This window comes from Gavia stellata, chromosome 7 (assembly GCF_030936135.1).
Source record: "Gavia stellata isolate bGavSte3 chromosome 7, bGavSte3.hap2, whole genome shotgun sequence".
In the NCBI taxonomy this organism is placed as follows: Eukaryota; Metazoa; Chordata; class Aves; order Gaviiformes; family Gaviidae; genus Gavia; species Gavia stellata.
In genome coordinates, this window is record NC_082600.1 from 10610894 (window position 1) to 10889340 (window position 278447).

Consider the following 278447-nt stretch of genomic DNA (forward strand, 5'->3'; position numbering starts at 1 on the left):
ATATATACACACACATATACACATACACAGATATATATCAATATGTATATATGCCTGTTTAAATACTAACTATAGAGACGCACATACCTCTACATTTGCCTAAGAAGGGGTTACATAAATGTATAAAAACTACGCTGAGGAACAGTTTGTTTAAAAAAGTGTTGCTATGGCTGCAGTGGCTTTTGCATATGGTTATTTAAAAGTGGGCTTATGCAGAACAAAGTGACAGACAGATGTGTATCTTTTTGTGGTCAAATTGCCACTGGTTGTTGGTTCAACTCTGCTTGCTAGTTATGACAAAGGACAGCATCTCTCTGCTGTCCTGGGTAAGCAAGTCTGGAGCGCACTACTCATAGCCATCTTCAGGCAGCTGTGACTCAAACAACCACTCTGAAACTGTTTGCTTGCTTGAGAAAGGTGGATGTGGGTCATTTCCTGCATAGACACATAAGCATCATTTTCCTTTCTTGGGTTGGTTTTTTTTTTTTTTTTCTGTTTTGTTTGTTTTTTTTTTAATGAGATGGCAAATCACTTGGGACTTACAATGCAGCGCAAACTGCGTAGGAAGGCCAAGGCTTCTGAGCATGAAAAGACTGAATGATCTGAATTTTTTAACGGTTCTTCATTTGAACTCCTAAAAAATCCAAGAGGCACCTGAAATGACAAGGCACTTAAAAATGTTGTCCTTGGATTACACAGGGGAAAAGCAGTCAGTGAGCCTATCAAACAAGTCATGAACCTTAACTTGAGAGGCATGGAAAGGAAATGTGGCATGGAGTCTGGGGCTGGAGGGACCACAGGAGAAGTGATTTTAAGGAAGAGCAAGTGAGTGCTTGGCAGACGTGAAAGGAATACTTGTTCATCTCTATGGGACAGTCCAGCTTCTCAGAAAGAAATATTTTGATGGTCTGATATTGGAGATTATTTTTGTCCTTCTTGTTTGTTGTCTTCTGGGGAATTAAATCAGTTGTTAGTGGCATAAACACAGATTTGAACAGTATGAACCATATCTGATGGGCCGTAACAGTATTTGCTCTGTTGCTTTCCATTTTAATTTACCTTCTTCAAAAAGCACACACAAGAAAAAGGCAAAAACATAACAATGAGAAAAGAGAGGGAAAGGAGAGCAGACATTCAGACTTCAAAGATAGTAACAAAATTGATAAAGCCCTGAGTGTAAATATGGAAATTAATATAATTCCTTTCTTCCCCCCGTCTTGAAAATGTTTATGAACAGTATGCTGTTTTTCACTTGCTTGGAAAGCCCAAGTCCAAGAACTGCCCCATTAGTGAGGTGCGCATAGTGAAGATCCCCACAGCACATTAGCAGAAGTCTGCACACTTGCTCATTTGTAAGTCAAAGTCCAGGTTTTGCTCATAGAAAGAGTAGGTGAAGTTTTGAGGCTCATGCTCTGCACAGGATGCCAAAAGGTTTAATCCCTTCAGAGGAGGAAGACTAAATAGCAGGTTGATCCCAAGCCACCCATCTTTGTGGGTCAGTAGTGAGCCGGTGCTCTGTACAGACCCTCGGTTTCCCCAAGAGTCAATGGGCAAACGTTGTGTGCAGCAAACAGATCCAGATCCTGTAAGACCCTCTCTGCTATTTTGGATCAACTCTGCCAAAAAAACTCTGCCAAAAGTCAATTTGCAGTTGTTTCCATAGCTGTGTCTTTATAATGGGGTCATTAATTATCCTCCATGTTATATACAAAACAGTTCTAGTGATTTTCAGACTTGGCCTTTCCATGCTGACATCTGTGCTCCAGAAATGTATTGACCAGGGCCCTGATGCCCCGTGAGCTCCACCTGGGCAGACTCTTGCTTAGGTGACCTCTCGAGATGCAGACCGTCCACTGAGCAATCACAATGGATCAGGGCCCAATGGTTTTGCTTCCAGGAATTTCAGAGGTGAAACATGCTAGACCTGGGCAGAGAGGAATGCCAGGAGGGCTGCTCTCTGCCTGTGAAATTAGGAGAAGATGAGTGGTCTTGATTTTATGGATGAAATTCTTGGATGTGACTTGTATGGTGCATCCCTAGTGCGTACTACGTAAGTACATATGCCACCATATGCATGGAATATATCATGCTATATGTTTAAGTGCTGACATTGAAAGACTTGCACTAGCTGAAGGTGTTATGTATTTTTTTAGAGTTGCTCATCTTCATAACTACAATCAGTAGCTGTATTTCTCATTCAAAACTTTGGAAGAATGTTGATTCTTTTCACTTCCAGCCATGACATTATCTGTTGGACTATACTGGTTTTTTCCTCTCTGAGATGTATCTCAGCAGGATTTCAAGTAGCAAGGATTCATTCAAACCACCCACTTTTTGGAAATGGAGGTAGAAGCACAGGTATGAATAAATTCCCTAGCAACTTCTAATTTAAGAGGCAGGGATAGAGAGATCGGAAAGATAGTACTTAGTTGGTGAGGGTTCAGACTGGTTTGGCTAGAAGGTACCTTTCTATCCACAGGAAAGATGCTGTCTGTCATCAAAGACTTTATAACCTGATATACCGATTACATCTGTGAAATTTGTGTGGGTGGTAGTCTGTGCTCATAGCTGTGCCAGCATTGGTATACCTGTTATTCACCATCAGGTGTAAATACTAAAAAGAAATTTAAAAAAAATCAGTCAATCCTTATCTGGGAAGAAGTGTAGCAGAAACAGAACATCTCCCAAGGGATGCTGGTACACTGCAAAGTAAACCCGGCACCTCTGTAAATAGAAGTATGGGCCTCCATAATCTGAGCTAAAAATTAATTCTCTGTGAGTAAATAGGGCAGGACCTGGGTCTGAGGACTGCACATGATCATCCTCATCACTAAGCTGCTGGTGGGCACCATGGCATGGTTTTCCCCCCGTGTGCAGAGTTAGCGGGGTCAACATTGTTCCTGCAGGCCTCTTGGTCCTAGCCACCATGTCCTGGGCAGTAAGAGAGGTGAGCTGTAACGATGCAGGCTGTGACACGCCACGACCGGGAAAGAGCCTGTGCATCATTTTATCTTCTAGCTTGGATGCAGCCAAAAACCTAGTGCTCAAGCTGAGCAGTGTGACCACTCCTTGGCTTCTGTGTATTGGGTACTACCTGGGAGATGGAGCAGATGCTGGCATCCATCACACACTCAACATACTGGGCCAAGCATGTGAGTTAAACTGTGGAGCCTTCATAAGGATTAGGTACCCAAAATCCTCATTGGATGTGGGTCTTAGTCACCCAATAGGGTACTGATCAGGCATTTAAATGGGTAACTGTGGCTCTGAAATCCTCCCTCAGTAGAGACCAAGGTCCAGAGTATCTAAACATCAAAGGTTCTTCATTTCCTGACATTAAAGTTCCTCTGACTTTTGACTATTGTGCTCTGGGCCTGCAGATCTACAAACAAGGCACTTGTCCATGTACATCTCATGAGCATGATACAGGAGGCTATCACAGTACACTGAAGAGACTCCAACAGAAAGGGGCTCCCACCAAGTGCAGACAGCTGTGGCTGCCTGAGAATAGCAAACCCAGCATTGTCGCCCCAGAAGGGAAGACCCCATCAGGAAGGCACTCACTGAGATCGTAGGAAAGCCAGGTTCATTACTTACCTATGCCTACAGGGATGAACATTCCCACTTCCTAGGACACCACTCTAACCACTGAGTCTCAAAGAGGCCTCTCCCAGCTTCCACTTGAAAGGTATTCAAGATACATTTTGTCAGAAAGAGAGCAAATACGAATGTTAATATTAAGGTAATCTCTTGAGGGTCAGGCATCCTGTAGTATAAACTTTCTTCCTGAATCTACTCATGCAGACGAGTTTCACACGTAGTGCATGGACAGTCCCAGGAACAGAGGTTGGAAGTCTAAGTGATTGTCCCAACCACTAGTCAGAGACTAATACTGGGTGCCCCATGTCTTAAATGCTCTGAATGCCCCCCATGGAAGAGTATGCATACAACACCTTCCTCAGTACAATGCCGTCTCCCACGTTTTGAAAGAGTGGATTTTATTTCTATGAAAGAAAGTGCTGAGGTCCCTCTCTTGGTGGGGTGCAGAATATGGATCCCAAGTGGATGGGGGTCCCGGTTGGCAGCTCTAGTAAGGAGCCTCATCACTGCATGTGGGTGAGGCTTATACAATTTTTTTCACTCTTCCCCCAGCAACCTGGTGATCCTGGATTACACACTGAGGGCCTGCTCCTTGTGTAAGGAGCCCAAGTACCCAGCACTGATGATGGATTTCTTTGTGAGCTATGGGCGCACATTGCTGTGATAATGAGACACTTTCATTGGCTCCTGAGCTTGTAGTGCTGCAGGAATGCTGAAATGTGTTGGCTGCAAACCACAGGTCTACATCCCAAATCAAATTCTGTGGGGCAACCTTAATAGGGAATTATATAATTTATTCATAAAGCACTGTATGAGCACTAGGAGGAGTTGTTAGTCATTGGCTTGAGCAAACATACTACAGTTGACTTGTCTCTTTGGCCAATCAGTTCCTCCGTTGGTTATCAAAATGTTAAATGCCCAGTAGAACCAGTTGAGGTTCCTGAATATTACCTTTGTTCCCCTGAAGTCAGGATAGGAAGGAGAGATGGCTGGACCATATGCAGCACTTGCTCTGTATATATTTCACACAGAATCATTAAGGTTGGAAAAGACCTGTAAGATCATCAAGTCCAACCATCAACCCAACACCACCATGTCCACTAAACCATGTCCTTAAGTGCCATGTCTACACGTTCCTTGAACACCTCCAGTGATGGTGACTCCACCACCTCCCTGGGTAGCCTGTTCCAATGCTTCACCACTCTCTCAGTAAAGAAATTTTTCCTAATATCCAGTCTAAACCTCCCCTGGCACAATGTGAGGCCATTTCTTCTTGTCCTGTCACTTGTCACTTGGGAGAAGAGACCAACACCCACCTCTCTGCAACCGCCTTTCAGGTAGTTGTAGAGAGCGATAAGGTCTCCCCTCAGCCTCCTCTTCTCCAGACTGAACAACCCCAGTTCCCTCAGCCGTTCCTCATAAGACTTGTGCTCCAGACCCCTCACCAGCTTCGTCGCCCTTCTCTGGACACGCTCCAGCACCTCAATGTCCTTCTTGTAGTGAGGGGCCCAAAACTGAACACAGGATTTGAGGTGCGGCCTCACCAGGGCTGAGTACAGAGGGACAATCACTTCCCTACTCCTGCTGGCCACACTATTTCTGATACAGGCCAGGATGCCGTTGGCCTTCTTGGCCACCTGGGCACACGGCTGGCTCATGTTCAGCCGGCTGTCAACCAGCACCCCCAGGTCCTTTTCTGCAGGGCAGCTTTCCAGCCACTCGTCCCCAAGCCTGTAGCGCTGCATGGGGTTGTTGTGACCCAAGTGCAGGACCCGGCACTTGGCCTTGTTGAACCTCATACAATTGGCCTCGGCCCATCCATCCAGCCTGTCCAGATCCCTCTGCAGAGCCTTCCTACCCTCAAGCAGATCAACACTCCCGCCCAACTTGGTGTCGTCTGCAAACTTGCTGAGGGTGCACTTGATCCCTTCATCCAGATCATCAATAAAGATCCTAAACAAGACTGGCCCCAAAACTGAGCCCTGGGGAACACTGCTTGTGACCGGCCACCAACTGGATTCCATGACACACTTATTCATGTCTGTATGTGTGCAAATGTGCCTGGACTGACAAATACAGACCAAGTACATGTTGAAATACTGCACCACTTAAAGAATGACATTACAGTATTCCAAGCAGGCAGTATTTTACAAGAATCAATAATCATGTTAACTAATAATGGCTAAAATCTCTACAGACTTGTTTTCCAAGGATATAAAAGTATTTGGCAAGCATGGGACTAATTCATGCTCCTATATGATCGTATTGACTTTATTGGAAATGTTTATGTAGAAAAAGGTATCAGAACATTTGCCTATTTCATACCAATGAAAGCAGAAAAAGTGAGTGAATCTTGTGTGGTTTCTTTTCGGAAAGGACTTGGCATTCCTGGCTTGACTGGATGCAATATTGGCAGTCCATTTCATTCTCTTCTTTGCTCTAACTTCCGTGAGACAACGCTCCTCCTCAGGTCTACCTTTCAGTGCTTTTGATATTCTGCTGGATTAGACTGCTGGTTTTACTAAGTCAAGAGAGATGATTCAAGATCCCTATCTTCACATTTGGCAGTGTGCTGGAGTAATTGAAAGGAAGAACTATACTACTGTAGAAAGAAGACCCTGTATGAAGGCATAATTAACGAAACCGCTCCAGGCATCTTCCACTAGTGTGTGACATTGTCTCCTTTCCTCTTACCAACCTGTGTAACACCCATCCTAGGATTTTTCTTTTTCTGCTGTAGTATCAAACCAGAAGTTGTTAGAGATTGGAAGGTCAATGAAACAAACAAGCCATGATTTATAAATGAGACATTTGTGAAGGTGAAAGAACGACCATTTTTCCTGGATGCCGAAATTGTCATTCAGTAGATCCTCAAATCTGGGCCAGCCAAAATTGTTTCTCATGCAGGTTTCAGAGCAAATGACTAGGCACAGCCACACAAAGCCACTAGCCCAGAAGAAAACGAAAAGGAACAATACATGAAAAATCATAGAAACATTGAAAAATTCTGGTTGGAAGGGACCTCTAGCTGTCACCTAATCCAGCTCTTCGCTCAAAGCAGGGCCAACTACATGGGTTGCTGTGGGCCTCATGTAGGTTTTTACTGTCTTCCAGGATGGAGATTTCCCATCCTCTGGGAGCCTGCTTACCCAGGGCTTGCCTGTCCTCATAGTAATTTTTTTTTTCCCTTAGTAGGAGAGTTTCTTACTTTCCTACTTGTGTCCATTGTTTTTTGTCCTATTGCTGTGCACCTCCAAGAGTCTGGCTGCATCTTCCAATGCCCTCCCATAAGGTAGTTGAAGACAGCAGTAAAATCGCCCTCAACCTTCTCTTTTTAAGGCTGAACAAGCCCAGTTCCCTCAGTCTCTCCCTGTACATCATGTGCTCCAGCCCCCCACCTATCCTATCTGCTAAATCCTCTGTCCTCTCAGACCTTTTTGAATCCAGGATAGATCAGTGCAATTGAGAGGGACAGTGACCCACTGTCCAAATCGTGCCCTACTAGAGTGAGCAGCAACTTCACTGAAGTTACTGGGGCATTGTCAGACCTATCTGGGCTCCAAAACATTCCTAAACCAGCAATTTTTAAAACGCAGCAGTCTCTGGATCAAAAGTGCTCGTAAGTGTTGCTGCCAAAGTAGTTCTAAATTTCTGCTCATTGCAGTTATTGCTACAGGAACATTGCTGGCGTAACATTTTCTCCTGGAGTCTTTCTAGAGCACCTGCTTCATTCACCACGTGTGCAGACATAAGACAGGACAGATGCTCAGGGAAAGAGCTGAAACCCCAAAGCTCACAGGGCTGACGCCCTTTATCAGAAAAGAGGCCACCCAAGTTCTTGATTTAAGGAGGGAGGCAGGAGAAAGTCTTTGGAGAAGAAGCAGCTTTCTTAAAGTGTTTAAGGAAACCCTTTCCAGAGACACTATTAAAAATGCATGGGTGGGGTGAGAGAGAAAGAATTCTTATTTATGTATAAAGTTACACATGGAGACAATGTCCAAAATCACTGAAAAAAAGAGTCTGTGTGTCTCTGTTTTCTTGAGTTATGATAGCATGTGTTTAGTATTACAGCTAATCCCTTTTAGGAACCAAAGTTAACTTCTTCCAAAGCATAAGAGTTTTTTTTTTTAAAGCTCAGTTAAATTCTAGTGCTTCAAAACCTACTTAAACATAGCAAAAAAATCTCTGGAAACTCTTTATTTAGCTTTCTGTAGTTGAAACAATTATGTAATTGGATAGGCAATCAGGCCAGTTCAAATTGCTGAAATTTTGCTTTACAGAGCAGAACAAATTCGATTTGAACCTGGAGAAAATAGTAATATAAGAAATGTAGTGCTTTTCTCTCCTTAAGAAAGGACAGCCACAGACATCTAGTCTAAAGGGGTCTTATTGTAGCTTAAGGAAACAAACTTAAAGACTTCACGGGATGACATGCTGTGCACATCCCAACAGCTCAGAGCTGTCACAGGACGGCTGGGTGCAATGAAAGGTGGCTAGAGAAAGCGTCTTTGGAGACTTTGCACAGTTCTCACATCCCAATGTATGACATTCCAGTCGCTGAGGTTGTTGTCTGTGGTTTTTATGTGCTCAGCGTGTTGAAGTAAGGAGGGTCTGGGGGCAGCGAGTCGCAAGGGGGAGGTAGGAGCAGTTCGCGACTCCTCATTCTCTCTTTTCAAGCAGTGCTGCCATCAGATCAACAAGATGGTAAAGCACATACGTTTCCCAAATGGCTTAAATTGTTTGTCTTTAATTCATGTCTCTTTCTGGTTGTGGAATAAGGGATTTCACTTTTAACAACATCATCTCAAACGAAACTCCTGGGAGCTGTGAGTGTGTATATTTTGTTAGGGGCTTCCTGTGGAGTTGCTGGTAGGAACAGCATAAAAAGGAAAGTTGTAGAACTGGTGCATTAGGAGAATTTCTTATGTAGGAGAGGGCATAAAGCTAAAAGGAGTGTTACTTTCCCCCAAATGAGTTCTCCCTCATCCTCTCTCCTTCGAGGGCCTTCAACTCCGGTCTGGCTGGTAGTGACAGTGTCCTTGCTGTGGTGCCAAGCTGTTGGGGGCTGTATGTGAAGCACTATGGCAGCAGCCGCACGTGGGCAGGACAGGCTCAGTCTGCCTGCTCGGTTCCGCCAGGACCAGGTCTTCTGCCATGGTCTTCAGTTCAGGACAAACAGAGAACAGGTTTCCTTTTTCAGGTATGAATTGCCTAAGAAAATATACTACTTCTATTTATTGTTGACAGGGGTTTTCTTTAATGATTTTCTTGTTTTAAGGACTTAAAGGCTAGGACTCAGTGCAGCATTTCGTAGTGCCTGGAGAAGAGCACTGCTGACAGCAAGAGCCGTGATCCCTTTCAGGAGTCAGCTCTGGCAGGACAAGGAAAGCACAAAGCTGGTGGAGTTTCTGCACCTCATCCCTCCCTCGTCCAAGGACAGTTAATTCCGTATGGTTTAAAGCAGGGAAATTGAACGAGAAGCAAAAAGGCCCCTTAATTAAAACCTGAGGGATTCAGTACGGACTCAGTGCCACCCAGTGTCAGCCAGAGTTCCCATCCATCCAAGCTCGATTTCCTGCAATTTGTTTCATCTCGCCAAAATACTGCGTAACAAATCACCTTCTCAGATAGCACGGGGAGATAAGCTGTAATTCCACAACACAGCACTTGCAAACAAAATGTTAGCGAGGTCTCCTTGGGCAAAGAGCAACTGAAGTGGTGAGAAGATGACTTCTGGTGGTTTTCTTCATGAGCAGAGCAATTAGTTTTTTTCATTAATCTCGCAGAACGAGCAAAACACCAAACTGTTAACTTGATCGATACTAGCACTGTCCAGGCTGCCAAACATATAGCAGCCGATAGCTAATTTGTACAGCTGCTTTCATCTGACGGATCCAGTAACTTTTGCAGAGTTTTATGGGGGAACATGTCCAGATACAATTTCTATAATATTTTCAGAGAATTGACAGGAGAAATGAGCCAGATCAAACACGGGCATATCCCTTTTCTACACATAAGGCCAGGAGAGAGTGAACCACAGGAAAAAACACGAATTTTCCATGTTTTTAGAACTGGATGGTTCAGCAAATCTCCATCCAAAGGCCAAAAGAGAGGAGAAAATGTTTTACTACAGACCACCACTACAATGGCAAAGACTTACTTCTGTGGGAGAAGAACCACTACGCTGTGGTATTTGCTCATCTTCTCAAGCTTGGCCCCCGGGTTTTATCTGTTCACACTTTCCTTGACATTCAGATCTTTCCACCTCACTCTCTATGTGAAATTCAGAAAGAAAATACTTTCCACAGCTGAAGGCCCCTCTGCTCTGCAGGGATGTTTGTGTTTTGTGCAATATTAGAGGCTTGCTCTCTTCTGTGATTGTAATATTATTTACCTGGCACTTACCCGGTCACCATTCCCTGGTGCTATGTACTCAGACTTTGCAGTGGGGACTTGAATACACTTAGATGAAGTTGCTTTAGGACAATAAAAGCAGCAGTTTTGTAATTCTCACTGTTTCTCAAGCCCAGTTGCGAATCTCCCCATTCCTTCCATGCAGGCAGAGCCATCTTCAGACATAAAAGCTTTACAAGGACTTGCAGATTTGATTAGGTAGATTAAATAGACACAAAGATGAAATTTGCAGCGATCTTCCTGAGAGACTGAGCAGTGGATGGGAACAAGAGCCTCCTTACAAATCTGAGGTCTAATCACTTTAACCCCTCTGTGTTTTAGAGGCCCAGCCAGCAGACAGAGATGCTAGAGAAAAAACAGGCTATCCAAAACTGTTATGAGGGTCTGGTGAGTGTCCTGCCCAGTCTTCAGACATTTCTGAGGTCAGTGGTGGGCCACAGACTGTTAGGAGTCACAGCAAGGATTAGCCATGGTGTGAGAGACCCACACGAGTCGCTACAAGCTGGAGAGCAGAAACTTTCACGGTCACATCTAGGCTGCTTGCTGCCCTGTGAGGGACGGGTGCAGGCGTGGGAGCTGTTCACACCAGCTACTGCTGGTGCTGTCAGACCATGGCTTTCCAACAGTGAGATGTCAACCCTGTATTTAGGCAGCCTATTATAGATGACTTATTTAAATAGCCATTTGCATTTTCTTTCCTTCAGTCATCTCTTAGAAGAACACCAAGCAGAAAAACTAGCTGGACCCTGGTCCTTGGCTGAGGACTATGCCTTTCATCTTCACAGTAAAACCACGAGTATGTGACAGAAGCAGCACTTGACAGTTGTGATTTTGCTCACAACCGCCTATCACACAGCCTGGAAGTAAAGCAAACGAGTAATGGCACTCCCAGATTCAGATGTATAATTGACCATCAATTTATTCCATACCAGAGGCATGCGCACACATCCCACACACCGAGCAGACCCCCTCAAAGCAATCTTCCCCATAGGCATGTCATCAATACGACCACAATTTTTTTCACAAATAAGCTCGTGTTGCAAAACATAAATGCCTGCTAAGTCAGAAAGTCCATCTAGCATGGTCTTCTCTCTGACACCAACAAGAAGTAGATTCCTGGGGGAAGAGGTAGGAAACACGGCAAGTATTGAGTTACCTATTCCCTGCTTATTCCATCCCAGCCTAGTTCCCAGCAACGGGTGCTTTAGGGACTGTGAGCTATAGGTAGCATCTGAACGATCTTATTTAATAGCTCTCAATGGACTTCTTTTCCCTGAGTTTGTCTAAACCTGTGTAGGCTTTTGGCCTGCACAACATCCTGCAGCAATGAGTCACGATTCAGTTATGCATTGTGTGAACAAGTACTTCCCTTTGTTTATTTTAAAATAAATCTGCTACTTGCTCTTTTCACTGAGCACCCTTCAGTTCTCATGTATAACAAATAATGCCCTGTTGTTCCTCAGCCACCTTCTCCCCACAATTTGTGACTGTAAACCCCTTTTTATTACCCCCCTTTAAACATTCCTCATGTCCTTCCCATTTATTGCTATTCAGTCCCCCTGGTACCAGGAATCCAACAATATCAGTGGCCTCAAATGCAATCCAGTATTTTCTGCAGTACCACAGGGCAGAATAGTCTGGTATCACCTATAAATGCCAACAAGCTTGGAATTAGACAGTGGCAGATAGATTAGATTTATGGCATGAGATACAAGCTTGCTTTCGGTGCTCATTATGGGCAGAATCAAGTTGAACAGAGGATTTATTTGGCTCTGACAGTGCCCTCGTTTTGGGAGGCCACCTCACATTTTCCTGCCAAGAAGGATAAGACCTTGCCTGCTTTCTGAGCTTTCTGACTGGTCCCAAAGTCAGACCTGTAAGCTTTTCTTCCAGTCTTGTGCTTTTTGAGGAGCATACACCAATGCCTGAACCAATAATGATCCTTATGAAGTGGATCGATCACTTTATGACCCAAAGGTAAAAATAGCCATGAAAAGATGAAAAAAATCCTCAAGCATATCAGTTCAGCATGGTGAAGTGTGCAGGAAGAGATGCCTCATCTACCTGTAAACACACCAGCTCTCGTACTCCATTTTGCTACAATAAGTTTAACCAAACAAAACTGAGCTCAACAGGGCTAATCATCTGAATACTGTGGACAGAACTGTGTCTCCTGGCTAAAACAAACCCATGTTGACTTTGTTTTGTTCAGTAATGAATCCTTGGACAAATTAGTCCAAAGTACAGCTCAACAGAATTCAAAGGAGATTATTGATGCCCAGTTATCAGCAATATGGCTCTGCTTTTCTTTGAGTCGCGTAACTGTAAGGTTTTGGAAGTTTAAGACGTGGAAATGCTATTGAAACCACACATCCCTTAGGGTTGTAACTGGAGCATCCTTTGGCTCGAGGGTTTGCTAAAAGAATGGAACGAACCTCAAACAACACCAGAAATTGTTTAGGGTTATAGAAAATTAGCTAATTATCCAACATGGGGCAAGGATTTGTTCATTAGAACAAGCAAATGCTTGCCATGTTTGTTTGCATCTCATGCCCAGTTAACAAGCTGTAACGCTCTTCTTTCAAAACAGTTTGCCAATGCAATTTGAAATGAGTATGAGTCATGGGACTGGCCCCATCCGACTGGTGTAAGATAAGGTTATACCAAAGGAATCTGACAGAAGCGCAGAAAAATTGTCTGCCCACTATGCCCACTGTGTATGTGCCCCTATGAGGCAGCCATTTTAACAAACCTGGTATTTTTTCTCCCTTATTAATATTACAGCCAGGCAGATGAAAGCACAAGTGTAAAAATGCGAAAATATTAAGAAGTTATAAATACCAGTAGCTGTAGATGAGCCCTTAAAATGGTGTCAGAGGTCAGGTAGCATAAAGTAATCTCCTAACCCTGATGGCCAAGGACTGAAAGACTCCAGGCCGAAAGTTTGTAAAGGAATTTATTCTCCAGAAATGATGGATTGAGGTTACATTTCAGCAGCAAGGTCACAGCAATGAGATAAGGAAATAGAAGGGAATCTGTTACTCATCATAGCTTTATCTCACTGGACCGCAGTGTTGCCACTCCCAATTTGCACCAGCCCAAAGGTGAGCTGAAGGAGTTCACCGCTGCGTGAGTGGTTGTGTAAATAAAATGCAACGTGTGTCACCAGCTATGCCAACACTGACCTCCTCTTCTATCAGGTCAGGGATTCCCCACGGGGGAATGCCGGGCACAAGGTCAGAAGGGATCTGTGGTGCCCAAACAGGTCTCCTGCTCCAAACAACATGGGTTTTGATGGTGAAGAGCCACAGACCGACCTATGGCACAGCCTGGGCACAGCCCCAGTCCCAGAGCTGTGTCCCAGCCCTGGTCTCTGAGGAGCCGTCACCATACCACAACTACAACCTCTGGTGTTTTTTACCTGTGCTGGCAAGCCATTGATGAAATCCTAGCTGGAGAGCTGTTCCTGGCACCTGCGGCCAGTGGCACCTAGTAAGCCCATTCATGATGGACTGGGTGCTTGGGCAAGGGTGGGATTTCCCCTGTGGCTTCCTGGAAGGAACCAAGTGAGTTCAGATGCTGTAGTGATGGGGCAGCTAGAGATTCACAGCAAAAAAATGCATGAAAACGTCATGTCTTGCTGCACTCAGAGGGAAACAGAGTGGCTGGGGGCAGAAAAGGGACCTAGAAGCAGAGCTCAGATGGTTTCTTCTATGGGATGATGAGACTGTCCCCAGAAGTGCATTGATTTCTGCACTTTGTGCTCTCCAGCCTTCTCAGTTTTTCTGAGCCTTTCTATGCACTGTTAGCCTGTGGCTCTGGGCAGAGGGAGAGGAACTTCTTTGATTTTCCAAAAAGCAAGAACAGACTCTGCCCAGTGCTGGGAACTGAGCATATTGACCCTGATCCTGTTCCTGGTGAAGCTGGAGCAGAGTTAATGCCCACAAAGTAAGGCATACCCAACAAAAGCAAGGATGACTGAAATAGCCTCTACTCTGGACTGAACTAGAAGTGGCAGAGATAAAAATTGTGGCTCTGCAGCTTGAGCTGTGAAGCTGGCTATGAGAAACCTGTGATGGAGTCACAGCTCCTACTCTAGCAATGGAGAAAGATGCCACGCTGATGTTGTGCTTACCATAGAGAGATCCCTTATTTCACTGCTCTGGCAAACATGCAGCAGGGGGGTTTGTTGGATTTGTGTGTTGTTCTCTTTCCCCCTCTGCTTTCTTTGGTGGAGAAAATAGTTTTTGTCCTTTCTGAGTTTGGAAGTTTCTGGCCTTTGACCCCCATCTGCACATGGAGCAGTTCAGGGTCAGCTCCTGGGTGAGGAAGGGGTCAAAGCAAGGGATATCAGGAGGATGGCTCTGGAGAGCATCATTGCAAACATTCTTGAAGGACACTGAAAAACTGTTCCTGCTATGTCTGGTGTGGAGCCATCGCAGCCAGTGAAGATGAGCTGTTCTGCTAGAGCCGAGGGTATGGCAGGGAGCTGTCAGATAACTCCGCTCTACAGACGTCAGCCCTTGTACTCTCAGAGAAGAAAAAAGGGTCTTTCCCTGTTTTCCTCCTTTCTGCTCTCCTTGGCTGTGTCTCCTCATTCACCAAGATTATGTGCTGGAGAGAGGAGAGAGAGGATGTACTGGATTTGGCTGGTACAGAGTTAATTTTCTTCATAGTAGCTTGGATGCTTGCTGCCTGCCAGGGTTAAACCACGACAGAGGGAAAAGCAACAGTTCCTCTCACCTCCCCCTGCACTCCCACACCCCCTCCAGCTCCTTGCAAGGTCCCCAAGATGTCTCTGTCTCACTGCTGGAGGAAGGTCCCCCTGGCAGCACTGTGGGGTGGGACAAAGCACCCCGTGCCTCCAACTCACTGGGGCTGAGAGCAGCCATGCATGAAGAAGGCTTGGAAAAGCTTATTTTTAAGTCTCCTCTGGGACCTTCATGCCTTTCACCTAAATAGAGCAAATGCTGGCTGAGAGCCCTGCTCCACCTGGGAGCTGAGACCCTGTGCTAGATGGGATGGAAAAGCCTCCGTCAGTCTATGCTAAGAGTATTTTCTTGTGAACAGCTGATGACCGACACGATCATGTTGATGGGGCTATGGGAAAAACAGCTCTCCAGGAGCAGAAAGCTCTGACAAACTGGCCCTGAGCATTCAGCACAGGCTGCTGCTCAGCTGAAGACAAGCCTGATACGGTTTTTGTCTGCCCCCCCCTCCAAGTACACAGACCCATGTGTAGTGTAGATGGTGCCACTGAGGGGTGGGTGATGACCCAGCAGAGGTGCTCTGGGAGGCATGTTTTGCTTTGTGGTCACACTCAGGCAGCACCTATAGCAGCAGCTATACCCAAACCACCCCAGGGTTGCAGTGGACTGAGCATGGAGGCTGGTAAGCACAGTCAGGATGTGAACATGCAGGCAGTCCTTCGTCCACCTGGGGATTTGAGGGCTGTAGATTCAGATCTGCCAGGACTTAGATGCATCCTGGGTGGTCTGGATATTACCAATAATGCTGCCAGAATATTCGCAGAATAGTTGCCAGCTATGACTGACAGCTTCACTGGGGGGGTCCTCAGACCCACATGTGGTGAGGAGCTCTCTGTACATGCAGCATCAGCAGAAGGATTAAGCATCAGGATTTTGCACACCTCCATAGGTAACTGGCAATGCCAGAGGGATGGAGGGTTGCAGAGGTCACTGCTGGGGCTGAGGTTTGTGGAGGACTCCAGGGTGTGGATGCACCAGAGGGACTTGGTACATCTCCCCAGAGAGCACCTGCATCCAGGCCAGGCCAGGGAGAAGTGGGATGCTGCCTCACCTCCAGCCAGGTCTATGCAGACAAGCTGTCCCCAGCAGGCAGTCTGAGCGCTACCCACACAAATTGTGGTGCCTTCTCACAAGATCAGAATCAATCCCTTCAGCCTTACACTGTCATCTTGTTTGCTTGCTTAGCCTTTCCCTATACATCCCATAGACAGCGCAGGGAAATTTTTTCTGGTGTGGCTGTGCCCGTGTGCATCTGAGTAAGTTGACATTGTCCCAGGCTGAGCTTTCACCATTCTAATGGCTTCAGGTTTAATCATAAAGCACTGTTATAAATAATGAATTGTGAGAGACGATGTCTTCCAGTAAATCCCGCTGTGTCTGCTTATGTTTGGATGACTGCATTATGCTAAAGTCAGCTGCTCAGAAGCTATTAATGTGGGGAGGCACGGTGTGGATGAGGGAGAAAGGGAGAGAGGCATTAATCTGCTTTGTTGGGTGATGATTAAGGGGCAGTGCTGAGGTGACTAGCTTGATGCTCAGCGTGGCCTGACTCTGCTCTATGACAAACCATGGGCAAAAACAAGGCTACGTCCGGAAGGAGCTGGATCAGACAGTTGTGTGCTTGATTCACGGGGTAAGGGGGATTTAAATCGTTAATGGACTCGCCTGGGAACTCTGGCAGAGGAGTCATTTGACTACCACGTGAGGGACAGGTCAGTAACTAGAGAAGCAGGGAAATGGCAAGGAACTTCAGACAGGGATCAAAGGGTACCCCCTTCCACTTTTACAATGGATCCATAGGGATTTCAGGTGGGATCTGCCATCCCCACAGTGATAATGTCCATATTGCTAGCACAGCTGGAACACACCAGTCCTCAGGACCAGGGTACACAGGATCAGCAGCAGGAGCTTGTCCTTGCTAGGAAGTGTCTTGCATTACGCTGACTTTTCTCTGAAAACAATGACATGATTAGACAAGGCCTGAATCGAATTAAACACAAATCAGAAAACATAGATGGGACTTACATGGCCTCCTTTGAGCAGTACCCTGAGTTTTGATGGATTTAACCTCAAAACTCCCCTGCAAAGTACATGCTCTACAGTTCCCAGTTTATTATTGAAGAGCTGAAACACAAGGAGCTCAGGCACTGCCCAGCTCAGCTTTGCAAGACCTGCATGATGCTGGAGACCAAGAGCGGACCCATCCGTGCGACAGACGCTGTGCAGAGACCCTGAATGAGCAGAGGCTTTGCAGGCTACAGGATCAGAAGCCATATAGCTGGATTGTAGCACTGCTGCATCCGAGGGGAGCATCTCCCAGCGAAGGTGGGCTGTGCAGCCCCAGCCAAAGGAAGCGCGTCTCAGGGCTCTCTGCTCCTCAATCTGCGCAGTATGTGCTCTGCTGTATCATGCTACCAGCCTGCCAGGCTCACTCATCTCACTGCACACAAATGCCCTGAATCTCCTCTTCAAAAGTGGCTCAGTGCAGGTCCCCACCTCCAAAGGTTTGCTTTTATAACACCCCTGCACAGCTAGCCATGGATAATTAATGCCAATGGAAACAAAGGACTTCAGAAGCCTACCCAGAAATGGACTGATTGGAAAGTCCTGCTGCTCACCAACCTGTTTTAATGAAAGTAAACAACTCTAATGAAATATCATGCTGTGAATGATTGCATGCTGGCTCCAGACTGATTCAGCACAACTCCCAAGGGTCTCTCTGCCCTGCGTGGCTGAAGGTGGCATCGCCCCTGCCAGCCAGGCATCCTTGCCTCTGGCAGGAGGTTCAGTTCACAGACCCTTTGTTTCTGGGACGTGCACCCTCGGCCAGGCTGTCCTGCTCCTCAGCCACTGCCACCGAGGGGTCACTGTCCAGACTGGGGCTGGAGCCAGGGGTAATGCTCCAGCCATGCAAAGCAAGGAATGTCTTGTGTGTCCAAATATCCCATATCCCATCTCCCTGACTTTGACTCAGCCCACCCCCAGGGACCTTATGTGTTATAGGAATCTGGATGGCAAATTTTGGTAAGAACCTGAAATATTGTCAGTGAGCAGCGCTTTTGAACTAGGAGGTTACTTTTTAAATAGCATGAGAGCTCTGGCAATTTATTTACTTGTTCCGCACTCTCAATTTTTAAGCAAAACTTCATTTAGTTTTGATGTAGAATGAAACATTCCCTGGTGTTTCAAGATCATTCACATTTTTCACTCATTTAGGTTTTGTGTGGCTGTTTTTCCTTCTCTGCTTTTCTATCCTGAATCCTCCTACCTGGCAATAATGGAACTTCAAGAAAAGAAAAAGGAGGAAAAAAATAAAGAAAACCATTCCCTTTTTTGTGTTTTAAATCACATTGAGCCAAAATGAGAAACACGGTTTTACTGCATATTGGAAAAATTCCATAGGAAAAAAAAAAGATAAACATAAATTGCTCTAATCATCTTCTGAACTAGGATTGCTCCCATTTCCACCAGTTCCCGAAGCTCTTGCTGAACGGGCAGTCCCCACACCTGCCGAGGGCTGCTGCAGAGTGCTTGTCTTACACTCCCGCCTGCAGCATTTCAGCCTCCAGCCAAGACAGAGAGTGCTGCAGACCCCAGCATTTAACCTTTCAAAGGGCTCCTCTATCTCAGAGACACACTGTGCAAATCTTCTCTGCTTAATGTGAGTTCTTGGCCTGGCCCTGAAATATTGAGTGGTTATGGCAGAGAAAGAGGCTGTGATGGGAGATCAATTTAAGATGGTAAACAGGCTGTCAAGGACTGTTCCAGGAAAAACCTCTTTTTTTTTTTTTTTTTTTTTTTTTTTTTTGAGTCATTTTTACGTGAGAACATGAGGAGGGTAAGTAGAGAAAGCTAACAAGTGTATTCGCTTGGAATTAATAACATCTGAGTGAGATACACAGGCTTCCCATTAGCTAGCAGTAGCACAGAGACATCCTGGAACCTAGATTTTAGGAATGGATGAAGAATAACAAATGCAAGTGATGTAACAACTGCAGAAAAATCAGATTTTTCAAAACAGCACTCACCTGTTAGGCTAGTCATTTCCTTCCAGTTCACCAAGACACAGCAGTTGGGATGGCATTTTATTTGCAGGTCAAACCATTCTGGGCTCAGAGAAGATACAGCCTCAGCTTGTTCAAATCAGCAATATCCCCATCACCACCCAACGCCAGGGGAGTTAAGGCATTTACACCTGTGGAGGCTTCCTCGGGAGATTTGCCAAATGATCTTAGGGAGGGCAGAGAGCTGAGAAAGGGCTGGGCAACAGCAAAGGGTTTCTGACCTCCTGTCCTGACCCTGAAAGTTACACCTAGTTTAGGACAAACTAAATATTAATTTTTTTCTATCTTTTTTTTTTTCTCCTTCCTTTTTCCCAGCACCAAACAAATAGGGGTCCACAATGGGCCTCGGAGCTTCCCCCCACGTCCCAGGGATGCCTGGAGCTTCCCTCATCCAGTTTCATGGGACTCAGCCCTTTCCTTAGGGCACAGCCCATCTCCTGGATGCAATTCCTGGCCAGCCCTCCAGTCACTGGAAAACAGGGTCCCTCCATTGTTTTTAACAGTGCTTTCTGGTTTACCCTGGGTGAGAATTTAGCTCTTTGACTTCCATGGGAGTTGTGTGGCCCCTGGGTTATACCTTAGCGGTTCTGGGCCTCTCTGGTCTTGCTATGGATTTGCTTAGGGTGGGCAAGCTGGCAACACCACTCCTGTCACGGGCTTTGGCTAAATCCTGAAGACCTAAAACAGCTTCCAATACCCCTCCCATACTTGTTCTCTTTGTTTCCCACATTACTTCTTCTCTTTCCTTTTGCTGTGACTCAGTCCGGTGAGCCTGGGATGAAAGCTGCATCGAACAGCAATGATGGGAGTGGGACAGCACTTGGTCCCAGAGGTGATGATAAAATTGTGCTTGGACCAAGGGCTCCCCAGAGCCCATTAACCCAGGGATGGCTGCAAGCTGACATGGTCTTTATAGGCTGCTCGTTTGTGTATCTGCCTGTGTTTAATAAATTGAGGAGTTTGTTCAGTAATTGCTACAGTGAAAGCAAGCCAGCAATAATGCGATGCAATGTTCAGACTTATTTAACTATTTAATATTATCACAGGGAGATTTTTTCTTCTGTTTACCCTTGAACACTCTTGCCTTTATCCTGTCACGGTTCTTTACCCTGTCTCTGGATTCTTCTCTTGTCTATAGATCATGTTTTCCCTTTAGTCCCACACTCCCTCATATGTGCCTAAGTATACTGCCTATCTCCTTCACCCTGACCTCACTTTGTGCCGTCTTCCACGCCATGCCCTCCACCAGGAACATCATCTCCAAGGTGTGCTGGTAGCTTTTCCATGCAACATCATCACAATGGACCTGCATGCCATTCCTCACTCCTCTCACTGGTTTGTGCTGTGTTTCTCCTGTACCTTTCCCCCTCTATTTCCCCTCCTATGCTTTTGGATGAGGTGAGTGTGCAAGCCAACCTCTTTGAACTCTTCACCAGAATTAGGCAGCGACAGAGCGCCAGGGGGAAGGAAGCCCTGGACCTCTTTGGTGAGAACCAGGGTGCCCGTGGGCAGGAGCACAGGAAAAGCTGAGGGAGCCACAGAGCAGTTCCTGTCCAGACTGGGACTGTGAGTGGTGTAACAGGGGGGCTTACTGCATAGGGTCTTGACTGCATAGCATGCTTTACTCATCCTCCCACTTCCAGGCACTGGTATCTTTGGCTACGAAGTAGTTGTGATAATATTCTATTCTATTCTATTCTATTCTATTCTATTCTATTCTATTCATGTCATGCTGCCACACTTAAATATACTCCTCTTGGATCAGAGCCTGCTGTCTGCTGGACATGACTCACCCATTGCACATACTCAGAAGTGTGAAAGAAAGGTAGTAACAACATATATGTCTTTTTCATTAGTGAATCTTGGAGTGCTCCACAGAAGATGCCCAGACAGTCTCCTTTGCATGAGGGGGAAGCTGAGGCTGTCAAGGGTCTTGTCCGAAGTCACCCAGAAAGCCAGGATTCAAATCTAGGGATCCTACACTGCAATGCAATGCCCTGTGTCGTAGGTCTTTAAACAAAATGGCACGAAACACCTCTGCCTCAGTTCTCACCTTCCTGGAATAACAAAAATTGCTTTGAAGTCCCAGGTCACATTTCACACATTGCCTGCTGTGTGTCTGCATCTACCCTCCCCTCTGGACTGGGACCAGGAGGATCGTTCAAAGCGGCAGGAGAGACTATTGCATGGTCAAAAGCCCCTGGCATGGACACACGAGGATTATTGCAGGTTCAAAAGCCACGTGTGAGTTCTGCTGGCACAAGCTGGGCAGGAAATTTTACAAACATGCCAACTTTCCTGTGTAACTTCATCTCTCCTGGCAATATGTGCATGATTCATTCAGACATATCTTTACCCCATGCTTTTCCCATTCCTTTTCAATTTATTTGAACTATGTCTCTCTCTTCTCTCTTCCAGAGAATGCACTGTCATTTCACCAGTGCAGAGAAAAAAATGTGGATTTTTTAAAAGTAAGAAAAAAATAACCATATTTCAATCTCTTCTGTGAGTATTATGATGACAGAAATCATCATCAACAACCCACAAGTCAGGAAGATCAGTTACTGCCCCAGTCAAGCCCTTTACCTCTTATGTTTATGGTTTTTTTAATATCCTCATTTATTCTTCTAAATCCTTCCTTTTACAGCCTTCTTTTCTTTATAAACACACCTTTTGTTATACCTTTTAGATCACATTGTGGTTTAGGTACGTACTTCTGCTTTCTTAAGGTCTGAAACTGTGTATGGTCTAATGCTTGGTATGGAGTTATGTCACAGCTAGGGGGTTATTAGCAGCAAATTAAGCCAGGATTAATTATTCGCCCACATGTTTCTTCCAGCAATCCAGATCTGGTTATCTGGTTGGTATGATGATCTGGCAAAAAATACCATGAGCTCTTGGTGTGTCTGTCTGTATGGCTAAGTAGCAGCTGTAGCAAAATGGCCACGAAGGATCATGGGAGGTGGCCCAATAGCAAAAGGCTTGCAAGTGGGACATTGGTTTGGACAACTGAAGCCTCAAGAGGTCTAAACAGGGTTAGTCACTTCAAAGGTATTTTTTTAACAGCTAGAGAGGTGACTAAAGGTGTATAAGCCTTCCATGATGTCTTGTTTGACTGATTGACGAAGACAGAAAGTTTTGCCACAATAATAATTAGCATATATTGCCTAATGGTTTTTTTGGAGGTGGATAATGTCTAGGACTTTGCAGGGGAGAAGCAGGGAAAAGAGGGTTTGGAAACAGAAGTTACAGCTCCCAAATACACAGCTTAGCTTATGCTGTCAGAAAGATGCCAGAGCATCCAACTGACCCTGGGGCCTGGGGATGGATGGAGCTGGACTCGGAGGACTGAGGTGCAGTACCTGGTGCTAACCTTTTGCCTTCCTCTGGCCAAGCCAGCTCCTGACTCAGTTTCCCCATCTGTAAAACAGTGCTAATTATATGTTTATTCCCTTTGTGAAATGCTTTGAAGCCTACTCATAGTAAATGTTACCTACAGGCTATTATAATGAAATTATAATCAAATTATATATATATTATGTATATACATAATAATTAAATGATAATTAAAACTACTATTAAAGTTTAATTTTTTCATTACTTGAGACAACATACACAACAGTTCCCAGTAAGCTAGAAGATCGCAAGTTTTTTCAGTATAGAGCAAAACCGCCATTAATTTCAAGAAGGAGTTTTAGTGTAAGCAAACCAATGAAGGAAAGCCTAAATTCAAGAAAAGTATCAAGGGACTCCAGGATTGTTATTATACTACTGAGCATTTCAGTTATTTAAGCAGAGGTGCTTTTCAACATTGTTTTGACAAAAACATAAAAGTAGGAGTAACAGAGTTCAGTCCTCTGCATCAAAAGTGAAGATCCAGATCTGGTTTTGTCCATATTTTTGGTCTAAGCTCAGCATCTCTAATTCATAATTCAGACAGATGTGTTGACTTTTTTGAAACTGGCAAAAGGTTTGATTCTTCCTTAATTTAAGTGGCTGCTGGCTGCCAGTCAGAGGGAACTTTACTCCTTCCCACTGGTTTGCAGTATAAGAATAATTCAAGCTTTGCATTAATTTGAAAGCTCTCTCCTAAAACTCTAACTTCCAGTAGTTGTTCAATTTAATAAAAATCTGAAATGTAAGCCAGGTTGATTTATATATGACTCAAATTCCCCGGGAGCATGATCTCCGAAAAAGAAAAAGAGAAACATTAAATTAATGCCCCCAATGTCAGATGCAGGACACAATTCTCTAACTGACGATGGAGTGAATTGCATTTCCAATTTACCAACACATCAGTCACCTTTGTTTCAGAGAGTCTGTGCTATTTAATGAGTTTGTCTTCTTAATGGGGCACTGGACACATTACAGAATTAGGGTTAGAGCCATAAATGCATTTAGCTGCTTAATGCCTAATTCCCATCAATTTCAGTAAGAGTGAGGTGCAAAAATACAGCTGTGGGGTCCCTTTGCATTTAGCTGTGATGGCTTCATATGTCAGAGAAACAAGGAACAAAATGCAACCTTTTGCTTAAAGTGTTCAACTCCCCTTTTGTTGCATTGCTCTGGCAAATTCACCAAATCCCACCCCAGCAGTCCCCTCGAGTGGGTGACTTCCCTTCAGACCCCCGGGCGCCGCAGCTCCCCACCAAGCCTGCGAAAGGCAGGGATGAGGACCACGGTCAGTACATAACAGATCGTGGGCCTCCCTTTCCAAGGTCACCATCTAAACGTCCCCTCAGCAGTGGGCCTTCTTCGTGTTCCCTAGCCAGAAGGTACCAAGATGTTCCTCCAGCTTGCAAGCCTGGGGTTTGTGCAGAAATTGGGCACAGTGAACGGGGGGAGGCTGACCATGCTGTGGTCTCACTTTGACGTGAGAAGTCTGTAGTTTGTACCACGGACCACCCAGACCCCAGGGCTGAGCCCTTCCCATCCTTTGGATGTTACCTAAAGGATCTGGGCAGCAGGCACAGTGCACATGAAGCCTTCTCCAACAGCAGGCAGCAGAGAGAGCTCAGCTGGACTTGGCTGCAGCTCTCAGGAGCTATTTGTAACACACTTGGCGTGTTTAGAAAGATGCCCTTGGCTTGCCTGCCTTCAAAAGCCTCTCATTTTGCATACAAGTGGTGCTGTGAAATCATGCCAGTTCTCCCGAATTCTCAATGACGGCAACATGGTTCCCAAGTCGCAGCCCAAGCGTTGCTCCTACTTCAGGAGAGACTCTTGACATGTTTATCTCTTTGTGCTGAGACAGCTATCAACATGGCTCTGCTCTATGGTCTACATGATTAGATAAATTACTGTTTTGTGGAAACTACGCCTGGCGCACGCTTCTAGCTCAATATCTGGAGGGAAACTAAGGCTTTATTTAGGTTATCTGCTGTGAGGAGATAAAGTGCTTCACGCACTTCTTGCTTAGACATGAAAGCTTTGCCACCATCTGTAGTTTACGACTACTGTGTTGTGGCTGAAGATGTGTTAGAGCCCCAAATCGAAACTGGAACTCTCTTTTGGTGGGTGCTGCAGAGGAGACAGGCTCTGCCACCCAGTCCCAACATACCTAAATAAGCAAGAAAGTCATCAGGAGAAAGGCAGGATTGTACAGGTGGGGCCCCGAGGCAGAGCTTGACTACTGCAGAGGTCCGTAGCACATACTGACCTAACTCAGCAGGAATTAGGAACCTGGGTATTCGAGAGGAAGTTTAGTCTAAGGGACTTGCTGAAGGTCACACAAGGGTACAGTTAGGAACTGAAAGAAAATCCCAAATTGTTGGTCAGTGCCTGGACCACAAGGAAATTATCTGATAATGTTCTTTATTGTGCTTTTAAAACAATTGCACAGTTGCCCAAGGAAGACAAGCAGAGGGCTCGGTCTGGCATAAATCAAGTCCTGCCAGTTTTGCTCTGTGAGAATTTACCCTTTAGGACCTACGGGCTTCCTCCTTTCTCCTATCTCTGTGGGTATCTTGGCAGCCATTAAGCCTGAGTAAGTGCTTCCAAGCTGTCATTTCTAGAAATATAGGTAATTATTTTTGCTTTGAGTTGCTTTTGTCAGCAACTGGTGCTGTTGGAGAGTTTTACAGTGGCTCAGGTGGGAGAGATGTCAATGGGGGAGAGGGCAAGGAGACTCCTGGGAGATCTGAAGGGCCTCTGGGTTGAGAGAGGAGTTTTTGAAGAAGGAGCAGAGACTTTCTCCATAGGTAAAGAGTGTGATCAGGCAGGAGACATACTGCAGCAAGAGACTGTGGGTAACAACAGTTGATAAAGCTGCTTCATTCCCTTGAAACCTGGTTTATTTTGCTGAAATGCAGTCAGTAGGAATCATCATTTTGGATCTGTGTTTCTCATTCTCCTGTACAACTCCAAGTGAGCCCTTCACGGTGCCACTAGGTTAGCCAAGATGAATGCTTTCAAGGCTCGTGGATACATCAGATGCACTTTTAAAATAGACAGAGGTTTTGCAAGAACTAGGAGAAATCAAGATTTAGCATGTGAGATAAGGGTGGAAGCTGCTTTAATTATAGATTCAGTGCACATTGCATTAAGGATTACTCAATAATGAGATGACCACTCAGTCCCCATATAAACTCATTAAAGACTGATAGGCTTGTCTTTTAAACATTTGCTCTTTGCTGTGCCAAGTCTTAAATGGTTCTCTCCCGGTAATGCAGCTGTACCTATTCAACAGACCTAGCTTTTTTTAGGTTATTGAAGACACATAAAAAAATGAATCTGCCATGCTTCAAAACTGGCATCTTCAATGCTGACTGCTTAGCCTCTCAGAGGACCTGTGGAGCAGCTGCTGGACTTCCAAAGGTTAAATTCTGCAACCAAATTCCATTAGGTTTTTAGCAACATCATCCGAGTCTGGCTGGCTGTTACTGGCCTGATGAATACTGCATTGGCAGCCCTGCATGCTCAAAGGTTTGGATCATGCCTCATTTCTGCTTTTCAGATTGCAATTGCTTTCCCTGTAGATCTCCCAAGATCTACAGAATCTTTCTTGGTGGTTGTGAAAGGACCACAGGAGATGTGAACCCACCAGGATGCTAGCAAAAACTCCAAGGGGGTGGAGGAAGTGCTGGAGACCCACCACCAAACAATATCCAAGTGTTTCTGGCAAATGCTCACTCATCTTACAATGACCTTAGCTGGTTTGTTATAGGAGGAAAAAAGGCTTACGCATCTAAGAGACTGCATCTGGAGTCAATGCCACCTTTTCCGTAGATTATTCCTGTGACTTTAGATAAGTAACTTATCTTTTCCTTGCCTCATTCTCATATAAAATAAGAATAACAAAATTTGCCTATGATTTGTCTCCATCCAAAGTTGAGAGAAGTCAGGAGCTTCTCAACTGGAGTCAATGGATTTGCAAGGATGTAAAAACAGGTGAAATAATAAACAGTGATGGGTTACAAGTCTACTTAGAGTTAAGGTGTCCCTGTCTGTGTTTACACCTCACTGCAGGATGTGTATATAATACTTGGCACACTATGTCATGGTCTCAGCTGGAGTAATTAGATGATCCTACCCTATAATTAATAAACATGGCTGTGTTCACTGTTGTCTAAATATGACATGCAAAATTTCTAACAGCAGAGTATATTTCATTTGATAGTCTTAAAACACTCTCAGAACAATACTCTGATTTCTACTTTAAAAATCTGTGCTTTTCACTGGTCTCATGGAAAGAAAACAGCCCTCCCCCTTGCCTCTCAGTCTAAAGAACGAAGGAAAAAAAAGCATTTATATATCTTTGCATTCCTGCCAAAGTGATTTTCAAGTCTTTAACATTTACAGCATTTTGAAGTGAATCACCAGCCTACACCTCATCTGAGCATCTTTTTTTCCCCCCCATAATCTGCTTTTAGAGGGGCTTTTAACTGCATCAGACTTTTCTTTCCCATTAAAATGCTGTCTGTATGATTGGAAAATAGAATAGCCAGTCCTCATTGCTTAGTTTCCATAGTGAATGTCTGGAGCAAAGGTCTGTGGGATTATTCAATTACTGCAATAATGGCCTTTGACCTGGTAAAAACAATCCAAAAGACAGAATTCATCTATTGGATTATTTTTAACATTATTCATATTCTATTTAGAAATGACAGTAGAACAGCTAGGGTTCAAGATAGACTGCAAAGTACTGGTGTGTACTTTATTGAAGTGGCTTAAATTATTATGTACATAGTTACACAAATGATATATTTAGGGACTTCCCCCCACCACCACATTTCTATACTTTGCTAAATGTGCTTCAGACTGCAAAGCCTCCTCTCTCAGGAGGACATTACCAGCACTAAATACAACGACCGGTGTGATCTAAGCACTCTGTGTAGATATTAGATTGCAGATAAACAAATGTTCTTGATCCTGAAACTGCAGAAGCGAAGGAAAGCAACAACACCTAGCACTTGAGGCTGAACTGTTTGTTTCCACGGATTAAATGAAGAGTGAACAGACTCAAACAACTGTCCCCCCCCCCTTATCACTGCCGCATGTCCACATGTCATAACCTTCCCCATGACTCCACTTTTTGCAAGACATGACTTCGGAAAAGAGTGAATCCCTGCTCATGGGACATGTCCCTGGAAAAATTCCAGGGAAAGATTTCTGGGATCACCAACAAGTGCGGAATCTAGTCGTGCTCCCCTAACGTCCCCTGAGCCACCGACTGCTGCCGCAGCAGAGCCGTGTCACCACTCCCAACGCACAGCACTTACCAACTCAAAGCCCAGGTCTTCCCAAGGAAGGAGGAAAGAATCAGGGCTAGCAAAGGAGGTCTGTGGGGCTGTAAATCAATGATTAGGTTTTAAGTTCAAGTACCAGTTGAAAAATGCTCACTGTTCTTGCAAACTAATATAGGATCAGATGCCCTTGCTGAAATTTCTGGAGGTTTTTGTTGGCACTACACTACACCCATAGCAAGGACGCATTAAGGACACTGGCAAAACAAATAAACGTCTGAAAAAAGGAATTCACACAGCAGTAATGCTGGCAACATGTGGCTTCCCACCCAGCTGTTTTAGACACTACAAAACACATCTGCTTGGAAACCTCGTGACTGTAAAGAAGATGCATACCTGACCAGGAGCACACTGGCCTGCTTTAAACACCTTCATCCTACTGTGGGAAGAATTAGATTTATGTTTTGGCATCGGAGGCAGTGGTACCATGGGCACCAAACACTACATGCCGGTCCCTGTGAGGGAAATAACCACCCGGCCGCTCACAACAGGTTTGCTGGATGCCTGACGGACTTGCTTGGTACATCTTGCTGGTGGTATAACTGTGCGGCAGCATGCTGAGTGGTCCCGCTGCGCTGATTGAGACAAAGGGATGGGAGCATCCTTCCCTCTAGTGAGACCTCCCTCACGCCACGTCTGCTTATCCGCAACCTCCGTTGGCCAAACACCGGCTGTGCCTGCTGCTCCCGCACCCTGTGACCACCAGGACTCTGCATGTGCAGATGTGGATGTTTCTTTTGTGTTGTCTCATGCCAACATACTCATTTCCAGTGAAAAACTCCCCATCAGGAGTATATTTGAGGGAGACATGTTTACTCTCAAGACACACAGCAAAATGAAACTTTTGCTGGTACAAAGGGACAGAGGTCTGCCCTGGAGCTCCTGAAATACTAGGTGAGACAAATGCTGCAAATTGCCTACTACAGAGCAATCATTACGCTGCAATGTTGTAACTGTGTGGCTGTGCCCTTACAGTGGGGCCGAGTCCAAAGGGGTTTAGATGCTCAGTCTGTCCTGGCTCTGCCCCAGGGCTGGATGACTTTCAGAAGTCCCTTTCAGGCCTCATTTTCGATGATGCTGTGATAAAATTTGAGAGAATGAAGAAAAAGTATAACCTTTTTTCCCCTGAATGAAAATGAGTAATTTCTTAACAGAGGCATACCCAATAAATTATGAGTGCTCACTCCGACAGCAGGCTATATGGCACCCTGTGACGGATCAGTTACAAATGGCCCAGCAGAAGAATCTGTTTTACACTAGGTGAAATCAGAAATAATTCAGTCAGAGCAGGTGACATGGCTTTGCTGAGGGGAAAATCAGATGCTAGAAACATGCTGCTATTTGGAGGAAGAGGCTGAATGCAGAGAGCTGCTACCTGGAGGAAGAGGCTGAATGCAAAGAGGCTCCTAAAAGCCCAGTTCTTCCCTGAGAGCCCCCCAGGTCCCTCGCAGCTCACTGGTGGCTTCGCTGCTGCCTCCTGCTCGGCAGGAACACGCGTGTGTGTGCACACGTGTGTTTCTGTGTGAATGGCCAAGACGCACATAACAGCCTCTAACGGCATTGCCCTGGTTTATCAGTTCGCCTTGCCACTGATAGGGCTCGGTGCTGAGAGCAGGGAGAGGGTGCTGGTGGTGCTCGGCAGCATCCCTCCAGCCAGCAGCATGCTGCAAGAGGACTGCCCTGCACTGAGGTTTTGCAGCATCAGTGATTACAGCAGGCAGGGAGTGAACAGGGACCCACCACACAGGTGGCCATCGCTGCAAGGAGTACCGCAGGAATATCTGCTGCCCCAAGAGCTCGCAGCGCACGGGAGGTGCGAGAGCAAGATGCAGCCCAGTGTGCAGCAGGCTGAAGGAGGCGGCGGGGGAAGATTCACATGATCTCAGGGCATACATGCACAGAGCATGGCTTTGCAAAAGGTGTTTGTGCTTTACTCTCTCAAAACATAATGCGATGAAAAAAGCAAAGCAAATAAATCTGAAGCCCACCACAAAGCTCTGCAGGGACAAACTCCAGGGCAGAAGGGGTGAAAGTGAGCCTGTGACATCACGTCCCTGCCTGAGGAAATGCCCCACAGGCTTAAGTGGTGTAAGGAGTGAGAAAAACAGCCGATACACAGTACCAGCGGCGGCTGGTATAAATGGAGTGCTGCCAGATCCCAGGCTGAGCATCCCTGGGATGAGCCCCTTGCTCAGCTTGGGACAGTCTTCAAAAAACTGCCCCTGTACAGGGATTGTGTTGGTTGGTTGGTTGGTGCAAACCAGGGCTGTGCCCCAACCCATGGGGTGCAGGCAACCCTCACAAATTGGGGTCATCCAGCCCCATGAAAAATCTTTGTGCCCCACGAGAGCAGCCACATGCCCTCCTTCCACCCGTAGGTTGCTTTCCAAACCCAGCACTGAAAACGAGACTTCTGTCCCCAGACTGACACATGTGGGGTCTGACCTGCTGAGCACTATTGGTTTCTTTCCAGTTCAGGGCTAACTGGATGTTTCCATTTAAAGTGATGGTAACCCCCTGGTCAAGGGTAAAAACTCTTTATCTTGGGACTGGGAATTTCCAGTGCCCTGTCTTGGAGCAATGACTTTGCAGCACCTCTGCCCAATTACCCAGCACCACACCCAGCGCTGTTGGCCATCCAACTGTTCGAAACGGTATGAAGGTAGCTGGAAAGAAATCAACAACTTCAAGACAGGAGATGTACAGACAGATTATAAAAAAGCCAAGCAAGCACGCACTAGCACAGGCTTCTGTAAAAACGGTGAGAGCTGATACACCTTGCTGTGTAAGTGTTGCTTTTGATAGGGCTGTAATTGGGAATTTTTATTCAGCGTTGACTCTCTTTTATCAAGTCCTTGTCTGCATGAGGTTCTTCTAGGTGCAGTAAAATGAGATTCATATTACCACATTTCTGCTCCTCCAGGCGTTTTCACATCGCTTTTCCCTTCTGCAGATGAAAAGCAACACAGTAATAAGTGGCATTTCTGTAGAATATACTGCCTCCAGACACAAACTGCATTCACTATTACTTCTCCCTATGGGGAAAATAACGTGACTGAAGATGTAATGATAACGGCACCTTACCTTCGTTAGGCTGCTTTGATCCTGGAGGATCTCACAGAGTTCCAGAATATCTGACCCTGAAGCAATAAATCATGTGAACTGGGCCCAGCATTTCCAGGATTATGTTTTTAAATACAAACAACAGTCATACATGGACAAAGCCCGAGGGATTCTGACTGTCACATGTCTCCCATGACAGCTTTGCATAAAAAGAGTGAGAGAGTATGAAAAATACCCATAGATGACCACACACCCAAACATTCTGGATTTTCCTTAAAAACTGAGTCCCTTACTTGCATTTCCTAAATCACAGCAATCTGCTGTTGACTAGCAAGAGATGTGCAGGTAGGGAGCATGGCCATTACATGGGTGCAGCTGTGGTTCAAGCAGCGTAAGTGGGGCTGGGCATAGCCCAGAGATCCGGAATAAAACCATTTTGTTTCCTCTGTGGCTGCGAGGGACTGGAGTTACACCCATCTAGCTGTGGGGAGACCTGGATGCCCATCCCCGCTCCTGGAAAACCCTTATCCCAAGTATCCCATAGCCTGGAGGTTAGGGAACTACCCTGCTAGAGAGATGTTTGCATTGTACCATGTGGAAAAGAGCTTTGGGCATGTGTCTTCTATATTCCTAAGTACAAGCTCTCTGAGAGCAGCTGGAGCCCCATCCCTCTAAGTTCCTGTTTCCAGGGCACAGGCAGACCTGCATGAACCCAGAAAGAGAAATGTATGTGACAGCAGGGATCAGATTAGGCAAGAGCTGAATGTCAGTGGCATTGCACTTTTGAACATAAGAGTCCCCGTTTCCTTTATTAACCTAGCTTAAAGACAGGTGATGTCAAACAGGTGCTTTGCAGTCAAATAGTGCCTGTAGTAGTTTCCCAAGTAGTAGTTTCAGCTGTAGTAGTTCAGAAAACATCTTAGCCTGAACTACCCACCCAAAACACTGACAATATCCAGCATTTTTAAAAGTGAGCTGTAAAGCACAGTAGGGCAATTTAAGAAAAACGTTAGGGGGTCTGGCTCTCCTTATGTAATAAAATAAATACAGAGAGCCTGTGTGTGAACTATAGACTTCACACCCAAAGGAAGCTTCTGACCACCGATCGACTCACTGAAAGACACGCTAGCAGAGATGCAGACAAATTGTGCCATCAGCAGAGCTGCAGGTCCTAGAGCTTTCTTTGCTCTCACACTGTGTTGGTGGAAAATTTTGCTTCCAGTGCCTAGCTTTCAGCCAGATTTCTTTTCGACTTGGTTTTAAACAGCCTCACTAGACCATTCCTCAGGTGGCTTCGGCTGGTGCAGCTTGGCTGTCTGAGCCAAACTGAAATGAGAAGGGAAAAAATGAAAAGTAAGGCAGGATGGTTTTGCTTATCAGCTGCAAGTTGATGGTTTCACAGTCCTGACCCGGAAAGTCTTCCCAAAATCTGCTTTCATAAGCTCTCCAATCTGCCCTCCGCTGGCTGGCTCACAGATACTTTGCTGGCTCAGTAATGAGCTGTTATAAGTGAGACTCCTGTAAATCAGATGACTCTGTAGTCATTTGATGCTTATATTTGGCATGCTGAGTCATAAGGATGGGGGTTACATCATGTCAATTTAACCATGCCAAACGAGTTACAGAGGGAACAGCCAGCACCGGGGTGCGCACTGGGAAGGGCATTCATGCCGCACAGGTGGCCCCGAGGTGTGGGAGCTGAGCAGCCGTGGTCCTGCCCTTACCCGATCCACATCCCATCATCAGTGGGGCTTTGTTCCCCATCCTTGCTCCTGGCACAACTCTTCTTCCTCTGGTAGGAATATCTCCAGCAAACAGTACCTACGACAGACAGCTACAAGGCCCCAGATAATGGCTGGTCACACGCCCAGGTTCAGAGCAGGGTCGGACAGGGTGTCCCAGCATGGACTTACACAGAGGACACTGTATTATTCTTTAAAACAAAAAAGCCAAATTATGTTATTTTCCGACGAAGCGTTCCCTCTTAACAGCCTGTCCCTGACCCCGCCTGTTGGCTGTACACTTCCCTCCTTGAGCTACGGCTTCATCCCTCCAGTCCCTCCTTTTCTGCCCCTTCTTGCTCTCTGAGTCGTCCCCAGCACTGTGCCCTCTGTCTCCTTGTCTTCATACCCATGTGCTGAATCTTAGTCTGTGATAAATGCTAGGCAACCTTTAGACTTCCTAAAGATAACAATCTTCATTTAAGGGCTTAATGCAGTAGAGAAGCCACAGCAGCCTCTCTCAGCAACCCCTTTGGATAAGTAGTCGCTATTAAATACTGCCCTGCACTGCAGCTGGATGTACCCACTTCTTGCATCGAGTTGTGGGATCTCTTTGTGCCTTTGGCTGCTCAGAGTTCACAACAAAACCACATAGACAAGCAGAGTGGAAACCAACCATATTATCACCTTCATTTTTCATAGGGGTGGGGCAGCTTAGAGCATTTCACTCCATTTGTCTTAGAGTACTCTTGCACCATAAAATAACACAAAAGCCGGCAAACTGAAGCCTGGACAAAAATCTTGTAACCTCACCAAAAAACAGTGTTTGGATAATGTTATTCCGGTATTCCCCAGTGAAATAGTTTGCAAGTTGCCTCTGACAGGATGCTCTTAACGTTCAGTTTTTCCTTCGGATTGCAGAAGGCAAAGAAACCTCAGCGCATCTGCAGCAGGGGAAAAATGATTACTTTGATGGTTTAGCAGTCAAGCCACTCACCTAGGAGAAGGGACACTCTGCTCCAGAAACCCATTTCCTTATTTTATCTGCTAAATATTTAATGCAGAATGTACAACAAGGTTTGGCAGCCCGACCCTGACCATACCCTGACCACTAAGTCGCAGTCATATTTGGAGTGGTGCCCTCTCTATCTGACCAGAGTCTAAGTTCCTTGCTGCACAGCAGACCCATTTTTAGCAAGAGTGATGGGAAGTCCCACCAGCCCCCACTGGACTAACTGGTTACCAAGCAGGGATTTGAATCTCTTCACTCACCAAACCTGGCTCCCCCACTTCTTGGACCAAAGCTCCAGCCTCTGCCTAATCACTGAAAAGGAGGAATGGGAATTCATCTGGAAAGAAAAGAAGCAGCTCCGGTGAGGTCTGTGAAAGGTGTTGTGTCTATACCTGCCTTCAGGAGAGGGTCCTGGGTAGTGGATCCCAGCTGGGTGTAGGTGTCTCCTCACAATCCTGAGAAGGATGCTGGTCCCATAGAGGGACAAGTTTTCAGGCATACCCTGTGCTGGATGGTAATACCCCTGTGGCAATGATGTCAGACACTGACCATCAGTGTGAAGAAACCAATGTGTTTAATGGGCCAATACAGGTGGAAACCAGGAGAAGGGCAGAGGCTGGGTGGCCAGCAGACCCTTGCTGGCTGCCGGAGAGGGCTCTCTGTTCAAGCACACACTTACAGAGTCTCTGTTTGAATGCTCAGAATCTCCACGAGGCACAATGCTGTGCTGAGATGCCCTCACTTTCCATAGAGTAGGAGGGGGTTATTTCTTAGGCAGTCCCATTACCTCTGATGGTACAGGAGTTTCCTTCCCTCTCACCGACTCCTTATTCCTCCTCCAGCCATATACATATTTCAGTTATGTGACCCACTTTTTTGTTCAGGATCATCTTTTTGTTCACAAGCAGAGAGACCAGTACAAGAGCACCATGCGTTTGATTTTTGTCCTTACTCTCTGGAAAACAGCGCAACCTGCCCTGCAGTGTCAGGCCAACCAAGAAGGAGAAGAGCCATCTCTGCGAGCCCTCCTGGCTGGCTTGTGGCCGGAGATGGTGCTGAGCATGGCAGCGGCTCCTGTACCAGCAGTGTGGGAACGGGTCCCAAACTTTTACGGCAGGCGATGAGCAGCGGCTGCAGCTGATGGTGTGTCCGTGTGCGCTGGCGGCGCGGCTGTCCCTCCCCGTGTGCCTGGATGAAGCCGTAAATCCTTTGCGGCAGCAGCTGAGTCACTCTCACGGTTTCCCTTTGCAGAGGTATGGCACGTATGAAATAAATAAATAGCAGCAGCCCTGCTGAAAGGCTCCTGCCTTACTGGGAACCAGGTTGAAACCCCAGCAGGCAGCAGGATCACCTTTTCTGTGCCTCTCCCTCCTCTGAGGTTGGTCTCCCTGCTCTCCTGTGTGAGCGAAGAAAGAGGGGCAAAAATCCCATGGCCACAGCCAGTCCCTGTCCTGGTGGGAGAGGGGATGCCTGGGTTTGAAGGGGCACAGTTCTCATTGCCAGGGAGAGCTGCGAGAGCAGAGTAAGGGCTGCATGAAACCTCCTTCAGGGCTTCAGGCTTTGGCTTCTGTGCTCTTAAGCAGGAAGAAAACCACTCTCCCCCTCATCCCTGGGAGAGCCCCCCGCGTGGGAAGGGTTTTGCAAACACAGGAGATGTGGCAGCCCCACCCAGAGAGATCAGTGGACACCGGCCCCAGCGCCGAGCTGAGGTTGGTCTACAGCATGAGCGAGCAGAAAGGTGAAATCCCTTGGACACAGGCAGCAGCCGCAGCGCTCGCAGTGCTCACTGCAGACAGGACCCTGGCCTCCGGGAAGCCGAGCGCATGTCAGGCTCTGAATATCCGATCCCGTGTGAGTCACGGCTCTTCCCGCTGCTATAGTGCCTGGCGAGCTCGACAGCAAACAGCTCAGTCTGGTGCTACAAAGCTTGCAACACCGAAACAATCCTGCAGCACCTCTCTGCTATCTGGGTCTAATAACAGCCCCAGGCGCTGTCCCTCCTCTCTCCCCAAGCAGAGCTACTGCACAACATCAAAGTGCTCGGGTTTTTGGAGAAGAACACGATGCGCAACTCGATCTCCTGAGGATAAGTAATTATAACGTTGCCTGCTGGTGCCTGTGGGGACCAGCAATCCATTTCTTGGCAGTGCTCACATGTTGTTCAAGGCAGATTTCCTGCATAGATCCAGGCGCTGGCTGTCAGCCACAAGTAGGATGGAGACGAATGCACCCACTCAGGAAATGATAAAGGAACCAAGTGAATGCTTTTGTTCATGAAGCAGCGTCATTTGGAGAGCGATGAGACCCCCTTCCAGAGGCAAAGGCAAAGGGTGGAAATCCCAAGCAGCTCCTAACCCCGTGCCATGCATTGGGTCTCACTGAGTGAGTGGCGTGCACGACCCAGCAGCTGCCCCGGTGGTAGCAGCATCCCAGAGCTGGCCGTGGGACAGAGCAGCCCCTGTCCCTCTGCCACTCCCAGCCCTGCCGGGGTTCCATCCCAGCCTGGCCACCAGTGGGGATTTGGTATCAGCACCACCAGCTACCCCCGTGGAGTCACAGAGGGACACCACTGCTGTGATGTGTGTTCAGTGATCCCCAGTGGGAAGGACTGACACCAGCTCTGTATTGGTTGAGGTTCCAATGCTGAGACCTCTTGTCACCTCAGTAGATGAGTCCTGAGTAGGAATGAATTTTCTTCCTGATACCTTAACAATTAGACAGTTTTGTCCTACATTAGCACTTGCCCTGGAAGCCACTGGCTTAAGCTGTAACAAAGATTTACTTGAGGTGTTGCAGATATTTCTATAATCCTCAGCCACAGAGTATGGCTTTTGATTAACTCGGATGTTAACTTTCACCAGTTTTTTGTTCATTAGTGCACTTTTCTTCTGGCTTACTGGGTGCTTCTTGCCACCTGATAGGCACAGCTTAGGCGTAAAGTGCACACACAGCAAAACAAACCCATCAGCCTTCCCCGCCTGGTCACTGAGGAATTACCCTGGCTGCACAAACTGTGCATGCAGGGAGTCAGCACAAGAGCGTGGCAGTCACCTAACACTCAAGAGGGCCTTAATTCATTGTCATCTCCTGAGTGGTCCCTTTGGGAATCCGACTGACGGGGAAGGGAGATGGCCGCAAGGACGGTGATCCACTTGTTGTGAACTCATCTCTGTAAAAGTAAAAGGTTTTTCTTTACAAAGCCAACCTTGGGAAATCAGAGGAATGATCTTGGCATGGATGAAGTGGAGAGAAAAAGAGAGCAGATGCAACAAAGGCTAATGGAGTGGCACGCACATTGCACAAGTGCCACATAAGTCTGCAGTAGATAGAGATGACCTATTAGCAAAAATGGACTGAACAGATTTCAGCGCTGGGGATACCCTGGGGTTAAAAGACCTTTCTCATGTGGGAGATTTTTTTACAGAAATGAGTCATGGATGAGCTTTACAAATCATGCATCCTCCGAACCTGCAAGCTCTGGAGCAGGGCCTCTGGCAATGCAGAAAGAAGAGGTGCCCACCAGCCCAAGCATTTTCCCAGACTTGCAAGAGCCCAGTTCAAACACGTTCCCTGCTGGGTTGAAGGATGTTGTCATGTAGGGCACAGTGCCTCTTTTCTACTGCCGCGGTTCTCCATGGTGTAGCCAATGCTTACAAAAGGCTCTTGTACAGCGAGAGGTCACCTTCAGACACCCTTCCCCAGGAAATGGAGGGAATTGCTCTTCACCTTCTCAGCTACCAGAAGAGTCCTCCAAACACTGAGCTATTGTATGCAAAGGGAGATGGACACGGCCCCAGCTGTATTTTGTGACAAAAGGGTGGCTTGGACATGATCTCCAGGAAAGAGTCCATGGTTACAAATCCAAAGTGTGAGCAGGTACCTCTACAGCTCAGAGCTAAGTATCTGTATCTATTTGCGTGTCCCTGCTACTCTCCTTGCCATTTTCTGCAGGCTAACTTAGGTAATTGCTCCTTGTTGGTTTTGTACCTGTGCAGCCCTCCCAGGATCTGCACAGGACTCAGATCAGAGATGGATAAGGAAACACGTGAGGTAAAGCCCTGAAATACTCAACCTTGCAGCATCTAAGTCCTCTCACAGTCCTACCTCTATATCTATCTAAGTAATGCATGTCACCCGGGTACCTAATAGATCATTCGTGTTTTGGCTGGTTAACGGAGGAGCACTGATCTGAAGAAGAGGTCTTTCGGCACTGATATTTTCTCTTCAGCTGGGAAGAGGAGATTGGGAAACAGAGCTACAGAAAACTACAGGTTTTAGATAAACAATGGGCATTTTTCCAAGCTTGCAGTACCTCTTCATAGCCCAAGAAAAATAACAATGAAAAATGTGTCCTTGTGAAAGTGAAGAAATTTCTGTAATTGATTTTCCAGGACTCAAACAGCTGAGACAGAAGGAGAAAAATGAACTGTCCTCATAATTGGACAAGTCAGAGTATGCAGATAGTTTCTTATAAAAATGAAAGCTTTGATAGAGTTGAGATTTATGTATTTCACTCAGAAACATTCAGATATATTTTAATGAACCTTTCAAAGTTTTTTTAATAGAACATGAACTAAGAGTCTTTCTGGGTAGACTATTGAGACATTACACCTGATTGTCTCAAAAAAGAGGCCTGAAAGTGAATATATTTTACTAGGAATATCTGTACTGCACTTTCGCATTACTATAGTTTGATGACAGTGCAGGAGACTAAACACGGCCTAAGTTTTTTCCGTGGTTTAAAGCAGTGAAATCTCTTCTGCCCAAGCCCTGATCTCTGCCTAAAGGCTTATCAGGAGGAGGCTAAAACAGAGAGCAGAGAGGGGACTTGTGTAAAAGGCAGAAAGAGCAATAGTAGAAATTCTCCAAAAAAAAGTTGAAGCACAGAGGGCCCAGTTACATCAGCAGCAAATATTTGCAAATAATAACCGTGGAGTGGGTCAGTTTCTACAGGTCTTGCGCAGTTCTCTGTCAGCCTGAGTCAGATGCTGAACTATATTGAAAAGTCCAGTATCTAAATGGCTTTGAACAGCTGGTCAGGGAGCTTGGCCTAAGGAATGGCTGAGTCAGGACATCAAGACCTGACCCTACGGAGTCTCACTGGACACTGCGTATTTTTCTCCTCCCTTGCCCGATGGATGTGCTGATACATACTCACATCCATGCACCAAATACATACACAGAAAAAGAAAACCCAAAATAACAAGATCGATCCTTGAAAATCAGGACCCATATTCCGGAGTCTTTGTTCAGTCCAGCAAAGTGGTGTGGCCCCAAGTAACTAAGGCCTGGAAAAGATCTCAGACTAGAGGAAAAACAGCAGTGTAAACAGCTGGGTCAAATTTTCTTAGAACAGTTCCATTTTCATGCACCTGGACTGTGCAGGCTAAAGACCAGTGCACCTGGGCTCCTTTGGCATCAGAGGGGCTGCAGCAGAAACCACGTGGTGTCTCGCGTGTTCTCTTTGGGTACTGTATGTGCACAGCTCCAGCAGCTGAACAAATCACAGACATATTTAAAAAGGAGGGATGGGGCAGGAAGGGGGAAATCGAGAAGGTCTTTTTTTATTTCAGGCAAAATATTTTAATGTTTTGTATCTATTTTTTCCCTGCACATTTATTAGCTTTGCCTGCTTGTAGGAACAGTTTCAGTCAATTTCTAATCTTGCTTTGAAGTTCTCCATTCTGTTCTTGCAGTACTGCTTAAAGCAGCAGGACTACAGGGTGGCAGAAATGAATGACACCAATTTGGCTCCAGTGAACTTTGTTGCCTTGCTTTTCACATTGCATTTGTGCCAGAAAAGTTTTGTGCATCTGAGATAAGAGCAGCTCCCTAAGCAGATTTTTACCTTGGGGAAGTAACAAGCTGGATGTTACCAGCAGAGGAGATTGTATAACTCAGCAGATCCCAAATCACAAAAGTCACGTGGGAGAAGTCGCTGGAACTTGTCCATGCCATGTAGACTAAAACACCTGATCGTCTAGAAAGTTAAGTAAAACATCCTAGAAAAAAAGCATGGAGGCAGAGATGACTAATAAGACAGTAAGTAATTCAGAAGTTGCAGGATCTTGCAGGATCTCAAATAGCTGAACTGGCCAGAGCGTAAATCTAAGCAGAAGTCATTGAGCAAATCAGAATGGGCACACTTCAGGAGGCCATTGAAAGGGAGGGGGGAGGCTGGGGAGGGACTAGCTGGACCTTCTGTTGGACATGGCGGCGTGAACATGTTTCCCAGGACAACGCAGCTCCCCGCTGGCTCCAATAGACCTCAGTGGAAAAATCTCCTGCCACCCATTTCCGTGTTTGCCCATGCAGTGACAGCACCATCTGACCAGTAATCAGCAACTGAGGATCAACGCTAAAGAATAGAGGCACCCCCACTTTGAGAGCGAGGAAGAAGGGAAGGAGGAGAGAGGGATAAGGGCCTTTACAAGAGCAAGGATATTGATTTGGCTGCTAGAGTGCAAATGCGGAGAGGAATATAGGAATCAAGGCTGGGAGATAGTTGTGCAACCTGGGAAGTTAAAATGCAGAGTGACAGTGACATCCGGACCCGTGGAAACGAAGGAGCTTCTCCCACTTCAGAAATGTACCATTGCGGAGCAGCTGGAGGGCTAGAGGAGACGCTGCAGTCTCACGCAGCCGGCCCCGCAGAGAACAGATGCCCGTGGCTGATCAGCCTTCCTCCAGCTCTAAGTTTCAAAGGCACTAGCTATGTTCCCCGTGTTTTGCCCATGTATTTGAGGATCAGGGAGGCATTCGGCCCCATTAACCTTTCAGTGGTATGAAAGCTGCAAAGCAAGAGGACAGCTGGAATTCTTCCTCCCGTACATACCATTGCTGACCTATGGCAGTCACCCGAATGCACTGGTGTGTGGCGATGTGGTGAGGGCTGACCCAGCTGACACTTGGAGAAATTGCTCAGAATACCTCCGGGAAGTAGTTTTCTAGCCCCTACTCTCTGGTAGTATTTATATTTTTGGCAAAAGTATGGTGTTATTGTGCAAACCAACCAGCTGGGGGGGATCAGGTGGCCGGTGTGTGACCTGCTCTCGCTCTGCCATTGGGCTCCTGTGCAGGCTGCCCTCCTCCAACAATGCAGAGGGAACGTGGTGTGCCGGGCCAGAGCCATAAATCCCACTGGAAGAGCTCTACCTGTGAAACGAACTAGATCACACATCCAGAGAAGGAAGTTTCTAATAAGAAGCCCAAATTACTGTTGCTATCCAGTAAGCATGTACAGAAAGAACAGAAACACAAGCTCCCTTGAGGAGCTGTCTTCGCAGGTGCTTCAGTGTTTGGGAAAGTTGAACTGGAAGGGAAAGAGGAAATCAAACAAAAAAGTAGGAATGAATGTAGAAAAATAAATAAGCAGCTCAGAACAATTACAATCTACCCATTATTTGGATTGTCAAGATCCAGAACAGATGTGTTGACCCAGCTTTAACAATGTGAAAGTGAAATCTCCTTGGCTAGGTTCAGTTGTCCAAACATAGGCAAGTGGTGCTCTCTGAGACGACCGGGGTATCCTGCCTTGCTTCAGCTGGCCTCTCTGGAAGGGGACAGGTTTATCCCAGGTCCTGTGTCGGATCTGCCAGCCCCATGCAGATGTCTAGGGGCCCTAAGGTGGCTGGATGGGCACTGTGCACCCATGCACACACAAGGAAATGGAGAAACTGGACTGAACCCATCCTTCCAGGCTCCCTGTGCAGTAATGGAGAGGTGTGTGTCTTCAACACCTGGCACTGGAGATAGGGGAGGAATCTCCAGTCAGGTGCATTTCTCTTTCCAGGCACTGTATAAAGACCTTTAAAAATTAGCTTACACTGTACATGTCGCTCTTAGAAAGCTAAAGACACTTCAGTTATTCTCTTCTTTAGTCACACGAACATAGTCCCCCCAATACCTCATTCTTGGGCCTTACAGGCTCAGTGGGAAATATCACACCACCAACGTCCTTCTGATATGTAATGACTTTGCCTCACGCTGGGGCATTGCCCAGTTGATGGTCTGGTCAGGCTTTGCAGCTCTGCCATACCATGGCCAACTCAGCCTGGTCTAGGGGACTAATGTCATGACAGGCAGCCAAGGGACACAGGACAGCATGGCTGCACAGCAGATGGAAAAAGGCCCCCAGACAGGCAGCTTTCCCAAACCACAACCCACTGTGGCTCTTGCACCAGGGGCTGTTCTTCTCCTGCCGCAACCCTTCTGGGGTACGAAATGTCACAAGAAAGGTCTGGTATTGTCTCTTTTATCTTATTCTTGTTCTCGGACCCCGAGGGAGTGTTAGCACATTGCAGTTCCTTTTCCCTATTATTCTGTCATCTGTCGATGTTTCCATGACACGCTTGTCCTGAGGCCATCAGACCCAGCTGCGAGCCCTGAGGACATCTCAACCTGGCTAAACATAATGAGCAATGGAGAGAGGATGTTTTCAGAGGATGATACATTTGGATTTTACAGAGAAAGGGCATGCTCAGAAAACCGTAGCATTAGCTCTATTCACAGGTTGAAGATGCTTGCAGAGAGCAGCAGGAAGGCTGGGAAGAGCCTAGGGAGGACAGGCTGAGCTTTGGCCCTGCAGAGGTTGGCCGGCAGGCCTCTCTGCATGGTTGTGCAGCTACAACAAACCAGCAGCCCATCTCCGTGTAGCCAGCACACAAAAACTAAACATGCTGGAGTCCACCAATGGCAGCTGTGTGCGTACTGTGCCATTTCCAAGTCTTGGTCCCTTCCATCAGCACCTCAGACAACCCCATGTTTCAGCAGCGACTGCCACTGTGGTGACATCTGGTCCAAAGGCAAGGAGCTATTGATTTTTCGCCATTTCCTTCGTGAAGGGGCTGTCGCTTTCCTTTCTTCTGCATTCAGGAAGACTCTGAAGGAGTGAATTCAGCAAGCAAAAGGCACAGAGCTTTCATAATGGACTCAAGAGAAAATGCTTTCCAGACCCAACGCTGCTCTTTATTTATGTCTCTGGTTCTTCTGAGATAAGAAAGATGTGGATACAAACAAAACAGACTGAGAACTGAACCTGGATCATTGGCATGCCGGGAGAGTGCTCCATGGACTGGAGTGTTTTGATAAAAGTGGGTACCACCCTAGACCACTGCAGGTCGAGAAACCCAAACCTGCTAGTGTGGATAACGCATGCTCCAAGGACACCAAATAAAACATCTCTGGAGGTCCAGCAGAGATCCAGTGGCTCAGCAGGCTCAGGAGTCCAGGTAGACTGAGCTTCTCCCACAGGACAGCTGTGGGCACATGCGAGAGCAGATCCAATCTCTTGGGTAACAAAAATGAGGTGCCTCCAGAGTGTCTTTGTGTTCAGCATTAGAGAGCAGCCCGAGCAGAGAGCTGGGGTGCTTGGCAGCACAGTGCTGGACTAATTTCTGCACATGTCATGCTTCAAGCTCTGAAACCTCATTTGATTCTAGTGCCCAGTTATGGATCTCTTCCAGGTCCTGCCCTGCTGCTTCCTGTGCCAGATGGTGACATATTGGTGCATTCCTTATCCTGCACACTTTCTGCATTCTACAGGAATTCACTACCAATATGAGAGGCAAAAATAAAGCTAACCAAAAAAAGATCTGCTACAAGAAGTATTTTGGCTTTTTAGGTGCAAACACATGGCTGAAATGAGTAAAAAAGGGGAATCTTCCATCTGAGCTGTTCTCCTGTGTGTGTGCGCCGTGTGCTTGCATCTGCATTTTTACTCGAACTGTTGTCATCTTCACTAAATATTTTACTACATTCAAAAGCATGATTTTTAAAGGGCAGTCAACAGTAGGAAACAACACATGGGTTTTTATTCCTCTGCTCCACTAAGAATAATTCGCTTGTCAGATGCCACACCACTCTCCGGATCAGCTGGTTCTGCAAATAGAAGCCACATCCGATGCACACAGAGAATCCCTGAGTCACCTCTCTCTGTCTCCTGATTCATCTTCTCCATGTTTGAGCAGCAACAAGCTGGGGGCCCTGTACTGGCTCTGCTGTTCAAGGATTTACACCATCAGGCATAGGCAGCAGAATATAAAGTTTAGGAATATAATACTGTAGCAAAATGTTTATCAACTGCTGCTTAATGCTCCTACCCAAGTGGTGCCTCAATAGACCGTGCTGAGATGTGAATATCTGCAGTCCCACAGACACCTGCGGTGGCATTCCTCTCACCTAACCGTAGGTAACTGAAGTGTAGGTCTCTACACCTAAGCTTGGTATCTGGGCCCCCAGGGCAGTTCAAGGGGGTCAAGAGTCCCCAGTCATGGAGTCAAGGCTGCAGGTTGCATGGTCCATACAGACTGTGAAGTCAAGAGCACAGTCTCTTAACAGCCACATATGGCTGGGTGACTATAGTCCTTTGACTACAATGGGACACAGAGTGTAAGCTTTAATTCTGTAGACATCTGAAGCCATGGGAGTTGAACCGTAGCCTCAGGAGTCCACAGACCCTACTGCTGGTGGGAGTCGGCTCTCCTACGCTCCTTGAGGCACCAAATCCCCACTGTTGTGGCTGGGCCCAGCTAACTAGTGTCATGGGGGTTATGCTTATTAAGACGAAATGAGGGCTAGGTATGATCTATGCTGGGTGCCAGAAGCAGTACAGCCATAAGTGTTGCCTTCGTTGCCATAAATGCCAAGGAAGCTGACTCTAGCATGAAGCCTTGAAGTGCCTTCCTGTGCTCCTTACCAATACCACTGCAATACTCACAATTAGAAAATGGGGTAACAGTATGGGCAAATTCCCTGCCTTTAGCAGTACTTACTCACACTAGTTGCTCTCATTTTCTCTGTAGCTCCCACTAGAATCAGGGAAACTTGTCCCATTGATCTCAGTGGGCACTGGATGGGACCTAATGCACATTCTTGCACAGCAGCTGGTTTTGGCCCCAGGCTGGTTGCATGTGGAACAGGCAGCGTGATTGCCAAGTTTTGTAAAAATTACTAACAAAAGGCATAGAGGGGCTTTGGGATTTCTTTGTCTGATGTGCATTGCATACATGTCTGAGCATTATCATAAGTACAACATGGAAAATCACAGAATCACAGAATGACAGGGATTGGAAGGGACCTCTGGAGATCATCTAGTCCAGCCCCCCCGCCAGAGCAGGTTCACCTAGAGCAGGTTGCACAGGGATGCGTCCAGGCGAGTTTTGAGTATCTCCAGAGAAGGAGACTCCACAACCTCTCTGGGCAGCCTGTTCCAGTGCTCTACCAACCTCAAAGTAAAGAAGTCCCTCCTCGTGTTTAGGTGGAGCTTCCTATGACCAAGTTTGTGCCCGTTACCTCTTGTCCTGTCACTGGGCACCACTGAAAAAACACTGGCCCCATCCTCCTGGCACCCACCCCTGAAGTATTTTTATAAGCATTGATAAGATCCCCCCTCAGTCTTCTCTTCTCCAGACTAAAAAGACCCAAGTCCCTCAGCCTTTCCTCATAATTTAAACCTATAATTTATATCTTGCTCTTTTTCATCCTTGATGGTGGTAAGTAGCTGGCCACAAATTGAAGTTCATTTCCAGGATGTGTCCCAAGCCCCTTCCTTTGTTGGGTGTCCAGGGTTTAAGTACGTGATTTTAAGAACTGACAGATGAGCAGGATCCTTTCTGCTGGTTTCGGGGGGGGGGGTGTTGGATCAGGCCCTGCCTCGCAGGGAAGAGAAAATCCCGGGGTCTGCCCCCCCTTCTTGCACACCTCCCTGCGTTCTCCCAGGGATGCATGCAGAAACCTGCCTTGCCATTTCTCCGTCCCATTCCCCCCGGGGCTCTCCTGGCTCTCTCCATCACTGGGAGGCTGCTGTGCTCTCCGTGTCAGCTTGCCCTCTCGACTGGCGCTCGGGGAGCGCAGCAGCCAATCGGGCAGCCAGGCAGCCCGGGTATCCTTCATCAATCTCCCTAAGTGTCTTCGAGCTCTGCTAGGAACATCCACATCACTCCTTTTCTCTCTCTGCAATGACCTGAAGCTCCAGCTCTGCAAGCAGTGATCAGTCAGGCATAATGCAATGCAGGGCAGCCCGGAATAATCTGGTTGGCATCCAAGGATGTATATTCACCGAGGCTAAGGAGTGTGTCAGCATTTAGTTTCAGTCTAGCTGCACTTCTCCTGCAGCACAGAATCACAAAGTCTCCGTCTCCTCCTCTGGATTGGGACTGATTCTGCACTGGGATCCTCTGAAAAGACAAAGTTTTCCTCTCTTGTTATTGCTGTACCACCATAATCTACCAAGATGTGTGACTGCTTTCATCTAGTTCTTCCTAACTGGCCAGGATCTCCAGCCAGTGGTGGGCTTATATTTTCTATACTTTTCTGTATTCTGCTTCTGCTTTTCTGTGCTCTGCTAGCTGCGAATCAACCTCCAAGGCAAACCCTGCAGCTTCTAGGGTGTGGCTTTCTCTGATGCTGCATGAATCAGATAAGGAAAAATAGAGTTAAGAAAAGCCTGTCGTTACCTCCTCTAAACTTTCCTTGGTGCCTGCATTGTGTTGAAGCTAAGCTTAAGGAAGCCTTTGACTTTGTAAACAAATTAAATTCAGTTGTGTCTAAATTAACTGTTTCGGGTTGCATGCCTTAATTCACATGCTTGCCCTTCATTTCTCATAGCAATTAGGAAGCAACTAGCAGGATACAGTGCATGATACAATCTACCTGGCATTTACAATAGCTAAAAGCTGTGCTGTGTAGTGTATGTTTGCAAATTCAACGTGTCCTATGCTCTGTATTCAGTCTGTTGGCTGAACAATACAGCACTCTGGAAGAAGGGCTTTTTTCCCCATGTTTCTCTACTGCAGACCAGCAGGAAATCGGCAATTTAACCTCTTTTTTAAAGGGGAAAATATACACATTTTAATCTAAACTACTGCTGAAGCAGAACAGTGATGATTGGAGGAATGAGTCAAAAGAGTAACGAAAACCAGTTCTTAGCTGGCAGAAGCGTATCAATAAATTACAAATCTGCTCTTTAGTTTATGCACAGATTAACCTGTTTTAAAATAAGCAACTAGTAGTCTTAAGGTTGTGTCTACAAAAATGCCAAGAATCTGAAATTTCTACAGTATCTTTTTTTTCCCTAAAATATACAAAATCTATGTTTATCTACGTTCTGCAATAAATTTCCTTACTATTTATTCTGGTAGAAGAAGTTATAATCTACAAAACACAGTCTGTAAACATTTTGATAGCCTAAAAGTAGGGAGTGTTTTTTTCAAAATATGCCGGATTATTTCTGCTTTTCTTTTGTGAATAGTTCAGGATTATATTTTCCACAACAATGGAAAGTCAGGAATTTCTTGTCAAACTCCCAGTCATACAAAGTAGCATCTTATTGCTTAAGTTGCCTTGTTGAAATCAAGGAGACGACTCAAGGAATAAGTCACTTCTCTCCACCCAATGAAAAGATACATTCCAACGCTCTGCTCGTTACCTGGTGTTTAGATTAAGAAATTTATTTGGTATAAGGTTATGGCAAATATTTTTTTAGGAGTACACCTAGACAGTATTTTAATATGATTTACTCAAAATATACTTGATATAAGTTTTGGAGGAAAGATTTTCTTCTACAAATGTGACTTTCTCAATAGTATCATTTTCTTAATGTTTGTCTGCCTGCACAGATTTACTTATTTAGCAAACAAATTAGTTTTGTGGCTCTTAATATTTATCACATCAGAGACATTGTTTGGACTTCTAGGTGCTACCTAATAGAAACAAAAACATAACACTAACAGAGCACTCCACATAACCACCCTCCAGGCTTTCCCCACTGATTACCAAAAAGGTTTGGGTTTCTTTTTTTCTAAGGAAACAAAATTCTCCCATGTCACAAACATGGGTTGTGACCTCTCTGGTACCAGTTTTCTGGTGGTGTGAAAGGATGCTGCGGTGGGTCATGCTGAAAGGGAGGATCTCCTGTCCCAGGTCATGCCACAGCACCAACCCAACCCCGGTGCCTGGCCCGGGAGGTGCGGAGCAGGAGTGGGGCCATGGCACGGACAAGGTCTGTGCTGGGAAAGGACGTGGTCGGGAAAGCCAGTTGCATGTGAAACTTGACTGGTGTCTGTTTTGCAAACAGTTATTGCTGATGTTTCTTGACAACGGGTTATCATCCTCAGAGGTCAGGGTGCGGCAGGGAAAAGCAGGTCTGTTTTTCTCAGACAGGTAGGCTGGATGGCTGCCCGGGGCGTGTGATAGGTGTTTGAGAAAGCCTGCCAAGTGCAGGAGAAAGAGAGAAGGAATATCAGCACGGTGATGAGGCAGGCTCATCCAAACAGGGTGGGGAAACCACACGATGAATCCCACATCAAGAAGTGCGTATTAAATCACTTGTTTCCTCCACAGCATGGAGGGAAGGCTTGTTAAAAATAGGCTCATTTCGTAAGCTGCTGTGTCTGCTGGATATATTCATCTGCCCTTGCTTTAGCTGACTGTCATGATGACACAGGTGAGAAACAGATAAACAAAAATTTGCCAGTTTTCCTTATTAGCTGGGCAAGCACAAGCATGCGCTCAGATCTGACATCTGGAGGACGCCAGGAGCATTCTGCAGTTGTTGATGAAGAGTGAGACAATGTTTTTCATGGATGATTTTTGAGTCAGAACAACAAATAAATAGGAGAAGAGAACATCTGCATCAGCAACTTGTGGCAATTGGCCAGATCCCAAAATATAAAGGTCTTTCTAGCACAAATGTTTTCTAAACCTATTTTTTACCTTGTTTGGAGCATGATGTAAATCCGCAGAAATTAGTTGTAAGACACTTGAGCAAGTTTGTGTGGCCTCCTGATTGCCACAGGATTGGAGCACAGGGTCAAAGCAAAACGTATTTTAGGACTTTGCTGAATGGGCACTTGAACTGCAATGTTGCTGCTTCTCAGGTACCAGGTTCATCTTTGCACTGTGTGAGAATAGCATAGAAGTGGGTTCCTGAGATCAGCCAGAGCTGCGAAAGCCCCTGGGCAGGACTCCATTGCAATTTGTGGCATCCAAAAAATGCTAAAAGCACAGTGACATCCCTTCTCCTTTGTTCTTAACTGTGATGCCAAAGGCACGGCGAGGGCTGGGTGTCCATTCTGTCTTACGAGCTGCTGAATATGGCCCACGAATTTTGAGGATCTAAACCAAAATGCCTGCATTTTTTCTTAGAAATATTTTCTCAAGATGTTTGTCTATGAGCTGCAGCAGCGCCTATTCCAGACCCGTTACGAGACAGAGATAAACAAAACCTGTAGGAGCCAGATTCCCAGCTCGGGTGAGGAACACCCTCCCCGACTCTCAGGAGAGACTCTGACCTGACATGCCAGCATATTTCATTTTCCCTCCTTTTACTTCTTTCAGTGAGTATAATGTTAAAATAACACAAGCCATTTCAGTTTCAGCAGACACGTCAGGGTGTCAAACTCACTGTCCAGTAATGCTTCCCAAGTATACACTCCTTCTACCCATGGTGACACCAAAATAACTGTGGTGCCAGCACAGACTGAAAGGGAATCTGATTCATCTGGCTCTGGCAGTGACCTCCCTGCCAGCACTGTGAATCAGGCTCAGTAAATTGCATCCCTCTGGCTTCCCTGTGCTCCCTCCCTCCAGAGTTTTTATTTTTGGTTATTAGTTTCACACTTCTATTTCCAATGGGTACGCATGGGCCCTTTGGTGACATATGAGCACCAAGTGGAAAAGAAACATCAGTGTGACAGAGTCCCACAGGCAACAAGGCTTTCTTTGTCCATCCACTGTGCAATAAAGTGCATTGCTGTTCTCCATCTAACTGCAAGAAATGAGGATGGTATGTACCCGTTAGAGGCATAGCACATTGTGTTTGCCACAGTTTCTGATTCATGAGAGGAATGGACATGCCCTAAGAGCAAACCAAAACCAGCTGAAAAATGTTGATTTTTCTCTACTGCTGTGTTTCAAAGCTTCAAGGAGAAGGAAGAATTAATAGAGATCTCAAGTCAGCTTTGCTGCAGTGCTCCTCCCTGAGCAATTTGGACTTGTGATGCATTTGCCCAGTGGTTCGTGTGCTGTCTGTTTCTGTCCAAGCCACTCTGGCTGCAACAACCTCTTTTTCAGGGCCCTTGTTACTGGGCGAGAGGTGGAGGAACGCAAAGCAAAGGCCAGGGAGAGCCCCCGCCAGCGAGGGCCTCCGGGGCTGCTGCTATTGCTACTCACTCTGGTGAGGGCTGCTGCTGCCGCCGGAGATAAATGACACCCTCGGTTCGAAGCAGGGACTCGCTGCCAAGACAAACAGTCAAACAAACAGCCAGGCTGGGCTTGTCCATACAGAGGAGCGGCTGCAAAATAAGCCTGGATCCGAGCCTGCAGCACACACAGTCACCCAGTGCCAGTGTCCCATGCAGATGGACCTTGCATTTCCTGGGAGCACAGCGCTGTGCACCCTCATCCCGATCACAACCGCATCCCCAGCGCATCTTTCCCATAGCACTGGCCAGCACAGCCGCCATGGGCAACCTGAATCCACGGGATGCTCAGGGCTGCATTAATTAGCAGTGGGATATCCCCATGGGTTTTTGGTTGACAGTAAGGTTGCAGGAGGGTTATTTTCACCCTGGTCTGACTTAGAGTGCACCTTTGGGGATGATATGGCAGTGAGAAAGTGCAGGAGAGGGGATAATAAGGAGCTCCTAAGGCCAGTGTTGCTGTCAAAGAAAAGGCACATGAAGCTGGTCTTCTGCATGAGGGAGCTTCCTCCACCCTGGCCGGCCCCTGCTAGAGCCTGTTCATTCTAGGAAATGAAGGCCACCAATCTATCAAACACCAAAGGAATAGCCATCTTTCAAGGATACATCCCTGTCTTTATGTCAACACAGGCAATTACATAATTTTATTCAGTTACAAGACACAGACGAGTTTTAAAATGCCTACAAGATCCTTAACCCCGTGTGCTTGTTAGTACTAGATACTACTACTAAATAGTAGTATCTACGTGCCGAAACTTACTGACGTAACATCTTCAAGGGCCACAAGGGTTGCACAAGTGTAACCTTTCATACCTGTTTCTCCATTAGTTTGTTCCCCTGCTAGCCTATGTGCCTGCACAGAGCCTCGCTGTGCTGATAGCAACCAGGTCTGAGGTTAGAGTAATTAGTACTGGCTGGGCTTACAGCATTTTCTTTAGTACAATTGCACCATTAGATTTCTATCAGTGTGAGTTCCTCTGTCAGAAAAGGCTGGAAAAAATGTGTCCAGCTCGTAAAATCACTGTGGGAGAAATATGAGTAAATTTATGCTGGTAAATTATTTGTAAATTATAGCATGCACACTTTTACCTGCATTTAATGCTGCATTCATAGAATACATAAGAGAGAAGAAACAAACCTGCTTCATCTGTCCTTCACTGCCACAGGGCTTTCCATCTCACCTCAACACAAACTTTTTCTAATGAAACACACAGCTGGGCTGGACCAGAGGATTAGCCCAGTGTGAGAGCATGATGCACATTTATGCACCAAGAAAAGAAGAGGAAACAGCCCTATCACCTTCACCCTTCTCTTAGGGCGCAGAAGGCAGATGCACTACATAACCTGGGAAGTTTTCCAGACTTGCTCTCTATTTTCTTTTAAAGTTCATGACACACAGCATGAAGCAGAATGCTTTGAGCTACTGTGGCATCACACATTGTTCAGGAGAGGTGCTGTGAATGAGGATGAATACAAAACAGATCAGGTTCCCCATGGTTTTGTTTTCAAGGTCTGACAGTACCAAAGCAGTGCTCAGCTTGGACTGATGATCAACATCAGTAAATCTCTTTGGGACTCAGCAGTAGCATGAAAAGGGTAGGTCCACCCCAGGGGGACTGGGATTCCTGCTGCCATGGGCTGGAAGAGGACATGTGATAGCCCCCAGTGAAAGCAATGCTACATGGGGTGGTTTGTCCCAGACATTCATATTCGAGTTTCCATTCTGTAAAGGTCTCTGCCACTATTTAACATAACGACAAGAAAAGATTCTTTCACTGCCCCCAAATTCAATACAGCTGTGCCATGGAAAAGACCCAGGACTTCTGTGGCACCCATTTTCCGAGTGGGATCAATGTTATGGTAGGACAGGGACAAGAGATGGGGACTCTTCTGTTGACTCCTATCACTGACTGTGAACTAATAAAGTCAATGGGGGATTTTGCCACAAAGCCAGGCTGGACCCTTGATATGTGCCTTTGAGAACACTGCTGCCTTCTTAGTGCCTCACCCTGAAAATGAATACCCTCAATCTTTATTGGGCTCCTATATATAATTAATGGCTGTAAAGCATCTGGAGAAGGTTGAAGTAGGCAAATTATGCAACTTAACTCCAAGTCTGATGATTACTATCACCATTCCCAGACTACAGTCTCTCTTTGATATTTGGAACAACAGTGAGAAAGATGCTGACGATGGTGACATTGGTTTTGGCTCTAGCTGATGGAACGTACAGTCATATCTTATCATCCCAATTACACCAGCAGATGTACTCTAGATTCACACTAGTGTAACTGGAAGAGGTAGTTGGACCACAAAAGGCTTTAGTAAATGGGGGTTAAAGCAATGATTAGGAAAACAAAAAGGATTAAAACAGAAGGTATGGGAAAAGATGAAAAAGGTGAGTCTCATCAGCAAGGCGTGAAGGAGCTGGATATCAGGCTGTTGTGAAGGATAGAGCAATTGGTGATCTGGCCCAACCATCAGAGTTTCTGAGCCTTTGACAGCTGTTCTCTGTATTACAGAGAAGGGCCAACAACCTGATGAGAAGAGAGAAGCAGGGTTGGGCTCCAGTTCCTACACAGATGAGGAGGAGCAGGAGAAAATAGGAGACTTGGAGAGCCACACAGGTCCCACATCACCAGAAAGGCAGCAGTAGCATTAAAGGGAGGAGGAGGCAAACGTCCTACGAAAGCTTTGCCATGAATGATCATGAAATTATACGTCAAGCAACCGATAAACAGTCTCAGGGAGAAGCTATATAACAAGACTTTTCTTGTCTCCCTTCCTCCCCCTTTGTGTCCACTCTTAATCCAGAGTGACCTTAGCAAAACAGCACAAGAATAGTTAGACTCCACCTAACTCAGTCTAAAGATAACTTACCTCCTCCCTACACTGTTTCCATTTCTTTGCTTGACTTGTGCCATGCTTGTCTCTTACCCTGTGATCTCTGCCCCGTCCCACAGCAGGAGCGAGTAGGGAAAGGAGAAATGTTAACCTTTTCCTCGATAAGCAGAACATTACTGATATGAGGGGGAGCACAGTGCCTTTGCTTGGCCACTGAATTAGGTAAGCAGAGGAAAAGCTGCCATTTGCATGTCACTAGCCTAATTTCCAAAGGGGAAAAAAATCATAAAGGAGAATCTGCTCCTCACCATCAATCCTGCAATTTAACTGAACTTTAGCAAAATATTTGCTGGGTTATGTAATAGAGATGGATTACAACAGCCTGCCACATGGCTGAAAACTGCAGTTTCTTTAACCCCTGGATGGACTGCCTTGTGATAGGTAAAGATAAGCAACCTCATGGGGTTGTGAGAATAGTCAACTCAGACAAACCTCTAAAACACAGTTTAAGGGTCCATCTGCTAGAACTGCTCCAAGTATCTGAGGCCACTTTTCTTCCTGATCTTCTTGGCTATGCACAGCCTTTCTGTTTTTCTCTTCACCTCTCCTCCTGAGCAGTCTCAGAGGGGTTCCTCCCATTCCCAAGGTGTCTCTTTCTCAGGCTTCCTACCTTTCCTGACTGCCAAGGACCCTTTGGAGATATTCAGTGTCATCTTCTCTTTATGTCCCAGCCAACCCTCCTGCAACTGCAAGTGTTGTTAATTACCTTAGTATTACCTTAATTCAGTAAACAGTGCCAGGACTAGGAGCAGAGATGTGGTAGTTTGGGCTGCAGGGCACTGCAGAAACAAAGGCAAGAACCCTACTATGGTCATAAACCCCAAGCCACTATGTCTTCTCTGGTGTTGTTATGTGCATCAGCTGGACGAATCTGCCACACTCACGCTGGGATAGGCAGAGTGGCACCTTCATTTTTCAGCATAGCTACAGCCTAGGCTTTAAAGTCTCTCTACATCTGATCAGCTGTTATTTGGGCAGCACTTAACAACTGGAGAAGCTGACTATTGTAGCTGATTAACTGAGCCGGAAAGACACAGGGAACGTTTGAAACAGAAGAGAAAACAAACAAAGTCCTGGCGAGCATTCAAAGGCAAGGCAGACTGGCTGCAATTCACTGCTCAACACACAGAGAAGCTCATGAAGGCTTACAGAAACATGGGTGAAGGGAGTTGGTTTTGGGAAGACCTAGCTGTGAAGGGCTCACATGATGCAAGGCGGGGTTTGGAGCCGAAGCCACCCCATCCACCCCGCCCTGGGACCTGGGCCCATGAATGACCCAAAGCACCTCACTCATCACGGCGGGGACAGCTGTCAGCTGGGAGACCGAGACCAAGACCTGCCCACGGCTTCCAGGTAGGAGCTCACTTCTTGCACCACATCTGCATTGCCTTGCCTTGCCTGCTGCCTTGCAGTCACTCCTGCAGACATGCAGGAGGAGAGGCGCCTGGTACCCTCAAGAAGATGCAGTTTCTTGCTTCTCTGAGCACATACCACATCAAGAGCTTCTACCTGTGTGTTAGGTCTTCTCTCTCTTTTGCCCAGCTGCTGGGGTTTGAAAATCTTGCTGGATATGTGCTAAGGTGATAAACTGGTTTTATTTCCCTTCTCCTGGTATTGCTGTCATGACAAACAGAGGAAAGTAGGCTCCCCCCATCCTGACAGAGCAACTTACGTGCTGCTGCAGCATGTACATTTGTGTTCTTTACAAATGCCTGCAAAATAGAGAGTGGCAAGGAGCTTCTTGAAATGGTTATGAATCATTGAACTTAATTGGCACCCACCCAGGCCCCCAGATGGGAGAAGAAGAACTTTTTCTAAGCCCTTCCCACATTTTTGTGCAAATAGAAGGGATGAATGATCACCATCCCCAATGCCAGACAGTTTTCTGGGCCAAATTCACACATGAGTCTAAGAAAGCCAAGGGGAACTGAAACTGGTGTAGCTCTCCCTTCCTTCCGCTTCTTGCAATGACTATATTTTATATGTTCAAATCCTTCTGGAATTGCTTAGACTGACTTTGTGTAATTATTTTCATACTTGGATTAAACAGGCCAAATATGTAAGCTGGATCTCAGCTTGCTGAGATCTTATTTTACACCATATTTTGTCCCTCTGGTGTATACATTACACAGCAGCAGATTGGATTTAAGTAGGTTTTTTTCAGAATAAAAGTCTGTCTTTGCTTGAGGGTGTCAATTTTCTAGTAATTCTTGCTGCTCTATCTTGTATGGATACTTCAAAGGACCATGGAAAAGTCCTAAACCAGGCATCTACGCACACTGGCTGTCAGTAAACACTGTCTGACACCCCTCCAGACTTAGAGCATGCACAGATTTCTCAGCCTAGAGATTAGGGGGAAGGTGTGACTTGGTGCAAAAGCCTGTAACTACAACCTTATTCCTGCCAACTCTTCTTGTCCTTCATTGCTTGTGATCACTGATGAGATGAGGAGATTCATGGATGTGCCTAAGCCTGGGGGATATCCCTATTCTCAAATTAGAGAATGGTGCTGGTTGAAATTAAAGACAAATTGATACAAAGGCTGTGGGACCCCCATGAAGGAGGAGTGGGTTTGAAATCAGCTTTTAGTTGCCTTGTTAGATGTCTGCAGCCAGTAGGTATAGGAGAAAGGATGGCCTTTCGGTGTATCATGCTATGGGATGTCCTGAGTCCATCCTGCACAGAGTGGAGCAGTATTTATGCATTATGAAACGTTTAACATGTTCCATCTGCCACTGGGTCAGGGTCAACAGGTGCAGTCAAAATTAACAACAATATTTTTGATGTGCATCACCTTTTCTTCTGCTGGCAAAGTACCACCTAAAAGCTTAAATCTTTCGTGATTGAAAATTATTTGCTGAGCAGCTTCTATGAGCAGGCAGAGATTTCTAAGCTTTCCAGGGAAATAACAATAGTTTTGAAATCTCCAGCTGTGGCTCCTCTGTACATTGGTCTTTCTTAACTTTTTCTGTAAGCACTCACAGTCTAAAATTGGAATTGTGTTTTTGGCCATCACTGGAGACACCTTGGCTAGAGAAATCTTACCATCCAGTTTCTACATCTACTATTAATACATGCTCAGAGTCTTCCTCTGGGCTCTTCCCCATGAACTTGTGTGCTAGAGGATTTGTGAAATGCAGTTGTGATGGGTAGAAAATGCACAAGGGGCAAATTCTAGCTACACATCTGAGAGGACTGTTTCCCACCAGACCCATCTCTCCAAGATTCCCTTCCTCCTTGCTCCGCACAATAAATTCCAGCTTCTTCTGCACTGCTGGCATCTGTCTCCGAGGGCTCAGGAGGTTTCCACCATGCTCCTCATTCTGTTCAGGAGAAGATGAGCTCTCCTTGGCCAAGCCTTGACTAGGTCCAACCTGTACCTGAGCCTAATCCCTCCAGCAAGTATTGCAGTAATGCCTGACATAGTTTTAGTCCACTGTCTCCTCTCTCCAGCTCTGCAATCTGCAGGATTGTCCTCAGCAGGGACTGACCTGCTGCCAACCCCTCCTGCCCTAGGACATGGGTGTTCCCTGTAAGGACATGTTCTGTCCAGAAACAGAGAAGTTTTAAGGGGGAAAAAACAGGGCCACTGAACTAAGTTGTATAGCTAAGAAAATTTTGCAGTAGTTGGGAAGGAGGGGCTGCTTTAGGCTCCTGCCTGTCTCATGTTGGCTTTATCAGGAGCCCATACCCAATGGTCTCACCATCCTGGCTCTGGCACTGTTCTCCTGCTCTGCCTATTGCCTGGTCAGTCTGGTCTTCATAAAGTGACTGTTTCTTAAAATTCATGGGCTGTCTTGCTGGTAAGGCTCTATGTAACTTCTGGCAGGATGACTTTTTCCTTGTAGCAGATAATTGGGTGATGAATGTGGGCCTTGCGCTCCTGATTCCCAAACCTGTTCTGGTTCATAGGCACCCCAGGGGCTGTTCTGCAGTGCGGCTCTGTTATAACTTGTTCCCTTCTTAAAAGTCAAAAGTTCCCCCAGATTAAAAAAGTGTAAACCGAGAAAATGAAAGATTAATGCTGTACCTGAAACTAATCTCTTTTCCAAGCTGTCTTTCAAGGTCTCACTAAGGCTTCTCTTCTGTGCAGTTACCCAGGACCACTTCATCCATGCCCTTGCTCCTCTGTCTCATAACCCTTGGTCCTCCTCTCTCCAAGTTTACTAGAAAGTTAGGTGGGTGATATAGAGTGCAAATAAATCTTCAAAGCTGTTGGCATCTGCATTTTCCCTCCTTCTTCCAAAGCAGTGCAGGGAGTTAGATTTGCAGCTTGCTTCAGATTTAGGCATTTGAGAGGCTGTAAATAAAACATTGTTCAAACTTGTCTGCAATATCCATGGTCATCTGGATTTGCTGATTTTGCACGAGGCTCACACTCCTGTTTAAAAGTGAATTGACTGCCCTGTCTCATCTCTTCCTGGATAGCATGACTCACATTAGGAACCTCCGCATGGGTTTCTAATAATTTTATTATGGGGTGTGCACATACAACATCTTTTTGATGGTCTCAGAGTTTGTGAGATGTGGCTAGATTTTCACAGAGACCACACACGATATGATAATAAAACTGATTAATTGGGCATTTGGGATGTTTCACTCCTTCGTTCCTTTGCCAGTTTTAAAGTTCCAGGTTGTTGCCTGGGGACTTCCCATTGCCTCCAAGGCCTTCTGGTTTTCTGTTGTGCATGATCAATTTGGAAATGGCAATGGTCAATGGGTCCTTCATTTCTTGCTGAAGGATCTTTAAGGAAGGAATAAAGTTTAAAATCCAGGAGGGGAAATGCATTATTTTCCCCAGAGAAAAAAATCCATTTCTCGTTGAGTGGGAATTTTATATCTGACTATAAACCGTATTTCATTTGCTTTTCCCTGTTGAAATTTCGCTGTTCAGCAGAGGGATGAGAGTGCCTTTTGGGCAAGGAGTGTGAGGATATTCAGGAAAGACAATCTGCAGCCTTTCTGCTTTGGTGCCTTGGCAAAATGGACTATAGAAATAGGCTAAAGCAGGGAAAGAATAGTCCTAGGCCACAGCACTATGGATTTGTCTCCAGAATTAGTCTTGGCACTGAAAATGCTGAAAGCAAGGCAAGCAGAAAGCTGTCTCTGAGGGGGCTGTGCTGGAAATGCTGAGCACCTGATGTGAGGTGCTCAGCCCCTCCAGCTCTCATCTGCAGTGCAGCAGGAGGCAAGGTGGTGATATTCATGCTTCTTACTGAACCCCTCCAAAGAGAAGGGCTCAGGAAAGAGCATGAATGAAGCCAGAGTAACTGAAAATGAGAGGAGGAGGGAACACAAGACAATCAGATCAAATCTGGTTAATTGTTGTTGTTATGTTGTTGTTTTTACATGCTAGGCAAAATCTGCTCTGTCATCTTACCCCCATGCTCACAGGGGTAGAACATAATTGCCCCTCCCTCTGCCATCAGAGAGAGCTGAAAGGCACCTGGGGAAACAGATCTAGTGAACGAAGTCTCACCCAGGGTGCATGTGCCATTTTTACCCATGCATTTTTCAGGACTGTGAGAAAGACAAATATTGTTGCTAATGAGCTGAATTATTAGCCCCCGTAGTTTGTACTTAATTCCACAGAACTACAGACCTACACCCAGTGAGGCCCATTTTCCACACAGCATGAATCACTTGCTCGTTTTTTGTGCTCACTAGTTTCACATTTTAATTTTCCATTCCTCTGGCTTTCCTCATGCGGATGAATAATGGACCATTTATGATGCATCAACAATATCAGAGCATACGATTATGGCTTCAGTCCATGTAATCCCTTCAGACAGTTCGCAGAGCACGAACGCACTTTCTTTGTTTCGTAGATAAAACGCCTGTCGTGCGAAGCCACATCCTATTTCCACAAAGAAAACAGAAGGGGATGCCAGCCTGGCAGCTTCTCCCCTCTGCCGCTCGAAATAGCTCTCAGGAGCTGAGTCATGAAGTGGAGCCCAGAATAACGGGTGATTCCTTTAACTACCAGGGACAATAATCAGTTGTGTTAACAATTACAGATGGAAATGGGCTTCAGGCAGCAGTTTATCATAAGACAGGCTGAGCCCTTATATTGCTGTAAATAAATGCCTGGGTAAACTTTCTTCCAATCCAACTAAATAAGACTGTGTAATCAAGCTTTATTCTGTTGCATTAGGGGCTGTGCCTGCTCCTGCTGCACGGAGCTGTGATGACTCCAGTGGGTCTTGGTGCAGAGGCAGAGGCAGCCCCGAGGACCAAGCCTACACAGCTTGCCCATGGCTCTGCGTGAACTGTGCTGGATGCTGGCACATTCAGCATCTCTATCATCTTTCACAGATACTGCTTTAAGGATAACATGCTTCTCTTCAAGAATCCAAAGACCTTCATTAAGGACTAACAGATCAGACTTAAGCATGTGACAGATGCTAATTGCAGTTCTGCTCTTCTATTTCTTTATCGCACATTTTCCTCTGTCATGTATGTGTTGAATATTTGGAAAAGGAATAGTTTCCGGAAACCAGGATTTGAAGTTTGGAAATCTGTAGGGTCTGTGCTACTTAACTGAATCACTCCATACATAGGATACAGTCAGCAGAAGGTGATGAATCATGTGTCTATTCAGTGTTGAAATGGGAAGCCTTCACAGAGCTGCTTGTGAGCTGTCACATGCATTTGTTGCCTGAGTCACTTACATTACTCAGAAACACAGGCTGGGACGCGGCATGCGGGTCTGCCTGGGCAAGAGCCTGGTCCATGCAGGATCCTGCAGCTGCCAGTGGGGCTTGGAGGGAGCTCAGGACCATGTGAGCGGGTGGATCGTGTAAGCAATGCCATAAGGAGCACTACAGACTTCCATTTTAGTTCCTTGAGCAAGAACTTAGCAGCAGCTAAAAAATGCATTTAAAAAATTCCCCAATAACTTCTGTCTTACCCATTTATCCATAGGAATACTCATTTTAAATAAGAAACTTTTAGGGAGACTTTTTCCCATTTTTTAAAAAGAAAGGTGTTTAAACAAAGCTAACGTATAATTAAGCTGACCAAGCATGAGGTAGAAAACAGCAAAGCTACATCCCCTCTCCCGTCTTCTTTGCCGTTGTATTATTTTCACTGGTCAACCTAGGTACTTCTTGGGATTCTTTTAATTAATAACCTGATTTTAGATAATTTCTTATTTGAAAAATGCTAAAGAAAAAGCTAAACTATCAGTACGTCTTGATTTAGCTTTCCAAATACTTTAATGAACATTGTGGAAAAATCTTTAAAATTCAGTTCTCCTCCTACTCCCCAAATACTGCCAAGACCCCCTTTTTTTATGAAAAGGAAAACTAAAATGTTTTTCTTTACAAGCAAAGAAAGGCTGAAAACACAAGCACTCATGTGAGATAACGGATTATGGAAGAATACGAGTCACTGCTGACAGAGTTCAAGGTGCTGTTCTCTGCTCCCATCCCCCTGGACATTTCGGGCTCTGCAGTCTTTCTTCTCAGCCCATGTTCATGGAGTTTTCATCAGAAACTGAGAACATTTCTACTGTCAAAACTCCACAATATACATAACATCTCCTCTTAAAACAGTGTGAGCTATTTGCTCTCATTTCATTGATTCCTAGCTATGGGCAAATGCAGCCAGAACCAACATAGCGTCGTGTGCTGTGCAAGACTGAACAGCAATTTTGTTTACCATTAGCATCATTATCAAATTAGAAGGAATTAATTATTACACATTGGGTTTGTTTGTTCAATCAAGTGGTTGGCAGCTGAACTCAAAGACATTAGCACAGTGGTGGGGAAAGTTTTTTGCAGCATGTCACTGGTACGAGGGCTCTTTCCTTCTCTCCACTTCACACGCAAATGCGACCTTGCTACTGAGTACTTCATCAGAACCTGAAGAAATCATACTCGTACTGATCAAGCTAGTTTTCTCTACCAACAGCATCAAATACAGTTTAGATTCAGTTTCTGGGTGTGTATTGAGGAGTCAGGCAGCTTCAGTTCTACCCATCAGTAATATTCTGCTCTTCTCCGGCACCAGCCTGCTGAAAGGCCACATGAAGTATTCCTCACACCACACTGAGGTCGGTTCCTATTGTTCCCTCTCCTGTTCAGAGGAAGAAAGTTGGAAACAAAGCATTAAAGGGCTCAACCTTGCTCCCATTAAAGTCAAAGGCAAAACTCCAGCTGATTTCAGTGACAACAAAGGGGATGAAAAGGCCTAAATCTAAAAAGCGCCGAGATGCAAAGGTGCACTTGCCGAGACCCTTAATGCCCAAAGATTTCATTGCAACTTTGAGGATGCTGAGAAGTCAACATTGCACCACAAATGCATGGTGGAAGGAGTAGTCTTTTTCTTACTCCTTCTTGGCTGCCATTTCCCACAGGTTTCCTTTCTGGGGCACCAGCGAGCCGGTTCAGCCAAGTAAGCTGAAGTGCAGAAGTCAGATAACTGTGCAGATTATCTGATTTTATTTACCCTGTACTTCTGGCTTTTCCCTTTCCAAGGGAAGGCTTACATGTAATCATAGAATCATAGAATGTTTTAGGTTGGAAAGGACCTTAAAGATCATCTAGTTCCAACCCCCCTGCCATGGGCAGGGACACCTTCCACTAGACCAGGTTGCTCAAAGCCCCGTCCAACCTGGCCTTGGACAATGCCTGGGTTGGGGCATCCACAACTTCTCTGGGCAACCTGTTCCAATATCTCATCACCCTCATGGGGAAGAATTTCTTCCTTATGTCTAATCTAAATCTTCCCTCTTTCAGTCTAAAGCCATTACCCCTTTTCCTATCACTATATGCCCTTATAAAAGTCCCTCTCCAGCTTTCTCGTAGGCCCCTTCAGGTACTGGAAGGCTGCTGTAAGGTCTCCCTGGAGCCTTCTCTTCTCCAGGCTGAACAACCCCAACTCTCTCAGCCTGTCCTCATAGGAGAGGTGCTCCAGACCTCTGATCATCTTTGTGGCCCTCCTCTGGACTCGCTCCAACAGGTCCATGCCCTTCTTATGTTGGGGGCCCCAGAGCTGGACGCGGTACTCCAGGTGGGGTCTCATGAGAGCAGAGTAGAGGGGCAGAATCACCTCCTTTGATCTGCTGGTCACGCTTCTTTTGATGCAGCCCAGGATGCAGTCGGCTTTCTGGGCTGCAAGTGCGCACTGCCGGCTCATGTTGAGCTTCTCATCAACCAACACCCCCAAGTCCTTTTCAGGGCTGCTCTCAATCCATTCCCTGCCCAGCCTGTATTTGTGCTTGGGATTGCCCCGACCCACATGCAGGACCTTGCACTTGGCCTTGTTGAACTTCATGAGGTTCGCACAGACCCACCTCTCAAGCCTGTCTAGGTCCCTCTGGATGGTATCCCTTCCCTCCAGCATGTCAACCACACCACATAATAATGGGATGTAGCGCTTTGAGGTGAATTTCATGTCATTGGAAAATCAGTCTCAGCTCTGTAAGGAATCAGGAGACCTTGCAGCCCCAGATGGAAATAACCAAATATATTTCCAACTCTCATGGATGTTGTTTACACAGTGCAAGCCAGTCCAGAGTGGCGAATGGTATATTTAAAACAAGGTCCTCTAACGTTTGGATCCACCCCATCACTCGCCTTAACAGATACTTGATACTGATCAAGTGACTCCATTAAGAAATAAACCCTGCTGTGTTGCCGACGTCTGACGGCAAACAGTGAGCCCCATTGTCATCTGCTGAGTCCTTTCTCTGTCCCAGCCTACACTCCCCGAAGAAGCACACCGAGTCATGGGCAGAGCAGCAGCACTGACCCTCTTTTTCCATGGTGCTGTGTGCCAGCCACGGGCACACAGCAATCCCCTGTGTGCGTGAAATACCCTCGTTTAATCCCCAGACTCCCTGTGTGCCCCTGCAATAGAGGAGCAAAACAGGGTGATCATTCATGAGCTGGAGGTAGACAGTTTATGTTATTAGCAAGACAGGAGCTGGTGCTTGCTCGTTCCCAGTTTGAGGGAGTTCCTCCTCTTTTTCCCATTCACCTGGGCTTCTTGCTAGTGCTCAACAGCAGCATCTGCCAGCTCCTGCCCACAGAGCAGGGCACAATATCAGCCACAAGTAATCCAATAACAGGGGGTATTCAAGATGCATGCAAGGGCCTAAGTTAAAACAGTTTCAAAAAGAAGTAGCTTTAAGAAAAGTACCCCCGTGCCCAGAGCCACTGCCAGCAAACAGCCCTTTTCTGAAGGAGACTGTATGGGTACAGCCAGGTCCCCATGTGAATATTTACACCCCTTCCACCACCGAGGACAGGTTTCACTGGGACTCTGGAGCCAGAGGAAAGGGATTATTTCAGTGCAGTTCCCAGTTACTCCTTTATCTGCTCCACTTCAACAAATGTACTAATCACTGGTGGTTCACTAAATGCCATGGAAACCCCAGGGCACATAGTGAGATCATCTGGCAGTACTTTTTTATTTTAAGATTTGTGTTTAAGAACTGTTTTTAAGGCTGTGGGAAAAAAAAAATAACAAGGGAGTGTTCACTGAGAATCATTTCCACAGCTGGAAATAGACTTTGTCATAAGCCCCCACAAAAAGCAAGAGTTTATACCCCTCCATACAGTGACTGGTAAAAAGGAAAAGAGCCCCAAAAAATCATAGTGAAGCAACCAAAATGTGTTTTTTTATAACAACTGAAAACTTTTTCTTTTTCCAATGGCATCTGTACTGCTACATGAAATGTTTATACTTGCCTTTTATCAGTGTCTGCTTTTTATATGAGACCTAGAAACATCAGTGGCAACATCCTTTAACTTTCAATTTGATAGAAAAAAGGTGTCTCGATCAAATACAACAAAGTCCCACAAAGATTCTTAAAAGTACTGTTGTCTTCAGAAATATCCAAATCAGTAGACAGGCGCTTGAAAATACAGAGCTTCTGAATGTTTTATTCACAGTTTGGCAGGCTTTAGGGATTTTTCTCCTGGATTTCCAAACTGAAGAAAAATGACCAACTTGGTGCTAACTAGAAGTACCAAAACTGTGGGAAGAAAAGGGCTTAAGGAAGCATAATGACATTGCAGAAAGAGAAATAATTTGGTTTGGATCATTAATTTTTCAGATACTTGAGCATTACCACCTAGTACAATCAGGTTATTCACGGGTAATTAACACCTATCTTTCCAGCTTGAAAAGATGCTTTTGTTCTTATGGTGTCGGCTATTTGTTTCTAATACTCACTTTTCAGAGAGAAGGCTGTTTCTGTTTGCTATCCAGTATCATAGCTTTTGAAATAGTATAATGATAAAGGTCCAGGGTCAGCCAGCTGTGAACTCCAGTTGATCAGGAAGTTAGAAACAGCAGAGAGCAGGGAATGACATTGTTGGGGGGAACAAGAAGTAAACATTGACTTTTAATTAAAGCCCTGCACAGCACACAGTCTGGAGATGGTTCTTCACCGGCAGGGGAGGAGGACGTTGATGGTTAGGTGACCCATCAGGCCAGGCTGTGTGAGGAGTTCTGCAGGCGATGGCTCTGCTCCGCTCTGCTCTGAATGAGCTAATACATAGCTGATGGGGAAGGAAGGCAGCAACTCCACAAGGACCATGGTTTTCTGCAATTCCTGTACGGGCCTTGCTAATTATAACAGTTTTCCCCCAGGTTCGTGGCCATGGCTGCATTGCCCCTTGGTCTGGCTGGCTCCTTTTTTCTGGTCCATTCTGTCCAGGCTATTTTGGCTGCAGAAGGTCAATGCCACTACTGTCAGGGCCAGTGGAAACACGTTTGGGGGACAAAGGGAGATGGAGCTTATGCCCCAGGACAAAGTAAAAGAAACTGTTCAGAGTGAATTAGTTTCCTTTTTTTTCTCCTCCTGTTACTGAAATGATTCGTCTTGGAAATGTCTCATTTTGTTTCATTTCTAAATAATGCTTTCTCTGTTGTTGGTGGGGTTTTTTATTTATGCTGGTTGCGGATCAGCATTTTTAGCTTCCTTTTTTTTTTCATCAGCAAGAATATTAACCACTAAAGTGAAAAAATGTGTATTTAGGAATCCCGGAAGAGAATATTTGACTTCCTGAAAACACACAACTCTTCTCTGAGTTTGTTTGGGCTATTTTCTCTTGAGCTTGGCTATCCATCTGTGGATACTGTGGAGTTGACATTTGTTTATCTTCACAAAGGAGAAACCTGTTACTACGTGAAATACCAGCAGTTGCAGCTTGCTGTCAGTGCATCATGCAGGTAGTGTTGGTAGAACCTACCAAGAGCAGGTAGACACTGGAGCCTCTTTTGAGTAAATTCTCAGATGAAAAGCTTATAAAGAACATAAGACTAATCTATTTGGAGGACAGATTCCTGTTAGGTTACAAGATACGTGAATGACACCCATTCACTTCTTTTGGGGGGAATTCATCTGAATTGACTAACTTCAGAATGAGGTCTTTGAGTCCAACACTCAGGCTTCTTAAAAGAGGCAGTGATGAAACCTCATTTCCATACCTGGCTCTCTCTCTGTTTATGAGGTTATATGCCTACCTGCAGCTGGAAGAGTTTTATGCAAAAAAAAGTTGATGCAAAAAAATGTTGATCAAATTAATGGCTTATGTATTGCAAAAGAGAGGAAATTCAGAGGAAGTTTGTGTGGCTGGTTGACATACCTTTTTAGTTCAAACTAAATGATTGTAAAATATATAAATATATACATTTTCGTGTCTTAAATACGGAGTCATGGGAGACAAAGCATAGGAGATGTCTGTAAATTGGTGATGAATGTTATATTTACTTTCCTCTGGGCTTGATCTGAGAGTTGGTGGCCATATCCCTCCACAGCCATCCATTCATTCCTCTCATTGCTAGTCCGACATTCAGTTCCATCTACTCCTCTCCAGCTTCTGTTCACACTGATCTTGACTTTCCCTTCCTTTTCCTTTCTCCTGTGGTTCCTTCTCTTGGCAGCCCATTTCTCTTTAAGCTAGAGGTCCTCCGTTTTTTAACTCCTTTCTGAATTGTGCCAACAAGTTCGCTTTCTGTAGCTGGTCTTCTCTGCTACCCAGTCTTGTCTACATGTGGAACTTTGTGGCCTCATATTATTCCCCCAAATGTCTAAAGATTCATAATTGCTAAAAATGAAAAAGGATAGAAACGATCACCCTTGCATCCTCCACAATAAACTACAGGAATTTCAGAGCATACTTTACTATAATCTCAGTGAACATTTTGTCTCTCTCTCTTTGGACCAAGGAAAACACAAGAAAATTCCTATTGTTTTTCATCTCATTTCTCAATTACTAGTAAAGCAGCACACCCTTATGCGCAGGCCTAACTTCAGTCTATTCACAGGTCAGGGTGTGAATAACACTAATAAAAGAAAGCTTGTGTCACTCAGTTGTGTGTTCTCAGCCTTACCTGTGAACCGAGTAAAGAAAACAAAGTTGTTATATAGGGAGTTGGGAAATGAGGTTAGAGGTGGGATAGAGAAATGTCAGATACAATGGTACTCCCTGGCAAGGCAATAGAGCAGAGAGGAACTTTCAATATTGCCTCAGCATAATACAAAGAGTTTCTCTTTTAATATTTAGATGTCTATCAAGAAGAGTAAACATGGGCTATTCGGACTATGCCTACTGAATAAGTCATCGCTGTTGTGCTGGAATCATTTGGAGAATTGGAAATTATCAGCTTGGTAGCATTTTTTTAACAGCTCAGTAGACAAGCAGTTGATTTGATAAATATGTAAAAATAAACCAAGTGAGCATTATGCATTCATGTCAGCCAAAATAATTTGATAGTCACAGAACTCCACCATATTGGCTGACAAGAGGGAAGATTTTAGGCTGGAAGTTATGTGGGGATAAATCTCCAACATGGGAGTTGCCTTCACTGGAGTTACAGCAGCAGGGCACTGCTCAGACGTTGGGGCTTACACGTTCAGTTCCGAGATGAAACTGGAAAAAAGCCAGCGACGATGAATGTAGATTTCCCAATACCTTGAAAAAGAATATAGTAATTTCTTCCAGGTTTATGGAAAAACAGTTGGCTTCTCTCAACTTAGCCAGAGTTGTCTCATGGGTGCTTTAAAAATTCTTAAAAGATCGGAACAACGCCCATCACTATATTCAGCAAAGACAGTTGAAATAAAGCATTGAATGGGGATCGAGTACACTGCTGCTGTTAGACCACGGTCTGTGCCCTGCTGAAGTGCTGCTGCTTGCACCGCCGGCTCTGGAGGTAGGAGCCAGATTTCTGCATCCAAATGAGCTGTCTCTGCATCAAACCACGGTATCAGGTTGGACCTCTTGGTTTGCATGTCTGTTTCTAAAAATATATGTTGTTTGTCAGGATGATATTGAAAGATGGTTCAGAAAGGCTGGACCTCGATATAGTCCCAAGGACTGAGCACCGAAACGGGGATGGCAGCAGAACAAGCCAAAAACTCACTAACTATTAGAGAGGTCTTGCTCCCTTTCCCAGCCATCACAGTTTACTGCCTTTCCTGCTGCTGACCACACCTCAGGACGCCTTTATTGCTTCTGCTCACCTCCATCCTCAGGGCAGCTGTGGCAAGTCTTGCTTGAAACATGTCACCGTGAAGAGTCTCACATCCCCTGTGCTGACACAGTCAGAACACCCCGTCTCCCTCCTTCGCTGCCAGACCTCCCTGTATTGGCTACAGCCAACATAATTTTTCTTTCTTGATATGGATGCCACACTCACAAGAAGATAGAGGTTGCGTGTGAACTGCATAGTGCCTCACATAATACTTGTATTAATTATATATTATTATATATAGTCTATAATTATACATTATATATATTTATATGTATACACACAATATGATCATACAATAAAAATACACATTGTATGAGCCACTATGCAGTTCATATGCAGACAAACTGTGTATATTAATTAGATGAAATTACATATAGTATTTCTAAATTATGCTATATTAGTGATCTTATATCATTAATATATAGTATATAATTAGATGTAATAGTATGCATTAATTACACAAATATCATTACAGAATTGGCTTTAATATAAATATTGAGTTCTGTTATGACCCAGTTTTCACAAATGCCTGTGTTAATTATCCACAGAGGATGGAAGCAGAGCTATACACTCAGTTTTCACTGTCAAATTTCCACATGCCCTTTGTAGAAATGGTGTGTGCCCATTCCAAAGTTGGGTCCAGAAATCTGACATCTACAGAATTTCGAGTCCTGAAACGTATTCAGAGCCAACAGCATAAAAATCCCCAGCACAGCATCTGTCCCGACACGAAATGAGGCTGCTCTGTAAACCGAGGGGTTTTCCTTTGGCTGGCGTGTTTTTCACCTGTTCACATTCTGCTCTGGCGTGTTGGCAAAGCAGTCGGACCAATTGCAGGACACTCCTAGGGCTGCTTATGTGTTGTTTGCATTTTGCACCCTCTCTCACCTCATATCTATCTGACAGCATGCAAACGAGCAGCCAAATACTTCCGTGAAACAAGGAAGCCTGGACTGAAATCTGTTGCTGTGATTTTTTAAATCTTCAGGGAGGAGTTGTCAGAGGATCAGAGGAATTCCTCAGAGAGGGAAGAATCAGTTGTTTTACAAATTTCTTTCACAGAATCACAGAATGTATCACAGAATGACGGGGGTTGGAAGGGACCTCTGGAGATCATCTAGTCCAACCCCCCCGCCAGAGCAGGTTCACCTAGAGCAGGTTGCACAGGAATGCGTCCAGGCGAGTTTTGAATATCTCCAGAGAAGGAGACTCCACAACCTCTCTGGGCAGCTTGTTCCAGTGCTCTGCCACCCTCAAAGTAAAGAAGTCCCTCCTCATGTTTAGGTGGAACTTCCTGTGACCATGTTTGTGCCCGTTACCTCTTGTCCTATCACTGGGCACCACTGAAAAAACACTGGCCCCATCCTCCTGGCACCCACCCCTTAAGGATTTATAAGCATTAATAAGATCCCCCCTCCGTCCTCTCTTCTCCAGACTAAAAAGACCCAAGTTCCTTAGCCTTTCCTCATAAGAAAGATGTTCCAGTCCCCTAATCATCTCCGTAGCCCTTTGCTGTACCCTCTCCAGCAGCTCCCTGTCCTTCTGGAACCGGGGAGCCCAGAACTGGACACAGTACTCCAGATGCGGCCTCACCAGGGCAGAGTAGAGGGGGATAACCTCCCTCGACCTGCTCGCCACACTCTTCTTGATGCACCCCAGGATGCCATTGGCCTTCTTGGCCCCAAGGGCACATTGGTGGCTCATGGCCATCCTGTTGTTCCCCAGGACTCCCAGGTCCCTTTTCCTTTGCAGGGGGTGGAGAAATAGAAAAAGGTGAGAGGAGGGGATGGGAATTTTAATAAATCCATTTCTGCTGGTGCTAAGCATCTTTCTTCATATGTTAGTATCAGGACACACTGCAAAGACAGCACTAAGCACACTGGCACTCCCACACTGCGAGTCATGATAATGCTTCATTTGATGTAAGGTCCGTCAGCTCAGCATTCAGGGCTTTTTCAGAAAGAATTAAACAGCTGACTAAAAATGACAAGGAAAAATGAACTTGAAGAGGACACTAGAACAGCCTTGAAACCCGTTTGAACCACACTGTTGTGACAGACTGCATCCTGTGTGTGTGCATGCTTGCATGAGAATTTACTAATGCGTATTATGTTCTGAAGCAAGGCTGGGAATGAATTTCAGGAAAAGTGATGTTTGTTTTGCGCGGGCGCCCACATCCCATATACTTTCAGTCCCGAGGAAATTGCCCCGTATCTCCACCCTGTGTACGCTCGTGCCTGTAGCTGTAGGCAGTAAGCAGGGAGAAGACACGGAGCTTGCAGAAGCCCGTGTACCCCCGTTCCTCTGCATCCTCCAGCATGGAAAGCCTGACCAGCAACAAGCCCAGGGTCTGTCTGCTGCTCCCGCCTCGGCTGAAGCCGTACAGCTGTTGCCTTAGTAGAGAAAGGGATTGAATTTCACAGGCTGTGTAATCTGCAACAGCGCTCTTTGGCTTGGGGATAGCAACAAGCCTCACCCAGGCTTAGCCATCCCCTTTCTGCCCGTAGAGGAACGCCCCGGTCGACATAGAAGGAAAATTGTTTGCTGAATTTCTGCACAGCCCTCCTTCCAATTGCTGGAGAGAGAGGGGGAGTGAGAAAGAGAGAGAGCTTAAGGCAGGCTCTGCAGTGGTGTTCTGGGCTATTTCAACTTCAGGGCAACTTTAGAGAACTTCAGTTATTTTTGGTAAGTTTTTTTTATTTAAACAAACACCTCTCTCTCTCTCTTTCTTTCTTTTTAACCTCTGATGCAGATTGCACCAAGTTTGCAGTAGATGATGGGCTTTTAAAATTGCAAAGAGATGTGGGCGCGTGTATTTTGCGTCCTTTGATAGAGAAACTGGACATTCTGATTATAAAGACATAATGTTCCCAGCTGCTGTACTTGATAAGCAAAACCTGAAGAAGCTGCGTGTTAAGCGATACTGCTGGGGAAAAGTATGGCCAGAACTTCAACCAAGGTGCATCCCACCTGGCGTAAAGCTTTGTCTCTTTCTTGTGTATGGGAAGAAGTGAGATCAGGGATGAACGAACATGTTCAGCCTGCAAAAAAGTTTCCTATCTGCATTTTTGATGCAGGGGTTTCAAGCTTGTGCACTAAGCGTCACAAAGCTTTCAGAGGGTTGTTGGTTCTCAGTCCCGTACACACCCCTCCATTCAGTAATCTCTGTTCCAGATCACGCACGTTGTTTTTCTTACTTCCTCCGTCTGTATACTTAACCCATCGTACGATCTCGAAGATAGCGAAACTCTTTCGTAGTACAAAGAGCCAGTCCCAGTTGTTGCAGTGAGTTGCAAGGTGCAAATTGCAATTTACTTACAGTGAAGTTGGTTTCTGATGAGTATGAGTTTTCTCTTGTTTTCCCCATAGTATGTTTGGATTTTTATAGTATCTGTGCTTCTACAAGAGGAATTCTATTTGTGTGGATATTATATCTCAACAAATACCATTTGCAATATATATATATCTCATAATATACTGACTTGGCACTAGGATCTCTGTATGTTAGTGGTATTTGAGACTAAGATTAACCTTGAAGCATTTAAAAAACAGATCCATAACCTTGTCAGTGGAATTGGGATCCTGTATGTGTTCACTGCGAGGCTGCTGAGGCTAGTTCACAAAGTGCTAGGAAATATGCTGGGTAAAATTATACTGTCCACCTGTCTAGCTTCTTTGCCCCATCCATGTACTGTAATATGTTTCTGAACACATGAATACAGATGAATCAGAAGTAGGATTTGCATCTGTAGCCACCTGTAGAGAGAATGAAAAGTACATGTTCTTAAAGCTTTGATAGAAAAGGCAAAAAGCATTACTCACATGAGAGAAAACACAAAAAGTCTACCCCTCTACAACAAAAATTATGGTTTTTCTTTATAATTTATGAAACAAGAAACACAGAAAGTTGTAAGGTGACTCTTAAAAGATACAGTACTTAGCTTATGATCACCTGTTGCATGCATGAGGGAAAACTCCTAAGTATTGCCTTGCTGTATCTCTTACTATAAAGAAAACTGTAAGGAATTTTGCAGATCCAAGCAAATTAGAGGAAAAGCAGCTTACGACAGACAACTTGCATCCAAAATCTATCCTAACACAGGTCAAAAATCCAGCATGAAAAAGTTTCAGATATTTTACACCGCAGGAAAACATATAACATCTCAAAATTTATTCAGTTCTATTAGCTATGTTTAAAAATGATAAGTGTGACTGGAACTTTTAATTGCAGTAACTCTATAACAATGGAGTTAACAATAACTCTTCAGCAATAAACCAAAAACTATAAATCTGCGCCAGGCGTTCTGCAGTGCTGACATGTTCCATGATGGCTGTAGCTTTTCTGTGGAAGCACGTAGATTTGTTAGCTAAAATTGCGTTTTACTATCTTTGGTGTGGCACTCTCGTAAAATAAACTCTACTATTAGATTACGAGCCTTGTGTAAATCTTTGACTGAAGTTGGTTTGACTCTAGTCAGCGCTCATAAGCAATCCATCGAGGATGGCTGCCTTCCAACCTCCTCTACAGCGGGTGTTAGCGTCTTTTCAGTCGGACGGGGCAGCGGTAACTTCTAGCACTGATTTGCCAGGGTTTTGGAGATGGCACGTATTTTCTGCTTTTAATTGTCTTGGACGCTCAATCTGTATTCACAACTATGAGGTCAACGTGCCTCTATTCACTTTTGGCTGTACTTGAAGCTCATCACTGAAACAAAATCCAACAGTCTGTAATACATGGTCAGGGGAATAGCTATGATCTGAGTTAACCCCCTGTTGACTTCAGCGGGTTCAGTGCCCTGTGCTCGGAGGCACCCTTCTCCAGGAAGCCACGCCAGGAACTTCACAGGCACTTTACTTAACGTTGTCACTGTGAGTGCAGGGAGTAGGACGTACAGCATCAGGATCTTACTGAAGTGTCATGTCTTGTATGAAGCCACAGGAATGTGTATTGCCTTGGTTGGAACCTCTAAAGATGCATAGAGCTTGAGGTTGGTTTTTTTTTCCTCAAGTTTTCTACTAGGGCAAAGAAGTCAGTTCATCCTATGCAAGTGTAAAACACTGAGGGATTTAAGTAAGATTTTTTTCAGGATTCCTCACATCAGGACACCTAAATAATCAGAATATAAGGCAGTATATTTGAAAGGTGTGCAAATTACTGGCTTATATTCTGAGTAAATATTTGAGTAAATAGATTCAATCTATTTTTTACATCTAGCTATTTTTCCATTCCATAACGTCCCTTACCTTGGGGAGCAGCAAAATATGCACTAGAAAAAATGAGTGTTTCCACCTCTGGAAAAACATCTCACTGTGTTTCTGGGCTCCAGGTTGCAGGTTCAATCCGAACCAATAAGGTTGCGAAAGGCCTCAACATTAGCCCTGCGCAGAGCGAGGAGGGGACGTGGCCCTCTGCACCAGTACGGGCAGACCGAGCAAGGGCGAGCTTTTGCTTTCAGGCATTTTGCCATGTCCCTGAGCCCTAGTGCACTAAAAAACTCTTTTCCTGACAACATCATCCAACAACTACTGCCTTTCCTGCTTCCCTTAACTGTAACTTCCAATCTGCCTAGCAGGCTTTTCCGTCCAAAGCCAAGTCGTGGAGCAGCGCCGAGCGATGTAGGGGATTCAGCTCCTGAGGGAGCCAAGATTAAACCCTACCAAGACTAGGTTGCCATCTGTCCACATGCCACAGAAGTCAAGACAACACTGTTGTGGCAAGAAAGATCCTTTGGATGACCCTCAGCTGTGCCTAGCCCCGGTGCGGGAGGATTACGGCTGCACCTAGGGAAACTTGCTAAATCCACGCGTTTGCTCATCTCACTCCGGATTCTAAAGTCAAGGCTGGAATTCATTTTTTTATATTGGAAAACAGAACTTCAGGCTCGGAGAGGACCTTTCACATACTAAGTACTTCCTACCAACATGTTTACTTCCTGAAAGGAGGCTATAGGTAGCCAAATATCTGGAAGTAACTGCTGACTTATTGCAGAGAATGGGTCTACAGTTTTCTATCAGAGAAGGAGAACCCATGGGTTCACCATCCAAATCTGACCAAACGTGTAGTCCGGAGTGGCTGGAGCAAGTCAAAATATGTTAAGGTTGTTATGGCATGTAAGTAATAAATAAACCAAGGTAACTGATAGGGGACCCATCTGCTCCCATGGCATAGGGATGGCAGCTCTGCAGGGAGCAAGTCCCAGGCCATGGTAACAGCCCAAATCCCAGCAAAATTCCACGGAGCAGGAATGCGAGCGCCTGAAGAAGAGCAGGCACCGAGCCCACTTCATCTGCCCAATAAAGATAGCGGTGTCTTCAGAGGGCAAAGTTATCTGTTTTTCAAAAACACAAACAAGGAGATAAGGTTTATATGATTTCCAAGCCTGCTGATAAATGCTTGAGACTCCAAAGACACAGTAACTGTTCTTCACCGTTGGGCAAATGTTATTTCTTCTCTGTAGTTAAGAGAACAAACACCACTTGATTTTGATAGCAGTGGACTGTGCCTGACATTCGCGGAGTCAGGGGAGCAGCTGTTATCCATGCAGCCATCTGATTTTAAATACCTTTCTACCTGCCCACTGACCTCTCAGCTCTCCCCCCTTGAAGAGTGGTATGTTTGCGGCCTCAGTTAACCAGCACTGAAAAGCAAAGGTTTCAAGCTGCACGTATTTCTTCCCATTTCTACAAGTCCTGGTTAAATAGTTTAATAAACTACTGTAGATAAAAAATCTTCCACCTTGCAGTGAGTCCTGAAAGCTCACACATTTTATTAGTCCAACTATCCCTGTTTTTCCTAAGTATCCCATACTCCGTACTACCCCTAGAAAGCTAATGCCATTCAGGTCTCCATAGGTCACCTCTTCATTTACTTGCTGTGTGGTTTGCCCCAGCACCCAGCCCTTTGACTGTCAGCCAGGCACAACGCTCTACTTTTCCCTCAAAATAAGTGCATGCAGGAACTTTACTTTCCCTTGCCTCATGTCATTCTCATTTTAATCCAAAGATCCAGCCATAGCAGAAATACTTGGAGGAGTGAATTCCAAAATGGAAATTTTAGCATGAAGAAGAAACTCAAAGGACATGCATGCAGGAGCAAAAATTAGTTCAGTAGCGAATGGGATAATAAATTTTCTACAGAGCAAGAACTGCTTTAACTGATGTTAGCATTATATTCTGAAGGGGAAAATGTCTACATGGGATTAGGTGTCGTTGTTTTGAAAAATAGTTAGAAATCAGCTTTTGGTGAACCTCAAAGAGGTTAGCAACTCTCCTTCAGATCAGATAAGCATCCAAAAAGTTGGTGGGTTTTTTTTGTTTGAAATGTATGTGGGTTTATTGGAAGGTGTATGAGCCAAAGATCTGTGAAACTGTCACAAGAAAGCTAGTGGCTTCGATTGCTGATATTTCCTGGTGTGAGCTGAGCTTTCCCTATTCCTGCTTCTAAAATCAGCTGAAAGCAAATAATTTACAAGAACACAAAAATATCATTAAGCATTCCCCAAATATTTTCATATATGTCAGAGCTGATCTGATTTATGTTTTAGTGAAAGGTTGCATTCATTTTTATATGAACTGTGTCCTCACGCTCCTTAAGGTTGACTTTTTCACATAATGGGCTTGATTGTGAGAAAAAAATTATTTGCGCAACGAATAGCTTGGACAACTCAGTGCCTAATTAAAGTAACCAGTTAGTCAGAGCCTATTTTGGAGGCAAACTGGCCATTTTCACATGAGAATGACTACATGTGGCACTTGTACTGATGGTGATGGACAGCTACAAGGGCAAATGATGCGTGCAGTTGTGATGCTAACTTATTAATCAGGCTTCGTATGAACAGACAGTGCTGGAGTGGTTGTGAAGGGTAATGTGTTCGTAGGCTCTGCTATCACTCTTCTTTCGGGGCATGTGTTGGACTAGAAAATTATTGACTGGGTAAGTGGTGTAAAACAGTCTTTTGAAAGGTATTTCACACACAGGTATTTATAAGGGGACATTTCAGTGATTTACAGAGCTGGGTGGAGGCAGGACTCCCCCAGAACTGTTATGAAAGGAATATATTTAGTAATGGCACTGTGATCTTACATCTATATTTGGATTACATGTCCACAGTGGATTTAACAACTGCTTCAAGTCAGTTTAAGAGGAATCTGTGAAAGAAATGGTTCGGATAGAGATAGCAGGAGAAATTATATTTTTCTTTTTAGAATTATCCTTCCTCAGAGATTAAAAAAAAGCTTTTGGATAACTGTACTGGGTTCTGCCAGGAAAGCTCATCACAGAGATTAGGGATTAATTACATAATTATAATGTACACATTGCATGCTTCACCAACCAAAGATATAAACCTTATTTATTCTAAATAAACCTTAAAGTCCAGAGAATAAGCCTAGCACTTGCAGATAAGCTCAAGAATGAATGTAATCCCTTCTAAATATACCAGCTTGTTTCTCAGAAAGAAAACAGGGTGCTTGGTGCATGTGACAACAAATCATTCTGGGGTCTCATGGTGAGGAGATCACAGCAGCTGTCAGGAGTCTCCGAGGAGTCCAAGCAAACTGTCCACAGCACATTTTCCTAGGAGCTCTGTGCCGTGCTTCCCTCTCCTTCTCTCCCTTTCTCCCTTTTTCTGCTTTGCTACCGTGGATAAACAGTCCTGGTCCTGCAGAACCACTCACAACCTGACCATGTGTTGGTCAGTGGGTGTTGGCCTCTTCTCCTAGGTAACTAGCGATAGAACGAGAGGAAATGGCCTCAAGTCGTGCCAGGGGAGGTTTAGGCTGGATATTAGGAAAAATTTCTTTACTGAGAGAGTGGTGAAGCATTGGAACAGGCTGCCCAGGGAGGTGGTGGAGTCACCATCACTGGAGGTGTTCAAGGAACGTGTGGACGTGGCATTGTGGGACATGGTTTAGTGGGCATGGTGGTGTTGGGTTGATGGTTGGACTTGATGATCTTATAGGTCTTTTCCAACCTTAATGATTCTGTGATTCTGTGATTCTGTGTGGCCAGCCCTAGTCCATGGAGCTCATCCCAGAGACCTGGAGCATCATTCCTCTTCTGTTGATGATAAGCACAGCAGGACTGGGAGCATGGGCGTGTACGTGGATGCATGGGATATGTCTATTCAGAGGCCAGGCTGCTCAGAGAGTCCCAGAGTAGCAGGATCTCAGCAGCTGTAGGTAGGGGGAGTCCGGTAGCACAAATGTTGTTTGGAGGGCAGCAGTGTTTTGTCACTTGAGGGCCAGCACCCATAGCTACATGTGTCAGCAGCATTTACTGTACCTCCAGTCAGTGCCAGGCAAGATAGCATCCCAGTCAACCTATGGGCTCTGGAGCACATTGCTGTACAAATGCAGAAATCTCTCTCTCTCTTGATTTAAAAAATTCTGCAATCCCTCTCTTTCAGCATAGGACCGTGGCTTTCCCAGGAGACAACTGCACAAAGCAGCAGTAGGGAGGGCTGTGGCGGGCAGACGGCAGAGCAGCTGGGTTGATGGTTGAGCAGGTGGGGTGTTTGCATGTAGGCAAACGGTGCTCAGCCTGGCAGCGCGATGCTGGCATGGGCGTTCAGGGCACTCACCGCTGGAGAGGCGCAAGGTGCTCTGAAACAGAGGGGTTGAAGTAGCTGAGTCGGATTAACTTGTTGGATGTGGACCATAGCTGATGGCAAGGCTTGGGTAGGAAAACCTGTGGAAAAAACCTGATTTCCTATCTCAGTTTCTAGAGTCTTTTTCTGAAGAACAGTTTAAAGTCATACAGCACCCGTGAAGGAAGCTTGTGACAGGCCCACCTTGAAGTCCTTTGCAGGTTGGTATGTCGGGGGTCAGTCTGCCCAGCGGAGGCAGCGTTGAGAGAAGATACCTTGGCAAACAGGCAGGTTTGGGGGCAGAGGAGCCCCCAGCACACCCCGCTGCCAGCACCTCAGCGAGACTGCCTAAAGGTGCCTGTAAACCCTGGTGATGCAGTGATGGAGTCAAAGACGACCCCGGAGCAGGGACAGAAGCAAATGGCGGGGAAAGAGAACCAATGATTTTGGATTATTTTTCAAGGGCACTGAGAGAGCAGCCAGCAGGGCCACACACACACACACACTTCCAGCCACATAACAGCGAAAAACAGTGTGGGTGAGACAACCCCAGGCAGTAAAACCCCTTCCTCACCCCCATGGGCAACCACAGCCTTTCCAGCCCAGGGGAACCACCTCATAGATGTTGCATCAGACCCAGGCACCGCAGAACTGTATTGGCACATAAGCAGCGAGATGCACAGCAGTCAGGGTGTTTGGGGTGTTCCTGCTGACCGCTGCCTCCACCATTCTCAGCTGTGTTTTATTAATTTATTTGCACTCCTTTGCGTTTGGGGCTCATTGCTGGCTCATGTTCAGTCTCCGTCCTGCTTTGAAATACGGGGATTGGAGTCAGCAGATCTCCACCCTGCCATGTGATAGGGAAGCAGTGCTTTTGCAATGCTCTCCCAAGTTGTGACATGCATTGAATACTGGTCTTCTTCCAGCAGTCCTCTGTGTGGGGAACTGCAGGTAAATTCAGGTGCTGCATGAACACCTCTCCACTATCACACTGTTAACATCATTGCCTGGGCTGACAAGTCAGGCCCCTTGGCAGCACACACAGGTACAGACCGTGAGCCTGGGCCTGGGGCTTTCATTTGCACCAGAGCAAAGGGAGGGCAAAAGAGGTATAAAGAGCCATGAGCATTTGCTCCTTCCCACAAATCCTTCTCTTTTAAATGCCCAATAAAGGATGGAGAGGGAGGGAAAACCATCATCCTCTAATCCAAAACAGGAGCTGGCTGTCACACCAGCACAAACAGACCACGCTAACTCCTCCACAAACTCTGTTCTTGCGAGGAGACAGAGATGGACTGCGATAAGGTTTTGGCTCTCAGACACATTTGGAACTACGTGAGAGGTCAGCCAGAGCCTGCGTGTTCAGGGGAAAGGAGCTGGGACTTGCTAAGTTGGCACTGACAAATTACTGCAGGGAGCAATGTCCTTAACCTGGCTGCAACAGCTTTGAGGAGAAGAAGTGAGAGTTTCCTGCTTTGCAGAGACTTTGCAGAAGGCCAAGTCTCTTGCGTACACTTGCAGAAGGCACAGTCTCTTGTGTACATTTGCAGAAGGCAATGTCTCTTGCATACATTTGCGGAAGGCAAGGTCTCTTGTGTACATTTGCAGAAGGCAATGTCTCCTGCATACATTTGCAGAAGGCAATGTCTCTGCAAAGCAGGAAACTCTCACTCCTTCTCCTCAAAGCTATTGCAGCCAGGTTGAGGACATTGCTCCTTGCTGCAATTTGTCAGTGCCAACTTAGACTTTGCAGAAGGCAATGTCTCTGGCATGAAGGCAGACTCAAATCTGTCAAACTTACTATTGTTGCACAAAAAAGGCACAACCCAGCCACGTTTGTCAAGACTTATTCCTGTCATTTATTGCTGCTGCAGTCTGATGGCAGGTTAAGGTCCCCACCGTGTTAAGTGATATATAGCCACCTACCCGGGTGTGCCTCAGCAGACTGACAAGCTTTGTGTCAAGCAAGTCGAGCAAAATGGAGGTGGCAGTAATGAGGAAATAGTGGAAACAGTTTTACAGGGAAAGAAGGAAGGCTTCTTTGGGCTGCGTTTTGGTTTGTTTCATTGTCTAGAAGATCTCAGAAATTCTCAGTCATAATAAATCCCTGTCGGCTGGAGGAAGCTGTGGATGCAGTTATCCAGCATGTGGGTTTGTGCAAAGTGCTCGTGGTGGAGGAACGTGGTATGACTGAGCATGGCCACTGTGACCTTGCTGTGTGTGGGATCTCCTGCTGCTGTCCTGCAGAGGGGCAGAGACCTCTGCTTGGAGTCCTGAATTCAAAATCTTGCATACATTTGTTTTCTAGCCAAGAAAAATGAGGGAGCTCTGCAAAGAATAGTTAAGTATTTTAGGCAACCTGCAGCTGCTGAAGTTTTTATTCCCGCTGTTGTGCCCCTTGTGTGTTTCGGGGAGAGAAGGATACAATGTGCAATGCTGCACTTCTTTTTAACTTCTGTCCAGCTCCCCTGAAGTACCCTTCAGTAGCCAGAGCAACACGTTGGCAGTGGAGTTATAGCAACAGCAGCACAACACCTGCAACTCCCAGCTGGATTTTTATGATGACAGGCAGGAAAAATGGAGTGGCATTCACCTTGAGGGTGAAAAAAAAGGCAAGTAAAAGTGTGTTCAGCCGCTCAGAGACATGGACTCACCTTGGGCTGACAGCAGTACAGGTATCTTTCTGGCAGGACATGACATATTCCCATGGAAATGAGAATTACATTGCTTTTGGAAAATATGTGGAAGTGGCCTTCCACACAGGCACCATAGATAGTTTAATGAACAAATTTTAAATGCTTGGACATTCAGTTCACAAAATAAATTAATGGAAAATTAATGCTAATTAGCCATCAGTCCTTAAGCAGACCTGAGCGGGTTCAATGCAAGAACCATCCTGACAGACCTTCCTACCTTTCAACAAAGTAAAAAGGTATAGAGGCTTGTTTTAAATCTATACTTACAAAAATCATGATGCAGTATTTTATTTTTTTTAATAGTAGTAGATCAGTCTATTCACTGCTCGGCTGAGTTGCACAAATAGTATTTTTGTAATTCGTGGTTCTTTGCAAAGTCATGAAATATATATACACACAATGCATATCTATATAAAAGTAGTATGTGCTTAGATGAGTTTTGCACTGATAGGCTAATTGGCAAAGAAATCACTTTTAGTTGTCCATTAGGGCTGGATTCAATAGAAATGTTGGCTGACTTCACTGCAAGCCTTGGAAACCATCGGAGTATTCAAGGCTGAGGCAGTCAGATGCCTGCTTTAATTTCTATTGACAAAGGAAAAGGAGGGATGGATAAATGTAAAACATTTCCTTCCAGCATTGAGCTAAGAGAGGCAGCATGGTGCAGGGAGGAGGTGGAATCCAGGACATCTGGGTTGTATTTATTGCTGACTCTGCTGCCAACTTGCTTGGTGACTTTGAGCAAGTAATTTTTTTTGCTTTGCTACCTTACTTTCTGTGAGGCAGGGAGAGCTCGCCTGCTTTCACATGGTGCTCTGGGCAGGTGCAGGGACTTTCTTGGTGACCATGACTAAATGCTGCAGCTGCCAAGCTGGCATATTCATACATGCCAGGCAATGCTGTCTGGGTGATTGATACCCCAGAGGGTGCAAGGGGTAGCTATGCCCTTTGAGAGCCCAAAGCAAAAGATGCTCATTAAGTAGCACTGTGCCTGCATAAATACGTATCCGTAAGTACTAAAAACCAGTGCCTTCTGCTACTACAGAACAGAAAGTTATTCAAAGCAGGAGTTGGGTTGGCAAGCTCTTTCACCTCTACTTATGATCTCTTATCTCATTTTCTGCACTACTCACAGGGAAGAGCAGTTGCTTTTGGGGTAAGTCACAGGGAATGAGTTATCTATTTTGAAATGGTCTCTGTCTTCCAATACCCAAAGCTGTTTTCAGGTTCTCAGCGTGGAGGAAAGCAGCCTGGCATATTTTTTTTTTTCTTTTCTGTAAGATGCATTTTCTGCCAAATGTGAAGAACTGAAAAAGCACGTGAAAGCAAAGCAAGAGTCATATATGGCCTTCTGCATGTCACCAGCAATTGCTCTGTAGTCGAAAAGTATATTTAGGCTATAGCTGGAAAACTTCTGCCTATATCTTATTTGCCTTTGTTTTTCACTTTATACAACACTGATGTCTTAATGCTACTTGCTGTATACATCAATTGAATTCATGGATAATCTACAAAAGTGCATTTTTTTCTGAAAGTATTTACTCTTACAAGGATGCAGGCATGATTACTGTGTGCAATGCTGTGTGCTCTGCTGGATTTTACAAGATGGAATCAAAGCTGATCTCAGCCCATATTACAGTCTGAATTACAAGATGAATGTGATGTAGCATGCCATATATCAGTTTCATTGAGGCCCAAGGATGTCTTACTTGAGTAAGCACAGAATGAAATCTCAGTACTTCAGAATTTGATCCTGTGGCACTAAATGACCAGCAGGTATCATCTGAGTCCTACGGACTTTTGTATGCTTCCATTTATGACACTATCCTGTTTATCCTACTGATGGGTCAAGATGTCTTTCATGAACACCCCCTTGGAAATACCCAGAACACTACAGCTTGGTCAGACCTCCCCCTCCACAAAGCTGTATACGAGCTCAAAACTCTCTGCTGAGTACTGGGAGAGACAGAAGCACTTGCCATGAATTGAGATAATCGTATGTCTTTATGCACAGTAAAAATCTGTGAATAAAGATGCAATATGCAGTCTAGAGCAGAGTAATTAATATCAATAGAAAACATAGATCTTTTCTGTGTCTATACACTATACTGCAATACTCCCCTTTATTTTTTTTCACCCATTAAGGAAAGATGTTATTAAGAGTAACAGGGCAACACTAATATAAATTTTGCCTGACGTAATGTAGCTTTGTTGTAAGCAATCCTAGTTTAGGAATCACTTTAACTGTATTGATTTTCCCTCCTCTGCAGGGTAGATAGTGTATTATTCTTCCCACAGTAGCATATTTGACAACCTGAATCAGACAAGTGAACTGGGGTGCAAGACACCTTGGTTCAACCTCTGATTTGGTAGGTGGTGCAGTCACATCACCTCTCTGTCTCTGCCTCCCACTCTCCCTCTGTCCATCCTCCTCTCCCTTTGGCTCCCCCCAGTAGTTTGACAGAAAGCTCTTTGAGGCTGGCATTGTTCTTCACTGTGTATTTGTACAGTGTAATGAGGTGTCAGTCTTGGGACAGGCTCTTGGAAACTACCGAAGTATAAATTGTAATAGAAATTAAATAAGTAAATACCAGTGTCCTGGGTGTCAAGGCGGAGTGTAAAAATGACCTCGAGTAGAGTGGTCTGAATGTTTTAAAGTGTGATCCAAAGCTTCTCCAGACTTCAGAGGCTTAAATCCGTCCCTTAACAGGCAGCTCAGACTTCTGCAATGTACTCTAGTCCTGCACAGACAACTTTGCCATGTGAAATAAAAGCTGTAGTTGAAGTGTCGTGGGTTAAAGCCGGTTATTCCCACAGTTCCCATTTCCTAATGTTTTCCACTCATGATGTTCTTCACTTTTAATGTTCATAGTAACTCATGCCAAAAAAGGTGTTTCCTATCATGTTCTCCTCACATTGTGTATTGTGGTTGGGGTTTGTTTTTTTTTTTTTAATTCCCTATTTTCAATCCCCAGAGAGCTAAGGTTAGTCATAAACATGCTTTTGGCTATCAGATTCATGTGTGGTTTGCTATAGCAACAAACAAAAGCATTAGTCAGAAACTGGCATGAAGCTATAAACACATATTTTTTTGTGATATTACCCAGAGTTAGCTTAATTTATGTGGTACACTGTTGCCACACAACTGCATCCCAGTTAGACTATTATGCTTGTTGAATAGGAACTTCATAGAAAACCCAAAGAATATATTGCAGAGAAATAAGCAAGTCTGTTAACTGATGTCATCTGAAGATCACAAGCCAAATTCTGCTATTGCACTGGTATAAATCCAGCTGAACTCCTTCAGAATACGCATTTAGATCAGAGGACAAAATCTGAATCTATATCTATTGAATAAGAGAAAAATTATCATCAAGCAAATAAACACTTGCTTTGCCTTTGCTGTTTTCACCTCCATAATTTTACTGCAGCAAAATGATTAGAGGTAAGCGTTATCAGATTGCGGTAGATGGTTTAAGTTCACTGCCAACAAACTTGGAAAACATTATCTGCAGCATGGCAGGGAGAGCAAGGTTTATTTAAAGATAGTCTTTCTCCAGATGTGCCTCTGCAGCACTGGGAAGGTGCAGTTTGTGCAGAGCCAGTGTCTATCAAGCCGGTCTGGGGACGGGAGGAGCGGCTTGTGCAGCAAGTACTGACTTCCCTGGGGAGTTGGCTAGGTTTGTACAGCATTCACTGAAATCCCACAGCTAGACAGCTACTAGTCCCTGAGCCAGCTAGTTTAAAGGTTGCCCTGAAGGCTCTATAGAAGCGGTGGTTTTTGCCTAGGCAGAGTAGGCACATTCCTGTTAATGTTTTATTCCAACCATTTGTCTTCTTTTCACTGCACCTTTTCAGGAACATGAGCCCTCCTCTTTTTTGACAGCTGTATTTAATAAAAAACACATGCATGAAAAACGTGTTTTCTAGTATCCCTGAGCTGGCACTGCTCAGCAAGGAGAGCTTAAATTTCCCCAGAAATTGTTCAGATGATACATTTTCAGACCCCTCTCTTCAGACATAGATCTGTGAAGTGTTCGTGACTTTCCCTGCTGCAGAGGTGTGCAGAGTAACATATAAGTAATATCCATGTGTGTCCAAGCGATAAGAGTAACAAAACCCTCAGAGCCTTCTTGTATCTACCAATTCAGAAGTTTTTAACTGGGCCAGTGGTTCCAGCTGCAGAGGATAATCCTGCAGCAACATGTAGTCTGCACATGCACACAGAGGCCCTCTGAGAATGGGCCTTCAAAGTCCAGGGGTCAAGAACAAGATCTAGCACCAAACATTGGCCAAGCTGTGTTCCAAAAACAAAGAGCTCTTTTCCCTAACCGAATCCATAAGCAGAAAAACATGCCCCAGGAGATCCTACATATTAGCCCTGGCCTTATTCACTGTGCTCTGCTTAGCATTGTTGTTCTGGGTCCTATGCACTTGACACCCTGGCCCTGGTGTCTTTTCAAAACCTTTCGAGATGATCTTACCATGGCAGATTTACCTGGTGTAGAAGTGTAAAAGGACCCATTTTTCAGTTAGCAGCTCCTGAAGTAGGACTTACTCTGGGCTACGCCTGGGTTGTCTTCGCTCTTTTCCCATCTGTGCCCAGTGGCATCAAGCTCTGCATTGAAAGATGTCAAACACTCGATTTCTCTGAAAACAGGAGAGCTCTGGCTGTTTGTCTTCTTCAAAGATCAGCCCAGTGCTTTGCCATTTCCTTTAGTCCCTTTTGGTCAAATGGGGATAGACCTTTCCCATAAGAGTGTTCAAAGCATGATTAAGTAGTGTTCAAAGTATTTGCAATGAAGAAAAAAGGAATTGTTCTCTCAGTGTAGTTGTAGAATGCTGTCAAAACTGGCCCCAAAACAGCACTATATAAAGCAAATATTTCAATCATTGCTAAAACATTATTGACATCCCGGTTCATGGAGGGCTTTGGGGCTGCAGTATTTAAAAATGTCGCAGTAAGATAGCGGTGGAGCTTTTTGTTTGTTGGCGGTAAAGTGAAAATTATTCCACCTTGTAAACAGTAGACAGGATAATTTCAGGTAGCAATCATTCTCCTTTTCTGGCTTCATTGACTGTAAACTGTGTATGGTGGTGGGGCAGGGAATGCAAACGCACCTTCCTTGGGAGAGAGCAATAGTCTCTCTGCTGCACGTGATGAACCACAGCTCACAGACAGAAAGCAGAGAGTCCTCACTGGGGCTGTTGGATGAGGCAGGGTGCAAGAGAGCGTAAGTAGTAAAACACCATTGGTTTTAAAATACTCTTTGCAAGAATGTGCAGAAAAACTTGCAGATGGACTGAGGGGCATCTCCAGGTGCCTCCCATTCTATTCTCTTCTACTCAAACTCTCCACAGCTCTGCAAATCAAGGTGGTCATTGCCATTCTGCAAAGCAGGGACAAGCCACTGGATTGTCCTCCTCCTGCACAGATGTAAATGACTCTGCAGAAGCCACCTGAGAGAAGAATCGGATCCACCTGCTTGCAATAGATCTCAGAGGCTGGAACTGAAGCCCTGGGGTCTTCCTTTTCTTATACTAGCTTTGTATTGGTACAAGGCTGTTGATTTCAGTAGATCCCTTGATCTATCTAAAGGGCAAAATGTAATTTACTTTCCCTTTTACATTAGTCTGAATCTAGCATGGCTGTTCATCAAGAAAAACGTGCCTTCAAAAAGAATGCATCCTGTTTTAACTGACTGACTTACTTAAAAAATATTTAACCTGTGTGTGAGTAGACCATTATGACAAAGAAACAGTTACTCATTTCCAGAAGGTATCATTATTTTCTTCTTACAGAGAGCTCTGAATGTTTGGAACTGTGATGAATCAGCCTTAGGGTTGATAATCAAATCCAAGAAATAATAGTCCTCTTAGTGCTTTCAAACAACCCCACCCATCTCAATTCATTCACCAGTTACTACATGGATGAACTGCAGTGCAGTTACTTTCTCGCTATTTGAGTCTTTAATAAAAAAGAAATCCAGAATTGCAGTAATGAGTCTTTAAAAAAATGGTTTCTCCCTATCATTTGTACTAGCCTCTGTGAAACATAAAACTGAAATCTATTTCCTTAACTAAACTGTGTTTTCCTCTAATCTATTAGGCAAGCACGCTGGTTTGTTATTTTTGGGTGCCTCAGTACTGGCTACATGGCGCGGAGAGGGAAAATGAGCACTGAATCATTTAAAAAACACACACAAAAATCCAAATTATTTTTTTGCAAAAATATAATGCAAAGAAAGTTTGTCACATTCAGTTTTTCCTTCTATAACTTAACATGCACTTAAAATTCCAATGTTTTTCAGTCTCACATATCTGATTATTTCTAATTTCAAAGATTAAGTTCACAAATTTAATTTGTAAATGAAGACAGTTATCAAACAGCAAGCTTAGAAGATGCTGGGGCAAGGTATACATCTGCTAGGGAAAGACTTTCAAAAAAGAGGTTAAAAGCAATGAACTGAAATAAGGAGACAATATTTTTTAAAATAATTTGGTAGGTGACCTGTTGAATTCTTTTGAAATATGACCTTTTTTGTACTGAAAACCAAGTTTATGGTCCATTTATTCAGATTTCAATTGCACTGATGTGAGCAGAACTATACTAATTAATTTATTAATTTGACTCAGTGGATTAATTTATCTGTACATGAGCTTTTATGTTTTTGTAAACTCACAGTCTCCATCCAGAAATTTTCTCTAATTTTTAAAGGGACTCTGCTTCTCCACATAAAACCAAAAGAAAGTGAGCTGTGCCAAATACTATTTTGTTACCATCACTGTTTATTGACAGAAAAGATTTTTATCTTAACAAAGTGAGGGAACTGCTAACTTTATCTTTGATGTAAAATATTTTCCCATAATAATTTTCTGCCACCTTTATCCCATATCTCTTGTATTACGTATACATTAAGGAATTTAAAAGCTTAAAAGATATTTTCTTCTATGATGATTTACATCCAAACAAGTTGCCCAGGGAACTTTCTCTTAAACTGAAAACCTGTTTCCAAGGGCAGATATTTATATAAAAGCCCCCATAAAAGGTTGTGAAAAAGCTACAAGGTTTTTGCTGCATTCCTGTTTTGAGAGGGGCTATGCCCAGCATACCAGAGAGACGTGCAAAGTAACAACACTCCATTTATATTGCTACATCTGGGCACTTAATTTTACACTGAATTTTATCAGTGGAGCAATGAGAAATAAAAGTCTTCCTAGACCATAAGGATCTTTAAAGTGAAATATATATATATGATTATATTTATATATAAATATAAAAATTTTTACTGTGCATTGATTCTGATAGGGATATTTTTAAGCAGTAGTTCTGAAGAGCAGTTTGGGCTGAAAAATCTGTTTCTAATTTAGAGTGGTAAGTGCTGTTTATATAAAGCCTGTATCCATTGCTTTGGACTTTTTGCATGATGTTAGTAGACCCTCTATTCTTACTCTTATCTGAAGACCTACTTTTAGAGGACAAATGTGCTGTCTACCAAAAGCACCAAGAATTAGCATCCTCCTGTAATGTGTCAGAGAGAGGAGAAAGAGGAGTCAACTTATCCTGCTGCCTCTCCGGGTCAGTACTGGGCTACCTTAAGAAACAACTTGGTGTTACGGCCACCACGTCTCAAGCAGTACTTACTCTGCAGCCAGAGATATTCAGTCTCCAGTTCTGCCAGTCAAGCCTACACGGGCAGAACGATCATTTTTAATAAATGTATTCATTTGATTAATTTCTAAACCTGAGCAGGACTGTGCTTTGGGAGTGGAACAGGCAATCTGCTGTGGGAGAAGCATGGATTCTTGGGGGGGTGAATCAGTGAGGAGAAGGAATGTGGGAGAGTTAATTTGCGTGAGTTTTATGGGCCTTATCTGCAATAGGCACCCACCTGCCTCCGCTTCTAGGCAAGTCATGATAAGAGCTGAGTTCGCAGCTAACAGGGAGGACAGTAGGAATCAACCGTCCCTCGCTCTGAGAGGATGGCAGATTTGCAGTCATTTTCAAAGACTAGTTTGTTATATAGGTGAAAGGATTTCTTTCGAGTGAAAAAGCTGCAACATGCCTAATCAATATATTGGATAACCAAATAACTGCAGAGTAGTTCCTACTAGGGTTTCTGAAGCTGGTAAGCAAGTGAGAGCACTTCACTTGCCACATGCCCCTGAAGACCTTAAAATGCAGACCATCCAGACGGACAGTGACAGCCTGGGAGATTTTAACTGGGTATCCAACTATTTACAGCACTGGTAGAGACTCGATTGCAAGTAAAAGCAGTATACCCCAAGAGATAAAATTGTTGAGAGTCCCAGGAGATAAAACTGTTGAGGATCACAGTGGATTAGACCAGTCTTTATTGTTTTATTTGGCTATGAATCTCTAACCCACTTCTGCCCTGCCCGAAAGGGTGGTAAGCAATTTTGGTTCAGTCCACATAACAACAATTGCTAAAAATGATTCCCTTCTCATACTGACTTTGTGAGAATAGAGACCCTGCAGTCCTGGAAAAAGATCATGATCAATAATTATCAGCAAGGGTCCTAATGTCACACCATCATCACAATAATTATGCACCAGAACACCGTGGGAATTCATGCAGAAAGTAAAACGCACATTGGAAACCCATTCTGTCACGTAAAACCTGAGAGGCATAGACATGGGACAGGACATTGCACCTACCCTCCAGGCAATTGTCAGACAAAAACTAGAGACGATGCAGAACTTGTACTTCTGAGACAGAAGCATTGGGTAGGGGGAAACAGCACTGAACCTCTGGTCATCTGGTGAGTGCCGTGAGCATTTCTCCAGATGCCTTTTTCACCCGGCCACTTGCAGCTGTATTTTAGATAGCAAGAGGGGGGATGGACCAGGAGGGGCAAATTCAGGTATCAACCACTGCCACCTGCATTTGCTGTCTCTTTTGGACATCGTTCTAATAATGTTCTCACAACAAACTTTGAGTGAGAGGTTATTTTCAAACACTGTGTTACTCCTATAAAACATTATTCTTTTTTAGCAACAGGTGAAACATTGGGCTAATAAAATATCTTAGTAAGAATTTTATTCTGGTACCAGAAAAGTTATGTGGATCTGGCCAAATTACATTTCCTATATAGCCAAGTAACCAAAAAGTGGTGATAGCTGGATGAAACTCATTCACCCAGGGTCTGGGAAATTTCAATCTGACAATTGGGGGGCGGGGAAAAAAAAAGTTCCCTGCGCTTTTCATGTTTAAATATGACTCAAGCTGAGAAAGACTGTGCAGAGCCCCACCAGAGTGATTTATTGTTATGCTCTGAAATGTCCTACGGATTCTATTACGTTTGTCTTTACCATCAGAGGAAAGATGGACCACTGTAAAAATAAAGAGCTCCTTTCTGATTGGTCTCATTAAAGGTTTTGCTCCTATTGTGAAGTGTGAGCAGGCATGCTTTTAATAGGGGGAGAGCTTATCAATAAACACACACTCATGGGAAAGCCATTCACGCTCCTTTTCATCTGGGGGCTGTTAGTTTCTCTTTTTATGGTAGTGTTTATATCTGTTCCTAGTTGCCAGTGCTCTTCCACATCTTCCCTGATATTAGTCAACCTGTAGAAAATGCTCTATAAAATCCTACAGAGATCAGCATGGTCTGTAAGGAACCTTAATTCCCTGGGCATTTCTCTACTTGGATGTACTTTGCAGAGCAGAGTACCGTTCCTTTTGATAAAAGTAGGAGCTAACTTCATGAACAGGTCTCTGGCCAGGCGAGGAGTCTGGTGATTGTAACGTACATATATTTTCTGTTTTCGGAAGGTTTTGAGATGAGATGAAATGATTTGAAGGCTTTTAATGAAGTACTCTAACTGCCGACAAGGGCAGCTTAACATACCAAGGCATTGGATCAAAACATCTTGTTCATGCCTTGAATGGAAGGAAACTATTCACACGTTGGTTATTTGGGAGTAGCTGCTCCTTTAGCTGGGCTGTGCTACAAGCCCCTGCTTTTGGCTCCAAAGTCTGAGCTGCACCCATCACGGCACCAGTAGCCGCGCCGTGCCGGGGTGCAGCCAGGGGGCATTGCCAAACCAAATGCAAAACAAAGGCGGGAGTACAGCTTAAACACAGGCCTAGTTGGTTCTGATGGCATCCTGCAGATAATAAACCCCTTTAGCAGCAAAATCTTTATCTTCATTCCACAGACTAGTCCTTTGTCTTCATCCCACAGAAACAGTTAGGGAGACCAGAATTTCAGGGCTTGGTGGGGAGGGTCCTACTCCCAGCACAGTGCAGAGGGGAAACATCGAAGGGGAGGTGCTACTCCTCACTTATCACTTTTTCTGAGGCAGAACGGCTGCTTTTTCCGCTGTGGCAATCATTCATTTCAGAGCTGACAATCCGGTTCGTCTAGGTGGAGCTACAGGGTGCCCCCGCTGTCCCGCTGGCAGTGGCTCAAGTGAAGTAACATTACATTCCCGCGATGCAGGGCTGGGAGAGGCAGCCTTCTCCGTGACATTGCGCCCACATCTCCCCATTGCCGTGTATCCTGCCTGGATAGAGTGACAGCCGCGGCATTCCCGCTGCGGTCCTGCCATGCCCCAGAGCCCTGCCCAGCAGTTGTTGTAACTCAGTCCGTGGGATCTTGCAGGATAATGGAATGAATCCAGGTCTCCGGAATGTGCTAGGAAATCTCTGTAGAAGATGAACCTCTCGATTTTTCGCTGATGGTTTTCCCCAGCATAGTTGGAACCACTTACTGGGAGTGCCATGGGCCTGCTGGAGCTCATGGTCAAGCCTACACAGACTGTGCAAGAGTCCTTGTGGCAGCTTCCTCAAGGAACACAGTGCATGCATTAAAGAGTTTATTTGCAGACACTTTCAGATTCTTATCTTTGCCAACTGATGCTTGCAGGATCGTTTTCCTCCAGCATTGCTTTCTTGGAAGGACATGACTCCTCCACCAAACTGCCCAGGAGGATTTGGATGGTGTGGATGATTGCTCTGAACTGCCACAGCCAAGCCCCTCACGCTGAGCAGCTCTGCTATACTCGTGTGTTCCTAGTTGTTCTTGTTCATTGTCTTTACACTTAACCTTGGCATTTACGCTTAAGGAAATTCACAGTGGAACCCAAGGTATGGTATTAGAGCAGATGCTCTTTGCCGTGTAGCCTCCAAACAGCAGTTCTGGACAACAAATCTGCCATAGTTTGTTTCTTTTTAACAATAGACCTTGAAGCATTACAGTATCGCTAGCCTTTTAGTCCTCTCCAGCGTAGCATTAGGTCACCACTTCCATTTGTAACTCTAGCTGAGGAAAAAAACTCGGGGGAAATGAAGAGAAATAGTGAAACATTTCAGGCCGCTGCTGATGCTGAGTAACTATTTTTGTGCTTGTACGTATCATTTGCACAACATTTTTAGTGCAGGGATCTGCAAATTCTCTCTTCTCAAGCCAATCGATGCAGTTAGCAGAACACAAAGATGTGCTAATGGATTCAGTGATCTTTAGCCCAGCTGATTTTGGGAAGTGGTGAAAATAGTTCTTTTAAGTGCCAAAAATTCAGGTTCGTATCCAGAAAATGGTAGCTGAGGTGGAAAAGGTGGTCCTTTTGCTGTCATTGTAACTTTGTCTGTGAGGGCTTTTAAAAAAATCTGACTTAGGTGGTTTTTCAGTCATGGGAGCTTTAAGAAAACTAAACCAAGAATGGAATAGCTCATATGCTTGATGACACTGCCTAGCTGAAGTGACATTTTAATTAGCTGGTTGAGCTACATTTATTCATCAGTCTTCTGGGGTATCCTGGGAAACACAAAGAACTCACTGCAAGGTGCATTCATTTAATAACTTGTCAAAATAATAGAGACAGTAGATTGGGATGGGTATAAAAAAGAAGCAGACATGGAAACTGAAGCTGTGAGGTTGCCAAAGAAAAAGTAAAATATTTGAATTGCTGCCTTTTTGCCCATAACCCTGAAGTGAAAAATTTCTCCTAGTAAACCAAAGTCTGGTGAACTTACCTATCTGAAAAGTGCTCTTGAGAGGCCAAGCTGAATGCCAAGCATGTGGATAGCGTTCCTGTTATCAAGTGCTTTCCTGAACTGGGACCTACGATTTTAAATATTCTAACTATTCTAAATAGTCCCTATTTCAAATATAAGAAGTGAATCAGAAGGGGCTGCAGGGCTTCGCAGCAGCACTGCTCAGGCAGCTGTGAGAGCTCTGAGGGAAGAAAAGGAATCCTAGTAATTGCGATACCTACAAGAGAGGGCGAACAAGCTGTGGGGAAAAAAATCAGGCATTTTGAGAAAGGGATTTAATTTAAAAAATAGGAGGAATTCTGGAGCAGTGCATTAGCAGGGACTAGCCATGCATGCATGGGAAGTAACAGGCCCATGACAAGGTGCCTGAGGGCACAGGCACAGACAGGTCGGCAGGTACAAGGACCGATGACTGCAGGAAGAGAGGTCTGATACAGGAGCCAGTTGAAGCTGCCCATGACAGCAGTGATACACAACCTTATTTACAATGAGACGTAAGGACATGAGGGACCACTGTGAAAACTGCTGACCTACATGTATGAATTCTTTGCTGGGTCAAACACAGTGCCAACAATGACAGTGGTACTAAATTATTATTGTTCCTGTTTGTCTTGCAATTATTTACTCCTCCTTATTAATAATACAAATCAGGGTATGTGTCCAGAGTGTGCTTCATGTCGTCAGAAAAGACCTGAGCAAAAGATGCCCCAGTCTTGCCCACATGTTAAGGCACGAGTCGTCTAACTGGCAGTGGACTCGAAGCTGTTAATTTTCCACAATACCGCACAAACAGGACTGTTTGTTTCTTATCATAGCTCAGAAATAGTAACTAGCAAACAACAAAATCCTAGTAAAGGAAAGGCACAGGTTGTGACCTTCCTATATTAACAACTAATAATTAATGAGTGAGCAAAGCATACAATTTTTCACCTGTGGACAGATGTTTACCATAGATCAGGTTTCTGTCAAGAGAAACTAGTTGTTGAAGTGAAGTTAGATAATTTATGCCAGTCGGTACATGGCAAGAAGGAACCTCTTTTCCTGGTGAGGATATTACCTGATAATGAGCAATATTTTACCTGCATCTTTGTAAAATATATGTGCATTGCAACCACTGCTCTTGTGAGTTTTGATTTATCTACATTAAAATCCCAAGGAAAACAACACAACTGTAGCATTTTAGTTCTATCCAACAAAAAACAGAACAAAATTAAATCAAAGAAAACAAAAGAAAGCCACTTTTAGCAGGAAAGATAGTGCCTAAGAAGTTGATGCAAGGAAAAGTTATATGCTTAAAGGTAAGAGCAGATTACTTAAATTTGCTACAATTATACGCAAACGTAACTTTAGTATAAAATCTTAAAAGGTAGAAAGGCCAGATCTAAGAATTGCAGAGAAAGGAGTATAATTTGTAAACAAGGAAGCTAGGATGATCAGCAAAGAACGTTATAGCTTCTTTTTTTAACAACATCTCCAGTATTCTCATTTGTTGTTTTATTTGATTTTAAAGTATACAGATTATGGTAATTTTATATGCCAGTGTCCCAATTAAAGCTAAGTTTCTCTTCAGTTTATACAATACATTAAAGCATAATTGGCTTGAATTCAATGACACTGTTATACTTTAAATCGATTATAATGTCTCAAAAGTGGTTTTGGAGACCATTACCCACCAAATGTGAATACCAAAAAAAAACACCTGGTTTTACGTTTTTGTGGTTTTACCCAAAACAGTCCAGCTGGGTTGCTAGATTAAAGATAAAATATTTTTTTTAAAAATTGCATTTAAAAAAGCAAATACAATTTTCAGTCTTATGATATGAAAATATTCCAGCCTATATAACTCCTACTGCCTACTTTCAAAAAATTCCCTTGTTCTGAAGTCAGTTCAGTGGCTATTAGAAGTAGTCACTGATGTAAATACCATCCTGTTTATGAAAACATTTTGAACAAAGGATTGATTGTCCAGAGTTTATAAAAAAAGTTAAAACCTATAAATTGTTGGCATCACTACTATTTGGGGCATGAGAATGACATGCATATAAATCATAGTTTATTGGCACAGTCTTTTATGCACAGAAAGAAGGCTTTGCTGAAGATGGAATTCATCGATGTACTGTAATTGCCCTCTTTTGTAGATTTGCTTTTAATGTATTCTGACTCTGGAAAAAATCTGAAGGAAAATTTAGTCTACGGTAGGAATCAGGGGCACAAGAAGTCCTTTATGACATGAGTTAACTATGGTAGAGGGGAGAATTAATATACAAGTAAGCAGAGTTTGGGGAAATCAGGATGGATGCTAAGACCTCAGTGTGAAGCTTTGGGAGAGAAGGTCCCTTGTGTAGCTGATGTCCCACCATGCAATCTCAGCCACATCTGTGTTAGCCCGTGGGACAGTAGTCTGTTGCTCACTTTTGTAGGAAAGAGTCCTACTATCACCATTTAGGAGACATAGCACTTTACTAAAGGCTTTCACAGGAGGACTCTTTCTGCCCATCATAAGGTGGGCGAAAGAGGCCTTTTATGCAACAGATTTGCATCTTAACAGAAGGGGATTTTTTTCTGGTGAGAGTTTGGCAAACCTTGATCCACAGCCCCTCTAGCAAGGACAAGGAAAGCAATCACCTGCCAGTACTTGGCCAAGCCTGTGAAGCCACCCCTGTGCCTCATACAATACTGCTTTGCTTGATCAACAGCTGGTGGAAAATAAGAAACTTCTCTCCTGGTCCAGACCCAGATAGGATCTCATCCAGGCCAGCTCTACCTCTTGAGATCCACGCTGAACAAGACTTGGCAGTGTCATTTGTTGTTTTAAGATGGCATCCCAATGGGAAATAAGTGTTCAGGTCTCCCTGCGGGAAGTGATCTAATTCTCTTGGATTTTATGAGCAGTCTGTTCTTAGCAACAGGAATATTTTGAAGGTGTTGGTCACCTAATCATTCTAAGTATCCTTTGTTTAAAACATCTCATTTTAAAAGTTTTACCTCTGTTAGAACCTGTAGGGTAGGATAGCTGCAGTACCCTAGACTCGGAGTCACCTTCTCTGGATGGTGATAAATCCACTGCACAAACTATACAGGACCATTCAAGTCCTGAGAACAGAGCACCCCATACTTGCATTGCTCCAGTTCTAGACAACTAAAATGTCACTGAAGTTACACCAGAGTAAGACAAGAGAAACAGCAGTGAACCAGCCCAAGAATTCTCCCAGATAATTATTTCATTTTTCTTTTCCAGTAGCAAAATTATTGCCAGCCACCAGGGATCAACGCTGTAAGCCTTGAAGTGCTGCACTGAAGAGCAAACGCTCTAGCAATCCAAGCAATATTCTGTTAAGTCATCCTACTGGACTGCAGGGCTTGTGGGTGGGATTCTCCCAAGTGAAAAATACAGCAATGCCACAAGACTAAGTCCTTACTATTTCTTGGAATTTTAGTAACAGCCATAAAATTTGCTGTTGGCACCTGAATCTTTAGAAGCACTAAGCAAATTAAACAATCAAGCCTCAGTCCTGCAGCTCTTCTCCTCATATGATGCTAATTAAAATACATGTGATGAAGAGCTTCATGAGTGGATTCCAGAATTTTCAAGCAGAAATGCCTAAAATCAGGTTCATAAATCCACATCTAAATTTTTTAACAACGTTATGCTCATTTTCCAATTTTCTTGAGCTTCTGAAAATTGCAAATGCTAGAGCTTTTGAAAAAAAACCAACAAGCCAATTTATGCAGGTCTTTAATCTGAATTAGAGTCTGCATTAAGACCATTTTCTAGAATTGTCTGTCGTAGGTGTCAGGACTAGTCCTGAGAAGGCTAAAGGAGGTATGGTCTGGCAGCCCTGATCTGTTCTGAATTGATCCTAGTTCTCTGGAGCTAAAATACCACAGGAGAGCTGATTAAGATGATGTACATATGGCTAATGAGGATGCCTTCTGTTCTATCAAGTTTGGAAACTTGGCCTACAGACTGACATGGGATATTCCCACTGGAAGCACACTATTACCATTCACCTTAACAAAGTGGTCCATCACTGATCACATGGCATGACTCTTTCAAAACCCTGCCTGTACTAAATGATTTCATCTTCCAAAAAGTCAAAGAAAAAAATAAATGTCAGCAATCAGAAAACTATGAAGAAAGGCTAGCAAAATCACAGCCATTTTAACAAGAGCTTGGCAGCTTGTGTAAGTTAGAGTGATTGCATACATGTGTAAGTCGTGCCAGCTTGTCTGCACACACAGCATGTGGATATTCCACATCCAGAAATGTTGTGTTCCAGCCCAAGGATTCTTCATTTAAAGTAGACAATGAATGAGTTGCACATTTCTGCTTGTGGTTGTCTTCCCGAGTGTTCAAGCATATTTTCAAGCCGGAGGATCTGGTTAGGAGAGCCAAAACTATGTATACTAATGGCAGTTGCAGAGCTGGGTGTGAGAGAGCTAGACAGCCTGATGGCTTGAAAAAAATGGAATATGGAGACAGGGAAGAGACCTAGTTATTAGGACAAGGACTTGTGCGTGTATTAGAATAGCCTGTGCATCAGGGAATGTGTAATTCAGCCACACTGTCCTCTACTGGCTAAACCCAAATCACTGAAAACAATGAGGTATTCATGCTGTTTTCATTCTTTGGTGCCCAATTTAATGCATTTCAACAAAATCATACTTTCAAACAGCCCATCTCCTTCACCTCATCTCTCTCTGTCCTCAATACTTTTAAAAAACAGGAAAGCAGAGTCTTTATGACTGTCAAAGCTTCATGATATTTACCCTCCAGCTCTTAAGTCCTCTGTCAAAGGCAAGGAAGAGTCTTGAGATGGGGAATTTCAATCGATTTAATTTATTGCCAATTAATGAACTTTTAATTACTGATTCTGATACTTAAAAAAAAATAAAACCACTTAGGGAAAAACACCTCAGCTCCCCTCCGTACACCTCTCCTCCCCTCTTTCTGGTCTCCAGTCACCTCGCTGTGGGCTACACTCAGTCCCTTTGGGGAGGCGAGGGATGACGCAGGAGACGGGGGTCAGCAGATGGTGGCTGCGTTTCATCTTCCACCCCTTGTTTCATACTCAGATGCCCCAGGGTGGGGTCCTCCACCAGTCCCTGGCCCATCAGAGTCAAGCCTCCTCCTCCTCTCTGCCCCTGCTCAGGTGGCTTTTCTTCCTCCAGCACCTCCTCGAGATCCTATTTTGCTCCAGCATTTCTCCTGCTCTGCCATCTCTCCTCTCTCCTCCTGCTCTGGTGTCATTTTCCCTGGTTTTCTCCTCCTCCTTTAGTGACGTTGTCTCTTTTTCTCAGCGTTTACCACCCTTTCTTAAACATGTTTTCACAGAGGTGCCAGAAACTCCTCCGATGGGTTCAGTATTGCAGGCGGAGCTGGCTGCAACCAGATGCGTCCAGCACGGGGTGGTCCATGACCTCCTCCCACAGAGACCACCCCACAGCCACACCGCTGCCAAAACCCTGCTAATTCTGCCCGACACACAGCTCAAGCCCCCCTTGGTAATTAAAAAAAAAAAAAAAAAATCTATCCAACTTCTAGGTCTACATTTTCTCCAGTCTGGGGATTTTTTTCTTCACAAAAGCCTTTACATTTCTGGATATGAATATTTCTGGTATCTTTGGCAAGATTGGCCTGATGAGATCTGAGATAAGGAATCTGAATGAAAGCAGGCCTTTCTACAGCCGACCCATGCACGTACTGACTAGTGTGCACAGAGCTGGTGATTGCTCTGCGCTCTGCGTGGCTCCCACAGGCACCAACAACCTGTATGCTCCTTTCAGGCTCTGGGCGACAGCTGAGACCAGCCGAACCTCCGGGAGATGCTGATGCTGATGCAGATGCAGAGGACGAAGATTCTGTGAGTTTTTTTAGAGCTGGGTTTTTTTGGGGTGGGAGTTTGGCAGTTACTTTGTTAAAATGAGATCTTAATTATTTTGTTTATAGCTTGGTCTTGCTGCTGATTTTTTCCACCCATCAAAAATATTGTATTTCTGCTTGGGATTCTCCTGCCAGTTCAAAAACCAGAATGATGCTTCAATATAAAGTGATCTGCTCTTTGCCATGATTCACCAGCATAAGTTTAATATGAAGACTTAGCAAACTATTACATGGCTGTTGACTACAGTAACATTTTTTTAAAGCTTTAGCCAGCGTAGGTTCCCTATCGTTTGACTCCAGAAGGAAGCATGCCAAGTGCTTGTCAGCAGAAATTCCTGCTGGGATTCTTCCACGGTTTGCTTGGCTATAGAGGGCAATAAAGTTTGAAGCCACCGGATGCAAATGTTAGGTGTGCAAATAAGGCAGGAGAGGGAATTCTTATTGCCTTTTTCAATTATTACTTTCAATTGATCTGTCAGTATTTTTCGTCTGGTCAGCCCATAGATGCATACAATTCATAAAGAAAACCAAAATCAGCATTCCATTGTTTTTGTCTCTCAGAAGTCTGTCCCTTGTGTTCTTGAGTAACATTCTTAAATGAGAATTGTATTTGTTCTTGACCTAAGAAAAGAGTTATTGGTTATTCTATGTCCACCATTACAAATTAAAGATTTGTACACAGAAGGAGACTATGCCTAAGTAGAAAAACTGTCCTAAAAAAATGGGTCACTGTTTAGTGGTGGATGTTCCTTTCCTACCACTCATTTCTTTTCCACAGGTTAATGAAGTGGCAGTAGAAGACATCCGTCCAAGGCCACAAGGATCCTCTCCAGTTTATGAATATTCCATAGAAGAAGAATATTTAAAGGCAAGACACTGAGTTTTCATGCAGGCATGGCTTTACCAATTTAATTCAAGAGGCTTTAGCTCCTACAACTAGCCAAGACTCCTATGTCATGTAACAGGATGTTGTTGCAGTCATATTGTCTTCCTGTCCCCACCAAAATCAGGGCCATGTTCATTGATGGCTTTATATTGTACTGGACTTGTTGTTGGCTATGTTCTTGTTTCTTGGCAAAAAATGCATTTGACTTCATTCCTTAAAGGACCTGGGATAGAGAGTGTCAAGAGGTCACAATGCTTTTCCTGCTAAAATATTTAACTGACTTGAATCTAACTAATACGTATTTCAAAATTACCTGTACCTCTTGGTTATTCAAAGGTAAAGATTTAATTAGTATAGTCATGTTACGATAAGTAGGCCACGGTTTGAAACTCATGCTGAAGTCAAACAAATGGAAAAAATGTATGTTCACAAAGATGAAAGCATGAGAAATGTGCTACATGAGTAACACACAGAAAAGGTCCCAATGTTTTAATTTTATGCAAATTTTGGTACAATGCAGGGAGGCCTTGGCCTAATTTACTACTGGGAATAATATAGCTAAATAATTCACATTGTACATTGCATTTGTAGATCGCAGTTTTGCTCTGCTGCCATTAAAGTCAGCCTCAGTTTTTAGTCTAAACCAGGCACTTTAACTGGTGTAGGACTTTTGTTGTACTTTACAACAGCACGACTTCCAAACACTAAATAATTGCAAATTATTTTTCAGCTTCAAGAAGAAAACAAAAAATATTCTAGAGACAAATCAAAACAGAGTAATCCACAGGTCAATCTGAAAGTACTCAGTAATTTTAGGCATGTGGTTTGCAAAACAGTAAAGTCCATTACAACACACAGACATGGATGGGTAGCCAGAGAGAAGGACAAATAGGCAAAGAGTCACTTTAGACTTGTTTTGACCAGGAAGAAATTGCCTAGTTGTGGCACAGGCATGAACACTTACTTGTCCTATTTCGGTTCCTTCCATAATTCTTTTTAGCATTCTTTAGCCTTCTCCAATTTAAGTACAGTACAGCATTAGCTCTTAGTCTGACTTTTCTGGCCCATTGACTCTAATTCTGGTGCTTAACATCTTCACAGAAAATAAAATCTTTCAGCCCCAAAATATTCCACATGTTTCATATTTTAAAATTACAACCTATTTTCAATATGGCCCTGATCCAGCATAACCCTAACACATGTGCTTAACTGTAATTTAGAACAGAATCAAACCCCCACTGAACAAGGGCGATCTCAATTTTAGATAATCCTTCTTGAGCTACTGAAAATATACCTGAGGAGGCTCAACTTTTTACTGTAGAATAATGTAGAACACTTTGATACAAATTAATAAAAATTATAAATTCACACCTTTTTCTATATCTAGGAGACAATGGAAGTGACCCTGAAAACAGAAGTGGAAGCTGGCGCTAGTGGTTTTAGTGTGACGGGTGGAGGAAATGAAGGAATATTTATTAAAAAAGTACTTAAGGAATCTCCTGCTTCAAAAATATTTAGTCTGAGAGAAGGTACGGTATGATTTTCTGGTTTTTTGTTTTTTTTTTTTTTAAGATATCTTAAAATAATCAGGTATGTAGCTGTGTGTGCATATAGATACCTATCTGAGCTGTCAACTCTTTAGGTAATATAAATCAACCAAACCAAGTAATATTATGTGTGAGCTTAACCTTTCCATATGAATAATTTCAAAGACCAGCTTCTTAAACAGTAATGAAATGTGGGGGGTTTGTATACCATAAAAAAAATTATCTAATTTTCACTGGAACAGTGAAAAAGATACATAGAAAGTAGTGTATACACAACTAAAATGAAAAAAATCTGACTCACATTCATGAAGAACCTGCCTTTGATTCTTTCACAAAATAGTATGCCACAAAATGATGATAAATAATGATTTAAACAAGAACAAAAGTCCAGAGTCTAAATACTGAAAAATATAAGAAAAAAATTGGTACTGTCAGGGTGGTCAGACACTTGAACAGGTTTTCCAGAGAAGCTGTGGAGTCACCATCCTTGGAAATATTCAAAACCTGACTGCACATAGACCTGAGCAACTGGCTGTAGCTGACCATTCCCTGAGCAGGGCAGCTGGACTAGATGATCTCCAGAGGTCCTTTCCAGCCTTAACTGTTCTCTGATTCTATTACGTGAACATCATTTTGTATTTTTAAATAAATGGGATGTGGTAGTTTTTTTAAAATGAGCATTAATTCAACAGAATTTGAAAAACTGCAAGAAAACACAAACTAATTAAAATGATGTCTGATTACGGTTGCAGGTGATCAGCTTCTAAGTGCTACAATATTTTTCGATAATATCAAATATGAAGATGCACTCAAGATTCTCCAGTATTCTGAGCCATACAGAGTCCAATTCAGCCTCAAAAGAAAAATTGCTGGGAAAGAAGAGCTAGAACACATTCACTCTGCAGCCCAGTACAAAAAGGAAAGACTAACACAGGTAGTTATTTGATTAGTTTACAAAGTTTCAATAACACTGTAGTAATGTGCTGTGTGGAAATAGACCACAAAATACACACTTCTGTCTTCTTCAGACTTAGACATGTGTTTAAACTTACTAGCGTGAATATTCATGAGAAGAAAAAAAACCTAAACAATATTTGCAGCTTTATAAATACCCTGGGCAAGACTGTAGATTTTGGATAAAGCCACAATCTTGTGTTAGGGTACAAAAACATTCTTCTCTAATCAGTCAGAATTTTTTTGTTCTTGTTGAGTGTCCACTGATAGAACAGGCTAAGATAAGCTCTGTAATATTTACAGTTAATATTTTCCAAAATGTAAAATATCAGTAAATATTTGTCTCAAAAGCTCATCAATGAAATTTTCTCTTAAAAATATGTGTTTAATCACTGATATCTCCATAGACAAGATCTGCTCATAGGTCTCCATCACGTGCAAAATTATTTTTCTCTTTCTATACATATATATTTTTTATATATATATTTATACAGACATGTATATATATAGATATATATAAAGCTCTATTTACAGCAATGTTTTGCAAAGAACATAAAGAAATCCACATATTACCATCATACAATCAATTTGTTTTATAATTTCTGCCTGAATTATATACACCATTTTCAGGAATTTTTTATATAACAAGTAGATACCATGAATAAAAAGCGCATTTTTCTATGTATTTTATAGTATGTTGCATCTATATTTAGTTTACTTTTAATCTTCTGATTTTTTCTTTCAGGAAAAAGAACTCAGTGAGAGCATTCCTGAAGAAACACTGCATATTTCAGGAAAAGCCATTTCAGAAGAAGACAGGGAAACATTAATTGTAAGCCAAAGGGTAGGAAGAAGCAAGAGACCTAAAAAAGATAGATTATCATGGCCAAAATTCCAGTCAATTAAAAATAAGAAAATATTGGGACACAGAAGATCTCACAGTACATCAGATGCATATGAGCCTGCTATACAGGATATTTCCCCTACTAGCACAGACACAGAATCTCAATTTCAACAAGAAGTCCATATCAAAGAAAAAAAAGGAAGCCAAAAGAAACTGAAGTTCCCTAGCATTGGATTCAAAATGCACAGATCCAAACCAGAAATACAAGACAAGCACAAAAAAGAAATAAAAACTACACTGTTATCTGAAAGAGAAAAAATACATAATGAAGATATCAGCCTGGAAAATCCCGAAATCCTAACTTTTGAATATACCACATCTCCCGCTTATGAAATTAAAACAGGGGAGGTACATGAAACTTTAACAAAAGACTTAAAAGATATGAAAAATGGCATTCCATCTCATGCAAAAAAATGCCCTGAAGTTGAAATAATAATTAAAAAAGAAAAAGACAAGGAATCAACATCAAAATTTACTGCACCTGAAGCACCAGCTATAACAACAAACATATCAAAGCCCACATTACAAACAACTGATCTGAAAGAAAGCCCAACTAAACAAACACCACAAGCCTCATCAAAATCCCGAAAAAAGAAGCAGAAAGGAACAGCAGATAAAACAGAAGGAGAAAGTGGAATTAACATAGACATGGTGGGTCACACAGCTCACGGATCTATACAGGTAAAAGGTCTAGAAATAGGCACTGCTAAAGCAGAATTACACACAACAGCTGACACACTGGAAACAGGAGAAAAACAAGCAGAAGAAGACACACAAATACTAACAATTCAGAAAACAAAATTTGGGATTTCAATGCCCAAAAAAAAAGAGCCAGAGACTGAAAATACCAAACTGGGAACTGATGTTCCACATTCAGTACCAGAAAGAGCAGATAATAAAATTTCAGAGGATGGCAGGAATTTGGTTGTCAAACCTCATATGCCTGATGCAGAATCAGAAGTATCTTCTTGGAAAATACAAATGCCATCATTCAAAATGGCCAAAACACCTAAAGCTGACATAAAAATAACAAGAGAAGAAAGCACAGTGGAATCAGTAGATACTGTAAAAAAGGCACAAACAGAAGATGTCATGCCCACAAATGATAAAATCTTGAGCGTGGACATCGGCATGAAGACAGGAGAAAAGGATATAGACGGAAAAGAGAGCAAATTCAGACTCCCAAAGTTTAAATTACCAACATTTACCTGGGCAGCTGCAAAGGATGAGACAGGGCAAACTGAAAGTCAGGTAAGTGACAGGGAAGGGAAAGAGGCATCCTTAGAAACAGCTGCAAAGTCAGAGATCAGTGTATCAACAGAAGAAATGCAGATTCCAGGTGCTGAAATTGAAATCGGTATCTCCAAAGAACAAATAAATAACAAGGATACAAGAAAACTGACAGAAGTCCGGTTGCCAGGCGTGAAAAATCTAACTGTAAAAACTTCCTCAAAGGAAAATAATTTGGAAGAGACAGGAGGAGAAATATCAATTACCAAACCTGATACTGAAATAAAAAAGAGTGATTTCAGCATATCATCAAATATATCAGAAGAAATCTCTCAAAAAGCGATGGCCACAGGGGAGGGCCCCGCGCTGGGCCTCACAGCCGACGTCCCCGGCGCCAAAACCGAAGGGGCCGGCTGGAAGGTGGAGAAGCCCTCCCTCAAAATGCCCAAAGCTGACATCAAAGCTCCCAAGGTGGACATCAGCCTGCCCTCCGTCGACGTCACCCTTCCAAAGGCCAGCGTCGACCTGCAGGCGCCCGAGGCGGCCCTCACCCTTGAAGGGGAAGCAAAAGCCCCAGAGAAGGAGGCCGCGAAGACCAAGGACGGCAAGTTCAAGATGCCCAAGTTTGGCATGCCTTCCTTTGGCTGGTCCAGCAGCAGAGAGGCCAAGGGCACCGTGGCCGCTGATGTGGACGTCAGCCTCAAGGAGCCCCAAGTGACGGTGCCCTCGGGAAACGCCGAAGTCGACGTGACCCTGCCCGCGGCCGAGATCCAAGCGCCCGGCGTGGACGTGACCGTCGAGACGGGCGCCGGAGGAGACGGCGAGAAAGGTCGATTCAAGATGCCCGACGTCAAGATGCCCAGCGTCAAGCTGCCCAAAGTCAAAGCTCCCCACGTGCAGGTCAGCCTGCCAAAGGCGGAGGTCTCGCTGCCCAAAGCCCAGGCCGAAGTCCAGGAGGGCGAAGTCACCCTGCAGGCCCCCGACGCCGAAGGCGGCCTGGAGGTGGCTGCCGGCAAAGTTGAGGGCGGTGGCATGAAAATACACATGCCAAAAGTCAAGGTGCCCAGCGTGGTCTTCTCCAAGCCGACCGTCAAGGCTCCCAAACTGGACGCAGACGTCAGCCTGCACAAAGTCGACGCCAGCCTCCCAGAGGCAGACCTCAAGGCCGGCGCCGGTGACATCGGCATCGCAGCCCCCGACATCAAGCTGCCCTCCGTCGAAGGCTCCCTCGAGCTCCAGGCGCCCGAGATAGACCTCAAAGTGCCCTCTGCCGAAGGCTCGCTTGACGGAGCCGAGCTGGAAGCCACGGGCCTGAAAGGGAAGTTTAAGATGCCCAAGTTCGACAAGCCCAAATTCGGAGTGTCGCCTCCCAAGGCGGAAGGGCTGGAAGGCGAGGTCAGCCTGCCAACCGCAGACGTCGACCTCCCCTCCGCCACCGTGACGGCCGCAGGGGAGGGCCCCGCGCTGGGCCTCAAAGCCGACGTCCCCGGCGCCAAAACCGAAGGGGCCGGCTGGAAGGTGGAGAAGCCCTCCCTCAAAATGCCCAAAGCTGACATCAAAGCTCCCAAGGTGGACATCAGCCTGCCCTCCGTCGACGTCACCCTTCCAAAGGCCAGCGTCGACCTGCAGGCGCCCGAGGCGGCCCTCACCCTCGAAGGGGAAGCAAAAGCCCCAGAGAAGGAGGCCGCGAAGACCAAGGACGGCAAGTTCAAGATGCCCAAGTTTGGCATGCCTTCCTTTGGCTGGTCCAGCAGCAGAGAGGCCAAGGGCACCGTGGCCGCTGATGTGGACGTCAGCCTCAAGGAGCCCCAAGTGACGGTGCCCTCGGGAACCGCCGAAGTCGACGTGACCCTGCCCGCGGCCGAGATCCAAGCGCCCGGCGTGGACGTGACCGTCGAGACGGGCGCCGGAGGAGACGGCGAGAAAGGTCGATTCAAGATGCCCGACGTCAAGATGCCCAGCGTCAAGCTGCCCAAAGTCAAAGCTCCCCACGTGCAGGTCAGCCTGCCAAAGGCGGAGGTCTCGCTGCCCAAAGCCCAGGCCGAAGTCCAGGAGGGCGAAGTCGCCCTGCAGGCCCCCGACGCCGAAGGCGGCCTGGAGGTGGCTGCCGGCAAAGTTGAGGGCGGTGGCATGAAAATACACATGCCAAAAGTCAAGGTGCCCAGCGTGGTCTTCTCCAAGCCGACCGTCAAGGCTCCCAAACTGGACGCAGACGTCAGCCTGCACAAAGTCGACGCCAGCCTCCCAGAGGCAGACCTCAAGGCCGGCGCCGGCGACATCGGCATCGCGGCACCCGACATCAAGCTGCCCTCCGTCGAAGGCTCCCTCGAGCTCCAGGCGCCCGAGATAGACCTCAAAGTGCCCTCTGCCGAAGGCTCGCTTGACGGAGCCGAGCTGGAAGCCACGGGCCTGAAAGGGAAGTTTAAGATGCCCAAGTTCGACAAGCCCAAATTCGGAGTGTCGCCTCCCAAGGCGGAAGGGCTGGAAGGCGAGGTCAGCCTGCCAACCGCAGAGGTCGACCTCCCCTCCGCCACCGTGACGGCCGCAGGGGAGGGCCCCGCGCTGGGCCTCAAAGCCGACGTCCCCGGCGCCAAAACCGAAGGGGCCGGCTGGAAGGTGGAGAAGCCCTCCCTCAAAATGCCCAAAGCTGACATCAAAGCTCCCAAGGTGGACATCAGCCTGCCCTCCGTCGACGTCACCCTTCCAAAGGCCAGCGTCGACCTGCAGGCGCCCGAGGCGGCCCTCACCCTCGAAGGGGAAGCAAAAGCCCCAGAGAAGGAGGCCGCGAAGACCAAGGACGGCAAGTTCAAGATGCCCAAGTTTGGCATGCCTTCCTTTGGCTGGTCCAGCAGCAGAGAGGCCAAGGGCACCGTGGCCGCTGATGTGGACGTCAGCCTCAAGGAGCCCCAAGTGACGGTGCCCTCGGGAACCGCCGAAGTCGACGTGACCCTGCCCGCGGCCGAGATCCAAGCGCCCGGCGTGGAGGTGACCGTCGAGACGGGCGCCGGAGGAGACGGCGAGAAAGGTCGATTCAAGATGCCCGACGTCAAGATGCCCAGCGTCAAGCTGCCCAAAGTCAAAGCTCCCCACGTGCAGGTCAGCCTGCCAAAGGCGGAGGTCTCGCTGCCCAAAGCCCAGGCCGAAGTCCAGGAGGGCGAAGTCGCCCTGCAGGCCCCCGACGCCGAAGGCGGCCTGGAGGTGGCTGCCGGCAAAGTTGAGGGCGGTGGCATGAAAATACACATGCCAAAAGTCAAGGTGCCCAGCGTGGTCTTCTCCAAGCCGACCGCCAAGGCTCCCAAACTGGACGCAGACGTCAGCCTGCACAAAGTCGACGCCAGCCTCCCAGAGGCAGACCTCAAGGCCGGCGCCGGTGACATCGGCATCGCAGCCCCCGACATCAAGCTGCCCTCCGTCGAAGGCTCCCTCGAGCTCCAGGTGCCCGAGATAGACCTCAAAGTGCCCTCTGCCGAAGGCTCGCTTGACGGAGCCGAGCTGGAAGCCACGGGCCTGAAAGGGAAGTTTAAGATGCCCAAGTTCGACAAGCCCAAATTCGGAGTGTCGCCTCCCAAGGCGGAAGGGCTGGAAGGCGAGGTCAGCCTGCCAACCGCAGAGGTCGACCTCCCCTCCGCCACCGTGACGGCCGCAGGGGAGGGCCCCGCGCTGGGCCTCAAAGCCGACGTCCCCGGCGCCAAAACCGAAGGGGCCGGCTGGAAGGTGGAGAAGCCCTCCCTCAAAATGCCCAAAGCTGACATCAAAGCTCCCAAGGTGGACATCAGCCTGCCCTCCGTCGACGTCACCCTTCCAAAGGCCAGCGTCGACCTGCAGGCGCCCGAGGCGGCCCTCACCCTCGAAGGGGAAGCAAAAGCCCCAGAGAAGGAGGCCGCGAAGACCAAGGACGGCAAGTTCAAGATGCCCAAGTTTGGCATGCCTTCCTTTGGCTGGTCCAGCAGCAGAGAGGCCAAGGGCACCGTGGCCGCTGATGTGGACGTCAGCCTCAAGGAGCCCCAAGTGACGGTGCCCTCGGGAACCGCCAAAGTCGACGTGACCCTGCCCGCGGCCGAGATCCAAGCGCCCGGCGTGGACGTGACCGTCGAGACGGGCGCCGGAGGAGACGGCGAGAAAGGTCGATTCAAGATGCCCGACGTCAAGATGCCCAGCGTCAAGCTGCCCAAAGTCAAAGCTCCCCACGTGCAGGTCAGCCTGCCAAAGGCGGAGGTCTCGCTGCCCAAAGCCCAGGCCGAAGTCCAGGAGGGCGAAGTCGCCCTGCAGGCCCCCGACGCCGAAGGCGGCCTGGAGGTGGCTGCCGGCAAAGTTGAGGGCGGTGGCATGAAAATACACATGCCAAAAGTCAAGGTGCCCAGCGTGGTCTTCTCCAAGCCGACCGTCAAGGCTCCCAAACTGGACGCAGACGTCAGCCTGCACAAAGTCGACGCCAGCCTCCCAGAGGCAGACCTCAAGGCCGGCGCCGGTGACATTGGCATCGCGGCCCCCGACATCAAGCTGCCCTCCGTCGAAGGCTCCCTCGAGCTCCAGGCGCCCGAGATAGACCTCAAAGTGCCCTCTGCCGAAGGCTCGCTTGACGGAGCCGAGCTGGAAGCCGCGGGCCTGAAAGGGAAGTTTAAGATGCCCAAGTTCGACAAGCCCAAATTCGGAGTGTCGCCTCCCAAGGCGGAAGGGCTGGAAGGCGAGGTCAGCCTGCCAACCGCAGACGTCGACCTCCCCTCCGCCACCGTGACGGCCGCAGGGGAGGGCCCCGCGCTGGGCCTCAAAGCCGACGTCCCCGGCGCCAAAACCGAAGGGGCCGGCTGGAAGGTGGAGAAGCCCTCCCTCAAAATGCCCAAAGCTGACATCAAAGCTCCCAAGGTGGACATCAGCCTGCCCTCCGTCGACGTCACCCTTCCAAAGGCCAGCGTCGACCTGCAGGCGCCCGAGGCGGCCCTCACCCTCGAAGGGGAAGCAAAAGCCCCAGAGAAGGAGGCCGCGAAGACCAAGGACGGCAAGTTCAAGATGCCCAAGTTTGGCATGCCTTCCTTTGGCTGGTCCAGCAGCAGAGAGGCCAAGGGCACCGTGGCCGCTGATGTGGACGTCAGCCTCAAGGAGCCCCAAGTGACGGTGCCCTCGGGAACCGCCGAAGTCGACGTGACCCTGCCCGCGGCCGAGATCCAAGCGCCCGGCGTGGACGTGACCGTCGAGACGGGCGCCGGAGGAGACGGCGAGAAAGGTCGATTCAAGATGCCCGACGTCAAGATGCCCAGCGTCAAGCTGCCCAAAGTCAAAGCTCCCCACGTGCAGGTCAGCCTGCCAAAGGCGGAGGTCTCGCTGCCCAAAGCCCAGGCCGAAGTCCAGGAGGGCGAAGTCACCCTGCAGGCCCCCGACGCCGAAGGCGGCCTGGAGGTGGCTGCCGGCAAAGTTGAGGGCGGTGGAATGAAAATACACATGCCAAAAGTCAAGGTGCCCAGCGTGGTCTTCTCCAAGCCGACCGTCAAGGCTCCCAAACTGGACGCAGACGTCAGCCTGCACAAAGTCGACGCCAGCCTCCCAGAGGCAGACCTCAAGGCCGGCGCCGGCGACATCGGCATCGCAGCCCCCGACATCAAGCTGCCCTCCGTCGAAGGCTCCCTCGAGCTCCAGGCGCCCGAGATAGACCTCAAAGTGCCCTCTGCTGAAGGCTCGCTTGACGGAGCCGAGCTGGAAGCCACGGGCCTGAAAGGGAAGTTTAAGATGCCCAAGTTCGACAAGCCCAAATTCGGAGTGTCGCCTCCCAAGGCGGAAGGGCTGGAAGGCGAGGTCAGCCTGCCAACCGCAGAGGTCGACCTCCCCTCCGCCACCGTGACGGCCGCAGGGGAGGGCCCCGCGCTGGGCCTCAAAGCCGACGTCCCCGGCGCCAAAACCGAAGGGGCCGGCTGGAAGGTGGAGAAGCCCTCCCTCAAAATGCCCAAAGCTGACATCAAAGCTCCCAAGGTGGACATCAGCCTGCCCTCCGTCGACGTCACCCTTCCAAAGGACAGCGTCGACCTGCAGGCGCCCGAGGCGGCCCTCACCCTTGAAGGGGAAGCAAAAGCCCCAGAGAAGGAGGCCGCGAAGACCAAGGACGGCAAGTTCAAGATGCCCAAGTTTGGCATGCCTTCCTTTGGCTGGTCCAGCAGCAGAGAGGCCAAGGGCACCGTGGCCACTGATGTGGACGTCAGCCTCAAGGAGCCCCAAGTGACGGTGCCCTCGGGAACCGCCGAAGTCGACGTGACCCTGCCCGCGGCCGAGATCCAAGCGCCCGGCGTGGACGTGACCGTCGAGACGGGCGCCGGAGGAGACGGCGAGAAAGGTCGATTCAAGATGCCCGACGTCAAGATGCCCAGCGTCAAGCTGCCCAAAGTCAAAGCTCCCCACGTGCAGGTCAGCCTGCCAAAGGCGGAGGTCTCGCTGCCCAAAGCCCAGGCCGAAGTCCAGGAGGGCGAAGTCGCCCTGCAGGCCCCCGACGCCGAAGGCGGCCTGGAGGTGGCTGCCAGCAAAGTTGAGGGCGGTGGCATGAAAATACACATGCCAAAAGTCAAGGTGCCCAGCGTGGTCTTCTCCAAGCCGACCGTCAAGGCTCCCAAACTGGACGCAGACGTCAGCCTGCACAAAGTCGACGCCAGCCTCCCAGAGGCAGACCTCAAGGCCGGCGCCGGTGACATCGGCATCGCAGCCCCCGACATCAAGCTGCCCTCCGTCGAAGGCTCCCTCGAGCTCCAGGTGCCCGAGATAGACCTCAAAGTGTCCTCTGCCGAAGGCTCGCTTGACGGAGCCGAGCTGGAAGCCACGGGCCTGAAAGGGAAGTTTAAGATGCCCAAGTTCGACAAGCCCAAATTCGGAGTGTCGCCTCCCAAGGCGGAAGGGCTGGAAGGCGAGGTCAGCCTGCCAACCGCAGACGTCGACCTCCCCTCCGCCACCGTGACGGCCGCAGGGGAGGGCCCCGCGCTGGGCCTCAAAGCCGACGTCCCCGGCGCCAAAACCGAAGGGGCCGGCTGGAAGGTGGAGAAGCCCTCCCTCAAAATGCCCAAAGCTGACATCAAAGCTCCCAAGGTGGACATCAGCCTGCCCTCTGTCGACGTCACCCTTCCAAAGGCCAGCGTCGACCTGCAGGCGCCCGAGGCGGCCCTCACCCTCGAAGGGGAAGCAAAAGCCCCAGAGAAGGAGGCCGCGAAGACCAAGGACGGCAAGTTCAAGATGCCCAAGTTTGGCATGCCTTCCTTTGGCTGGTCCAGCAGCAGAGAGGCCAAGGGCACCGTGGCCGCTGATGTGGACGTCAGCCTCAAGGAGCCCCAAGTGACGGTGCCCTCGGGAACCGCCGAAGTCGACGTGACCCTGCCCGCGGCCGAGATCCAAGCGCCCGGCGTGGACGTGACCGTTGAGACGGGCGCCGGAGGAGACGGCGAGAAAGGTCGATTCAAGATGCCCGACGTCAAGATGCCCAGCGTCAAGCTGCCCAAAGTCAAAGCTCCCCACGTGCAGGTCAGCCTGCCAAAGGCGGAGGTCTCGCTGCCCAAAGCCCAGGCCGAAGTCCAGGAGGGCGAAGTCGCCCTGCAGGCCCCCGACGCCGAAGGCGGCCTGGAGGTGGCTGCCGGCAAAGTTGAGGGCGGTGGCATGAAAATACACATGCCAAAAGTCAAGGTGCCCAGCGTGGTCTTCTCCAAGCCGACCGCCAAGGCTCCCAAACTGGACGCAGACGTCAGCCTGCACAAAGTCGACGCCAGCCTCCCAGAGGCAGACCTCAAGGCCGGCGCCGGTGACATCGGCATCGCAGCCCCCGACATCAAGCTGCCCTCCGTCGAAGGCTCCCTCGAGCTCCAGGTGCCCGAGATAGACCTCAAAGTGCCCTCTGCCGAAGGCTCGCTTGACGGAGCCGAGCTGGAAGCCACGGGCCTGAAAGGGAAGTTTAAGATGCCCAAGTTCGACAAGCCCAAATTCGGAGTGTCGCCTCCCAAGGCGGAAGGGCTGGAAGGCGAGGTCAGCCTGCCAACCGCAGAGGTCGACCTCCCCTCCGCCACCGTGACGGCCGCAGGGGAGGGCCCCGCGCTGGGCCTCAAAGCCGACGTCCCCGGCGCCAAAACCGAAGGGGCCGGCTGGAAGGTGGAGAAGCCCTCCCTCAAAATGCCCAAAGCTGACATCAAAGCTCCCAAGGTGGACATCAGCCTGCCCTCCGTCGACGTCACCCTTCCAAAGGCCAGCGTCGACCTGCAGGCGCCCGAGGCGGCCCTCACCCTCGAAGGGGAAGCAAAAGCCCCAGAGAAGGAGGCTGCGAAGACCAAGGACGGCAAGTTCAAGATGCCCAAGTTTGGCATGCCTTCCTTTGGCTGGTCCAGCAGCAGAGAGGCCAAGGGCACCGTGGCCGCTGATGTGGACGTCAGCCTCAAGGAGCCCCAAGTGACGGTGCCCTCGGGAACCGCCGAAGTCGACGTGACCCTGCCCGCGGCCGAGATCCAAGCGCCCGGCGTGGACGTGACCGTCGAGACGGGCGCCGGAGGAGACGGCGAGAAAGGTCGATTCAAGATGCCCGACGTCAAGATGCCCAGCGTCAAGCTGCCCAAAGTCAAAGCTCCCCACGTGCAGGTCAGCCTGCCAAAGGCGGAGGTCTCGCTGCCCAAAGCCCAGGCCGAAGTCCAGGAGGGCGAAGTCGCCCTGCAGGCCCCCGACGCCGAAGGCGGCCTGGAGGTGGCTGCCGGCAAAGTTGAGGGCGGTGGCATGAAAATACACATGCCAAAAGTCAAGGTGCCCAGCGTGGTCTTCTCCAAGCCGACCGTCAAGGCTCCCAAACTGGACGCAGACGTCAGCCTGCACAAAGTCGACGCCAGCCTCCCAGAGGCAGACCTCAAGGCCGGCGCCGGTGACATCGGCATCGCAGCCCCCGACATCAAGCTGCCCTCCGTCGAAGGCTCCCTCGAGCTCCAGGTGCCCGAGATAGACCTCAAAGTGCCCTCTGCCGAAGGCTCGCTTGACGGAGCCGAGCTGGAAGCCACGGGCCTGAAAGGGAAGTTTAAGATGCCCAAGTTCGACAAGCCCAAATTCGGAGTGTCGCCTCCCAAGGCGGAAGGGCTGGAAGGCGAGGTCAGCCTGCCAACCGCAGAGGTCGACCTCCCCTCCGCCACCGTGACGGCCGCAGGGGAGGGCCCCGCGCTGGGCCTCAAAGCCGACGTCCCCGGCGCCAAAACCGAAGGGGCCGGCTGGAAGGTGGAGAAGCCCTCCCTCAAAATGCCCAAAGCTGACATCAAAGCTCCCAAGGTGGACATCAGCCTGCCCTCCGTCGACGTCACCCTTCCAAAGGCCAGCGTCGACCTGCAGGCGCCCGAGGCGGCCCTCACCCTCGAAGGGGAAGCAAAAGCCCCAGAGAAGGAGGCCGCGAAGACCAAGGACGGCAAGTTCAAGATGCCCAAGTTTGGCATGCCTTCCTTTGGCTGGTCCAGCAGCAGAGAGGCCAAGGGCACCGTGGCCGCTGATGTGGACGTCAGCCTCAAGGAGCCCCAAGTGACGGTGCCCTCGGGAACCGCCGAAGTCGACGTGACCCTGCCCGCGGCCGAGATCCAAGTGCCCGGCGTGGAGGTGACCGTCGAGACGGGCGCCGGAGGAGACGGCGAGAAAGGTCGATTCAAGATGCCCGACGTCAAGATGCCCAGCGTCAAGCTGCCCAAAGTCAAAGCTCCCCACGTGCAGGTCAGCCTGCCAAAGGCGGAGGTCTCGCTGCCCAAAGCCCAGGCCGAAGTCCAGGAGGGCGAAGTCGCCCTGCAGGCCCCCGACGCCGAAGGCGGCCTGGAGGTGGCTGCCGGCAAAGTTGAGGGCGGTGGCATGAAAATACACATGCCAAAAGTCAAGGTGCCCAGCGTGGTCTTCTCCAAGCCGACCGTCAAGGCTCCCAAACTGGACGCAGACGTCAGCCTGCACAAAGTCGACGCCAGCCTCCCAGAGGCAGACCTCAAGGCCGGCGCCGGTGACATCGGCATCGCAGCCCCCGACATCAAGCTGCCCTCCGTCGAAGGCTCCCTCGAGCTCCAGGTGCCCGAGATAGACCTCAAAGTGCCCTCTGCCGAAGGCTCGCTTGACGGAGCCGAGCTGGAAGCCACGGGCCTGAAAGGGAAGTTTAAGATGCCCAAGTTCGACAAGCCCAAATTCGGAGTGTCGCCTCCCAAGGCGGAAGGGCTGGAAGGCGAGGTCAGCCTGCCAACCGCAGAGGTCGACCTCCCCTCCGCCACCGTGACGGCCGCAGGGGAGGGCCCCGCGCTGGGCCTCAAAGCCGACGTCCCCGGCGCCAAAACCGAAGGGGCCGGCTGGAAGGTGGAGAAGCCCTCCCTCAAAATGCCCAAAGCTGACATCAAAGCTCCCAAGGTGGACATCAGCCTGCCCTCCGTCGACGTCACCCTTCCAAAGGCCAGCGTCGACCTGCAGGCGCCCGAGGCGGCCCTCACCCTCGAAGGGGAAGCAAAAGCCCCAGAGAAGGAGGCCGCGAAGACCAAGGACGGCAAGTTCAAGATGCCCAAGTTTGGCATGCCTTCCTTTGGCTGGTCCAGCAGCAGAGAGGCCAAGGGCACCGTGGCCGCTGATGTGGACGTCAGCCTCAAGGAGCCCCAAGTGACGGTGCCCTCGGGAACCGCCGAAGTCGACGTGACCCTGCCCGCGGCCGAGATCCAAGCGCCCGGCGTGGACGTGACCGTCGAGACGGGCGCCGGAGGAGACGGCGAGAAAGGTCGATTCAAGATGCCCGACGTCAAGATGCCCAGCGTCAAGCTGCCCAAAGTCAAAGCTCCCCACGTGCAGGTCAGCCTGCCAAAGGCGGAGGTCTCGCTGCCCAAAGCCCAGGCCGAAGTCCAGGAGGGCGAAGTCGCCCTGCAGGCCCCCGACGCCGAAGGCGGCCTGGAGGTGGCTGCCGGCAAAGTTGAGGGCGGTGGCATGAAAATACACATGCCAAAAGTCAAGGTGCCCAGCGTGGTCTTCTCCAAGCCGACCGTCAAGGCTCCCAAACTGGACGCAGACGTCAGCCTGCACAAAGTCGACGCCAGCCTCCCAGAGGCAGACCTCAAGGCCGGCGCCGGTGACATCGGCATCGCAGCCCCCGACATCAAGCTGCCCTCCGTCGAAGGCTCCCTCGAGCTCCAGGTGCCCGAGATAGACCTCAAAGTGCCCTCTGCCGAAGGCTCGCTTGACGGAGCCGAGCTGGAAGCCACGGGCCTGAAAGGGAAGTTTAAGATGCCCAAGTTCGACAAGCCCAAATTCGGAGTGTCGCCTCCCAAGGCGGAAGGGCTGGAAGGCGAGGTCAGCCTGCCAACCGCAGAGGTCGACCTCCCCTCCGCCACCGTGACGGCCGCAGGGGAGGGCCCCGCGCTGGGCCTCAAAGCCGACGTCCCCGGCGCCAAAACCGAAGGGGCCGGCTGGAAGGTGGAGAAGCCCTCCCTCAAAATGCCCAAAGCTGACATCAAAGCTCCCAAGGTGGACATCAGCCTGCCCTCCGTCGACGTCACCCTTCCAAAGGCCAGCGTCGACCTGCAGGCGCCCGAGGCGGCCCTCACCCTCGAAGGGGAAGCAAAAGCCCCAGAGAAGGAGGCCGCGAAGACCAAGGACGGCAAGTTCAAGATGCCCAAGTTTGGCATGCCTTCCTTTGGCTGGTCCAGCAGCAGAGAGGCCAAGGGCACCGTGGCCGCTGATGTGGACGTCAGCCTCAAGGAGCCCCAAGTGACGGTGCCCTCGGGAACCGCCGAAGTCGACGTGACCCTGCCCGCGGCCGAGATCCAAGTGCCCGGCGTGGAGGTGACCGTCGAGACGGGCGCCGGAGGAGACGGCGAGAAAGGTCGATTCAAGATGCCCGACGTCAAGATGCCCAGCGTCAAGCTGCCCAAAGTCAAAGCTCCCCACGTGCAGGTCAGCCTGCCAAAGGCGGAGGTCTCGCTGCCCAAAGCCCAGGCCGAAGTCCAGGAGGGCGAAGTCGCCCTGCAGGCCCCCGACGCCGAAGGCGGCCTGGAGGTGGCTGCCGGCAAAGTTGAGGGCGGTGGCATGAAAATACACATGCCAAAAGTCAAGGTGCCCAGCGTGGTCTTCTCCAAGCCGACCGTCAAGGCTCCCAAACTGGACGCAGACGTCAGCCTGCACAAAGTCGACGCCAGCCTCCCAGAGGCAGACCTCAAGGCCGGCGCCGGTGACATTGGCATCGTGGCCCCCGACATCAAGCTGCCCTCCGTCGAAGGCTCCCTCGAGCTCCAGGCGCCCGAGATAGACCTCAAAGTGCCCTCTGCTGAAGACTCGCTTGACGGAGCCGAGCTGGAAGCCACGGGCCTGAAAGGGAAGTTTAAGATGCCCAAGTTCGACAAGCCCAAATTCGGAGTGTCGCCTCCCAAGGCGGAAGGGCTGGAAGGCGAGGTCAGCCTGCCAACCGCAGAGGTCGACCTCCCCTCCGCCACCGTGACGGCCGCAGGGGAGGGCCCCGCGCTGGGCCTCAAAGCCGACGTCCCCGGCGCCAAAACCGAAGGGGCCGGCTGGAAGGTGGAGAAGCCCTCCCTCAAAATGCCCAAAGCTGACATCAAAGCTCCCAAGGTGGACATCAGCCTGCCCTCCGTCGACGTCACCCTTCCAAAGGCCAGCGTCGACCTGCAGGCGCCCGAGGCGGCCCTCACCCTCGAAGGGGAAGCAAAAGCCCCAGAGAAGGAGGCCGCGAAGACCAAGGACGGCAAGTTCAAGATGCCCAAGTTTGGCATGCCTTCCTTTGGCTGGTCCAGCAGCAGAGAGGCCAAGGGCACCGTGGCCGCTGATGTGGACGTCAGCCTCAAGGAGCCCCAAGTGACGGTGCCCTCGGGAACCGCCGAAGTCGACGTGACCCTGCCCGCGGCCGAGATCCAAGTGCCCGGCGTGGAGGTGACCGTCGAGACGGGCGCCGGAGGAGACGGCGAGAAAGGTCGATTCAAGATGCCCGACGTCAAGATGCCCAGCGTCAAGCTGCCCAAAGTCAAAGCTCCCCACGTGCAGGTCAGCCTGCCAAAGGCGGAGGTCTCGCTGCCCAAAGCCCAGGCCGAAGTCCAGGAGGGCGAAGTCGCCCTGCAGGCCCCCGACGCCGAAGGCGGCCTGGAGGTGGCTGCCGGCAAAGTTGAGGGCGGTGGCATGAAAATACACATGCCAAAAGTCAAGGTGCCCAGCGTGGTCTTCTCCAAGCCGACCGTCAAGGCTCCCAAACTGGACGCAGACGTCAGCCTGCACAAAGTCGACGCCAGCCTCCCAGAGGCAGACCTCAAGGCCGGCGCCGGTGACATTGGCATCGTGGCCCCCGACATCAAGCTGCCCTCCGTCGAAGGCTCCCTCGAGCTCCAGGCGCCCGAGATAGACCTCAAAGTGCCCTCTGCTGAAGGCTCGCTTGACGGAGCCGAGCTGGAAGCCACGGGCCTGAAAGGGAAGTTTAAGATGCCCAAGTTCGACAAGCCCAAATTCGGAGTGTCGCCTCCCAAGGCGGAAGGGCTGGAAGGCGAGGTCAGCCTGCCAACCGCAGAGGTCGACCTCCCCTCCGCCACCGTGACGGCCGCAGGGGAGGGCCCCGCGCTGGGCCTCAAAGCCGACGTCCCCGGCGCCAAAACCGAAGGGGCCGGCTGGAAGGTGGAGAAGCCCTCCCTCAAAATGCCCAAAGCTGACATCAAAGCTCCCAAGGTGGACATCAGCCTGCCCTCCGTCGACGTCACCCTTCCAAAGGCCAGCGTCGACCTGCAGGCGCCCGAGGCGGCCCTCACCCTCGAAGGGGAAGCAAAAGCCCCAGAGAAGGAGGCCGCGAAGACCAAGGACGGCAAGTTCAAGATGCCCAAGTTTGGCATGCCTTCCTTTGGCTGGTCCAGCAGCAGAGAGGCCAAGGGCACCGTGGCCGCTGATGTGGACGTCAGCCTCAAGGAGCCCCAAGTGACGGTGCCCTCGGGAAACGCCGAAGTCGACGTGACCCTGCCCGCGGCCGAGATCCAAGTGCCCGGCGTGGAGGTGACCGTCGAGACGGGCGCTGGAGGAGACGGCGAGAAAGGTCGATTCAAGATGCCCGACGTCAAGATGCCCAGCGTCAAGCTGCCCAAAGTCAAAGCTCCCCACGTGCAGGTCAGCCTGCCAAAGGCGGAGGTCTCGCTGCCCAAAGCCCAGGCCGAAGTCCAGGAGGGCGAAGTCGCCCTGCAGGCCCCCGACGCCGAAGGCGGCCTGGAGGTGGCTGCCGGCAAAGTTGAGGGCGGTGGCATGAAAATACACATGCCAAAAGTCAAGGTGCCCAGCGTGGTCTTCTCCAAGCCGACCGTCAAGGCTCCCAAACTGGACGCAGACGTCAGCCTGCACAAAGTCGACGCCAGCCTCCCAGAGGCAGACCTCAAGGCCGGCGCCGGTGACATTGGCATCGTGGCCCCCGACATCAAGCTGCCCTCCGTCGAAGGCTCCCTCGAGCTCCAGGCGCCCGAGATAGACCTCAAAGTGCCCTCTGCTGAAGGCTTGCTTGACGGAGCCGAGCTGGAAGCCACGGGCCTGAAAGGGAAGTTTAAGATGCCCAAGTTCGACAAGCCCAAATTCGGAGTGTCGCCTCCCAAGGCGGAAGGGCTGGAAGGCGAGGTCAGCCTGCCAACCGCAGAGGTCGACCTCCCCTCCGCCACCGTGACGGCCGCAGGGGAGGGCCCCGCGCTGGGCCTCAAAGCCGACGTCCCCGGCGCCAAAACCGAAGGGGCCGGCTGGAAGGTGGAGAAGCCCTCCCTCAAAATGCCCAAAGCTGACATCAAAGCTCCCAAGGTGGACATCAGCCTGCCCTCCGTCGACGTCACCCTTCCAAAGGCCAGCGTCGACCTGCAGGCGCCCGAGGCGGCCCTCACCCTCGAAGGGGAAGCAAAAGCCCCAGAGAAGGAGGCTGCGAAGACCAAGGACGGCAAGTTCAAGATGCCCAAGTTTGGCATGCCTTCCTTTGGCTGGTCCAGCAGCAGAGAGGCCAAGGGCACCGTGGCCGCTGATGTGGACGTCAGCCTCAAGGAGCCCCAAGTGACGGTGCCCTCGGGAACCGCCGAAGTCGACGTGACCCTGCCCGCGGCCGAGATCCAAGTACCTACCTTTGATGTTGTCATAGATTCCTTCTCTGGAAAAGATGATGAGATGAGTAAACCTCGAAGTTCTCTATTTAGAATGCCTAAGGTTTCCCTTTCTAAAATTTCTAAACCTCCATCACAGGGTAAGTCCGGAGTTGATGTTTCTGTTTCAGAAGCTCTTTGTTATTCTGTAACAGAGGAGACTCCTGCTGTTCTTTCAGGCAATATCCAGTCTAAACTTGTTTCTGATGATAAGGGAGATAGTGGTAATAAAAATATAAAATTCAGAATTCCTAGCTTGGGTTTCTCCAAAGTTGATATTGGTTCTTCTAAAATTGAACAGGTTTCCCCATTACTGAAAGGGGATATTACTCTTACTAAATATCAAATCAATCTAGCAGAATCTGAATCAAAAATATTGTCTCTTGCTGATGAGAATTCTTCAGTAATAGATTTTGAAATTTTAAATGAAGAAAGTTGTTTGGAGCAAGGAATTCTGAAGCCAGGAGGGAAAACACCAGCTGATGAAATATCTGTGGGTGACACAGAGTTTACAGTTAAAATTCCTAAATTCCGAAAACCAAAATTTGGAATTTCTTGGTCTAAGGGAAAACCATCAGAAAGTGACATTGTTTCCAAAGTGGAATCTGAAATTTCCAAGGGAAAGATAACATCTGATATGAGTGATACTGATATGGAAAAACCAACTCAGATCTCTGATGCCGAATTCGGTATAAAGGTGCACAAGCCTTCAGTGGAAGTTGTTCTGGATGCACCAGCATTGGATGTCAGTCTCCCGTCAACGGAAGTTACTGTGCCAAAATTAGAAGTGGAAATCCATAGCCCAGATTTACAGTGCAAGGTAGAACAGGAAGTAGTTTCAGGAGAGAAGCACACTGAGGAGAAAGAAAACAAATTTAAAACATCAAAATTCAAACTGCCTTCATTTAGTTGGTCACCAAAGAAAGAAACTATTGGTCCTTCTGAAGTTGAGGGACATGTGGAAGAACGCACTTTGTCTACTTTATCTGGAGACACAGAATCTGAATTAACATGTCCTACCCCTGAGAATCAATACCTTCATATGGAATTTGATGCTTCAACAGGAAAATATGGTGAAAAGGGAAGAAGCAAGAAGTCCCAATTTATCATGCCAAAGATCTCATTCCCTAAAATTAAGGGTCAAAAAGTCCAGGTCTCTCTGCCTATACTGGAAACTGATGTTTGTGGTCCCAAACAAGAAAAAGAAGGTGTTTCAGTACAGAAATCTGAGAAAGGAAGTAGTGGAGAAGGGGCAGGAAGGGGCATAAAAATGCCAGAAGTTACAGCCCCGACTTTGGAATTTTCCAAACTGGAAATCAAAGCTCCCAATATAGAGATGGATATTAACATTCCTACAGGTGAAGTCGTACTTCCTACATCTGAAGATGACCTGACATTGAAATCAGCTGCTGCTAATGCCAGCTTCTCCACCTCAGATATTAAGATGATAACTGAAGGCTCCCTTGAGGTGAAGAGTCCTGACACAACTGTTGAAAGAACATCAAGTGAAATTGCTGTGGGTGATGTAGAAGTAAAAATTGAAGGTCCTGAAGGGAAAACAAAACTGTCTAAATTCCAAATGCCAAAGTTTGGAATTACACATTCTAAAGGGAAAGGGTCAGAAAAGGAGGTCAGCCAATCCAAATCAGAAGTCAAGGTTCCTCAACTAAAAGCAACGGTAGAAATAGATGACATTGCTGTTGAAGCACCAAATTTGGAGGTGGAATGTGGTACAGAAACAGAAACTTCCAGCCCTAAAATCAAAATGACCAAAGCTGACAATAAGGCATCAGAGGCTGATGTTCACTTCCCATCAGCTGACATTTCTATTCCAAAAACAGACAGTGATATTCAGGATTCAGATGCAGCACTAAAAATCAGAGGGGAAATAAAGCAAGATGGAGATGGAGAAGAGAGAGAAGGACATTTCAAAATGCCAAAATTCAAACTTCCATCCTTCAGTTGGTCACCAAAGAAGGAAGCAAGTGTTAAACCAGATTCTGAAGCAAATTTGGAAGATCATAAACTTGTTGTAATGTCAAGCAGAATAGACACAGAAGTGAGAGGAACTGGAACTGATGACCAAGGTACTGGGCCAGCACTTGATCTGGAAATATCTGCAGGAAAAGTTGAACAAAAAAGTCCAATTAAAAAGCCTCAATTTGTTATGCCTAAAATCTCACTCTCCAAGATCAAGGTTCCCAAATCTCAGACTCATTCACCAAAAGTTGAAGCTGATGCTACTATTTCTAAAACAGAAAAAGAGGGTGATGATTCAATACAGATACCTGATATAGAAAGAGGTCATTCTGAAGGAACAGAAGAAGGGGCACAAATAAGGATAAAACTGGCTGATGTTAAGATCCCCACTCTGGAGTTTTCCAAAATAGAAACTGGAGCCTCCCAAACTGAAATGGGAGTCAGCTCAGCAAAGATTGATGCTGCTCTGCCTCCCTCAGAGGGGAGTTTTCAACAGGTTATGCTAAAATCGAGTTCTACCAATGAAGATACCATTCAAAAAACAGGTATTAAGTTCCCCAAAGGAAAAGCTTCAGTTGAACTGAGGAGCCCTGAAATAGTAACAGAAAGATCATCAGTTGTGGATGGAAGAAAGATGAAATTGGAAGGTCCTGAAGGGAAAATTAAAATGCCCAAATTCCAGAAGCCAGTGTTTGGAATCTCCCTAACAAAAGGGAAGGGCCCAGAGACAGACATCAGCTCTCCAAAAATAGAAGCTGAGCTACCCCAGCTAAAAATGACAAATGAAATTGCTGACATTGCTGTGGGAGTTCCAGCATCAGAACTTACATCTGGTATGTCAGATCCTGGAATAGGTGTTTGTAAGATAAAAACACCCCAAGTTCTGACAGCTGGCATTGAAGCTCCAAAGGTAGACATAAGCCCGCAGTCAGTGTCTAAACCAATGACAGAGGAAGCTACTGAGAGCGTTGAGGAGAAAGAAACCAAATTAAAAGAAGAACATGAAATAAAAGCTGAAGAGGTTCAGACTGAAGAACATCAGGGGTGGTTTAAAATGCCAAAATTCAGAATACCTGCATTTGGCAAGACATCCTTAAAGGAAAAAAAAGGTGATGCTGATATTGAAAGAAGTATGGAAAGAGCTCAGGTAGGCATTCCCTCTGCCAAAGTACAAACTGAAACAAGTATTCCTGAAAATACCTTCTCATTACCACATGCAGTTGCTGAAATTACTATTGGAAAAGAAGGGATTCCAAAATCAGGAGATTCTGTGAAGAGTTCTGATATTAGCTTGTCAAAGATGGAAGGAGATATTTCATTATCCACAGAAAGAACAGATAGTAGAGTGAATATTCCAAAAACTGAAACTTACGCAGACATAGTTAAGCGTGGTGCTGAAGGACAAAAAATGCATACTTCAGAATTCACAGTGTCTTCAGCAGAATTGTCTAAATCATACCTAAGTGCTTCAGAAATTGATAAAGACAGCAGTTTAACAAATAGGTTTCCTACACATACTCTGACTCTTCAAGAGCATAAAGTCAATTCACAGGATATAGAAGTCCCAAACGTAGAAAGTTCCACTAAGTTAGAGACTTCAGGAGTAGGATGTAAACCATCATCAGCTGAAATTACTGTGGATGCAACACAGGAGAAAATAGATGTTAGTATTCCAAAGGAAGCGCTAGATATTCGAAATCAAGAGGCAGTAATTAAAAAAGGAAAGATAAAGGGTGAGATGAAAATTATAGGAAAAGACAGTGAAGGAACACAATTAAAAAGGCCTATGTGTGAATGGTCTACAACAAAGGGATCAGCAGATGGTGCTTATGTTACAGCTAAGCTGGAAGATCTAAAGGTAGAAGATCCAGGAGTGAAGATGGATGTTAAAATTGCTAAAGTAGATCCTGAAATGAAATTTCAAGTGAAAAGTATTGAAAAGGACATGTCTGCAGGGGTGGAAGTGCAAGTAGAAGACAGAGCAGAAACAAGTAAAATTAAAACATACAAGTTTAAGATTCCAAAGTTTGGAGTGTTGCATTCAGAAGTGAAGGGTTTTGAAGACGATATCAATTTGCCAAAGTCAGAAGCTGATTCAGTATCTAAAACTGAAATAGGCACAGCAGAAATGCAGTTTCAAAAATCAGAAGGAACTATTGGCCTGAAAAGTCCAGCTCTGGGTCATATGGATGCATCTGCCAGAATAACAGTGGAAACAGTGGACAAATCACAAGGTGGCCCAGAAGTAAACATAAAAATTCCTAAACTAAAAATACCAAGATTCACTTTCAAAGCTCTCCCAACTGAAGCTGATGTTTCAGTGTCAAAAGTGGTAACAGATCCAAAGGGCTCTAGCACTGACATTGAAGTAGTGCAACTGCAAGCAAGCTCTGCTGTCCCTGAACAAACACCAGAGGCTCTAGAGGGTGGTATTCAAAAAGCAAAAAGCAAAATTCTAACACTGACTGAACCTGACATTAAAACAGCACAGGTCACTACTACCATAGAGTCCTCCCTTTCAAATGCAGGGCAAGACATTCATTGGTCGTATGTAGAGGGCCAAGAAGTAAGTGAGAAAGTAGAACCTGAACATGTTGCTATTGAAAGGTGTGAGATTTACACTACTGAAATACTGAAAGAATCAGAGATTCTCTCATCAGAAGTCAAAACTGCTACTTTGGGATTCTCATTGCTCAAGGTGAAGTTGCCTGAATCACATAGCAACTTAGAAGTGCTAGTCCAGCAGCCATCTTCAACAGAAGGTGTATCAGTGAGCAAAGCTGAGTGTGCTGATGAAAGCTTTGGACTAGCAGCACAGAGGACTGGCAGTGCTGAGCTTAAACTATCTGACAAACCACGCAGTGAGACTGAAGAATCTAGTGGAGAAGGAAGTTTGCCAAAGTTAAAAACATTTGCTGTTGAAGTAAAGCCTTCCAGTAAACTTGAAGAGAGTCTTCCTGATAAGTCATCAGAGGGAATAACTGCAGGTCCCCTCTCTAAAGATGAGGGTGTAGCTGAAGCACTTGAAGATGAAGAAAAAGACATAACCAATGAAAAAGAAAAGACTGATAGTAAAAGATCTCCTGGAAGATTCAAATTTTGGCTTCCAAGTATTGGCTTTTCATCTTCTGGTGATGAAACAAGCACAATCTCAAAAACAGAAGTAAAAAAATCAGTTCCAGAAGATGTGAAACCTGCTGACACATCAGATAATGATTCTTCTAAGCAAACTGAAAAAACTGGATGGTTTAGATTTCCCAAGCTTGGTTTCACATCTCCTTCCAAAAAGGCTAAGACTGTTGACAAAGAAGAGATGGGTCATAAAGAGGGAAGAATCTCAGATGAAGATAGCCCATCAGATAAACCTGATGTATTTTTTGATGCACAAGAAAGCTTATCACCTAAAGAAACAACAGAGGGTGAAAAAGTTGAAATTGATGGGACCTCATCTAATGTTCCAGTTTCTCGAACTATTGTGACATCTTCAGCAAGAACTGAACTAATCTTGTTGGAGGAAGAAAAAGAGAGTCAATCTAATATTCCTGGAGGTACAACCAAATGAAGATTGTCTTTTCTCAACCCTCAATGAAAATAAAGTAATCTACTTGTACAGAAAAGAATGTTTTCTAAATTTTCTAGTAACTGAAAATAAAACCCAAAGCTGATATTAATGAAAACAGTTGAACAGAATTTACCACATTTAAATTTTCAAGTATGTGGGTGTGCTATTCTGTGCACTAATAAAAATAGTGATTTCTTCAAATCTGCCCCAAAAGCAACAATTACTATGGGTACAGAAGAGCCCGTAGTTTTATCAAAGTCTGGAAACTTACCTTAACCATGAAAGTAAACCATTGAAAGACTCGTCAATAGCAAAAAGGCTTGTTAAATAGGCTTCTCAAAAACACACCGATTATGTTTAGATTATAGATTATTTCCAGAATGGAGTATAAACTACTACTATAAGAACTATACTTACCTGTTTAGATTTTGGACCTTTCTGACCTACTTTTGCTTTCTTATTAAAATATTTTTCTTTATTTCAGCTAAGTTAATATGTATATTCCACAAACATTTTAAAATGCAAAATAAAAACAAAATACTAGTGTAGAGAGACTAACGCTTTACGTCTTCCTCTCTTCTCATTTTTTGATTATTGTGGTGGGTCATATTTAGCCTTAAAAGATTTTTAAAAAAACAACGGAATAAATTCAAGACCAAAACCCATATAACTAATTCACATTTTTAAGATACCAAAATAAAATAAACTGACAAAGAGTAATTATTACAATGTGGATAAATAAATTTTAATGTATATATTTACTGGATAGTTAAATGCAGAGAACGATCTGCCACACTGGTGGAAGGGCTTCAAAGATTTTCTGGGAAAGGAGATGTATATAATTATTTGCTTCTTTGTTTATATTAATGCTTCTCTCAAGTGCACAATGAAAACCAGAGTGCATATGTGACAGCCTTCACGTGTATCATTAAAACACTGTCTGTATTCTTAATTCACAATAAACTCACCATAAGAATAATAACTTGAGTAGCGTGAGTTACTGATAGTGCTGTTAGCATTTTCTAATTCTGAAAATCCCAGCTTAAATTCACAAAAGGTTTGAGTGTTCCCCACTATCTGCTGAAGTGGCTGCTTAATGACAGCACAGTTTGATAATGGAGACTTTTCACTCATTACAATCCTGAGTTTTATAGATCTGCATGTTCAGACATGCTTCATTATAGTAGTTTTCTGATCCTGCATTTTTTTTCTCCGTATTCTACTTAGTACAGGGAAAGCAGATGTAGCAAAACATTTAGAAACTGGGTTGTAAAGGAAGTGTACTTGGTTGTCTAACCATCTGTAGCTTGAGTTCTCCATTTCTGTATCTTTGCAGTAGGCTTAAATATTCTAAAGAGAACTGCTGGCAGTTATTCTAAAGAGAACTCTAATTATCTCTGAAGAGACTGTTCACATAAGTGTTAGGCATGTAGCATTTATTTGGATCATGCAGCATTTCCCTGAATTTTCTCTAAGTGTAAAAGTCATTGTTCAATAGACCCAAAATTACCACATCAGACAGCAACAGCATATACCAGGACTGAGGAAAATGTAGTGATCAAGACAGAAAAATTGAGTCCAGAAAAAGGTAATGTATGTAATAAAGGATATCCCATTCTGACAGTAGTTCACATCTGCCTGCAAAGCAGCCTTCACATAAAATGTTCCTCAGGTAGTGTCCATTTACTTAGGCCCACAAATAGGAATCCACCTAGACAGCACTGAATGTAGGAGTCTGTTGCAAAGGTGACAGAATCAAATCAATTAAAATTGAGCTCTGAGACAGCAATGACCACAGAGCAATAACCACTACCATGTTTTTAAAAGATGAATGAAATAGTTAAGGGAAGAGCAGCAGAGAAAAGAAGCAGCAATAAAATCTTCCTCAAATTAGGCTAGTGTCAGCTTTGGGAAAGGTGAAGGTTAGTGAAAAAGCAGCCAAGTTAACAAGGTATTACCCAAGGGTCTGACCACAGGAATAGCTAAGAACAGAGCTCAAAAGGGTGCAAGAAGGTTGTTCTTTTAACTGTGGTAGGTTTCCTTGATTATTGCAACTTATTTTTTAACATCTGAAAAAGTGGGCAGTTCAGCTAAACATCCATGTACAGTCTCCAGCCAAACAAACCTACAACTGTGATTTGACATGCAAAAGAAGGTATAAATGCATTAAAAAGAAAGACACTCCCACCCTGGTAATTTCTTACATTGTTAAGACATTAATACATCTCTACTGGTTGGCTATTTTGTTGTTATATTTGACGCAGGACGTCTCACATATCCCAAAGAAAAGACAGCCAAAATTAATCCTGAATGAGATAATACATATGAAGAAGAATAGAATAGAATAGAATAGAATAGAATAGAATAGAATAGAATAGAATAGAATAGAGTAGAGTAGAGTAGAGTAGAATAGAGTAGAATAGAATAGAATAGTTCAATTGGAAGGGAGCTACAACCATCATCAAATCCAACTGCCTGACCACTTCAGGGCTGACCAGAAGTTAGAGCATGTTATTAAGGGCATTGTCCAAATGCCTCTTAAACACTGACAGTCTTGGGGCATCGACCACCTTTCTAGGAAGCTTGTTCCAGTGTTTGATCAACCTCGTGGTAAAGAAATGTTTCCTAATGTCAAGTCTGAACTTCCCTCGATGCAGCTTTGAACTATTCCCACTCGTCCTGTCATACCAGGGAGAAGAGTTCAGCAGCTCCCTCTCCACTTCCCCTCCTCAGGACGCTGCAGAGAGCAGAGGTCCGTGAGTCAGTGCCCATGACAGAAGAGCCATCTCCCAGGGATTATGGAGATATTTATGACTGTCAAAAAATTAGGTGTGCATTGATATAACATAAATGGTAGGTGAACAGTTTTCTCAGTACTTGGATGAGAGCAACAAAGGTATGATTTATCTGGAACAACTGGGAAAGGAAAATCCTGGGTAATGGGGGAAAAATTGAAAACAGATAATACTAAAGCTTTTGGAACAAGCTGGTGTCTGATGTGTGAAGCCAGGTGACTTTCTAGTCCTGTCAGAACTCATAAAGCTATGGAGCCAGCTAGGTTCTGTCGTGCTGTCATCTGCATTGCTGCCAGCAGCGCGGCAGCCACAAGGCACTGCACCAAACCAAGCGCTCTTAGAAATGAGACTGCTGGGAGAGCAGTGCAGCAGCTCTGCATGAAAGCCACTCAGGTAAAGCAGGGCCGGTTCACTTACGTTGTACTCCATCGTAACATAGGTACATGAGATGAGCTGATCAGAGGAGAGTATCCATGCTCAAGATCCAAACCAGCAACTTTTTCTAGACACAAATAACCCAATACTGAGAAAAATCTGAACTGCCTGCAACCAAACTAGAAAATCCATCCAAGGATAATAAATAGATGCTAATGAATACTGCTGGAGGCCCCAGCTTACATTTGGTAGAGTCCTTAACTTGAAGAAATCACAATCTAAATGAAAGAGACAAGCAACAGTTGGGTGGATAAGGACTATTATTAACCCTGTTTCATAAACGGAAAAGAAAAGTACTAAGAGACTCAAAGCCTGGTTATAATTTACGCTAAATTGTACCTTTGTAATAGAGAACAAGTAAATTTGAATCAAGCTACAAAGGGGCCTAAACAGTGTCACAAGAAGCCAGGGAAATAAACTCACGTTCCTCTTAGATCCAGTTCATTGTCTTAATCGTAAACCCCTCCTTCATATGTGGACGAAAAACAACACACATGATGCCAGTGAAGAAAATAAAAGAGCACTCTCATAAGCATCAATTTTTCCTTTATAAGCTGAACCTTAACCACACGAGTCTTATATTACCAGAAGACAAGTCTCCCAGCTTGCCCAGAAACTCTGTCCCACTGAACAACTTATCCAGCACTGTCAGATTTGAGCTCACGAGTAGAGGAGAAAGAAGTTTTCTTCTTGTTCCTGCAGTATCTATCCCCCCCAACCGGTGAAAACATAGCTTCGAGTGCCATCTAGAGGAGCGCACGCCTCGATAGAAAAGAGTTTTGTTGGTTAAAGATGCAACTTCTTCAAAAGATTTTCAAACTGACCCACCGCTGACATGTGCTCATTTCACTGGGAAAAATCTGTCTGATGTCGTTCTTGCATGCAAGTATTAATACAGTGCATGGTTGGATATATTTGTTGGTACTGGATAATAAATCTGTGAAATGGAGCTAGTGAAAAACACCTGACGAGGTTGTACTTTGCCAGAAATTCTAATTAGTGAATGGAAATCTCAAAATATTAAGCAGCTTCTAGAAAAGAAATAGGGGAGGAGAGCACTAAAAGCACCTGCATCTTCCTCAATAAGTTTGCACATATGTGAATACTCACAAAATTTCAGTGTTATCTGTAAATGTAACTGCATGTCTTAAAAACCTGCCTTAGTAACAACAAGCATTGATTTGTAATGATGGATAAAACAATCCAAGGAATCATTGATGTGTCTGGAAGAGATAGCTAAGGAGCAGCCTGGAAAGCAAAAAATGGAACATCGGTTGGGATCATCTCCAAAAGACTTCATGGGGAAGGGGCCTTATTTGTATGGGGATTTGTGTGTATTCACAAAGATTTAAATCAGTCCACGCACAGGCGATCACAGCAGGTTCCTTTGTCATTCTCAGCACAGGACAGGGATTTAAATGCACCAAAACACTTCCTCTGGATGGGGAAGCCTGTACTCCTGCTACCCAGTGCTGTGTCTGGGGCAAGAGGGATGGCCTCAGAGCCAAAATGCAACTGAAGGAGGCCCTGCCAGGACGGGAGTCAGGCCACGAGCTGCCACATGGTTTTTGGGGCTGGAGAGGTCTGCTGTGCTTTCACAGCTCAGAGATGGATGCCAGGACAGGGGGTTTGCCTGACCCTTCCTTGGAGCCATGCCCTGGGCTTTCGCCTTGGGCTCTCTTGCCTCTGCTGTACATCAGTCCCAAAGCATAAAGTTCACTTTGTGACTCCGCTTCCAGTGTCAGGCAAAGGTGCACAGCCCTGGCGAGGTTCACGGAGCCCCAGCCCACTGTCACTCGCACCCCTCCACGGCTGGAGCACATGCCCTGCTTTCCTTTCCTGTCACTTCTGAGTGATCCAGGGCAGAGCCACCATGCAGTGGCAGACAAGGACATAAGGCAGCAGATGGCTCAGGTTCATGGTCCCTCTGCGACTGCAGAAGAAAAGGCAGCCCAGAGACAAAGCGCTGGCCAGGGCCAGCACCAGGACAGCCCTAAAGGAGCAAGGAGGCCCTCTGAGTGCTGCACACTGCGCAGGCGGGATGCCTTTGCCACACCAGCACTCACGCAGCAGCTTTGTCCCGCTCCCCCCACCCTATTTGCTGCATGAGGCCAACACACAGAGGTTCAAACGCCCCCAGCGACTCAGGGGTCCAGGGCGGCTGAGCTGGAAGCTGGCCCCAAGATTTAAATCCCAGGCATTTAACTCTGACGACTAGCCTCAACACTTAAATACAGGTATTTCCCTGTACCTCTAATTCCTAGAATTATTAAAGTTTATGAAAAATGTGCTTAAACGCAGCTAAAAAACACTGTTAATGGAACATGAGGGTTGAAATATATAGCTTCCTAAGATAAAATAGCACAGCAATAATGATCTGCGTCTCTGATGTATTAGGATCCCGTTGTATCTTCCATGTTTGCTTTAATATCAGACAGCTTGTCATCTAACGCTGCATGCATTTCATTAACTGTGGGATGAGGTAATGACACAAAAAAGGAAATGTCACACACTGACTAATGGTTTTGCAGGTAGAGTCAACTATAAGAAGTTCTCGTGTCCTCAAACAGTGTGGACACCAGGAGGAAGCGATTTCTCTGACAAAGACATAAAGAAGAATTCTCCTTGTTTTGCATGGGGAGCAAGATTCAAATATATTTTTGTTTCTATTTAAAATGTATATTTCAATTCACTTCAGTTGGCCCCTCCAGTTACAGTCCTTCTGTCCCTCCACATCTTCCAGATTCACTGCGTATTTGGAATTCCAGTCTCGCTCAAAAAGGATTTTTAATTGTTCCTGGATAGGCAGTTGCCTTCTTTGCAGGTTGGTCGAATTCTGTTTGATAATTAGTCCTACGCCGGCTGTATTAATGAAGTAATCTTCTGACCAGTTGGAAGTCCCTATGCAATGGAAAAGTAGCTGATTAGAAAACATACATTTCCCAGTGTTCTGTTTGATCTCCGTACTTGTTAAGTCCACATTGCCTGGCTTTGCTGATTTGCTGTACAACTGCAAATCTCATTAGGACCAGAAAAAATCAGGTCACCTCCTTATTGTTCCCAACCTCAGGTTTTGGAAAGTCGGTGTTTAACTGCAACCCTGAAGCTTCATGACACTCTGATTCCTTACAGCCTGTGGCAGAGATGCATGAATCTACTCATTATAAATATGGGAATAGAGTGCAACATTTGGGTATTAAGAGGGGTAAAAGTCAGCGTTTGATATGGGTTTCTGTGTTTAAAGAAAAAAAAATCCTTAATGGACTTAATTCTCTTTACTTGTTAAAGGAAAATGAGGAGAAACTGGACCCTTGATCAATAAATCCTCAGGAGCTGTTCTGAGCTCAGCATGCAATGCCCACTTTTAAACCAGGCAAAGCTGGGAATCCAGCTGTAGGCATTGTCTGGGGCTTTCTCCAAAGCTACCACCATTCAGAAAATCAAACACTGTGAAAAATACACATTTTATTATTTAGCACGTCTGGTATTCACCTTAGCCAGAAAAATCTACTGTCAATTCCAGCAGGTGCTTAGGCATGAAAACAAATTGTCTGCCTATCTGTCTTCAAAAGACAACTCAGTAAGAAGCAAGTTCTATTAAGGGCAATTGGAGCTGCAAGTCCTCAGCCCGTTGGAAGATCAGGCTGTTTGCTGGTTTGCATTGCTTGGAGGACAAGCTGACTGAAATGGCAGAGCCCTTTCACATCCCCTTTTTTGAGGGATCCTAATAAAAGAGTGAAAAATAAACACCATCCTGACTTTCAGGAACTGAGCATCAATTGACACTGCTGTTTTCTCATTTCCATTCCTAGAATTCTGTGCAGCAAACAGTGCATGGAATTAATTCCTCCCAGCAATTTCTTTTTATTAAAGCGCGATAGCATTATATACTAGAGCATCAGCTATCACTGCATCATTCTGAGCACACAGTCTGTGAAATTCCTACTGTGCTTGTCACAGGCTGTGCACTCAGACTTGTCATGCTCTGTTCTTAATGGTTCACAATCATATGAAAAAATCTCTTACTGAACTTGACCTATATTATTTTCTCCCCCTCACATGTCTACTTCTTTACCCAGGGCAGACATTCCGATAAAGCCATATACTTTGATATGTTTATCTGCTTTACATGGCAAAATGAGGTCTTTTTTGATATTGCAGCCCGACCTATCTCAGTCTCATTCCTATAGATCTGAAGATACTCTAAGTGTTGGGAATAATGGAATACATACCAATATAGGCTACTTTATCGGTGACCATATATTTGTTGTGATTTACTCTCCCATGAGGAATATTTGTGTGATTCAGAACTGGAACAATGAAGAGTTTCTGGATGGAGAGAAATTAAAAACATAAATAGAAATACCAGAATGAGGAACAGATGGAATAATCGGACAATGCAGATTTTCTGTATTTTCAAATAATAGAATAGTACAGAAAGAACAGAAGAGACTATTCCACACACTGTTGTTAAATGTGCCATAAAAGAGATTTTACTCTTATCCAAGAAAACTAACGAATAGTACTTCCAGTATACATAAAATTGGATAAGCAATTGAGATCAGATAAGGATAATGTCTGCTTCACAATGTTCCATTAGTGGCACAGCTATTATCATTACAGGGCAGACAATTAAATGCAGTTTTAGGCAGCTGTTTAATAGATCTGCACTTACCACTGATTGCTGCTCTTATTTTGTGTTAGAATGGGCTGATCACAGACACGAGGGGTATTGCAAGCAACAATAACGCCAACTTTTTGTGTTAACTCTTACTAAAATCTACATTTCTGTTCCTTTTTTTCTGGGGGTGGGGTAAAAAAAAATTCCTCCTTACTTCCATGACTTCTCTCTGTCGTGGTAGCTGCTCTCTGTTGGGAGCTTCCACACCATCCCCACCCCACTCGATGCATTCCAGCCTAGTGCCTATGGCCTGCGTGTAATATTTAGTGTTCAAAAATGGGTCCATTTGTATAGGCAGTCAGCAGAGCTATCAGTTGTAAAAAAACTGATAGTAATTAGACCCATTTAAGACACTCCATACAGGAAAAGGCCTATGAAAAGAGCACTAAGTTGTCATATAAACTGTTACTGTCATGGTGCTCAACAAAAGCGACTGCCTGGATAACGTCACAAGTGCTGCAGCTAGGCACGTCCCTTGCTATCGCTAGTAGCTTGCAATAGCTGCTTCCTCAAAGGTTATCTCTTGGGCCTTATTTTCTCAAGGACTCAAAACAGTCACCACAACAATGGAAACAATCTGCTTCTCTAAAACCTGATACTTGTACACACAACTGGCAGCTTAGACTCAAAAATCAGTGTGGGGCCCACATCCTCAAGCTGTCTTTCCAAAATCAGGTTTCTTATCGTACCACGTCGACACTGATGTGGGCGCGTGGGTTGTTGAGAGCACGCAGGGACCTCAGATAGTAGAACATGGCTGGGTCAGAGTGGGTCCAGCAGCTGACCAGAAGCCGGATTTGTACTCTGTAGTTGAAAGCTGCACGTCTCAGAGCATTGTCAATGGCTGGCCAGTATCTAGAGAAAAGTAGGTGGGTGGAAAAAGAAGTATTTTTGAAACAGTTCAGTAGAAAGCTGTGACAATAAACTGAGAATACAGGTGACATCATGCACAGATAGGATCTCTGATGTCTAGTTAGAGGAGCACTTGTGCCTTCACTGGAGGTACAAATAAGATTTCTGCCTTCTACCCAGCCAGTTCTCTTCCCAGTGTGTTTTGAGACCTCCAGTCTCTGCCAAATTGGGTTGAAATTGATCAAAAAGTTTAAAACTCGGTAAAGTGCATGTACACAGATACACACACAGCATGGTGCCATCATGCTCGTTTCCTTAGGAAACTAAAAATAACAATAGCAACTCCAATGTAAAGCCAAACCATACAGTATGAAGTAAAAAGGACAGTGCAGAGCCCAGAGGAAAGTCTAAGAGCCATTTTGCAGAATACGCCCATTTCAGGATCCTGGAGACTGTTTCTAGTGTCCACAGTGCCATCGGCCAGCATGGACAGGCTCTATCCCTCCCGATCCATCCTTGCCCTCTTTAGTACACCGTGTGCCCCCAAGGTAACAAACACAGCTGTGCTCTCGTGAACACGAGGCTGTTCCGTTTTCCGACACTTGTGTTGGCAGTAGCTTAGGGGAAAATTTTTAACATCCTTCACCCAACTACACAACACTAAGAGCTGGACAATGTACATCCCAGGACTAGTAACTCCAAACACCCATGTAGCATTTTCATTCCGTAGATCCTCACAAGTGCTGCATGGAGGAAGACAAGCATCTTTAGTAGAGATTGGAGGACTGATACAGAGAGAGGTTCGGCAATCACTCACAGTCCCATGAGAAACGATGAATTAATGTGCCTAACTTATCCCTTTTGGTCTCATGTACAAACGCCTGAATTCTCTAATCCTCCCTCGTATATCGCCCTATCGCAACCAACGGACCAGCCAAGTGCTTTCAGGATCAGACTGACTTGTAGATCCTGAAAAACTTGGAAAAACGTGCTATTTAGAAATGCTATTTTTGAACAGTTTCCATTTTTTAAATATATCAGTTGCTAGTTGATTAACACTCAGGCATTAAGACAGCATCTTTGTTCCCTCTGCCTCAGCTGCTGGAGGAACCTAACCTGAACTAATCAGCCTCAATTCATTGCACTACAGCTGGTTGCTGTGGAGATAGCCCCAGGCCCCGCGCCGCTTTCCCTAGGCCTTTCAAGCTCTTGTTTGCATCTGATCAGGCCCTCGATGTCACAAATAGTGGATTAAGGCTTCAGATGAGGAATGAGGAGTATTAACACACTCATTCCTAAGGGGGGAAAGAGACTTTCTGTGAAATTATTCTTAGCTAAAAGCAGGAGATGAGAAACCCAGAGATTCAACTGTACAACACAGAAACCGAAAATCCTCTAAGCTGTTTGATTTATCAAAAATATCCTCCAAGTGGAAACTAGTCTTTGAGATTTTGTTTCAAGGACAGTGGAATTATCTGTGTCTATCTATTGTTTTACACCCTTCCTGCTAACACACACATGCCCAGCTGAACAACAGAGGCTTTACACAGTCATGCCTGCATGTCTTCACAGGACATGATACGTGGTATAAATCTTGCTTAATGGCAACCTAGAGCTCACCCTATTCCTTACAAGCCATGTTGTACATAATTATTTTGCTTGAACTTCTCTCTCAGATTATTTAGACGATTGGAAAACTCAGAAATGTTATAAGCAGATAATACTCAGAGCACTTGGTTGCATGTAAACATCCTAATTCAAGCATATATAAGAGGATTTAGAGTCTTAGTGGTTGCCCCACGACTGACTAACTTTCTGTCTTACTCAGATTTGAGTTGATGTACAGAGTTTGCATAATTCTGCTGTGTCCTTGGGCAGCCCACTGGGACTGTGGCAGTGGTCCACCACACACAATTTGATCACTCCAGATCACCACTACCATCTCCTCTTTGAGAGACGCTGCTGCATGCATCCAGCGTGCTTCAGGAACTCGGATGTACTTAGGTGGAATTATAAAAAAAAAGGAGAATAAAAGCCCAGAAGTTTCTTTTGGAGACTGTTTCAGCTTTCATTGCAGAGGTCTGCAAGGACAGTTAAGAATCACCCTTTAAACTATGGGTCAAGTACGTTAAACAGGCAGCAGAGCCAGAAGTCAAGAGTTTTCAGAAGCAAAGAACAAAAAGAGAGAAATAGAAGCAGAAAAGGGGAGCAAAGCAATATTTTCTCTGAAAAGTCTGGTGTCAGATATATTTCTGCTGTTGCCATTCCTCTCTCTATTCACAAAGCTGCTCTGTTGTATTTTGAAGGGAGCTGTACCTGACTGTCCCTAGTCTGGCACTTCACAGTTTTCTTGCTGTGTGAAGAGCACAGGAGGCTTCTCTAAAATGCTAGAGAAGCACATGTGCAGTATTGGACACCATCCTTGCTGTAGCTTCAGTATTTGCACAGTCCACGAGGTGGTTGTGAATGCAGAGCAAAGCGTCAGCTGTCTCCACTCTGAATATTTTCGTTGCAGAAGCGGGGGAAATAGTACATTTTTCCTTTAAATAGTGCTGTCAACTGATTTGCTCAGGATTAAAATTGTACCTTTCTGGATAAATGAATCGGCTGGTAGGGAAATATTCCATAACAGAAACATAGACAAACTTCTGTGCCTCACTGATAACACTGGTTATAGCAAAGAGGTCATGGGTGCGACCTCCTGGACAAAATGCTGGAGGAGAAGCCTGTAAAGAAGAAAACACACAGGTCAGTGATTTCATCCTTTTCTCTATCAGACTGTGATTCATTTATATTCAGATCTGTTCAGTTTTCATTACAATAGCACAAAGCACTTGAGGTGGACCACTATCGTTCCTCAGGCCTTCCAGGTCCTGATGGGTCAGATACTTATAGATATATTGAGCCCACAGGTGATTAAAGGAGACCTGCACCCTGTTCTTGCCAATACTACCTGACAGCTGAAGCTGGGTAGACCCTTATTCCTTGAGTAGTTCCAGAGAAACCTGTTGAATTAATTATTATCCAACTAGAGCACAAGTAACTGAGGACTGCTCAAGAAATTTTTCTGGCCAATGCTTAAACAGAGTATACAGTATATCTTCTTATTTTAAAACATACTTACAGAAAAATAGGCTTTTGTCAAGATTCCATTAAATTCTACTTCCAGAGGCCGATGCCTGTTAATGTGGGTAGAATAATTAAGAGGCCAAGGGAACGGGATGGTAGCATTAGCATGTCCAAGATCCCAGTAAGTACTAAACGTTTTCCAGAGGTCTTTGGCCAAGCAGCTGCAGTTGTATATCACAGCACCAAACTCTTTCACCTGCAAAGAGAGCAAGCTATGACACAACCCCAGAAAGAGCCACCTTTACTTCCAGGGGTTTCTTTGCCGTTTCTCCCACTCAGTCAGTATTTCACATCATTATGATTTTTCTCTGTTATGTGCTAGGACATGAATTTTCCCCCAGACTTTTGCATATGCAGCAGCAGAACTTACCTGAGATAAAGATCTCCAGTCCATATTTGCACTACCAATATATATGTGTTTCATGTCTACAATCCAGAATTTGCTATGCAACACTCCTCCTGCCAAATGTCCAAAATCAATCTTTTTTACGTGAGCCCCTGAAGAAAGACGGGGAGGGGAAAAAAGAGTTTAGGTACAGCGTGTTGATGGTAATCTATACTGCTCCCCTGACAGCCAGAACGTGTCTGGATGTCTAATACTTGCAGCCAGTAATAACTTTCAAAATTCACAAGCACTTATTCCTGGGAACACAGTAACTTGCAAAAATATACAAAATGTGAACTTTCAGAAAAATCCTCGAGGGCATGACAACATACACAGAAATCATGAACTAGTGAACACATAGTGCTTTTCTTGTGAACCCATGTAAGCACCTGTGCTGGTTTTGGCTGGGATAGAGTTAATTTTCTTCATAGTAGCTAGTATAGGGCTGTGTTTTGGATTTGTACTAAAAACAGTATTGATACACAGGGATGTTTTAGTTACTGCTGAGCAGTGCTTACACAGAGTCAAGGCCTCTTCTGCTTCTCACCCCACCCCACCAGCGAGTAGGCCGGGGGTGCACAAGAAGTTGGGAGGGGACACAGCCGGGACAGCTGACCCCAACTGACCAAAGGGGTATTCCATACCATATGATGTCATGCTCAGTATATAAACTAGGGGGAAGGCTGGCCGGGGGACCGCTGCTTGGGCTGGGCATCGGTCGGAGGGTGGTGAGCAATTGTTTTCATTTGCATCACTTGCCTTTCTTATTTGTTGTTGTTTTCATTACAATTTTTATTATCATTATTATTATTATTTTACTTCATTTCATTTATTAAACTGTTTTTATCTCAACCCATGAGCTTTCTCGCTTTTACTTTTCCTATTCTCTCCCCCATCCCACTGGGGCAGGGGGGGAGTGAGCGAGCGGCTGTGTGGTGCTTAGTTGCCAGCTGGGCTTAAACCACGACAGCACCACGTCAGAATAGGCCTTCTCTCAGATGCCTTTTTGCAATACTGAAGTTCTGAGTCCATCACTGGAGTGAAATAATTACCTTTTTCCTCTAAAAGCTCAAGGTCAGTTGAATTTGTAGCCAAAGTTGGCACACTTGCTGCAACATACACAGAGACATTCTCTGCGAGTAACCTCTCAAACCTCTTCAGAATATCTTCACCCTGCATGGTACATTGTTTGTTATTTTTTATATTTTGTTATAGAACATTTAGTAAGATATATACAAGTACAGTCTTACTAATGGATGCTTCCTTTGAAGAACCCCAACACAAGGAAGGTCAGAAATTTCACCTATTTCAGGAGTGTTTCAAGTAGAGAAAAAAGGGAATAAAGATTCTGATCCAACGTATGAATTAAAGTTTAATTTCTGTCGTTTAATGCTATTAGATATAAGGTTTAAAAGTACAACCACAAACATCCCGGACTTCAAAGGTGAATGCCCCAGTGAAGATCAGCTGCTGGATGCTGATGCTCAACAGATATGCTGTGTCATTTCTCCCTGAGGACAAAAGCAACAGAAACTGTCGCACACTGAGCTGTCCCTTTAGCAGAGACAGGGCTCAGCCTTACATCTGTCACTTTTACTTCTTCTCATGTGGAGGAAATGAGTCATCTTACAACACCAGAACCACCTGGGGAGGAAGACAAGGAGAGCAGTCCCAGAGAGCCCGTGAGGACGATGAGGAAGGTGTGCCAGGTGGGAGGCAGAGGCTCGGCCCACAGTAATAAACCGGCCAGCATCTGGTCTATCAGCAAACAGCACGATTCCTGACACATGACTAAACTCCGTACCTGCCTGAAATAGGGTAGCCTTGTCCCTTCTGCATTTCAGAACAGTTCCCCAGACCCTGCTCAGGATCGCCTGGGAGGTTGCCAGCTGCCACAGGCCAAAGTAGAGCCAAGGGACAATTAAACATGAGGGACAGTCGCAAGGTGAGCCTGTGCCATGGCCTCTGTCATTTACTCTTGGTGGTGGAGCCAGAGAGGCTGCACAGGATGCCCAGGAGGACAGCCCTGCAAAGGAGAATGAATGTCCTAAGCTGCTGTCCCATGGCATGGTTCAGGGACACCTGCAAAATGGGTAAATGCAGATGCTGTGTCTGTACACGGGGGACAAGCAGCCTCTGAAGGAGTCAAAAGTCTCGCAGACTTTGCTTCCTGACTCTTCCAGCTAGCCAGTGGGAATTGGCATGTTCACTTGTGTATATGGGATCCTGTAGGCTCTTCAGCCATGCCACTGGCGGCCCCTACCACAGGTTGACCATCTGCAGAGTAAGTGAGTGTGGTTTTGAGGCTGACCTCTGGTTGCTTTTAAAACACAGCATAGAAATATGCAGAGACATGGACGGAGCCCAGACGGAGTCTAACTTGACTGGAGGGGGAAGGTTGGCTTGCTGCTTCAGACCAGCATGGAAAACCTTTCTGGGTTTGCAGAAGGAGTCAAGCAATGTCTCTGGGAGACAAACCACACAGTCAATCTGCCATCTGCCACATGTACATGAGACATACAACCACAGATGTCCTTGTCATTGATTTTCTCCTACCTGCTTGGAAGATGAATCATTGACATTGATATCCTTCCCGGTAAGAGACCAATAGTAAGAAGCCACATGAATTTTTTCCTGGGCTATATCAAGGAGTCTCATCCAGGCTTGGTACAAGGGTTTGGCTGCAGTGCTGTTTATCTCAAACGCTAAGTCATAAGGAACGTTTTCCACAAGTTCAAAGCTGCAATGGCAATTGTGTACTGTGAAGTAAGTGACTGTGCCCCAAGCAGGAAACCAAGCACCTGTCAGGCCATACAGTTGGCCATTTTGGACATCAACCTCAAAAGCAAACAAGCTGAGATGGACAAACAAGCTGGGAGTACTCTCTATCCCCAGTTTTTATAGCCAAGCATGTATCGTACCTTGTCCTCCCAAATCCAGCAGAATGGCTTCTCAGTAGCCATTCTGAGCTTTTTATTTTACCATCCTAAAGACAAGGAAAAAAGCAAACCCCTGGGGCTGGATGTCATTTTGGTACCCTCTCCACCCTCTGCCAGGACAAACATCCGCTGCCCCCTCCAGCCTCTGAAAGGTGAGTTCAGCAGAGGCTGCTTTGTCCGATGGTCACTCTGCTGCCTCCCACCACTGCCACAAAGTGAAGGTGCCTGGGGGTGGTGGAGCAGCTACAGAGCTTTGCTGAACATACAAACACAGGACCAGTAGTGGAGCTGTGATCCTGACCCTACTGCCCCTCCTAACCGGCAACTGCGAATGACCCAATGCCTAAACAACAGCCCCACTCTTCCCAAATTAGTGGTACTTTATCACTTACTATACCATGGGAAGAGAACAAAAGCCATGCTGATATTGTCAGCATTATAACTGTTTCTCCACCTGGTGATGGCACTTCTCCATGTGCCATCGGCCCTGGCTTACCTGCAGGAGTCATTGGATCTGTTGGTGTCCTCCTCAATTATTGTGGTTCCCAGGAGATCTCCGTAGAGTCCTTTTTCCTCCTCCAGCTCTTCATAAATGCTGACAACTGCTGCTTCTCTGTTAGGATCAACTGTGCTGTCCACTCTCATGAAGTAAACAGCCATCAGGACAACAAGACCAAGTATCAAAATTGCCCCTAAGATTTGAAACTAGAACAGAATCCAAACAGGAGAAGATTTAAGCGATCACCAAGTCACTGATACACCAGCTAATGGATGACTACCTGTTGCAGGTCAGTAAATCACAGTCTTTGAATAGTAGTTCTGCTTTCAGCTATGGGCAGACAGAATGCTTAGATACACCACTGAAAGTGAGGACCACAAGATGCATAGAGGTTGATTTATGAGAGGACCATGATTTTAGTTTTGGTTTAATTTTTCCTGTGCCAACATATAAAAAACCTGCCTTTTCCCAAACCTTATGATTAGTTTGACGTTGATTACCTTTATTTTAGCACAAGACAAATGGGTGTTCAAAAAAATTTCTACCAAAATCAAAACAAAGAAATCCATAACACAAGATCAGCTGTGGGATCAAGCCCAGCACTAACATAAAGAGGAATTTCATGAAGTCAGGGAAGAAAAAACAGGTCTGAAAATGTCAGAATCAAAAGGACATTTTATGGTTTCTGAACATGTTCTGGTTTTGTCTTCTAACTTAAACCTCACTTAAGTGAAGCTACACAAATCTCATTTATCCATGGGGTGAGTGAATACTATTTCCTTGTCATTCTACTGTGGTGAGTTAGCTTCATTTCCCTTTTTCTGTACTTCCTTTCTTTTCCTGAACATAGATGAAAAAAAAAAATAGCCTGGCCACCTGGTGTATCCAGATCTGGAGTCCAGCCACTCACATGCTGAAACGTATAGCACCAGGCTCTATATGTTGCCCTCCTGTCGAGGAGGAAAAGACAACCACCAGTGCAGATCCATTTCCCCCCCGCAATTATCCTGTCTGTCTCCTGATGGCAATTCTTGGGAGCTGGGACCATCCACCACCCTGTGACAGGCAATGGCACTTCAGAGCTGAGCTTTTGAACCTCCAGGCAGGAGAACCGAGTCTGGGAGTGGCCGTGAGGCTGTAGCTATAAATGTGAGCTCCTGAAAGGGTACGTATGAAAATTGCACGGAAACCAGTTCCCTCTGAAAGTATCTATTTCAGTTTCTATGTGGATAAAGTTTCTTACTTTTCATTTTCTCTGCTTTTCTCAAGATCTACAGTGCTGCCCTCAATTTCAGGCAGTGATATGAATGAGAAAAATGTTTTTAAACTGACTATCTACTTAAATTTTTGCCCTCTGTCTTGTTCTCCCTCTCACTGAGAGCAAACAAATCCCATCAATTTCTAACAGTTCTGCATTTCATCCCATGAACACGTTGGCAGGACTTAAACATTGTACAGGTTTTAGAAGACATTTCTAAGGTAAGAGATCTATATGAAGTCATATCTTGGCTGTCACCATGCTGCACACTGTGATGTTCAGCTGCCTTAGGCATGCTGAATAAATAAATAAATGGTGTACTAATTGTGGAAGTGAGGCTGTTTGTATGAGCAAGGTTTACTGTCCTGAGCCAGGGCTGCAGGATTAGGCTCCACATTACTCCCTCTCGGCACGGCTTGATCAGCCTACCGGATAAATCAATGAGGGTTTTGTCACTCACTTGTTTACAAATAGGATCGAAACCTACACGGATTTCTAAAACCAGCAATAAAATTGTTCTTCTTAATCTGTTATTTCTTTTCAGAAATGTTAGTGTAATCTCAGCTCTTGTAAGCAAACATAGTGTATCCCAATAATTACCATTTTGACGTATTTTTGATTGTTCACGCTTAATTTCATGTTGGAGGACTCATTAAACATCGGAGATGGTTTTAATGCTTTTTTCACAATCTGAAAAACAGAAATGTATGCAAGGGGAAAAATAAAGCTTTATGGCAACATTTGTATAAAGCCAGTTACAGACTAAAAATGCAGGTTACTGCCATTGCTTTATATAGTGCTCTGAGATTTAAGTACTGATCTGTGCAACATCCTCCCTGTATTATGGGTCCTGAGTGACATTAACAGATTCCAAAGTGAGAGGGAGAGACAGGTGCCTGCGGTTTTTCCCTGGTGCTGTCTACACACAAAAATCACTGCAGTAATTAATGTGTAAACAACTGCATCACTGCCTCTTCAAGTTATCCTTCAACACCCACTTTTGTCCTGTTTCAAGCGAACACATTTTCCAAGAAGCAATAATTAAATGCAGAAGCCGTGGGTGATAGTGTACAGCATCAATGTCATCCTGTGTGTGACTCCATTAGGTTCCTGCTCTCTTCCTATGCTAGTGAGTTGTCTTCAATGCTGGTGTCTCTTCCAGAAGGGTCTCTGTTAAGGTGACAGGGACCAGACCGAAATCTAAACTCCTCTTCTCCCCTGTTGCAACCATGACGCTAGAAAATAAGTTAACTTCTTTTCCTCCTCAGACAGAATTGCTCCAATCTTGTGTCATCCCCAGCAGAGGCAACCACAAGAGGAAATACCAAAATATGCCAAAACTCCCAGCGGATGGTAGGGCAGGGGTAGTTGGCTGCTTGTCTGTTTTTACCTTCTCAAAAGGTCAAACCAAAAACTTCACACATGCCCAATGGGTCATGAATTATCCCTGCATCGGCAGAGGTGAATTTACCCCAAAGGAGTCAGCTGTCATTTTTCATGCTCAGAAGCAAGAAGCACATCCTGGGGTATGGTAGGTTTCAAAAAGTGCTACCAGATGACATCACCACCTGTCCAGTCCCCAAACTACCGCTTCCTACCCCTGAGCCGCTGGGCGTTTGTAGCCTGGAGGATGAACATGCTGTAATGGTATCAGATAGGCAGTTGCTCTGTGGGTGGCCACACTCGAAGAAGTTTTAGGTAGGAAGGATCCTGCCAGGCTTGTCCCATCCATCTTGCCATATGTTCACAGCTATTGTCACCTGAACTGGAGGGGCTCATGGTGTCTGCCCTCCCACACCAGTAAGGCAGCATGGTCACGCACGTCCGTGCTGCATCCAACTCCTGGCCACTCCGCCTTTCTGTACAGATGCTGTGACCGCGTGGAACAGGCAGGAGTTGGACACAGCACAGACATAGCCCCAAAGGCTTCTTGTGGGACCCAACTCACAAGAACTAGCGCGACTGAACCAAAGAGGTGGAGGATGTCTTGGGAGACAAGGGAGGTGGGTCTGAAACAGTGACTTGGGGAATGTGGAGAGGGATGTAAAAAGAGAGGACCTAAGCTAATAGCGCAGACAAGGGAGAATGAGAAAAGTGGAGAGGGAAGAAAAAGTATGAACAGTCGTGCTTAAAAGCATGCTAGATCTCCAGAGATGACAGCTAAGTTTCTGTTTCAGGGTCTGCTTGTTGATATTATCAGCTGTACTTGGTACAGCAGCGCCAAGGCAGTTTTACTCACACTGTTTACTGGCACTTACTTTTGCTGCCCCCAGATTCAGATGCAAGTTTTTACACTGGGAATTGTTGTAAGTGCCAGCAGGTAAACAGCCATTCTCCCAGCCCCAGAGAAACTGAGCTGCTGCTGGCAGTGAAGGACAGTTGGCCATTCTCTGGTGAATGTCAGGTCCCCGTGCCCCTGAAATCCCAGTTCGTGCTTTAAGCACAGTATAAGGACGCGGTGTCTTACCCCAAAGAGCTTACAGCCCCAACAGAGAGATGGGATATAACACACCGCGCAGGGAAAGCTGTGTGACAGCAACACACGTCATTCCCCCGCCTTGAGAGAAAGTGTTCAAATACCAACCCAGAAAACTTAGTGGGAAGAAAAGGAAGAGGGAGCAAGAGAGAAGATGCTAAGGAGTTTGCTAGGAAACTGAGGCAAAGGGATCTTAAAGGAGGAGGAGAAAGGCAGCTGAAAAACAACAGCAGCAGCCCTTCAGCCAAGGCCAGGAGAGCCCAGTGAGGCTGCAGGTCACACTCCACAGCTCGCTGCTTTGGCAGCAGCTGTCCCAACCAGCTGGGCTATCTGGTAACAAAGAGCCCCCCCGGCTGCCCCGGGTGGTTCTCATCACAGAACCAGAGCCTGAGAGGTGTTATCTTGTCCCCCTGGCCCCCAAAGATAAAGTGCTCCCCACGACACATTCGGTGGCCCAGGCAGTGTCTTGGTAAGGGACTGCAGCTGTAGGTGCACTTACAGCCAAGTGATGGCTTCAGAAGGATGGAGCTTGTGAGAAACAACTGGTTTCAGTTCTCTTTTTCAGCAACAGTTACAAAATGGCTTCAAAAAGCAGCATTTCTCTTAAAAGATGACAGCAAGCAGATCTCATATGTGCCCTAATAGAGTCATCTACCATTTGGTTCAAACTAAGCCCTTGCTTGGTATCTTTGACTGGTGATGGGTTAGATTCCCAGCTGCTATATAGAAGTCATGAGAAATGCACTAAAATATGCAGTTTACTTTTCAAGAAAGAAAACATCACATAGTCAAACAGAATTCTTAAGAATAATATTGTAGCTGGTCAGTAATTAACTCTGGCTCCCTTGAAGCTTTCGGGGCTTTACTAGCTGCCAATTTCAATGACTAAAGTCCACCCAAGAGCAATAAATACAAGTGCTACTTAGCATTGCTTCACAGACTGGAACACAAGCTAATACCACAATCTGCTGAGTACACACAGGAGACTGTTGTTAGTAACATTAAGGCTGCTTTCTCCCTGCCCCCAAAATAACTTTTGGTACTTCCTTTCTCCATCAGCATCAAACTGTTTCAGATTTTGGATTTTAAACACAAGGATGAGATTTTTCACTCTACAAAATCCTCCCCAGAATCTGTTTGAAGCTCCTCAGATGAACAAAGTGCATTCATCTCTCCATCACCACCCCCCAGCCCTCTCACGATGATGGCAAATGTACTTACCATCCTGGAAGACCTGCTGTGTGGATGTCCTTCTGTAGTCTGATGTTACTCCCAACTGTTCTTAAAACAGGCAGCGCACATGCTTTTCGCCAGCAGATTTGTTTCGGGTTCTTCTGTTTTTTTCTTCCTCCCACTGCAGATTACTTCCTCTTAAACACTGAGTTTCACAACATGCACTGACAGTTAGAGCCCCAAGTTATCATCTGGTTGTTGCGACCCAGTTCTTAGACTCCAGGTCCTGATCTTCACCTGTTTGGCATAACTTTCTGCAGTGCTTGACCTGGTTCAAACTCTGTTGAATGGCTAAGTTCCCACTGCCCTCAGTGGTGTAAGAAAGATCAGAGCCTACATCAGCACTAGAGGACACTGGTTGAAAGGACTGCTCACCTTCGGGGCAGTTTGCATCCCAGACATGGCAGTATTCTCACTGCTTCGTTCTTAACCCACAAGAAGCTTAATTTTAAACAGACAAACCAACCCTCCAGAACTGCCTCTCTGCCCAGTTCCTCTTGCAAGCACTCTCCTGCCCAATCATCCTTGGACAAACATAAGGGAGCAAACTAGCTCCTTTGAAATAATACAGCTTTCCGCTTAAACAAATGGTATTTGGAATTTGCAGTGACATTGTTGAGGGAGAAGGTTACATGCAATGCTGAGTTTGAGGCAGCTTCTAAGAAATTATATCTTCTGTAAAAATCCATAGGCTGCACCTTGGTCAACACAACTCAATACGGCAATGCTGCTGTTACTCTCCAGGGAGTCCCTGGATCCTCTTGAACCAAAGGATGCAGTTCCCTAGTTCAGTACCTGAGGAAACCTGCTGTAGGGGGGAAACAATGGAGAGACAACTGAAGGCTAACAAGGGTCACGAGGCTTTATCATACCTTGTATTAAGCTGCTGAAGATGGAAAAGCTAAGAGGAGCCAGAGGGTACATCAGGTATGGCAGAAAGAGGCCTTTCTGTGGGAAGCTGAAGGTGTCGTGAATCCTCTGCTTCCTCTGGGACCAAAACACAACCAGTAACTCAAAGAAGGCCAAATGTGAGAGAAAAGAAGATGGTGGAGCAGATAGGATGCATGTCTGACCAGCCAGCTCTCTCCTGAATTTACTACTGTGCACAGATCACCTGGCACTGGGGCCATCCCAAATCTCTATTAAAACAGGGCTTAAAAACAAGGCAAAGGCTACCGCCATCCCTTTAGACTCGGGTTACCAGAAAGCTGAAGGCAGGATCCTGCTTGACCGAGGTTTCATCTGCAGTCAGGGAAGAGAGGCAACTCCAGTGAGCCACCATGCTAAAGGTCCAAATCGCCTCTGGGAAGTGTCCCCGTCCCTCCACTGACTTCAGAGGCTGAATATCCAAACTAAATATTTCAGCTAAGCAGCTGATCAGTTCAAGTCAGTGTGTGCGCTGTGCATGTCAGTGAGCTTAGCAACAAGTCGCCTCGCTCTGTTTATGTGCAGAAATCCTGGCATGAGCTATGCTTACATAAATCACAAAAGCTCCCACTGGCTTCAGTAAGTTCAGGATCATACCACACAAGCAGCAGCACATTTGTATGAAGTTCAGGACTTAGCATTTATTGCTCCAATATCACCAGTTTAGTTCAAACTGGGGGAGGCTGGGTTATATCAGGGGGAAGAGCAGCTTCCAGAAAAAGGACCTGTATTTCTCCTCCTCCTTGGCACCTCTCTAACCACTTACAGCGCTGATTAATCTCATCGTCCTCCTCCTCTCCAGCTTGCAAAAGCCTGGTTTCCTTCTGCTTATCTGATCTCACATACCAGCCCAACATCAATTACACATTTCTGATCTTACTAGCAGCGTTGTAGCTTTGAGGGTTTAAGGATGGAAGTGGTTTGTGGGGAGAGTATGATTTATTTGACCAACTAATGCAATTGGAGGGAGGAAAGAAAAAAAGACTGGCAAGTTTCAGGGCAAACAAGCAATCTTTTTTATTCCTCTTCCCCATCTCTCAGACAAGGCTCCTTCTACCAGTTGCTCTGGTTGACTTGCCACCTTCCCACACACAGAGTAAACGCATCTCTCACCGTACAGTTGGATGCCATGCTGTGGTTAACGTACTCCCTCTGAAAAGCTTGCCTGGACTCCAGTTTGTTAGAAGGGTGCATTAAAAGATACAGTGAAAGATCTTCTAATGCCTGTGTAGGAGGTTCGCTAAGAATAAACTGCCAGCTTAACACGTTCTCATCTCCAAGAGCTAATAATAGACAAAAACGCTGCTAACACTGCAGAGATTACTACAAAACTACACTTTCCGTTTCAGAAGGACTAGGTGGCTAGGCTCCAAACACCAACAGTCGACAGAAGGATGGGAGGCAGGAACAGCCAGGGTCCTTACAACTGAGAAGAAAAATGCTCTATTTATACTTTGGGCCAAAAGATTGTATACTCAAATGAGCTGGGGGGGAGTCATTTCAGGTCAAGAATTGGGAAGTGATTCAGCCAACAAGCCTAGAGAGAATTTCAAAGTCTAAATAAAATTGGGATTCTTCTGTTTGGAAATATTTTTAAAGATTTACTCAATTTCCACTGTTTAAAAACTCAGTAAATTCACTAAAATATCTAACCATGGACTTTAAACATTTAACTTGAAATATTTAACACTTACATGGAACCATTCTGTTCAACTTAAAATTAAATGTTTGTCAGCTGTATTTTGTTTGGAAAAATATTTCAATTAAAAAAAAAAATCAGTAATTTGCATAGCTCAAGTGATTGCAGAGAGTCCTTTGCTCTCTCACTCTTGTCACTCCTCTTGTGTGGCACTCACCCTCCAGTTGCACTAAGGAAAGGTGACCTACAAGTATCAGGAAAAGCTTCAGTATGTGCTGTCTGCCTTGAATATATCTGGCTTTGGATTACAAAAATGACACTCCTCCTCTTCGATTTGCAAAGTACCTGCCACCCCAGGAAACTACTGGCCAGATGCAACTGCTATCCTCATGTCCTCCTGAAGATAAAGAACATTTTTCTTGCTTACACAGAGGTTGCTTTGCCTGTGGTGAAGGTGTATTAAAGGCTGTGTTATAACCCATCCTCTTCCAGCCTGCCCAGCTATCAGTGGCTAGGCGGGAGATCCATTCCCTGGGAGAAACATACCACGCAAGAGACCTGCTTTCTATGGTTACTGCTGTGCTAAAGCCACAGACAGGTCTTCTTGCTGAAACCAAATTTCACCTGTGCCGCTGGATATTTCCTTGTCTACGAAGAATCCCCAGGCGCCAGCTGGATGCCACATTTTGGGTTTGTAAATTTTTTTGCCTTCCTATGGTTCCTGTGACTTGAGTGTTGACAGAGGCAGAAGCGTTATTGTTGAACAAGCCTTTTCTGGCATCAATTCTTTTGAAAAGTACAGTATTTTCAATAATTTCTGTTCACAGGAGGAAAAAAAGCTTAAGGAGGGTAGAATCCTAGTGAGTACTGTTTTCTTTTTTTTTTTGTCTACCCTTGCTCAGCCGACGTCATTCAGAGACCTAAGCAGTCACTGCATTAAAATAAAACACTTTTTCTAGATAAGTGCATCAGGCACGTTCCTGTGCGCAGGTGCTCCAAGTCTCTGCAGGGCTGCAGCCAAACAGTTGTACCCCTCCCAAGGAAAGCAACACACCCCACAGCTGAACTGCCCACTGTTGCCCCATGCCAACCCCATCCCACCAGGAAAAGCTGAGACCAGCAGGGCTTTGCTCTTGAACAGTCCACAAATGCCCTTGTTGAAAAAGGCATGATCCTCCCACACCATGGCAGGGGCAGGACCCATTGGATGAGGGTCTATTTGTAGATCTTCAACACGACATCAAAACAATGAGAACCTGTCTCTCCGATGACTTAAAGTTTTGCTCTAAGGAAGGATCCTGCAAACCCTGCTCAAGGTAACACTTTCTGGTGTTCCCTTCTATACACACGTGGAAAACCAGGCTCTATTTCCCAACGCAGATGAGGATGTTGAAGAGCCGGGCAGGATTGCAGCTGAAGACTCAGCTGGAAGATGCACAGAGGAGATCGTTACTTTTGCCATCTATCCTTTAAATTCTGCCAGGTAGTAGCTTTCATTACATTGCAAACAGTTTTGGCCACAGTTTCACTACCTCTTATGTTTATTCAGTCAGACTGCTAAAAATTAATGAAGCGGATGCACTATTGATTTCAAAAGGGCACTTTGCATAGCATCCCAACTCAAATACCACTCAGTACTGCTGGGGAAGCCTGTGGAGAGGCAATACAGTTAGTGTGTAACCCAGCCCTGTATTTTAGAGAATACAGAAAGCTTCTCTGCAGATACAGTGTACAGAAACTAAGTTTAAGAAAGGGTTTTAAGAGAAGCAGAAGAATTTTTATTTTTTCTTTTTTTTAAAAACACAAAATCCCTCCCTAAAACTTTAAGCATGAAAGGTCTCATGTTCAAGTATCTAATGCAAAGGTTGCCAGGGGATGGGAAGTCTCCCATTGATCCTGGTTAGGTACTAATAGGATTTCCCCCCCACCCCCTTATTAGTTATTGCTGGCAAATAATGCAATGTTTTTATCAGCTACACATGTTCTACTTCCTATAGAAGCTGTGCTAATACAGAGGACATGGAGCCAGAGTCTCACGCGGCACCAAGCAGGGTGGAGGAGGCTGCAGGCACCTGAAGACTGTGCAGAGGGCAAGGAGGAATTAATGTTATTTCCAAAGTGCCAGGAAGGATGCAAAGGTCAGACAGAACTGCAGGAGGGAAGCAGGACGTGATAGAATGAAGGCAAAAATCAGAAGAATTTCACAGACACCTAAACTCATGTATATACACTCATATACATACACACACACCCCCCCCCTGCTGGGGAATGATCACATTCAGGCTGGATTTAACTACCATTGTTAATCAATGGCAATGGAATAAAACAATACTAAAAATTAAATCAAATATCACCATACCATACTCAGAGGTAAGACCATCCTCAGGTGATGGGGATTTGGGGACTTCAATCCTGTAACTATGGGGGCAGTGGAAAGAGGACTCCTCCACTATTGGGAGAGGGATCTGCGCCAGCCACAGGTGTCACCAGGACAGATCCAGCTGCACTTGGAGTCTTCAGCTGCTGACAATTCTTTCATTACACTGTACTTAACACCAATGTAAACAGGCATTTGAAAAATTTAGTCCACCAAACACATACTCCCCCCCAAATTAACACACAAAACCCAGAATCATTGTCACATGATAAAAGAATGATTTATTAGAGCAACTTTATGATAAAATTATATAAAATAACAATTTATTTTTTTAAAGACGTCCACAATATCACCTTGAAACAAAATGTACATATACTGCCTATAATCCAAACAAAAATAAATTACCATTCAAAAAAAAAAAAACCAAAACCAAAAGCAGAAAAAAAATCAGGGCAGGAAAAACAAATCAAAATTATACACAGCATTTCAAGAGGGTGTGAAAAAGAGAAAGTCATTAATTGATTCAAGTTATACAAACGTGTTTCAGCTTTACTCTCAGACAGCTCAGCTTGCATTTGTGTTGCATGCAAATGGAATGATCCAGTGAAGAGTTCAGAACAGCAGAATCAGCAGCATAACAACAGCAGAGAGTGAAATAGGCACAATTCAGCACGGGGCACATCAAAAGTGAACAGGTAGTTCTGTCTGGTCTTTGCAAAAGTTATACACATTTACTGAACTTCAAAAATAGCTAGTGTGATCTGCAAAACAAGAAAAAACTAGTAGAATCTTGCACTTAAATACTTTACACTTTATCTTTTTTTCGTCTCCTCTTTTTTTCAGTAGGGCGTATGTAAACATTCCACTAGTTGTACCTTTACTAAAATAGTCAACGATGATGCAGATGTTCTTTTCTCCTGGAACACAACCATGACATGACATCACCGTAGATACATTTAGGTCCTTGCTCACAAAGCTCGTACACATTCTCGCAGGAATTTACATTCACGCCATCAGAACAGAGTAACAGCTTTTTACATTTGAAAGCATCAAACTGAGAACGTGGTTTTCAAGTATAGTGGGAGAGCTGAGGGCTGGGATTTTGAAAGGTGCTCACGGTGTCAGGCACCCAAAGCATATGGAAACCCAAAAGGACCTGAGCACGTGCTTCCCTAAGACTTTGAAAATCCCACCCTTCGTTACATTTCTTTAGTCAGATACAAAACACATGAAAGCAATATGGTACAAGAGTGACCCAGAGGTCAGCATCACCCCTACCAAGCTCAACGCAAGGCCCATCCGTAGCTCACGGAAGCCAACAGGTATCTTACGCACTGATCCTGGGCCACCCAAATACACCACTACACATCAGTTACGGTCACACTGGAGTCACACAGAGGCATGTTTTCACTGTTGCATACAGTACTGCTTGTAAGAATGAACAATCAACGAAGGAGTAATAGTCAGGTGGCTAGCTCTTTGGCTTATCTGGAGCAGACAAGTGCAAATGGGGTGTACTTCAGAAGCAGTGAATACAAGAAAAAATATGTTGCATTTCATCATTGACTAGCAAAACTGTTTTAAATGCAAAGATCCAAGGATGAACATTGTGTCAGGACACAGAAGCATTTTATAGTTTGTCTGAGTCACAAATAAAACAAATCAAGCTGTGCATCCTCCCCCTGCTTCACACACACATTTCCAAATTATAAACAGATACCCATTGTTGCATCCTTATTAGTCACTTGAAGAGGTACCATATTTTGCGGGTTGATTTAATTGATGTAAGGTGTCTGTGGGCTCTCTCTCAAGTTCAGAACAGAGCAACCAAGGAAGAAAATCCATCCCTGATGTGTTCATGAATGAAAGAAGAATCAAGCAATTTTCAAGTGAAAGTAAACGAAAGTCCCATCAAGGACACATTGTAGAGAAACAAAATCTGCTAGAGCATAGCCATGAAGATGTGGAAACGTGGCTAACAAATAATTAAAAAAGTCAGATGTCTGAGTAATTCACATGTCTCTACAAAAAAACTGAAACTAACAGCAACACCTTATTTGTGAAGGTCCTTCAACTCCTAGTGAGTTGGGGTAGCACCTGGTCAGTTCAAACCCTAACCAAGAAGGGCTTGAAAAATTGTGTCTCATATGTCAGGAATGATACCACCACTTATGATACTCATCAAGGACACAGTCAGGTATTTCAAGAAAAAACAGATCAGAATAAACAACTGAATAAACACATTCAGATAGTGCATATATATATTACAGGCAGAACATCATCAAGAGCAAATTCTTTTTTTATTCTGCATTCGTCTACATGAAATCCAGCAGATTTCTTCATGGAAGAGCTTCTCCACATAAGCAGATGAGCCTTATAACCTACTGGAAATCTTGGAAAAGGTATTTGCACCTATCGTTTACCAGCCAGCACCTTGCACACTCAAAAGAAACTCATGGCCTGTTGGCATACTTCCATTTTGGGACTGATCCTGTCTCTGCTGAAATTGATAGAAAGTTCCCACTGGCTTCACCAGGAAAGCAATCATGGTCTTCCCTAGTAAGATTAAACACTTTGTGAGCACCCCTATTTATTTAAGTTACTTTAACAGGTTCCCACTGTTAGAACATTCTAGCAGAAAAGCTCAGGTAACTACTGAAGCTAACTAAGGAATCCACTACCCACCCCAAAATACAAAGTCAGCACACAAGAAGCAGTCAAGCTTGGGAAACCATTTTCACTGGTTAAACTACACACTGTATGAGGGCAAAATGGAACTTATCTGCTCACCTTTCCCAGTAAACATATCCTCCACAGCTACAAAAGAATTTCTTTACCTGATTACTATTTATTGAACAGGAAGAATGAAAAAGGAATCAATACAAGACAGAAAAAACTGGGAGCAAACACGTCTGGAAGAGGTCCCCTCAAAACCAAAACTTTTGTTCTTAAAGCAACAAAAAAATTGTTTAGTGTTTTGCAGTTTAACTGAAAGACAGAATACAAAACCCAACTTTTTTTAAACAAAGAATTGCTCCATGCAACTGATACAATCCTTAGTGTTTCTAAGATTATAACAGACCAAAAATAAAATCCAGACAAAAATCCTAAATGTACCAAGTGCTTGACACTGTTGAATAGTTTCTGAAGAATACCACAGAATGGTGGTCTTCAAGCACTTTTGCATTGAAAAAAAATTCATAACAGAACTAGCTGTAAAGGTGGAGCTACATTTAAGCCATTATTTTTTCAGTGCTCTCGAGTGAACACTAGTTCACAGCAACTGTGCAATTAAGTTGATTAACATGAGCCATTGGAACAGATGTTTTTCTTAGCAATCAGCTAATTGCAAACATCTTAGTCTTTGGCCCAGCCAAGAGCATTTGTAGTGCATTGTAAAAAGATTGTATATTTATTAAAAAAAAAAAAAAGCAGCTCAAAGGCAGCATTTGTACCGAAATCATGAAAATTTGGCAACCTAAACTGTAAAATCTGACTTTTTGTACCTACCCCAAATTTTGGGCCTGAAACATCATCAAAAATAGTAACTGTATTAGTAGTCTTCACATTCATACCATTATACACTTTTACACTTTCCCAAGAGAAAAACAAAGGGTTTATTCTGTCTTATTTTGGTTTTTGGACTGAAAATAAGATGATGCACAACTTCAGTGTGGTCACCTTTTTATGACCACTGAAAAGGACTTCTTACACAACTGTACTAAGAGTTTCTCCTAGAAACCCATGATATTGCACAATTATTCTGTTGGATTTGCACATTGATTCCAACAGAGTTGTAATGCTTCACTTGTACAATTCAAAAAAAAAAAAAACACAAACAAAATCAAAACAAATATAGTAGCAAAAAAAAGTGTTTTTTAAATTGGGCCTCATTACAACTGAATAATTACAGACAGGCCAATGCAAGAACACTTTAGCTTCGGCAGTGCTGAATGGAGCGTATGCAAAGCCTGGTTTTTTATGGCACACTGGAAGAATAAGTGAGTAATTTCCTAAAAATCAGTTTGCCTCTATGCTGAATATGTGCTGCTCCACAGTGCTAGTCTTGTTTAAAAGGCATACACAGACTTTCCATTCACCCTCACAGCATAGATTGGGGTTTTTTTGTGCAACGTGTTAGCAATCTAAACAACTGCTCCACACAAACTGTCCACAAACCACTCATACACAATACTAATGCGACAGTAGATTACAATGTGATAGCAATACAAAATATTGTATCAGATCACATATTTCTCTCCATCTGGAATGAAATTCGAATCTTGTAAGCTAGAAGACCCACAGTTCGATTTCTGTGTGTAGTTTCTCATCTGTGCTGGGGACAAAGTCTCCAGTGTGGATCCAGAAGTATTAGCAGTCCTGACTTTAGTGGCTGTAGATTGTTTAGCAGCAGAAGATGCTTTGTTACTGGCAACTACATCCAAGTTTCCAGTAGGGTCAATGATAGCGTTTATGACTGGGGGAAAAAAAAAGAACCAGATATACACAGACACATTAGCAGCACTCAGTAGAGTTTCTAAACAGAAGGTTGCTGCCTTCATTTTGAAGGCAGCAGAACTGTAGGCAGTACTCGCGTTCATTTTAGTCACAATATTTTCTTCATTAATACCTTCAGGCCTAAGCAGCTTTAACAAGCAAAACCTCTCCCAAACTGAAGCTATGAAGACATTCAACTTTCTTGTTATATTGGAAACGACAAACTACAGCAGTCAAATGGCAAGCTTTTAGCAGAAGCCCAGAATGACGCCTGTATGTATTTATATATCTTTATTAAGCTTCTAGATGATGCAAGAGTTTGTCTTGCCTTTTCTATTGCACAGAGCTCTATGTGCAAAATTCAAGTCCAAAAAGCATAGCACAGCTTATTGCCTGAAAGAGCTGCTAAATTATTATTTCAGCAGAACAGACCTTTGCCAGTTCATCTTACGGGAATACGCTAATTACCACAAACAAAGCATTTCCACAGCAACAGCTTCCACATTGCAAAAGTCAACAATTTTCTTAAAAATTGGCAGCAGAAGATAAATCTACTGTTCATCCCATATGCACTCGTCAGAGAGCACTATGCTAACAAACTAAACTTCTGCATCCTTTCCCAGCTTTCACTGGCAAATCAAGACACATTATTTTATTTTGTGCAACTTACTGGCATTTGAGAGACAAAAAGAACATTTTACATGACCAACCTTCAAGCTGTTTCTGAACTCTCCTGAGCTCCTTCAGGATAGAACTGATTTCCTAGAAACAAAAGCATCAGAATGGAAAATTAAGCAACAAAGTACTCAACTGACACAGGAATCTAGTCTTACTCCTTCTACCTTATGTGATCAAGAAGGTTCAAAGTCAGTTCCAACCTTGTTTATTTAACAGAAAAGACAAAGCTAGTATCCACAAAGATGATCAGAGGGATGGAACATCTCTCCTATAAGGAAAGCCTGAGTGAGTTGGGGTTGTTTAGCCTGGAGAAGACTTCAGGGAGACCTTATTATGGCCTCTCAATACTTAAAGGGGGCTTATAGGAAGGATGGGGACAGACTTTTTAGTAGGGCCTGTAACGATAGGACAAGGGGTAATGGTTTTAAACTAAAAGAAGGTAGATTCAGACTAGATATAAGGAAGAAATGATGAGGATGATGAAACTCTGGAACAGGTTGCTCAGAGAGGTGGTAGATGCCCCATCCCTGGAAACATTCGAGATCAGGTTGGACGGGGCTCTGAGCAACCTGCTCTAGTTGAAGATGTCCCTGCTTATTACAGGGGGGTTGGACTAGATGACCTTTTTAAAGGTCTCTTCCAACTCAAACCATTCTATGATTCTTTGATCTGTATCTAGGTGCATCTGGTCAGTGCACAGGGACCTCTGCTCTGCATCACTTCACAGAGTGCTACTACACCACCCAGTTCACAGCCACAGTGGATTTTAGATTTGAAATCCTAGCCAGATTAACTGTACAAAGGCTCCTCCACATCCTCCTTAATACCAAATGCACGAAGATATTTGCAACTCATCTAGACCAGACAAGCAATTGGCCATATATATACTTCTGTAGCACTGAGCTACATAGGTCCTGCACAGTTACATGCATGCTTAACATTAACGATATTCGCTGAGTCCATTATTGTACTTCCATTCCTACCGGCAGTCCCCATAAACAAGAATAAGAGGTCACAAGAGCACAAACACCACCCTAGGGCTGAAGCTTTTTTATTGCCCTGTTATCAAACTGTCACAGGTGAAGAAAACAAACATTCACAAGAAACACCTGCCTACAACTGAAGCTATGGCAACCACATGGTAGGTGATGCTTTGGTAGACACATTTAAATGAGGCCTAATGACCCTGAACTTGAACATCTGTTAAGGGACTAGGTCTTTGAAGATGAATCACAAAGGGAGAGGGGATGAGTTTGGTGAAACACAACTTTGTCATGCTTCAAACAGCAACAAAAACCAGCAGTTCAACACATGCAAATGGACTAGAAATTTCAGAAATGGATTTGAGGAGGCCCAGAGCTTGTTATTTTGGTTTCTTACAAAGCTTTCATGGATGCAAGCCTTCGGTATTTCACTTGTTCGCATGGTCTTACCTTGTTGGATGTCTTCAGAATTGGCACTTCGTTTTCTGAATTAATTTTGGCCTCCATCTCCTCCCAGGTCCTTTCCGAGTTTTGAAACAGAATCCTGAAGCACAAAAAGTCGAGCAGGTCTTAAAATTGCCATCCAAAAGCTGCTTGTTTAAAAGACTTAATTATCACAAGATGTGGCAATAAAGGAGATTAGTGGATTAGCGACTAGACAAAGCGCCTTTCAGCTGATTTAGGAACAATCCAAAATCCTTCCCTAACTGATGTCTTCTAGAGCAACAACAGGCTTTGAAGAGCTTTCACAAGCCTTGGTGACCTGCAGGCTTTCCAAGAGCCTTGGGACAGGGGAGGAAAGAGGAGACAATCCACCAACAGGAATACATTTTCTGCTAACTTTTTGCACAGGAAACATTTCAAAGTTAAGGCATCAACAGGCATTACAAATCCAGCATTAAAATTCCAAAGGCCAAACATATGAGGAAAAGAGATGGCAAATAATCACGTTACCTCTCATTCACCACACACAGTTTCCTTCATCTAGATTCCCTGCATCTTGATAACAAGACTTTCCAAGACAACAATGCATTATCTTCCACATGTAGCAAGCCAACAAACTCAGCAGCAAGTCAACATTTCAGGCCAGGGCTAAAAGGTTACTTACTTCATTTTTTCAGCTAAGTTTTCTGTATTTTCACGGATTGTATGTGATAACTGGGACACCGGGTTCAACATCAGATTGTCAAAGATTACCTAAAATATAAGGGCAGATCAGAGAACTTTTAGCAGAAGTGGCATATTACAAAACTGGAAATTTTTACAGTAAATGATCTCCACTGAAACATCTTCATCTATGGGGATGATATTTGAAGTTCAAGGGAGATTAAGATGACATGCAGCTTTGTTGCAGCACTTTGAGAAAAATATTAATACTAACTCGTTTGGATTTTTTTTTCTTGAGGAGTGTACAAAGAGAGAGTTGTCTGCAGTAAGATAACTGTTTAAGCATTTCTGAAAGAAAAAGCTTAAGACTTTCCAAGCCTCACAGGCACCTCCCCCCACCCAAAAAAAACCCCAAAAGCCAAATCACAGGAAGTCCCACCACAACCAGTCTCACTGAAACCATCTAATGGGATTTACATGAGTTCAAGCCACCTTCACAGACATGTAATCCCACAATGTTACATTCTGCTTTATTAAAAACAACAACAAAAACCACTAAACCCCAAATATTCAAGTCCTGTGGTTCAAAAGAGCCCCTCAGGCTTCTGCCAGGAAATCCCACATCAGCTGGGGGCACGCTGAACCTGCATCTTTTATTCAGCCTTGGCAGGGGAGTGAAGGATTGCTTTAAGTCAGTCACAGGACAGGATCGGTACCAGTGCCTGAGCCCAAGTTCCCCTCCATCAGCCTGTTTGAGTCACACTCCCCCTCCAGAGCAGCAGAGTGACTGTGCTGGAGCCCAGCTCTCCCTTCCTGCCTGCACTGCCTTCCCCAGAGCCTCTTCCTTCTCAACTGGAGCCAGCAGGCATAAAGCAAGAAGAAGCAACAGCCGAGTGTTGCATCAGCAGGCTGCTCCTCTGCTCTCCATCACCATCCCCCTGTTACAGCCCTCACTCCAACACCATCCCCAGCCTCAAGTTTCAGCCCAGGCTTCCTCACCCTTTAGCATCATTTCAGTGATTTCCAAGTTACCCTTCTCTCTCACCCCAGAAGAACTGCATCAAATTGCACACATTGGAGGGACCAGCACAGAACAAGTGGCTTGCTGTCTGCACAGCATGGCACAGCAAGCCAGCTGTGCCACTGCACTTGAGCCCAGCTGCAGAAACTCCTCATAAGGTCCAGATCCTGCCACTGCTGCTCTATGGGCAGCTCTAACCAGCATGCCCATTGCAGAAAAATAAGGTGTCTTTATTGATTAGGAACAACTGTTTTCATGCCATAATTTCTTGCCATTAAACTATTGGTGCTGTAGATTTCACAGTTGAGATTGTTGTGTTTTTCTTTAAAAAAGCAGTGGGCTCTGACATCGAATACCTCCTCCCAAACAACAAGCGACCAAGCCTCAGGTTTTAATGGATTTTTACAGAAGAGAGGAAACTTCCAGTCAGTATTGGCAAGAAGGGTGATTCTGTTCCTCTTTTTTTCTTTTTTAAACACTGTTTCTATACCTACAAGTCAGGGCTCTTGAGAAGTGCATTTTTTTTGAGTAGCCTCTTTTGGCAACTTAGAAAGAGCAGGTATACATACTTCAGCTTAAAGCAGTGTCATATATAAAGAAAAATGTAGCCTGCCTCCTCACGGTTTCTTGTCCTCGTTTTTCTTGAGGGATCCTCTTCTCTATTATCGTTCATATTTTGGTCAAAATCCTTCAGTTCCACTGATCCCGGAGGCACTTTCTGGTAGTTCAGACTTGCTTCTGGAATGTGCTGCACCAACTTGGAAATAATGAGTAATGAGTCATTAAAAATTAGTAGGGAAGGAGGCACACAGGCACTCACTGCAGGTATTGCAGATTTTCAGGCAAGCCCCAGAGGAACACTGATTCATTTAAGTCTTGTTCAGACAGGTATGGGTTCCTAAGCAAGTTACTAGACCCCAATCCTGCAAGCATCTACCCGCTGGAGTCATCCTACAAAACTCAGTGGGGCTATTCCACTTTATAATTTTGGGACTTGAGCATGTAGTTGAAAAGTACATCTTTCTATTTTTTGAATTTAGGCTAAAACTCAAAAAGGCCCTGTTTTCCCATATTTTATGTTTTAATATACCAATGCAACATTAAAATCACACTAAAATTAATCAGAAACCATTTAGTAACACATGGAAGAGATGAAAAAGCAATACAAAACCACTGATAATGCAAATAATTAACAGGAAGAACAGAAAAGGCAAGACACCTACTCCTGTTTGGTTGATTGACAGACAAAAACTCTAAAAGAAAGGGAGGAAAACAACAATGACAACACAGAGATACAAAAATAATGGGATGGAAAGTGCACCTGAGATGGATATGCCAGCCGAAAAGATCTACGAGCAATCTGTGTTAAAACAGAAACAAAGAGATCAATGCTAGCGAATGACTGTGACAGCAAGTATCAAAGAGAACACATGGTTTGAGGTTATTTTGGGTTTACATTCCCAAAAGCGCATTCCTGAGGACCAGCACTCGATGCCCACCCCCAGCATGCACTGAAGCCCATGGAGGTCCTAGTCACCAACCAGTTCTGCAGAGGCAGTTTCGGGCAGCTCCCCAGCTACTTCGAAACGGACTATGCTGAGTGAAATCCAGCAGTCCTCCAAGCAGAGAGAATGGGCTAAACATACAGCCCAAGAGGGTCTTTGGTTGGCAAAGCACACAGCTCTTGCAAGGAAACCACGTGCCACCCAAGATCCAGGCTCCCCACACTCTATATAATAGCACTTGGGTTATACACAGGCAGAAGGTATGAAATACTATGGTACAGGGGCACAGCAGCCAAAGTGTTCAGCTAATAAGCTTCTCTTTTTCAAGCATCCTTTCGTGAAGTGCAAAAACAGTAAGTTAGGCTGCTTGCAGCGGTGAAACAGCATCAGAAGGGAATGAGATATTCCTACAGTTCAGCAGTTCTCAGCACAACCAGTTGAAAACACAGTATGGACAGCACCTGCTCCCCCATCACCAGATTTTTCATATGTGACCTGGTCTGTTCTGTCACACCCATAAGCATTTCCTCTCATCATACCAACACTCCTAGTATGTTAAACAACAACTTAACAAACATAATTGGGCTCCTAAGTTTTTGCTATATCAACTTTAAAAAATGACGAACCAAAAGAATTTCACACAGGGCTAAAATTTGCCCAAGTGGCCAGTGGTTTGGGATGACCCACTTGACTATGCTCGCAACAGCTGAGCTTTCAGTTTGACTGCTCGGCTCTGCAGAAAGCTGGGTCCTGTAAAACATACACACCCACAACCCAAGGCATCCCAAACAACCCGTGGCTTTGGTAAACAGGGATCATAAAGGTTTCACCCTTGCTGAACTCTTTTTTTGTTTTGTTTGGGGGGTTTTTTTTGCTTAATTTGTAGCAGTACTCAGCTCAGTATGCCAAGAATCTAGGTTATTATAAACTATACAGCTGAGGCTACAAAAACAAACAAAAACCACCCCAAACATGCACTGGGGAAACTGAAAACCTCCCTGGCAAACATCCAAGCCAATGCTGGACCTGAAAGGACAGAACATGAAGAATAAGGTTTAAATCTAAGGCTCCATCTTAAAAGTTAAGAGAACACTCATGATTTTAATCTTTAACTAAGCTTCATAATAAAAGTAATTTAAAAAGCAATTCCTTTCAGGCTGAGAAATGCTGTGCCACACACTGGACCAAAGTGAAGCTTTGGGCATTAAACCCTCAGAAGTGATTCCAGCAACAGTACTTATTTTTCCTGCATTTTTTCCCCACTTTATTAGAATAGGTATAAATATTTAATAGTAGAAAATCAAGAGCTAGCAGAATAGTATACAACACTGCAAGAGCTAGAGCAGTCTAAGAGACAGTCACACACAGCAAACATTTCTTATTCACCTATTTTCTTTTATCAAATGTTTCAATACAGTACTATTACAACTATATTAGCTATATCTCATCACTATGTCCTTTCCTAGATTATTTAATATAAAGTTGTTTAATAAATACTCGCAAAATTCACAGTGCTTAGCATCACACACATTGAACCTCAGATATTTCCTAGCAACTTCCCTGCATTAAGCCAAAATAATTATTTTAGCACAGACGCAGCAGCACCCAGACTGAGAGAAGTGTGTCTGCTGATTCTAGTCCAGTTCCAAAGCCGTGATGTGTATTTATTAAACCCACGTCAGTTTATATTGCTCCCATTCATAACATGACCCCCAAGATGCACAGTTCAGGATCCCAACCTATTCAGGATTCAGCTCTATGCCTCCACATTGTAGAAAGTCCTGCTGATTTAACCTGTTCCTGGCCATTGCTAACGCAGGGCAGCTCCACTGATGCATAGTGGTGTTTTGGCTGTAACTCAAATGGCCTCCCAGCCGCTGGCCCTGCTGAAATCACGGCGCTATCCAACCCTATTTGGAGTGAGTCTAGTTAAAAGCCTTTACGGTGGTTTCAGCCACCACTGGTTGAACAGACCAAAGCTTATAGCTCCTGATCTGTCTTCATAGGCTCCTACCAGTGCTTCTTCATTTACGCCACTGTAAGATCTCAAAAACTGCTCCAGCAGTGGGTACCACTGGCAGCACTACCTACAGTGTGACACAGCCTTACATTTGCTGTCCTGGCTATTGCGAGGGGGCTGACTGGCATGTCCCCCACAGCGCACGGCAGCGCTGTAAAGCCAAGTTGCAGAGAAATTCTCAATTTGCCTGGGTCCGAGCAGTCCCGGCTTTGTGATCCTGCCGTTCAGCATCACAACCACGTGCTTTGGAACCCATAATTTTGCACAGAGTAGAAACATTGTGTTTTGCAGGTGTTCTTCCTCTAGCAGCAGAGGACATCCCTCTGTATGAGCTGACTTATGGTCGTAGCTTTCACTGGCACTCGACAAAAAAAGAAGGTATGCTGATTTTCTGGAAGGAAGCAGGTGCTGAGTACGGGTCATTACCAATCCACAGCAAACGTTTCATTTGCAAGTCAGAAGTAAGGTAGATATGTCACCTTAACTGCTTGAAAAGAATAATACAAAAGGCAGTTTTGCAGGTGTGGCACTTGCATGGATACAAAGCAATAAAACACTTTATCTCAGAGCCTGGAGTTATTGTGAAACATTTGTGTGCTGTGGTTCCAAACGGCCTCAGGAAAAAAACGTCCCTGAGCAGGCTGCAGTTGATCTCAGTTTAACACAAGCACAGCCACACTCTCCTGATCTTCTGGGGCATCTCCCTAAACTTCTGCTTTGCACCTTCAGTGATGAACACAGCAGGGTCACAGGGCCTCCAACTACTCTCAGCAGGGTAACAAGTTAGGTCCTCAGCTTTGAACCCTGCTTAGGGCAGGTCTGCAATTCTCACAACAGAGACAACAGAGGGCCAAGAGGCCCATCTGAACAGCAGATAAAGAGAGCTGTGTATTTTTTTAAGCCCACGCTGGTGGTAGACAGGAGGGAGTTTGGATTTAAGCAGCAGCAAAGGCAATTTTCCTTTAGCAGCTGGAGCCTCCTGGGGACCTTGCAGCCAAGTTTGAGCTGAGCTGAGTCCCTGCGCTGCAGCACTGCTGAGCCAAATTAAGAAATCGCCTCTCTCCTTCCCACTCCAGTGCAGACAAACTGTGTTACACAGTTTGGGAGGAAGCCACAGCTTCACTGAAGAGCTGGAGGACAGCACTTCTCAAGCTAATTTTTCCTCCTTGCCCACCTCGCTGGCTGGAGAACAGAGTCCCTGCCCTCACTCATCAAAACACAGATGGAGGGAAGGGATTCAAGTGACACCTGCACAGGGTTTCAACAGCCCTAGCAGAAAGGACACAGTAGAAGTACAAAATACACAGTGGATACAGAGCGTAAAGCCAGAGCACACGGTCACCTTTTTGAAACAAGGAGGGAAGCTCTGGCTCCCTGGCACAGCAGTACAGCACACCCACTCCATGCAGTTCCTCAGATGCAAACTTCAGGGACCAAAGTCTGACTAGAGGCCACGAGATCCTTAGGAAATAATATGACTCCCACCTCTTGCAAGGCTGGCCGTGGCACAGAGGAGGGCAAAATAAAGAGCACCCTAAACAGAATGCAGTCAATCTTTCTGGTGGTGTTTTTTAGGAGGATGGGGGATGAGGGTTTTTCAATACTGCAGCAACTGGGGATGATGCCCTGGTCTCCCACCACAACCATGCCACGCATACTTAGAAGCATTCAGAGGCAGAGATTTCTGTCATTTGGGATCTTACCTCTTCTCTCGCTGATATGGTGGAAGCAGGAGTGTGGGGCACAGAGCTGAGGGAGGTGCTTGGTCCCGTCCCCGATGAACTCTGTGAGTCCCCATCTCCAGCAACATCATGAATCTCTCGAGCAAGGATGGCCACATCCTTCACCAAGGTTTGGCTGAGCCTAAAGTACAGGACATGCAGCAGAGCCATTAGGACACATGATACAACAAGCCTCGCATTCATAAAATATAAAAAGAGCAGCCACAAAAAGTTTGTGGGAACTATAACCTCTGCAGAGGCTAGGGAAAGCAGGTTTTTTTGGGGTGCCTTGGCAGGGTGCCGAGGAACACTCTGGATGCACACAAAATAAATCCACTCCCCTCCTGAACCCAGCTTCAAAGTAGAGATTTGATAAAAAGCAACTACACACTACCAGAAAGTATTGGAGACAATCCATAAACAAGCTTTATGTTATTGTTCCCCCGCCCATCCACTCTACTTCCGCCTTTTTTTTTTTTTTTTTTTTTAATAGAACACAGTCAATTTTTCTTCCTGGGACTTCTTTGTTTTCTCTTAAAAAGCCCATACAGGGAGAAAAGCTTTTCTCTTTGTTACTTAAGTAATAAAAACTAAAATTCTCTTTCCTTCTTCCTTGTGATTTATAGACTGTAAATCAAAATATGCATCCACATTCCCCAGAAGGGCTCAGGGATTATCAGGGTAAGCAGAGCATACCTTAGAGGGATCTGGTTTTCAGAAACCAAGTCTTGAAATTTCGAGCCCTTTGACAGGTGTCCAGTTAACAGTCAGTGATTGCAGCACTCTGCTCTACTTGCTCTAGATCTCAAAAACAGTTTCTAAGCGTCTGGATTGTTGCTAGCAGAGCTTAAAAAAAAACCTTCAGACCAAAAGTAGCTGTTGTGGTAATTCTAAAGAAAAGCTTCTAAGAAAAAAAAATAATCTTCCAGCTAGCTAGCTTCATCTGAAAGACACTTTCTTCTTAATTCGAAAACTCAGGCAATGTACTAAAACTGTGAGTTCATCAAAACATTTCCTCTGAAAGAAAATGCATAATTGAACTAATAAAAAGCAGTTTGATCTGCCTGCCTAAGATGCCCCCTATCCATGCTGGTTTGGATAGAGCCATGTATCCATTATGTGATTCACTTACTGTAAACAAGTGGCATTTTCCCTTTTAACTCTCCCTGACTCCTCTAAACCCCTCCCAGTTAATTTGGGAGCAGCAACGGAAATCAGAACTGCAATTATAAAGTAGACTCTGTGACTGAGCTCTGCAACATGCAGCGCCAGACAAGTCTGACGCAACCATTTATTTATAGCTGCTGCAACTCAAAGCGCTCTCCTGCGCTAGGAACGCTGCTAGGAGGGAAGCCAGCGTCTCCCACACGCACACTTTGTGCGGTACAGGTAATGCAGCCTGGTTTGAAGGCTGACACACTTTCCAGCAGCCTGACAGCAACGTTCACACAAAAAAAGCCCTTTTGAGATCAGTGCAGCAAGTGATATGGGTGACATGGAAATGCTGACCAAAAGTAGACAGAAGAGGCTTCCTCAGTCAAAAGTATTTCAAGAATGGCCAGTACAGTGGAAGACCAGTATTTCTGGAAAGTTGGCATAACAGAGTTGCATATTAGAGATGTCAAACCTCAAATAACACTGTTTAAAAAAAGAATCTATTTGCTTTACTGCTGAGGTCCTCCAGGCAACCATCAGACCACCAATATACAATAGGTCCCATATCCAGGGACATCAAGCTAAGCAACAACTCATTTATACACAGGGCCCAGACAGATTTTCTTGTTTGGATTCAATTGTGCCAAGCAAAGAGATTTCTGCCCTGCAGCAACTGCTTACTGCTCCCTCACTGGCTTCAGGCAAAACAGCTTCAACAGTTTACATATTCAGTCTTGCTAATCCATTTGACTTCCTCTGCAGAGAATTAGGACAGTTCACACCAACCAGTAGTGCACACAAAGTGACTTCCAGCAGAAAGCAGAGATAAGCAGGTATAGACAGTTACATCTTTCGACAGACTTAGAGCTACAAGAGGAGACCTGTCCACAGCCTGAACAAGAAACAAACCAAGATACAATGCCCTGCACTTTGGCATATTCTAGAGAGAAGGTGTAACCAGCACAGCCTAGTACAGGCTGTAAAGCTTCATGAAAACCTTCCAAATCTGAACAAGCCTATGTTCAGGTATGAAGGAGAGGGAGGGCACACAAACAACAGGAGAGAATGCGCCTCTTTCTACCTCCACACCTGGGTTTGATTTGAACACCAAGGAAAACTCAATCCATTTTTAACATGTGGGTCAATACATAAAGCCCCACACCTCACCTGGCTATTTCTGCTATCTCTGCCGTTTGCGCCATGAAGTTGTAGGGGTCAGGGTGGTCATCAAAATCTTCATCGTCATCCGTTTCTCTGCCGTTGTGCTTCTGTTTGCTCAGCCCAGAGCCACGTATCCTCGGTGTTTGTGTGGCTGTTGAAGTATGGGAGCGTTTGTGTTTAGGGGAGCTGTGATTTGAGCCATATTCTTCCTCCGAAGTAGAAGTGTAATCTGAACCCTGTGGTCTCCGCCTTGATGCTTATAAAAAATGAATTGGTTTCAGACCGAGGAAAGTAGTAAAGAATAACTACAAAAGGGCAAAAAGGTAACACAAAACTAGCCCAAGAGCACAAGGAAAGGAGAGTTTCTGTGCAGATTTTAAGTTAAACAGCACATTCTCAGAGCTTATTTCAAAGTTGAGCACTTCTATGGCTCCCATTCACTGTACAAATTTAGAGTGGAAAATTCCAATGGAAAAGCAAAATGACTGTGTTAACAACTCCAATGTAGTAAATTATTACCACAGACTCGGCTTTCCATGCACAGAAGCTCTGTGTGTAAGTAGCACACATTTCAGACTCCTCATAGTCCCACAGAAGTCCTTTTCTAAAAAGAGCCCACTTTTCAAGCCTGCAGACACCTTTCGAATTAGCTGCGAGTACAAGCAAAAGGAGGTTTTTTGAGTGAAGAACAGACTCTAGTGCTTGGTGTTATTTACAAAAGTCCACACCCCCACGTTTGCCTCCTGTCTCACAATTCAGTATTAATGACACTCTATGAGAAAGAGTTCACACAGTCAGGACTGGCTTCAACCCCTGGAGCCAAGTCGAAGCTGCCCACTTATCCCAACCGGTTCTGCAGATCTGTAGACACCCAGGTCCTCCTTGCATGAGAAGCATCGAGATGTTTTTATTTGAAAACTGGGCTCCCAGTGTTCGCTGCCTCACTACACTCTCTACGGATACCGCTTCATTCCCTTCCATCCTTCCCTGGAGAATGAAGAGCCACCAAACACAGAACCAGACGAGTTATTTAAAATTACAACACCTAAAAGCTTCACTGTGTTACCAAGACTATCATAATGCTGAACCACTGCAAGCAAATTAAGCCAGCATCATAGATCATACAAACAAAAATAATGAGTTTGGCATATAGAATGCAGGTAGAAACTATAGATAGGCACTGTATAGTGAAAAAAATATTCCTAGACATCGCTGTCTCAGCTGTTGCTATATAAACATCTTGGCTTACAAAAAAAAAAAAAGTTGCTCATATTCCATCAGTAGAGATTTTTTGGTTTTTTAAACACAGGTTTAGAATCAAGAGGACACCCTGTCACTTAACAGCAATTTTAAAATGAAAAGCCTGATTCTCCATCTCTGTATGCCAAGGGAAATCAGAATCAACTCCCTCAGTACCATTCAAATTACACACTGAGTAAACAAATCGAGTACACAGAGGAGCAGGGGAGACACGCCCTTAGCTTTCAGAACTGGTAACTTGGATTATTCTGATATTACCCATGCATTCCACATGAAGTTACTTCAGATGGCCCAACAACCTACTGGCATTTCTTGTCTCATGGCCAGATAGTTCATTCTGCTCCTCCGTTAGCAAATTAACTTTCTCCCACCGGGAGAGTTGGAAACTATTGTGGTTAGCTGAACGCTTTAAGAAATCCTTGCATAAATTGGCCACATATGCCTCCTTCCTCCCAAGGCTTGACGCTCAATGCTTTCCAGGGTTATTGCATCATGCTAAAAAATGTCTTGATGGCACACTGCAGTAGTTCAGTTTATCAACATTTCAATTCTGTTCCAGGAACAGGGTGCTAGGTGTTGATTCACTATATCTATAATAGCATTAGTATAGGAACATGCATCACACACTTGGTACAGCATGATGAAGCATGAAGTATACTAGTATACTTCAAGTTGTCCAAGGTTCACAATCCTATCAAGGAATTAGGAGGTTAGTATTTTAAGAGCAACTAATTCAGAGAAAGGATTAGCATCATCTGCTGCAACTATGCACAAGGAAAGGTGTTAGCATGCTGCTACAGAGCTCTGGAAATCAAAAACCAATTCATTCAAACCAAGAACTGGCCAACACTTATCATTTTTTCTCCAAATGATTTGAAGTGTGTGGTCCAAAGGCAGAGGGAGTGCAAAGAGCTCCTCCTGTTTAGAAAACTCTGACCACATTATTTTGCTTTAAATTTGTTATTGTTTAACAAGAAGTCAATAATAGCATCATCTCAAAAAAGGCAAGAGAAGAGACTATACATACTCTTTTAGCTTATTCACATTCTGATTTACATGCATATACAAATGTATAAGAAAAAAAAAAACCACCATTAAAGTAAAAGGGAAGCTGGATGCGCTAAAACAATCCAAATCAAAACAAGCAGCAAATAACATTTTTAGCATGCAATAAAAATGAATACTGCAAGAAGGACAATTATTTCAACTGTATGAAAATATACGAAAAGGACACATCCAGAACTCTAAGACCCCTTACAAAAATACAGATCTGCTGAAAATAGCATCCCTCTCAACAGGCCTGAGAAACCCAGCCAAAGGGGTTCCTCCTGTCCCTTTGGCCCCCTGTCATTCCTAAAAAGCTAAACAAACAGATACACTTTGCCACATCCATGGTAGGTCAAGGACTATGGGCATAGACCAGGACTTAGACCAAAGGGGTCGGGGACAGCCTGCGATTACCAGTTACCATCTTAGAGTTGTCATCTGCATTATCCCCACCTCTTAACTAAAGGCTGATTTCAATATGACAAATGTTGATATTGCAGGGGTGTGCTGAGTGCACAGCTACAAGGCAAGATAGCCCCCAAACCTCCGCCACGTGGGAAACCCGACTCTGCACCTGCCTTACGTATGGCAAAAGTGAATGAAAACACACAGTAGAGGGAATCTCTTGGGGCAATCAACCTGTAGTGTCCAGCCCCACATTTGCATTTACAGGAAGAACAAGGGAACAGCCTTCAAAACTAAGGGGCATTTATTTCTTGTTTTCATGTTTCAGGTGCCTTCAGACCTGCCACCTTGGACATCAGCTTGTATCAACACCATAACAAACTTTCTTGGAGCAAACTTTGACTCTGAGAAGTCAAAGAAAAGCAGAACAGAATTCCTTGTAGCACTGGAAAGGCATTAAATTCTACTTTTTTTTTAACAGAAATATGGCTAACATGCTCTTGTTAAATGGCAACTGGTTGCTCAAAAAGCAAAGTCACTGAGGGAAAGAAAAAAAAAAAAAAAAGAAAAAGAGCTATTTGCAATATCCTCCCAGACAACACCACAGTAACATCTCACTGGGTATGAGAGATGCTCAGCTGTCTCCCAACTCACAGGAAATTTCAACCTCCATAACGCTTACTAATGCAGACTTTTGTACTCACCAATGCAGCACTCGTATTACTGAGATACCAATCCTTGGCAACCATGTGCAGCCTATAAATCAGAAAGAGGGCAATAGAGGAGAAACATAAAGCACGAGCACTTACTGGATGAGGAGGAATACTTGACACTGCTTGAACGGGTCCTGCTGAAAGGCTGCTTCGTGGAGGCAGCAGCTGCCGTTTTCCTTGCTGCAGCTCTAACCTCCGAAACACCCATCTTCCGATGGGACTCCACGCTCCGGCCCGAAAACCCTGTCCTCGACTGCGCTGTCTCAGAGTCACTGGGCACTGTAAACGAACCTGCCCGTTTTCTCGGCATGGCAAGGATGTCCAGCCGGGAAAGCTTCTTCGTCTCCGTGGACTGCTTGGAGCCCAGAGCGGTGGCTTCAGGGTTGGAAGCTGTTTTCTCAGTATCAACACACTCGTTGTCCGAAGCATCTCCCAGCCGGGCACGACGTAGCTTTGAGGCCCTCGTGGGCCGCGGGGTGGATAAACTGTTGGAGCGGGTGAGAACTTGCTGGATCTTCTGCACATTTGAGGTTGTTTTGCTGTGGTCCTCCTTGGCAGCCTGAGTAAAAGGTTTCCTTCTGGGAACCGGCCGGGTTACTGAGTGCTCATGGTCAGACATGACTGCATCGGGGACCGGCAAGTAGGGCAGGCTCGAGCTTCTCTCGTCATCTGTGAAGTCGAGCGACCCTCGAGCCCCAGCGCTCCGCTTCATCTGGAAGCGTTTGGCAGCCTCCACGCGGTTTGATGCCTCCGGCACTTGCGTTTTCCGCTTCTCCGTCAGCCTATCCCGAGCGCTGGGCTGCCCGCACTGGTCCTGGATGGACGGCGTGGAGGAAGATTTCTCCTTCTGCAAGGTTGCGACCGCTTTGCGTTTCGGGGTGCTCGTTGGCATGTTTTTGCCACTCACCAAGCTGACTGTGCTGGCAGTGTCCACGTCCGAGTCCCCTGACAAGGAGTCCTCCAGCTGACCAGCAGTTTCCGAGGGCTCCAGCTGTTGGCTTTGACCAAGTAATTTGGCTTCCAGTGCTGCCAAGGCAGTTTCAGTGTCCTTAAGAAGAAGATGAGTCTCCTGACTGAAGTCCATACGGGTTGACCGAACAGCCTCTAAATCTTTAAGCAGAGGATGACTTGAAATATGCGGGAGTTTATTTTGAGGAACGCCACTGCTTGATTTATCTTTGGTAAAACTCTCCTGTCTAACAAAAGATGATGTTTCCTTTCCTTCCACATTTTCCTGATCTTGAGGAAGATTCCGATGAAGGGAAATAACCACTTTTCCTGCTGCATTAATGTAAGCACTAACATCTTTGACCGGTGGCTTTCCAGAAACTGGCATGCCAGCAGCCTTGAAGGAAAATTCCTGATCCTTGCCGTCTTTGTCTGCTCGAGCATGGGACATGCTCAGAGTGAGCTTGGAGGGAATCCCCACGTCATTGCTGTCATCACCAATGTAGAACGAAGTAGAAACTGACTCACTTACAGCTCTCACGTTTGAGACCCGGGAGGCTCCTGGCTGCCGGCTCTCTGATTTTGTGTCTTCCCCCATCTGCTCTAGCATTTTATTGTTCTCTTTATATTTCTTGCCTTTTTCTGTGCTGAAGCCATCATCAGATCTGCTGGCATCACTGAGGCTATCTGGATCCAAGTCTTCTTGGATGAAGAGGCGGCTGCTAGGATCGCCATAGGCTTCCACGCAGTGGTCCTTCACAATAGTTCTCTTGGTAACCTCGGAGTAGGACTCCTGGCAGACCAGGACCGTGGGCGTGGGACTGTCCGATTTATCACTTGGTGGGAGCTGGGGAAGAAGGCGCCTTGTTCTCAAGGGCACAGCATTTTCTGGTTCCCCAGGTTTTGGGGCTACACTGCTTTCTGAAGAAAGTTAAGAGGACAATAATGAACTGTTGTACAACTGTACCACTTTTTTTTTTTTTTTTTTTAGTTTAGGAAGAGCTTGATCCTGCAAAGTGCAAGTCCACAAAAGCACTCACAAACTCACAATACACGTGCTTATAACTAAGTTTTTACGTAATATGAACACCAGTAGGGCCTGGCCCCTGCTTGGACCTTCAGGTTTATCAATACGGACACTTAAGGTAAAATTGTACTTAATTCCTGTGATGGATCAGAGTGCTCAACACCTTCCCTCTGTCAAGGCAGGATTTCAGATTCATTCTCCCATAATCTACCTCTCAATACAAGCACATATGTTTAGAGGCTAACGGCATTGCTGGCATCAATCTACCATAATTCAGGCCATGGGAAGGAGGTGAAAAGCCATCACTCAAACCATTGCAATGATGCAGTGTTTTAAGTGCCATTCTACACAACATAGCCCATTTGACTAAATAGATAGCATTTTTCACAGTACAAGTTTTCATATGATCATATCCCACAGCAAAGTCTCAGGAGAAAGACCCTGTAACAGCAAAGAAGCTCTGAATTAGAGCTCACTGTCCCAGCGTGGGTGGGCTTATCAGTATGGACACAATTCATAGAAAGAGCACTTTTGTTTCTCCCATGCCACTGGCCAGGACATCATATCTGATACTACTTTTACATACCAGGCTAAGTGGTTATTTGACTACGGTAATATTTCAAACGCTCTGGGAGTCAAGTTCACACACAGTGCGAAAACAGTGGCAGTGACCTCTGAAACAAAGGTTTCTTCTAATCTTTACTGAGTCTATCTGTCACTGTTGATGGCATGAAGGTAATGAAAAATATTTCCAACAAAAAAAAAAAAAAAAGGTGAAAACATTCACAATAGCCAACAAAGCACTGTTTTCCCTTTCTCGCATACCAACAGGACCAGGGGGTCTGTAAGCTGTCTTGCCAGCTATGATGGGAGCCTGATCTCCTCCTGCTCCCTTTCTCCCCTCCATACCCAGTTTTCTATGCTAATCTCCATGCTTCAAACCTGCCACCCTACATCAAACCCCAGAACAGCCTGGAATTCTCAGAACAGCCAGACACAGGAGAAGCACAAAAAAAAAGCACAAGTCAGCAATTAAGTCCAAGACAACCTGCAAAGGGCTTTCATCTGGCATCATAAGGCAGTCTAAAGAATCACTACTCGGGGCTAGTTAACACGCAAGGCCCTTACAATCTCTCTGTCCTTCCCAGGTGCCCTTTAGTCATGTCAGATGTAACATTTAAGAACTTCTTGGATCACTCTGAAATGCAAACCAGAAGCTCTCTCCATCTTTATTCCACTGGGAACGATTCACTCTGTCCTTCCCATCCCCAAATACATTAGCTGAAACAGAAAATAAGCCACAGGCAGATGCCCAGAAGCCCTTAATTCCTGATTTTCATATCATCCTGGCTTAGATTCAGCCACCTTCAAACAGTAATGTCAGGATGAGACTTACCTGCACCTCCATCACCCTGCCCAGAGACAGATCCAGAGTCAGAGTAACTGTCAGCAAGGCTTGCCCACCTAGACACCCACTTCTGACTCCCTTGAGATGCTGCAGACATCTACAACAAGGTGGGGAAGGCAGTGTCAGAAAGAGGGTTTGTAAACCAAATCCTAGCCACAAAATCTCTCCTCTCATACACACATCACTCAGTCTTCTCAAAACAGAAATCAATCTATGCATCACATTTTCAAACAGACAGAAAACCCATCTACACCTCCACAATCCCAGCAAATCCACTTGGACTGCCCATACCTGCACATCAGCCTGAGTCCCACTCACAGCTTTTGAGGCAAATGCCTGGAGCAAAGGTGACTTCTGACTAGTGCCATTTTCACTGATTAGATGCTGATGAGAACTGGAGTCATCTTTTTCACCTTTAATTATTGGTCTAAAGGCTGAAGAGATTCTGGAAAATTCAGGCGACTCAAGAACACCAAAAACCTGAAAAGGTGTTTGCATGGTAAAGATTAAAACCCAAAAAACAGGAAAATATTAGCCCAAAATCCAAATCCATGAAGCATTAGTCACACACAAACTATGATCCCAAAGGGCAAGAAACTTGCCAATGCTTCCATACAAACTAAGTAACTAATTTTCTTTTCTACTCCACAGTAGCAGCTTTAAATACACTTATTCATAGAATCCCACTCACACCCACCTTTTCTCTCACCCTCATTATTTTGGTGTGTTGCTTTTAACAGTAGTAACTTTCACTGAAAAGGAGTCCCTTTTCAGCCCTGAGAAATTTAGGATGAGTGTCAGGGAAAGCTATTTACCAGCTAATTCATGGAGAATTAGAAAAAGCTAGGAAAGCTCCATCTCCAGGGTCTTTCATAGACTGTAGCAGTGAGTGGGCTGAGCAAAGCAGCCCTGCACTGCCATGTGAGGACCTGGGAAAGGATGCACCTCAGAGACGGGTGAGTGTTTGAGCTAGCTGGCCAGATTCCCTCTGGAGATAAACAGGCTTTCCTACGGGGGTGACAAAGATCCATGCCTCCAAAGGGCTTGTTTCTCCTCCCTGACTAGAAGTAGTTCAGAGGAAGATGCCACCATGATGCCTAGGCTGGGCAGACATAGCCATAAAGTTCTCCACTCTCACTTCTATTAAAAAAAAGTCTGTGCGTGATGGTGGGGGAATAAAAAGCAGAGTCACCTCAAAACCTCAGGAAGTCCAGAATTCATATTATCTTTCTTCCTGGACAGAAACACTGAGGTCCAGTTATGAGTCGTTTCCCAAGTGGCAGGTCTGCACTGCACCAAATCTATGGCAGAGTCAGGAGCAGAACTTGGCCAGCTTGCCTGCCCGAGTCACATGGCTGCAAAGACTACTCCCCAGAAATAATTGTATTTTTGTGGCATTTTTCCTCATATTCCCCCACCAGAACAATTAACCATCTAATGTCAGGACTAAGGCCTTGCTGTGTCTTAAACAGCCTGCCCTGAAAGCTTCCGATCACATTTCAAACAAGATCTAAGGAACAAGTGAAATAAATAAACAAACAACGGAAGCTAGATCCAGGCTCACAGGACACTGTATACAAAGCTCTAAAGCCACGTTCAATTAAGGCTTCCTTTAAACCTCACCATCCTTCTGACTACACTTCACTAAATCTTCATAGCAACTTGCCAGTTTTGTTTTCATAATACACCGCAGATGAAAAGTTAAACCTGAAAATCAGCCAAACTTTGGTTTACCCTGCAGTTGCTTAGTTGGGTGGGTTGTTTTTAAGTCTCTCCCTCATCTCTGGGGTTTTGTTTTTAGGCTATCACTCACTTTGCAAAATCCAAACAAGTATAGATCCATCTAGGATTGCCTCTGCCCTATACCACACCCTTCACTATCTCAACTAGCTGCCACTTGCCCTGCCAGCAAGCACTCCCTTTCTAACCAAGCACAACCAAATACAGAACCACCTCCACTAAGGCTTGGGAAGGATCAAGAGCACCAGCCGTTGACCTGCATTTCCTTTGGCCTACCACGGGATGCTGCATCAGTGATGGGCTGCAGCTCCCATCTTCATAACAGCTTGCAGGAGGTGATGCAACACCAAGGCAGAGACTAGAGAGCAGTCCTAGAGAGCAGAGCTGCTCCCAGCCATGGCTCTCAGCAGGATCAGCCTGATCTTTATTCTGTTGTTGCCCTTCCTTTAAAGATGGCAAGCCCACTCTTGTACTTTTGCATCCAAATCCAATTTTGGAAGCAAGGCAGCTCTTTGCTGTCAGCTTACCTTGCCTTCTTGCACTCTGTGGTTGTTTTGTTTGTTTGTAATTTTGTTGGTTTTTTTTAAAGACCAGCCTCACAGTTTGTTGGGGCCTATCCTTAACACAGGTCACCCAGGATGATTTCCCATCCCTAACCATAAACCCTCGCTGCACCCAATTCAAAAGGGAGCAGTCCTTCACGACAACAGCTAATGAAGTTAGGCCCTCCAGCACAAGGTGGAGAAGCCCAAGCCTTCAGCCCTCAGCTCACTGGCCAAGCACAGAAAAGCAGCATTTACCTGATCTATCATTTTTCGCGCTTCCTCCACCTCTTTATCCTGTGATTCCGTCTCAATGGTGTATGTGCCCGTCTCGCTCACGCTGTCTTCCTCATCATTCCTCCTGCCCTGGGCAGACTTCACCTCTGGAGGTGGAGCAGAGGCAGACTCTGGTTCTGACGATATAACCACACGTGGAGCAACTGGCATGGGCAGAGGTGCTGGTTTCTCAGCGCTTGGCTTCCCAGACTGAGCAGTCTCACGCAAGTACTCGGCCATAAAATCCTGAGCCATTTTAGACTTCCTCCCAACGCTCCCATAAGTTTTGGCTGATGCTCTGGAAGCAGAGGAGGATGAATTGTTGATCCGATCCTCCGTCTTGTCTCTCTTGAAGGAGCTAGTTCTTTGGGTCCCGGAGGAGCTGTTGTTGGGCTTGCCCGCTTGGGCCCCGAGGTGGGACGGCGGCACCGCATTTCCCAGCTTCTCTGCTGGCAATGCATTCTTGCGCTTTTCAACCTTGGTCTTCAGCCCCGGATCGGTGTCGCTCTGGGAGGAGTGAGCACTGTGTGTGAAGGACTGTGACCGCTTCTTCCGCGGCGTGTCCTCAAAGAACTCGATGACAAAGGCCTGCTTGTTGTGCAGCATCTCATGGGGATCACGCCTCATCTGGCGCTGCAGCCTGGTTTGCTCCGTCGCACGTTCGCTGCCCGTCGTCGTCTCCTTCTCTGCCTTGGGCGCCACGGGGTCTTCAGAGTCGCTCTGCGTCCCGTCCTCGTGCCTATTGCCTGGAAACAAGGTATGTAGATTTGACTTTCATATTCTCAGTTGCTCTGGCCCTGTCATTACCTCCCAGCTGAAATTTATCATTTCAGTTAAAAGAAAAAATCCTATAGGATTAAACAAAGACATCTGCTGTGGCACAGGAATTGTATCCCATTGGAGGAAATAGAAGAGAAGGCAGCTGTCTCCTGACCCCACTTTTCACAACTGGTTGGCTATCAAGTTATTAAAAAACAATTCAATAAATCATTTCAACCCCAAAGATTTCTGATTTTGTAATGCTGATTGTTTTAAGTACCTAATGTTTTGTTTCTTTCTTTTTTTCCTTTTAGATAAAAATGATGACATTATTTTGCCGTTCTGCCCAACTGCTGTAGTCCAAGATCACCTTATTAGGTTCTCTCTGTTACAGAGCAGAAATCTCTCTGCAGGATCAGTAAATAAACCCCACACACTGAATCCCATGAAACCAAATCCGCATGACGATAGACCAGATCAGTGCATTATGAGTGCATGCACCTCTGAGCACCCACGTTACCGCCCCCCCCCACAAGGGAGAAATAAACCAGAGGCCAACAGAAAAGTTAATTTGCAGGATTCTTTAGTCTTCCTGAAGATTTAAGAATCACACCATGACACCCCCATGAGTTACACAATCCTATCACCAGCCAAGCAAAGGTTAAATCATTAATTAGAGTTTACTAAGCTTAAAGTAAGTTTATCACTATTTTCACTTACGTTAGCAACAATCATCTTTACAACCTTCTCTACATATCAGTGATGCCTGCCCCTCAGCACCTTAGTTCAGGACTCTCAGAAAGTAAGTTACATTAAAACAAAAAGTTAAAAATAAAACAAAAAACAAACCTTTTTTTGGAGAAGGAAACGGGTGTGAAGGCACACAACACGATTCAGTCAACGACCAGGAACCTGTCATCGGGAGAACGGGGAAAGAGGTCTCTGCGCTCTAGACTGTAATATGCAGCAAGATATACTGGCTAAAATACCACGTGTTTGAAAGGCAAACTGCTCAAACCTACTTTGCAAGTTCTCCAGACACATGGGTGAAGACCATTTATTACCTCGAGTTAGCTATGAAAGATTAGAATTTAATACAAGATCCATTCAACCCAGGAGTCAGTCCTCTGAAGAGTTTCCTAACACCTTCATGAAGGAAGCCAGCAAACTTTGCATTGTGCCCCGAGGGCTGATAAGCTGCATCCTTGGAAGGGAAAGTTCTTAAATTAAAGGGTCTTGGCTAAGAACACTGCTGAATGCAAAATGGTGAGGACACAAGGAAAAAACACCCACCATGCCCATGGATGCCCCAGCAGAACACCATGCACATCCCATCAAGCTGCTAAGACCTGAACTCTCTAGTCTTGATACCAGGCTTTACATTCACCACATTGTTCCTGAAAGCGAACAAATGTTACTAATGAACCCCGATGGTGGGCGTCTCTGATCCTGAAGACCCAAACCTGGTAAGCAGCCAGCATTAGCCCTCAAGACATCCTCAGAATTAGCCCTGCCAGAAGAACATGTTACACAGCTATCGCAGATAAATGACACCCTGCCCTCTGCCAAAGCAGAGGTGGATAAACTCCTCAGGCCACCAACACTGTATGTTTTAATCAAATGTCCAAAGAGTTGATTTCTTGATATGCAAATTATGCATTAAATTACCTCAGCTTCTTTCCATGCCTTATGGACTGTAAAGAGGCAAGTGCAGTCAGTCTAGTATTCCTGTGCATTGCTCAGGAAAATCTTAGGATGAGCAGTAGCTGCCTAACTCTCTAGTTTTCTCCAAGAGGAAAGAGCAAAACTACTGAAGCACATTTCTATCCCTAACAATGTTCTCCAGCAAGTCAACAAAATCCAATATCACAATAACAAAAAAATAAAAACCAACCCAAACCCCAAAACCCTCTATCACACACTCACAGTAGACTGAAAATGAGACCCTAAATAATCAGGCAGGGCACCTCAACACTGTCCCTTATTGCAAAGAACTAGAAACAAGCAATGACAACATTTTCATGCCATGCCAAACCCCAGGGTTGGGTATGTGAGATCTTTTTGACTGTAGGGGCTTCTCAAAAAACTGTACACAAAACAGCAAGTTGGAGGTGTAACAGGTAAAGCTCTTCATATTACGAAGAGGTTTTTTCCAACAAGGATGAATCAAATACTCCTTTAAGGGAAAACAAGGTATTGCTCTTGTTTAAGAAGGACCTCAAGCACAAGTAGGTCTGGTAACCTTCAATATGAGTTTATCAGTTAAAGCTGCAGTTCAAAACGATAGCTTTTCCAGAGGCCTGAAAGGCAGTGAGAATGCAGAAATCAGTGGTCTCCTCCTAGCTGCTCAGTTCATGGTCCAAGAGAGGCATCCAAGCAAGCCCAAATATTGCAAAATATATTGAAACTCGTGTGAGAATCATGTAAGTCCCACCAGTTGCACTAAGAACTGGGCTTCAAACTACACTTCAGACCTTTGAAAATCCCCAAACAATTCCTCACAGTGGCACACTTAACAGGATACAAGTCCATGAAACCTGAAGTTTTTTGAACAGGACAGTATTTCAGAGAAGCTTTAGATTAAGAGAAGAAAACTACTTCTACAAGCACAACAATTTCCTCCATTGGTGAGCATGTATATCTCAACTCTATCACCAGTCTCCATGTCAAGACCTTTGGTCATCCTACCAAGTAGCTCTGGTCATTATAGCCATCAGGACGATCACACTTAGCCTCTTCTGGACTACAGCTTAAAAGAAAAGTCATTCCTTCAGCTAGGAGAAGCCAAGAGAAGAAAATCCACTAAAGTATGTGTGATTATCAGCCTGCCTGACCACATGGAAATTATTTTAGACATTTAAAAATCAAAACCCTTTTTTCAATCACTGTTACTGCTGAGCTGGCGTTATAGATGTAGAGGAACCAGATTAGAGTGTCCCCAGGCCAGCATCACACATGACTTCAGGGCTAGGTGAAGAGCCTGCTAGCCAGATTCAAAACTATTAGCAGTCATTAAAGAAATATTCTTCATTTTGCAAATTTGGAGCAGAGATAATCAAGTCCAGTTCTCCTTGACAGGAGAAGGGTTTTACCCCTTTATTATGCTGCATTTGCATGGCCAACAGAGAACTATGTCCACATGACAAGACATTCACTCACCTTTAAGCGTCCTCACATGAACCGGCAGGTCACTCTTTGTACTGTACACATCATCTCCTGGAGACTGCCGTCTCATCAAGCTTGGGTCATTCTGGACAAGCCAGTCAGCCACTTTGCTCTCTGCTGACATCACTTCTGTATGAGCTGGTTCCTTACTACACGGTCTTCTCTGTCTAAGCGAAAATTTAGTTACGTGGTCTTTTATCTTTATTTTACCGGGAGTACCATCATCAAATTCAATGGTGAAAGAGGCATGACTCTGTACAACGGGGGCTACTACAGCATCAACATCCTTTGTTGGGATCTCATGAACCTGTGTTTCTGAAGATTTTGATGGCTGCTGAAATTCTTTAGTTGGAATCTCAAAGTAACTTGGCTCTCTCCGGAAGGCAAACACAGACTGTTCTTGGGCATCTCTATAAGCAGAAATATTACCATTCAGTTCCTCTTCATGTTGAGTTATCTCTTTTGGTCTTTCTACAAAAAGGGGAAAAAAAAGCAAGAAAACCTTAAATTCACAAACATTAGCTGAAATGGATTAAAGAAAAAATACAACTTCTGTTTTAGATAGCTTTGTACTCTGGCCTTATCACTGAAATTGGTGCTTACTGCACTGCTGTGGTCTGACCAACATTTGTTACGTTCACTTTGTCCTTTCTACCATTGCTCCCCAAAGAGAGCTGAGCACACACATGCACAGTTGTATGTTTTGACAGAACCTATGTGGTTGGTGGCATCTTAAGGTTCCTGTATGCCTGGGCTGATGTGGAAGGAAGATCCTGTTTCACTTTGCTGAATTCACTTACATGCATACTTACTCAACTTCCCACAGTTCAAAGGAAAAGCTTGAGTGTGCAAAGCTAATCACAGGCGTGGTTTTGCTGAACCAACACCTAATTCTGTAACATCACCAAGGATAAACCCACATTTTTTCAGTAGTACCCAAACTTCTTGGCTTGAGGGTCACTTACTTATTTCAACCTCTTGGGAGGGCTAGAAAACAGATAAGCCGCACGTGCATCGAAATAAAACACTTCTTTGCGCAGTAAAGCATATGCTTGATAGAAACATCAGGTTTACTGCACAAGAGAAAAAAGATGCATCTTCCATGCATACAGATTCACAACAACAGGAGTGGTAAGACTAAATGGCTTCCAAGGATGATGAGGTGAGAAACAGACTGCTTCCACATTAATCAAATCCAGTCAATGCATCAGCTCTTGAAGTGCCTCTTAGATAGGAAACTCCTAGGAGACACAGTGGATGGTTTATTCAGGTGGCCTGCATACAATCACAGATACAGCACTGCTGTATAACTAGGTCTCAAACAAGCTTAGCAGGGCCTTTCTCATCCATACCAAATTATCCCACAACTGCTGTTTCTAACGTTCAAATATTTTAGGGGAAACATTTTAATTTTCCCTTATTCTGGTTTCATCATCAGCAATCTACACATAGGAATGTGAAAATACAAGCACAAAAAAAGTGGTAATTAAAGCCTTGAGACAGGATGGCTTCGCATAGTAAAGATCGAAAGTGTGCAGAAACTTTGTGTGTCGTCTCCCCTCCCCCACCTTCTCCCACCCCCATCACCTCCATTACCTGAGTAATGTTCCTCTTGCCTTCTGTCCTCCTTGTTATTTGCATCATCTTCCCCCCACCAGGAGGGCTGCCCATAAAGAGGGGTGCGGTAAGTATTGGTTTCTAGGAAGAGGATAAGCAAATACTTTGACACAGAAAATATCAATTTACCAGGTTCACAGGAGTCAACCAAATGCCAAAAAGGGAAAAACAGCAGGGTCAGATGAGATCGTGTACCTGTTACATTGCAATTATAACAACAGCAAATTATACATAATAATGAGTATGTTCAGGCTTTTCCTTTTTTCCCTCCTTTTTTCTTTTTTTACATTCTGCTGCAAGATGCTGACTCAACCTCCCTTTGCTGTCTTTCATAGCTGTGTTTTCCAAATACTGGCTTTTCTCCCTTTCTAGCCTCATTATTCACAGGAAGTTGAAGATTTTTGGCAGGACACATTACAAAACACTAACCACAAAATTGTCTGCAACTCACCTGCAATTCAGGTGAAAAAAAAAAATCAGACTTTTTTCCTGATCTTAGTTGGGAAGACTTTAGCTCTGCCCTTTCTTGCCCCACCATGTCCTTGGATGTTGTGAGGCCAGGGATTTTTTCCAACTATTTACCACTCCCACTCTAAGTGACACACATCCCACAACAGGAAATTCTTGAAGCGTTACAAATTTAGGGAAAATGGTAAAACCATCTCCTTACACATACATAAAGTGGTAAACTCTTGCTCTCTAAAGCTTAAAGTAAACCACATGGATTCCAGAGTCACTGCAGGACAGAGGTTTTTCTCATGGAGAAGCTTCCCCTAGAAGAGCCAGGATTCTATCATTTTCTCTGCTCAGTGAACACTCACTGGAAGATCAGAGCTTCGCTGCAACAACTGGTACCCAAAGGAGCTGATCCACGGCTTCTTGTTTTGTCTCCCACAAAACAAGATTATGTTTTGGCAGTGCCTTGGGCTGCTGCTGTTTATGCAACAAGTAAAAAGAATACACCTCAATTTACCTGTGGTACAGTTATTATTATTATTATTATGTTTTTATAATAGGTTAAGAAAAGCAAATAACATAGCTTTTGTTCTTTCATCTAGAGGTGATAGAGACACAAGGGTAAGTCAGGGGCTGAGGTTAAGCTCCAGCTTTGTTAGCTGCTTCTGCCTCTACGTGTAACAGCCATCAGCACACGGTTTACTGGCCACGTCTTAAACCCTGGCTCCAGCTACAGAGACATAGCCGGGCTTCTACTGCCAGCTGCTGCTCGGCTTGTGGTTTTAAAACCACACACTGCTCTGTGTAAAGCAGCCCTCAAACAGCATTGCAATTTTGCATTCCCTGCTTTAATAGGGACATGACAGAAAGTAGTCGTTAGCATAAGGGATGTCAGGAGAAGAAGGGGATTAAGTAAGTCCAAGGAAAAAAAAAAGCCTGATTTTATGCTGCTGTTTCTAAAGCTACACAGACTCAATGGCCACTACTACTTCAGATGTTTTTTTTCTAGAATAGTTCCAGAGATATATAAGCTCATACATTGACAGTCCACAAGCAAAAATTTTGCTTTACAGATGCAGCCCACAGGCCCTTTTCAAGAGATCTTCTTCGTGTTTCAAAATTAGCCATGCTGCCTCCCTTCACACTGAGGATCAAAAGAGGCCGAAAGTATTACTCTCCTTTCTGCCTAGAATGCGTGGAAGATAAACTGTGTTCCCATTATGTAGGCGGCCTTTGAAAGTTCAAAGGAGGAAGCATTTCTCACCATGAATAAACTGAAATTGCCAAGCAATATGTTTCATAACTGAGGATGGGTAAACTACTCAAGGGAGAGGGGAAGGAAAAAAGAAAAAAAAAAAACTATTCAGAAGCTTGTCAATGAACAGAGGCACCCAAATGTAGCGTTTGGTCTCTGCTAGGCTGAGACCTTCTGTCACACAGCCTAGCAGAAACCTACCACCCTCTCTTCATGACATGACTTGCCCACTAGACTCCCACCCCAACCACACAGGTTCTGCTCTACCAACACCAGACACTTCTTTTGGGCACATGCTGCAATGGATTATCACCCTCTGAATTGCAGTATTGATCTTAGGGTTGATGGCCAAGAGGCAGTCAGGGCAGGAGAAGGAGAACACCACTTTGGGGTGATGGACAAATCCATTAACAACAGCCAGCTATGTCTGGGGTAACTCATGCCTAAAGGTCAACAGGGCAGAGTGAAGGGCTCAACCCTGAAGAAACACATGAGATTTTGGTTACTTGTCTCAGATTAACATGATCAATTCTGAAAGCTCATCAGTGGTTTATTTTAAGTTGCTGGTGGAACAAATCCTGAGCATACTACCCTACATATGAAATGCAAAGACCATCTCGCACTCAACTCTTGCACAAGCAGCATCACTCCCAAGCACGGGTGCTGTTACTGCTGGCACCTTGCAAGGAATTGCGTCATCACAGCTCATCTCTCCAGCACATCCTAGACCCTCATAGGATCCCAAAGGCCCCTAGTCTAGAAGACTTTAGTTATCTGTTCCAAGAAAATTTTGTTTCCTAAGGGGCAGAAGTGAACTAAGAGAGCTCACATCCATCCTGCAGGACAGACTTCTTCCCAAAAGCTGCTCCAGCCCCAAGATCTGTGTCCCACCTGCATACTGGACACAGAACTATTCCCTTTGTCCTCCAGTAGCTTTTCTGCTATGGGGAGAAGGCAGCTAAGGGAGCAAGTACACATGGGTCAGACTTTTCTGTTGATGGGGAACTTTGGGATTACAAGGAAAGCTGAAGGAAAAAAAAGAGGATTTACAAAGAACAATGAGCCAGTTCCTCTGCCTTCTGGAATTTCCCCCTCTACTCTAAAGAGCCCTAATAGATGCTTGGAAATTCCCCAAACTCCCCCTCTGACAAAAGCTAGCACAAAGCCAAAACCCCAGGGTACATCAAGAAGCACCTACAAGAGTGCATCAGGCTGGCCAAAGTACACAGACCTGAAGCCATCAGCGTGGGAGCCAGTCCATTGCACTCGCTGCATGGCAGCAGAAGGTCCCTCCTGCCCCACAACACAGAGTGCACGTGGTCCCACCTGCAACAGTCTGTTACAGCATGTGTAACACATCTGCTCACTTCTGTGGGTTTTTTTTCATTCCTTCCCTCTCCCAGCCTCCACAGTAAACTGGAATTTCATTTTAAAGACTGCAAAAAGCACAGATGGGAAGCCAAGGAGTCAGTATCTTGCTATTTGGGGACAGTTTCAATATTTTAAGAGCAATTAATGTTTCCACTGAGCCTTCATATTACTTTGCATTTTGAATAACATTATCAAGTGACACAGACACCCTCATTCTCAGCTACTGCTCAAAGTGGCCAGATCCTGAGCCAGAGTAAAATTTCCAACTTCAGATGAGCTACATGACTTTGCTGCCCTGCTCATGTCAGAAGCGTCTGCCCCTTCTAATTTGCCAGCACAACCGACCTGACACCTCTCCCTGCTCTAGCTCTAACATAACAATATTGTATAAAAAGTGGAGGGGAAAAAAGCATGATAGAAAGGCAGCTAAACCAGATGGCTGTGACAGAAGCAGGCCAGGGAGCAGCTACATATGCAGCTGAGCCGGGGACTTTGCTCTTCACCAGCTGGGATGCATTTTGGGTAGTGACCTCAACCTGGACCTGCAGCATCCAGAGCAGCTTGTCTGCCTGTGTCCTAAGACATGCATACCACCCTGAAGCCACCTCCTGTCTGTTATATTTTAGTGTAAGACGGAAGCTCTTGCAAGAGCAGAGAGACTCGGGGCTTGCCCAAGTCAGCGGTGAAGCGAGGAACACCAATGAAAACTAACTGCTCAGTCTTTTTAATTACATGAGACCTCCTCCAATTGATAGCAGCTCCTTACCACCTCTCTTCACTCCGTGCCAGGCTGCCCAGATGGTGCCAATTCATTTAGACATATTTCTTGGCTTATCAATTCAGGCAGACAGCGCAAAAACCATCCTTTTAGATAACTGAATTGAGGTCAGCACAAGCATTCAGCCAGATGAATACTGAGCTACCGGTGACAGTATAATAGAGATGACCACTGACATGCACATGTTCTGCTCCTGGATTTCAGTCTTTGGGGCAGTCACTCAAAAGAAAAAATTAAGGCTGTTTTAGCACAGAACAAGGGAGGTCCATTTATTCTAACAAGTCTGACAACAACGTGGCCTGTTAAATTAATACAGAACCACTGATCACCTGAAGGAGAGGCACCACAAGAAAAAATGAGATGTGTCAATACAGAGGATGTATTTGTGAATAGTGAATCACACAGAACAACACAAGGCCAGGACCAAAAATACAGTCCAGGTGATGACAGGGAAAGGAGAAAGCCTGTGTTAATGCTGCTTTCTATCAGCAAGTGGGCAGAAGAGCTTTCATGATGAGCACACAGCTCCCACTGCAGAGGGGTCTGATTTCCCTTGAAGGTGTCCCCTGTGGTCAAGACAGAACTGAGCGCTGCACTTCGCCCAGGTCCTCACAAAACTTCAAACAGTCACAAGAGAGAGACAGAGAGCAACGGCAAATTTCTTTGCTGACAGAAGCACATGCAGCTTTGAAGCTGTCTACAGCAAGTCATAACAAAAGCATGAGAAATCCAGCTTGAAGTCAAACCATTTTTGATTCATTATTAATAACAATAATGTCCATCTTCAGAAGATGCATAGTAGGCTTCTTATGGCAGAGGCCTTGGGGAAAAAAAAAGATGATCTAGCTATAACATTTTAAAATTAATTCCTTACATCTCTGCTTTTTAAGTCCTCTCTAAAATAGAGAATTCAGACCTAGTAGGAATACCCATAAAGCAATTCTCTGACTCTTTGCCACAGTATTTATTTCACATGTGCATGGCAAACCTAAGCCCTGGTATTTTGTACCTGCTGTGAACATATACAGATCCCAGAGGCTTTCAAATCAGGCTGATAATCACAAATTTATTTGTACCAATTACATCGTTAGACCTTTAACATGCTGCAGGTACCACCACCCTAGCTCAGACAAAAAGCAGATACACCACCACCACTCCCCTAAATTAAAGGCTAGGGTAGAGCTGTGTGTCTAAATAGCTATTACCATGATCTCATGGGGAAAGCAGCCAAAGACCATGGAAACCACTTCACAACTGGGCACAACTCCCACTGCTTCCGTCCACACTGCCTGCTGACCTCAGCCCTGGACACCAACAAGACTTTCAAGTCAGCCACTCTGTTGAGAGGACTCCCTAATGACACGGACGCTAACCTGGCAAGCAAGCCTATTTCACAGATCCCAGGAGAAGCTCAAGTCCTGCTCCTGCAGTTGCTGATGCCCGTTTCAGCTGGACGCTGTGGGCAGCCACCTCCCCTGGAAACTCAGGCCTTCAGCAGTTATTCAGAGGTTAGTCATCAGATTCGGCATTATCTAGTGCTGTCAGCCTGTGAGGGCTTTAAAAAAAAAAATAAATTAAGATCAACCTGAGGATTAACTATGCATTGAGAACAGAAAACCACAAAGTAGCTTATCTCATCCACTACCTCAACTCAGGTAGCAACAGATGGGGATTGTGACAGTCTTAAAATCTGCTCTGTTCAAGGCTGTACCTGGCCTCCCGATCACTTAAAGCTTTAAACATGAGAGCTGATGGCTATTTTTAGCATTAACTAGGTGAACTGTGGGCACTTTTCTTATTCATATCCATATCCAACCCACAGGGCTTACCAAGCTCCTTGCCTCAAATATCTCACAAAGACTGATGATTTTCTGCTTACAGCCAACATACAGCCAAAACTGCAAGATCAACAGCATAAAGACTAAACGGTTGAGCTGTTTCCCATTCACTCCCCTGGATCTCTTTATCTCAGCCCCTCACCTCCTCCCATTTCTAAGCAGCTCTAAATGTTCACATTGTGTTGTTAAACCTCTTCCCTGAAAGCTTGCATTCCCTCTTTTCCACCCGGGCCCTGGGAAGCGATCCTTCTAAAGGCTTTTGTCACCCCAGACCTTGCTTTAATTAGTCAATGCAAATTCCTAAATACGTATGGGCTTAGCAAAACAGCTCCTTCCCCAAAGCCTCTTTCTGCTGCCACTAAGCAAGCCCCACTCCCCGTAAGAATACTACATTCTTCTTTCCACTAATCATTTTAAATTGCTGCCACTCCTGCAAGCAACCAAGGAGAAACTGCATGTGTGCAGCTGAAGACAAGGTGAATTAGTCACATCGCAGATGAAAAAGGGACCCACCGATCATTCTGCTCACGTGACAGAGATGCTTTTTGGAGAGTAAGCTGCTGATTTAATGCTCAAACTCCCTCCCTTGCTTCCACAGGCTTCAGTCCAATCCAGCAAAATACTTCCAACAAAAGTCCTGAATTCCTCCATCTTTCAGCGGGGTTAGCACCACTTCACAGATTTTTTTCGTATCTGTCCATCAGCCCCACTGCATATGACATACTTCAGCACTGGCCCCCAGTGCTTTTTGCCTTAGACCTATGGTCTGTGCCCACTAACTATGACAGAAACATAATGCAGGTCTGCAAACCACACGCTAGAGAAATAGGTCACCTTGCTGAAGAGTCACTCAACATCCTGACTTTGAAGATGTTCCAAATATCAACCACTTATGCTATGTAGGTTAAAACCAACTAGTGCATATTTTGGAAGGTGGTAAGAATAAAAATGAGAATGTTCACGCAACCAGGCAGCAGCAAATACAAACTGGTTCCAGTTACTGGCAAACTGGCCCAGTTACTGGTGATGCTTTTCAAGAACCCCATACCCTTGCAAGGCAGCTGGAGAGCTCTCCCTGCAGTGAGGTTCACCTCTTCTCACCCTCTGCAGTGTCATGGTTAATCATCACCAACTTCATCCTTTTAACCGCAGCTTGTGAGGCAAAGTAATAAACACCACATCCATCGGGGAGGGCAACACACAGACACAGCTAAAGGAACACAAAGAAAGGTTTTGCAGTGCAGAAATGGGAGTCGAGCACACAGCACGTGCCTCCACGCACAGCTGGAGGCAACAAGACCAGGGAGAAAAATTATGCTGGTTTAGTACACTGTGTCAGCTTAGAGGGATTTTCATAAAGACAATACATAGGAGATTAAGGTCAGCCAACCCACTCCAATTAGTTATCAGGAAACCTTACTGGATTTACCCAAAGTTGTACACATTTCTAGAAAACTGCTGTATCTATCTTTAGGTCACCTCGCCCAAGGTGCTGTCTCACTCTTTTACTTGCCCATCCTCTTCCCTCCATTCACCTCCCTGCTCCTTCCTCCAACAGACCCAGTGGGCAATGTCTCTGCTAACCCTAAAGCTTCCCAGCCACTCTGCCATCCTGGTGCCACAAGACCACCACTGGCAGTCATCCATCACTGGGATACTTTAAAACCATATTTGTTCCTCCCGTGCATCATCAAGCTCTAGAAGGCTACCAACTGATATCTTGATCAGAACTGGGGAGAGACCTGCCAGGGCAGTAGACACAGGAGGTAGGAATTTGGGTGAGACGGGTAAGACAAGACTGCTGGGGAGGTCTTGGCCCACCATGGTGGGGAACAGGGAAGAAGCAAGTTTGACAAAGGGTCCTTAAGGGAAGGCAGCAGTGGGTAAAGAAATGGAGAACAGAAGGAATTTTTCAAATGGAAAAGGTTTGCACCTGGGGAACAACGAACCTGAAGCAAACATCTCCCACTTCAGCAATCAGTTTCAATCCTACATATTGGCACGTTAGGAAATACATCCGTTTAAGACCACACAGGGCTTTTTGAAAGAAATGGCTTGTTGCTTTTTTGCCTGCCTGCTAGCACCACGCCACAGCAGCCATACATTTTGTACTCTGACTCACTGTCTCTGTTCAAACACCAGCTCACGATTAGGAAATTAAAAATAGACCAGACAGGTGTCAAAGAACTTACCAAACCTGCTCAGCCCACAGGTTCTCCAGCACACACACAGCAACAAGGCGTGCATGAGCCATCGTGCCAGCTGACTTTTTTTGGAGGCTGAATCTCCAAAAACTGAGAGTCTGAAATACTCAGAGGTTTAGAAAGATGACTCTTCTGGAACTGCTCCTAGATGCAACCCACAACACTGTACTTGATTCTGACCCAGTGCAGGGCTCAAGCTGCACTTTCTTCTGAATCTTGATTAACTGGTTCCCGAGCAAGTACCTGTAATTGCTTTCCTCTCGCCTTTCTCCAGCTTTGCTTGCGGGGACTCAGTGTAGACACCATGCTCCATGGGCTGCTCCGCCCTCTTCATTGCCGTGCCTTTGTAATTCATCTGAAGTTGGCTGGTGTACTTCTCATGCTGCAGAGACACAAGCAACAGATGCAGCATGCCGGTGCGATCTGTGTGTCAGCCCATGGAAAAGATAAACCACCCTTCCCCACAAGTGGAGCATGCAAAGGCAAATACTGTGGCTATGTTCTGCAACAAAAAGAAAGCACACCTGAGCAGAGGCTAGAGAACAGCAGAAATGCCAGCTGAGAGGGTTTCAAATACCCCATTTGGAAGACATTAAGTGACAATTCTAGTCCATGAGAAGGTCACTGTGACTTAGCTCTGCAAAATAGCTAATTAGGAAACCCTTTAAAGAATAAACTGAGAAGAATCAGAACTTAGGCCATTTTCTATTCAGGATTCAAATCCTGAAATCCCCTTTGGTCTTAAAGCAACATTATATTCTTTCAGGGCGCTCATCTGCATTATCTCAGTTTTTCAGCAAAGGCAATTGAAATATATTTTAATTATTTCTCTCCAAACCCTCTCTCCAGTTAGGAAAGTGATTCTGCCTTAAAACAGGCTCCACATTAACATAGTAAATGAGCTATTTAAAAGTGGGTTTATTACAAGTAAATTAATAAAAGGGTGTACCTATCCAGATTACCCCTGAGTAAGTTCAATGAATCATATGCCCAATTCTAGCTGTTACATTTCCGATGCTCTCCAAGTCCTAAGCATGGAACCAGGGCTAAGAAGACAGTATCTGCTAGCCAAGAGGTGATGCTTGGCACTGATAGCCCAGTCCCTCAGCTGACTATGACAGCTTTCTTGCCTAGAGGGCATTGCTTTTCTGCCTTAGATAAGAGGATGCTTGAATATTTCGTACCTGCTACTGAACTCTGTTTAAAAAACACCTCACTCAGAAGAGGACTGCTCAGTAAGTAAAAATTGGGAGCTTGAAGCCAAAAATGAGATGATACACAGGAATAAATTAAGAAAACTTTAGTGTGCTGGAGAAAGTGCAATGGAGCTGGCCTAAGTTATCATGCTCAGAAAAAAGCATCTGCTCTCCACTTCTGGGACGGAACAAGTTCTGCTGTGCTTCACCCACAAGCTAATGTGCTGACTGTTCTTTAATACGTTACAGCTTTAGTAACCTTTTTTGTTGGCAGTCACGAAATCATAAATAACTTCATCTACAGATCAGCACAGGGATAAGAAAGATCAGAGCTGAGATAACTGGGAAATGTATCTCTCCACAAAAGAAGGTTTTAAGTCCCAATCCAAGGAGAGCCTCGCATTGTGGAACATTTCAGTGCTGTCAAGAGTATTTTAGTATTTCAGTCTGCTTGATCATTACTAGAGCACTTAAAAGATTTTTTTTAAAAATGCACCTGCATCCAGACATCCTTACCTTTAATGCTTCTTCTGGGACTTTGTGTTGAATTTGTTCCAGGACATACATGTTCGAATGTACAGAGCTTGTTAAGGAAATGGCAAAGGAATTGGATGGACAGAGAATCTAACATTTAGTCATGGAAAGAAAACAAGATCATAAAACCAGAGAAGCTTACAATATGCAGGGTACTAAAAGTTGCCTGCGCTGTATCCCACCATGGTCTGTCATGCATGTTTTGCAAAAGAGCGTGCAATCATGTCTGCTGGCCAGACCCATGCCAATTGAAGGGCAGCAGACAAGGGGAGCAGGGCAGGAGAAGTGTGGGGCAGCACTAGCAGCTCCATGCAGGATGCAGGGGAGCAACCAGAGCCCTGACTCAACTCACACCCTGCTCCTCTCCACTCCACTGGCAGCTCCAGGCAAACCACTCTCTCCCCATAGTATCCTGACCAAGATGGGGCAGTTCTTGCACACTCTGGACAGGGGAACAGTAGAGTTCAGTTCCCTGCAGGGATGCCTGGGACTATGGTGCTCTCTTGCTTTGACAAGGCCTTTCAGCAACTGCAGCAGTTTCCTGGATGAAAAGCAAATCAGGTCATGAGCTCCTGTGACCTCTAAGGGAGAGAGGCGTTCAACATGGTTGAGCCTAGGCCATAATCCTCAGCAACACTGTGTTAAAAAAAAAAAGGGGGGAAAAAAAAAAAAGAAGCATCTGGCAATGTCATCATGAACAATCCAATCAGCACAGCACAGAGCAAAGGGGAGGAAAAAGGAAAGATGGAAAATGTTAGTCTAAAAATAAACCAAGTGACACTGGCATAGCAGGGAAACTCCACGCAGTCTGTAAGTGAAACTGTAAATGGAAAAGAGAAAAACGCTCTTATGCAACAGTGCACAGCTGACTCGGAGACCTCTGGAGATGCTGCCATCCACACCAAGCTGAACGCAGTATGCACAGACAGCACTGCTAAAGAGAACGGCAGCGAAGCAGCAAAGGAGAGGAAGAGATTGTAACTGCCATAGCAACTACACTGAAGTAAAAAGATTACTCTAAAACCTGCATTCTTTAAAGTTTTTCTGTTGAGGGCAATAAATTCTGTAATTCATAAATGCAATCGTTCATTTCACATGAATATCCATGTAAGGGCTGCAGGACTAAACACTTCAACTCAGCTGCTTAGTGCTAAGAATTGCTTCCTATAAAAAGTTTAAACCTGTATCACAGCCATTAAAACCTACCCACACTTTAGGCACTGGCTTATGCCTTCACCAGACAGGAGTTCACAGCAAATCTTCCACAAGTTTCCCCACACATCTAGAGACTAGAAGACATATGATCAGCTACATCAAAAAAACATTTGCAAAGTTGGTAAGTCAAGAAAAGCTAGAACTGAGGTTGCCTATGGGACTGTAACAGGCTTCATCACATGTGCACTGAGACACTACCTTTAATGACATGATCCCAGATGACAGTGCTCTCTTATTGGGCAGCACTCAGTAAGGGGCTACTCACTATTTTGTTCTGCCCATGTATGCCTGAACCCTCATCAACTGCACCCTGTTCAAATGCTGATCTGAAGGCAAATAATAATCGGCCTCCTTTCTTTTTCTTTTTTTTTTTCTTTTTAAACAAGATTCAGCAACTACCTCCCTTTTAAAAAAAGAAGTACCACTGTGAAGCAAGGATTCGCTATTTCTAAAATGGCAAGAGAGAAAGCGAGACCAAGACCAAAAGTATGATCTTACACAAGGCCTAGAAAACCCTCTTTTCCAGCAAGCAGATCCGGGATTGCATGCACATCGGTTTAAGCATACCTGTTGCAACAGTGAGTGCTCCTGCACTGTCACTGCTTAGAGCCAAGGTACCCAGATCTCTGGAAGACCAGGGAGGCTCAGCCTCCTCTCGCTGCTTCAGCTTTCCGGGCTCCAGCATGATTTGTAGTATTTCAAGGGCTACAGCATGGCCAAGCACAAACTGATTATCATGGGGACAACAAAAGGCTCAAGAATGTGGCCTTAAGGTCAAGGATGCACAAGAGTTTTCCAGCCAAACACTTCCTACCCCGCCAATGGTAAAACTTAGTCTCTGCCTCTATTCTCAGAAACATTCTGGACTGTTTTAACTGAAATTTCTCCACAAAAGAAAAAAGAAACCTGTAGAAGACACTTGCTACTTCTAAATTCTTCCTGAGTGGGTAAAGTTCGGCAGATAGAAGCAACTGGAAAAAAGTGAAAAAAAAGGATTAGATTACATGAAAAGGCAGCAATAGAAGCCTCTATTTACCACTGCTGCTCTGAAGGGTCAGAAAGGCATTCCAACATCTATGCTTACAGCCAGTGATACAGTGACATCAGGATAAAAAGGAAAGGGATGAAGGCAAAGGTGTTTTAGCAGACGCTAGCAGGATTTCTGACTCTGTAAACAAAGCAGTAACTACAGCCTAGCCTCCCTCAATAGAGGTGAAATTTGCTATTGCTAAAGAGAGATTTACTCTCGCATTTTGTGGAGAAGCAATTTGCACAGGCTAACTTCAATCAATACAGAGTCAAGGGTCTGACCACAAGCCCCAAAGCTAAATGTTCAAGGCTGAAGACCTGCAAATTGTCTGAAAGCAAGCATTTGGGTGAAATGTTTAACAAAACACACAAGTTGGATAAAAAAAAATAGGAAGATGTTCGTTCATACAAAAGCATATGAAATATGTATGCAACCCAGCTGGTACCAGCTACAGTTGCCACCCAAATAAAAAGAAAGAAATGCAACTCTTCCTTAAAGACTGAAGAGGTACCTCCACAGTCACTACTGCCAGTGCAGGGCCTGATTCAAAGTCAAATGAAGGTAGCAGGCATCATGATTAATATGCTCTGAAATCAGGTCCATGGTGGAAAAACAAAAGCTTATGAGCTATCCAAAGGTTCCAGGAGGCAAAACAAACACCCTTACTCATTAGTCACAATTAGCATTGTTAACTGTCCATGCAGCAAACAGCACAAAACCCAACCAAAGACCGTGTCTCACTCCTTCTTCAGACAAGGATATCATAGCCGAAGCGAATGACATCATTCAGTTTTAGGGTGATGTACTTTTGGTCAGGAATCCTCACGTCATTGACAAACGTCTGCAGAAAAGAAGCACAGGAATGTTTTTTGACTGAGGGTATCAAGGTGATGCATCTCAGATGGACAGGGCTCCTGGAAGGCTCCCATGCCCATCTGCCAACAGCACTGCACACATTCAGGGTGCACTGGCACAAAGTCTGCCAGGCAAGGAGCTAAGTTCGCTAGAAAAATCAACACCGGCAAGTAGCTCCCATGGGCAAGTTAGAGCACCCCAGTTACGCTTCAAAGTAAGGTGCTCTGAAGGGACCTCTAGGGAGATTTACCTTTCCACCAACTGCAAATGAAGTTTTTAGTCCCCGACTTGAACACATAAATGAGATGCCTGAAGTCAGTAACTTCAGATGCTCTCAGTTCTTCTCTGCTCTTGACAACAAGCAACAGCAGTAAATGGTGCAACTCATACTCTAATTACTGACCTGGGAATCAGCTTTCCGCTGGATGTCAAACAAGACTGGTGTCAGCCCCAAGGCCTGATAATTTAACAAGCAAAGGCTATCACAAAGGACGGGAGAAATGAAAATGCACAGGAAAACAAGCATTTGCAGTGGCATCACCATGAAGTCTGCGGCCACATTGTCCAAGACACCGTATATCAGTACAACAGGCCCCTCATGCAAAAAATTCGCATACTCATTTTTTCCTATGCTCCAGGCAGTTAGTTGAGGCCCAAAGAAACTAAGTCATCCTTATAAAGGTGCAAGAAATGTACTTCATAGCTGTGAACAAATGTCTCAGATGGCTGCTTTCCGAGGAAACCCCCTAAGGAACAATTCTCGCAGAACAACAGAGGAACAAATCAAGGACTTATGGACATCTTTCACAAATAAATCCATGTACTTTTGTAATAACCCTGGCCAAATAACAATAAATCAGGAACTCAGTTAAAGAAGCGCCAGCATACTGATGGGAATTAGGCACTCAGCTGTACCCTGTGCAGTCACAGACACTGGGAGTTACCCTACCTCACAAGGTGGGATTCACCCAACCTCGCACGCCAGGAACCTGCTGCTGGGTCTTTGTAGCCTCAATACAAATGCAGCTACGTGCTGATGAATCAAAATTATGCTAGAAAATTAATTCACATGCTTTCACCACTGAGGCACAGTCTTCTCCCTTTGCCTTCTCACCTCAGCCAAGCTAAATATGCATGATAAAACCAAGTATTAACCACAGGGGAAAAATAAATGCTAGAGCAGGAAACTAGAACCTCAGAGGTGACAGCAGTTTACAGAATAGCTGGGGAACAGGTCTGTAATTTCAAAATAAAAGCAGTGAAGCTGGTTAAAAGGCACGGAATTCCTATTTGCATGAAATTTTTTAATATTTAAAAAAATCCCATAACAGTCAGATCTGGAACAGGTATAATTATTTGCTGAATTTTCTGCAAAACAAAAGTCTGAAAGAAAACCCATTTTGATGTTGTTACCTATGTGTCCATGGTTACTTCAAATAAAATAACCCAAGGAAACTGCTTATTGCAGACAGAAACACTACCTTCAAAACAAAAAGACCCTTAATAGAGACTGCAGAACCAGCTGAACATTATAATAAAAACAATACAAAGCATTTTGACAATTAATAAGAACCAGATTATCCAGCAAAGCCATATAATGCATTGTTGACAAGCCATAAAGTAAATACAAAATAAAAGCAAATTCTGAAAATGGAATTAAAAATCAATGTCCTCAAAAGCAGTTTATTTAGTTTCAGAGGGGAAAGCAAGTTTTCATGAAAATTTTCAAATAAGAACCTATGTTTCTTTCATACAAAATAAATTCAGTTTGGCCACAACAGTCTTCTCCAACAAAAGCGTGTTTGACCAGCTGCAGAAGACAGGCACTACTATAAATCCTTTTACTTCACTGCCCCACTGAACACAAGTCTATTATTAAAAGGTTGTAAATTCATATGCTTTAGCACATGAAGATAGAAAATTAGTGGTACAAGCCTTCCCTCTCTTTCCCACCATGAGTTAAATACCACAGTTTTTGAACCAGGGATCCAGCTAGAGCCCAGACCAGTTACTGGAAATATTCCCATTTCAGCAGGGCTCTGTGCCTTCAGCCATTAGGCTGAGAAGGATTAACACTCATTCTTGCTGTTAGCAGATGCCAGAAGAGGCAGAACAGTTGAGGTCTGCTTTAGCCACTGTTTTTGTACAAGTTTCTGGGTTCATCTTGTGGTTTTGTGGTTGTGATGGTGGAGGGCTTCTGTTTCTATGCCCAAAACAATGACTGCAGTAAAACCCCTACTTGGAAGACTATTATGTGAATCTAGCTTAGACCTGCTCCAGCAGAGGAATAGCTCCACTGGTATAAAGAAACAGCCAAAAAAAAAAGGCATGCTATGACATTAGGACAGTTTTAACTACAATGGTGTATTTAAAAATCACAGAATTCAGGTGGGCAGACAAAGCCCTCACCGAGCCACCTAACACCACTGCGTGAATCAGGACCAGAACAATGGTTAAGATTCAAGAAGGCTCAGCTCCCTGTTCTGGGCTCACATTATCCCTCGGTCTTCACACAAACCAGGCTCAAGGCAGGCAAAAGAGCAATTTTTATTATTAAAAAAAAAAAAAGTGGCTTTAAATAGTTTCTCCCCAAAGAAATTAAATGTCTCATCATCCCATAAATCACTCCATGCACTGACAACTGAATTGCCAAAAGGTCACCTTGCTCATGCTGAACAGCTGCTCCAGAATCTTCACCAGTTTAATGTTAACATCCCCAAAATGAGACTGAATTTATTTCCTCCTCTTTTGCAAGAGGGTCTATGATTTTGTGAGCCCTAAAGCATTCTGCAAGGACACCAGAAGAAAGGGAAAAAGAAATACAATATTCACCAAAGCTTTCCTCTTCTAAGATGAGATGCTGCATGACCTCCATTTCAGGCCTTGCAAATAATTATGTATGTTTAGCTTAACTCATGCCAACAGTTGCAGTGACCCAAAAGGGCCTAACAGTGGAATTAAGTAAGCACCCAAGCGCTTGCAGACTCAGCACGCCGCGTGTTCACCTCCATCAGCTGGGAAGTTTGCTACTTACGCCATTTAAGCTCCCAAGATCCTTCACCCAGTGCTCATCTTTCTCCTTGTCATAGTTGATTACAGCGTGCTGCTTATCGACACTGCGGGACTGGCAACGAAAGCACAATGAATGTGAGACTGATCAGGCATAAGAGACACTGTTAATTAAAGCAACATTTAGACATTAAACTAACTTGATAGGGGGTAGGGGGAGAGAGGGGAAAAGCTTCTGTGTTGTTTAAACAGCTCACTGAAGACAATACACTATTTGCATGGAAACAGGGGGGAACACCAAAAATCTCTGAAGGCTGTCAAGACTATACCATAATTTCAATAGATTATATCAATACACACTGAAAACAAAACCAGTCAAACTGAAAGCCTGGGGGGCAGGATCTCAGCCAGTGCGAACTAGAAGAGCTCCATTTTTCACCAGCTGAAGCCGGTGGCCTCATCACTAGCGATGTTCCTATTTGGGATGATTTCTTCCTATTTTTCAAAGAGAAAAAGCAATTTTTTTAAGTTACAAACCAAACTTATTCACAACAATGTATACTGTTCCCAGGATTATATCCCAGAGTTGATTTAAATTCTAGGATGTTTTCCAAGTGGGAGGGAGATTAAACTTGGGATCAGAAAGAAAGCAACTCTTGGAAAATTCAAATTTACAGCTAGGTTTGAGAACACTGAACTGAACAGTGATTTGGTGCTACTGGCTTTGCCACAATGCACAAGTACCAAATGCACCTTATCTTCAAAACAGAGTATGACACTTCAGCAGGAATAGTGTCACAGACTTCTGAGGAACAAGTATTAGAACAGAATCTCTAAAGAATTTGGAAATATGGTGTGTTACAGATATAAAGACACCAGACTGTCTGTGTTTAGACCTACTGCCTCTCATAACTTGAATTATTGCTGCAGTTGACCTCAGCCGGTCACTGGAACCAGTCACTCCATCAGCACACGCACGCAACACTGAGACCTCCCTGGTATCTCAGGCCAGGGGAGGGTAGGGCATGCTACCAGAGCAGGGAGGAGAGCCAGGCTCTAAATCAGCTAATCCTTCTCTTCCTAGGCATCGACCAACAAGTTCTTGGTTAAAAATCCTTCCCTTTTCCTAAGTATAAACACACTGGTTTCCACAGCACTGCTCTCAGCAAGCCATTACCTACTTCCTTGCAAGCATGCAGAGGCAAAGATCATTTCAGGGGAATTCCTTGGTGAAAACACAGAGGCTTTTTCCAGACAAACTGCTACCATTTGCAGGAATTTCTTCTGCCCCTGCCAATGTCAAGCACATTGGTAATATCCCAACAGCTGATATATGACACATCCTCCCGCTACAGAGCGTGTCAGCCCAGGAGACCTGTCCTCCAGAATAACCCTGAAGTACCAATATGAAGCAAGCCCATACTTGGTCAGAAGACTGCCCTTCCACCTTGTGATGTCCCTCACACCATTCACAACATTCCACCGGAAGCAGAGGCAGCGAGGAGAGCGGCAGGTGAGTCCAAGCTTCCAGCTGCCTCACTAACACAGTTATCCATACACTGCTGAATTACAAGGTGTCAGCTCACATGAGCCCCAGCTGAAAAATGAGGCAGCACTCAATGCTTTGCTGCCCAACTGGTGCTGCTTGGACAGCAATCACTCCCCAAAGAAACAAAAAACAACTGGTGGGACAGGCAGAGACAACATAGTTGGGGACACCCCACTTGTATCTCCTGCTACACCAAGCCCTAAAGGCAGGAAGCAACGCACAGCAATGCGCTCCCAGGAGGGACATACACAAACCTCTTGCCCCCATGCAATCCCCACGCTTGGTGCCTGACCCCGACCTCAAGGTAGGGCAGGTCTTAAGCATTTGCAGTGCAAAGCTGCTGCTTTTCTCTGTTACTATTCACGTTAGATGCGGCCCCTCGGTCCAATTTGCAGTTGCCCAAGTGGCTGTGGCAGGTATGTGCAGCGTAAGGCAAGGATGGTCCAGGTAAGGATGGTTGAGCGATGCTGCCCAGGACCTGCACTTCAGCACACGGCCCTGAGGACAGGAATGTCTCCAGCAGGAGCCTTGTGTATCACAGCAGCTGATGCTACACGAGCTGGGGCTGTACCTGATCAGCTACACGGTCCCACACGCCCTTTGGGAGGATGCGAGACGAGGTCTCCTTCCACCACCCTGCATGCCCAGTGTCCATCCCCTCAACAATCGGGCTGTGTGGGCACTGCCCCTGCACTAGGGCTTCTAAAGGGCTCACCGCACCATACCTACAAAGCAGAGGGTGAAGACCATCCCCGCTCACAGCACGGGTAGAAATCCCCTTTCCCCATCCATGGGCATTTATATAATTATGTTTCATCCTGCTGATCTCAAAGACAATCATGCACAGGTGTCCTGCCTGCACAGCACAGATGCAAGGTCTTCCCTGGTCCCTCTGCTACCCAAAATTGTGGACATCACTGTTCCCAATGGGATGTGAGGGAACATTGATTAACTGATGCAGCAGTGTTTGATTTAGCTTTTTACAGCATGTCACAGACACTCATTTAAAGATTAACAGAAATTAAAGGCAGAACAATCCCTCTAGCCCCCTTCCAAGGGCAGAAAGACTTCCACCCCAAAAAGCAAATCCAGACAAAAAACTTAGGGTAGATTTTATCTGGTACCAAGTCACAGGTCATTTAAAAAAAGACTTTATTTCTGGGAACCAGCTGTCTCCCAAAAATTCAGTTTGCCCTGGATCTGACCCTGCTGTAAGTCAGTACAGCCTTTGGGCTGCTGTATTTCACAACAGCTGACAACAGCCACTCAGGGGTCCCAAACCAGGCGAGGGTCATCACAGGGGAGCGGAGATGTATTCCATCAACATGATATTCCCCTACATAGAAGCAGGAAGAGATCACCAAAGGAACCAATTTATGCCAAAACTTCCCATCTTCCAAGGAAGTTTCAGCTGTGTTCAAGACAGCCCTTTGCAAAAGGAGTCAAAACAATATGCAAAATCTGACCCACAGTCTTGATGCAACCTCTCAGCATCTCTTTAAAGAGCACACCAGGAACATAGCAAACTGTTACACAGATCGCACTTCTGTGAAATTTCATACTTTTGTGGAGAAGAGAGGGATTTTCTTAGTTTTGTCTATGTTAAACCAGCAAACATCACAGGAACTGGCAGCAGGAGTTCCTAAGGGCTCGTCTCCAAGGAAACTCAACTCAAAATAACTAAAATCACACCTTATTTATTTTGATGCAGACTTGTCAAAGGTCACTCTTACTTGAGAGCCGAGGTGTGGTTTATTTCAACATCAGTCACATTTAACACAAACCGCTCTTGTGTGTGGTGACAGCAGCAACCCAGCGGCTGATCATGCTTTTGTTCTCAGAGAAGAGCCGACTGCCTCAATCCCACTTCCAAAGAAAAGACCAACCAGTTTCCAGACTGGTAACAGCCGAGAGCCCGAGAACAGTCCTGCAGAAGCCACTTCAGCTCAGCAGGCCAGTGGTTTCTAATGCACGACCCACTGAACCACAGAAAGTGATTTAAGAAGCCTGAGTCGACACATGTTACAGAGCAGCCCATGAGTGCAGAGCTCCCAACGGTCTGCAACTCCACTGGAAAGATTTTAGGCATCTATAAATTGAAAAGCTACAATTAAGTTGACTGAATCACAAATATAAGTGGACTCCCTAGCTTAAATGCACACTTGCACCAAATACTGAGACTTGCTTATGATCAGTCACAACCTCCACAACAAAAGGCAAGACTGAACCATCTGTCAGGAGGGCATACAGGGGTCCAAGTGGAAAAAAAATATAAATTTCCAATAAAGTGTTAAAAAAAAAACCCTGAAGTGCATATATCCAAATATCAAAAGCAGAAAATAACCAGTACACCCTAGCAGTTAATCTGTTTTGCCAGAAAAACACTTGCGATTGGGTGAGCAGCACTCCTGAGCTACAGCAAGGATCACTGAGATTCTGCTTGGATCTGAACAACAAAACCAGAGCTGGAGCACCTCAGATAAGATTGAGAAGGGGAAAAGAAGGCAGGGAAGGGAGGTGCCCTCCTAAACATTAGTGATCTGCCCGCAAGAAGTAAGGCTACACTCCGAGAGGCTGGGAGTAAAGGAAGAACACAGCTTTCTCACCATGTACCAACACTGGACCCATTATCAAATGAAAACAACTCTCAGGGAAAACACAATGTATGCTTTTCTGATTACCAACATTTACACTTCTCTGAAGGGAAAACGTGGACACTGATTTGTTACTACACTAAGCTCATCCAGGGTTTGCATTTCCAGACATTCAAATCATTTCCTAATATAAGGCTGTCCTGCTTCTCCATCATACTATCTACAACGCATCATGTTTTAAATACCTAGTAGACAAAATGCACATGTGGTATATATCTGAAGACAGAGGTATTTTATAGCTCTTCTTTCTACCAAGATCATATTAAACAGATAGTCCAAATCACAGATAGGAATGGCACCGCTGGGTCTGCCAGTCCCATACCAGTAGCAACATCTTGGATCATCTGTCTCCAATCAGACATGCAACCAGGCAGCTCGCTTGTGATTCTCAAAACTGCACGCGTCAAATCAGCAAAAGCCCCTGCTTAGCATGGGAGCAGCAAAAGCAGCTTCAGAAGCATGCAGGAGCCTCCAGAGGTACATATCACGCTAGCTACGTGTGCTGGAGACACCCTACAGCTTTGTGTTTGATGAAGGGTCTGATACATAGAACAGGGCACTCTGGATGAAACCACAAGCTGCAGAGATGTCAAGCAAAACCCATGAGGAAACAAGACCTGCTTAGGAAGGCAGGAAGAGAAATACAGCCAGACAGCCTTCGTTTCCCCACATGGCCATGAAGCAGACACAGCTCAGCTGTCTACATGGATACAGATGCTGCTTTTCCCCCCCCCAAAGAGAGTTACCATGGGCAAAACCCTACTGCTTGGGTTGAGATTTGGACCTCAGCCCTGCCAGTGCCGTGAGCCACTGTGGTATTGGAGATAAAATAAACAAATGAGAGCAGTTTCCCTTTTCCTCACTGCAGTCTGTTGTGCACGTCTGGCACAAGATAACTGCAGCATTCTGGTGATAGCACGCAATAAACATTTGCTCAAATACTTTCCATGGTGAACAGGTTACATTTCTACCAGTACTGTGCTCTGCAGAATTGTCCCGGTAAGGAAATACAAACTTCTCCCAGTGTCCCACTTTAGAAGGGAAACAGGCAAAGCCAACTTTAAAAACAAATAAATTAAAAAAAAAAAAAAATCCCTTTCATTTTGGCCTGAAATATGATTTTTGCCCCTCAAAAGTAAAACCCCCGATAACATTTAATGACAGATATGAACACTGGGTCTCCCTCTTTCACCACCATACATTTCACAGTGTTGTGTATATTTGCCACTTCAGTACTTTTCCAGAATATTAGTGAATGCTCCATCCTGCCCCAGGCTGGCTGCAAGCGAGACGCCCTCACAAGAGGCAGCCTGATCTCTCCCAGGGGCATGTGCTGCCAGTTTCTAAATGACTCTGCCTAAGCAGACAAATGTCTCTTCAGCATGTGTAGCCACCTCATCCTGGGGCTGGACTCACATTACAGCTCCCAAGCTGCAGAGGTTCCTGCCTCGAGCTTTGCTGCAGTCAAGATCATGGGTTTAGTGGATCTGTGGCAGGACCACGGCCCGAGTATTCATGCAAAAAATAAGGCACTGAACAAAAGAGAGAAATCCTCCTGGAAAATGAAACTGTAATCCCCACAGCTTGGCAAAGGGATTTGGAGGCTGGCATAGTTCCCATAACAACTTAACCCATTATTTTGGGGTAGAATGGGTTTTTGCTTGCTGGTTACCCTTTCCCACAGTGGAGCTCCGGTTCAAGTGACCCAGGGTCAGATCCTGACCGCAGGCAGGGAACATGCTGCCCACAGATGCTCTGGTTTTCCCTTTGTTTTACATGGCCACCCAGGAGGCATGGAAAAGCATCAGCTTAGGTAGGGCAGAAGCCTGAATTCCTGTAGCGCAGCCGAGCTGTGTGCAAGTGCCTGGATTAGGATCTCAGACATAGAAGGGGTCCCCTTTTTCCCTGGCCGTCTGAGAGGGACAAACCTTCCCTCCACAGGCCAGGCTGACAGCACCTTGCCAGGTGTGTGCGGCCCTCTCACCCCTAATAACCACCTGCCTGCAGTGCCACCATCACCTCTCTCCCTACCCTGCCTCCAGCAATGAACTCCCCTCCCAGGTTTGCCAGTTCTGCCATGCCTCCAGCATCCTCAACCCACATTTCGTCAGACATCATAATCCTCCCATCAACTGCACATTAACAGAAAGGAACAGGAGAGGCAAGAGCCAAAAACACAACTCTAGGCCTGGAAACACAGGATGTGCATCCTTCCTCCCACAGCTGCTGCCCAGGCACCTGGAAACACTACCTGTCAAAAAGCAGAGCCTTCCCAAGGCTAGATCCTTTTCCTTCTGCCTGTAAGACACCTACTTCCCTGTGATACCTAATGAATGACTGTCTTGGGATCACTGCAACTCCCAACGCCCAGGGACTAACTTAGGTGCTGGTTTACACCCTCTGGATAACTGCAGCAAAACAGCACGAGCGGTGCACCGCCCTGTCCCGACTACAGCTTCCCAATCCAGCCTCACACTTCCATGGGGAAGGAGGTCGGGACACAAAAGGCAGCAGAGATTCTCCATGGTTTCTACTGGGAGCTCCCAATGCAGGAAAGAGCTGAGTGATGAAGGGATATGACTTCTGCACTGCAGTGAATTCACCTAGAAGTACCAGGAAAAAGTTAATCTATCAAGCTCACACCATCTGCTTCCTCCCAGCATAATGCTATAGACAAACTACACCACACCTATTCTCACTTGTTTATGTATACACTTACTAAACCAGAAAGGAGAGACATCATATTATCAACTACAGCCCAGGGAAGGTAGGATACGTCAGGTCAATGAAATCTTAATTTGACCAGATGTCACACACACACAGAGTTCACCATCGCACTGTATTATTTGCGGAGTGCGCTGTGCGCCCTGCGTACCAAACATGGAACAGATCCTGCGGGGAAAAAATATCCGGTAACAACACAATAACAGATTGCATCTTCATGCCTATGTACACAGGGGCAGAAGCAGGATTACACAGGCAATCTTCACACTGGTATGTCGTAACTGCTCCGTGGTTATAAACACTTGACTTAGCAGCCATAAGAATGTTCCTTCGGTGCCTATAATGCTTGTAATTCCCTAGCTTTTTACCAAAGCAAGCTAAAAAAGAGGAAAATGCCTATTCAAGCAGTATCAAGTAACCATTTATCCAATTCACCAGCAGAACAGACTTGTATGTTCAGCTCACAAGCCCCTAGCACTTGAACTGACTAATTGATACCACAAGCAGCATGCGATGTCCCATATGGACCAGTGACAGATGCTTGGCTAGTAGCTTTCACACCTATCTGCTGACACCAGAATAAAAGTGAGTCTTGAGCCCATCTCAGGCCTAAGGGAGATGCCACTCAGCAGTCACATCCTGTAATGCCCGCTTTCCCCACACTGAACAGCTTCTGCCCTATATGCACCATCCTCCACTTTTCCAAGTCTTGCTGCTCCTCCTCTCACTCTGCACAGATGACAGACTCGTGCCTCCCTGCTCAGCCAAATCTTAATCTCCTGGTGAGGCTTTATAGAGTAGAAATCCATTGACTAAATGCAAAGATCTGGCCTCTGGCTTCCTGAAACAGGTCAAGAGGTTGAGCAAGTACTCAGGAAGTATCATTATACTCTTGGCTTATCCTCACATTTTCCTCGACAGCTGCTTTGACCACTGTCTGAGTCAGGATACCAGGCTAGATGCACCTTGATCTAATCTAGCACAGTTGCTCTTACATCTAAACCCAGCCTTGTGCATCCCTGCACTTAGTTCCTCTTTGCCCAACCTGCAACAGTTCTGTTCTCCAATCCATTCCCTCACCAATCTCACTCCCAGATGAAACATGACTTAAGACAATAGTATCAAGCAAGTCCCTGCTGACCACATGCAAACTCCAACTTTTTTTCAAAGGATTAGAACTTGGTCAAATACATTTAGATTATTGATGGGGGAACGGGGAGGAAATCACCTCTGACCAAAGCATTCACTCTTGAAAAGCATCACCCCCCAGCTCTACAATGCCAGAACTTCAAAGAACAGATTAAACATACTTTTAAACAGTTTACATGAAGAAAACAGGTTTTTTTTCCTCAGAGTTGCTCACAGCAGACTGAAAAGGGGAGCTGCTCACATCCAGAACACACTGCCTAAAACAGACGCCTGGAAAATAAACTCTCATCCCAAACATTTACGAAGTTTAGCAGAGTTATAAGCAATTGAAAACAGTGTCTCCTGATAGGAAGTGTCAAGCTGTCTTAAAAGGCACACAGGACAAAGGCATAAAACAGAAAGCATCATGCCATCTGCACCTACTCCTGCTGTAATTCTCGCTCACACGTACAACCTCACCCAGCACAGGACAATAGCATGCCCAAACCATCACTCTCAAGACAGCGAAATACTCAAGGGAGCACTGGTTAAACATTTTGCTTTCCCAAATTTTTCGATAAACATCTCTCTCTCAAACAAAAACAGAGAAATCATGACCCTGCTTTCTCTTCTGTTAAATATTTACATTTAGCAAAAATGTAAAAGAGGCTTTGTTTAGGGGTAGAGAGGAAGGTTTTAATGGTTAAGTGAAAATTTTGAGGCTGTAAAATGTTTGTCCCCTGAGTAAATACCCATTACATCAAGCAAATGATCAAAGCTGATAAAAACGGCAACTATGTTACCCAAGGTGGGGGGCAGAATTACTTTGTTCAAGATGGTCCAAAAACCCTCTTATTTTTGGTTAAAAAAGAAAGTAAACCTTTTCAGAGAATTACTTCCTACCACCACCAAGCTTCACAGAAAAAAACCACGCTACTGCAAGTTAGTGAAGGTCTAGATTTCCATACTCCTGCTGTTTGTTGACTGTTACCTGAAGGGACCCAGTGAGACTGTTGAAGAAATCAAGCACTGTTTTGCAGAAAAAGGCCAGAACTGAGTCCTTGACTCTCTGTAACAACACTGTGTGTGCCAAGCTACACTACATGGCATTTTTGCCCATGCATTAACATTCAAACCCAATGTAAATCTCTCATTTACTTGTACTAGAAGCTTTACAGTGCTGCAAAAATATTTAGAATATTTCCAATCGTCTTAGTAGGTATAGAAGATTTCAAGGTAGATTATGTTTCCCCACTATGAAACCTACTTAATTTTAAGCTTAAAAGACTCTGGTTTTCTTCACCTCTTTGTCAACCAGAAAGCAAATCTAGTATCTGTATGAAATAAGTAAACACAGGCAAAACTAAAGCTTGATTGTTTGGTGACAAAGCCTTCATTTTTTGCTGTTTAGGGATCCAATACCTTGAGACAACACGTTCCAAGAAAACATCAAAAGACAAGACACTCCTAAAACAGTAAAATGAGAAAGGCAAGACTGCAAGGTCTCCAGGACAATGGTTATCTCTGTGTCCTATGTTTGCACGCCGTCTAATAGACATGGTCTCAACAGGGAACCACAAACTGTATCACAATGAAATCACGAAGCAGTAACAGTCTTAGAGATGAAAAAACACTGACCAGGTCATCCAGTCCATTCCCCAGTCACTGCCAGTCTGCTCTTGTGCACTTTAAGGGATTAAATGCCAGTATCTTAAAATATATAAGCAAAATAACTGTGCAGTGAATATACAAATTCAGGGTCAGTACCACAGAAATACTACAGGTGCGAACACCGTCACAAGAGCTCTGTCCATTTGCTCTGATAACTGCCCTGCTTCTTAAGCTTTTCCCAAGACATATGATTGTGCCAGTCTGCACAACGATTTGGTGACATGGACAGTCACATTAGGAAAAAAGTCTATTTTTAGATCTCATCCTCCATCTGCTCACACACAACTTTGCTTGAATATCAAGTCTCTGTTCAGTCTCTCTTCTACATTGAGTCTTACTACAATCATCTCATTTGGAGCACGAGGTAGCTTTCGAAAACATCTTTATAAGCAAATGGATAGGAAAAAAATGTGCTGTGCTGTTCAAAATAAGACCTTACATGTGATCCTAAAAAAAACTTTATTATGCAGATAGTAAACTAATATGTTTATAAAGGGTCACATGTAACTCACCCCATGAACACAAGCAGCTGGCTTTTACAGACAATCCAGAGCCTTCATTCTGGTGAAATAACGAAAACCTCCTTTAACACCACCACCTATAAGCTCCCAAATACAAATGCTTCCCTCTCACAGATACTGTTGCCTCCTCCAGTAATCGCAATTCATTTACCTTGTAGAAAAGAGCATGGCAAACATAGAGTGTCACAAGGTTGCTAGTCCACATGAAACACTGACAAGCCAGCTCAGACTTGCAAAAAAGCATGAAATACTCCATGTGATATGGAGTGGCTCAGAATCTATGCTGTCCAGTTAACCCCATAAATAACCAGAGAAACAAGCAATGCATTTTAAGCGTGACTGATATTTGGGTACTTTTATTTTAGGGTGCACAACTTGAGATGTGATTCTCAGAGTGCTGAACTCTGACAGTAAAAAAAAAACCCTCAGGTACCTTCAAAAGGTATTAAGATGGGCACCCTAAAACTCAAGCCATTTTTGGAAACCAAGGCCGCTGTATGTTTTCTCCCTTCAAGTCACAAGAGAATACATTTTTAATGTCTCACCTTTACATGTCTCACCAGTCAGACACGTAGAAACATGAAATAAAAGATAGTGTGATTCATGGGAAAACCCAAACAATCTACTGTCGAACAGGAATATGCTTCAGACTCTACCGCTGCAGCACAGCCATGCCATTCACTGCCAGCTAGCTGAGCAGTACAAACACTGCAAGCTCTCCCTTTGTGGACACTAACATTTTATTACAGCTAGACAACACCTTGCCTTCCAAGTACACCTTGTACAAGAACTTCTACCCCCCTAAACAGATCTTCCACTAACATATGATACAAAATCCCTGCAGTAACTACAAACACAGCCTGCCCGGTGGAACATCAGGAAAGCATTTAGGACATAGCTACAGGGGAGGGAGTCCCTGTTGCACAGCTTCCTAATTTTGCCACCAACAGGCACATTTGCCACCTTTGTAAAGGGGCAAAAGGGGGACAGGCAGGTGTGATCAAACATTTTTTTGCATTTAAGTACTCATGGCATGGGTCTGGCAGAAACACTAATTTAATTCTGAGCTTCTACAAATTCCTGAGCTAAACTGCTCCTGTCAAAAGCTCTTTGCAAGATTCCAGCTCCATTTGTTTGAAGCGACGTCCATTACATTATGCCGTCAAACATCAGACCACAGTCAACGCTTCAGACATGCTGGATTAGGTCCAGCAGAGAGACATACTGGTATGGGAAGCACTGGTATGGGAAGCTGCAAGTTTGCCCAAGTAACACAATTACTTTGGGAAGAGGTCACCACCTTACTGACCCCACCAAAACAGCTAGAGTTTCTCTGCTAAACATCAGTATTTCCTACCATGACAAAAAAAACCTAAGTGATACATAAAAGCACTGACGATTTAATCAAACTTAAAGGGAAAAATAGGCAAACAAAAACCCCTGACCCCATTCAAATCACACATACTAGTAAACAGTGCATTTATTAAAAGCTGCAAAAAACAGCAGCGTAATCACAGATCAGGACAGAATGGTTTGTCTTTGCTTACTACTTCTAGTAGCATCAAGATAGTTAATGTATTTGATTAATCTCCCACCACTACAGCTCCTATCTATCTGATGACATGGCAATTTGAAAGAAACCTCACTTGCACTTTCACAAACATATGAAGTCTTCATGGCAACCGCAGACTCAACATGAAGTTCCTTTTCAAAGATATAGTTAGAAGAAAGCATGCAACGTATCTACAGATCCCCAGAGTTACATTCACATCTACTGCAACTTCAGAAGAAATAACAAAAAAAAGCCATGTTACCTGGAGCATCAGTTCACAGTCATCTCTGCCGACAAATATCATCTCCCGAGGGAGCCGATGGCGAATGCCAGCGCTGCTCACCAAGAACCACGAAGTCACGCTCATTTTGGCGCTTGGCACTTAATCCTTATACATCCTAAACACAAAAAAACCACGACACACAGTGAGCTATTAATGAAGTGTGGAAGTACACCAGCACATAGCTGCAGTTCCCAAATTTCCCTGTGCCATGGGACCCAGCACTGCCTCTTGCACTTTGCATTCATGCCTTAAGTGTCTCGTGGCAACAAGCAGTTGTGAAGTGTGTGCCAGGATCTGCTGCCCGTGTGCCATGTGTAGGAGCTCTGCAGTCCTGGAAATATTCCCACAGCAAAGTAAGCCTAAGGGGTCTGAAGAAAGGGTTGTTTAAAAAATGAAGCATGCAGCTGAATCCAATCAATGAAATGATGAAATATGGGGGGGGGGGGGGGGGGGGGGAAGACATCTTTTCCAGAACATTTCCTCATCGCTAGCACTGTGCACGAATCACAGCTTGAGCTTCCCCCATCGTCAAAGATCTGGACCAGCACACCAGTAAGGTGACATAACCTGGCTCCTAGGCCTTTCACGGTACACCCCCAGGAGCGGTTACACCGGTGCTGGGAGAACAGCCTCCCTATTGCTCATCCCACTTCCACACTGATATGAGTTGGGAGCCCACAAATCCTTCCTTCCTTCTTCCCGCCCTGCATGAGCTGATCCAAAAACCAAACCATGCTGCTACCCCAGGACAGGATACACAGGCTGCAATTCCCACCGGAGGGTTTTGGTGTACACCGCCCCTCTTTCACCCACAACAGGCACAAGAGCAGGCAGCTGTAACCTGCGAGGGCAGCAGCGGCGTGTAGCACTTACCGGGAACTCTCTCAGCCACACCTGTTTGTTGTAGCTGCTACAGCCCGGCTACAGGCAGCCTGTTCCTGCGGCCTCTCCTCCTCCCTCTCCCACAATATCGCATTTTCCTCTCCCTGGTTGAAGGAAAATAAAGTGGCACACATCAGGCTCTCGCCTTCCCCTCACCCACCTCCGGGATGGAAGTTGCATTCCTAAATGCACGGAGGGAAGCAGATCTCCATTTTATCTGGGCTGCGCTGGGCTCCCCGGCCTCGCCGCCGGCCTCCCCCGCCCCAGCGGCCCCGCGGAAGCGCAGGTGACACCCGCGGGAGGATGAATGACCTCCCCCGGCGGAGCGCAGGCCTGGGGGGTGGGTGAGGAGAAACCGCACGCCCCGCCGCCCTCTCTGTCGCTGCGGACACGCAAAACCGCTCTGGGAGGCGGCGGTGAGGGCTTCCGTGCCCGTGTCACGACATGCGAGCGGCTCCGCCACATCGCGCCCGCAGCCCGCCCCTGCCGGGGAAACGCCGCCTCCCCGACAAAGCGCCCGGGGAGGGGAGCCGGGAGCCGCCGGCCGAGCCCCGTGGCCGCCTCGCACGGCGCCGAGCCCAGCCGAGCCGGGCTGCGGGATGGCCGCCGGGGACGGCCCCCTCCCCAGGGCCTTGGCCGGGCCGCGCTCGCTGCTGAGGAGAGCGCGGGCAGCCCCGGCCGGAGCCGCCGAGGGGCCGCGGCGGGCCAGGTGCGGCGCGGGGTCCCCCCCCGCGGGGCGGGCCCGGCCCTTTGTCTGCCGGGGCCCGGCTCACCCCCCCGGCCGGCCGGTACGGCGGGAGCCGCCCGCCCCCCGCTGCCCTACCTGCTGCGGCCCTCGGCGCGGTGGCAAGCCGGGCGCCGCGCCCCGCCAGCCGGCTCTGCCTGCCCCGCGGGCCGCTCCCGGCGCCCGCCCCGCCCCGCCCCCGCGCGCGGCAGGTTCCCGACGTCAGGAGGCGGCTCCAGCCGCCGGGCCCGGCCGCGGCCCCACCGCCTCCGCGGCCCCGGCCGGGCCCATCGGGCAGGGCCCGGCTCCGGCCTCGGGCCGTGGCCGGTGCTGGCCCTCCCGGGGCCCGGCAGCTGAACGGCAGGTGTGACAGAGGCTGACGGGATTTCTGGGTCATGGCTCCTCTGTGCTGTAACAGCCGTGCCCTGGTTCAGCATCCCTCATTTCAGGCTCTCTGAAGGGCTCCCTGAACATAAGCGGAGCCTTGAAACACCTCTCTGACGCAGATGTGGCTGTCCCCGGCCTCGGGAGGCCCAACAGGCAAGCCCCAGCTTGTGGGATGGGAGGTGCCGCCTCCGCTAGCCACTGGAGCCAGCCCCAGCACCGGCCTCTTCTCCCACCCAAGCCCGAACACCGGCCTCCTCTCCCACCTGAGTCCCAGCACCAGCTTCTTCTCCCACCCAGGTCCCAACACCAGCCCCTTTTCCCAGCCAAGTGAGTCCCAGCACGAGCTTCTCCCACTGGAGTAAGTCCCAACACCAGCCTCTTCTCCCTCACCCGCCACTGGGCTTCAGGGAGTAGGTTGACACCCATCTCCACGTGAACCCCTCAGGTCCCCTTGCAGGGTGGTACCTGAGGGTGATTGACAGGACTGAATTAACCTCAAGGATGTGGGCATGGAATAAGAGCACGAAATGGGTGCTGTGAAAGGACACACCATTTTATGGGTTCTTCTCTCTTATAGGTAACTGGAAGATTTCTGAAGAGCAGTAATTGTGGAGAGCAATAAGCACTTTTTTCCCCATTGAAAGGAAAACTGAGTATCGTGATAATGGATCCAACTATTTGCCAATGCAAAAGCTTTCTCAAGAGAGCCCCCAGCTCCTGCAGAAGTCAGCGGAGCTGCAAAGAGCAGCAGCTACGCACTGGCACGGCCTGGCTCCAGCTGGCATGGGCTGCCAAGGAAAGACTACAGGAAGACAGCAAGTTCATAGCAATGTTTCCCCAGGCTCCTATTCCAGCTGGAAGAGATATCTTTGCATTTATACGCTGTACATTTGGTTTTGAGTATCCTGTATCAGTCACCTGCAGGAGCTTCCCTAGGTGTCTTCAGTGCTGTCTTTTAGAATGTTGGCTCAGGATCTAGCCTTAATAATGTCTGATGGCGTGGAAACCATAGGTTGGGTATGCCGCTCGTGGGGGGCAGTCCTACAGCAGCATCACTCTGTGGACTTACTCATGGCCTATAGCTTCCAGTCAGGCTAATGTCACCACAGCCCGGACAGCAGCGGGACCCGTCCCCTGGGAACACTGGTAGGGAGGATCATCCACTGCAAGGCTGGAGAGCCAGGGAGGAGGAAGGAAAACAGCATTTCTGCCTTTCCTTCCTCTTTCTGAAGAGCAGTAGGACTTTGTTATAATTTAATTAATAGTATTATTGCCCTCTTTAATCAACATTTGACTTCTTCCCTGGCAAATACCTCATGCCCCAGGGTGTTTTCAAGGTGTGTTTATCTTCAAAGGCTTCAAAGCTGGCTGAGGCTGCAGAATCTGTGTTTTATTGGAGTGCTCTTGCTATCTCCTTGGAGCAAAGCACCACACCCTTGCAGCACACCGTGTCCCTTGGACACTGGGCAGGAGGACAGGATGAGCCGCCACCACTTCCGGGGCACTGTAAAGGCTTTTGCCTTGAGTGCTGCCATAAAGTGACAGAAATGCTTTATAAATAAAAATGGACTTCCACCATATTTGCCAGTTTGTCCTGTCGTTGAGTCATGTTTTATTATTGATTTAACTGACCTATAGGTTATGTTTTTATAAACATTATTCACTTCTTTCTGAACCACATCTATTTGCTGGAGAGGCTGCTCTATCAGCCAATCTGTAGAGCATCTCTATACTGCTGTAAGGAAGTAGGATAATTTACTTCTTTATACAAGCCTGCCATCTAGGCAAATCTTTGTTATAAGTTACTATAAAAAGGTTAGTGTTTGCTTTAGTCTCTCTTTAAGCCCAGTTTTACCGTTCATTTATACATGTGTATTTACCTGAGCAGTCAGTACTTCACTATTTATAGAGAAGAAAAATAGTTCCTGTTCCCACCACGTGCCTTCTGACCTGATTGAAGATGCAGTTTAGGCCAACACACTGGGCCTGGCTGAATGCTGCATTACAGCCTCTTTATTTTATTCTGGTAATCTAAAGGGAATAAAAAGCCTAATAATTGGAGTCCTTCCTTCTCCTCTCTTCTCAGCCCTCCCAAAATAGTGTGTGCGCATCAGGGGCTGCAGAATAGCCTAGTGCTACACTGTCATCTTTACATCCCAGGCAGAGGGTGCCTCTGTGGGAAAGAGAAGCTGTTGCACTACCGTACTTTGATTTTTATTTTTTTTCCAATTGCAATGAACCCCATTGGCAGCCACTGCAACCCATGGGCTGCTCTAGTTTACACAGTAGGCTGACCAAACACACAACTGCCTTTGAAAATATGGTACTACAAAAGCGTCTTAAAACCATCTCTTCCCACAGGGAGGAGGGAAGGCCCGGGAAACACCTCAAGAAGTTGGGTGCAGCAGCAGGACAATGCAGCTCACACTAAGTTTGCAACAGAAGGCGCTTACCATGCAAATCTCTCCACATTCACCTACAGCACTGTCACCTCCAACTACAAGGGACATGCCCACAGCTGTATTAACCTGCACGACTCAGGTGGCAGGAGGTTCATTGTACCATACATTGTGCAGATGAAGAGTAAGGACCTGGCCCTGTCTCAAAGCACTCATATTCCCAGTAAATGAGGAGGCTGAAGGTGAGATAAAATGTCCAGGGAGAAGACTAACAGCAGGTCACAGGGCTATAGGAAAGCCAGATTTCTGTATCCAGAGCTGTTGAATCAGATCGTCTACTCTACCGAAATACCTTTCGTCAGACACCCTGAGCCCACAGCTATCACGGCTTGGAGCAGAGCCACTTTAGATCCCTGCTTCAAAACAAAGATCCCACCATTCCCAGAAGAGCTGAACTAAATCAAGCTCTTTCTGCCAGGCTCTGATGTAAGGGAGATTTTTGACAGACTTCCCAAACATGAACCATCTTGCTGCATCTTGCTGCATCTTGCTGCAGAGGAGGCTTCTGTTCCAGACTGATCATAGCCTGATCCAGGTATCCTGTGTGGCTTCCAGCCCTGAAGGGCAGTTTTGCCTGTGCATGAGCTAAGGGGAAGAAATAATTTTTGTTATTGCTTAGGTATTTATACGATGGGTAGCTTATAAGTAAAGGTGTGCAGGACTGCTAGGTGACCTCTGCCCAATTAACCTGTCACAGGCTGGCTGAAATCTGCTGTGCGCAGCTGCATGCATATATATTCACAGGCACGTGTGCAGCTTATGAATTCCTGGCTGCTTTGCATCGAAGACACTGTAGAAGTAGTCGTCAGGCATTGTTCCCTAAGATTATTTCATTTGCTCTTTGCCAACTTACTTTGAGATGCATCAGGAGAGGTTCACAAGTAGATCATGCAGGGTTCCTTAAACCCCTTCCGCACTTGGATGGATTCTTCTCCCCAGTGATGCCTTTATTTCCCAGAAAGCCGAAATTGCAGCCAGGCCAGTTCTTCAGGCCCCCCTGCAGGGAGCTGCATACGCTGTGCACTCCTGGTGTGTGCCTGCAGGGTTGTCACTTCGGATCGGGATTTCTGCGTTGATTTTTAACAGGAGCAGGGAAGATCTGTGGACTGTTGCAAGAGGACACCGCAGGTCTGAACCTGTGTCCTTTATACAGCTAATGGTGCTATTGCCTCTCAACAGAAAGTGTGGGATTGAGCCCCTTCCTATAGAGCCTGAGACCAAAGCTTTTCATCACTGGTTCTGTGTATCAGCATGAGCTGGATCATCATAAAATGCAAATAATCTCCCTTCTGAATATGCACTTTTAAAGTGCCATTTTGAAATCTTTCCCTTGATTTTTTTTATTTCTTGTTGATTGATTGATTTTTAAATGACTAGATATTTGTCAAGAGTATGCATGTTTATCTTAATTTTAGTTAGACTTGTGTAACAATGTTGCTGAACTGAGTTTGGACCAGCAAAAGCAATCTGCCCCTCCTCTATCTAAGTATCAATCTTTCGCTCTGCCCAATATCTCAGTTGTGCTGGTTGCCAACATTCCCGTCTCCTGTACAGCCGGGAACAGGCCGCAGTCCTGCCTAGTCAACTGGAAAACAATAAGACCATTCATGTGCATGGTTATTCACTTGCATAAATGTTTGCAGAGATACAGTCTGACTGGAACAGGCCTCTGTCATTTGGATGGTTCTACGAGATGGATTTTTATAAGACTAGTATTTTTAACCCATTTTTAACCAGCTATAGAGACAGATTCTTAGCTGGAATGTAGTGGCATTGCGCAAAAAGGCTTCAGTGTTTGGCGTCCTTCTTTTATACCAGCTGGAGAGTTTTTCCTGTATTTTTTACCCACAGCATAGTCCCATGTACCAACATGACATTTAATTTTACTACTGTGGAATTTACTAAAACAAAACCCTACATGTGTTAACACTTCTTTTCAGAATGTGCAGTGTGGCCTTCTCCAGTCATCCTCTTTTATTCCCCTGCTATGCCACAGAAATTATTTTCTTTTTATTATGTAGCCTAAATTGTAGAGCTATTTTTAATTTATGACCCTTATAACTCAAGGCGGGGCAGGAAGAAATATCAATGCCATAAAAGAGTGGAGCTGCTGTAGTGTGAACATCGTCAGAATGTCTCATCTAGGATTTGTGTGGTATAAAACTTTGCTGAAAGAATTAAAAACATATGCTTAACTGATCTCATATTTGGCATTTTTAATTAGTAAAAGCTCAGCAATGATGATGTCGTGCTGTCTGATGAGATTAGGTCAGATGATACATGGTTGTATGGTGTGGCATCTTAAATAGAAATCACCTTATGGGAAGTCAGAGCTATTTCGATATTACATTTGAAGAAATAGCTTCTCAGGGAAAGTTGATTGGTTTCATAAGAGAAGCAGCAGGGTTTTGAGGACTCCTGTGTGGGAGAATGGGAACAACGGGCAGCCTGAGATCATCTCTATTACAGTTCTTTTCCTCTTATTCGTTCAATTAATTTTTGCGTATGTGTGTAGTTCTTACGAGAAAGGCTGCAAGCCTCCTTAGACAGAAAAAATGATTTCACGTGGCCTGGAGAATCCAATGCAACATGCATGGCCAGAGGGCTGTACTTTGCCCTCCAAACTGTGAGCCAGTCCTTCTCCCGTTCCTCTGCGGTTGTTAATATAATGGTAAGGCAAGATTATTTAGTTGAATACCAGAGATGCAAGATTTCCTTAAGCAGTTTTGCTCCAGTAACCACCTCTGTTTTTCTTTTCCTTCCTTTTACCCTAGTATTCTGCTTGTGCACTTGCCCATTTTCAGATCCAGCCCAAGGTTTCCTTTGCGAGTATATTTGCCGGAGCTGATGTCCCAAGGGTTTGCTTGTTCAGAAGATGCTTTATGAAACTTTGCCCATTGGATCAATTTCAGGCCTTCCTAGGAAAATCCTCTTGACATTTAGTTCACTGGGGCCATTTGATTGATATTCCTGAAGAGGATGAAAATCCTGGTTTGAATTTAAACGCCAGTTTACACTAAAGAAAACTGAAATTGTCATTCAGCAGGAGCTGAATGAACTGCACAAAATCACTTCTTGCCTGAGACTTGTTAAGACAAGACTCAGAGACTCAGCAATGGGTGAATGAGAACTCATGAAAAAGAAGCCATTCCTGTATGTTTTGATAGAATTAATGTACTTTACTGGAAATCCAAGACCGCTGAACTTTCTTTGCTGGCCTTATAAGTAAGGCAAATAAAGAAGGGAGATTTTAAGTTATGGTAGATAGTTGCGTCTCTAGGGGAATCATTACTATGGTCTCTGTAGCCAAGTGTTTGGTCTGCTGACCAATACTAGATCATACCATTCCAGTTTAATGAAAATGTCAGTTCTGCTTAAAACTATCTTCTTGGTTTCTTGCATTCTATTGCATTACAATTTTTGCCTGCAAGATGAAAAGCTTTGATGAAATATTTAACAGCTACTTTTAAAAAAAAATCGTATTTCCCTTTAAATCAGAGGATATGTCTACAGTAACATCCAATGTAGAGGCGAAAGCCTTACGGGAAGAGAAGGTTCATAATTTGCTGGCCTGCAAGGAATAATTTACTAAATCAATTGGAGATTCACCCATTTTCTGTCCTGTGAAGTTAAAACCATATTCCACTGTGTTGATCTTCAGCGATGCTCTTCCTTCACTTGAGAATGGTGGGGAAGAACATTATGAATATGGATGAAAAGGTCAGCAGTGTCAGAACAAGCCAGCCTGTTTCACTGGGGTCAACTGTAGGGGCAGCTTTAGTAATTTTTAGCATACAAGCCATCAGTTGGAGGTTTATATGCTTGCCAAGCATTTTAAAAGAACTCATCAGAGCAGTATTTATTTATTTTGGGCAAACAGTTGGATTAGCAGCACCACAGGAGAATAAAAGCCACTACAAGGAAACCAGTAGAGCAGTATTTTTGAGATGTGGTAGTACGGGATTCATTACATGCCAGTTCTTAAAAGCTTCAGGATACTTTGGGTTAATCTTCTTTAGTCAGCAGGTGCATGAACTCCCCTGTGTTCCACATTCATTAAATCTTCTTAAAACCCTGCAAAATATGCGTGTTAGCTAACTGCACACACATGCTTGCTGCTGTCCTTCTCAACATTCTCAGATTTTATAAGCAGGAGCTCCATCCATTTCAGGCAAACAGAGCGATCCCAACTGACACAAGCTCTCAGGTAAGCTGGGCACAGATCATAGCATCGTTTCAACACTCCTGGCAAGTCTCAAGTTCCAGGGTATTTCCTGGTGAAATTAACTCCTGAAAACGAGTTGTGGGTAGATGAGATAATTGATTGAGGAAGGTCAAGTGACATCTGAAGAAGAACCAGAGGTATCACAGTGTTGGTTACCTGCTGAGCATGAAGCAAGTGCATACTTCCTACATACACAGGCTGCTTTGTTTAAATTGTCCAGAAAAGACTCAGAATAGCTCTCACCTCCACTGAGTTTCACTATCTTGCAGTATTTTTTGAGTTGAATAAAATTCTGGGCCCTTTCAATACCTATACCTACAGGATGGATGCCTGCTGGGAGATAATGGCACCATTCAACTGTCATTGTTCATATCCGCTTCAGTGTTTGGGGGTGAATTGCATTTTCTGCAGGAAAAGCTTTAGCAGAAACAACTCTGAACTGATCGCATCTGGCCACTGCAGGCAGAAGGACCATGTTGTAGCTCACTGGTCAGATCTAATATCAGAGGGCGTAGGAGCTCTCAAAGGAGGGTTCAGCCATCAGCTTTGGTTGATGCCTCTCCTTCCCCTGGGGCACAGCAGATTTGTGCAGGTCAACGACTTGTGTCCATGGCACAGGTTCCAGAGAGGAAAGGAAGCAGATAAAACCAGCAAGCAGTGCCCAGTCATTGCTGGTCACACCTGCCCAACAGCTGAGTACTTAGGGATGACAATGGATTACACTACTAAATCTCACTAAGGGATTGTAGCCATCCTTTTTTGCACTGGGACATTCAGAATAGCTTCTGTATCACATCACGGGGCAGAGCCTTCTCTGTGGCATATCACCATCTCAGTCATGTCTACTTTCATTTTGCCTTTGCCACTAGCTGCTACAGGTCAAACTTCTCTTGGGATCTTGAAGAATCATCCTAGAGCTTTCCACCCACTCACCGTGAATTGAATTTAAATACAGAGGCATTCATTAGCACTGTATTTTATCTTACTTTCTCATTCATTCTCAAGGGTTATTTTCCCCACTCTACAATAGACATTTCTCAGTACCTGAGCCTGCGTATGCATCAGCTCAAACACATAGTGGAGAACAGAGGACCCAACAGAGCAGAGAGATGCCATGAAGAGGTTCTCCAAGTGGTGTGGTTGAGACTGGCTGGTCAGGAAAAAACAAGTATAAAAGAAAATGCAAGGAGAGCAAGAAAAAGGCTGAGGACTGTGCACTTAGGTGTTGTGCAAGACTGAGAGCAGGAGGGACATGAGAGTTGTCCCACTTTGCAGCTATTTTCCCTCCTGTCATCTTTGATACCCAAGTAGACTCCAAGCATTTTGAATCAGGGACTGTCTTTAACACTTTGTACAACACATTGAGCTTCTCAGCACTCCTCTAATACAAATAATCATTCAACAGAAGCCCATGTATATCTGGCAAGGTTGAAAATCAGATCCCTTTGAGACCCTAGGTAAACTGGAGATAACATCTTACTAGAATTTAACTATGAATACAATAAAGTGAGGAGGGGAGAGAGATGGTGGTATAGTTAAGGTTTGATGACTTGGTCTGTAATTTCTTTCTTTGATGGACTGGTAATAGCTGAGCAGAAAAAAAGAAACTGAGCAATGTCTTTTACTGAAATGATCACATTTATAACGAGTCATCTTATTAACACAAGGAGAAGATGAATAGGAAATTCTCCAGTGTGTAGTTCAACTGGTCCTATGATCTGTTGTTCAACCATAAGCTGATTGCTTGGGACGTGTCTGGACAAGGAGAGGAGCTGAGGTTAACCGCGCTCTGTGGAGAGCTCGCTATGCCCTTTCACAGTGAATTCAGCAAACTTTATGCAAATGTCTTTTGCAAGTACTTGAAGGGAGGAAAAAAAGCAATACAATACTGTCGTGGTGGCACAAAAGGACTTTTGAAATTTCCAGTTAATACCTGAAAGCATTTTGAACTCTGACTAGTGTATTGGCCAATTATTTGCCAGGTTTCTTTGTTCCACCCTGCAGGATAAAAAGTCATGCAGAAGTATGGCTTAAGCTTCCTCGCCCCTACAGATCAGCCTTTGCAAACAGAAATGGGCACAACAGCTTTCAAAGAGCAAAAAAATCCCCACCCAAAATAGCTATCTTTTAAAATATGCTGCTTCTTTTTCCTTAAAGAAAAGGGGGATGGAGTTGGAGGACAAGAGCTGCTGTATCACTCCTAGTGCATCAGAGAGCCCCATGCACAGTGAATAGGAGGAGAGGCACTGCACTGGTGGGGCCGGGGTTCTCCCACCGCAGGAACCCTCTGAGCGGCAGGAACACAGCCCCCTCCCTGCTGCCCCACTCACAGCAGCATGAAGCTTTAGCCCAAGAGTGCCCAGGAAGAGAGAAGTCTACCTGATGTAACATAACCCGTGTGAAGGGATGTCGGTACCTTCAGAGCTCTAATCACAAGGTCAGGTCATAGACCCTAGACGTTAACAGCAGCAGCGATGATGTTATTGGCCATTGGGCACTTCCTCACAGTGTGCTTTTGTAGCTCTGTGCCATTTCTGTGCTGTGCTATCAGAGTTAAGACATTTTCTTCAGTCTCTGCACTACAGCTGGTTAATTTTTACATTAGAAGCACTTAGAGCGGATGGTGTCTAGAAACCAGCTTTTAAAAACATTGTATTAAAGATGCCCGCTGTTGTAAAATGAATTTAAGAATGTCATTGGCTTAAGAAAAGTACTGTGCTGCCTTTCAGACTAATTTAAAACTTGAATTGCAGCCATTTTTAGCTTTCACAAAATCGATAAGACCATATACTGTGTCAGTCATTGCCCATTTCAATCTTTGAAGACATTTTGGCAGACAGTAGCAAAGATACTAGAGAAGTTGTGGATGCCCCCTCCCTGGCAGTGTTCAAGGCCAGGTTGGACGGGGCATTGAGCAACCTGATTTAGTGGAAAATGTCCCTGCCCATGGCAGGGTGGTTGGAACTCGATGGTCTTTAAGGTCCTTTCCAACCCAAACCATTCTATGGTTCTATACCAACATCCTGAGAGGTTGAGTTCACCCCTGAAGATCCTTTAGGATTTCAGTGGGATTTTCATATTGTTGTAGTCTTGAACAATCAGGTCTTAAATCAGTCACAAGTACATTAAATAGAACAGGGCAATGAGCTGGCGTTTGGCTCTAGTTTACATTTAAGATGACGCTCACTTCAAAAGCACTTACATCACTAGATGGAAATGGTAAAATTGTTGATGATAATGTGAAAAAGACTGAGGTGTTCAATAAATATTTTTGTTCTGAATTTGGAAGCAAGAAGAATCATGCACTGATGTCATGAGGACAATGCACTTTCCATCCCATTAGTAACCAAGGAGGCTATTAAACAGCATTACTAGAGGTAAACATTATTACCTTAACAGGTCCAGAAAACTAGCACCCTCACAACTGAAATGAATTGGCTCAAGGGACCTCTGACCCACTCCTACTTAATCTTGGGGGACTGCAAATGTTTTAGAGGACTGGAGAAATGCTGCATTTTGGGCAAATCATAAACAAAAAATCACTAGGGCAATCAAAGTAATTCTAAGCCAGTCAGCTTAGCATTCTGGGCGAAGTGATGAAGTACTAGTATACAAGTCAGCAAATAAAGAATGTCAGTGGAAATAATAGGGGTCAATACTATTTACAGGGAAAAAGTCTTGTGAAAGAAATTTGATTTTCTCTTTTCCTTAAATTATTGGTTTGGTTGATAACAGCTACTGAATAATGTAACATATTTACCTTTTGTAGATGGCTTGATCAATTGCAATACTCTCATTATAAATTACCACGATAACTAATAACATTAAAGTATCAGGTGAGTGAATTAAGAACTGACAAACTGGCAAGTCTTAAGTAAAACACAGACTTCAGTAAAGACTCAGTGAGAAACAGAAGTGTAACCAGGTCCTGATACTGCAGCCAACATCACCCAGCTGCTTTTTCTAAGGTGAGTGGTTTGTGCCATTTGTGTAAAACTGACTCCAGTTAAAAAAATGGGGGTGTCATGGTTTATAGGAGTGCCAACTGAAGCTGTTTTTGTACCAATGCCTCCTCTGCAACTGGCTATGAAAATATATCATATAACTGGGCTGCACCTGGTCCCTCCGAGTATACGAAATCCAGAGCGTGTGGGGGGCAGGAGCTCAGCCCTGGGGCCTCTCTCCTGGCCGTGGCAGAAGGGACCAGTGCTGCAGTCGGATGCAGAAGCAAGTTGATCTGAAGCGCTCCACTTCAGTGCCCACGCGGAGCCCCCAGATCCCCTTCCGACCCTCTGGGATCAGATCGCCCGCTGGGCAGAGACGAGCTGTGTCCTCTTGTGCATCGCCCCTGGACATCTCCCAGCCCTGTGTGCCGTGGTCCAGTTTCATGGACCCGTGGGAGCGCAAGAGGCTTGGCATTTGGGATTATGGCTTTTGGTCACCAAAGAAGTTGTGCTGGGAATATTTAGCACAGCTGAGTGCTTCATCTGTGCTCTGAATGATTTTGCTGGACAGTGTAAAAATAGAAAGCTGAGAAGTAAACGTGGAGATGTTAACATCCTTACACAGCAAGATTTCACATCCCTGAGAACTTGCGCTCCAAATCCCTCTTCTGGGGGAGGAAAAAGGGCAGGACAAGCTTTGAAATAGTAGGAATAGATCCCTCAAAATCAATTTACGTTAGCAAAGGGTCCAACCACATGCATTTATTCTGCTCTGAGTGATTACTGCTCTTGCCTCCTGGTAATTATTTTACTATCCGTAAAGGATTACAAAGCCATTAACCTGGAAGAGAAAAGAAAAAGCAGGGGCATGTGGGGAACACCAAATTCATGCACCAGTTAGAAACAAAAGTGTGTGTTCAGAAGGTTAATTAACAAAAAGTCTGTCTCAAGGCAACTTCTGCTTACTACTAATGGTTACCATGAAAATTCATAAATTCGCCGCTCCCAACAGGAGGATTTGCTGACTGCAAACTGCTGCGTGGAACTGCACCTCTCTGCTCCTTCGTGATGGAAAGGTAGGGGGGAAGGAAAAGCCCCTTGTTCAAGAGAAGGGGTAAACTCCTGCTGGCTTCAGCGGGGCAAGTTTTTACAAGCTGTGTCCTTGTCTGTCAGGGACACACTTTGCCCTGTGCTCAGGGAAAGGTTTAAACTGCGGTCTTTGCTATTTGAAGGGAAACTTAGAGCTCTTGCCCTAAAATTAGCACTGCCAGCTGCGTTTCGGGCAGCACACCAGCATTTGCTTTGCTCTTGACGCGAGACAGGAAGGTCCAAAGGCTCCCAATGCCCTGGGGACCTGCTCCCACCTAGGGCAGCCACGCGCAGGCAGAGCAGGCAGAGTTAGTCCGTGATGAGCAAGAGACCCAAGAGCTCAGACGTGCTCTGGGAAGTGCCAGCTTTCCTGGGAATGGCCGCATCCTGTCAGGCAAGGGGCCACCTAGGCAGCAGCACCTCTCCGGCCACAGCCAAAGTGAATTCCTGGAGAAAAATCCAAAAATACCTACTTGCCCTGGGTATCGCCCGGCTGCCAGCCGTTCGCAGCTCAGGGGCTTCCTGAGGTCTGTGTGGTTTCCCTCTGCTAAACAGCCTTCTGCGAATCTGCCCAGCCTCTCCTTGAACTCAGGATAATTTTTATCATTTGCAACACAATATTGTACCAAAGAGGTATAAGGCACATGGGGCTACGTTTTGCCTTCCTTTACCAGGGTACAGTGGGCTCCCTGGTACCGGTGGAGGCAGAGGGGATTTAGGACACCTGTATTCAAAGTGCTCACTGCATTTGAAGGCTGTTACAGATCAGCTTGCACTGAGTTTTCCTTCAGGCCTTTATGCTATTACTGTGATTTCTTGGCACTGAGCGCTAATGATTCACCTGAGTTGAGTCATGCACAGTGCGATGTGGCTCTGGAAGGCTTCCCACCGCAATTGCTGTGCTCAGCAAATCCGGGAGGTGAATACAAAGGATCTTGCAACTGCTAAGCCTTCTAGGGAAAAGAAGAGGCTTAAAAGAAGTTCAGCAGTCACCTGCACTGATCACAACAATAGACTATAAATCAAGCTTAGCTCCTTTGCTGGAGAAAAGCAGCTTTCTGGATATCTAAGGCTTGAAAGGAGACGACATAGCTAGAAGACTCAGTTTGGGTGACAGGGGTGGATGTTAGGAAGGTAGAATGGGTTTCCACAAAAACGACAGAAGTCAAGGAGCCAAAGATCAACACAGAAGTGACTCCAGAGCCCACCCTCCTGCAGCAGGCATGGGGCAAACAGCATAGGCTGGGTGGATGGGTAAAAACCTGGTTAGAAAGACAGAAGGCAGAGAGATACCAAGAAGGCAGCAGAGGCAGCATCACTTGACATCTAGGGAGAAAACTGGCAGTGCTGCAGGTGGCATTATCAGTTAAAAGAGAGAGTGGAAGAAAAGACGGTGTTCACCAGCACCTGATCCAACTCACATTTCTATCGGTAGCTAAGCCACTGCTCTTTTCAGCAGGATGTGATGGGACGTGGCAGGGGGTTGCAAGAATCTGTGTAAGGTTAGATGAATAACTCCAGCTACACCTTCCCTCACCGCTGTTACGCAGCAGCTCTACAATCTACATCAAGTATTATTAAGAGGCTTTCTATTGATCAAATGACACATCATTTGGCCCCACCTTTGTCTATTCATAATATACATTTGTTGCAATGCTTCTACTATCCATACTGTCCTACTGAAACCACTGCCGGTATAAACTGAATGCCGCCTGTGTGCTCTCAAGATGGGATTGCAATAGGTTACCCAGAGAATACAGACTAGAGGCAGGGCAGGAGGTGAGCAATCAGCCCTGCAAGTCCATGGGCAAATATTCACACACACTTACACTCCCAATGCACAGAGCCACCCCAGCTGCAGATGGGAGGGCATCAGTCCACAAAACTCATCAACCTGCCTTAGCATCTTGAACAGGCAAAATCCAGAGTGGCCTTGGTGACATGAACATTTCCGCTTTGATTTTCAAGATCTGTGTTGTTTGAACCTGTTTGTCTTGTGTTTAGCTCCATGACCTGACTAAATCACAAGTCAGCAAAAGAAGTAAGCTCAAAATTATGGTGTATGGCCAGCAGTTCTCTTTAAGGTGTTAGAATAGAATAGAATAGTTCCAGCTGGAAGTGATCTACAACGATCATCTAGTCCAACTGCAATATTTGCCTATCAAAAGCTATGCATGTTCTCCCCAGAGCCACCTGCCTTACCTAGTAGATATGCCCATTACCTCCCAGTAGATCGGGCTTTACTCAGTTACTTGTGGTTTTGTCACAAGAAGTATTTATTTTAAAATTTGACATGCCAAGCACATGCCTTAGATTGAATTTACTTAAGTTCCTTGATACCAGTAAAGATGGCTTTCTGGAAATCCTGCTTTGTCACGGCTTGAAATGGTGTAAAAGTAGATGGGCACACAAAGCCTGAGGTGAAAGGACTGGGCCATATTCAGATGCTCTGAGTTCACCCAGGTGCTCTTTCGCTCCTTTGTAATCACAGAACCATAGAATAATTTAGGTTGGAAAAGACCCTTAAGATCATTGAGTCTTCTCTGAAGACTCAGGCAATGGGAAATGGCAGGTGAAGGGGCATAGGTGGCAAACTGGCCATTTCCATCTGGTCATATGTCAGCGTGTCTGAGTGAGGAAGATGGGTCAGGTGTGGAAGAGAGGCAGGCACAAAGACCAAGCTCCTGCCAGATCTCACCATCTTGCTGAAACACAGCACATTGCTAGAGTTTCTGGAGAGCATGTGTTGCCAGCATTTCTTTTCCCTTCTAGTCTTTCTTAGAAATAACTGAAAAGAAACTTGGCTTCAGTTCTGGGCCTGAGGCAAAGAGAGGATGGAAGGGTTTAACCCAAATGACTAAGCCTTAAACAGAATATAACTAAGTGAAAACGGGTTTGTGAGAGGAAGTCAGAAGTAGTACTGCCAACCTCACCTATAAAAGGTATTATGTCAACTGAGCTCAACATTTTGTGGTTTCAGTCCTCTCCAAGATATGTACTAGGCTGTGAACTTGTTCCTTCATCTATTGGATCACATCAAGAGATATTTGTATTTAGAAAATCATTTGGAGAGTGCCTAAATGAAATAAGGGATTTTAAGATTCCCTTGTGTATAATGGACTTCCTAAGTTCCTGCTTTTGCTGTGATTCCTTCAGCTGTTTCAACCGATTCTGTACAGGGCAGCACATGAATATTGCAATGATTGGTTTTAAATATAAAAATATATATATTTGTACACACTAGTGTGTGCTTAATCAAAAAAAAACCCCAACCTTAAAGAACCTTTGAGAATGTGAACTCTATTTTTTGAAAACTAAATAAACTTATGGTAATGCAGCCCACCAGTGTAAAGGTGGCTTATACCTGTCTAGCCATCTTTCCTTCCAAAAATAAATACAAGAATTATCACAATCCCTTTTATACTGAAAACTGTGCCCGCATGAAGGAGGGAGATGGGTGAGGAATTGTCTCTCATAGTGATGCCAGTATAGTTAAAGAGGTAGAAACAGAAATGGAAGTTCTGCACCTGAATGATTGTGTCTAGAATGGGATACAGAGGTGAAACAGGAGCAGTGAATGCCTTATAATGAGCCCTCCTTTGATGGCCATACTCGCTGTGGGATATACAGATGATCAGTTCCTTTCAGAGCACTCACTCAAAATTGCCTTATTTGACTTTCTTACTGCTCAGTATTTCATGTTCCTCCTTTGAAAAACAAATGGTCTCAAATTTTAGGTCCTTTTCCCTTCCCCATTTCATTTTTTAGCATAGATTTCCTTAGGTGTAGTATACAGCTTAGCTATCTCCTAGGTTGAGCCTGGTCCTATGTTAACCTCAGGCAACCACATCACAACACCCCACAGATAAACAGATTAGGTTCTACCTTAAAAATCACCCTGGGCCTCTTTTCCCAATACTCATCCCCACAGGGACACTCTTCCAGCCCCAAGAATTAGAAGCTGGCTCATTCCCAGCCAAAACTACTCATGGGACAACCTGGATCTGCTGATCCTGGTATCAGCATTAAAACCAGAAGCCAGTCCCTTCACCCTCCCCAGCGCGTGGTCCCTGCACCACACCGCACCACAGCAGCATGGCCAGAGACGTGGCCGTGGCCCCTTCAGCTCCAGTTTGCTTGACTGGGCCCCACTGGCCATCTCCAATATCTTCGGATCTTCCATCTCATGAGAGGTGATGGTGGAAGAGCATGTTTCATGCTGTGCAGTGCAACACCATTCTGGAAATAGTCATCCCTGCTCTTCCTCAGCAGGGCTGCTGCTTCCCACCCCAGATACTCCTTGCTTTTGCCAGTGCAAAATTCACATTGGGCACATAAGCAAAGAGAAAAAAAAAAAAAAAAAACAAAAAACCAAAACACATTGTTTTAGCCTGGGACAGGTCTTCAATGGGAGGACTGCTCCCTTCAGTGGCCACATCATCTTCAAGTGCTCCTCTCTTACTGCCTCCTCCTACATTTGTCTTCCTTTCACACAGAGGACCCGACTGAGCAGAGTGTCCCAGATGAAGTCTCACCAACCTCTCTACCATGGCCTTTATCCCACCTTATATCTTCTGGAAATACATCCCCACCCCTTACATCCTGGGCGGGAATATACCATCGTCAGGGCCATAGCATGTTGGTTCCCTGCTGCTCACATTGCCCTGGCCAGTTCCTTACCCCACCAAAACACTCTTACTAATTCCCATCTTAATGCCTAATTTCCCAAATGGCACTTTATCAACTGCTCTGAGAGACAAGGTGGGTAATGTATGGATGGAGGAGATCTTATCTGGAAGATCAGTTCTCCTATCAAAGAAAGCTAACAGGTTAGGCTGGCATGGTCGACTTTGGGTAAGCTCTGTTGGTTGTTATCTCATTTTCTGTTTGCTTCCATGTCGGTAAGTGCTCATCCCTTCAAAGTTTCTCCCAGAGCCTTTCATCCCACAGAGGTGAGATTAATCTAACCTGTGGCTGTCCTGATCTCACCCTTCCTCTCTACTTGTTTCAAGTTTGCACACAAATGAAGTGTGTTACTTGTCCTAATATCTGTGCTTCTCCAAATCAGAGCGTATCTGCTGCCTTCCTTTCCTGCCAAAGTTTTCAGCAGTATTTTGCTGCAAGCTTTTAGCAGACAACAGCAACAACCGAAAAAAACAATGACCCTGATAACAGTATGGTTTCAGTACTTAAGGGGGCCTACAGGAAAGGTGGGGAGAGACTCTTTATCAGGGAGTGTAGTGACAGGACAAGGGGTAAAGGTTTTAAACAGAAAGAAAGTAGATTTAGATTAGATATTAGGAAGAAATTATTTACTGTGAGGGTGGTGAGACACTGGAACAGGTTGCCCAGAGAAGCTGTGGATGCCCCAAGCCTGGAAGTGTTCAAGGCCAGGTTGGATGGGGCTTTGAGCAACCTGGGCTAGTGGAAGATGTCCCTGCCCATGGCAGAGGGGTTGGAACCAGATGATCTTCAAGGTCCCTTCCAACCCAAACCATTCTATGATCTATGATCTATTCTATGAACACACACATGTGCATGCATGGAGTTGGGCTTGCAGCAGACTTTATGCAAAAGGAGGTGGCAAGAGGAAACTGTGTGGGTGCTGTGACTTTATTGGAAAGGGGTAGTTTGCTAGCTGAGGAAAGCCAAAACACTAAGGCGCAGTGAGGCAGGGAAGGAAAGTATGGCATCATTTCTTCTGGCCAGACATTGGAAGGTAGTATGTTGTCATTGGCCACGTGTCCACCCACCTGTAATATTTATACAGTTTCCCATTGTCTTTTAGCTGAGCACCCAGGCTAATAGGGCTATTCCCTTCTCAGGCAGGGAAATTAGCCTTTTTTCCATTTTACAGGAGAAAAAATAAGGTACAGGGGGACTAGATTTGTGTCATATAATACCATAATAGCATAAATACACATAATAGCCATGTAATGGCTGTTTTAAAATCTTTAGCTGCACTCTTCATTATGCACCATTTTTCACAGTGCAGTGAAATTCAAAATGTCCCAGTGCAGGAAAATTGCTTAATGTTACCAAAAATATAAAGTAGGTTTTCATGGCAAAAGAAAAAATCCCACAACCTCAAAGGTGGTTTCACTTACCTTTTCTAGTTAGCAAAATACATTTATAGTCAAAACACGCCTCTTACAGACATTACTGTAATCTATAAGCACATAATACGCATTTTAATTCATTTTAAGGTGTCTGCAGCAAGTCTTCCATTTTTAATATACCTGGCCACGTCAATACATTTAACATTATGAAATGGTTGGCTCTCAATTTCGCTCAGAGTTTTATAGAAGGGAGCTACCCAACTGCCCCATAGAAAGGCTCAGCCCTGTGGGGTTTTCAGTGCTGTTAACTCCTCCTGAAGCCAGCCTTGAATGGGAGCAGGCACTTACTGCCTGTGTTTGCATTTACTTCCTTAGCTAGCATCTTGTGCTGCCTTTTACCACGAACTTCATGCAGGGTTTTTGCTCCTTTACTCTGACAATATCATTTTTCCTAAGGCAACCAGGCAGGGGACGTGTAAATACTACCTTAAATATACACTAGAGGATGCTCTTGGGTCATCAGTGAGAGACAAACTGCTTCCTTCTACTCAATCTGCAGCGCTTCAAGACGTTTCAAGGCTCAGAAAGTGTTTCAAGGCTTAGCCAAAGCTTAGACGGTGTTTCAAGGCTTAGAAAAGATAAGAAGAAAATGTTCATATAGGGATAAGAGTGTAATGTAAATGACAAAGCAGTGACAAAACTACTCCCCCCTGCTTTTGCAATGCTATTACAGCTCAATATATATTTGAAATATGCATGCAGGCAGGGATTTAGACAAGCCCAATAGTTTCTTTTTTTTTTTTTTTTAATCACCTATTCATTATACATTACGTGGGACATAATTTTGATGGAGAATCATAGAAACATAGAATGATTTGGGTTGGAAGGGATCTTGAAGATCATCTAGTTCCAAGCCCCCTGCCATGGGCAGGGACACCTTCCACTAGATCAGGTTGCTCAAAGCCCCGTCCAACCTGGCCTTGAACACTGTCAGGGTTGGGGCATCCACAACTTCTCTGGGCAACCTGTTCCAGTGCCTCATCACCCTCACGGTAAATAATTTCTTCCTGATATCTAATCTAAATCTTCCCTCTTTCAGATTAAAGCCATTACCCCTTGTCCTATCACTACATGCCCTTATAAAAGTCCCTCTCCAGCTTTCTCGTAGGCCCCTTCAGGTACTGGAAGGCTGCTGTAAGGTCTCCCTGGAGCCTTCTCTTCTTCAGGCTGAACAACCCCAACTCTCTCAGCCTGTCCTCATAGAAGAGGTGCTCCAGACCTCTGATCATCTTCATGGCCTTCCTCTGGACCCGCTCCATATGGGGCAAATATCAGATAAAGGACATTTCTAAATCCTCATGTGCTGTAATCATTATCGCAGACAACAAGGAAGGAAAGGGGGAAATATGGGGCTGTTGTGCATTTCTGCAGCACTGCAAAAAAGCAGCACCCATCTCCCACTGGGCAGGAGCTCCCAGGACTCAGCAAAAATCCTGGATTTCAGCCTCAGGGGCTCTCTGCTCTCAGATTGCTGGGCACAAGACAGAGGCCCCGTCCTCCCGGCAGCTCTTGGGGTATGATGGGGGTGTTTCTGGGTCCAAAACGCCCTCACACAACAGCCTGGAGGATGGAGGCCAGCAGAAAGTTTAAGCACACACTTAAGCACCTGAGTGCTTCCGTTGATCCAAGATTACATCTACGTGTATAATCCAGACATGCAGCGTTGCCTTCCCTCCCACCGGTAACAAGGGATTTCTGCAGAGATTTGTGTTTGTACCAAACGCTTGTTTATAATGGCAATAGCGTCTTGCTCTGCCATGGTTTTATTTTGCTGGTTTGATGGACTTTCTCCAAAAGCCCCCTTTTCAGCAAACTGCCTCATTTTGCAGGATGAAACTGGTTGCAGCACACTGGAACAAATCCAGTGTAATGAAACAACTGGATGCAAATTCAGACTGCCAGGTGAGATTCAAACTAATAATAAAAAAAGGATTTTAAATGAAGGGCTTGCAATTTCAGGGGGAGTTGGAAAACCCAGGGGGGAATTTTTTGTTTTTTAAAAATGGTCCTGGCATTCTCAAAACAAAAGAGAGATGAAAACCCGCCGTAAAAAGCCACATTAATTTCAACACGAGGTGACTAGAGGATGCCGTGTCCATAATAACCACACTAAAACTCCAGCTGGGGTGGCTCTTCAGGGGCTCAGCGCCTGCAAGGCTGCAGCCAGGAGAAACCTTTCCCAGGAGCAAGGCTTGCTCCAGCTTTCAGCCTTGACAGTCCATCCAGCTGAGCTTTTTTCATACACAAAACTTTCTGTACTTTGCTCCTGCCTAAAGAGAAGGTAGATTTCAACCTCTCCCACAGCACAAGGCCACCCATCAGCTGGAGCGACGGGGGAAGCTACCAACACCTTTGTCACCTACATACAAAACCATCAAGCCCAGTCCCTCGTAGTGCTGGTACGGTTCCAAGGAGGAAGGTAACGCAAACTGTACTGCTGCTGAAACTCCTCCGGTGGGGAACTTTGTGCTGCTGGGTGAACCGGTGATAGGAAAAACAATTACAAAAGCAGATTAATGGTGTAACCGGTAGTCGTGATGCTCACCTGGGACTGCAGGTTGCAATTCAAGACCTTGCTGCAGTCCAGAGAGCATCATCTAAATCGCTCAAACCGAAGCTGAGACTCCTGCGCTGAACTTCAGACCCCTCATTCGAATTCAAATCTTTTCCCCTGGAAAATCTGTTTTCCATACAAATCCCCAGATACCCTTTCCTCCCCCAAAGATGTGCAAAATGTTTGGCCTAAGCGGCTCCATGTGGTAACAAATCCCAAAGGCTAATTGTGTGGAAAAGCATTTCCTTTCATCAGGTTTAAATTTTCTGCCTTTTAGTGTCGACTGCACCCTTTTCCTTGCATCATGGGAAAGCAATGTTTAATGCACAGAGCTGGAAATAGCCCAAGACCACCGAGCCGTTGCGTGAAGACCAGCGGGCTGCCAGCAGCTTTAAACAACTGTTGATCACCACCACCATCAAATTCCAAACAGATTACCAAAAAAGGCCAAGGCCAAACCCCCGTTTTTAGGCTATAAAAACAGATTCTTCCAACTGTTGTTATGGTGAGGAATTCAGCTCGTTTGCAGATGACAGGCGGAGCAGAGCTGTCAGTCGCTGGCAGGAGGAGAACACCCAAGGCTTGGGAAGTTGTACCTTTCTCCTTCATTTTGCCTGGGTAGTTGCTAACATCGCAAACAGCTTTTCAGAAGAAAATGCCAAATCAATCCTTTTCAGTCTGAAATGAAGCAGTAGTTATTCTGACTTGCCCCAGCAGCGTCTCTAGGATGTCTTTGCAATGTGAAGAGGTTTCCTCCTCCCTTCCCAACTTCACTTTCTCCTCCCAAGTATCTGCAGGGGCTGGTGGCTCTGAGGGCACCTTGGAAAAAGGCAGACCAAAGGATGAAGGGAAAAGGCAGCAGTGCCTCTGCTTTGCTCTTGCTAAGGAGCATAAGCAGCTTTGGACAGAAATTGGTTCAAGCCCACCAGGCCACTCTGGTCTGAATGGCTTCAGGCCCATCTCTCATGGGAGTGAAGCTGGGACGGCAACACAACAGGCAGCTTCAAACCACACAGCCCACATCAACCTGTGGGCAGGGGCTGGAGGGCCCTGGATGTGGACACAGCATAGCAAGGGGGGTCCAGGCTCAGGCTCCCTTTCCTGCTGCCACCTCCTTACGGGCGCTCAACCCTCAGCCTACAGCAGAGGTGGTCCCCAGGGATGGGGCAGGGTGGAGCACACCCATCTTTTCCTTAAGAAATTTGTCTCCAGTTTGTCCCCACCGTCAGAGTGCCATGGCATTTGTTCGGACCAGGCGAGGCAGAGGATGCCCTTGTGCACGCAGCTCTGCTCACCTTCTTCCCTGCCCAGCCACTACCGATGGGGATGAAATAAGTAGTTGATAATCCTAATAAAAATGCAATTAAAAATTAATCATTACCACCCAAATCCTTTGCGGTAACAATGTACAGAGTAAGCTTACAGCAGATTAGTCAGCAGCTCCCAGCTATCCCGTATTCACATGCATAAACTCCACTTTTCTAAAATAGCTGTTCCTGTAACCCGCATCCTCAGATAACCTGGCACTGCTTTGCTCCCTTCCCTGAGAAGACGTGGCACATGGGGGACAAATGATTGTCAGAGGCAAGAAAGCTCTGGGGTAAATCCCCATTTATTATCCATAAATGTAAACAGAAGGGCTGAAAAGAAGTCCGCTTAGAAAATACCTGGCTACTACACATGGAAAAGTGGTGTTTGGGGAAGTTATCTGAAGGGCAGCAGCCTTCCCAAGGCTCAAATCTGCTTCCATTTAAGTCAATAAACACGAATCTCAGCTAAACTACTTAGCAGAGATTTCTTCATGGATCCTTCATTCAAAATCTTTGGGTGAAAGAAAGTACAATTACTACTTTTGTAGGTTTATGGCCAAGAAAATGTAACCAGGTTATTACAATGGAAACGGTATCACTCCTATCACCACAGGGACAATGCCAAAGTTGTGGTTGAGATGGAGCTATGAATATGCATTTTTTGGGTAAAGTAAAAAACCACACTTTTGGCTCTACAATATAGCCAAACATAGAAATAAGTAAATTTGAAAAGTCAGAGTTTTGAATTTTTTTTTTGTTTTGTTTCTGAGGGGTTTTTTTGTTATTGAAGTTTGAAAATGGCACTTTTTTGGGGAGGCAGCTGGCCTGGCTGAATTACAGTTTTGAATACAATCTCCTTATTTAACTGGTCTCATAGCCTCAAACAAAATTCCTCTAGGATAAAAAAAATTCTCTACTTCATCCATCCTCACAGTTATCTTTGCTTTAAAAAAGTTTCCACGTTAAGTTCAACATTAACATCTTTTCTGTAAACGTCCCACACACATTTGGATGGGCCGTTATGCACGTTCATAACCTCAGCAGTCAAAATTTTGTTTAAACACAACTTGCCTCAAAGAGCTCCAAAACAGGCCAAATTTGTTGCCTGCTGTACATAGGCTTCAAAGCAAGGTCTGTTTGCGTTCACATGTCATTAAAGACAATATTGATGAGTTAATGAAAGGTAGAAGGGGAGCAAGGCATCAAACACTTGACAATAATCCAGGGACAATTTTATGTTGAGAAAAGAGCTGCTCTAGTCTAAAGAAGCAGAGAAAGAAGTTGAAGCAGCAGCAGAAGTGCGGGCAGATGCTAAGGCAGCCTCTGCATGCAGAGGGGGAGTCGAGGGAAGAAACTGAGCTACAGGCTCTTCTTGTTGTCAGCTAAAACCAGCTGAAGACACTCAGATAATTTTCCCATCCCAGTTTATTTCCCTTTTGTTATGCTTATGATGCAAGTACAGATTAAAATTATTTTAAACAAAACCTGGACTGTTGCACAAATTCAAGTTCTGCAGATAGCACAGAGAAAAAAAAAGAGGGATGAGTATATGACAACCAAATAGTAATACAACTGGTTTCTTTAGGAGCGTGGAGGTGATTTTTGTTACATTTCTCTCTAACAAATAGCCAAATGAGTATTATTGCCTCATACCTCAAAGGGTGAAAACGTGACCAGACTCAACTCGAGGATGATGGAAGAACCCATGTCTGTCAACATTCACCTCCGAGATACCTTCAAATTAATTTTCCTTCTTTGTTTTCTGTTTCTTTCCCATTGCTTTTTCCCAGCTTCCTTCTATAAAGAGGCCTGTGGTCATGGCACCTCAGTACTGGGGGGCAAGGGGGAGCTTATCTTGGCTTGCTAAAAACCAGCCGTCCTTTCTGCACTGGAGCAAGAAGCTGGGGTTGGTTTAGTTGAGTGTGTTGCACAGTTTTGCACATGCACAAGGTTTGAGGAATCGCACAACAGGCCTAGTCTTTTTAAGGGATTAAGAGGCAATATGCAAAACAGCATGACAAGAATCCATGACACGGGTTTCCTTCTCCCACACCCATGCGACAAATCTTTCATGCCCTCAATTTGGTTTCTGGGTCGCTCTGGCACTTCTCCCAGCCCCAGCCTCAGCAGCGGGGCACGTGGCGGAGCTCAGCATAGGGACTAGACCCTGCTCTATCCTCCCACCCCATTCAGGCACTCCTAACCCCCCCGCAGAGCCCAGCTCATGCAGGGAGCGCATCGATGTCGTCTTGCCTTGCTCCATCACCACTTTCTGCACAGCATGGAAGTGCCTCCCAGGTGGGTCTGCAGGGCCAGGCGCCACAGGGCAACATCCCATCCTACTGCTGGGAACAGCAGAACTCTCCTTCATTTCACAGGACCCAAGATTTCACCCAAATATTGTTTGCTGTTTGCTGTTCTAGGGAGAGGGTGCTTTCTATGGGAGATGGAAGTACTGCAGAAGTGACTTCAGCATTATTGGTTCTACCACAGCCAAGAGACAAACGCTTTCTGCTATTTACCCCTCAAACTCCAGTCAATCTTTACTGTATTGCCCTCAATGCATTACTGAAGTTGTTCACTCACATCTGCTGCTTGCCAAAAAGCAAGTCAATTTAGCTTGGTGATACAACAGAAAGCCGTTTGAGTCATATACATCCCTGGCTATCGGTGTCCAGACAGACACCGCATCCATCCACGCATACATTAGTAAAGACTTAAAAATAGACCATCGATTCCTCTAGACCTGAAATAACACGTCTGATCCCAGGAAAGCAAAAGACCTGACAAAGACAACCTCAGCCGAGGGGGTGCAATGCAGGTGGTTGTATCTTCAAGTGGTGGTGGCCGGGTCCTCCTGCTTTCCTGAATCCTGCGGCTGGGAGGGGGCACTGGAGATGCTCCGGCAGCACTGGCGCTGCCGCCTCGGCTGGGCTTAGGTGCTAACGAACGGCAGATCAATTATTCATCAGCTAAAAGGCAGACTTCTATTACAACAGATGTTTCTCCGAATGTTTGACACTGCCCATTAACTCACCCTTTAATTTTAATTGCTTAACTAATGGCTATGTTCAAGGTTAAATGAGTTTAAATCTTCATTCTTCTCTTGTGCCGCTTAATATAAAGATAGCATCCAACTTAATGGGAAAAAGGGAGGGAGAAGGAACCAAACCAAGTATCATGTTTGACGGGATACAAACAAGTGGCCAGTTAATCCCCGTGCGCCTGCCCGGGGGTAGGCACAACACTCGGACCTGAGCGGAGAGGCGATGGAAGGATCCCTCTGGCTCAAGGTGGCTGTGGGGCTGCAAAGCCGGGCTGGACCTGGGACCGCAGTCAGGAAGGAGGCAGCGTGGGGCGAGCATCCTTCCTGAAGTCAACACAGAGAGGAAGCGCCCGCTCAGGGAGGTAGGAAGCTTTTGTTTCAAACACACTGTTTAGGTAGCCTCCAAACCGAGAACTTGACTTATGTAATACGTTTGTAAGTCACGGGGCAGTGTTGGCCCAGCACGGTGCTCCTATGCTTCCTCCTATAAATATTTAAAGCCCACCTGAAGAGCGGAGTCTGCTGGCCAAGCAGGGAAAGACCTCCTGAGGAAGAGGAGAGCTTCACCTCCCTGGCTGGGGCAGCAGGGAGAGATTCATCTCTCAGAGGATACAACCCTGAAGAAATGCTGGGCTGCAGGGCAGGGGACATGGTCCCTGCCTTGCTGCTGCCATTGCATCCTTCTGGCTGATTTCTCCACTCATTTTGTATCAGGCAGGACTACACAGCTGGTGCTCGGCATCTTAGTGAGATCACAAACACACAAATTTCTGCAGCATGTGTAGCTATAGTCTTGCTATATGCCAAGCCAGTAAATATCATGGATTTTAGCTCTACAACTTGGTACCCCCCAGGAACAAGCAACGTAGGTGCTGCTAATGCCACAGAAAGAAGTGTGCCCCTGTCTCCTCACTTCTCCCCACCACAGGCACTAGGATGTCCCCACAGCAGTACCCACCTTCACTGCCAGGATCAGCCCCCTCAAGTCACACTAGAAGAAAACATAAGGATGCATCCTTGAGAGGCCACATCACCAGGCAGGAGGCTTTTCCTCAGCCCAGGCAGGCTCAAAGACACCCTTTGGCATCGCATCTGTTGACGTAACACAAGAATACATTGCACCATTTTTCTAGCAGGGCCCATGGATTTAGTTTGGATAGTTCAGATCTGCCCCCAAAAAATAAAATACCAGTACCAGTGGGAATAACAGGAGAGGCAGGACCAGACCCAGCCCTCCCCAGCCCAGGGAGCAGCAGCACCACAGCATCCCCATCCCAGGAGAGGGACTTGACACACACGGTCAAGGAAAATACTTTTTATTCTCTGCTTCTTACCACACTAAGGATGTGAGGGAAGGAAAGAGGAAGCAGGCAGAAGAATAAGCATTTTTTTTCAACATAGAGGAGAAAAGGAAGCACGTCTCCTTCCTATCTGGCTTGCTTTCCTTCCTTTTGTCCCTCTTTCAAGAGGTGAAGGAGCAGAAATTAATGCACACCATTCTCCAGGTTGTTCTCGCCCTTCAGGATATGTTGGTCCCGATACTTCTTGTCTGTTTTGTGAACAATTTGGAGACTGCAAGGTGAGCAGACTCCATGCTAGGGCTTACAGGAGGCTAGGGTCTGATCTCTGCTTTGCTGACGTAGATGTAGCTCAGTTCAGCCATTGCAGCCAAACCAGGCTCTAACACCACGTTCCTACCAGGATTTTGTGAAAACCATTTGGTTACACCACTCGCTCAGATTCAGGAAACCTAGTCCTCACTTTCTGCCCTGGAAACATTCAAGGTCAGGTTGAACAGGGCTCTGAGCAACCTAATCTAGTTGAAGCTGTCCCTGCTCATTGCAGGAGGGTTGGACTGGATGACCTTTAAAGGTCCCTTCCAACCCAAACCATTCTATGATTCTATTACTTACCAAGGAGGTTATAACCACTGGCTTCACTGCCATCATGCATCAGCCACCACTATGATCGTGACCTAGAGCATGCCCAGGCCTGGGTATCCATGTGGGAAGGGGGAAAAATGTTAAAGGACATCAGCCTGTCCCCTGTTGCCACAACCAGCATTACACCACAGCTGTGAAGATCAGGGCTGGTCAGTTAAACATCCCTCCTGGTCCCAGGGACAGCTTAGCACAAGAAGAAAGACTCCCTCCTCCCTGCCAGAGTCCCCTCCAACCCAAAATGGTACCAAGGAGATTCAGCTGTAAACTTGTGACCTTCCACTTTTGCATGCAGCAGGAATGCTTCCCAGCCCTCCTTCCCAGCTAAGCAATTATAAAGTGGAACAAGCCTCTTTAGTTTCTAAACTGAAAAGAAGTTCTCAGGTTTTTTTAAGGTTGGTTTTTTTTTTTTTCTTCCCCCCAAGCAGGCTCACGAGGACATCCACTCATTTGATTTTGGCTTCAGCTCAGCAGTGTTCAGTAGTGACAACCATCAATCCTGCCAGACAGCCGATGGCACAGACTGCTAGGAGTGGGCGATCTCAATTTTTTGCAGCTACACTGCAATTTGCGTGGCGGTTCAACGCTAGCTGGCAGGCAGCCAGGCGTTCAACATCCTCCTCCCACCCAGAAAGGTGTCTCTGCAGAGCAAGGTGCCGGGGCTGCACGACGGCTGCCAAGACCACGGCGTGAACTGTGCCAGTCCTGCAAATAGACGCCGGATCGCAGAGCTGTTAATCCTACACATTTCGGTGTCGCAAAGTTCACCGGTGAGATTTTATTCCCCACCCACCAAGTTCAGCCTGAGTGGTATTAGTTTTAATTTTATGGATGGTTCAGTGCAGACCCATTTTTGGCAGAAAAGGGGAAGGTTGCACCAAGTACCAGCAATGTCGAGGTCCAGCTACCGGCTCGCCTCTGCCTTTTGGCGAATATCGGATTTCTGAGTGCAGAAGTGAGGATTTCATTCTTTGTTCTTGAACTCATTCTTTCCATCCCAGGGGCCAGTGGAATGTAATCTCTCCAGATGCCAGCACCTCTTAGGAAATTGTAATATAGCAGCTATGCACTGTAAGTGGCTTATTCATACATGGAGAAAAGAATAGTAATATCCTTGGGGGACGGTTTTGAAACTGCGCGCGGTGACACAATCCCGCGGACAGGCAGGATTTACTTCAGCTGAGGATCTGTCCCCAAACACACTCGTTTTCAAAAGGAGCGGCAGAGCTGGTGTTTCATATTTTACTCTTGGTTTGTTTAAAGTCTTTTCTTGCTGTTTAAAACCACCAGTGCTTCCTTCCTGGGGAGGGAGGCAATGCTTTTAGGGTTACTGTAAATAATCAGAGCCAGAACAATCGGCTGAGTAAATTATCCTGTCTGCTGACACTAACAGACTCCACCAAGCTACTAGGAACCTGATAAGTAGCAAGAGGGAAAAAAAAGCTATTATAATAAAATAAAGATTTGCCAAAAGTCCCTCTTTGAAGCAAAGCAAAAGAAATGCCTTCTGGAGGGCAATTCCAAGGAGCATTCTCAAAGCTCTCATTGACCAACTCTGAATTAAGAGGTTTGTCGAGAAGAAAAAGCATGCAGGAGAACAAGGGAACCCGAAGAACCAACTGACAGATTACCACGCGACAAAGCTAAAAGGGAACTCCAAACCCTGCCAGCGCGGCTGCCCGCAGAGCCTGCCAAGAGCCAGATGCTGCCACGGGGATAGTATCCTCCAGGGCTGGGGAACCAGGCGCTTCTCAGCCTACCGAGCTGAGGACAAGGGGATGGAGGGGCAGCTGTGCACCCCAGACCCATCAGGTCTGTAAGAAAAAGCCCAGAGACAGGCATAGGCAGACCTCTCTAGAAAAAAAAAAAAGAAGAAAAAAAACCCCCAAGATATCTGCTTCTTACCCAGAAACTCCTTTGGGGGAAAAAAAAGAAAAAGCTAAAAAAAAAAATTTGGAGTCCTTCTCGGTAGTGTCTTTCCTCCTTATGCAAAGCAAACCTCCACTCGCAGCAGGGGGATAGCAAACAGGTCAGGCAGGGGAAGAAATGACGCATAAGCAAGGGAATAACCAAAGCGCTTTGCAGAATTAGGAACCAAACCACTTACTCAGGAGCTCAGCGCTCACCCCTCTCCAAGCAGACTTTTATTAGTAACCAGCTCCGACGGCTCTGAAGCAGGATTATGCTGAGGAAAGGGCAAGTTAACACAGACACATCGGCATTCACATTACCCTTGAATGAAGTAGCATAAACACAAAATATTTGTTTCGCTGCTACTGTGCAACATCTGTTCCCGATGACTTACTCATTCTCCGCTCTCCCTCCCTCAGGGTTTCAAAGTACACAAGGAAGAGGGAGAGGCTCACAGGTAGCCGACGCCGCTGTGCCCGCTTGGAAGTTGTGCAACATTAGAGCCCATTCAACAGCCTTTACGCAGGCAAAAGTCTGCACAGCTGCACTGGAGTTTGCCCCACCAGGGCAGAGCTTCGCAGGGTACGGCAAACGAACCAAAATATAATGCTTTCTATAGAAACTGCATTATATTTTCTGCAATTCGGTACCTCCACACGTGAAAATCTATGGGGATGGCAAATCTGAAGACTTTTACCTGAAAGGCTGCAAATCTAACAGTTTCCTTAGCAGATTTAAAAAAAAAAATACTTTAAAAAAAAAAATCGTATTTTAAACTCATATTTTAAAACCCACTGAATCAGCCAGCTCTGGCTGCAGTGCCGAAAGCCCGCGATGCAGTAAGAGCTCTCTCTACATCTATTTTTCTTCCACAGAACCCTTTAACACCACGCAGTTGTAAAAGCTAAGGGAGTTTGTGCCAGGTCACGACGTGGAGACAGGCTCTCCCAGGGAAACTCCCGGCACTGACATTTTAGCAGCAAGGCTTTTAGATATGTCAACTTGAGAGGAGAATTAAAAGACCCAGATATCATGACTGTGCATGAGATCATCCTGGGGGACAAATTCGGGTTTTGTAGTTACATTCCCGATACCTCCCTGCACTCCCCTGTGCTCCATCAACTGCACACAGCCACATCACATACCCTGAAGACTCAGTAAATGGAGAAAAACACACACAAAAAGGCACATTTTGAAAAATCATCTGCCAAGATAAATCGCGTATGCTTCCTTGTTCTGAAAACAGTTGACATTTTTTGTTGGGTTTGAAACAAATGAAACAAAAAGCCAGAACTTCTGATTTGAAGGTGAATAATAAAGCACTGCAAGAACTTGCCAGTATGCTACTGGAGGCACAGTGAAACACCGCAAGAAAGTCACTGTGCTCATACCATACTTCAGAGCAGCATTCAGCGAGTTTTGGCATCTTTTGATGTTTGCAAATACTGTAGAACAAAGTGTTGTCTGATCTTTTAAATTCTAGTTTTACAAGCAGCAAGGCTTAAAAAAAACCCTGAGCCCAATAAAACAGGTGGCTTTTGTTGTTGAAAGTCTCGGGTGACTTTTTAGCCTAATTTTAGAGGTAACAAGAGTTTCTGATTCTGTTGATGGCGAGCAGTTAAACGCAGCGCTCAGGAAGTACCGCAGTTCCTCTGCCGCACTGGAACTCGGTGCTACTGGGAGCCAGAGCACCTCGGACCCGTTAGCACTAGCAAGAAGCAGCAGCAGCAGCGATATTACCATCATTTTAGGGTAAGGCCATGCCCAGAGCCCTGTGCTTTACTCCAAAAAACAATCGCCCCTTTTGTGTTCAAGTCTACAACCCCCAGATTGCTCCCTCCCCAAAACTGTCCTCATCCGCTGGGTGCGGAGTCTGGCTCTCACCTTCGCTGCCTCCTTGGACAAGACTTGCCCTTGCAGGCGGGGATGGCGAACCACCTGCAGACACTGCTGGCTGCGCCCTAGGCAATGAGGCACCCAGGAAGGTTGAGAACAGCATATTCGAGTCCCAAAAGGCTGTGAAAGGCCTGAAGCTCTGCCCGCATCCCTCCCAGGCAAGCGCTGCCACCCCTGGGTTATTGCACTGAATGGCATCACTGACTCCAGCTCCTTTCCTTCCCCAGCTTTGAGACAGTCCAGACAAGACAACATCAGGTGCTTGAGGCTGTACCACCTCTGGATATGTGGAGCTGAACAGAATTCAGTGCTCCTGTTTCATGCCATTGAAACTAGGACTGGGTGGCAGCTGAGCAGCTCAGCAGAGCTTCCCTCAGACCTGTTCCCCAGCTAGAGCAAAACTCAACCCCCTGGGTAAACTTGAGCTTAAGCCAGCTTTCCACGCTTCCTCAGAGGCATGGAACTGAAAGTTTGTCTCCCAGGTGTAGGAGAAGCACCAGGAGAAAAAGCCCTGCCCAGACCAGGAGACGATGGTGAGCAGGCATTAATCCCGCTTCACCCTTCCATCAGCCTGGAGCAGAGCAGAGCTATGGATACCTGCAGCGCCAGGTCTCACGAACTAGGTGTTTCCTGGCAGCCTCCCAGCAGCACCGGACCCTTTCCCCTCCAGCAGTGAGTTTTTCCACCATACTCTCAACATACATCAGCTGAAGCACTCAGATCTTACAGGGCAGAATGCAGGAAGGACCGTCACGTTCACTACCTCATTCACTTACCAACACCATCACACCCTACGCTGTCTTACACTGCTCCGGCTCCAGTCTAATGGGTCTCACAATAACCCCTGGTGTAGCCTGGCCCCTGTCTCCCTTTTCCTAGCATGATGTGTCTGGACACCCTCCTCCTGATTTAATGCAAGAAAAAATAGTATTATTAGTAAGAGGCTAATTGGGTTATTTCTGAAGTCAGAACCAGAGGCTACAAGAAAGGAAAGGGAACCACGTTTGGGTTTTTTTCCCCCTAAAAATTTCAATAGTGTTCATTAAAAAGAGAACAAAAGCCTAAAACAAGCCACAGGAGAACACAGCCTACGTTTGGCCAAACAGATGTAGGTCCCTAAAAGTTTCCTGAAGAACAAACATAGCACTGAGGTCTTAACCTTGCACATTTTACAGAAGGCACTTCTGCATGCATTGACCCAACGGCCCATTTCTCATGCTGCCCACAGCACGACAGCAGCTTATACCCTGGGGCCTCCTGTATCTTACTGGCCATGAAATAAAACACCCAGGGGGCTTTAGAATAAGCTCATTCTGCAGCTTGGCTGCTTTGCCCAAGACTCTGCATCCAGGTCTAGTTTATAAATTGGGTCAATTCCCCATGTAAGCCCATTTCTACAGCTCAGTCATCACACTGTGGTAGAGCCTCCTTCCTTATCCACCTGGAAAGGCAAAGGCATCAGAGCATATGACCTGGGCTAGAAATGACGGGGAGAAAAAAGCTTTCCAGGCTAAGGGACAGGTGGGCACCACGACAGATTGCCTGAGGAGGTTCCCACAAGCAGGTTAGACACATATTTGCCAGGTAAAACTAACGGCAAGTTGGCCCTGCCCAGGAGCAGAAGGACAGGTCAAATGCCCAGACAAGGTCCCTTCCCGTCCTCTTCCAAGGACTGTGTATGCTCTCTGACGGCAGCAGGGTGAAACGTTTGCTTACAAAACATTTCAGAAACAAAACTTATGTGTAAGAGCATTGCTAAGGAAATAATTAAAAGGAAACCAGCTTCTTCTGACAGCTGATTAGACATCAGAAGAGTTGAAATCCTAGTCGTTACAATGACTCCTGGTCTACCAAAACTAAGATATTTTATCTAATTTACAAAGTAAGGGAGAGAGAAGCTTCTGCTCCTCCAAATGTCACTGGCCCTCCCTAAAATAAAGATAGCTTCTGGTACATGAGAAGTGTCGCAACCCATTCCTGGTCCTTGTTCAGTGCTCACTGCCATAACCTATTGCACAGATGTGATGGATTTTTGAACACAAGATCTATTATGTTTCCTGCCAGAGGCTCAAACATGTACAGGCTTTCAAAACACCTTGCCAGGTAGTTACCTTTTATACTGACTCAGTATTTGCCGGCAGTCGCTGCCAAGCATTAGCTTCCCCAATAGGTTGGGAAGTCAGCACTGCTAATGAAATTCTCTGTATTCTCTGAAAGATCATCCTCCCCCAATCCCAGAGCAAAATTCGAGCGATTCTCACACTTGAGGACCTACCCCAAGGCAAATGAGTGGAATTTGTGATACCCAAGGCAGAATTGGCATCACCCTTTCTGCCCCACTCTTGCACCCAGCCAGTCCCACGTTGCATTTGTTCTGCAAAATCCTGCGGGACTGGAGCTGCCTTACTGCCCCGCAGGGGAATTCAGCCCCGTATTTCCCCCACCTTGGAGACCGTGTATTTATACACTCGTGCTTTCGATTCCAAACTCCCTCAGTATGACCTTGGGAACGAAGATGGCACTGTCTTGTTCCCGTCTTGTGCCAGCCAGGAAGCTCAGCGCCTGCCAAGCACCGGCCAGACACTGCAGAACACCGCAAAGTGCAAGGCAGGTTCTTCCCTTCCACAGCCGAAGCCAAAGCAGCCATTTGATAATTAACCACCCGTATTGAGCCAGACAAGCCACGACAATGAAGGTGAAGATCGTTGTGCTCCCCCACACAACCTGCGCCCCGCAGGGTGGCCAGGAGGAGGTTAGGGGCTGACCCCAGACCTCGCTCGCAGACACGGTGGCAGATGTGCCGGGCTTCCCCACGGTCTCCCCCTTGCCTGGCAGATGCTGGCCTCTCTGGGAAAGCGCTAAATGGATTCTGCTGAATCACTGCAGCAGATGGTTCGTAACACCACCTGGATAGCACAGAAAAAAAGAGAGAGAGAAGGAAGGTTGGGGAATAGAGAGTACCTAGTGTGTGGGCAAAGTTATCCCCAGGGAGAAATAACCTGTGGGTAAGGTTGTCATTTGAACTTTTGTTTCCCCAAATTCCTATGTTATTAAGACTGATAACAACACTTTCCTGGCAATTCTGTCCCGAGGTCTACAATCTATAGTGCTTCAAAACCCCTTGGGATGCCGGAACCCCCCCTCTGCCACTGGAAAACGCTGGCAGCGCTGCCCGGCGCAGGCTGCTTTGGCTGGTGGCAGCACCAGCCTTCATCCCTGCCCGTGCCAGGCTCCTCGTGCTGGGGTAGGGCACATACAAGGCTGATGCACATACAAGGCCCAAGAATATTAACAGGAGTTTTCAGGGTTTGGGGGTTTTTTTGTTGGTTTTTTGTGGGTTTTTTTTTTTTTTTAAAGCCAGGCTGGCAAGTACTTTTCTTTTCTGCGACAGATCATTCTGAAAGGGCAGAGGAGCCAGCTGTGTACAGAAGCGTGCAGCTGTACGCGAGGGAACAACAAACAGGAAACAGGTAACAATAACCAACGTGTTTGCTCGCTCTCCTCCCGTTAAACAGCATGAGCAATTTTTTTTTTCTTTTTTTTAATTGGGATGAAAAGAGCTAGTCAGGAAGAGAGCGGAGGGCTACGGCACATACACAGAGGGTGCACACTTGGAAAGCGCTCGACATTCTTCTGCAACAGCTCATCCCCACGTATGAAAAATAAGAAAACAGGATCCCTCGGTCCAGTCGTTATGAAAGACACCTCGCTGCACAAAGTTGCTCAATCTGCGGCATTTCCAGCCAGGTCCTCCCCGGCACAAAACATCAAGTCATTTGAGACAAAATGTTCTCCGGGCAGGTCGGTTGCAGCCCTGTTCACAATTCCTCCTCCTCCCAGGACAAGGTGTTTTCACACACCAACTGCACCGTAGGCTCGACTCCATTTCACTTGAGCCCAGCTTTGTCCTACATAAGCTGTTTTTGCTGGGTCACACCTGCCATTGATTCCCTCAGATAACAGCTGCTGTTTCATGTTCTGCTACATGCGTTCCTCAGCAAAACGGCACAGAAAGATACTCGCTGGCAAGCAAAGCTCAGGGTGGCACGATCCAACCCTAAGCACCAGTAGAAGCTGGATGGTGATGGTACTACCAACAAGCTGGGCAATACAGAGATCCCCCTACTCCTTCACTCCAACTACTTCTTATGGGGGACCTCCCTCGTTAACAGGCTTGGAGGCTTGTTTCACCTGCAAGAATCTAATTTAAGCAATAAAGATGGTCCATCCACGCACTGCTTCCCACAATGTAGTATCCAACAGCACCAGGGACCTCACCTGGTGACATCCGCATGGGCCAGCATGAACTCTCCTTGTGCTTGGGAGGCACTCGGTCCAAACCCGCACTCCACCACCCAAGCTAGGAAAAAGCCATTCCTCCACGGTCTCCAGCTGCACAGTGGCATTCGGTGACACATGGCCAGATGCACCTGGACATCCACAGCCACCCCTATGCATACCAAGGCCAGACTATCTCCAGAAGGCACTTAACACTTCAAAAGAAAAGCTAAAAATAAATAAAAACGTTTCACAACGCTCACCCCAAGGAGAACCGGGCGTTGCAAGGGTGGCAGGAACCCAAGCTGCTGGCACTGGTAGCACTGACCTTTGCCAACCTAAGGAGCCCATTACGTGCTTTAATCCTGGAAGATGAGAGCCCTTGCAGCCCTCGGGGAAGGCAGCAGATGCTCCCGGGGGTCACTCCCCTTCCCCTAGGGAAAGGCAGGATCGCTCCCAGCGTACCTGTGAGCTGGCAGGCAGGGAACCCTGCCTAGAGAGATCCCATTCTTACTTGGAACCTACACACCCCACCCCCTTTCCAGCATCCGCTTAGTGGCCTGGTTTCTTCTCAAAGCTTTTTATATTTCACATTCCTAAGATTTAATTATGTTATCAGAACAACAGGCATCAGGATTTGGAGTGCCAGAATTCACATTAGCAATTGCTATCAACAAAGAAAATGGGCACAGCATGCCCATGCCAGAGTAGATGTGGGCTGCTCTCCTCAATCTACTCATGGTTATTTATAGCCTGTTTGCAAGCCATGCACCTCCCAGGTTTAGCTTCAAGCTTGCTTCTTTCTGAGAGCCCTCTCCCTCAAAGAAAAACCTCTTGCCTCCCCCTTCCCTAGCACAGCACCCAGATCCGGACACATTAATTTTTTTGGGGGGGGATAAAACACTTTTGAATCTTCTTCCATATATCCACAACAGCAGAAAAGAGTGAAAACAGAGAGTGCCACAAATGAGCAGCTGCAAGGACACCCCCAAAAGTAGAAATAAAAAAAAAAAAAAATAAAAAAAATGTATAGTTTCTAACACTTCACCACACCAGAGCAGGACCACCGTGCATCTCCAGCAGCTTTCCACGCTCCCGCAGATGTGGATGGAGGCGCAAGGTCCACGAGGCAGGACGCACGCTTGAACACAAGAAATACCTATTTTGAGATGACTGCAAAGAAGCGGCTGGCTACATGGTAGCAGGATGGGAGAGAGCTGTGCCTCCACACTAGCATTAACTGTAATTTGCCCATCCCTCAACCAGCAACATTTTGAGGCAGTCTGATTCTGCCAGGATCCTTCGCGTCCACATAATTAAGAAATACAAGATGCAGTGTACATAGTACAGGTGCAAACCCACCCATCAGCTTATTTTCCTCCCCTGAGCAGCAGCTGGCACAGGCAGCTCGCGTCTTCTCCCTCCTAATCCCAGCTCCCACTAAAGTCAATGCAAGTTTTAAGGCAGACATTAGTGGGAGTTGGGTCAGACCTCAGCTCTCCCAAGCCTGGGAGAGTTTCGGTGCTTAAAAGAACCCCTTCACGCATGTTAGCCAACACGGCTTCGGTCAGCCCAATGGTGTTGGGGTGCCGGTGGGCACGGGCGCCTTTGCCGGGCTGTCCTCGCACGTCGCGTCGCTTCTGCGTTCACAGCCTTGTCACCCGGTCCCCAGCACCCGCCGGCAGCTGTAGAGCAGCATCGCTCGGGCAGGCTGATCCAAAGCTCACTCAGGGCATCGGAGGGAGAGTTGAGCCTGTTTAAACCTCCCTGATACTCTGGTTAAAATGCAGAAGTGGTGCTGGTTTTAGTGCTGCTCAGTGACTAAAGAAATGCTCAGTCAGGCTCTGACTGAGATAGGGCAGCTCCTCACATGCCTAAAATTCCACATGGCCCTGAAAAAGAAAGAAGCATTAGAGTATATAATAATAATTTTTTAAAAAACAGCACAACCTCCTGTAAAATATTAATAATAAATATAAAATAATAGTTAATAACAATAAAGAATAATAAAAACCCAAACACCACACCCCTTCCGCTAAAGAGGGGAGGAGGAGGAGGCTCAAGCTTACAACTCTAGCACGTTTTATTTTGTGTAAATTTATAAAGACAACAATCCTAGTCACGATTGTCACATTGTACAGCACATACCAATACAGTTGCAAACAGAACTCCACGCAAAACTAAGCGCTAACAGTAGCTTGAATCACTCTTCCTGCGATTGTCATATCTAGACTAACAGTATTACACTAACACTGAAGAAAAAATAGTTCACTATAAAACAGTGATAGAACGTTTTTATAAAATATATTCCATTCCAATAGCTTTTCTACATACTGTATACTATAAAACTCTCCCACAAAAATTAGTGTCTTTAAATATACATATTTAATCTGAACTGCACCAAGATTAAAAACAATTAAAAATATCAATTATTTTTTTTATTTTTACATTAACTTCACAGTATTTGTTTGTAGTAGAAGACAAATCCAGTGTTTAAAATGCGGAGCAGGACTGTCCCCTACAGAGACAGCACCCGCCCCACAGTGAAATAGTTTATGAAGAGACAAGCGTAAGTGTGCAATGTTTTTAGTACTTCTCTGTAGAGCCATGAACCATTTTGAAAACATGCTCCGAGCTATTGCAACTTAAAAATAAGAGAGACACACAGAGATAGCCAAAAAAAGTCACCTTAAGAACAAAAATAAGTGCAAACATTTTACTTTAGAAATTCAAGCTATGAGGAGTGGGAACACAAATACCAGACTATGAGAACAGAGTGTTCATGATGTAGTCAAGAATGAGAAAGTATTTTTTTCTTTTTTTCTTTTTTTAAAAACTTTTGCCCCATATTCACTGCAGTACAGAGCATGCTCATAGCATCAGTTTAATGAATTATTTCTATACTAAGATCAGACACAAACTTATTTCAACTTTTCCCTGCTCCATACTCTAATGATGTTCTTATGGCACATCCTATTTTATGATCTTCTTAAAAAAAAAACCACAAACAAAAAAACCAAAAAAACAAACAGTAATTGAAGACTGAAATGCAAAAAAGTGTCACAAGAATGCAAAATTAAGATTACCAGCTTCAGTAATGCTGACTCTACATTAAACTCTTTACATGTTGTTCAACATGCAAAACCCATTGTTATAAAATTTAAAGTGAAGTGTAAATTAACTAGTTTTGAAATAGATTAACAGTAATAATTCCACTTCAAAAAAAAAATCTAATAAATACTATATCAAGTATCTTCAGGAGAAAAAAATAACTTAATTTTAGTAGAAAGAAAAATAACTTAATTTTAGTAATTTTGTTCAGTGCTATTTCCAATCACAGCAAAAAGGAAAAAAAAAAAAGGCAGAAAAAACTGATTAAGTAGAATAAGACCACAGTACCAAAGCCACTTATGTTCAAGATACAGTACTCTCCCACAACTTTCGTATGTAACAGGTTCAGCAAAAATATTTTACAGTCGAGAAATTAGACTGAAAACAAACAAAAAACCAAACTATAAATAGAAGCAAAATTTCACATTACATGTACATTCATAGTTTAAGAGATGAATAATAAGAGGAGGCTGTAACAAGTAGATCCTGATTTTTCTTTAAAAGAGGAAGTACTTATTTAAATAATACGGCATTGATTATTTTTTTTTTTACGTAGGTAGTGCTCAGTTTTTGGACCAGAGGGGGAAGGCATTGGGAAATTTTTCCTTCGTAAGATGAAATACAGTATTTTAAGCACAACTTTTTAAAATAATTTAACTCAGTGCTTCAAACTCCTTTTAAAATAAACGCTTAAGTTTCACAAAACAACTCCAGGAGTGTCAGGAAAGCTGGTGAAGCAACGCTAACGCAGCAGAACAACATTCAAAACCCTCAGATATTATTATATTTCAGTCCCGTCTACAGGTACCTTGAATGGGTAATTTGACTGGAAGGGGGTATTTACCGACATGCACAGACCAAAGGATGCTCTATTAGGCAAGTAATTGAGTTATTTGGAGTAAAACTGGTTATAGTTACAGGCAGCCTCAGTTTACAAACAAACTAAAAAAAAACACCTAAAAAGACCCCAAAAATCTCCCCTGGAAAGGTGGAACATGGGGGAAAAAATTTGGGCCAGGTCTTCCCTCCAGCGGTTTATCTTCATACTGCCCCTTCGAAACACCGGCGATTGCACAGAATTTGGCCCAGAGGGAATCACCAACTTCATAAAAAACAAAATTAAATTCTGAGCTGCTGATTTTAGCGTAGCAGCAAACTTTTCGGACAAGATAGCAGGGCATCTCCCAACACCCCTGGTACGAGTTACCTTGAACTAAGACACCCCACGAGCCACTTTAGGGCTGCTGCCCTCCCCAAGGGGGACAGGATCAGCCCCCGGGTATCGATATGGGAATGAAATTATTCACGTATCGTATGATTTTTCCTGTGTCCTAGTGCGCATCCTTCAGTAATTCAGGAGTGAATACGCTGCAGACAGAAGGAGTTTTTCCGTCCACGTTTTATGCTCAAAAGCAGCTTTTCAGTAGGTCAGCCCACAGACGAGGATGGGCGGGAAGGGAAAATTTAAGTCAAGTCCCGAGGCAAAATCTTCTCGTTCAGATTTTAGGACCAACTGCAGAACCACTCTAATATAATAAAGAGAATAAAAAAAATGACCAGTACCAAAGATGCAGCCAGGAATCCTCAACCCCCTTTACAACTGGGGCCAATTTAAGGTCCCGTCTAGCTCTATAAAATAAGAGTACGGCCGCTTACTCTGCGATATGCAGACAAGTTTCTCTACACTGAAATGTATTTAAAACATAGTTCATCTCTTCGGATGTTTCTATGCAACACGCAGAGAGCATTAGGGGAGCTTAATGGAATCCAAATTTTTCTCTGGAATTTGCTGATAATCTTTTTTTGAAACTAAAAAACCAAAACGAAACAAAAAAACCCCTGACCACGAAGCAAGTACTTCCAGCATGAAAACAGATGCTAAATCATTGCAGAATTACTTAGATCATTTCACATTAATAATGTAACGTGGGTGCGCAAGAGAAGACCTAAAGGACAGGGCTGGGAAAGGAGGGCGGCAGGGGAAGAGGGGAGATGGAGAGGTGGCAGGATTGCATTAAAAGGCCTCTGGAGTGTATACCTCTGCATCTTTTAAAGATCATATACCTGAAGTGAATATCACCAAAATAAAATAAGGGGGGGGGGGGGGGGGGGATAATCAAAATTCAGATGCTGCCTTTTTTTCCTGTTTTGTTTTAAAAGGGCAGGGGGAAAAAAAATTTAAAAAAATAAAAATCACGCATCTCAAACAACCAAGGACTTTACAAGGCCACAATGAAATTTGCGGATATGTCTGTACAAATCCCCAGACTGCGTGAACCGTCTCTCGCACCACTTGCACCCGTGGGGTTTCTCCCGGGTGTGCACCACCGCGTGGCGGCTGAGGTTGTGGGAATACTGGAAGCTCTTTCCGCACTGGCCGCAGGTGTAGGGCTTCTCCCCCGAGTGAGTCCTCTCGTGCCTCTTTAACGTGTACATGCAAGAAAAAGTCTTTCCGCAGAGGGTACAAGTGGGGACGGACCCGTCGGGGGACAGGCGGGTCCGGGAGCCATCCTTGTCACGGAAGTGAGAGCTCAGGTGCAGCTGAAGGATGTGCGGGCTCGGGAACACCTTGCTACAGAGGGGGCAAATGCAGATATGCCCCGGAGGCACGAGGACGCCCGAGGAGGAGATGTCCGACGCATCCATATCATCCTCGCTCTCGTCTCGCTCTTGATCTATGTCCTCCTCTCGGGCATGAGAGCTGCCATTCCCCGCGAACATGTGTCCTAACCCTGTCACTAGGCTTTTGGCTGAATTCCCAAAATGCTGACTCTCCGGACTCCTGGCTTCGCCGTCCTCCTGATCTGACAGCAAGTCTTGTTCATCTTTAACAAGTGGCTCGGTACCCTGCTGCTGGCTGTCGGAAGCCAGCTGTCCAAAGACATAGGAGGGGTGTAAGGAATCTCTCCCCGGCATGGGCTTGAAAGACAAATCCAGCGCGCAGTCCACATCACTCGAAGCCAGGGGATGGTTAACAGACCTTTGGGACAAAGGTCCTGTGGAACTATTGACATTAGCCTTTGTTTTTCCAGCTGCTGCGGTGCACGGTTCTGCCTCTGTCGGCACAGAGCTGACACTTATATGATCAGAGGACCAGGCAGGGTGACTGCTGACCTTTTCTTTGCCTGCTGCTCTCTCGTATTCTGCAACGCTGAATTTTTGTTTGTTTCCTGGGTCAAACTCGTGGACCAGGGGCACTCCGGCGTCTAGAAAATGCTCCGCTTTCTCCAAACTAGCCGCCTCATCATTAATCTTCTCTTCTGAACATAATTCTTTATCTTTCAACTTGCCCTTGCAGACTTTCACAATGTCATACATGTGAAGGTAGCTAGCCGCAGCCAGCACATCTTCGACCGGGAGACTGTTGAATTCCAGCTTTCCCTCGTACATGAATTCGAGCAGCAGGCTGAAGGCAGGGGCTGTGACAATGTCACTGTTCAGATGCACAATATCCCTTTTGTCTAACTGGTCCCTGTAGAAAAGATGGAAGTACATACTGCAAGAGGCAAGAACGGCTCTGTGAGCTCTGAATTGAGCTTCTCCAACTAAAACAGTACAGTCACACAGGAAGCCCTGGTGACGCTGCTGACTCAGACACTGCAGCAACTGGCGGCTATGGTCTGGAAACTCCATTCTTCCTTCATAACCTGTTCAAAACAGGAAAAACTTGAATGCTACTGTAAACTAAAGCCTTCTAGCAGCTGTAACAAACAGATCGGCTTTTTGGTAACACAAGCCAAAGAAACAGCCTTGGAGATAACGTTTACTGTTAATTGTCTGTAATAGTTTTATTAAGGGGGGGGGAGGGAGAAAAAAACCCAACACAACATGCTTCTCATCCTTTCGCACCTGCTCCGAACAGGAAAAACTTGATTGTAAGTAAACAAAAGCTAGTAAAGCAGCAGCCCCTCCAACCTTTGTTTCTCCCACTAAGCACTTTAATAAAATTAAGAGGAGGAAAGCGCACACGCACACACAAAAGCACGAACTCCCAGGCTGTCTTCCCAGCAACGCTAACTCGGGGCATCTTTTAATGAAGCATATTACCCACGTCACGCACATACAGACACGCACATTTAAACTTTATCCTCAGTCGTTATGCACCGAATCACAACAAAACAGTGGCGGCCGGCGCTGGGGAAGCGGCGTTTTTGCAGGGCGGGGAGGGCGGGCGGGGGGGAGCGCCCCCGGCCCCCGCATGCGGAAAGGGCGCGGGGAGGGGGGGAATAAAGGGAAAAAGTTTCCCTTGAAGTTATTAAAAGCCAAGGAGGAAAATAAGCGGCGTAAGGACAGCGAGAGGGCAGGGCTGAGGCTGCAGCCGGCTACCTGCCGCGGCCGGGCGCTTACCTTCCCGCGGGGCGCGGCGGAGCCGGCCGCAGGCGCGGAGCCGGGCGGGCAGGAGGGAGCGCGGGCGCGGGTGCGTGCGCGAGTGCGAGCGAGGCGCGGCGGGAGGGAGGGAGGGAGAGAGGCAGGCGGGAGGGAGGGAGGGAGGGAAGGAGGAGTGCTCGGTTTGCTAATTACACCGCAAGCTGGAGAGTCAGCTGCTCTGACTTCACTGCGATGGAAATGCTACCTCCAGCTGTGCGCCTTTTAATGCCATATGTTACTCCAAATCTCGCTACCAGCCAACCACAGCTTGCTGCCTTTTAAAGTTCCAGCAGCCCCATTTATAGCCCGCGATTAAATCCCACAAACTTGCCCCGAGCCCGCCCCCCCTACATACTCTCCCCCCCGCCACCCCCCGGACCCCACCTCCCGCCGCAAAGTTGCTCCCCGCAGCCCGCCACGGTGACCTTCGCCGGCGCCCGGCTCCGCGCAGCGCGGTGGGGGGCAGCGCCGCGGAGCCGCTTTTCGGAGCCCCCCCCCTCCCCCCGTTGCAGCCGCGCTCCCCAACTTTGCAGGGAGGACTTTCCCCTTGCGGGGGGGTGGGTCTCGCCCTCCCGGCCGGCTCACCGCGTACTTACCGGCGTGCGACGGCGGGGCTCGGCGTCCGCATGTGCGCGGCGGTGCGCGGCGCTCCGCGGGTGCGGCGCGGGGCCGGCGGCGCGGCGGTGTTGTGGAGCAGGTTGTTAGCCGGCCGCTCTCGCGATACTTTCCCTCCGAGCCGCGGGTGTGTGTGTGTGCGTGTGTGTGTGTCCCCGTCTGGTGCACACAATAGCCCCCGCCGCCCCGGCCAGCCCCGCCGGCGGCGGCCGGTGTGCGCTGCCGGCTGCGCCCTCCTCCCCCTCTCCTCCTCCTCCCTTTCCTCCTCCTCCTCCTCCCCTCCCGGCCGCTGCATTGGCAGCGCGGCCGTCCCGCTCCCAACTCCGCTGCGCCGCCGCGGAGAGGGCGCGCCCGGCCGCTGCAGCCCGACGTGCCGCGGAGGGCGCGGGGTGGGCTGCCCGGCGGAGAGCAGAGCCGCCTCCGCGCCGGCGGAGGGCCGGGGTGGGGGGGTGTGGGTGGAGCGCGGCAGCGGGAGTTGCGCGGAGCCTGCCCCGCGGCGGGGATGGGGCGAGAGGCGACGCGCTCCCCCGGATTTATCTTTAGTTGCGCGTCAGCTGATAAATACCAGATGCCTACGGATTTTTCAAGATGACCTTTTCGATAGTTGATTTGAAATTTAAATTTTAATTAGCTGTAATCCCATCAAAAGTGAGCGCCTTCCGAGGGACAGCGCGTGGAAGCGCGGGGCCGGCGGGCGGGGCCGGGGCCCGGCCGCGGTTCCCACCGCAGCGCCCGGGGTCAGACCCGGCCGCCGCCGCCGAACTCGGGCTGCCGGAGCCCCGGGTGCCTCCCTCGCCCCGCTGGAAGCCGGAACGGGGCCGGGGGGGTGGGAATGTCGCTGCTGCGGGTTGTCCCGGGAGCCTCCGGGCCGCAACAGCGCCGGGAGGGACGGCAGAGGTGGCCGCAGACACGAGGCGATGGATTGGGTCCAGGTTGATGTTCGGGGGGTTTGCTGCCCTTGAGGAGAAAAAGGGATGAGTTTGGGCGTGCTGTTAGGTGTGGGTGGGTGGAGGGGGGAGCGGAGCGCTGGGGTCACTTCAGAGCTCCCCTGCCAACACCCAGCGTGGTGCCAGTCTGAGTCTCTAGCCCGTGCTTTAGCCGCCGAGTAAAGCAGGGAAACTCCTTTCTCTTCCTTCCCCTAGGTTGCCTTGTCTAGGTTATAATATCCACAGGATAGCGACTTTTTTTTTTTAATGTATGTCTTTTCCAATGCACAACGATAGCATTAGCGCCTTAAAACACGAGGTTTAATGATGGGTATATTTGTTACTAATTTAATCCCATTCTTTGATATTTTGTCCTTAAGCTCTTTGTCACAGAAGTCAGGGTCTACATTGCCGACACCGCTTTTCTCTCGTGCACCTCGACTATTTCACTTTATCAGCAGCGAATGCCGGGATATTTGGGTGATTTTTGAGCATTAATGACGGTATCGTCACAAAACTCGTGTCAGGTATTTGGTAATACTATCATCCGTAGTGTTCAAATTGGCATACTCCAGCCCAGAATGTGGAGGTGCCCAGTTCCAATGAAAGAGTTGAAGGTCCTGGGGTTAAATCTGTCACCGTTTAGTAAAGCCGAGAGCTTTATCTGTTTGTCCACAATCACAGACACGATCGGAGAATGGGAGCTCTCTGTCCTCAGAAAGACGGTATTATCCCGCAGTCGCAGCCTGATAACACAGGCTCTACCAAAAGTGGAGCAATTTCTTACCCAAAGTGCAAGTGCAGTTTCCATTAAGTTATGTTGTGGGTGCGTTGACTTGTAGAGTTTCTCTGTCTTTGTACACTGGAAATGTTAGGCAGTCTCTTGTATTCCTATGAGTTATGCTGCTTGGCAGAAATCCCTTATTTTGTGTAATTCATTGTTCATTTTTCCCTCTCCTCTTTAATAATAAAGGGAGAAAAAATAAGATAAAAAGAGAACCAAGGTTTTAATTCCTGTTTGGGTGCTGTAAGCTAGCCATAATTGTCTACAATCTAGCAGTAGTGTCTTATTTTTAGTAAACCAATTACAATTTCACAGTAAGTCTGTGGTCATTACTGTGTTTGAAATGTCAGAAAATGCAACAGCATTCCCATTTTCTCTGGGTATCTGTTTTGCTCATTGTTGGCTTGCTTCTCAAGGACTCAGAAATACTGTACTCACCTTCACACCAAGACAACGATAGATACAATACAGGTGTTGTACTGAACTAACTATGGTTGTATGAAATACTGGTAGTACAACTCTCTAATGTAAACAAGCCCGAAGTCATTACTGGAGGCAAGGCAACAGGAAGAACTGCCCCAGAAACTTTATTCCGAGAGCTCCTGCATTTCTGGAGGCCCTCGTGAAAGCACAACGTGATAAGCAAACCGTCTGCTTTCCTCTCCCTGGCCCCTGAGCCCTTTGAAGGCTCCTCTACCACGAAGCCCAGAAGAAGCTCCGTTTTCAGTCCTTCCCTGAGGGAATGGAGCCAGGCAGCAGCTGCTCGGCCGATACGGAACTCTCCGACCGGCGACCATCACACTGCCCAACATGAGGACGGCTGAACGTGAGCAGGGACTGGTGGAAGACGTTGGGAGCCACCATGTTAGGCATCCTTGAGCAGCTGCGCGCATTCCTGGGTCTGGCTAAAACATTCCTGAGCGCCAGTGAGCCGTTTGCTGCTAACAGAGCCTTCTAGAGTTGAGCAGAAAGCCCAGGTTTAGGGCAGGGAGAGTAAAGATCAGTGGTGCTGGCAGGGCTTTCATTTGCCATGGAAGGCTAGCCCCGCTCCTGGTTGTTTATGCTGCCTGGACACCAGCCAAAGCCCACAGAAATTAGTAGAAAAACCAACTGGATCAGGTCCATAAAGCCTGAGGACTCGCTTCCATTCTTACTCCTTTGATCCAACAAGAGTATATATTTACCGAGTGGGGCCTCTCTAGCCCTCTTTGTTGGCCAAATGCAGAAGCGGTAGCAACAGGTTTTTCATGCAATTTAATTGTTTTCGCTCTCACTGCCTCTTTGTGTTTGTTTCTACGTGATTTCAGTGCTTTTATGTTCTTCTTTTTTGTACGGCATCTTCTTTGTGGTAGTCCAGTCACATTTCAGAGGGAGAGTCAGGGCCTGAGATTGTTCGATACTAGCAGGATTGAAGATATTGTCAGTGCATTGGTCATAGCGAGGTTTATTTGTAGAAGTTCTTCCAAAGTTTTCCAAAGGTTGATTTATCCCATGCAGACAGCAGCAGGCATTAGAAGGACCGAATGCTTCGTTCCCTCCTCTGAAACAGGGAGGAATTTAAACCCCGAAGGATGCTGAGCCCTGGGTGGTAAGAGAAGGAGCTGCCATTGGCATCCATGGATCTTCCCCAATTTGCAATCTACTGCAGCACTTACCCTGCAGTGAAATCCAAGGTCAGCATTCGGGGGGCAGCTCCGTTTGCAGTCAAGTCATAAAAGTGGGCATGACCTTCCCAAAGATCTTTTCAAGCACATCATCTAAGACTCAAGGAAGCATTAACTTGCACTATTGCCATTCCAGACATTAATCAGAGCATATATTGCAGACAGTCTCCTGAGCAGTGTGCTTATGTGAGTCGTATTTGTTTTATGGCTGTCCTGCTGATTTCTCCCTGATAATGAGACCGGGTCTGTGCACTGGCGTATTTGTGAGTACGTGTTGTAGCAGCTAGGGCCTTACGTATCCATTGTCATATCATCCTACCGAACGGACGGACTCAGAGCACTAAGCTGCATATATAAATTCCATATTAGCTTGTTGTATTTGTGGTAACATGGCTATCAATAAGGATACACCAATCTAGGGACCCGCGTTAAGAGCGCAAAGGACTCTGCAGAGGCACCGCTGGCGCAGGTCACGTTTGACTCCACAGCAAGAGCTCGCAACATCCCCGTCCGAACCAGCCAGGCATTTAATATCACACCTGTACTTCAGCTCTCTTGTCAGTAGCTGGGAGACGGCTTCCTCTCAGTTATTCATCTTCCATAGTTTCACTCAGCTTGCCTAACCCTCAGCTTCTGGTTGGTTGTGTTACAACCTGCTGTGTTCTAGATTTCTAGAAATGGTAAATGAAGGTACTTTTTCAGCCTTTGAAAATCCATCGTTTTTTTCTGTAAAGGGAGCGCACTTCTTGGTTTGCAGTGGTGAAGGAAATTTGCACGGCCTTGCTAAGGCACGCTCTCCTCTGAGAGGTTTTTTTTTCCTCTTTCACCCTTGTTAATCACCCTGGCAGCCATATTTTAATGTTGCTTGGGTTTTATGCACACCTTCAGAATATAATAGACATTTACTTAAAAAAATTAATACAATTAAGCAAGTTATTTCCTTTTTAATATTTGTCTTATTTATTTATCCATCCCCAGGAAGGAAATCTAAGAGCCCACGTTATAAATTTAAGGTGTGTAGAAGTTTGTAGCAGGATATATAGAGAATGACAATGAAAGGCCATAAATAACAGTGGACAGTAAGAGACAAAATTGGTGTCTGCTTTGGGACCAGGCATAAGATTTATCAGGCCCAGACAAAGGTCTTTAAATCAGAAGCTGATGTATTCTCAGATAAGCTGAGCAGCACTGGTAGGGTCCAGTGTGGAGTTACTAATCTCTTATTAAAGGAGAAGTTCTTAATTGGCGTTGCTCTATTTATAAGCAAATAATACACCTTGTTAATAATGCACTTTATTTTAGTAACTCCCAGAAGAAAACAGGGCTAAATACTGCAGAAGTGTTTTGCTAGATTAGGACTGGGAAATCTCACAATGGAAATACTTGCTAAGCAAAAATACAACCTAGAATAAAGGGCTTTGCACTAGTGATGTTCTGATGCCAGTTTAGCAACCATTCTTCAGAAAATGTTTTGTCCCAGGATAAATCAGTTTTACCTCCAACTATTAACCCGAACTTTGTAAGGCAGAGAGTTGGTGTACCTATCCCACTGTCTGTAAAAGGTCTCTTAAGCAGGATCTTCTCTCGGGACTTGTGGGGTTGGCTGAACGTATTCTTAGAATGAGTTCTGTGATCCTTGTTAGATAAATGTGCAATCTCAGGGCATGAAAGACTCCATCTTTTCACATGTGTGTGGGATATAATCTCGGTCTTCTCTTGATTTTTGCTTTTTCAGGGGGTTTCCAAATGAACCCAGCCTGAGCAAATATAAACAAGCATAAGCATCTGAGATGCAAGTTAAAAAACTAAAATCCCAAACATCTCACTTTTCTCCATTCCCCATACTGAAATCTTCATGTGCTACACAGTTCACACCATCATTGCTATAATCTCTTTGTTGTTGGCCTTAGTGATGCCCATTTCTGCCCTTTCTGACCTATCTAGATAGCTGCAGCAATCACCTCTACTATTTCTTTATCCTTTTATCATGTACCGAATCAAAACTAAGCTCCTTGTTCCCACCTCCGAGACCCTCTGTAATATGGAGCACTCACAGCGATATCATCTTCTAGCCACCTTCCCTACCCTCCCTGGACATTTTCTTCGTCCCTCACCCCTGTATCCTTTTTGTGCTGTCATATTAGGCCCCTTCAGCACGGGCATCTGTCTTGCTCTTCACCATGGCTCAACCTTTCTCTGGCATCGTTCTCCTCAGCCTAGTCAGAGGAGCTGGGATGAGGATTTTGGGAGAAGCGGCACTGGATGGGAAGGATTTTGGGGTGAGTCTGGGAGCTCTGTGCAGAGACAAACTGGACTCGGCGTGCTCCCAGCCTCTGCTTGACTCCTTTGGGAGCCTGGGTGCCAAACCTGCTCCTCTGAGAGCAGTCCAGCCCCCAGGAGCAGAGAGAGAAATGGGAGGTTGGGGACGGGGAGAGCAAGACAGACCATTTTTCTAGCCAAAAAGAGCTGCTGTTGTTTCAGGGCTGTATAGTAGCCATCACACTGGTCGCTCCACTTCTCTCTGATGTATTCCAGGTGGAGGGGAAGTCCAGAGAATGTCATGTAAGAAATGCAAATAAAAATATCTTTCTAGACTTCCTTCTCTTATGTACTGTCTGCCAAAACCTTTGCTCCCCTCCTTTACTGTTTTGCCTATGGATGTGTTTTATGCTTTTATCTTGCTCTTCTGGTAAAAGAAGTAGTACTTGCTGTGAGTTTACGTAACTTGCCTTTTACTGCTCTGCAAATGAATGTGGAACTTTGGTCTTAATTAGACTCTCAGTGTAAGTCCTGTTTTAATGAATCCCTGAAATATGTGAATAACATTAAGCTTCAAAACATGGCTGTGGAGCTCACTGGGCCTTGGATACTTGAAGCTGGTCGCCTGGCTGGGTCTATGGGGAGACGAGCGCTTAGCAGCCCGGTGAAGGTGTAGTATGGGAGAAGGGACTCCCTGAAACTGGGGAGTAGGTTTGAATTTAGCTGCAGGTAGACCCCTCTGTCTGTGGAACAGTTTTGATTTCAGATCCTGTACTTGTGTACTGAACACTTTGCTCCTGCATCACAGCTTCACTGTGCAGCGAAGTGACAGACTTCACGACATCAGGGGTTCAGGCTGCAGTTTGAGATCCAATCTATTACATTACTGAGTTCCTCCTGCAACACAGCGAAGTGCCTGAGCTCCACCTGCACCCCTGGAGGAGAAGGTTTTTAGTAGTTTGCCCTTGGAAATTAAATGCCTCAGAATATGGGATGGTGGAGATGTCAGCAAACGTGCAGAAACTTGGGAAAAAATACCAGCTCATTAAGACATACTCCTGATGCTTTTGCAAAGTGTCAATCTTGTCTGGCAAACCTGGTGGTGCTTATTAAAGAGCATTTGGGAAAAAGGCTTCCAAAAGACAGCCAGCACCACGCTTAGCTGGAGGTCAGCCTGTAACAGTTAATAAGTGAAAGGAAACAACCTGGAATGGTAATCACCTGCCACGGAGCTGCAGGCATCACTGGTAGGATGTCACCCAGTCAAAGCAGGATGGGATGAATGGACCACTGTCGTGGAAAGGGTGCTGGTGACGGTATTTTCCATTCGGTATACAAAGGGGTTTCGCAGAAGTTGGCACAATGGTGAAGTGTTCATTTGCAGAAAACAAAAAATGGACTAAACTAAAAGTAAAACTAAACGGACTAGGAGAGTTGCAGAAGAAGTAGGAGTGGGCCAAAACCCCATGGTTTTTACATCTCCCTTAGTTTGGCTGACCTTAAAGACCCAGACTTGAGGATGTGCCGAGACGGTCCGTTTGGCTGTGTGACTGTAGGACCTTACTTTGCGTAGCCAGCAGCGTACACAAAGTGATGTGCTGCTGCTCATGTCTGCCTTTAATTCCATAGTCCAAAAGGCTAAGTCCTTATTTTCAGCCGAGTGAAGCAGAGATAGCCTCCAGCTCAAGTCCAGAGCAACGTTCAAACTACAGCTTTGTCATCTGGATAGTCTCAGGCTCTCTGCTGCGTCTTGGGGATGAATATGGGGGAAGATTTGTGACTCCACACATTTAGACCAGATTTGTAAGAAGGCAGGGAAAGAAAAGGAAAGCAGAGGTCCTTTTAAGATCAGTTATGATAAAAAAAACCTGGAATTAATTTTTTTTGTTTGGTTATTGGGAGTTACACCTGAACTCTTGCAGCTCTTCCAGCATTTGATGCAGAATCAATACTGAGGAGACCAACTCTGATGCAGAAACTGAAATCCAAACAATCTCTCTCTCCTAACTAGGAGATCAAATTGCTGATTTAACTTATGTCTACGGGTAAGGTGGGAAAATGTAGAGAGATTTATATCGAGGAGAGATTGGAAAGAAAGAAATTGCAAGTTAAATGGTGTTTGAAATGATAGGGAGCTCTGGGGAAATAGGCAAAACCTAAAGAGCAGCGAAAGGATAAAAATCGTGACGTTCTCTAGAGAGGCTGAAACAAGAACGTTTTATTTACTGGAAAAATAAGATGGGTAAAGGCTAAATCCCACAGTCCCTTACTCATGCAAGGAATCCTGTTGACTTAAATATTTGTGTAAAAGTATTTCTGTGGGTAAAGGATTTGTTGGACTGCGTCCAAAACCGGGTTAAGGTTGATGTTTTCACAGAGACGGCAGTCTTCCGTATGCCACCCTGGGGTACTAAACGGCAATCATGGGACACATTTTACTGGATGCACCAAATAAATAAAAAAACCCACCCTTTGCTTAAGTGCGTGGGAGATTCAGGGAGGCGGGGGGCGAAGAGGAAGGTGACTCAGTGACCTGGGAGGCAGGGTCGGTGGTTACGGCTCTCTGCCGCAGCCAAGCGCGGACCCTCTGCCGGAGAACGCCGCTGCCAGCACAAACTCGCACAAGTTGTTTTGGCGCCTGGCCTAGAACAACACGGGGCTGTTTTTTCCCTTTTGTGCTCGACCCCGCTGCACTGGGACAATGTGAGATTTTTTATTTTAGACACAGAAAGAAGAAAGGATACAAACTTCTTTTTTTTCTTTTTCTTTTTCTCCTCTATACTTATCTTTGCGTGTGGCAATGTTGCAAAGCCAGGTCAGCAAATGTTTTATTCCGGCAAGAGGTTTTTGTGCAAGGGGCAGCTGTGAGGGACCAGGGCACCTGTGACAGTCACAGACAGAAGAGAAAACCCAGGATGTGCTGCTCCCGCCTTTAACTTTCTGCAGTGGGTTCTTCAGCTGCGGGCTGCCAGGTCCAGCTGATGCAGAAAGAGGGAGAGAGCAACGAGTGGAGCTGCAGAAGGGAGGTTTTAGGTGCTTAAAGCCCAATAGACAAATGAGATAAAAAGTCCTGTCTCCCCTGTGCCCTGTTCTTGGCACCAATGACTCAGGGAGCCAAATTGCAAATCTTGTACTTGTCCAGATGTGCCCAGATGGAGATGAGTGACTCTGGCCATGCACGACTCTTCCCACACCTTCAATGCAGCTGACAGAGTGACTCTTGTGCGTACCTGCCCAGCAGCACCAGGAAGGGCTCCACGTGAGCCCAGCCCAAGGAAGCTGGAGAAAGGCTTGCCCATCGTCCTCATCCTCCTCCGGGGCTTTGCAGAAGGTGCTGCGAATGTGCACAGCCCCAGTGTCATTGAGGCTTAGCGCTAGGCAGGTGCTGCCTGGATCAGGACCTAAATGGTTAATTTTCAAGTGGCTTCTTAGAGCAGATGTTCCCATGTGTATCCCCTCCTTCCCTCTTCTGACACATTTCCTACACAAACAGCAGATTGCATTGCTGCTGTCCTTTTGATCTGCGGGAGGGGGAGGAAAATCCCACACAAATGATATTAGTTCTCTTTTCAGGCAGGCTGGTGACGGTGCGTACGGGCATGTGCCTCCCTCCCACCTCTCCCTGTCCAGATGTCTTTTCTGGGACTTTCCTCTTTAGCCTCTGCCCACTTCTGGAGCTGCTTTTAAGGTTGCTTACCTTAAAGTCTGGAAGGAAAGAGGAGGTAAGGTTGGGCAAATTGTGGAAAAATTATGATTGCAAAATATTGCTGTCTGTCTAAACGCATAGAGAGACTGGTGTACAGGCTGATCTGTCTGCTGCCACGCTGCTGGTGCTCGTGTGGTGGCTCGCACTTGTGTATCTGTGCTCCTCGCAGGTGCTGATGAATTCAACCATACTGCCTGGGTGAGGCTTAAGACCTTCCCAGGCAGGAGAATGTCTTTGAGCTTGTGTCCGAGACCATTCCCAATCCCAAACTTCCTGTTCAGGCTGGTGGGATGTTGACCCACATGCTCGCATAGCCTCAGGGTGGTTGCAGAGGGATGGCTCTTGCAGCCTGGGTGTGAGGCAGCTGAGGGAGGGATGCCAGGAGCCTGCAGGATCGGATCAGTATGGGGAGATCAGTCCTTCCCTCTTCCTTCCAGGATAAGAACCTGGGACAGCAGATAAATTTGGCAAGATGGCAGGTTCAGGATGAATTAAAGGAGGTGATTCTTTATGGGATTGTAGTTAAGGTGTGGATTTCCTTGGCACAGCACCTTCAGGGTGCCAAGACTGCATGGGTTTGGAGGACTATGAGAAAATTTCATGGTCAATAAATTCACCAAAAGATGTTCAATGCAATGCACTGGTTTTGGCTTAGAAAGCCACACAGTGTTGACAGTGTGAAGAACATTCTGGGGAAGTATCACTGTCTGCTCACCCTGTTCTTGCATTCATCCCTCCATAGCACTACTGTTCTTTGCTGGGGAGAAGACACTAGACTAGGTGTACCTTTGGTCTAGCCCAGAATGGTCTTTTCTATCTTATTATCTCTAAATTGAGATAGGGAAGAAAGCTTGCTTTCACTCTGCTACCCACAGCAGTTGCAGAAGTCCTCTAGACAGATGGTGGAGATGATGGAGATAGGTGTGGTGGCCACCAGTTTTTCTAGCATTGTCCTCCTGATTCCTTCCTGTGACTTGACTGTCATGAAAAAGGCAAACAGTTCTGCCTGAGCTCTTTCCTAAAAGACCAGACATCGTTGTTCAGGAAGAGCCTTTGGGATGGCTGGGATCTTTAAAGCTGCCGGTATGGCTGGCCTTGCCACAGCAGCTGGGTGGATGCACTGACACAGGGCAGGACCCGTGCGTGAACCAGGCTAATGCTGAGCTGGCTGCCGCTGAGAGATCTAAATGTAGCCAGTGGAGTTTCAGAAACTGGATCTTTTTCTTCATTTAATTTTGTCTTCTTTCCCTGCTTTAGCATCATCCTCATTTCTAACCCCCAGCAGTAGGCTTATAGTATCAGGCCTCTCGCCTGTTGTCTTTGGAGGCGTCTATAACAAACACCTGATTATTATGAGAATGATGTTTCTTGGGGCAGGGGATAGGAAGGCTCAAACGTGACTCTCTGACCAGCCAAAACAGCAAGCCAGGGAGTGACTGATTGAAATGCTCTAACTAACAAATTCTTTTAAACCAAAAACAATTCCAAAGAGACTCAGCGTATTTGCAGATGTTATTCATATAGAAGGAGAGTCAAATATCATCAAATAACCACTAAGCCTGACTTGCTCACTGACTTAGGGAGGATACACTAAGCTTTGCACTTTATTTCACTTGGTTTCTTGAGCTTGTAACTAGAACCAGGCAGTTCGCAGCAGTCAGCCCGCATCTTCAATTCAGCTCTTTCTTCTGTAGTTAGGATTGTTAAAATTGCTCAAGAGTATGTAATGAACCCGTGTCTGTGTGGCTGTTCACCAGCATTTCTTCAAAGGCATAAAGTACATGTGGATGCTGGGTGGGTCTGTGTGGTTGTGTGCATCCGGGAGGGTGCGTGCAGCGATGCGGGCTGGCACGGGCAGTGCCGGCACCTCCGCTTTCCCAGCGCCAGCACATCTGCCCCTGGCACAGGGCACCGGCAGCGAGCGGCGCTGCTCTCGGGGGGAGCCCAGCCCTTTGCAGCAGGCGGGCAAAAAATGCGCGTAGCAGCAACAGGCAGCAGTGGGGAAAGGAAAGAACAGACTTGTCACACTCCTGGAAGGAAAAGTGCAGGTTGTTTTTCTTTCAAATGCAGCAGCTTTTCCAGTTGTGTTTGTGATATTTCTTAGATGGCGATTTTCTGATATCCTTGAATTTACCAAATTTCTGATTAGTGTTTCACCTTGACTCCAGGGGAAAAAAGAATCCTGCCCAGTTCTTTGTCTTTTCTATTTACATTTTCTTACTATTTCTCTATTGCAACCCATCAAGCGAGCTCTCGTTTCAAAAACGGGATGTATGGGGGTAGGAAAGCTAGAGTTTGCTCTGCTCTGTAGCTTTTCCAGAGCTGTACAGCTGTTGTCACTGTAACTTTTCCGAAGTTGATGAAATGATGAGAAGTTAGAGACTGAAAAGAAAAGCAATCGGGAAAATGGGGACAAATGAATCCCTCCCACTCCTCACCCTGGCATCTCCCCAACATCTTTCATTTTATTTTGTTCAGCAATAACAACAATAGGAAACAGACTTATTTGTCAAGTAATCAAATGTCCTTTGTGAACGCTCAAAAAAGTTATTTTTTTAGTTTATTTCCATAAGTATGGGGCTTCGCTGCTATACATTCTCAGGGCTATTTAAATAGGGGGGTTGTTTTTTGCAAGAGCACATTCCGTTGAAAGGACACCAGAGTTGCCTGAAGCAAATTCATTTCAAATTCAGATGAAATAAGGTGAGGGAGGAGGAAAAATGGGAAAAGTTAAAAATAAAAGCTTTGGAGAAAAGCAGGTTATGGTAGGTGCGGTCCCAGCTACTGGGAGTTCAGGCTGGATACAGGAGATGAGGATTAGCCCAGAAGCATGGTAAGAGCAGGGTCTCCACAGACCATAAAGGTACACTTGCTCTTAAATATTATACTGTCCATCAGATAATATTCTTCGTACTATATCAGTAAAAGCTAAAAGCAATTTCTTTCTTTGTGCCTTTCCCAAAGTTAGCAGCATCTCTTGTTGTTGGCCCATCGCGTGGTACCAGCTCTCCTTCCCAGTTGCTTTTACAGGTCGTCCCAGGAGTGTTACCAGAGCTCAGGGCTTAGGTGTTCTCCTTTCACATCAGGAGACCATATCCTGCATTTCAGCATCTAGAAAGATAATTTTATCAGTTTCACTGCCTCGTGTGTAATATATATTTATGAAGTGTGTGTCCATATGATTTCTGCCACTGAGCTTCTGACCCTGTGGCAGCCCTAAGGCTTAGTAGACTTACATGCAGCAAGACTCAAATGCTTTCCTTTTAACACCAATCATTCGTTAGTGTGATTTATTCAAAGGCTGCAACATGGAAAGTAAGAAATGCCCATTGTTGCCAATAATATAATCACATGTGGGGCTTAATCCTGTAAACACAGACAAGTAAAGTTACTTACATATCTGAGTCTTTGGTGCATGCAGCCATTTGAATGTAAACTCCTCAGCCTGAACATGCATCTGTACAGTATTTAACGCGAAGGGTTTGAGCCAGCCTGGGGTCTTTGTGCTAAATATATAGTAATTATTATAATGAGGGTATTAATGATTTGTTTGTGTGCTGTTCTTACATCTAGTGCCAAATATTCTATAGAATGTGTATCTGGGAAGAATTTAGCCCTTCGTATTTTATATCTGTAATAATCCATGACTGAGTTGCTGGATTCCATCTCATTTGTATATGCCATTTTTTTTTTCCGAACATCTGTTTAAACCCACACTGGATAGCTGCCAGGTTAGTGGAAAGGATATGGTATAAAGACGACTTTTGTTTCCTCCGAGCAAGGAGAAAAAATAAGTTGCAAGTCGGTGTATATTGCCAAGCAGAAGCAACTTTTTCTCTCCAGAAGCAGATGTCCTGTAGTGTTTGAAAATGAAATGTTTTTGTGTCTCGCAGGCAAAGGTTCTGCGCTTCAACAATATTGATTGTCAGTTAGTACAGGCTGTCAGCCTGCCGTGGTTAACCTACCAGTTGTTGGAGAGACAATCATGAGCAATTAAGAATCACATTTCACAGTTTCAAATGCATCCATATTGCCACTTTATTCAAAATCCTTTTTTTCATGTTGGAAAGTACACTGGTGAGAGAGAAGGAGTTTTCTTTTTTCCCCCTGCCAACCATATTTTCATTGCTGGCCAAATTAAGAGAGATGTATGTTGCTCATAAACTTACTGCAGTTTCTTGATTAAAATCTTACATGCAGCACTCCTTTCAACATCAATCTATAATAATAAGGAGGGAGCACATTGCATTGCATGTCTTTGTGTTGTGCCTTAGATGCAAAGTGCCAGGGAAGCATCAGGGAAAGATTCAGCTGCAGAACAAGCAGGAGCGCAATGAGAAAAGGATCGTTCTTTGTCAGGATGGACCTTTGTGACTTGAAACGGGGAAAAGGATAGGAAGAATGTATCCAAGAAGAGCCAAAGGCTTAGCAGCTGAAGTTACAGCGGTGCTGGCTATGCAGCGATTATGTGAATGGCTGATAGAAGCAAGGTAGCAAAGTGCTGAAATCAACCTGTTACGCCAAGAAAAACAGCCCACGTGAGAGGAAACGCGGAGTGCTATGCAACCCTAAAATCAGCAGTGCCTGGAAAGCTTGCGGCTCTTGTCACCTCTTCACCAAGCACCTTTCAAGGCTTTGGTAGCTGGTGGCCTTTTAGAGGTAAATATCAGAGACGCTGGGTCTGGGCACTCTCTCAGTATAAATCAATGTGTTACAGCACCTGTGCCAGGCACTATGCACATTACGTTGTCACAAACTGCGTGCATCCAGTCACCTTGGCTGGTGGTTTTGGTGCAAACACCTGGGAAACACCTCAGAATCATGAGCCAACATGACTTAGAAAGACTTTAGGCAAAGACAAATCCTTCTTCCTTTTCCACAACTTTTCCAAACCAAATAATTTCCTAAAAGCAACAAAAATCCATCAGTTCTTCCAAGAAAGCACACCACTCACCGCCTCAAAAGGGATCTCTGACCATCAGATGACTTCCTCCACGGGGTTTCTCAGCATCCCGAACCTCAGAAGCCCTTCCCGTGCCTCTGCCACCCACCTCTCATGAAATCCATGCGTGGTCTGGGTCCATAATGCTCAGGCGAATGGGACCAGGAGCAGCACCAGCAGGGTTCGCTGGTGGGAATATGCCCCTTGCAGAACACACGAGGTTCTGCCTCACAGGGAAGGCAAGTAAATGTCAAGTCCTAAGCAAAACTGTGTACATCGTTCAGAGATTGTCAAAAGCAACTAGTAGAAAATACTGGCACACATTTCACAATTAAGAGGCTCAGAAAGGCAAGTTGTCTGTGAACCTGTTCATAGGAAGGATTTCTTTCCCACCACACATTCCCTTCCATCCCATCGTCATTACAAAACCCCCAAACCCTGAGCAACTTTAAAACAGACCAAGCCAGCAATGGACCTGAGCTGACTATCACAGTGCTGCCTTGGCATTGCAGCACTGATAGATTAATCAAGTGAAATCTTCATGATTTAGGATCTCAGCAGAAGTATCTCAGAAATTATCGACAATTTCAGGCAGCATTACCAGCAAATGAAAGGTGCTGAAAATGGGGAATCACAAGAAAAAAGGGAAATTATGTAGCTGAATAATACTGAGAAATCATCTCCCGCACGTAAATGTACACAGGTTCTGATACCAAGGCTGGTATGAGTATAAAAGTGAAGAGTTTCATCTTTAGTAAAACTTTGTCAATTCAAAACTTAGATAAAAGGGATTTCTGTGCAGTACCTCTCTCTGACCATCTTCACCTCTCTTCTGTACAAAACACAAGTTTGTGGTTTCACAATCACATTTTCCTATTTTTAAAACATGTTTTCTCTGCCGTCTTGCTTTGCAAGAAAGACACTGAAACTGCAAGAGAAACTGTCTTGATGGAGGAAACTGAAATGGTTTCATGTATGACATGTGAACAACAGAACAAAGTAAACACCGACAAAAATAGAAAGCATTGCTTTATTTTCTCTCTGATCTTCAATTTTTAGGGGATATTTGTGATTACAGAGACCTTCCAACATTTCAGGCAAATGGGAATTTTTTAAACAACTGATGTAATAGAGAGTTTAGGTGTTAGCATGCAATGAAACAATATCTTATTCTTACTGACACCAGGATACAAAGATTTCTTATATATAGGACTTTTCCTGAAACTAGCAAAAAAGACGGATAAATGTCTTTAAATGGACTGCAGATCTTTGCATCACACTCAATAACGAAATGCTCTGTCTCTTTGGTTCTTGTAGGATTAAACATTCAAGAAAACTACACATGTTTTTCTCCCCTCCACTATGTTTGTCTTTACTTGAGGAATAGTTTTCTATCAAACGATTCAAGCTGTGGAAAACATCAAGTACCCTGAGCACCTTACTGTGATTTATGATCACCAAAATGTTGATCCTGATACCAGAGATGAGAAACTTGGGTCTGCTTTGAGAAAATGATTTGATCTTATGCTAATCTCGATCAAACTGTTGACACTGACGTTAAGCAAACATAGTAGGGTGTAATTACATTTTACACTGATCTATGAAATATTCATGTAATAATAATGAATACATACATGCAATCATACAATATCATCATCATAAACTGTGGTCAAATACATATGATATTTGCAATGCTTATACCTTGTTCATATAAATAAATATTCATTAGAACTGAAACTAATTACTGCATGGTTGATGACAGCTGAGAATATTAAGCACCGCTGCTGAATTATGCCTCCAAAGGCAATTTTGAAATGACATTCATTTTCAAGTTGTGGGTCAGTTTATTTGTCCAGCTATGATAATATTTTTTCCAACGGCAAGAATAATGTTTATAGTAATTGTCACTAGAATGTCTAAGCATTTTCTGTGACTAGTAATCAAATTAGGGAGTTCTGAGTGTGTGTAAGTACACCAATGTTAGTCTATTTTCATATTTAAAATTGGCCTTTCCCACAGCTCATTCAAGTTTATGTTCTAGCCACATGTCCCACAGATAAATAAACAGATGCTCTATATAAAGAGTTAGATCATATTCCGAATGAGTGAGGAACATATGTCATCATTAAGGGAAGCTTCGGTGCCAACGCTGGCATTAAGGTAGAGGAAAGAAAACAAGGAAGAACTTGAAATAGAGCAACATAATCCCAAAGAAGTTGTCAAAACCAGAAGAGAGGTTATTTGCACTAGAGTTGGCAAGAAAATGTTGTTCGGCAGTTTTTGCTGAAAAACGGGAGACTAGCAAGAGGAATTTTTGATTTTTAATTAAAAAACATCCTCTGTTGTTGTCAGCTTTGGGCTGAAACCAGAAATTATGGGGTTTTACTTCAACATGCCAAACCCCCAAGTTTTGTTTGAACTGAACTTTTTGCGAGGGATTTAAGGTGCCCTGTTTTCCAACAAAAATAATGACAAGACGAGTAAAACTGAAATTTCCCAAGAATATTTCTCTTTGTTGGAAATCTGGGGGTTTTTTTCAGTAAGAAATTTTCATGGAAGTTTTTTTTTCACATGCCACTGATGAAAGGAGGATATCCAGATATAGCTGATAATAGATCTTTACTGTCTGAATGCAACTAGATGACATTGTTTTTATTGTTACTATTGTGTTGTGCGCTTCATAAATAGAGACTGGAAAGACAGTTCATGCCCAAGAGATCATTGTAATCTAAATATAAGTCTAGAGGCTTTATTTATAAAATGTACAGAATCAGGGTTTTTTAATTGCATGCAGAAATATTGTTCAGAGAAAAATACTGTGCACACATAAAAAGAATTTGAGTTCTCAGGATTTGAGAAAATCATAAATGAAAAATCATGCTATAAGTAAAAAAGAAAAGAAAAGAAAAGAAAAAGTTATCTGCAAATGCCTTCACCAATTTATCTGCAATGTAATCATAGCAGATGAGCAGAGGACTAACATAGAAACCTGGAAAAGACAAAAGAGCTCCTTAAAGTACCAGAAAAGGGAGGGGAGTCTCTGATGGGCAGAGGCGAGATCACTGATGCAATTAGATGGTTTATGTACTATATTGTTTCAGGTGACGGTTGATTTCCTAAACCACAAACTTCCTAAGATACATTTGAAGGTGCAGTAAATAATAATAAGTAAAGCACTGGAAGGACAGATCTGCTGTTACACCGATTTTTATCTCTAAATTCCCTAAAAAAGGGTTTATTTCTTGGATGAAATCCACAAGAACTGGGGGATCCAAGGGTGGGAAAGGGAGAAGCTGTTGCAAGGAAAGGAAAAGACCCATTTCCCTGCTATCGGTGTAGCATGGTGGGATCAGGAAATCAGGGGCCAGGCTGGGCAGCCTCTGGCCAGTGGTCCGCAGGGGAGTTGGGACGTTCTGTATCTGCACATCACGCATCAGCTCCGGAGGAGGTTGCTGGATTTAGGAAGCCACTTTTGGCTACTGGTTGCATTGGTCAGTGGCAGCGTGTAAAGATTTGGCAGTATGCGGCCAGATCTGTGTGAGACTTGGCTGCCTGCACCATCTTTTTATGCACTTAATTTGAGAAATGAGTACACCACAGAAATCTGATGGCCTGACGCAATGGAAAACATCCAGTGCTCTGTAAGTTGAAAGTGTCCTATAAAGCCCCAGATTCAGGTGTAGTCCTATCTGAAGGAACCACCCGCCTGACAGTCCACATTGGGAAAAGAAACTTTACTGGGGAAGTTGTCAGAAGGTTTTTTGGAGAAGGACCACTCACACCAACAAGCTTTGGGCTATTTCTTGTCCACGGTTGTGTAACTGCCCTTCTGACCATGTCTTCAGCACTGCCACTCAATGAGCCCCACACCAACCAGCCCTTGCCAAGGGGTCCCGAACATTTGGCAGTGAAAGAAAGGGGCAGCCTGGTCCAGGGTGGCCACTTAAGTTGTCTTCTCCCAGTCGTTGTGGCTGTCCCCACCTGCTCTGAGTCTCTTGGATGGGCAGGTCTTCTGAGGTTGACTGGAAGGAGCGCAGAGCAGTGGTTTGCCAAACGCAGTCAGTGGGCTCTGGCAGACGGTCGGCAAACGGGTACGTTCCCACCTCGCTCCAGCTATTTTATTTATGTGACAGTTTGTTGGAAACATCTGGCACGGCATCTGACTGACACGTCTCTAGCTACAGAAAGCTGAGAAAAATCAAAGCAGCCACCAGGGATAACAAAATGTGGGTTTATGCATCTTAAACCTCATTCTCTTCTCTCAGCCACCAGACCTGAGCCAGGAGTAATTCAGGTAAAGTCAGTGAAAGACAGGCTAAAGATAGCGTGAACTTTGGTTAAAATGTTCCTGCCTGATGAAACAATCCTTGAACCAGGCCATCCAGGTTCCCCTACTTGCACCACCACTGATTTTGTGTACGACCCTGGGCAAGTAATTTTTCTTTCCCTCACCTCAGTTTCTCTCCCTAAATGAGGGAAACTGCTTTGGTCATGCATGTTGATATCTGTCGGTGCAGTCAAGAAGAGTTAAACATAATTGCAGCCATTCTGGCTCCATCGATGATTGTACATAACTTTTGGTGATCATCCAACAGCCAAAGGTAGAACAGGATCATGAGTTGGAGGGTGAAACTTTTTCAGTTCAGCCTGAATGTGTAGAACACGTTTTCAGGGCAGATGATGAACCACTGCAATGGCTTAGTAGTGACCGTGCTGGATTCTCCATGCACAATATCTACAGGAAGTCTGGAGGTTTTTCTGACATTGAAAATAGAGGTTCTAGAGGACTAGAAATATGTTTTAACATTCAGTTTTTCTCCATCCTACACCTGATGTTATTGCTACTATAAATTAAAGATAATACGATTATTTGAGGGTAAACCTGGGTCTCTGCAGGGCTCAGATGCAGAATCCAGTTACTGTGAGTGAACAAGCTACCTCATGTCAGCTGAGATGTGGTAACTCTGCGGGTACTTGCTCCTACAAGCAGTAACAACAGCTCCCTACAGCAACTGCGCGCTATTTCAATTTTGCTTTCCCCACCACGAGAAGTGCCATTCCACTGCCTTTACAAGAGCCAAAGCGTGCACATGGTTGTAACAGTTGCCCGGCTCAGTTGGGCTGACAAGCGCTAGCTTGTCAAATGGCAGTAACTCGACTGAGCACTAATACTGAAACTCCGCTGAAAATGGGAAGACCTTTTTGGAGATGCACTCATTCTTAAGACGTGGTAAAAGTGGATGTGGTTGTACAGCGGAGAAGTTCAAACAGGTAGCCCACAATCTTCTACCCGGCTCTGTGTGAAGCTCTGTAGCTTCGTAACCAGTCACTGCTGCTGCTGTCCCAAGTCACTGCTTAAAATATTCTCTGCTGTTGGAATACACCAGATCAGCCCTCCTCCCACATCCAGCCCCCAAACAGAATGATCTAAATGCGAAAGAAATGACAAAAAGAGTGGTTTTGGAAATAATTAGGTCAATTAGAATGTAACAAGGAGAGTGGTCTAGACATAGATGGCATTTAAATTAGCGACAAAATGCTCCATTTGGGTTCTTCACCTATTTAATCATCAATTCATCTATGTGAATTCCTAGCAAATTAGAGAATTTGCTAATTTAAAGTACCCTGAAGGTGGTGACTAAATTATGTATCGATGGCATTGATGCCTGCGCTGTCTAAACAGTAAGAGAAACACAACCAGGCTCTTCAGAGAGGGGCTTTGGTATCACATGCTCTCCAAGGATCACACAAAACGCTGTGTTTTAGAAAGGTCTGTAAGGTTAAAAAAGTCACTTTCGTTCTGCATTAGCCAATCTGAATTTCATTTAAACTTTCCTCTCCCCCACCTGAAGCCCATGCACAGTCACCCATAAAAGAGAGAGAACTGAAATAAATTTCACTCTCAACATATCCTGCACTCCAAAGTCGCAGGTGGCCGTTTTTGAAGCCAAAGGTAATGAAAAATAATCACTTTTATAAGGGATAACAGTATAAGCAGATCTAAAAGTGGGAGATGATACAGGAAACCATAACTCCCTCTTATGTGATACGGTAAGAAACTAACCCCGTGGCTTGTATAGCACTTCTCCCAGGCCATACAAGATGCCATCAGTCTCTCCTAGTAGGGCTAATCCTTACCTGGGGTGAAACCGGTCCCTGTGGAAAGCCTGCACAAGAGTTATCCATCACGCAGGTCGCTCCTCTAATTGCAAGTGGCACCTAAAAAAAATCTGTTCTGGCTTTATAATTGATGCCCTGACAGAAGCCTAAGTGTCCTTCCTCCAGGGCTCAGACGTGATCCTCTCGTGTCCTTCTTCAGGACTGACACAGACTTCAGTGAGACTGAAATCAAGCTCTGAAGAAAACAAGCGTACGGTGCATCTCCGAAAGGGATCTTTGCAGAAAACATGGCTGGGGAGGGAATGGAAGATGAGGAAGTTGTGTGGGGAACATATCTGGGAGGAAAACAAAACCGGAATTTTTGAAAAATCTAATATTATGCTGCACAATCTGCATGTTTTACCCTCTTTCCCATTCACTTTCGTTTTAGACTCAGTAGTTTGAGGAAGCCCCTACTGTGTAGTCAGTAGCAGATTGAGGATTCAATCTTGGGCTCTGCCTAGAGCAAAAAAATGGTATTATTTGTCACACACAGTAGCTCTGCTTAAACATTCCCTAGAAAAGGGCATGCTCCTGTCTGGTGAGACCAGGCTGACAGTCCCAGAGATTCTTTCAGGTATGGTGGATGGAGTGGTACCTCTACAGGTAAGAGGCAGCATCGTTCCAAGGTGAGGTGCGCTTTGTCAGCGCACCGTCATCTGCAGGGGTTTCTGAGAGGTTACGTGGTGACTTGAAAACAGGCCTACCGTCAAAGGGTTCAGATGCTTCTTGAGTGGTATTCAAATGCCTAGAGATATAGGGATGGGTGCAGCCTTGGCAAGATTTTAAAAGCAAGATAAGGAGAAATGAATAATTAGGCATCTGACTGGAGCTGAAAATTCACATCTCTCCTCAGGATTGGTGAACTGCTTTGGCTAAAATAAGATGCAGCTTGAATCTTTGCCAGTTGCCTGTATTAAACTGAACCCAGTTTTTTCCCCCCTTAAGATCAGAGATTGCTTTGTTCAATGTTGGAGCACGTCAGAAATTCTTCTGGGAGCGTTGGAAGTCTAAGTGAGGGGGGATGGAGAAGAAGGAGTTACCATATTGCTGAATTTGGCACCGGGTGCAACCAAGTGAATGCTGCCTCCAGGTCTGGGTCTGTGATTCTGCAAGGATTTTGATAAACTGAAGAGGCTGCACAGATGCAGGTACGCACCTCGGTACCCCTCTACGTGTGTTTTAGGACGTTTGTCTTGGTTAAATATAGACTCCAAAGAGAGGGTCCCTCTGCTCACCCCGGGGCTGGCTGTTTTCAGAGAGATTTGCCCTTCAGCCCAAGACCTTGCACAGACACCAGCTTTCTTTCATAGCCATTTGCTGGCTTTAAAATGACTTGTTCCTTTCCCAGATGGGCCCGATAACGGCAGGGAGCTGGCTGGCCCCAGGCCCTCGGGATTGTAAAGGCTGCAGGCACCACTGCTGCAGCCCAGAGCAGAGCCAGGAGAGGGGTTACAATACAAGCCCCCTTTGACTTCAGCAGAAGGTGAGATTATTTGGGCAATAAATGAATACAGCAAGTATATGCTAACGTGACCAGATCTGAAATGAAAATAAAGGCAATTTTAGCATTCCTTTACTTTACAGTGCCTGATTGAAGAGTTTGGTCACATGGCAGGAAAGAAGGTCACTGAAGAGAGCTCTTTTAAGAGAAGCTCACTCGGATTTTAAACCGGTCACATGCCTTGTCATTTGTGTCTTCTCTGACGTGAGACTCCTCTTCCTTCATCTTTATTTACATTGATCGGTTTTCATATTTTGCTTTGAATTGCAAGCCAACTTTTATCTACTAGCCAGTTTGAAAGGGTGGCAGAGGCATCCCCGCTCAACTCCTGTTTACCCTGTGTCCGAGAGAAATCATTTTTCCTAATGAAAGAGCATTATGGCAATCACATTGACGTGATGCATTTTTTGCTGACTGGTCAAGATCAATTCTAGAAACAAACTGTAGCACGCGAGTGTTTCTACTCTTCCATTTGTCTCTGCAGTCAGGCACGCGTCAAATACATTCCACGTCACATCGCAGACCAGAACAAAAGGTTTGCATCTAAAACGGTGGGACTCATAGCTAACAGTATTGGAATTGTTGCATAGTGATGCCACAGTAGCAAAACACAGATTTCTATCGGAGAAACATATATCATGCTCAGAAGGATAGCAGTGTTTGTAAAAGCATGCAGTACATAATGAGGAGAATTTCATCATGCAGATCAAGGAGTCTTGTCGGCATCTACAAAGCAATAGATTTAATTCATACCTGAGAATAATTTGATCTTCAGTTTTCCCCCGCACCAGTCACTATGCCCGAACAGCTTGTATGACCTATTGATGGGCAGAAATTGTTGGGGAGTTATGGCTTTTTAAGATCTGACTTTCTCAGCAGTTGCAAGTGCAAGAGCAGAATGCTGATTAGCTCTAAGATGACATATGCATTAAAAAAAGGACCCCAAGAATATAATAATTCAAGGCTACTTAAAATGAAATGTGTTTTTTGTAAACATTACACAAATAGTGATTCAGGGAATCCAAGCCCCGAGCCGAAAGCCAGGCTGAATGCATTTCCGGGGAATGTGCAATTGTACCTCGACCATGGTAAGATTACAATGAGCGTTTTCAACTATTGCTAACTATAAACAGAAATTTGAGCTGTGTGGGTCAATGTGGTGACTCAGCAATCAAAGTTACTTCGTCCTGCTGCAGTCAGAAGACTGCAGTTTGGTTTCCAGCACCACGTTTAGGATTTCCACGGGGAACAGGAGATGAGTCAGGGAATTAGAGCAACCTTGCATTACTTAACTAGTGCTTGTGGCTTGATCAATGGCACCGGGAAGGCTCTGCTGTAGGCAACCCCTGCAACAGTGTCGCAGTGTGCTCGCTGTTACAGAGCGCTGTGGAGGCTGCCGGTGCTGTGAGATGCAGGGGGAGGAAATAGGGGAGAGAAGAAAAAAAATATACGGTCAGCAAATAATGTGAGAATTTACTGTAGCATCACGTGGCAGATAATATTTACCCTATTGTGCATGAACTGATACATGCTGTATCCCAGCTGTGATGCAGGTAGACACAAAACTTGATATCCCACGGCTCAAAAATACTGTTATTTTCAAGGTACAGCCAATCACCAGTAAACTGGAACGCACACAAAACCCACGATGTTCCTAGGGCAGGAGTGTGTCCTCACCAGTCAGTCGCAACGTCAAGCAGGTAGTTAACAAATGCCTGGATAAAATGAGCAAGGTCTTGTTTATCAATCAACATACTATTAATTAGCTCACGTGTCAATTTTAATTGAAGTGATTTGTATTAATAATGATCGTCTGTGCAAGTTGTATGGCATACCTGCAGGGATCCTGGGCTTAACTTTTGGCAGATATTCTAACCTGGGAAATATCTTCATGATTTCAAAAATAATAATTTTTTGAGAGGTAACTAGCTGTGTAACTGATGGGTATTTATTGATACAACCTATACACAGAAAACCATCACCTAATAACTATGTCTGAAATAAAAACAGAATAACAGTGTTATGTAAGAAACTGTCTAGCTAGAGACATGTCATTAAAAAGCTCCAATGACACACATAAAGGGGGTAACATTATTTGCAAATTATAATAATAGCTTTCCACATCTGTTCTCATGAAGAGGGAAAGCTGTGTGGCTGATGGTATTTTATTTAAGGTTTGACTCCATCCATATTGCTTTACATTTTGTAAAAAATCTACGACTTTTCATTTTACCTTTTCTTACTTTGTTAAAGGCAATGCTGTAGCTCAGGTTACTCGGGGGTTGTCATCATCCCAGGATCAGGTTGAGCCTCTTCTGGAACTGAATCGTCCCAGGTGTGCTTTCAATTTAAAAATGACTCTATGAGGACAAATATTAGGGCAATCACAACTGCTTCTGTGCTACTGAACATGATTATTATTTTATCATTTATAGGATTGCCAGAGCTCCCTGGTGCTGTGCGGTGTCCTGGCACCCCACAAGAGGCAATGTCTGCCCCAAGGAACCTATAATCAAAAACCAGAGAAGGGGCTGGGGGAAGGGAATTAATCAATGACTGAGTTTCTCTGCATTAAATACAGGAGTGTCTGAGGTATGGAGATTAAATGACTTGGCTAGGGTATGCAGAGAGTCTATAAAAGAATTGGGAATTGAAAGTAGCCCTCTTCCATCTAAATTCAGACATGTTGAGTCATCAGTCAATAACAAGACTGATTTCCATGGCAGTAGCTTTTGGAGGCTTTAATCAGGTTTCATGTCCTATTATGCTGGGTACTGTGTAAATATAGAATAACAGATACTCTCTGCAGGCATGTCCTTAAACAGATCCCCACTGATTTCGGTGGAACTCTACACATCCAGGAGGGTACCCTGGGGTAGATCTGATTTTCTACATAGGGATGAGATGCAGTAGCCTGTAGTAAAACCTGCAGGATTTATGGGGAAGAGGTTGTAAGTAACGGGATCACAGGGGTGCCTGCATAAGGCATGCAGTATAGCAACTTTGTTGATCAATTCTTTTATTTTGGAAGAGGGTAAATGAACAAGGGAAAGTCATAAACTTTTTCAGTGGAGGTCTGGTACATACATGCTTTGAAGTATCTATTTGAGTACTGGTGTTTTACTGAATTGCAATGTTTTCCTGCCCAAGAATAAATCAAAACCACTTAACTGCAGCAAAGCTTTTTTCCATTTTTTCACATAGCCTTTAGCAAAGAGTAACCTCTTTGCTAACTTAAAAGGTGGGATGGTGAAAGGTAGATGGAAAATAAAGATGCTACAATGGGAAGAACTGTGAGCACGTTTGGAGGACATCTGCTGAGATGTTATCAGTGGCGAAGAAGCCCTGCCCATTTGGTGACATCATTTTCTACAACTTCCAGCCTGTCCTGGCAGGCTCAGGGGCTGCAGCGGGAACGCTGTGCAAGAGCCAGGCTGGATGCGGCAGAAAAATACAGTGGACCCGATTCCCTCCAGGCTGGCAACAAGTATCTGGCCAAGGAGCAGCTAGTTCTCCAGCCGAATGCAGATGACGAGGCTGAGGGCAGTGAAGACCGCAAGACAGGTCAACAGGTTGACTTCTTTCACGGTTGCCTTTATTATTTAGCATCTTTAATATTTAGCATCTATGTTAGATGAGCACCAAGAAACTCCTGCAGCGACTGTGCTCGGCACTGGACACGGACGTGCCAAGGGGTAGGTCCTGTCCCACACAACCCCGAAGGGATGGCCCGGTTACGCACAGGCTCTTAGTGGGCCTAGCTTAATGCATGAGCCATTCTGTTCAAGGCTGGAATGGGAAGTTCAGCAGACAGGCAATGTTGCAGACTTGAGGTCCAAGAAAACCGGTGTTATGAGCCAAGGATGGTGAGGGGTGGGGTGGGGAGGTCAACCAAATAGGTACTTGTTATATCAGCACACGTGCAGGGTTTTTTAGCCTGAATTTTGCAGTGTTTGTGCATATGCCTGATTCTTATTCCTAATATCTTCTTAAACTTCTTCTTCCTAATATCTGAACTTCTGCATACCATCAGCTCATGTGGCAGCAACGTCTTCAATGCCTGCATCTACATTAGCATGTTTGAATCAGGAGCGTGCTTTTGAAGCAAATCTGATCATGCTGCTCTAACTGTGCT

The 278447-nt window shown here is 45.5% G+C and overlaps 4 protein-coding genes across 4 annotated transcripts; 1 reads left to right on the forward strand and 3 right to left on the reverse strand.

The window, feature by feature from the left end:
- Nucleotides 1-53761: 53761 nt before the first annotated feature.
- On the forward strand, nt 53762-124243 carry LOC104263143 (protein AHNAK2). Its single transcript, XM_059819486.1, has 7 exons — nt 53762-53843; nt 97074-97150; nt 97949-98038; nt 98787-98843; nt 99444-99585; nt 100356-100537; nt 101303-124243. The coding sequence occupies exons 1-7, from the start codon at nt 53762-53764 to the stop codon at nt 123305-123307; spliced, it is 22635 nt and encodes a 7544-aa protein (XP_059675469.1). The 3' UTR covers nt 123308-124243.
- A 4888-nt stretch (nt 124244-129131) lies between these two features.
- PLD4 (phospholipase D family member 4) lies at nt 129132-140964 on the reverse strand. The gene is made up of 10 exons (XM_059819776.1): nt 140881-140964; nt 139020-139228; nt 138141-138324; nt 136637-136757; nt 135570-135697; nt 135195-135395; nt 134657-134796; nt 131908-132073; nt 130770-130866; nt 129132-129438 (listed from the first exon to the last, which is right to left on the reverse strand). Exons 1-10 carry the CDS (start codon nt 140938-140940, stop codon nt 129227-129229), a joined length of 1518 nt encoding a protein of 505 aa, XP_059675759.1. The 5' UTR covers nt 140941-140964; the 3' UTR covers nt 129132-129226.
- A 12209-nt stretch (nt 140965-153173) lies between these two features.
- Nucleotides 153174-207594, reverse strand: CEP170B (centrosomal protein 170B). Its single transcript, XM_059819488.1, has 18 exons — nt 207490-207594; nt 195454-195543; nt 192327-192405; nt 189302-189360; nt 187833-187971; nt 179667-179768; nt 178065-178541; nt 174129-174892; nt 171867-172068; nt 171597-171678; nt 168302-170070; nt 164787-165036; nt 162447-162606; nt 157832-157975; nt 156199-156287; nt 155541-155634; nt 154140-154191; nt 153174-153409 (listed from the first exon to the last, which is right to left on the reverse strand). The coding sequence occupies exons 1-18, from the start codon at nt 207592-207594 to the stop codon at nt 153174-153176; spliced, it is 4893 nt and encodes a 1630-aa protein (XP_059675471.1).
- Nucleotides 207595-249544: 41950 nt separating this feature from the next.
- On the reverse strand, nt 249545-252366 carry ZBTB42 (zinc finger and BTB domain containing 42). The gene is made up of 2 exons (XM_059819805.1): nt 252350-252366; nt 249545-251032 (listed from the first exon to the last, which is right to left on the reverse strand). Exon 2 carries the CDS (start codon nt 251016-251018, stop codon nt 249588-249590), a length of 1431 nt encoding a protein of 476 aa, XP_059675788.1. The 5' UTR covers nt 251019-251032; nt 252350-252366; the 3' UTR covers nt 249545-249587.
- Between the last annotated feature and the right edge of the window lie 26081 nt (nt 252367-278447).

Bases quoted from the DNA above. Each gene is read 5' to 3' on its own strand.
- LOC104263143 (XM_059819486.1), top strand. From the start codon at position 53,762: ATGACCCAAAGCACCTCACTCATCACGGCGGGGACAGCTGTCAGCTGG. The intron at 98,039-98,786 runs GCAAGACACTGA...ATTATTTTTCAG, and splicing joins TAGAAGAAGAATATTTAAAG to CTTCAAGAAGAAAACAAAAA. The intron at 99,586-100,355 runs GTACGGTATGAT...TTACGGTTGCAG, and splicing joins AATATTTAGTCTGAGAGAAG to GTGATCAGCTTCTAAGTGCT.
- PLD4 (XM_059819776.1), bottom strand. From the start codon at position 140,940: ATGTTTAATGAGTCCTCCAACATGAAATTAAGCGTGAACAATCAAAAA. The intron at 136,758-138,140 runs GTAGGAGAAAAT...TGTACCATGCAG, and splicing joins ATGATTCATCTTCCAAGCAG to GGTGAAGATATTCTGAAGAG. The intron at 132,074-134,656 runs GTACAATTTTAA...ACTTTTCTCTAG, and splicing joins CGATTCATTTATCCAGAAAG to ATACTGGCCAGCCATTGACA.
- CEP170B (XM_059819488.1), bottom strand. From the start codon at position 207,594: ATGAGCGTGACTTCGTGGTTCTTGGTGAGCAGCGCTGGCATTCGCCAT. The intron at 192,406-195,453 runs GTAAGTAGCAAA...TCTTTTCTGCAG, and splicing joins ATCTTGGGAGCTTAAATGGC to ACGTTTGTCAATGACGTGAG. The intron at 170,071-171,596 runs GCAGGGTGATGG...TTCTTCAGAAAG, and splicing joins GACTCTGGATCTGTCTCTGG to CAGTGTAGCCCCAAAACCTG.
- ZBTB42 (XM_059819805.1), bottom strand. From the start codon at position 251,018: ATGGAGTTTCCAGACCATAGCCGCCAGTTGCTGCAGTGTCTGAGTCAG.